We start from the raw sequence: 252,027 nt of genomic DNA, 5'->3' as shown, positions 1-252,027 counted from the left end.
AGATGGACCAGAAGAGAGGGAGAGAGATGCTGCAACTGGAAAGGGAAAAAAAGAATTTTTAAAAATATATGCAATATTGAGACCATACTAAACTAAAATACTGGTGTTCATCTAAAATTCATATGTAAATGGATTTCCTGTATTTTGTCTGGCAACTTTTCTGCAGAGGGGAACAGAAAGAAAATGTTAAGGAGCAAAAATTGAACCAGGAGAATCAGCTCTGATGGCACATGCCTGCAATCCTGGGCAGGAGGATCACAAATTCAAGCCCAATTTAGTGACTTAGCAGGACCTCATCTTCACACACACACACACACACACACACACACACACACTGGCTCCAGGAGAACTGGTCAGAGGAGCTGGCAACAGGCCCACACCTGAAATTCTAACCTGGGCATGCTTGCCCAGCACCTCACACTCTGCAATTCTATTGACTCTCTGCTGTCTCTGCCCCATCTTTACTGTCCCTCAGTCTCCTGTCTTTGTCCCTAAGGCTCCAGTCCTTTCTGTTTCCCTTGTTCTGCCTCTAGCAGTCTTCCTGCCCCCTCTGCTTCTCCCAGTTCCTCAGTTTCTGCCTCCCACATCAGAAGTGGTTGAGTGCTTGTTCTCATTCTTCCCCAGATGCTAAGGGGGGCAGGGTCCTTCGGGAGAAAGTCTGGGGGCAATGGGATGGGAGAAAGGGAAATAGAACCAAGACAAAATCCTCAATCAGGGCCGAAGCTTTGAAGCTTCTGGCAGAGCGGGACATCAGCAGGACGTTTATCCGTGGTAGACCTTGGGGACTCTCCTCCCATTTAGAGAAAGTCAGTTTCTCACAAGAGTTCTTTCCACCAACTCCCCCACTCCAGCGTCCCTTGTCTCTCCCCGTCTCCCCATTTCTTTCTCCCTGTCTGTGTACCCACTGTGACTCAGCGGCAGTGAACATCACTAGGGACAGTGTAAGCAGAAAGGGACTTACTGAGGGACACAGAGTCTCTCTGAAAAAATAGTCTCTAGCTCGAGCCAAAGGACACTCCCGATCCAGGGCCCAGAGAGGACCGCCCAGAAGACCTGACCACCTCGCCGAAGGTGATCAGGAAGCGGCCACATGCTGCACCTCAAAGCCTCCTCTCCAGGGTCTGCACAGGTATGAGGGCGGTTTTCTGTCCGCACTCAATCTGGTTAGAGATTCAAGCTTCCCGCAAAGGCATTTGATTGGTGGAACCAATCAAGCTCGGTCGGTCGCCCCCTCCCCCAGCCACATGGCATTCTGGGAAGTGTAGTTTTAGGTTTCCAGCCTTTGCCAGTTTGGGAAGGTGTACTCCAGTAAGAGAACAGAGTGAGGGGACTCCACTTTTGCACGCACCCTGAGCACTACCTGTTCCTAAGTATATGCTTCCCATTTTCAGTCTTTCTGTGAGGCGCTCTCTTTTGCCCTGAACTGTTTTTCCCGCTTTCTTGGCCACCAGCTGCACAAGCAGCGCCAGTCCTTACAGTCCCCTAGTTTCGCCCTCGTCGCATCCCCAATCCCCGCTGCACTGTTGAAGCGAGGCTCCCTCTTCACCCTCACCCCAGTCTGCACTGAACTAAGGTGCAGGGCCAGACAGGTGAAGAGGTGGGACGAGGAAGACATGGGTGTCCCCTGGTTCCGCGGAGACCCTGGGGATCGGACGCTGGCCTCGGTTTCCCAGGTGCTCTCCGCCAGTGGGGGAATCTAGCGCTTGGTAGGCAACATGAGCGGGAGTCCGGTGAATGCCGGGCCAGAACTGGAGTGGCCACAGGGTGTACTGTGCTTCAGTTTAGGACTGAACACAGCCATCCTGAAGCCAGGTAAAGGACTGCTAAACCTGGAAACCGTGGCCACCTCGGTCCCCTCCCCTTTTCACTATTTTGTTTTGTTTTTGTTTGGTTGGTTGGTTTGGGGTTGATTCGGATTTGAGACAGAGTCTCCCTATGTAGTTCGGGCTGGCCTTGAACTCACTATGTAGCCCACGCTGGATTTGAACTTGCAGCAATTCTCATGCCTCAGTTTCTCAAGTGCTGAGATTAGAGTGATGAGCCACCTCTTCATGGTTCTTTACCCACTAATTTTGGGACCACAGGGAAATGGAGTTGTGTCATTCTCAGGAAACAGAAGCATTCAAAAAACATTTATTAAGTAGAATATTAGAGCAATTTCCCTGTCCTGGGACACTATTCTCCACTGGAGGAAACCACTAAGCAACAAAGTAAATAAGTCAACTATATAGTGCATGAGTACATACTATAAAGAAAATAAGGCAGAGAAGTGGAACATAAAGCTGGAAGAAAACACTGAAATTTCTAGTAAGGCAGACAAAAAAGGCTTCGCCGAAAATGTGACCTGTATGTAAAGGCCTGAAGGAAGGAAAGGTGGAAGGAACCTGTAGGTATCTTGGGAAAGAGCATTCTAGATCTGTGAACAGCAAGTGCAAAAGTCCTGAGGTGGGATATACCTAGAATAGGGATATGGGAAGAGCAGCCTGAGCAGAGTGCAAAAGGAAAGAGAGGAAGAAATGAAATTAGAGAAGAGCAAAAGGGGAGAGATTATTTCAAGCCTTGAGAGTTAATACTGAATTTTGAATTTTACATTGAAATTCAAGATATGGAAGAGCTCTGAACTGAAGGATGTAGGATGACTCAGGTTTGAAAAGGATCCCTTTAGGCATTGTATGGGACAGGGAGTAGGACAGTGAAGTCAACAGGGCACTGAGGAAGAAGGTGACTAGAGTATTCCAGGTAGAAGAGGACACCAGGTGGGCCAGAAACGAGAATGTGGAGGAGCAGAGGGAGGGTCCCATTCTGGTAGTGTCTGAAGGTAGCACTGGCAAACTAGCTATGAGGAATGAGAGAAAAGGAAGGGAGACACCTGGAGTCCACTGGAACTCTTAGGACTGGATTTTGGGTCTGATTAGATTAGAAGTTAAGAATCAAGCCAGCCGGGAATTTAGCTCAATAGCATAAGCACCTGCCTGGCAAGCGCAAGGTCATGAGTTCAATCCCTGGCATGCGTGCGCGTGTGCCACACACACACACACACACACACACACACACAAAGTCTCCTTAAAAAAAAAATCAAGGCAGGGCTAAAATTAAGGATCAGTAGCAATTAGTATTAGGGGAGTTTGGCATAAGTCTCCAAACTGGGTTAAAAGTCAGGCAAAAATGACAGTGAACCTTGGTTGTTTGGGTTATGGCCATGGTTAAAACTAAGTATGCATCTGGTGGTACACCCCTATAATCCCAGCACTCAGGGGGCTGAAGCAAGAGGACTGCCATGAGTTCATGACCAAACTGGGCTGCATAGTTAGTTCAAGGCCACCCTGAACTACAAAGTGAGGCCCTGTGTCAAAAAACAAAACAAAAACAGTTCTATATGGGGTCAAGATAAAGATTAGATTTACAGTTGATATCTTGAGCATAGCTAGAATCAAAATGAAGCCTGAATTTATGGCCAGTGTTAGGGGTAGGTTTGGATCTAGGACTAGACTGGGATTACAGTGTATCAAGTTAGGATGAATCTCTGGTCAGGGCCAAGGTTAAGGATTGTCATGAAATGTAACTGCGATACAATCTTCAGATTTACAGTTAAGGGTAACATCAAAGCCAAAGTGATCAGACAGAGAAGCAGGACAAGAACAAACAGGCATGATGGTGCATGCCTATAATCCCAGCACGCAGGAGGCAGAGACAGGAGGATTACCATGAGTTTGAGGCCAACCTGGGCTATATGGTGAGTTCAAGGTCAGTCTGAACTACATAGTAAGACCCAAAACACAAAAGCAACAACAAAAAAAGGAATTAGGGGGCCAGGGGTTTAACTCAGCAGCACAAGGGCCTGTCTGGCAAGTGTGAGGATATGAGTTTGATTCCCAGTACCAAAAAAAATTTTTAAAAAGGAATTAGGCCAAGAACATTCTACACGCATAGTGTTGGGGACAGTGCTGCTTTTAAGAATAAAGTCAGAGAGGTTTATGGTAGAATGGTGTTAGTGTTACAGCTGAGGACACAGAGAGATTGGGCCAAAGGTAAGGTAGAATGACCTTTAAGTATTGACCCTACTGTTGGTAGGGTGAGGTTGGTTACGGTTGTGGTTTTACTTTTTCTTTTACTTTTTTTGAGATGGGATCTCATTATGTAGTTCAGGCTGGCCTTGAACTCACAGTGATCCTCCTGCCTCAGCTCCCAGAGTGCCGGCATTACAGCTGTATGCCACTATGCCTAGCCAAGGATGTCATTTAGTTAAGGCTGGTATAGACTGCAGATAGACATGGGTGGTAGATTCCGCATTTCAGTGCTGGTGTCTTAGCCTCCTGAATGGGAACATACCTAGGTGTTGCAGTAGGTACCATTCGCAGCTGGAAGAAATAAGCCATCCCCATGGCAACAGGAGGTTCGTTCTTGCACACACACCAGGGTACCATCAGCAACACACTTTTCCTGGAAGGGAAGGTACAGGTGGAGCTCCTTTTCTCTTCTTCCTGTCAGCCCCAGAGTGACACACTGTCACCTCTGCTCATCTTCTATTTGCAAACTCTAATCCCTAGCCTTTCCCGGAAATGTAGAAAGTGGCTCTGGAGGATAACAGTTCTGCAGGCAATGGGCAGAAACAGGTTTGGCAGTCTCTAGCCCTAGGATGAGGGGAGGGGACTAAAATGTGGCCAAGGCTCAAGGTCCTGAGATGGCAGAGAGAGACTGAGAAATCAGAGGGACTCAGAGACAGAGAGAAATCTGTGACCATTCTGTGCTATAAAGTGAGTTCAAGAACAGTCTGAACTGCACAGCAAGACCTTGTCTCAAAATGACAAAAAAAAAAAAAAAAAAATAGGTAAGAGGGAGGACAGAGGCCCAGAGAGAGGGACAGAGACACGGTGGGGTGTGGCCAGATCGCAGAAAGATTATGAAATGATACCAAGGGATGGACACATGGATACTCAGAGGGATGGAGGGGAGAGAATGAGAACCAGAAATAAACAGAAACACAGAGGGATACTTGAAAAGCAACCAGAGCCCCCAACCCTTGCTCTTTTTTTTGTCTTTTTGAGACAGGGTTTCGCTATGCAGTTCAGGCTGGCCTTGAACTCCCTGTATAGCGTAGGCTAGTTTTGAACTCTCAATGATCCTCCTGCCTCAGCCTCCCGAGTGCTGAGATTACAGGCTTGAGCTACCATGCCTGGCTAACCCCTGCTCTTATTTGGCAGGCTTTACCTCTCCTTCCCAGCAGTGACAAGTGATACCTGTATGTAGTTCTTCATTGGTGTTTTGTTTTGTTTTGTGCTGGGACTTGAACCCAGGACCTTCACAAGGAGTTACTCCCCCAGCCCTTCTTACTTTTTGAGATGGAGTCTCTCTACACTCTCCAAACTGGCCTTGAACTTGCTATTCTCCCACTTCAGCTTCCCAAGTAACTGCTGGCTACAGTCATGTACCACCACACCCAGTTTGTAGTGCAGTGTTTTATTTCAACAGATGCAGTGTCACTTTTTTGTTACCTCTTTAAATTTTTTAATGTTCCCTGTTCTAAAGACTAGAAGAGAGGGCCTATCAAATTTCAGCAACCTACTGTGCTTTCGAAAGACAAAAGGGAGGGGCTGGGGATTTAGCTCAGCGGTGTAAGTGTCTGCCTTGCAAGCAGGCAGTCTTGAGTTCGCCCCGGTACTGATAAAAAGGAAAAAGACAAAAAAAAAAAAAAAAAAAAAAAAAGAAAGAAAGAAAGAAAGACAAAAGGCTGGGGGAAGCCAGGCATAGTTAAACACATCTGTATTCCCAGGATCCTGGGAGAATATGGCAGGATTCCAAGTTTGTGTCCAGCCTGGGCAAATAAGCAACTTAGTGACCTCCTGTCTCAAAATAAAAGGTCTGGGGAAGTCCTGGGTACAATCTCCCAGTTGGGGGTGGGAGAGCACAAAACTGAACCCTTTCCTCTCCTGCTGTAGATCCCAGGAGCTGGGTAGGATTTTGAATGCGGTGGCAGACCAGCGGCCTTTAGTAATGGGGATGCCTCACTTTGCTGTAGAGCTTTCCACTCCACTAAGAGATGGCTATCTGAAGATGGTTTTGAAAGACTTATCGCTCACTGACGAAGGCGGTCCGGGGAACAGCGCGGTGACATTCCCTACTACAGTTGCCTCAAAGGCCCACAGATTCTTGAGGCTCCGAGACATGATGTACCTCCGCAACTCCTCCCCTCTTGCAAATTACGACTGCAGGACCAACAGCCCTCCACAATCTAGTAGCTGCTCATGACCTACGGAATTGAAAGGAAGGTCTGGGAACTAGACCTCGGTGGGAGTCAGAGGCGGCCAGACTGGCGCAGAATGGAGCCTAGGCTTTCAGCTTCGCGTTTAGACTGACTGCCAGAGACCAGAAATTGACAGAGAGGCGTGGCTTAAAGTCCTTATGCTTGTGATTGGAGGGCCGGAGAGGGGCGTGGTCGTAAAGCTGCAGCTGTGATTTAGCTACCTTACAGGCAGAGGGAAGATCACTAAAGCAGTTTAGCTCTAAACTGAAGGGCCGGGCTGGGAACCCGCACAAGGGACCCCAAGTTCGACCCAGGGCCAAAGAGAATATGTAGCGGGATAATCTTGTAACTAGTCCTTGGTACTGAAGATTCCTAACGTGTCCAGGTGGCTCCTCCAACCGCTCAGGATGACAAAGAACATCTTAAAGCTGATGAACTCTCAAACAGTACACACAACCAAATGACACCAAATCCAGCCCCCCCCCCCAAACGCTGGGCTTCAGTCTGTTCTTTTTTTTTTTTTTTTTTTTTTTTTTGTCTTTTTCATTTTTATCGGTACCGGGGATCGAACTCACGACCGCCTGCTTGCAAGGCAGGTGCTTATGCCGCTGAGCTAAACCCCCAGCCCCTCAGTCTGTTCTAATGTGCACCATCTCCTTGAAATCTCACAACACTCAACAAGGTAGCAACTGTGATTACCTCCCTTTTATAAGTAAAGAAAGGAGACTAAAAAAAAAAAAAAAAGCTAACAAACACCCCGCAAAATTACACAGCTTTCCCAAACCAATGCACTGATTAAGACTAAAGGGACCAGAGACTAGGGATTTAGCTCAGTTGTATAAGCGCCTGCCCTGCAAGTGTGCGGCTCTGAGTTCGATCCCTGGTACCGATAAAAACGAAAAAGACAAAACACACACACACACACACAGACTAAAGGGACCGTGGATGCCAGGCATGGTGGCACATGCCTGTAATCCTAGTAGTCGAGAGGCTGAGACAGGAAGGTCATTGCAAGTTTGAGACCAGCCTGGGCTACAAAGTGAGCTCAGGGCCAGCCTGAATTGCAGAGAGATCCTGTCTCAAAAAGAAAAAAATAAACAAACAAATAGTACATAAATTCAGGGGTTACAGATATAGCTCAGCATTGCAGCACCTACCTGGCAAGTGTGAGGTCCCGAGTTCAAGTCCCAGTACAAAAAAAAATCACTCAAATACTCCTGAATCCCAGGAACATACACAGAATGAGTACACGCACACACCACAGGAAGACACACACAAACTAGCTGAGGGATCCACCTTCCTTCCTGCATCTATCAGCTGTGGGTCCCCAATTGAACACCCCCTAAGCCTCGGGTCTCACCTGAGCCAACACTGACAGCGCTGCTCTGCCCATTCCTGGTAGAGCTGGAGTGAAATAACTGGCCAAGTCTAACCACTATGCCTCAAGCTCCCTGGGAAGATTGAGGGCAGGCTCAGGGATCTTTGACTCCTTCAATTAAGTAAACTTGGCTCCATTCCTGGCCTCTTGTCTAAGAAAAAAGATTCCAGGTTTGTCGCCAGCTCCCTGTGTGATTGTGGGAAAGATAACTATTCTCTCTGGTTCTCAGTTTTTCCATCTGTATAATGGGGTTCATCATTACAGACTTCGATTATCTGCCTATCATGTGGGTTCTGATTATTACTAGATATGATTTGGCTTACTTGTCTTAAAAGGCATAAACCAAACCAGGCAATCTGAAAACTACAGGCTTTTGTTTTGGTTTGGTTTTCTTTCTTTTTTTTTTTTTTTTTGTCTTTTTCCTTTTTATTGGTACCGGGGATCAAACTCACGACTGCCTGCTTGCAAGGCAGGTGCTTATGCCACTGAGCTAAACCTCCAGCCTCCCACCTCCAGCCCCTCCCCCCTTTTTAAGATTTCTCTATGGGTTGGGGCTGGGGATTTAGCTCAGCAGTATAAACACCAGCCTTGCAAGTAGATGGTCCTGAGTTCGATCCCCAGTACCAATTAAAAAAAAAAAAAGACACTAAGATTTCTCTATGGGTTTCCCAAATAGAAAACCACTGAGAGACAGAGACACAGATATATCTCTCTCCACAAGGGTAAAAGGAACTTGGGTCCTGTGAACAGCTTAGGACCTCCCTCGCCCACCCATGCTGACTTCCGATGTGAAATGTGCCATGGTCTGCAAAGTCCCACTCACAAACAAGCTCACCAGTCTGACCTAGAGGACACCTGGGCTCAGCCTTACTTCTTTCCTTCCCTGTAGTCCTGTCTTCACCAAGTTTCCTTTTACATTTGCTTTTCCCTTCTTTCTAATTCCTGACATCCTTTAACCATACCACTGTTTCCTACCTAAAACAGCCACATATTCTACTGCATCCCACCCCAGACACCTTAGCAAATACCCTGTTCCAGAGACTTCCTAGCACTTACTGCCAGGGATTCACCCATTACTATGTCTCCTGAGCCAAAGCCTCGGGCTGATCTAGGCTGCAGGCATCCAAGAAAACAAGACAGAGCCCAGCCCTCAGGGTGCTCATACTTTGAACCTTGCAACTATTCATTATATGAAGACCTCTTGTTTTCCTTTCCCAGCACTAAAATGTTTGCTACAGGAAAGCAAAGAACATTTACTTCCTTCCAAGACTAGGCACTTTTTAAATTGTTAAAATGTATCTTAAACCTTGCATCCCTTAGGGCTGGGGGTTTAGCTCAGCAGCACATGTGCCTTTCTGGCAAGTGGAAGGTCGTAAGTTCAGTTCCCGTACATGGTGGTAAACACCTATAATCCACATGCTTGGGAGATGGAGGAAGGAGAATCATTGAGAGTTCCAGGCCAGGCTGGGCTACACAGCTACAGAATGAGTTCACACCAGCTCGAACTACATAGTGAGACCTTGTCTCAAAACAAATAAATTAAAGATCTGGGAATATAGCTCATATAGCTGGGGATATAGGCCTTCACACTGGGCTATGGGCTAGTTCTCCTGCCTCCCAAATTTTAATAATTTCTGGATTTTTTTTTTCTGGATTTTAAGACAGATTCTCACTGAATCACTAAATTATCCAGGCTGGGTTGAAATCACAATTCTCCTGCTCTAGCCTCCCATGTAGCTGGGATACACCACTGTGTACACCACTGTGCTCCTACACCACTGTGCATGGCTGGGAGCACAGACTTTTTAACAGTACAGTTCAGGAGCCCATGAAGCCACCCACAAAATTTTGCTAGCTGGAGCAAGGCCCTGGTTTCAGTCCCAACACCAAGAAAACACAAATGAAACTAGGTATGTGCTGTGGTTTTAATGTGTGGGTCCTATCAAAATTGATGTTGCAATTTAACTTCCAGGTCAGGGGTATTGAGAGGCCGGGCATTTAGGGGCGAAGTTGCCCAGGAAGAGGACCCTCATGGGTGGAATCAGAGCTCTCCAAAAGGCCTTGACGAGTGGGTCCATTCAGTCTGCTTTGCTGCTTTCTGTTATGTAACGATGTGGTGTTCCTGGCACCACAATGGAGGCAGACACTGACCAGACACTTAGAACTGCCTTTATCTTAGACACCACCACCACCTGCTGTATCCCAGAATTGTGAAAAATAAGTTCCTGTTATCTGTAAATTATACAGACTCTGATACTTCCTTAAAGTGGCAGAAACAGAATAAGATAGTATATACATGAATGCTTCTGAGAAGCAGGTCTATAGGTTTCCAAGACAATTCTTTTTAAATTTTTATTTTTACTATTATTTGTCTTTTTGAGACAGAGTCTCGCTATGCAGTTCAGGCTGGCCTTTAGCTCACTTTGTAGCCCAGGCTGGTCTCGAACTCACAGCGATCCTCCTGCCTCAGCCTCGGGAATGCTGGGATTATAGGTGTGCACCACGACACCCAGATTGCAAGAAAATTCTGAAGGGAAATTCCCCCTCTGCAAAAGATCTTCCACTGGGCCAGGGACTCAGCTCAACGGCATAGTGCCTGCTTTGCAAGCATGAGGTCCAAAGTTCAACCTCTGGTATCACAAAACAAAACAAAACAAAAAAACCCTTCTACTTCCTAGCATGTGTATGTGATGACCCAACAGGAGCCCAGCATGCAGTATTAGAGCCAGGAGATGAAAGTGACCTGGTTGATTGTTGCAGAGGCTAAGTGATGGCTGTGTGAAGGCTCACTGAGCTAATTTCCTGTACTTCTGTCTGTGTATAAGTCTGTGCTGGCTGCCATAACAAAATAATATAGACCAGATTGCTTAAGTAACAAAAATTTTCTTGTAGTCCTGGAAGTTAGGCATCCAAAGTCAAGGTTCTAATTACTGGTTTCCAGCATAGGCACCCACGTGTGGCCTTTCCTGTGCGTTCCCAGCCACAGGCGAGAAGCCACTAGTGTCTTTCTTTTATAAGTACATCACCTCACTGGGGTAGGGGGTCACCCTGATTACTCCCCAGGTACCTCATCGGCCTCAAAAAATAACACCTTCTAGTTTTAGTTCTTCTGCCTGTGAATTTGGAGAGGGGCACAAGTCCATTTATAACAACCTTTGAGTTTTTCATAGAAAAAAAAAGAATTCTCAAATTTGAGTGTGGCTAAGAAGCCTCTCAGTGCTTGTTAAAAATGTTTTTAAAATGTCTCGAGGTTCACTCTGGGAGCTATTTGATCCACTGTGCCGGAAGCCAAAAGGCTATATCATTGTTTTATTTCAGTTTTGTTTGGTGAGGTAGAGACAGGGGCTTGTTAAGTTCTCCAGGCTGCCCTGAAAATTTCAACTGTCCTGCCTCTGCCTCTGACGAGATTACACGGTGTACCACCAGGCCAGGTGCAAGGCTGCCTTTGTAACAAGCTCCTTCTGATGGTCATTGGACCACATCTCACAGCCCCTGAGCCTTGAGTAGCCATGCCAGGATTGAGGGACAAATGAGGAAGGATCCAGGAAGAAGAATTCGGAGAAAGCCAGATGTCCAGAGTATTTCACGTATACCCTGGACTCTTATGTGAAGGACTATCCAGCCCGCCATCACCTCACCTATAAATCACCTCACCTACCTAAGGATGTAGCTTTCTGTTTAATCCCAGCCCCAGAATGTATCTCTAAAAGATACAGATGTAGCAACAAGCAAAAAAAATTCACTATAGCACAAGGATCACACTTAAAAAATTTTTTTTTCTGGGGATCGAACTCACAACTGTGCACTTGCAAGGCAGGCGCTTATGCTGCTGAGCTAAATCCCCAGCTCACACTTAAAAATTTTTATTACTCTGACTCATACAACATGCGTGTGCATCAAAAAATGGGGCTGATGCTGTAGCTCAATGGTAGAGCACTTGCCTAGCATGTCCAGAACCCCAGACTCCATAGCCAACACTGAAAAGATCACATTGTATCTCATAAATAAGTCAATTATGTATCAATCAAAAAATAGCCACACTTGGGGCTGGGGATTTAGCTCAGCAGCATAAGCATCTGCCTTGCAAGCAGGCGGTCGTGAGTTCGATCCCCGGTACCGATAAAAATGAAAAAGACCAAAAAAAAAAAAAAAAATAGTCACACTTGTAACTGTAGCACTTGGAAGGCAGAGGCAGGAGGATCACCATGAGTTCAAGGGCAGCCTGGGTTACACAGTGAACTGAAGACGAGATTAGACTAGATAGCAAGACCTTATCTCAAAAAAGAACCAAAACATTTTTAAAAGGAAACATAAAGAACAAAAAAAAAATGGGGAGTCCTGAGGCAGAAGAATCACACATTTGAACCCCATCTAGCTAACTAAACTTGGTTTACCAAGATGTTTCTTAAAATATAAAAGGGCTGGGGATGTAGCTCAGTTAGAAGGCCCTGGGCTTCAATCCTCAATACTGCAAATTAATTAATTAATTAATTATGAGTGTTTTAAGTTCAAAAGTCGATTATAAAATAATAAAACTCTTTAGACTAATTCTTCATACTACTTGACAGGCCTGATGAGTTCTCTGTGGAAGTTTAGGGTTGTGGCTGCGAGAGTGTGTGCTTCTATATGTCAGGTCCTGGGTTCGATTCCTACCACAAAGAAACAGAAGAAAAAATAATATAATGAGTTTGAACCCATGACGGGAAATCAGATCCCACTTCGCCCATACACAAGTAACCATGGAAACTTTGTATGGGGGTATGAACTGCCAGACAGCAAACCCAAGCAGGATCAATGGATTGTCAAGGTCTGTATTCTAGGTTTATTGTTGTTGTTATTTGTTTATTTTTTTTGAGACTATGGCTTTGCGTAGTGACCCTCCTGCTTCAGCTTCCTGAGTGCTGAGATTACAGTGGGCACCACCACACTGGTGGTGGTATTGTACTGTAGTTTTGTAAGATGTTAGCACCTAGGGAAACCAGGTGCGGGGCACACAGCATCTCTATTGTGGCTTCAACTGCCTGTAACTTTAGAATTCTTTCCAAATAACAAATTTAATTCAAAGAAACAATGGCCAGGTATGGTAGCAAATACCTGTAATTTCAGCTATTCAGGAGGCTGAAGCAGGAGGATCACAAGTTCAAGACCAGACTGGGCAACTTAGCCCTGTCTCAAAGTAAAAAACCTAACGGCTAGGGTTGTGGCTTAGGGGAGTTCAATTGCCTAACACTTGTGAGACCTGGGTTCAGTTTCCAGTACGGCAAAAAAAGGAAGTTCATGATACAATGCAAAGACAACAAACACCTGTAAATCTGACAAGTGGAAAAGGAGTCTACGATGGGTATGGTGGTGCCTCCCTGTAACCTACCACCTGGGAGGCTGAGGAGGAGAACCGCCTGATTTTGAGGTCACCCTGGGCTACATAGTTAGTTCAAGGCCAGCCTGCATAGCAAGACCCTGTTGAAGAGAGAGAGACTAGGAGAATATTAACAAGCCCTCAAGTGTGGGTGGGAATCCATGACTGAGTTTCAGTATTGTAGCCTCTGAGGTCAAGGCTTAGGGCTCAGCCAAGGCAGAGGGCGGGAAGAAAGACCCACTCTATTCTCAAGTGCAGCCTGAGTGTTCCCGCCGAGTGAGGGAGAGCCAGATCTAATGCTGCCCGCTGCCCGCCTCCCTGCTCCAACTCAGCAGCCTCAACCCTGAGCCCCAAGAATAGAGGTGCACAGAGTTGCCCAGAGCAGCTGTGGCACTGGGGGTAAGGGCATGGAAAGAAGTGCTCGCTAGGCCACAGAGCCTGGCCCATACAGATACAGCTGCTGCAGGCGTCTGTCGTGCCGTTAGGCCCAAAGGGCAGCTCCACAGTTGGATAGAAAGGTCAACAATCATCTGGCCAAGATAATCTGGTCACAAGGAAAAATGACACAGCCAAGAAGCAGAAAACACAAGTGCTGTCAGACTGTGGATGTGGGGACCATTGAATACTGGTTTTAACACCTTGAAACACAAACACCAAAACTTGCAAACAGCTGCTGGGAATAGGAGACTAAGAGAAAGGGTTATGAGGGAGGTTGGTTGGTTCTTGCTGTGCTGGGGATAAAACCAGGGCCTCTTGCCTGCTAAGGGAGCACTCTCCCAGGGAGCTGCACCACTGGCCTGACATTTTTAAACAAAACTAGAACTTTTAGAAATGAAAAAAAAAAGAATCAGGGAAATTTAAAACTCAGCAGGAGTATTTAGCCACAGAGTTCACCCAACAAAATAGAACTAGCAAACACCATGAGGTGACAGAAGAAATTATCCAGGAAAAACAGGACAAATTGGAAGGCACAGAAAGAGACGTTAAGAGGCATAGGTGCGCTGGGGATTTAGCTCAGCAGCATAAGCGCCTGCCTTGTGAGCAGGCAGTTGTGAGTTCGATCCCTGGTACCGATAAAAATGAAAAAGACAAAAAAAAAAAGCAAGCAGGCAGTCGAGAGTTCGATCCCCGGTACCAATCCCTGGTACCGATAAAAAGAAAAAAAGACAAAAAAAAAAAAGAGGCATAGGTGAGGGCTGGGGATTTAGTTCAGCAGTGTAAGCGCCTGCCTTGCAAGCAGGCGGTCGTGAGTTCGATCCCTGGTACCGATAAAAAAAAAAAAAAAAAAAAAGACAAAACAAAAAAGAGGCATAGGTGACACGAAGATCACCCAACACACACAGATAGCAACCCTAGAAAACAAAGAAATGGGACACGGATGGTACTGCAGATGAACATCTGAAGTGACCAGGACTAAGCCAGGTGTGGCAGCACATGCCCATAATCCTAGCACTCTAGGAGGCTGAGGCAGGAGGGTCATAATTTCAAACCCAGGCTGAGCAACTCAGAAATTTAGCAAGAGTCAGACATGCTGGTGCACACCTGTGATCCCAGCATTTGGGAAGCTGAGGCAGGAGGATTGCCACATTTTTTTTTCAAGTATAGATTTTTCCCCCAAATCCATTTTATTTCAAAGAGAAAAAAAAAGGAGAAAAAAAAAAGAAAGCAAAATTTCAAAACACATCAATCAGTAGAGATTGCCATAAATTTGAGCCCAGGATAGACTATATAGGGAATTCAAAACCAGCCTGGACTACACAATGAGACCCTGCCCTGGAGAAAGGAAAGAAAGGAAGAAAAAGGAAAGGAGGGAGGGAAGGAGGGGAAGAGGGAGAAGAGAAGAAAAACAGAAAAGGAAGAAATGTAGCAAGGTCTTGTCTCAAAATAAAAGAGCTGGGGTTGTAACTGAATCCAAAAGCTCTAAATTCAATCCCCAGAACCCCAGAAACAAACAAATTTCGAGTATTGATGAAAGACACCAACTTGCAATTTGAGGGGGTAACCCCGAACAGGACAGGAAGAAAGGAACACAGCCTTCAATAACTCCAGGTGAAAGAGGGAAGGAAGAGACTCCCATCAGCGGCAGGCTTGACCGCAGGATGGGAACTAAAGGTAGTTTCAGAGGCTGGCGGCACATTTGTGCGTTCGCTGTTACTCCGCTCCTCTGCTCAGGCTTCACCCCGAGCGCGCGCGCTCTGGCAGCTGGGTGGGAGTCTCCTAGGCCCTGTGAAAGGGCCTGCAAGGAGGAGGCTACAATCACAAATCCCCAGCCACATCTGTGCAGGTCCAGAACCGTGTATTTGTAGAGCCATAATGAACCCAAACCAGCACTTTCCGCAAGCATCCCAGGTGACCTGACCCAGGGGCCAGAGAAGTCACTTTGAGACAGGTCAGCCAAAGGCCAGCCTGTGGTCCCATGCTTCTGTATGACTTGAGCCAGATGAAATCATCCCTCAGACTTCAGTTTCCTCAGAAAACAATGGTCATTCTCCTTCTCCATTACTTCTCCTCCTCACTCTATCCATCTAAGCTACACTGGCCTCCTGGATGCTCCTTGAATAGGCCAGCCATTGACAACCACAGGGCCTTTGCACCAGCCTCAGCCTGGGACACTGTTCCCCATGCAGTGAATGTTTAGTGGGGGTATGTAATTAAAAGTAACAGTGAGGGGGCTGGGGATTTAGCTCAGTGACACAAGCACCTGCCTCGCAAGCAGGCGGTCGTGAGTTCAATCCCTGGTACTGATAAAAAGTTAAAAAGCAAAAAAAAAAAAAAAAAAAAATGACCTCTTGTGTTGTCACCTGTCATCCTCAGAAAAGCCCCCATAACAGGAGATCTGTAACCATCTCCTTTTTTCTGGAATGAGGAAAAAGGCCAAAGAAGGTATGTCACTTGCTCAAAGCCACACAGTTGAAAGTGGCAAAGCCAAGAGTGGTCCCAGGTCCTGTTACTGCAGTGGCCATGCTGCCCTGTTACTTCACATATTACCTCATTCTTCTTTTCTCACCTCTCCCTGCAGCCTCTGTCTCTGTCACTCACACTTTCTTGAGTGTGAACATGTTCCTCCTCTCTAGGCTTTAGCAGTGACATCAATAAGCAAAATCACTTCTCTGAACCTCAATGTTGTGCTCTATAAAATGGGCACAATAACAGGCTTGTTTAACAAGATTGTCACAGTGAGATCACATAGAAAACATACAAAAAGTGGGGGCTGGGGATTTAGCTCAGCGGCGAAAGCACCTGCCTTGCAAGCAGGCAATCGTGAGTTTGATCCCTAGTACAGATAAAAATGAAAAAGACAAACAAAAAAAAAAAGAATACATACAAAAAGTGGCTGGGGATTTAGTTCAGCAGCCTTGCAAGTGTGCGGTCGTGAGTTCGATCCCTGATACCGATAAAAAAAGGAAAAGGAAAAAGATTAAAAAAAAAAATAACTAAGAGACCACGAAGGCTACATTTTAGTTGGCTCTGGGGGTCCCTTTCGCAGGTCCACATCTCCCATGTTAACCTGGGCCTTTGCTCCTTCCTCTCTTTCTTGAGTCCCCACATCTGCCTGTGTCTCCTCTTAGGACTTTTAACCCTTAGCCTTCTGCAAACCCCCTCCTCCAGGGCTGTTTTCTCCACTGGGAGTCTGGCTGCTAGGGAAACTCACAGCAAATCAGGGAGCCCGAATTGGGGTTGGGGACTGGGCGGGGCGGGGGCAGCTGTAAACACTGGGCTGATGAATTTCAGATCAGTATCACTGGCGATTCTACCTTCAACACAGCAATATCCAGCCATGCAAAGGAGCTTTGGGGGGGAGGCGTGTCCTTCAATTGACTCATTTAAAAAGAAAACAACAACAACAAACGAGAAAGGAGAGCCCAAATAATAGTGTTCTAGAAGAAAACGACTAGGAAAAAAATAAAGGAGGCGGGGGTGGGAGGGTGGGGGTGGGTGGGGGATGGGAGGATCCCCAGGAGAGCAAGCAACAGTCTGGGATTCTCCAAGCGATAGGTGTAATTATTAGGGAGAGTCACAGTGCTTCAGACCTGCCCCCTTCAGTCCTACATGACTCAGACTGCAGTGAGGCCACGAGGTAGCAGTGGCACATGCTTGTAATCCCAGCACTGGGGAGGCTGAAGCAGGAGGATTGCTGTGAATTCAAGGCCAACCTGAAGTACCTGACTGTCTCAAAAGATAAAGCATAAAGATGCTGTCTCAAAAAATAAAGCATTTGGCAGAGAGACCTCGGTACCCATCATGGTCACCCTCTCTCAGCACCTGTCCTTCCACACTGCAGACAGCAGTCTCTTCTTTGAGGACGTCTGGCAGTAGTCAACAGTAATTTGACTTCTCGCTATGAAAAGCTGTGTGGCTCACACCTGCTCTACTCTGCCCAGATCCTGTCTCAGGTTGCACCTATACCTGCAAGCACCCCCACTTCTGCTGCCTTTTCTTGGCCACTTGTAATTGGTTCAGAGAAGCTACACAGGGGCAGGAGGATACCTGGGCAGAGAGGGTGAGCAGCCCTGGGCTTTCTTCCAGCTCATCACCTGCTGGCCATATGACTTGGGACACTCAGAGCTTCTCTTTGCTCATCTGTACAATGGGACTTTTCACAGACTCAGTGTCACAGATTCTGGGACAAGTTCAAAGAGACAACCCAGGCAGAGCTCTGGGCATGCTGCTGGCCTAAACAAGATGCTCAGTTAGTGTCTCCCAGGATCACTGTCTTGTGTCTTAATGACCACAGTTAACAAATGAGCACATTCCATAAGCCAGGTTCTTACGTGAGGGATGTGACAATTATAGTCTGCTCTGGGGCAGAGAGATGACACCATCCTCTCTTGATATATGAGGAAACAGAGGCTGGGAGAGGGTAAGTAACCAGCTCACAGCCACTCAGAAAGCAAGTTTGAATGGTATTTTTCTTTTCCAGTACTGTGGACTGAACTTAGGGCCTTGAAACTGAGCTACCTCCTCAGCCCTTTTTAAGTGTTTTTTAAAAAACGACACCAAATCCCACTAAATCTGTAAACTGCTCAGGCTGGGCTCAGACTTTTAGTCCTCCTGTCTCAGCCTCCCAGAGTGCTGGGATTATGGATGTGTGTTATCATGCCCAGCTACACGGGGCTGCTTACTGAGCACTGGACTATGACACTGTCCCGCCCCCAAATTTGTGCTCAACTCTGCCAAGGACCTCTGCTACTTCTAACATCAGTTCCTGGCATCCCTGGGATCAGACACTGGTGTCAGTCCTTATTCTGTCATTTCCCAGCTGTGTAGCCTGACTGACGATAAGCCTTACCCTCCCTGAGTGTCATATCCTCCCCTGTAAAATGGAAACAGTAGTAGTCACCTCCTTGACCCTGTCACCTCCTTGACCCTGTCTCTAAAGCACTGACCACTACAGTATGTACTCAATAAATGTTCTTGGAATGACAGGCTTCTCCTTGGCTGGGAGGTAACTCGGTGGCAGAGGGTGTGCTTAGCATGGGCATCACCCTGGCACACACACATGCATCCACTCACATACTCGTAGTTTAATGTAACGAAGAAAAGGATTTAATCAGAATGGGGTTTTCTTTTATTTTTTGAGATAGGGCCTCACCAAAGAGCCTGAACTGACTGCACATTTGCAGTGTAGCTCAGGCTGGCCTCAGACACAAAATCTTACTGCTTCGGCCTCCTGAGAGCTGGGATTACAGGAGTGTGGCACCAGAAGAGGTTTAAGGACTTCCTTGGAGACCTGCAGACCTGGTTCTGCCACTTGTGTACTCTGAGGCCTGTGCGTGGATCTAAATTGAACAGACAGGGAAACTGAGGCTCAGGCAATGGAGAGGCCTTTCCACAAGACACAAAGAAACTTGGAGACTGAACAACAGGGTCGTGACCTCCTTTCAGTCTCTGTGGGAGAGTTGAGTGAGATGGGGTCGAAGGCTTGGAGTGGGCCCTTTAAATCCTAAGCTCCACCTTTGCTTAGAAGGATCTCTGGGGAGTATAAAAGGGGTACAGCTCACCTCTGCTCTAGGAAACTCTCCCTACTCCTGCCCACTGGCTTGCAGCCCCTCTCTGGCCACCTACTGCAGCCTGCCAGGGCACCATGGATCTGCCTCTCTTTGACTTGTGGAAGGACTACTTCAACCTCAGCAAGGTGGTGTTGGCCCTGATCAAGAGCAGGAGCCAAAGGCTGGAGATCGAGCAGACTGTGGAGACCAAGGAGACCAAGGAGACCCAGGGGCCCAGCCCAGGGCCCCAGCTGGGGCAACGAGGTCTGGAGCCAGGGACCACCCTGTGCAACTTCTGCAAGCACAATGGGGAGTCCCGTCATGTCTACGCCTCACACCAGCTGAAGACGCCGGAGGGTGTGGTGCTGTGTCCCATCCTGAGGCACTACGTGTGTCCCTTATGTGGGGCCACTGGTGGCCAGGCTCACACACTCAAGTACTGCCCACTCAATGGCAACCAGCAATCCCTCTACCGCCGCAGTGGACGCAACTCAGCTGGCCGAAAGGCCAAGCACTGAGGACTGTGAGGTGCCTACCATCTGCACCCCTAGCTCTCCGGGTTCAGTCCTGTCTTAAGTCCCTAAACCCTCCCCTCTGCTACTCCAGCCCTTTGGGACTCATGGTCCCCAGCGCTCCAACCCTGCTGGATCGTAAAACGCTGAGGCTGCTGGCAGCCGAGCTGGTCAGTGCCGGGCTCCCCCAGTCTGGTGCAGCAGGAGCCCTTCCCTGGGGACTGGCCACCCCAGTGGCTTTCCTTTGGGCCCCCAATTCATGGAGCTTCAGTTCTCTTGGGGGCTGCTGGTGACCCTGGTCCTGTTCTTCGAGTTCTCAGCCTGAGCCTCAACTCTCCAGGCATCTTGGGCTGCTCCACCGTGCCCGGACACCCAGTGTACTCTGCAGGCCACTCTGAGAACCCAGACAGGAACACATACCTGGTACCTGAGAACTTGAAGACCGACTACTGGTTTGAGACTGTCCACCTCCGCCTTCTTGAGCACCTTCAGACCCACGGTTTCTGCATGGACCACACTGTCACATCTGCAGCACCCCTCCATCAGGAGCTGGGGGAGAGGATGGAAAGCCCCCACCAAGTGCATCTGAGAGTAGAGCTTCACCAGTTTCCTTGGGTGAGCTGACACCTTGTATCTCCCCTTAGTCGTTCTTTGCCCTGTTTACCTCATTTGATTTACCTCATTCATTACCGCCTGTTCCCAGTCCTAGATCACCAGTGGGGTCCTTCTCCCCCAGTGAGAGATGCATCTCTGCCACCTCCCGGCCAAAGGATGGCAGTTGGCAGTATTCTTCATCCTCTACCAGTTAAGTTAACAAAGCTCCCATAGGAAAGAGGTTTAAGTACCCAAGTGGGCATGGCAATTGCCTAGATTTAATTTGATTTGTTTTATTTTTTTCTTGGCCAAGAAAAGAAGAGCCCCAGTCACATTTTACATTGGTTGGTTTGGGGCTTCAGAGCTTAGGGCCTGCATGTTGAGCTCTGGTGAATAAAGATCGCTCTGGGTTATCTTTGAAATCGCTGCCTTTGTTTCTGTCCTCCAACCTGGCTCTGCCCTTGGAGGCTGTGGGGAGGAATCCAGGGAGCTGCGTGAGCCGGGAATTCCTGAAAGTGGGAAGGGGGATCCATGGCTGTCTCCACACCTGGACCATATGTCCTCCAGCGTAGGTCACTCATGGCCTGGTCTGATGTTCCTCCCCAGCTCCTCTCAAGAACCCAGATTCCCCTTTCCCTGTCCTATCCAGACTTCCCGTCCTGCCCTGTGGCATTGTGGGGTTCCAGGACTGCCTTTGGGCTCCCAGAACCCATAGGAGAATCATTGATGGCTGCTGTCCCTCCCAGGGAAACACAAATACACAAAATGTTGAAATAGCTGGGTTTCTTTTATTCCATTTTCAACAAATATTTATCTGTTTGACATTTATTCATTTTTTCAGGGTCAGCTATGTTATTTTTTATTTATAAACAGAGTCCCGTTAAATGGCCCACACTAGACTCAGACTTATAATTCTTCTGACTCAGCCTCCCCGAGTGCTGGGATTGCAGGTGTCAACCACCACACCCAGCTTCGTTCCACAGCTATTTATTGAGCACCCACTCGGTGCCACTGGTAGGGAAATCGCTTTTTTCAGAGCGGTCAGATAGCAGTGACCTCTGAGTCCAAATGGGACCTAGAGATCAGAGACTCTTTTCTGAGACCATGTTAGTTAGGCAGAGGGGACCACAAGTTGAAAGGTCCTATAGCGTCACTGATGATCTGGTGTGTTCACAGAATATGCAGGAAGCTGGCTGAGTAAGAGACAAGATTAGAGAGTTGGGTGTGGGCAGACAGTCCAGGATGTTGCAGACCTGGGGAAAACCTGACTTTGATTGTGTGTCCTTAGCCCCTGAGATGTATACCTGGACTCTTGCTCAGACAGGGACTAGCTGGAGAACCAAAGGACCCCAGTGAAGGGTCTTTGTTCATGAGGTCTTCTTCTGAAATACAGCTCAGCCCACAACAAAGACTCTCAAACAAAACCGCAGGACAAGAAAAAGAGCCAGGCATGGTGGCACCTTCCTGTAATGCCAACACCTGGGAAGCGGCTGAGGCAGGAGGAACCCCTAGTTCGAGGCTTGCCTAGACTGCATAGTGAGTTCAAGGCCTGAACTACATAGAAATACTGTACCTCAAAAAAGCAAAAACAGTAAAATTAAGTTTTGGGAAACATGAGGTTCTGAGTTTGCTTTCCGGTACCAAAAAAACAAAAAACAATTTAAAATCCCTTGCAACGCAAAGCCACGGGGGCAGGTACTGGATGCCCATCACAGGTCAGCCCTACACAAGAGTGCCTACTTGAGTCATACAGCCCACAAAAGGGCGCCTCTTTCTAATTCACACTAGGAGTGCGTCAAGCAAGAGGCAAAGGGCCTCCCAAACTGGTGATGGAGCTTAACAAAGATACCAAGACAGCATATGGTGACAAAGGCCTATGATCCCAGTACTGGGGAGGCTAGGACAAGAGGATCACTGAGAGTTTGAGGCCAGGCAGGCTCCACAGTGAGTTGTAGGGCAGCCTAAACTACATAGTGAGACTCTGTCTTAAAAAACCATCCCTCCCCAAGAAACTAATCTCTGTCAAACTTTGTTTTTTCTTTTTCTTTTTTTTTTGGTCTTTTTCCTTTTTATCGGTACCAGGGATCGAACTCATGACTGCCTGCTCGTAAGGCAGGCGCTTATGCCACTGAGCTAAATTCCCAGCCCCTCTCTGTCAAACTTTGGGCAGCAGTTATAGAAAATACAGGAGGTAGCCTCAAGATAAAGATTTAGTACTTAGTACTCAGTACTCAGGAGAATACAGGGCTGGGAGGGGTGCCTTAGTCCTGGAAAGATGAGGGGGTGCTGAAGTCATCTGGGAGAATGGGGGACACAAAATGTATGATGATGACATCCAAGGTGCAGGTTCCCAGAAGCTGCTGGATGCCTAAGTTAAGGCTCAGAAGTGAAGCCTAGAGACCAGCAAATCACATCATTGAATTTTACTATTTGTTCTTAATAAACTGATTTATTCAGTGGATAACCAGGTGGCAGAGTGACTGAGGAGAGACTAATACCTTGACCTCTCATCCCTCTATCATAGCACCTGCAGAGCTTCAAGGACCTGCCCAACAGCCCCCCAGCTGAGACCCCTGGGGAGCTGGAAGAGCCTGGGTGCCTCCCCCAGGAGCCCCATGACTTGTTCCCTAGCCCTGCCCTAAGGAACTGCCACAAACTGAGTAGTTCTGGGAGACTAAGGCAGGAGGATTCCAAGTTGGAGCCCAGCCTGGGAAATTTAGCAATTTAGTAAGACCCTGCTTGAAAAAAAGAAAGAAGAGGGTTGAGGCTCTGGGTTCAATCCCAGACATAATTCATTTCCTGTTTTCTGTTAGTCTTGGGCCTTTCTCTGCTTGTGGGTACACCATACTTTCTCTGGCTCCTCAGCCACTGGTCACTTCTCTGTGCAACTCTTCTCTTCCTACGAACACCAGTCACGTGGCATCACTGGCAGACCCAACTTCAGCATGCCCTCATCTCCCCATTAGGAGTCCAGTGAACCCTTCTCCTAATAAAGTGCTTCTAAAATGCTGAAGGATTAGGGATTGGGATTTCAACATCTTGGTGTGTGGTGTTGAGTGTTTGTTTGGGGAGATACAAACAATAACAGCCACGCTGAGCATGGTGGGACACATCTGTAAACCCGGCAACAGTGAGATCTCCTTCAAAAACAAGCCTTTCAGCACTTCAAGAGGCTAAGGCAGCAGGATCACAAGGTCCAACCCCATCTGGGCAACTTTGTGACTTAAGAGAGAAACTGTCTCAAAATAAAAAATAGGAAAATAAAAAAAAAAAAAGGTTTGGGTATGTAGCTCAGGGCAAAAATTTTGAGTTCAATTCTTTTTTTTTTTTTTTCCATCTTTTTCCTTTTTATCGGTACCAGGGATCGAACTCATGACTGCCTGCTTGCAAGGCAGGCGCTTATGCTGCTGAGCTAAGTCCCCAGCCCCCTGAGTTCAATTCTTGGTGCCACCAAAAAAAAAAAAAATAGTCTCTCCAAATCAACTCCTAACCATGTCACTGTCCTTGTCCTTGTCTGATCTCTCACTTCCCCATCCTCAATCCCCTTCTACCCCCTACCCCAGACTTTTTGTTCCCTCCCACTGTGTGTGTGTGTGTGTGTGTGTGTGTGTATATATAACAGGGATTAAACCTGGCGTGCTCTATCACTGAGCTACATTCCATCTTCCGCCCTTTTTATGATTTTTATTTTGAGACAGCTTCTCTTTTAAGTCACTAATTGCCTAGCTGGCTCTGAATGCGAGCTCTCTCAGACTGCTGGGATTACAGGCATGTGCCACCACGGACAGCCTCATTTCCCTTAACTGTGCCCCTCACTTGGCCTCTGGGTCAACACATAGCCCTGGTCCTTTTCACTACACTGTTCTTCCTGGGTCCCTGTGATTTCGTGTCCTCCCCTTTCCACAGGAATGTCCCAGCCTCTGACTCCAGGACTCTTCCCCATGTATACCTGCTGCCTCAGTAACCAGTCCTTGTCCTACAGAATTAAGTGTCACTATTCACAATTCCAACATTTCTGTCTCAAGACTAGATACCTGTCCCCAAGTCAACTAGGATACCCAACTCCTTACTCAACATCCTTGTCTAATGTGTAACTAAAGTTTGGGTAAACTTTTATTTTTTTTTTGCCTTTATGAAAATTCAGACAAGAGATAAACAGTACAAGTTAATAACTTGTGGTGATGGACAGGAGATGGTAGACTTGAAAAATGAGATCTCTACCAAATTTTTCAGGTAACATAAGGTGTGAGAAGTCAACACTATTGCTGGAGTTTCTGGTTTGGAGGAGGTTAGATGAAGAGGGTATTAATTGAGATAGGGAATACGGTGACATTGAATAGTGAACTTTAGCACCCTAGGTTTGTTGTTGTTGTTGTTTGTTTGTTTGTTTGAGACAGCATCTCCCTATGCAGTTCAGGTTGTCCTAGAACTTACTCTGTAGCAGAGGCAGGACTTCACTCACAGTGATCTTTCTGCCTCAGCTTCCTGGGATTGCACATGTGAACCACCATGTCTGGCCACTTTGTAAAGATGGTAACTGAAATGCAAGGGTAAATGAGATAGCTGTGCATGGTGGTGCACACCTGTAATCCCAGGACTCAGGAGGCTGAGGCAGGAGGATTGTCATGAGTTAGAGGACAGCCTTGGCTACATAGTGAGTTTAAGGTCAGCCTGCGCTGCATAAGGAGATCCTGCCTCAAAACAAACAAACAATAAGATAGTTCAATAATGAGTAGTCAAAGAAAAAAAGACTACAAACTTTAAGACTCCCTGCACCTCTGAAAGACTGGAAAATAGAAAAAGAACTCATTTATAAAGAGCACCCAGTGACAGAGTTCAGAGAAAAATGAGTCTCAGAAATTGAAAGCCTGCTTCAAGATATGATGGAGAATTAGCAGACTGCAAACTCCATGTCTGTCCCAACTGCAGTTCTACAGTTGACCACAGAACCAAGAGGGAAGCTGACTGACCTTAGAAGCTTACATAAAAGACTGTGACGACTCTAATGTCCTGTGGCACATTTCCTTTGTCCTGATAGCAGCTGCAGCTGCAGCAAGCAGGTCTGCCAAAGTTTTCTTTTGGTGGTGGTACTGGGGATTGAACCCAGAGTGTTTGCCCTGAGCCAGTCCCAGCCCTTTTTATTTTTTTTTATTTTGAGACAGGGTTTAAGTTGCTAAATTTTCCAGGCTGGGCTCAAACTTGCAATCCTCTGTGCTCAATCTCCCAGACTGGTAAGATTACAAGCATACATCATGGTACCTGGCAAGTTTAAGCAAACTTGAACTCCTGATCCTCCAATGACTGTATTTATCTTCACTTCTGGCAGCCCCATTCTCCCCTTTACTCAAGACACTCATTTCCTCCTTTACCGTTCTGCTTCATACCCAATCCCACCTCCATGGAGGGCCACCTCCTGGGCCAGAACCATCACCACCTCTTGCAGTAGCCACCTCCTCACGGGGCACCCAACTCCCTTCCCACCCCTCTACCAGTTGGAGAGGAGTCCTCTATTTTTTTTTTTTTTTTTTTTTTTGTCTTTTTCCTTTTTACCGGTACCGGGCATCGAACTCACGACTGCCTGCTTCCAAGGCAGGTGCTTATGCCGCTGAGCTAAATCCCCAGCCCCAGAGGAGTCTTTTAAAGATGCCAGCTCACACCTTCCTCTACGTGGGGCCAGCAGAACCTGGCTCCCTTTTGCTCTAGCACCACTGGGTTCCTCAATGTGTTTGGAAACAACAGGCACAATCTCATCTTGGACTGTATTTGCTCCCTCAGCTCCTTTATGTCTTAATTCAAATGTCACTTTCTGAGAGAGGCCTCTTCTAGCCACCTTATTTTAAAATTATAGGGGGGTAGGTATGTAGCTCCGTAGTAGTGCCAAGCAGGCATGAGGCCCTAGATTCAATCCCAAGTACCATAGATCAGCCACTCCAATCAATCGTCAATAAAGATATAATTTTATTAAAGTAAAACTATAAAAAATAAAATAAAACTGTAAGGGCTGTGGGTATAGCTCATTGATACAGCAGTACCTAACGTGGGAAGCCCCCAGTTACATTCCCAACACCCCAAAAAACAAAGCAGATATACAGGCCCTCACAAATCCCTCCAGCCTCAACCTTTCCTGCTTTAATTTCTTCATAATACTGATACCTTCTCTCCTACATATTTTAGTTTGCTTATCTTGTTTTTCCCAACTAAAAGCTCAATAACGTAGGAAGTTTTGTTTTTTTCTATTTATGACCCCGTGTGGACACTCATAAATATCTGTTGAATAGATGAATGAGGCTTCATTTGCTGAGTGACTTTGAGGACTCCTGCAGGATGCTGAACAAATTTTTCAGCAGCTTTAAAGCCATCAACCCGCCATCCAGTTGACTTAGCCTGTTGTTGCAGACAGCTGAGTTCGTTAAAAATATTATAGGCCGTGAGATAGGACAAGGTCCTCAATGGAGCCAGTGCAAACACCTGGCAGCTTCGGGAGAGACTGACTGTGGGCCAGGCCTCAAGACAACACAAATGCACCCATATCCTGAGGATTGATACCCTAAACAGTTCTCATCCCCCTAGGAAAGAGTCACAGCTCCAAAGAACGCCTGCTTTCTAGGTAACTTGCTTCCCCATTTGTCCCTAATATAATCAATTTTACCCGATCTATTGATCTTATTGGCTAACCATAGTTATGTCCCACTTTGAACCCATGGTTTTACTCTATAAAAGTCCCTAGAAAAGACAGAGTCCTTGGCAACCCACTCAGGACCCTTTTTCTCAGCTTTCTTTCTCTCAATAAATATATTCTACTCTTAATCTTTGTTGTTCCTAAAATTCATTCTTCGATTTTAGCGAACATGAGCTCCTACCAGACATAGTAGTAGGTCGGCAGTTTAATTCCCCTACATCAGTGTGTTCTACATTACATGTTTATGCTTAAAGTGGGCCCAGGTCAGGATCGCTCCGCCTATCCATCAAGGAATTCCTCAGATCTCCCCGCGGGAGCCACCACGACGACCTAAAGGCGTAGACCCAGAACTGCGCCGCAAGATTGCTGGGTTGCCTCGGTTACCGCATCTGCCTGAAGCGGAATATCCCTAGGGTGCCCCGCCTCAACCTGTAGGAGGTATTAGTTCCCTAGCGCCGCAGCACTGGCGCGGGAACGGAAGGCGGCAGAGGTTTCCTAACGCACCTCCGCCTCACCCACCCAGTTGTCATGGAAACGAAGCGGTTTTTTTTTTTTTTTTTTTTTTTTTTCCCCTCACACACTCCTGCTGCCTTTTCCAAAAAACAAAAACTCTGGCATACTTAGGAGGGCAAAATGGGCTGGAAGACTGCCCGAAGGCAGAGACACCGCTAGCTTTCTTACCTTTCCTACTCTACGTATTGCTATGGCGCGAGCCAGAACCTCGTCTGGATACCCCAGCCACCGGGGAGCCAGGATGGATACGCATGCGTGCGACAAACGTTTACGCGTGCGTGGTTGTAGCACTAGGAAGCCAGGGGTCCAGTGCAGCGCTAAATTTGCGGCTGCGCAGCTGCAGCCTACCGCGAAGCCTGGCGGAGGGCAATTCTGCGCTTGCGCCGCGTTGAAGGGTGGGAATGAAATCCGGGCTGTAATGGCTTCCAGACCAACTGGCCGTAGGCGCGCCTGCGCCTTGGCAAGGAGCGGCCGGGGGCGGGGCCCAGAGAGAAGAGGGAGGGCGGAGGGAAGAGGCCGCAGAAGCCCGAGCCCTGACCCACCGGCTGGCTGGGGCTGCGGCGGCGCCGGTGAGTGACCTGCGGCCCGACTCGGTTCCCACCCTCCGTAACCCTCACGCTTTCTGGAATGCCAGATAGCCTCCGTTGTCCTCGTCTGATCTCGGATCCCCGTTATCTCCAGCACCCTCCTTAATATTTGGCAATCCTAGCGCCCCATAATCCCGCAGACCCCCATCCCTGATGTTTTATAGTCCCAGCTGTATCCCTGCACCTGAAGTCCCCGTCTCATGGCTGTTCCTTGACGTCCTCGGGTCCCTGCTTTATACAGGTCTTGCGCCCTATTGCCCTGGGAACCCCCAGAGCGTCCCTTCGCTTCAGATGCCCCTTCTTGCTTTGCTGCATCGCCTCCTTCAGCATCTCCTTACCCCCCATGCTTCGACCCCTAGGACGCCCCATTCTCTTTCCCTCTCATCTTCTGTGCCCCCATTCTCCTCTACTTCAGCAGACACCTCCTCTCCCTCCACTTTCCCTCCACACCCTCCCCCAATCCCCATCAACTCCTCAGCAAGGTCTTTTGCGCCCAGAGGACCCCGCGCTGAGCGCTCGGCCCGCGCCCGCGGTTGGTAGGCACTTCTGCCTCCCCGCTGCCCCAGGGTCGTAAGAGACTATGTCGCGGCGGCTGGGGAACAGCGGGCCCCCGCCAGCGCTGTACGCCCTTTGCCTGCAGCGCCGGCGCCCCCCATGCGGCAGGCGGCCGGACGGCGGCGTCGGGGGGCGCCATGGCCTCGGCGGCGGCGGGCGAAGCGGAGGAGACCACCCGGCTGCGCAAGCCGCGCTTCTCGTTCGAGGAGAACCAGATCCTGATCCGGGAGGTGCGCGCCCACTACCCACAGCTCTACGGCGCGCAGAGCCGTCGGGTGAGCGTAGCCGAGCGGCGGCGCGTATGGGATGGCATAGCCGCCAAGATCAATGGCATCACCAGCTGGAAACGCACGGGCCAGGAGGTGCAGAAGCGCTGGAACGACTTCAAGCGCCGCACCAAGGAAAAGCTGGCCCGCGTGCCGCACTCCACGCAGGGTGCTGGCCCCGCCGCCGAGGACGCATTCTCCGCGGAGGAGGAGACCATTTTCGCCATCCTGGGGCCCAGTGTGGCGGGGCCAGGGCCTGGTGCTGGGGTGGAGGAGTCACCTGCAGCCGCCTCCTCTCAGCCTCCCACCCCAAGCGCCAGTGCCCAGCGCTGTGTGTTGTCTGAGGACCGCAGGGAGGACCGACGGGCAGGTGAGTTACTTCACCATCACCTTAGCAAATGCAAGCACAAAGTCCACTGTGTCTGGAGCTGGTCCAAATCCTTTAAGTGGCCAATCAAAGCCTCACTAAAATCTTGAGAGGTGGGTTACCATTTTACAGTAGGGAGAACTAAGCTTAGGAAACGAACCTACCTCAGGTTCCCTAGCTAGTGACTGTCCGAGTCAAAAGTGGAATCAGACCTAGGAGTCCTGGCTCAGAGCCACGCTTGGGATCCCTGTGCAGGCGGATCTGATTAAGTGCAGAGTAGGGTAGTAGGGCTGGAGCCAAAATGCCTGGATGCCAATCACAATTTTGCCACTCAGCTGTGGCATCCCAGGAAGTTACTGTGCATCGTTTTCTGCATCTGTAAAGAGAAGATAAAAATATTCTACACCTCCAAGGCTCGCTGTGAAGACTTAAGTGAGTTCATATGGGCCAATCGCTTGTCACAGCATTTCCAGAACTCTCATGGTTAACTCTTGATACCAATGTCAAGGTTAGGAGGTGGAAGTTACTAATAATTTCACCATTTTATAAACCAGAGATTTGCAGAGGTCTGATAACTGTCTCAAGGTCACATCTCCGGTAGAGGCGCTGTGGAGAGCGGGCTCCTGAGACTGACTTTTTGCTTAGCCTTGACTCTGAATTATCATGTTTTCTACTGCTGTTCCCCAGGTACCTGCCCTGTGGTGGGTGGTGTCGAGATCACATTGGTGACAGTGGGGAGACAGTGATGACTCAGAGTGGCAGGCCTGGAGCGGGGGAGCCCAGAGGCTGTGAGACCCCAGAGCTGGAGGAGAGCTTTCTGGAGGAGGGCCGACAGTGCTGAGGCACAAAGAATAAGAGTGAAAAAGAGCTGAGATTGGAGACAGCATGTGCAGCACGGCGGGAAGACAGCTTGGCAAGTTTGGGGAAAAGTGAAAGATTGAAGAAAGATTGAGATGGGGTCAGAGATTAGCAAAGGCCTTTGCTGAGCCTTGAGGTTAAAGTGAAGAATTTGGATATTCTGAATGGCATGGGAAGCCATTTAAGTCTCCAAAAAGGGAGGGGTTTAGAGATGACCAGACCACAGGCAGTTCAAGATTTGAGGGGCTCATTTGCCCAGTCAAGGTCACACAGCAGTAGAGATGCAAACACAGATGTGTGTCTTAATTTGCAGTCCATATCCTTAACCACTGGGCTAAGTTGCCCAGAAATAACAGTTAACACTGACAGCTAGTGGGGCTTGTCAGAATTAGATTAAGCAGGGTTCTTAAATTAAGATCAGGACTTGGGACTTCAGGAGACACAATCATTGGGGATCCTCATTCTAAATTTTGGTCCAACTTCATTGGTTTTTGGTTTTGTTTTTTGTTTTTGTTTACAGTACTGGGGATTGAACCCTGGATTTTCACACTGAGCTACATCTCCAGTCCTTGTTTTTTTTTTGGTCTTTTTCGTTTTTATTGGTACCAGGGATCGAACTCACGACTGCCTGCTTGCAAGGCAGGCACTTATGCCGCTGAGCTAAATCCCCAGCCCCCACCAGTCCTTTTTTATTGTTTTTATTTTGAGATGGGCTAAGTCATTAAGTTGTGCAGGCTGGGCTCCAGCTTACAGTCCTATTGCCTCAGTCTATCAGAGTGCTGGGATCATAGACATGGCCTACTGTGCCTGGCTAACCCTTGGTGTTCCTACCTGAGAAATGGCCCCATTGCACCAGAGTGAAAATGACAAACATTTTCTTAGAAATTATGCAACTCCTTGATTCATTTGCTCCATAAATACAGGCTACAAACCATTTTCAAAAAAAGAGAAAAAAAAAATTTCTAAGGCAAGAGGCCATAGAAGGTACTGGGAATACTATGGAGAAAAAGACAAATCCCTTTTCTTAATGAAGCAGACACTATAATTGGGGAAGACAGACTACAAACAGCAGGACCCCCCCCCCCCAACAAATGATATAGCAGAAGATGGTAAGAATTTGGAAAAGAAGTAAAGTATATTAAGAGGACAGTGTATAATGGAAGGGAGCCATATAGACATATAGTCAGGAAGAACTTCTCTAAGGACATGAAATCAAGCAGAGACCTGAATACAGAGATTGAGCCTAGTGATTGTTCGGGAGATGAGCACTCCAGCTAGTGGAAAAAGTACATGCAAAGGCCCTGGGGCAGGAACACAGAGGACATTCCTAACACACTGTAAAACTTAGAGATACTGCTCTGATTGAAGGACAAGAACAGGGCTTAGCATTGCCTACAGCAGCCTGATCCATGTTTGTTGACCCTGGAAAGAGAGCTAAGGCCCATTTATCCTTGATATAATATTTTCAAGTGAGAAGGAGACTGTAGTGACAAGTGAATACCTATGGTACCCCTGGGGAAGATGTTCTGTTATTGGCCACTCAGTCTTTTGTTTACATATATATTCACTTATATACAGGGAAACCGAGGCCCCAAAGTTACCAGTAAATATGACGTTGGCTTTCTTAGTGGCCCTCCCATGACTGGGTGGACTCCGTAAGGAAAGCGTGCAGTTAACTGTCCAGCAAAAGCCCTGCGGTCATCTGGCACTTAGCATTCAAGGGAAGAGGGGGAGACCAGGAGGATCTGATTGGGCAAGGATAGGGGGCCAGGCTTCTCTGGGGAAGGGACATCTGAGCTGGCCAAGGGGCGGTGCAAGGTGAGAGGAGCAGCGTGTGTGTGGCCTTAAGGCAGACAGGAAGGGAAGAAGGCAGCAGTGGGGACAAGAGCCGAGGCCCTGTGACTGTGGGAAGGGGCCATGGAGCTGCAGAGCAGCCCTGAGTGGCCCAGTCAGTGCCAAGTCTGCAAGCCACAGTTCTTTTAAGTACACCTGGCATGGTGTAATGCCTGCACTGGAGAGGCTGAGGCAGGAGGATCACTGTGCGAAAAAAAGAAAAAAAGTATAAGCACTGACCTATAGTCCCAGCACTCTTAAAAGTCCAAGTAAGACAGGAGGATTGCAAGCTGCAGCCCATTTGGGTAATTTAGCCAGTTAGTGAGACTCTGGCTTAAACATTTTTTCAGGGGCTGGATATGTAGCTCAGTGATACAGCACTCTTGGGTTGGATTCCCAGTACTGGGAAGAAAAAGAAAAAAAGATGGATGTGATTCTAAGCTCAGAGTAAACAAGAAAGCTCTGCCTGATGGAACTGACATCAGAAGGAATGGACAGAAAAATTGATCATTTCTATGCCAGAGAGAGATGAGAGCTGTAAGTGAAATCAGGTAGGAATAGGGAAGAGAAAAGGAAGTGGGTGGCAGCTCCTTTAGGCAGCTGTCAAGGGCTTCCCAATGAGGCAAGAAGAGGCATCATGTCAGTTCAGCCTGAAGGCTTGAAGGAGGTAAGGGAGGAAGCTAGACAGGTGTCAGGCCCTTTCCAGGCCAGGGATCAGCATGTGTAAAGGCCCTGAAGTCAGAGCATGCCAAGTATACTGACCAGCAAAGAGGCCAGTGTGTGACTGGAGCCAGGGAGGGAGAGGGGGCGGGAGGAAGGGAGTTGAGGTCAGGGAGGCAATGGAAGCAGATAGTGTAGTTAGTGCTTTGGGGGCTTCAGGACTGCTTTTACCTTGAAAGGGACAGGCGGTTTAAACAGAAAAAAAGACAGCAAATGGTTTGTATTTCACTTGATTTTTTTTTTTTCTTTTGTATTAAGGATCAAATTCATGACCTCGCACATGCCAGCAAAGCGCTTCTACTGCTGAGCTGAATCCCCAGCCTCTTGGCTTGAATTTTAAAAACCACTTTATGGAGATAAAATTTCTATACCATACAATTCAGGACTGGAGCTCTAGCTGTGTAGCAGAGCGCTTGCCTAGCATGAGTGAGGCCCTGGGTTACATCCCCACTGCTATAAAAAAAAAAAAAAAAATTTAAATCTAAAGACCATTTTTAAAATTTTTTTTAAATTTATTTTTTTGGTATGGGGGATCAAACTTACTACCTTGAGCTTATGCCGCTGAGCTAAATCTCCGGCCCCAAATCTAGAAATTCTTTTGAAAAATAAGATGTACAAGCTGAGTATGGTGGTGCACACCTGTGATCCCAGCACTTGGGAAGCTGAGGCAGGAGGATTGCCAAGTGTTCAAGGCCAAGGCCCTTGTCCCAAAGGGAAAAAAAAAAACACACAAAAGGTGTACAATTCAGTGGTTTTTAGTGTACTGAGAGTAGTGCAACCTTTTCCTTTCAAAAAGAGCCCCTTCACCGAGAGAGCCACCAGTTCACTTTTTGTATAGAGCCCCCTGTTCTGGACATTTCATAGGAGTGGAGTCATGCAGTCTGTGGTCCTTTGTGTCGGGCTTCTGTCTTAGACCCTGCCTGTATCTCAGGTGGCCCCTCTGGCCTTCTAGCATAGGACAAGACTGTTTCTGGTGGGGTGAGGACAGGGAACACAGTAGAGAGACCAAACGCAGTCACTCAGGTGGGGAATGTGGGATTGAGAGAAGAGGTCAAGGGTTGGGTTTTATTTGAAGGCCAGTCCCATGGTGACTGCATGTGGATGGTGTCTGGAGAAAAAGACAAGCCAGGTATTTCAGCAGCTAGAAGAGGGGGTGCTGCCACTGGCTGAGGAAACAAAGCTAGGGGAACAGCAGCAGCTGGGCTCAGAGCCAGTGAGTCAGAGGCCTCGCTAAACATCCAGTAGCCAAGCCCAGGTCGCAGCTGGAGACACTGGAGAGCCGAGTGGGGAGCTCAGGCCAGAGTTTCAGGCTGCCCAGCAACGCAGGGGCCCTGGTTGCAAACAGTTCCAGGCCATGTGTAGAAATGAGATCCCAGGTGTGGAGGCCAGGGAAACCCAGCAGCTGGGGGTTCAAGTGGGAAATCCTGCCGTCCTGGTTGGAGAGAGCCACCAATAGTATCCCCAGGATTCTTTTTTTTTTTTTTTTGGTCTTTTTCCTTTTCATCAGTACTGGGGATCGAACTCACAACTGCCTGCCTGCTTGTAAGGCAGGCGCTTATGCTGCTGAGCTAAATCCCCAGCCTCATCCCCAGGATTCTTACCACCTTACTTCGCTCCCAGCCCCTCATCTCCCCAGGGTCCAGCAGGGTAGCCTGAAAGGACTGGGGGTGAATATCTAAGGAGTTCAGAGCTGCTTGAGTGTGGTGGGGGCTGCCTGCTGCTCAGAGGATTTCTGGGACTCTTTCTATAACAGCTGGCACAGGGCCAGCCAGGTTACCTGTATTGAGTGTCTCCTTAGGGTACACTGACTGTCACTGGATTCTGCCCCACTGCATGAGCTGGCTTAAGTTTGAGAGGGAACATTTGGGAAGCCAAGCCTGGTGGCGCATGCCTGTAATCCTACCACTTGGGAAGCTGAGAAGGGAGGATCGCTGAAAATGAGAGGCCAGCCAGGGCTCGGTAATGAGTTTAGGTCCGTCCTAAACTATATAGTAAGACCCTGTCTCAAAAAAAAAAAGGAGAAAAGAAAAACGAAAAATAATAGTGGAAAAAAAAAAAAAGATCATGTTGAAGGGCCAGGGATTTAGCTCAGCAGCATAAGCAGCTGCCTGGCAAGCTCTAGGTTGTGAGTTTGATCCCCGGGACCCCCGGGACCCCAGGGACACCCCCCCCCCCGCCCCGCCAAAAAAAAAGACCACGTTGGAGCCAGGAAAGGGATGGTTGAAGAGGAAAGGAGAAATCAAGATAGCATTACCAGTTGTGCGTGGAGTGGGTGATCAAAATATGAATGTTTACATTTTTAAAATTTTGTTACAATAAAAGACTCAGTACAGTTAATCACCCCCATGGTCACCCCTCCTCTCTTCAAAGACACCCCATTGTTTTTGCCACTTTCTGAAGCCGTTCTGCCAGTCCTTTTTTCTGGACGCTTTATGAAATGTGATCAAAAATACAGGGAGTGGGAAAAAAGTAGATGCAGGTACCACAAGCAGATTCCTAACATGGGCCCTCCTCCGTCTAACATGAAATTGTGTGGCTTCTAGATTTTCCCTGAAGTCACAATGACCTTCTGAAAGGTAAATACATTGAATCAATTTAGGACATTGGGGCAGCCGTGAAGGTACAACTAAAGACGCAGAGGAGGACTTCGGGAAATGCTTCAGAAAGTGACAAGTGATGGGCCATGTGGGTTTGAAGACAGAGCAGGTGTTTTGAGGGGGATTCATGGCAATGCACCTTTCACTGTAATACACTTTAAAAATGTAAACACTCACCTTATTTTTCCATCACCCCAAGTACCTTCATCGTGTATGTTTCTTTCTCTCTGGCAGATACACCGGCCCACAGCAAGGGGGGCTCCAGCAGCCCGGAGCCTTGGGCCCGGCCCTCCTGCAATCCCCAGGAAGGGGGCTGCCCACCATCCAAGGAGCGTGAGTCCCCGCCCCCTCCAGCCGTGCAGACTGTCCAACTGCCCCGCCTGGCCTTGTCTCCACCGCCCTCAGCCCCTGCACCTCCACCCCAGCCGCTGACACCGGTGGCACCCGCGTCCCCCAGCCCCCCACCTGCTCCTCGGCCTCCTCCCACGCCTTCGGCCCCAGACCCCTCCCTGGACTTCCTGCGAGCCCAGCAGGAGACTGCCAACGCCATCCGGGAGCTGGCCGGCACCCTTCGGCAGGGATTGGCCAAACTGAGCGAGGCCCTCAGCGCCCTGCTACCCCTGCTGCCTGGAACCCCAGTCGACCCGCTGCCCCCGCCTCTGCCCCCACCTCTGCCCCCACCTCCCAGGCCAGTGCCGCCTCCACCTGTACCCAAGATGGAGGTCTCCCCAGAACCGGTCTCCGTGGTGGCTGCTGTCGTGGATGGGGCTGTGGTGGCCTCCAGGGGGGTGATCATCGCTCCTCGGAGTGAGGAGGGGCCGCCCCGGCCACCCCCAGCCCCAGTCCCTCTACACGACTCACCCCCACACAAGAGGAGGAAAGGTTTTCCCACGCGGAAGAGGCGGGGCCGATGGAAATCTCCGTGAAATCTTTCTTCTGCCTGCGCCCCCACTCCCCGCTTGGCGCAGTCTGAGGGCAGGCGATGCTCCTCGGCTCCCCAGCTGATCCCTGGCCCCCTGCTCCAGGGAGTGAGCGCCCACTCCCTGTGCTAGTTAGTGCCTGATTCTCTGGGGTGGCTCTTGATGGGCTCCCCAGCCCCTTTCTCTGGTACAGCGCTGTCTGCCTGGCTGCCTCCCTTAACCCTGACTTTTAAGCCATCAATTTTAGCTTATTATATCGCCCTTTGTGGGGTGGGGCAGGGATCTCTGGGGTCTGCACATCCCCCACCCCTAACAATTCCTGTTCTTGACTTGAAGAGAATTGACCCGCGGGGACTTCCCCATCTCCCTCACCCAGACTCCGGAGGGGTTGGGAGTTGCTAGACAAATCAGAGTGTGGATGACAAAGGGGATACAGCTGTCTGTACCCTAAGAAGGGCAGAGTTTTGCCTGCGGGGGGGGGGATGGGTTGGGCCCTCTGCCTTCCATAGCCATCTCTGACCCCCTGAGCTCAGCTGGCTCCTTTCTCCTCAGTGGTGACAAGATACCAATAAACTTATTTTTCATACAATCACTCGGGGCTCTGAGACAGGCCTTGGAGCCCATCACCTCTAGCTGCACCACCCCCCTGAAGTTGGGGGAACTGGTGGTTGATTTTTCTAAGCTGCCGCTTCCCCCAGCTGCTGTTTGTCAGTGAAGTCTTAACTCCTCCTAGTCCTTCAGGTCCAGCCTAAATGTCACCTCATCCAGGAGAATGTCATAGATTCCATCTCCCAGGCTGAGATGGGCCAGCCTCTTCCCATCTTGTGTCAGTGCAGTGTGGTTCTTTTCCTCCCAGTCTCAGGAAGGCAGGAACTGGTTCCCCTGTGCTCCCCTCCTGTGCACAGCAGTTAAGTTTAAGCTTGGCTTACCTGCCTCCATCACCTGGCCAAGGGTCATCAGGGCAAGGCCTGAACTTCTGCTAATCATTGCTGTGTCCCCAGCACTGCCAGCACCAACAGATTCAGGATGTAGAATAATACTCAGCTTAATAACATACTTTCAGTCTGGGGATATAGCTCAGTGGCACAGGGCCTGCCTGAGAAGCACAAGGTCTTGAGTTTGGTTTCTGGTACCAAAAAACCCCCAACAAATACCTTCATTTATGGTACTTGTTTTGGTGATGCACATCTCTAGCAATATATATATATATTAATACCAGAAATTGAACTTGGGACCTTGCATTTTCTAGGCAGGCAGTGTGCCACTAAGCTCTATCCCCAGCTTCCCTTCATTATCCTTTATTATTTTCAATCTTGAGCTTTGAGTTTCACTAAAGTGCCCCTGCTGGAGTCCACCTGCCTCAGCCTTCCCAGATGCTGGAATTAGAAGCATGCACCACACTGACCAGTTTTTCTTGTTTTGTTTTTTTGAGACAATGTTCCTATGTGTCTCAGGCTGGCCTTGAACTCAATCCTCCTGTTCCAGCCTCCCCAGTGCTGGGATTATATGGGCCACCATACCTGGTCAGCATACCCCTTCTGTACTAGGAACAAGCCCAGGGTTTGATGCATATTGACATGGTGTCCACCACTGAGGTACACCCCCAACCGCATGGCATTTGTCTATGGCAGGCACCAGGCAGTTTGTTTCTATGCATATTTGTGTTCAGCCTAAAGGGACCCAAGGGAAAAAGACTAGGGGTCTCCATTGCCTTCCCTGAGTAGTTCAGGTAGGTGCCAGAGGCCCCAGCTATCACAGGTTGAATCAGTCTGTCCATGTGAATCTGATCAGAATTCTTTTTTTTTTTTTTTTTTTTTGCTCTTTTTCGTATCATGAATCAAACTGGGGGACCTTGTACTTGGCAGGCAGGTGCTTGTGCCACTGAGCTATATCCCTGGCCTGGCCAGAATTCTTAATTCCCACTAGTATTTACTAAATAATGGCACAAAGGCAATTTTTATAGGGCACAGGAATGGTCTTTTTGGCTCCAAAGTTTTAACTTTGTGGTTTTTTTGAGACAGGGTCTTGTAGTATAGTTCTGGCTAGTGTTGAAATCATCATGTAGCCCAAGCTAGAGTAGAACTCACAACAGCACTCACTACCTCAGCCTCCCAAGTGCTGGAGTTACAGGAGTGTGCCACCACCAAGGGTTTTTTTGTTTGTTTGTTCGTTTTTTAATTGGTACCTGGTATTGAACTCATGATCGCCTGCTTGCAAGGCAGGTGCTTATGCTGCTGAGCAAAATCCCCAGCCTCACCACCAGGTTTAAACTGATGCTTAAAAAAAAAAAAATGCTATGAAACTGCCTGCCTCATGACAGCTAAGCTGATCCTGGCACCATGCCCTTAAACCTCCAGAACAGAAATTGGGTGCCAAAATTGAATTTTTTTCATAAAGAATTCTCCAAAGAAAAGGCTGAAATTTCAGGTTCCATCAGTTTTCATGCAGAAAGCCCAGAGGCACTGCTTATAGCTAAAAACTTTTTTTTGTCTTTTTCATTTTTATCGGTACCAGGGATCAAACTCACAACTGCCTGATTACAAGGCAGGCACTTATGCCACTGAGCTAAATCCCCAGCCCCTAAAAACCTTATTAAGTTGCACCCAACATTTAAAAGTTGCTGTGCATGATGATATGCACCTGTAATCATAGCACTCTGGAAGGCTGAGGCAGGAGTATCATAAATTTGGACCCTGCTTGGGCAATTCAGTGTTATATGGAGACAATGCCTTAAAAAGGGATGAGGAGGGACCAGGGATATAGCTCAGCGGTACAGCGGCACAGCTCAACAAGCATGAGGTTGTGTTTGTATCAAAACAAAAAAATTGGGGACTGGGGATTTAGCTCAGTGGCATAAGCACCTGCCTTGCAAGCAGGCAGTCGTGAGTTCGATCCCTGGTACCGATAAAAAGGAAAAAGACAAACAGAAAAATTGGATGAGACTACAGCTCAGTACAAAGGCCTTGAGCTCCATCCCCAGTAATTTAAACGCAGTTAGTATAGAAAATCAATGATTATAATACTTACTAAAGTAATGCAAACGTAATTTTTTAAATGGAGAAAGGTTCCCCCATGAGGTATATACCTGTAAAACCAGCACTTTGGGAAATCGAGGCAGGAGATTAAAGTTTGAAGCCAGCCTAGGCAATTTAGCAAGACGCTGTCTCAAAATTTTAAAAGGGTCTAGGGATGTATCTAAGGTCCTGGGCTCCACCCACAGTATCCCAAAGAATGATGCAAAAGTTTACTAAGGTGGTAGTAGAATTGTGAAACACATTTTATAGCTGAAATCTCAGCTGCTTGTGGTTGCACTGAGGGAGGGACTGGAAGGCAGGCAGCTTGTTTCTCACTGAAAACCACTGATGAATGAAAATCACGTCATTCAAATACTTAAAAGCGCGTAACTCAGACCCAGATCCAGACGGTAGGGCTTCTGTGGCTTAGAACTACAGAACTCGCATTGCCTGTCCCTCGTACTGTTTCGGACTCCCGGAAGTGAAAACCTGGGGGGTCCCTAAATCCTGGCTGGGCCCACCACGTAGCAGACGCTCAAGGTTGGGAAGGTGGTGGTGTGACGCTTGCTCTCTCCTATACCCCCCCTTTTGCTCGCCATCTATTTACCCTCTCCTGTTAATCTCAATTGGGGAGCAAAAGGGTAAGCGTACCCAAACCTCTTGCGCCCAAAGTGGGGAAAGAAAGCGCCCCAGAAACTTGGGGATGGGGGGGCAGCAACAGCTAGAATCAGGAAGGCCTTCTCAGCCTTCCGGCTAGCGGAAGTGCGTCACTTGCTCCGACCGCAAAGCAGTTTGGGAATTATAGTAAAATGGATGGCGGAGGAACGGATTGTGTAACCCTTTGCAGACCGAAGCGCGCTGGGAGAAGTGAAAAGAGTAAGAGAGCACTCCTATCCTTTGCTAGAGGAAGAAACCGAGATCGAGGCTTGGCTTGGGAGCCCTGTGTCCTCTGTTCTCTCCGTCTGTGGTTGATTCCAGAAACTGACATCTGGGACTTCAAGGAAGAACAAAGTGCTGAGTAGATATCCCCCCCCAACGGTTACCTGCAACAAAACCATCCAATCAGGGATTCTTCGTACCGCCCCAGGATCAGCATGCCTAACCTGTTATTGGCCCTCCTTTGATAGGCGAGGGAACTGAGGCTCAGAAAAGACAAGCCTTGTGCCAAAGTCGCACTGTAAATTGAGAAGAAAACAGATGCTCGGCAGCCTGTCCACTTCGTTGCAATTTTTGAGTCCGCGATAACTAATTGTTCATATAAACCCCTCACCCCGAGCGCTTGGGCCTGAGCTCCTCTGGGCACTCCACAAGCATTTAAGGAGGTGGCGCGGGACAAGGCGACAAACTCCCAGCCACCCCACGGCCTGCTGTCCCCTTTAAAAACCGGCCCCGGCGGGACTACATTTCCCAGAAGGCTTTGCCCGCGCGTTATGTAACTTTCCCTGCGAAGCGGCCTCTGGGGCAGAAAGAGGAGGTGGAGGCAGCGACGGCCGTTGCAGCAGCGGCCTCGGCGGCGGGAGCAGCGGGAGCCCGAGGCGGCGAATCCCGCGGCACATCGGGCCCGAGCTGTGCGCCTCTGCTCTTGGGCCGGATCGGGCAGGGGCGTCGACGTGCCCCTGCCGGCCTCCTCGAAGGAGGCGGGAGTGAGAAAAAAGGCTCCGGGTCCAGGGGGCGGGGAAGGGGGGCCGGGCCTGGGCCCGGCGGGGAGACCGAACCAGAGGCCAGACTGTGGCTTGCCCCGTCAGGGGCCGCAGGTCGAACGCGGGCGCGGGCCGAACGTCGGCGGTGGGGGCGAGGCGGGGGCCCGGCGGCGCGCGCGCGGGGCCATGGCGTCGGTGCAGGCGTCCCGCCGCCAATGGTGCTACCTGTGCGACCTGCCCAAGATGCCGTGGGCCATGGTGTGGGACTTCAGCGAGGCCGTGTGCCGCGGCTGCGTGAATTTCGAGGGCGCGGACCGCATCGAGCTACTCATCGACGCCGCCCGCCAGCTCAAGCGCAGCCACGTGCTCCCCGAGGGACGCTCTCCCGGGCCCCCCGCCCTCAAGCACCCGACCACCAAGGATCTGGCGGCGGCGGCCTCACAGGGACCCCCGTTACCACCCCCGCAGGCCCAGACCCAGCCGTCGGGAACCAGCGGCAGCGGTGGCGGCGGCGTCTCCGGCCCGGACCGCTATGACAGGGCCACATCTTCCGGCCGCCTCCCCCTTCCGTCACCCGCCCTGGAGTACACCCTGGGGTCCCGCCTGGCCAATGGGCTGGGCCGCGAGGAGGTTGTGGCTGAAGGGGCTCGAAGGGCATTGCTTGGCTCCATGCCCAGCCTGATGCCCCCTGGGCTGCTGGCAGCTGCAGTGTCTGGCCTTGGCGGCCGAGGCCTGACCCTGGCACCTGGCTTGAGTCCTGTCCGTCCACTTTTTGGCTCTGATTTTGAGAAGGAGAAGCAGCAGAGGAATGCCGACTGTCTGGCCGAACTGAACGAGGCCATGCGGGGCCGGGCAGAGGAGTGGCATGGGCGTCCCAAGGCTGTACGAGAGCAGCTGTTGGCGCTGTCCGCCTGTGCACCCTTCAATGTGCGCTTCAAGAAGGACCACGGGCTGGTGGGGCGAGTGTTTGCCTTCGATGCCGCAGCCCGCCCTCCAGGCTATGAGTTCGAGCTGAAGCTTTTCACCGAATACCCTTGTGGTTCTGGCAATGTCTATGCTGGGGTCCTGGCTGTGGCTCGACAGATGTTTCACGATGCTTTGCGGGAGCCAGGCAAGGCCCTGGCCTCCTCCGGGTTCAAGTACCTCGAGTATGAACGCCGCCACGGTTCAGGGGAATGGCGCCAGTTGGGTGAGCTGCTCACCGATGGGGTCCGCAGCTTCCGAGAGCCTGCCCCTGCTGAGGCCCTGCCCCAGCAGTACCCAGAGTCAGCCCCTGCTGCTCTCTGTGGCCCACCCCCTCGGGCCCCTTCCAGGAACCTGGCACCCACACCACGTCGCCGCAAGGCATCCCCGGAGCCCGAGGCTGAGGCGGCTGGGAAGATGACCACTGAAGAGCAGCAGCAGCGACACTGGGTAGCCCCTGGCGCCCCGTACTCCACTGAGACTCCTGGTGTGCCCTCCCCCATTGCTGCCCTGAAGAATGTGGCCGAGGCCCTGGGTCACTCACCCAAGGACCCTGCTGGGGGTGGAGGCTCTGTGCGGGCTGGGGGTGCCAGCCCCGCAGCGTCCTCTACCGCCCAGCCACCCACGCAGCATCGCCTAGTGGCCCGCAACGGGGAGGCAGAAGTCAGCCCCACAGCTGGAGCTGAAGCTGTCAGCGGGGGTGGTAGTGGCACGGGGGCGACCCCTGGGGCCCCGCTGTGCTGCACCCTGTGCCGGGAGCGGCTGGAAGACACTCACTTCGTCCAGTGCCCCTCGGTGCCCGGACACAAGTTCTGCTTTCCCTGCTCACGGGAGTTCATCAAAGCGCAGGGCCCTGCTGGGGAGGTATACTGCCCCAGTGGTGACAAGTGCCCGCTGGTGGGCTCCACTGTCCCTTGGGCCTTTATGCAGGGCGAGATTGCCACCATCCTCGCTGGAGACATCAAGGTCAAGAAAGAACGGGACCCCTAAGCCACCACTGCTACCAGGCTACTGCCCCTACCCCCTTGCAACCCACCGCAGCTGTGGATAAATTATTCCCTCCCCTACCCATGCCAGTGCCGCCCCTAACTGTGTACATACCCCTTCCGCCTGCCCAGATGGGTCCCCCGGGGTAGATGCATTGTGGGTGGGGGGTGATAGCTTGTGGCTCCTGTCAGAGGTGGTGTTTGGGGTCCCTTGGCCCCTTCAATTTCCCTCTCCCCTCCTTGGCTTGGCTTTGCTGCTGCTTGTAGTTGGGAGAGGGATGCCCCATTCTTCTTGGGGACGGGCGTCCTGAAAATTCGCTCTTTATAAATGAAGCGAAAGCATTTTATCGTCCCTGTCTCCCACCCTTTTTGTCCTTCAATAAACCGAAAGATGGGTTTTTTTCCTTCTTGGTCCCTTAGTTGTGTGAGATGCTGCGCCCCCTTTTGGAACTGGACTTATCCTACAAGAGAGTGGAACTGTTGTGTTTGGCCTCCAGGTGGCGCCCTTCAGCCAGGCGGGCTGATAACATCTTGCCAATTGCTGTCCTCTGGTCAAACGTATTGGCCATGGGCCCGTTTTCCAGACAGAACTGAGGCTTTGGAAGTGGATGGGGTCTTGCATGAGAGCTACAGACAGGTCCTGGAATAGGCTGCCTGATTGTAGTTAACCCGTGCCCAGTATCACCTGCCCAGAACCGTGGAGGGATTCGGTACCTAGGAGGGGTTGGAAAAGAGGCTTCCTAGAGGGAACAGGCAGTTAGAGAATCAAGGCTAGACCACTAGAGTGACTGACTGCCCAAGAAAGGAAATTCCCCCACGGGGTAAACGATTTCTGCAGAGAGGTGACTGTTTCTTGCTTCAGGTGGTGCGGGGGGGGGGGTGTGCAGCCACCTTGAAACACTAGCTGGGCAAAAAGTACTGCCCAACCCCCAACCCCCACTCCCCGCGGCTGCCTCTGAGGTTCGAGGCCGTGGCCCGCACCTGTCCGGGTGACTGATCATTAACCAGGACTTCCTGCTCGCTGGCGTCACGGGGCGGGGCCTCAGCAAGCTGTGGCAAAGCAGGGGTTAAAGGGAGGGGGTGGCCCCGGGAGCCCAGCCCCCACCTCCATGCGACCTCCCCGCGACCCTGAGGTGGAGGTTCCGGGAAGGGAGAATGCTGAGCCAGAGAGGCCAGTGGATAGAGGGAAAGAACAGTGGAGAATGACCGCGTGTGTCATGGCTTAGGGCTCAGATAACCCCAGGCGAAAAATCGCTCCCAGTGTTCAGGTGTTTCTTCATCTAAACCTGGAGACCATCTTGAGCCATCCTTTTGGGTACCCAGGTGCAGACCCACATGTTCTGACCCCCAAATATGGCTCCTGGGACTTCAGCCTGCATTCACATCTGGAAGACCCTCAGGTTTTGCACTGAGGGTCCCATCCCCCCAGCTCAGCACTCAGGTGCTGTGCCACCCTGGCACTGCCAGCCGGAACTCTGGGCAGGGCTGGGAAAACCACCCCTGGTTAAATACAACGGGCGATAAGCCTGGATAGGAGAGATGCTGGAAGGAGCTCCGGCCTGGGCTCCCCTCCCAGGCAAGTCCCTGGCCTCCGTGATCGTGATCCAGCTCTGCTGACCAGAACACTGAATGTCTCCTCCCCCGCCCGCCCCCCATCCTCCGGGCTGCTGGCCTCCGGACACCTGGTCCCTTTACGCCAGCAGGGCTAAAAAGCTATGGAGGACACCTGGTCCTTTAAGAGCAGCTGGTAGGTGGGTGGGGGGCAGGGGAGTCACCCCCAGCCTGGCTGGTGTGTATTCTAGATAGAGACTGGGTTAACCATTAACAGCAGAAGGCCTGACCTGTGTGGGTGTGGGGGGCTGGATCGGTCCCCCTTCCCCTAGTGCTGGGGTGGGGCCAGGGTGGAGAGGTCCTGGATTAATTTGGGAATCATGAGTAGGTAACAAGATTGAGTCAGGGGAGAGAGACACAGAGACCCAAAGATGGAGTGGCAGCTGCAGAGATGAGGCCTATGTAGGAGACGGGGCTGAAGAGCCTGGAGAGAGCTTGGAGATGAGGAAGATGAGGCAGAAACGGAGGACAGATGCTCAGGAAAGGGAACCGAATGCAGAAATGCCCAAACATGGGTGAATGCCAACTGTAGGGACCTAGAGGAAGGGAAGCTGAAGGGCACAGGGGAGCTGGGGCTGTAGCTTAGTACTTGGTCCTTTGCCTGGTGCATGTGGGACCCCAGGTTCCATTCCCAGCACCATTTACAAAGAAGAGAAAAAATGGGAGAAATTAAAGTTAACATAGGTTGGAACAGTTAAGACACCCTCAGATTCCAAGTTTCTTCTCTGAGAGGGGAGAGCGTGGAAGCTCCAGCTCAAGGCTGGCTCTGTTCTGATTGTTTGGTCCCAGGTGATCAGAAGAGGGTCTGGTTCCTTTTTCCTCATCTTCTGGGGTCTCAGCTTAGCTGACACCTCCTCTAAAGCTGTGTCAGGCGCCAATTCTGGGCTTTCATAGACCCCTGCACTCTCCCACACCAGCCCTGCCCATGCTGGATCACCACGGGGGTCTGTAACTGGACTATGAACCCCTAAGGGTGGGGCAAGAGTTGTCTTGATCTCTGGGTCCCCAGCGTGATATAAAGGATGCACAGATTCCTGGGCTCCTGTCCCTCAGTGTTGACTCAGCATCCTCTGCACGACAAGCTCCAGGGCAGGTGCTGTGTGTTTAACAAGACGCAACACATCCCCTACTCTGTGGAGGTGGCTTCCAGTAGAGACCAGCCCACCAGCCATGGAGCAATCAGAGAAGATAAACCAAGGGAAGGAAATAGAGAGTGACGGGGTGCTGTTTTAGAGGATACAGCCAAGGACTTCCTGGGGAGATGATGCTGAGGAGAGAGGGAATGAGCCAAGGGAAATCTGTGTAGGTAGCACATGCAAAGGCCCTGAGGTGGATACCTGCTGGTTTATCTGGGGAGCAGCCAGGTGGTGCCACAGGCATGGCAAATTTATTAGTGGTCAGGAAGTTAAGTTAGAGGAATTGTGGAGGATTATATGCTGTAGTCTGTGGCACAGACTTCAGGCGGAAGGCTCCTCCAGTGGTGGAGGAAGGGATGGAGGAAACAAGACAGAAATGACAAAGAATCAGTGGGACCAACATTTGTCCCAGTGTCCAGTGCTTCACAGAGGGCCTGGCACATATGCCCGGCAGCAAACTGTGTGTGGTGTGCAGGCATAAGAGACCCAAAGCAACAGAGAAAAAACTCAGAGCCAGCTAGCTGGGTACACAGGCTCGTAGATCCCCAGAGGCCAGCTGAGGACCCAGGGACACCCAGGGACAACAGATGCAGACAGACAGCAACCTGGCTGAGCAGTCCCATTCCTTCCAGAACCCTCCCCACCCGGAAAGCTTCCCAGGAGCTAGAAACTCCCCCCCTACCCCGGGCCCCCTGCCCGCCTTGCCATGGTGTTGCCTACTCACACCTTGGGCAGAGGAAGCTGGCAGGCCCCACAGGAACCTCACGGTGCAGGGGGAGTGGGGGTAGCGGGCAGCGGGGACGAATGGAGAGGAGTGGTGAGCGGGCAGGCAGCGGGTAGTGGCTACACAAAGGCCCCAGTGTCTGCCACTCCTGCCCCCGGTCCAGATATAAATAATATGTACATAGGCCTATATATATATATATATATACCAGCAGGCCAGGCACAGGACACTGGGGCCGCGTGCTCCCCCAGGGGCCTGGCATGGCAGATCTGCCCCTGTGGGGGTTGGGGCTCAGGGATCCACAGAGACCAGGCTGGGCTGAGAGACTCACACTGAGGGAAGAAGGAAGCAGGACTTACGAGATGAGAGAGGCAGCCTGAAGTTAGACAGAAGCACACAGAGTGGTGAATTCCTTTGGAGACACAACAGAGAGATGGCTGGGGACACACAGAGAGAGAGGCAGAGGGGTAGGCCATCGATAGAATGCAAACAAATCCCAGAGAAAGGCAGTGCCATGGAGATACCTCAGTGAGAGCGGACGAAGGGATGGAGACAGTGAGAAGCGAGAAACCCAAAAAGAGAGACACAGAACGCTAGACAGATGCCAGGCTGGGCCACTGCTGGGGGCAGGGAAGCCGGTGCCCGTGTGGGTGGCGGTGACCAGGCCAGGACATCGGCTGTGGGGCTGTGGTCCGGCCCTGCCCACGCCACTGAGAGGCTGGGACCAGGGCTGAGGGAGGTGCCCTTGGTTTCCGGATCCTGCTGTTTACCTGGGGCTGGCCTCACAAACAGGCGCCCAAGCTGGCCCGTGGCAGGGAGGGTGGGACGGGCTGGGTCCCAGGCCTGGCACCAGTGGGCCTGACCCACCCACCTGTGGCCTGGGTGGTGAGTAATACACCTGGGTAGATGGTGACACATAGGGGAGCAGGGGCAGTGACACACAGTGACAGATATGGGCAGTCGCATGTTTTAACGAGTCGAGGGACCGAGGGTGACAGAGATATACTCTAGCACACAGTGACAGTCACCCCGAAGATGATGGCAGAACTGAAAGGGAGACATGATCACAAGGACCCAGGGAGGGACACTGGCACAGACACACAGGTCACACCGAAGCCCAAAGACACAGTGACACCAAGACACAGGCCTGAGGCCTGGGGACACGCACACGTGTACCCCGGCTGGGGGTGCCCCATAGCAGGTTGTGGCAAGAAGTGCGTTGACTTCCAGAAAGGGCTGGGGCTCCAGGACCCTGTGGTGCTGCTGTTCTCTCCTGGCCTTCTAGAGCGGTGCAGGTGCAGGGCTGAAGGAGATGGCCCCTGGGCCCGTCAGCCCTGGCTTAGTCCTAGCATTCTTCCCACTAGCTGTGTGCCCTAGGGCAAGTCACCTCACCTCTCTGTGCCTCAGTTCCAACCATAAAGTGTGGGGGCTTAGAAGGGATTGGATGAATCCCTCAATCAAGTCACACAAAACTGAGGTCAAATGTAAGCCCTAGTAGCTTTTAGTTGTCCTTACGTGTTACTATGACAGTCTCGAGCTTTCTGAGAAGAGAGCCCTCTGCCCACAGCTGGCTCTACCCTCACCTCTGTTTTGCCACCCACGGGCCCCTCCCTTGGACTGTGTCACCTCAGGCTCGCAGCCCAGGAAACCTTGTGTCCCAATGGCTACTACCCTTCCATTCCTGATGCCTGGCGTCCTCCTGTCTGTCCATGCGTCCCACGTCTGACCGTGGTACTTTTCCACACTGGACACCGGCCGGCTGTCCCTGGGGTGGGGGTCACACCTGCCTACGCTGGGCGAACCAGTGGCCACCAGACACCCTGAGGGATGGCCCCACCCTCCCCTAAGGACCCTACAACAACACCCCACCCCTCCGGCCACCTGAGGTCCCCACTGGGGCAGCCTCAGCCGGAGCCTGGGGACAGGAAGCCCCAGGCCTGGCCGCCCTGAAAGCCTCTTTCAGCCAGAGCCTCTCCCGCCACCACGGACTCCTCCCGCAGAATAATATTTGGGCTGTTGGCCGTGGGGCGGGGGCCAGATCCGGAGGCCGCCGGGGAGAAGCCAGAAACCGCAGGGCTTCCTGCCTCTGGCTGCCGGCTCGGGAGAGACCCCGGCCCGAGGGAGGGGCGGGGGCCGGGGAGACTGAGGACCTTTCTCTGGGCCCAGTTGTTTTTTCCAGAAACCAGGAGGAATTCCCCGGCCTGCCCAGGACAGCGAGGCTGGTGGGACGGCAGACAGGGAGCCAGCGCGGCAGGGGCGGGGGTGACATGCAGCAGCCGGCAGGGCAAGGCGGGCACAGCAACAGAAATAGAGGGCCTGGCCGGAGAAGTGGCAGGTAGACAGGGAAACTCAGGAAGTTGGGAGAGGGAGGGAGGCCAGGGAAGAAGAGACCAGAGATCCAGAAAATGAGCTCAGGAGATGGACTCGAAGAAAGGAAGCCAGAGTCCCAGAAAGGAGTGAGAGTGTTAGAGAAAGAGGAGACAGAGACACAGCAGAGACTGGGAGCCATCCCACGTGCAAGCTCACATGCACAGGTGCACACACAGATGCAGTATTCACTCTGGGAGGCTGAGGCAGGGGGATTGCAAATTGCAAGATTGAGGCCAGCCTGGACAACACAGTGACATTGTCTTAAAAGCAAAAAAAAAAAAAAAAAAAAAAAGGCCGGGGTGCTGAGAATGTAGCTCATTGCTAAGGTTCTAGGTTCAATCTCTAGTATAGGAAAAAAAAAAAAAAAAAAAAAAGACAATCTTTGATTTTTTTTTTTTTTTTTTTTTTTTTTGATACTGGGAATTGAACTCATGACCATGCACTTGCAAGGCAGGCGCTTATGCTGTGAGCTAAATCTCTGGCCCCCAATCTTTGATTTTTTAAATGATTCAGCCATTGGCAGGCTACCAAAGAATGTTTGAGTGGCCAGGGTGGCCAGAAAGCCCAGGACCAAGAAAGGCAAATCCAAAGACGCTATTGACGAACCCTGCCCACCCATCTCAGCCCTACTGGGTGACCTCGGCCAATTCCTTCCCATTCTGGGCCTCAGTTTCCACTCTACACAGAGAGCTTTGACATGCATAGTTGTGTTTCTGGGACAGGCATACCCTGAAGAGATGGAGAGAAAGACGCCTGGATCCCCAGCAAGACCCACAACCGCCAGAGGACTCTCATGGCCACAAAGGCAACAGACATGCAGCCCCTCCATGCAAGCATACACACCGACCCAACAGGGGCAGACACACAGCAGTGACAAGGGTCACACAAAATTGGCTATATAACAAGAGAGAGAAGCTGACTCCTAGAGATTTCATGGAACATGATGAGGTACAACACAGATCTCTCTCTCTCTCTTCTCTCTCACTGGGCCAGTGCTAAGTAAAAGGAAAAAGACAAAAAAAAAAAAAATCACAAACACAAGACAATGACAGTATATACACAAAGTCTGAGATACCACAGGAAGCTCCTGCAGAGTACTACAGACACACCAGCCCACCCAATTGACCAGTACAGACAAAGGACCATGTGGTAGACCACAGGCACCCCGGTGGGCATAGCGATTGTCCCCAACACACAGACACACACACACACATGCACGCACGCACACACACGTGCACGCCCATTAATAAACCCTAACACACACACGATCTCCAGTTTAACACCTTATCTATCATTTTTCCTTTTCCCCCATTTAACCAAAAACTGGGCAACCCCTAGGGACCCAAAGCCTCCAAGCTGGAAGTGTGTGTCTGGGAAGTGGGGGTGGGGATGAGATGGCCTTGGTCACCGCTGAGCCACCTCCCCCTGCTGCCTGGCCCCAAGGCTGCTGCGGGGGCTGTTATCTGTGAACAAACTGTCCTTGGGGTCAGGGACAGCAAAGAGCCAAAGGTCAGGTCGATGCCTACCCCAGCCCTTCCCCCAGGGGCAGCCAGTTCTTGGGGGCGGGAAGAAGAAGGGACAGGGGATCAGAAAGTCAGACATTCATCCAAGCCCCACAGGGCCCACCAAGGAAGAGAGACTTTCAGTCAGAGGCCGAAGTGGTGCCTTTAATGGTCAAACATAGCCAGTATCCCACTTCCCAGGCAAGAAATGGACTTCAGTAGAAACTCCCCACACCCTGACCAGCCCTTCTGGCTTCTCTTGGACACCTCTGGGGAGCTGGGCATTGGAGAAAATGGAGGAATCGTCTCACCTCCATCCCTCTCCCAGTCAACACCAAAGATACAGTGATAACAGCCAACACTGGGCCATGGTGGCTGTCAATGGTGGTCAATGACACATTGATGTCATATGGCTGATACAGTGGCCCTCCAAGGACCCAATAGGCCAAAAGAGATGCCATGCAGGATGATGGCCAACTCGGCACCTACAGAGCCAAGTCCACCAAAATGTAAGTGGTGCCAGCACCCAGTGGGTCATGGAAGATGTCACTGAGACGATATCACCATCACACCCAAAGGGCCAACCAAGATGTCATCCCAGATGGTGGCCATCAAAGTGCCCAAGGGTTCAATCAATAACATCAGCCTTGGAGGCACTAACATTGTCCGACTTGGTTGTCAGAGTACCAGTGGATCATCACAGTAAGTAATAGACCAAACAAGACATTACCCCAGGGACAAGCAGAGTGGCACCAGAAGAACCAGGCCCCAAAGGCCTGATGGCATGAGTCACAGCCGTCCCCTCCCACCACGTTCCTACCCTCCCCTGCTAGGATGCATTAAGCAGAGAGCGGGAATAGAGGCCCTGGTAGTAGACACCGGACTCCCCATTCTCAGCCCCATACCCCCCAAACCCCACGTCCAGTTTGGGTGGTGCCGGTGTCTGTTCTGACATAAGGTTGTTGATGGAAAAAGGGTGGTTGAAGTTGTAGGGTGCGTCCAGCTTCAGCTCTCCTGGGAGCTCCAGGCCGGTGAAATAGGGCGTGGAGGAAGTGGGGGAGCCGCAGTCCAGAGCCCCCACATCCTCCCCCGCACCCTGGGCCTCAGGCTCTGGGGGCGGGGGCTGCGGCTGCGGTGGGGAGGTAACAGTGGCAGCAGCGGTGGTGGTGGAGGCAGTGGACCCTGGGCTGGCCCTGGTAGCTGAGGTCCCACTGGTCCCTTTCTTCACCTTCTCCTCCAGCTTGAAGCGCTTCTGACGGCGCAGGTAGCAGCCATTCTCGAACATGTTGCCGGAGCTGGGGTGCAGGGCCCAGTAGGAGCCCTTGCCCGGCTTGTCCGGGGATCGAGCCACCTTGACAAAACAGTCGTTGAAGGACAGCGAGTGGCGGATGGAGTTCTGCCAGCGCTGCTGGTTCTCCCGGTAGTAAGGGAAGAGGTCCATGATCCACTGGTAGATCTCACTCAAGGTGAGCATCTTGCCGGGTGCCTGCTGGATGGCCATGGTGATGAGGGAGATGTAGGAATAGGGCGGCTTGGCGTGGGCCAGAGGTCGCCGGTAGCCCTTGGGCATCTCCTTCCCGTGTACCAGCCCAGACCCTGGGCCCCCATACCCAGAGCTGCTACCTCCGCCACTGCTGGCACCCAGGCCTGGGAAGGTGGGCCCCAGGGCTGCTGAGGGGGCAGGTGGTGCCAGAGGTCCTGAGGGCAGTGGGGAGGCAGGGACCCCCCCGGTGGGGTAGGGAGAGCTTAGAGGGTTTAAGGTCATGTAGGAGTTGAGAGGCGCCATGGTGGGCACTGGGGTTACGGGAGAGTAGACCTGCCAGGAGAGAAAGACGGGGGAAAGGTCAGTGCATTTCCACCAACCAGTAAGAAATCACAGGACCCACCGTGCAACTGTCCACCTGTTGGTCTTGCCGCAACAGTCAGGCAGACGATGCACACCTGTAACCCCAGCACTCTGGGAGGCTGAAGTGGAAGGATCGCAAGTTCAAGTCTAGCCTGGGCAATTTATTGTCTTAGCAAGAGTACAAGTCCCTTCTATCATTATCTCTTTCCAGAGACAGCTGTGCCTTGAAGCCTCCTCTTTCTCCTCGGATAACCACCCTGCACCTCCCCATTCTCCAACCATCATGCTCCCACACACACAAGAGGTCACACTTGAAGTGGTTCTCAGAGTGTGTTCCAGGACCCCCACCACCCAGTCCCTGAGGTCAAAACCATTTTCCAAATGACATCAAGACATTATTTCTGGGTGTGGTGGTGATGACTGTAATCACAGTGCTCCGGAGGCTGAGGCAGGAGGATCCCTGCGAGTTCAAGACCAGCCTGTGATACAAAGTGAGCTTAAGGACAACCTGAACTACATAGGGAGACCCTGTCTCAAAAAGAGAGAGAGAGAAAAAGACAATTATTGGCCTTTCTCTCTCCCTGTTTCATGAGCATTTAGTGGAGTTTCCATGACACTGATATTGACACAGAGAAGGCAGAAGCAGCTGATACTACAGCCAACTTCTATTGAGACAAATTTATTTGCAAAACTGTGACCCTGTTCTTCTTATTCAACCTTTGAAACATAGTTAGTTGTTGTTTTTTTTTTTTTTGGTCTTTTTCTTTTTTATCAGTACCGGGGATCGACGACTGCCTGCTTGCAAGGCAGGCACTTATGCCGCTGAGCTAAATCCCCAGCCCCTGTTGTTTTTGAGACAAGGTCTTCTCTGCAGTGCAGGTTGGCCTTGAACTCACTAGGTAGCCCAGGCCGGTCTCAGACTGATGGCAATCCTCCTGCCTCAGCCTACCAAGTGCTGAGGTTACAGGTGTGTGCTGCCACACCCAGCTCTGAAACATAATTATTTTAATAAAAACACATATATCTGTAATACAATTCATAGCCCTTTAAAAAAATAGTACTGAGGATTAAACCCAAGATCATTGCATTAAACAACATCCACATTCCAAGTCCTTTTTTATTTTTACTTTGAGATAGGGCATTGCTAAGTCACTAAATTGCCTGGGCTGGGTTTGAATTTGAGATCCTCCTGCCTCAGCCTCCCAGAGTCTTGGCATTACAGGCAAGCATCACCCTGCCCACCCATTAGGGCCATTTTAAGGTAGATTAATACACAATATTTTTAAAATGTTTCAGTTTCAATTTTGAATATGGTACGTACCGATAGACATAACCCACATTAAAAGAAACTGTTTGGGATCTTCAGTAGTTTTTGAGTGAAAGAGGTCCTGAGACTGAAAAATTAAGAAATCCATTTTTTGATTTGAAAAAAAAAAAAAACTGAGAAATTCACCAAAATTGGCAGTCAACTACAAAACTAATAAATTATAGTTCAATTTTAATAAGTAGTTAAAATAAATCTCTGATAATCTAGCCAACTATGTATCACTTTCTATCACTTTTTTATATTATAAATCTAGTAGGTTCTTTGTTTTTCTTTCTTTTTCTTTTTTAAATGAAAACTTGCCACACGGCCCAGGTTGACTTTTGAACTTAAGTGATTTTCCTGTCCCAACCACCTGCATAAAAGGAACTACAAATGTGTGTCGCTGCACCCAGCCTAAAAATTATTGGTTTAATTTATTTTACTCTTTTTAACTTTGGGGGAAGGGTAGGGCCATGATTTCTTTGTGTGGCTCAGTGGCCTTGAAATCATGGCAATCCTCCTGCCTCAGCCTCCCGAGTGCCAAGATTACATGTGTGTGCCACCATGCCTGACAAAAAAATTATTATTTTTATAGGTCAAAAATTTTATCTGGCTACCAATGTGGTGAATGCCTATAATCCCAGCATTCAAGAGGATCTTAAGTTTGAATCCAGGCTACAGATCAAAACCCTGTCACAAAAACACAACAAAATGTGATTAAAAAATCACATTTCAACCTAAAATATAAGTCATCAAATCTAAGATTCACTGTAAGTTACACACTTTTATATATCAATATAAAAGGAAAAATACCCACTTAGATAAAATCTCTGGATATAAAATGCGTTTCATTTTCAGAAATGTTTAAATAGGGAAAAATATGCTCAATGAAACATGGTAGGCATCATTTTGCCTCTGAAAATCACCCTCTATATATTCTTTTGTCATTCAACACATTTATAGGCCACCTGCTCTGTAGCACACTGCTCCCAGCAGTTCCCAAGAAGGATTAATGGATTAAATCTCCTTTCATCCTAAAGCCATGGTTGTGCTAGTGGTTGATAAGGGCTGGGGAGGTATTGATATGATGCCCATTTTACAGCTGAGTAAACTGAGGTCTACAAGGTTGTCAAGGAAAAGGAAAAGGCATCATAACTGGGATTCTGAATTCAGCCTGGCCCCCTTCAGACCTGTATCCTGAACCAAGGCAGACAGAAATGTCCTCATGGGTGGTGGTGACCGCCCATCACCCCAGCACTCTGGAAGACTTGGGCAGGAGGATCACAAGTTGGAGTCTAGTCTGGACAATCTAGTTACTTAGTAAGACCCAATATCAAAATTCAGAAAAATAAAAAAGGCTTGGGGGATGTAGCTGAGTGAGAAGGACCCCTGGCTTTCATAATCCCAGGTGCCACAAAACAAGCCTCCAGAGGGGACAGTGTACCAGGAAGACAAGCCGGCCCAGATAAGCAAGGAAAACATCAAAGCATTGCGGCTCCCCTACTATCTTCCCTCCATCTGCCCCATCTGCCCCGCCCCCTCCCCAGCTGAGTCAATCTCCTGGCCCTGGGGGTGCCCTGCCCTCGGAGGGAGCCACCTCGGCTGTGGGCTGGTGGACACCATCTGGTTGCCTGCCGCCGTAAGATCTGCAGGTCCCAAAGTCCAGAGAGAAGAGGGACTCAAGCAAGCCGCTGGGGGGGAGTCAGAGACAGGTGGCCACCAAGCCCAGGTGGTGTCTCTCCCCAGCAGCGCTCTCAGGCCAGCCTTCTGGAAGCTCCTGGTCTGGCCATTCATCCTCTGCATACGTCTGTCTACCTCTCCCTGTCTCCACACCAGTCTCCCTTCTGTCTCCTCTCCTGCCCTGCCACTTCCTTCACCCTCCATCCACCCTCCAACTCTCTCCTCCTGCCTGTGCACCCCAGTTCTTCCCCATCTCACCCAGTCCCTGCCTCTCGGCCATCCACCTGCCCCCCCTGGAGTGCTCTCCTGTCTATCCCACACCCTCTGGGTCTGGCAGGAGTTCTGGGGACCTCTGCTTCTCCCTCCCCCAGCACTGCTGTCTCCTCAGAAGCCCCCCCACTCACTGCACCCCCTGCTCTCACCCTAGTTGGGTGCTTCTGCCCCTCCCTAGAATAGGGAAAGAGGGGAGGTGACAGACTGCGGCGGGGAGGGTGTGTGTGTGTGTGAGTGTGTGTGTGTGTGTGTGTGTGTGTGTTTCTCTTGAGAGTACTAAATCCCCCAGCACCCTACCCCACTTCTCTAACCCGGAAGGGCTCTCTGGGACCCCAGGGCCCTCTTTTTCTAGTCCCACCCACCCGGAAGTTCTCTCTGAGGTCTGACCTCAAAACCTCCAGCTGCTCTAATCCACCCAGGCTTTCCCACACCCCGTGGCTGGGATGAACCCCTAGTGTCCGGCTCTGAACCGGATCTCCCCCCATAGGGCGGGGCTGAGACTGGGGGGAAGCTGTCAGGGATCTGCACCCCCACCCAGGAGGTTGGATTTTTCTCCCCTTTCATTTCCTTATTGTCTCCAAAGAAGGAAGAAGGGCGTGTCGGGGAGCAGAGAGAGGCCAGGAGAAATCAGAAGTCTGGTTTTCAGTCCCAGACTCTGCAGGTCTTCAGATTTCCCACTTTAAAATGAGGGAGCAGAGTTGGGCGTGGTGGCACATGCCTGTAATCCCAGTACTTGGTAGGCTGAGGCAGGAGGATCATTGCAAGTTTGAGACCCGCCTGAGCTGCAAAGTGAGACCTTGTGTCAAAAAAGTGTGTTTGGGTGGAACAGAACTAGCAATTGGGAGGCTGAGGCAGGAGGATCACAGCGAGATTCATGGCCAGCCTGGGCTACATAGTAAGTTCAAACAGTCCAAACTGTATAGTGATACCCTGTCTCCAAAAATTAAAAAAAATTTTTTGAAATAAATAAAATGGGGAAATAATTGGACCAGTGGTGTGTAAGGAATTGGGACCTGTGAGAACACCCCAAGGTGATAATTTTCCAGCAGCAAGGTACCAGCATCACCCCAGCAGGAGGGTGCTATGTTGAGAAATGGCTTAGGGACCCTATCTATTGGTTCTTGGTCTGGGTTGAGGGCCAGTGTTTCTTTCCCTGTTGTTCTGACTGATGGAAAGAGGTTGGCTATCTGATAGGAAGGCCGGGGAAAGCCTCACGGTAGCCCCCCCAAATCATTCCCAGCCCTCTATAGATTGGCTTTTCCAAACCCCCCTCCCATTTCTCGTTTCTGGCACAGTTTCCATACAAACTCTGACCCATTAAGATGGTCCCCCAAACACTGACTTCTGCCTACACTCACTCAATTTACTTCCTAAGGTGTCCCCTGGAACAGAGGCTTGTAGTTGTATTGGTCTCCTTAAATCCTATGCTCAGCTGTCCTCTCTCTCTAGTACCTGGGAGCCCCCACTCTACCTTTCCAGCAGTACAACTGAACCTCCAGCCACCCCACCTCCACCCCTCCAACATCTCAATCCCTTCCCCAGTTGGCCCTACCATGGTCCAACGTGCACCTCACACCTCCCCAGACCCAGGACAGGCCCCTCCTGGGCACCTTGCCAAGTCCCAAAAGCCTGGGGATCCAGGAATCTCACCCGACAGCCTCCAGCCCTAAGTAACCACCAGATCTTGACTCCTTGGAAAGCCCAGCCATTTCCAGCCCTACACCCCCACGTCAAGCATAGTCTCCTTCCAGGTTAGGAATCCAAGGGTTTAGACCCTGCCATGCCCACCTCCCCAGTCTCACAACACTGATTCCTGTGCAAGTGAGTGAAGCAGGAGTCCTTGCAGCAAGAGAAACTGGAGTTAGATTTGGGGAAGGACTATCTGCTGGGATGAGGATGTGAGGATGTGCCCCTGCCACCTACTCCAAGAAGCCTTCTTGGAGGTAAGACTGGATGGAGACTTTAGCAATGGCTGGGTGGTGCAGGACTGGGGGGAGACTGGAGGCGCCTAATCTGAAATCCTCCAGCCTCTGACTTGAGGAGTCTTGCTGAGGGTCATGGGTAGGGATGGGGCTGGGGACCAAGAATGACTACTGCAAAATCTGATGGCCATACCTCTTACTTTCAGGTCCCCAATGCTGATGCCATCTGGATGCCTGTCTATTCAGGCCACCTGTTATTTCAGATCTCCTAAAAGAAGCTTCATCTTTTAGAGAACCTCTGTCTCTTACCCCTGAGCTCTGCTGGTCCCTTATTTCTGATCCAATCTTAGATGGACAGCTGATCCTTATTCCTGAACCCCAATCCTAGTTTCCATCCCTCTAACCCCATCTTTAAATTAACTCTGTATTCTGACCTTGACGCCCACCTCAGACTTCTACAATGGTGACCTCCTCCTCCATCTCTTAGTTTCTAGCTTTCTCCATCCTTTTGAACCCCACTTCCTGAAATCCTCCAGCTCTGCTCCCTACCGTGGAGCTCTCTGATTTCCTACCTTTGGCTTGTTCATTTTAATTCCTTAGGATTTCGGAGCCCCAACATCCAGCCTTCATGCTTAAGGTGCGACTTGACCCTTGCTTGAATTTCCCACCCATGCTAGCCACCGGCCCCACTAGCTTGCCTAAAGTGCGCTCTGAAACCTTGTCTCCTGTCCCTCACTGCCACACCTGGTCTCCGTGTCCCGGGCTCCTAGGCTCCCCAGTTAGATGTCCTGGCCACCATTTGAGGGCACACTACTGTCCCTGACCCCCATTAAAGCCCACATCCCGATACCTGCCCCCCACTATCCCCTCCGCCATCCCGGAGGACACACCTCGCCCGTCTCCGGGTAGTAGCTCCACTCGGCCAGGTCATGGGCCTCCATCTTCACCGAGCCCAGCATCCCCCGGGCCTGCGCCCCCACCCGCACCGGCTCCAGCTCCGGCCCCGGTCCCGGGGGAACACGGAGGGCCCGAATCTCTTGGCGGGCACGGCCCGAGTTGCGACCGGCGCTCGCCCGTCCGACCGCCCGGGGTCCCGCTGTCCCGGGCGCCAAGGGAGGCGGCCACGCTTTATAGCCGGGACACCCCCGCCTTCGCCTGCCCCGGGCTCCCCTCCCACGTCCCCGAGGGCGGTGCGTCCGGAGTGGGGCGCCCCCTGCGGGATCGCCAGGAGACAGACCTCAGGCGCCGGGAGCCTCAGCCCTAGCACCCGGGAGCTGGCGATGGATGCAGGAGGAAGCTACAGGTGGGAGACACGGCTGATACTAAAGATTCTAATGGCAGAACTCGAGGGTCTTTTTACTCCAGGGGCTTCATCATGTCTACCCCAGAGGGCGAAACGCCAGAGTGCAGTTGGTCCGCTGTGGAGGAGAGGGGACTCGGGGCGCCACAAACTTCAGAGTTACCGAAATGCCAATAAAAGGACCGGTCAAAGATGCTCAAAACCAACCACATTCCTATTGGACAGACGGGGAAACTGAAACTTCCGACGGCTGCAAATGCTTCCGACTGTGTACAGGATGAGGACCAGAAGTGGAAAAGATCGGGGCCTCCGCTCAGATCCCAGGAGCGTGTCAGACCACCTCCAAAATCCAGGAGCTTTGCCCTCGGGTCTCCTCGCTAGCACTAGCTGACCGTCCAGGGACTCCAGACCTTTGTGAACTACACTTCCCAGTAGGCTCTATTTTAACTTCCGTTCTGTTCTTCCGTCATAGACTACATTTCCCAAAAAGTATAGCGCCCGACGGACTGAAAATGGAGGCCACTGGGGCGGAGACAGGCGGGGAGCGGAAGGCGGCCCGCGAGGCTAGAGCTAGGGGCGGGGGCGGGCCAAGGACTGGACTCCATTTCCCAGCGGCTCTGTGTGTGCAGAGTGTGCGCAGAGTTACGGCGTTGGGCGGAAGATGGCGGCGGCGGCGACGTCTGCGAAGAGGCGCTGCTGAGGGGGCGCGAGGGGCACGAAGGCTGGAGCCGCGGTAGGAGGGAGGCGGCGTGAGGGCCCGAGGACGAGGGACCGAGAGCCCCTGAAGAGGCCGTGGTGCGGGCCGGGAGGGCTACTGGAGGAGAGGGAAAACGCAGTGTTCAGGGCCCCGGTTTCTTCCCCTGCTCTGCACCCTTCGTTGGTGCCCCACTGCCCTCGAGGCAAAAGTTCCAGCGTGGCCCCCATTGGCGCGTTCACCCCGGGGACTTCGCCGGCTTCCACTCCGTGGCTTTACTTATTCGTGGCACAGGCACAACCGGTCTTTCGGTTCCTCAAACTCGCCATGCTCCTTCCCGCTTTGCCAAACTATCTCCTCTTCCCGCAACATCCTGTTACCTCTCTGGCTTGCCAACCCATTCATTCTTTGGGTCTCCACGCCGACGTCACTTCCTCTGTGAAACCTTCCTTTCCCGCCCTCCATCTCGAAATTTACCTGTTAAATCCACTCACCGGTCCCTGTTCTTTTCCTTGTTACGTGTGGTCTGATTTGTGATTAGGCTTTTTTGTGATTAGGCTGTTTGATTATGACTGTGACCATGGGCTCCGTGAGACCAAGTGCTAAATGGGTCATAGCTAGGGCTGCCCATCACACCGGAAATGCCCACTTAATGGTTGTTGAATGAATGAAAATTACTACTAGAGCCACTGTTTGGGTTAACAGGAGAAAAGTCATACTCCCAGGTGGGAGTGGGGCAATCTACTCTGTAAGGTGTCCACAGAGAGGGAAAGGAAACCCTGAAATTGTAATAGCAAAAAAAGATCACAAACATGCAGATGTTCTTTAGCGGGACGATTGGCTGAAAAAACTGATACATCCTCATAATAAAATGTGTGGCATGGGTTGGAGATTTAGCGCAGTGGTGTAAGCACCTGCCTGGCAAGTGTGAGGTCATGAGTTCAATCCCCGGTACCACCACCACAAAAAAAAAAAAAAAAGTGTTGCAACTATAAAAGGAAATGAAGAAAATCCCCATATATTGATAGAATGGGCTCCAACTTACATTAAGTGAAAACAAGTGGAAAGTAGTGTTTATAATACAGCATATAGTCAGCCTTTTCTATGCTAGGCTCTACACCTGTGGATTCAACCAACCTTGAATTGAAAATAGGAAAAATGTGTTTTTAAAAATTATTTCTTAAGCAATACAGTATAACATTTATGTACATGGTATTTGCATTGCATTAGCTATTATATAGTAGTTGAAAATGCATAGCAAGGGCTGGAGATTTAGCTCAGCGGCATAAGCGCCTGCCTTGCAAGCAGGCAGTCATGAGTTCGATCCCTGGTACCGATAAAAAGCAAAAAGACAAAAAAAAAAAAAAAAAAAAAAAAAAGAAATCAAAGGTGGGTGTAATCCCAGGCTGAGGGAGGAAGATCATTGTGAGTTGGAGACCAGCCTAGGCTACAAAGTGAGCTCAAGGCCAGCCTGCATAGTGAGACCCTGCCTCAAAAAAGTAAAAAAAAAAAAAAAAATCAAAGCCAGGCGTCTGCTGTAATCCTAACGCTCTGAAGCTGAGAAGGCAAAGAGGATCCCAGGTTTAAGCCCACCTGGGCAATTTAGCAAATTGAAAATAAACAAGGGCTGGGGAATAGGACTGTGCAAAGATCCTGGGTTCAATCCTCAGTGCTACAAAAATAATAAAAGAGAAAGTAGTACTTGTTGATTGGTTGCAGGAGGCAGGATAAGTACCAAAAATGAAGAGTACCAAAGAAATTGTTTTGGCCACAAAGGATAACAGGTCATGAGGCAATCTGCATTAGGCTATAGATTGTGTGTTGAGTGCCAGGACAGACTTTTTCCATCAGAATTTATTGAGTACTAATTTTAATGAGTTTTCAAAGCAGTTGAGTACCAAGATGTGACTGTGTGTATATATATTTTCAATAAGAAAGCAACTAAAAGGTAGAACAAGAAGCAGAACAGGAAGGGAAATAGTAAAAGATTTGATGGATCTTGATGTAGTATCATCATGAATAGAGTGGAGGGACATGCCTGTCATCCCAGCAGTCAGGAGGCTGAGGCAGGAGTATTGCCACAAGCTCAAGGGCAGCCTGGACTACATAATGAGACCCTGTCTTAAAAAAAAAGTAGAGATGGTGGAAAGGTTAACTGTCATGACTAAGGACAGCAGTACTGTAGTTGCCAGGTGGCTATACTCTTTGATTTTTAGGCACAAATTTGCACTGGAGAAAGTTCTTTTCAGACACCCAGTATTACATAGTAAGAGAGACTGATTCTGCATTCACACTGTGGTCTCTACCCCTTTGAGTTGTGTGCTGACAACCAGGTGACTACCCCCTGGCCTTCAGTTTCCTCATCTGTAAAAAATGGAAATGAAAAGCAGTATCTTTCAATCCCCGGCATGCATAAATAGATGAATACTTAAAGTTGTTGCAGTGAGGTCTAATGAGCTAACAGCTGTATTAGATATGCTTTTTCTTTCTTTTTTTGAGTACTGGAAATCAAACTCAGAACCTTGTGCTTCCCAGGCAGGCGTTTATGCTGCTGGGCTATATCCCTGGTCTTGCAACCGTATTAGAGTTGTGCTCAGCACAATAGTAAACAATTAGTAAATATTAGCTGCTGTTTTCCTGTTTGCTATCTAGGCAAAGCGCAGTAGCACTGAGCCCTGTGATTGGGGAGCTTCACTGGTGGGAGTGTCAAGCCATTCCGAAGGTCCTTATTTAGCACCTACTAGGTGCTGAGGACATAGAAAGTAAACAAACACACACACAAATCTCTGTTCTCATGCAGCTTCTGGATATGAATCGTTGCAAAATGCCATAGAGCAAACTAAAGCAACTCGGGTAGAGAGGAAGAAGTTGAAATAAGGTGGTCAAGGAGGGTGGGATTGGTGCTGCTGTCTGGGAGCTGGAAGATTCCAGGCAGAAGGGAAAGATACACAGAGGCTTTGAGGCAAGGATGTGCTGGGGCTGTGGACTGGGCAGCAGGGAGGCCGGGGAGGCTGGAATAGAAAGAGCCACGTGGGAGGTGGAGGTCAAGGTCAGCAAGGCCAGGTCCTGTGAGACCTCTTAGGCCTCGATGAAGGCTTTGGCTGAGTTGCAGCAAGTTTGGAGGTGACAGGCAGGCAGCTGCTGCATACTTACCCCTTCAGTATGCACTCGCTGGGAGCAGCCACTGTGTACACAGCATGTCTCTTTTAAACATGCCTTTTTCACTTGCAAATGATTGTTAATCATTCTCATTGGCAGTCGATGTAATATCCACATATTTTCCAGGTACAGAACAATAATAGTTGTATTCACCCAAGGTGTACTGTGTGTACTAACTCATTTAATCCTCACAAGAATCTGTCACTGGCCAAGTTTTACCAAAGAGGGAACTGAGACCCTGAGAGGCTGTTTCTCATCTCAGTTGGCTGCATGTGTAGGTACACAAAGCAGCAGAGATGGATGGAATTGTTGCTGTTCTGTGTTGCTGCAAGCTGCTGAGGCCTCTTTGTGATGACAGTACACTGAGAGTCCCAGATTGCTTTTACTGTGTTACCTTCCACTTCTGCTTTTTGGTTTGCCCTTTCAGTTCTCTTTTTTTTATATAAAGGGAGTATACAGTACACATTGTCTCACGCTTTATGGGTTTCCATGTTGGGTATGTATTCTCTATCACTGTAAAGATTTTCCTTATTCTCTCTCTCTCTCTCTTTTTGAGACAGGGTCTCTCTTTGTAATTCAGTCTGGCCTTAACTCACTTTGTAGCCTGGGCTGGCCTGCAACTCACAGTGGCCCTCTTGCTTCAGCCTCCCCAGTGCTGGAATTGCAGGCCTGTGAGACCACTCTCGGCACACTCTCTGCTACTAGGGATTGAACACAGAACCTTTCCCATGCTAGGCAAGTGCTCTACCCTGAGCTACATCTCTGTTCCTCTTTATTTAATTTTGAAATGGGGACTTGGTAAATTGTGCAGACTGACCTTGAACCTGTCCTCCTTCCTCAGCTTTCTGAGTGGCTGGGATTACAGATGTGTGCCATTGTGCTTGGTTAGCTGCTAGCCTTTTAATATGTAGATATATTAAAGTTCATGGTTTTTTTTTAAGCTGGCCTATTTGAAAACACTTGGTTTGCTTCTGTTATTTTGCTATGGTGATTAATGCTGTGATCGATATCTTTCTGTGTTAATCATTGTATAATTTTTCCAGGATGGCCTTGTGATAGATGCCTGGATGTCTCTTTCTTCCCTTTTCAAAACAGCCCCAAGGTGGTGCAGAGTGGCTGCAGTGTATTGGATTTAGCAGGCCTTTTCTGCTATAGGGAGTCCTGCTCTGCGTAGGGCATGAGGACTGGCATTTCTTGGAACTGCTTTGGACAGTTTGCTGTGATCCCCAGACCAGAGGACAGCTCAGATGGAAAGACAGGAGGCCCAGGGCAGCGAGACAGATTCAAGGATGAATCAAGGTCCCAGAGTTTGACTTAGCCCATTCTTTTCTAGGGAGCACCTGAGGGCAACCATGGCAAGCGGCAGTGGCGACAATGTCACTCGCCGGAGTGTGGCATCGCAGTTTTTCACACAAGAGGAAGGGCCAGGCATCGATGGCATGACCACCTCAGAGAGGGTGAGTGTGGTGAGGAGGGCTGGCTGTAGTCCCTGGTTGGAACGGGACACTGTACCCCAGACAGAGCTGGGTGTGACCCGGGCTGTCGAGGCCAGCTCTATAATGTTCCTCTCCCCTTTCCAGGTAGTGGATCTCCTGAACCAGGCGGCACTGATCACCAACGACTCAAAGATCACAGTGCTCAAACAGGTGGGCCAGGTGGGCAGGCTTAGGTTGGGAGGCTTGCACAGAAGACACTGGTGTCCACACAAGTGGGCAGTGTGTGGCCTCAGCAAAGCCCCGAGTCATGACAGTGTGCTGCCCATCATTCCTCTTCAGCACTGTGAGGCAGGGGTTTTGCCCCGATGTGGGCCACAGAGCTTGGACCCCAGGCTTATCTCGTTAGACTGATGTCACTGTGCTAGTGGCCAGCCAGACTAGTGCTAGAATTCTGGATTCCTCTGCTGTTTGTTGCATCTTCTGTCTACCAGGGTGCAGTGTAGTGGGGAAGCCATGTCTGTCACCAGATGGTGATGACCTGCTGTGAGAAGCCCAGGGGGCTTTGGGAGCCTGGTGTGGGGGGCATCTGACCTGGCCTAGGGATGGGGGTCAGTAGGTCTTCCAGTTCTGGAAGAGAGGACCCTTCGAGAAAGGCTCTGGGGGATAAGGAGGGAGGTAAACCACATCAGAGCTCGAGGTCATCTCAGCAGAAGGCATGAAAACCCTGCAAAGGCAAAGGAGAGCATGGTGCATACAGGAGGCAGCTGGAGGTCAGAGAAAGAACCCAGCCCTGCTGCTTGCTCACTGTGTGACCTTGGGGAGTCTGCAGTAGTAGGCACCAATGGCAGTGAGGGCTGTGACACTGAGCTGTGGGAGCAAGGGCCTGTGCCTGCAGGAGGATGTGTGGTGGGCTTATTCCAAAGAGCCTGCCAGGTGAGGGCCTCAGGAAATGACTCTCCCTGGCATATAGTGCTTGCTGAATGGTGCCAGTGTGTAGCCTCCTCATTGCCTGCCAGCACTGGTCTTGGTGGGTGCTCACACAGCCTTGTGAGTTGGTGTTTAGGATTCTCATTTTACAGCGTAGCTAGCCGAGGCTCAGAGAGGGAAAACTACTTGCTCAGGAGCCTAGAAGTGAGTGGCAGAGCCAGGAACCTAGACCCATGCTGTTTTCCCCTGCTGTCCTGTCTGTACGATTGGATCCTGGTTTTATGTCTGTTCCTCTTCCTCGACCCAATCTCCTTCCAGGTTCAGGAACTGATCATCAACAAAGACCCCACCCTACTGGACAACTTCCTGGATGTGAGTGACTGATAGAATGGAAATGGGGCTGGGCACAGGGCTGGGTTGCATCCTGCTGTGGCCTGACCCACCTTTCCTCTGACATGGGCAGGAGATCATCGCTTTCCAAGCAGACAAGTCAATTGAAGTACGAAAATTTGTCATTGGCTTCATCGAGGAGGCATGGTATGGGGCCCAAATTCAATTCCCAGTCCCACGCACCCACAAGAAGATGCAGTTACTTGCCCAGATTCACAGTTGTCTGGCTACTGCCCCTGTGCTTACAACAGGGCTCTTAAGTGGAGGTTAAAAGACCCAGCAAAATACAAACTTCAGGGGCACTGTTCTCAGCTTCCAGATGTGCTCGCAAGCAGAACACATGTGGTCCCTGATTGTCACCTGCATGCCATTTCTGAGTTATGAGCCCTGAATTCCCTTTACACCTGGACCCCAGGTCCCACTGCCTACCCTAAGGCCAGCTTGACTTTGTCCCTTTCCCTTCATCCCCCAGCAAGCGAGACATCGAGTTACTGCTGAAACTGATTGCAAACCTCAACATGCTCCTGAGGGATGAAAACGTGAATGTGGTGAAGAAGGCCATCCTCACCATGACCCAGCTCTACAAGGTGGCCCTGCAGGTGAGTGCTGTCCCATACTCCGGGATGTCCCAGCTGCAGGTTGTCGTTTTTTTTTACTGGTACCAGGGATCAAACTCACGACCATGCGCTTGCAAGGCAGGCGCTTATGCCGCTGAGCTAAATCCCCAGCTCATGCAGGTTGTCTTTACAGATGCATCTTCTGGAGGTCAAGCCAGTGAGGTCACACTGTTCATGGGCAAGATGTGCTTTCAGTCCTTGGGGGCAGACAAGGGGTGTAGTGTTCACTGGTTCAGGGGATCACCACTAACAAGTCCTTTCTTCCATGGTCTATTCATTTATTGGTTTAACAGACATTCCCCCAAGTACCTCCTTTGTGCACAGCCAGTCCTAGGTGATGCCAGGGACCCAGAAGTGACCACACACTTGGGGTTCTGCCTTCGTGGTGCCTGTAGCGCAGTGAGGGAGATGAGTCTCATTAGAGAGTAAGGAGATGCTGGTGTGGACTGCGGGATAAAGAATTGCTGTTAGTATAAGGTTCTGTGGCACTGTGAAGGGAATGAAGCCGTTTAGCACGAGTCCCTTGTGAATCAGTGTTACTCTGTTGCATTCCTCAAGCTTTGAGAATTTGCTAGGTTTTCACCCCTGTTAGCCCCATCAGACCTGTCTTGGGCCCCACTGTTCCAACCCAGCATGAGCCAGCTCTGACATGGGGAGATGGGAACTCAGGAACTGTTACCAGAATGAGTATAGGGTCTCTAGGTGGAAGTGGAGGACGTTGGGACTTGATGTGTAACCTCCACATTTCTCTCTTCCGCTCCTCCCTGGTCCCATGGCAGTGGATGGTGAAGTCACGGGTCATCAGTGATCTGCAGGAGGCCTGCTGGGACATGGTGTCTGCCATGGCTGGGGACATCATCCTGCTGTTGGATTCTGACAATGATGGCATCCGCACCCATGCCATCAAGTTTGTGGAGGGCCTCATTGTCACCCTGTCACCTCGCATGGCCGACTCAGAGGTTCCCCGGCGTCAGGAACATGACATCAGTCTGGACCGCATTCCTCGAGACCACCCCTATATCCAGTACAGTGAGTGCTGCCCGGAAGCCTGCCTGTGCTAAGCCACAGGCACTTTCTCTGCTCCATGCCTCCTCCGCTCCTGCCCTGCTGGGTTGTTAGTTCCTGGAGTGCAGTGCTTAAGAGCCTGAAGGTGCTTCTGTATTATGCATTTGAGTAGGCTGCTTCTTCCTAGACTTGATTTCTCTTTTTTGTACAGTGAAGAGGACAGTGATCCCTTCCCGTGGACTGTGGTGAGGCATTATGGCACTGTGAGAGAATAGGTTCCAGCTAGTAAGGTTTTATGTTTGTGTTAGAGGGGTTTTTGCTGTACCGGGGCCTTCCCATGGAGGTTTTTTATTTTATATTTTGAAGATAGGGTCTTGCTGAGTTGCCCAGGCTGGGTTCAAACTTGAGATCCTCCTGCCTGAGCCTACCAGGGTGCTGAGATGATAGGTATGTGTGATCATGCCAGACGGCCAGTTAGTTTTATGCTTTTCTGAATTTCAAATTATAAAAGTAGTACATATACACTGCATGTGTGTCCAGCAGCATGGAAAGGTATACAGGGATAATCCCTCTCCTCCAGTGCTGCTCTCCAGAGGTGAATACTGTTAAGGGAATTCTATTTCCGTCCATACCGTTCCTGTGAACTGTGGATGTTTATATAAGCATGGTGTCTGGTTTGTTCCCTCTTTTGTTTATGAAATGATCCCATGCTTTCTATTTTTGGCTGGACATCTTTAGAGTGTAGTGGCTCGTGTTCAGATTTCAGCTCTGCCGCTGGCCTTAGGACCCATCTTTCTTTCCTCATTGCTAAGTTGTGTATTGCCTGAGTCACTTTCCTCGTTGCTGGGTCAAAATAATAACCACAACTTAAAGGAGGAGAGGTTTATTTTGGATTGTGTTCACATCTCCCAGGTTTAAATAACAAACAGCCTGACGAAAGGGCCTGGATGGAGCAGAGCTGCTCATGTCACATCTTGAACTCACTGTATTGAACTCACTATGTAGCCCATCTCACTATGTGGTCTTAAACCTGTGGCAGCCCTCCTGCTTCAGCCTCCAGAAGGCTAGGATTACATGCATGCATCACTACACCTGCCTTTAGGTTGTATTTAATTCACTCTTTAAAATAAAATGGAATTCAGTGTGTTTACCACCAGAGTTTTAAGTGTTAACTCTCAGGGTTAGGATTGAGGACGCTGCATAAGGAACTTTGAGCTCTTTGTGTGTGTGTCAACCAAGTTCATGTAGTCAGTTTTCTGTAATAGGGTATTTAAAGTTATTTTTATTTAGTCTTTTGCTTCAAGCCCATGCTTTGAATATCCTCATAACTTAGTTTCTATACTTACTGATATTCATGGAACTCATCAGATTTACTAATGTTTTTGCATTTTCTAGCCATTCTCGGACATCTGAGTACCAGAGTTCTCCCTTCCTTTAGGTCCCCGAACCTGCTCTCTGCCTCTGTCTCTCTGGCTCCCAGTCCCTCTCCCTCTCCAGAAGTCTGGGAAGAAGTCAGCACTCACCGGCTGTGTTCTTCCTCATCAGATGTGCTATGGGAAGAAGGCAAGGCAGCCTTGGAGCAGCTGCTTAAGTTCATGGTGCACCCCGCCATCTCCTCCATCAACCTCACCACGGCGCTGGGCTCCCTCGCCAACATCGCCCGCCAGAGACCCATGTTCATGTCGGAGGTGATCCAGGCCTATGAAACCCTGCACGGTAGGTTGAGCCCTCCGCCCCAGCCCAGCTGCAGGTTCTGTGTTAAGTAGGCGCTCTACTGTCAAGCTGCTGCCACAGCCTACTCTGCCCCCTTCCTGAGCATCAGCCAGCTGGGTGCTGAGTGTACTCTGAGTGTCAGTCATCGGTCTAGCCTGTTGTGTGCACACATGTGGAAACTGGTGTGTACCAGAAACCTGTCCTAGACTGCCTTCAACGCTGAAATGTATGTGAGAGAAGTGAGGTGGTATCTGTGAAATACTTGCTAATATCCCAGTTTCTCCTCCAGCTCCCACCAAAAAGAGAGACTAGATGTTCCACAATCATATTTGTTAATGAATACTTGGAAACTCATGATATTTTTTCTACTTCTGTGCATGGATAAACACTGGGGTTTGGGTTGAAGTGTGTGTGCAGGTTGTGAGTTGGTCTGTTGCATGGCTCTTTGCTTCCTTATGTTGGCTTGTTGCCTTGTTATCTGGCTATTTCCTTTGGGTAGCAAAGATGGCCTCCCAAAGCTCTAGACCTCTATTCCATCCACTTAGTAACCTCAGGAGGAAGAGTATCCCTTTCCCCATCATTCCGCAAGAAGCCCATGCTCATTGTTTCTGATTGGTCAGCAGAGGTTTGAGCCTACCTCTGAGCCAATCACAATGGCCAAGTGAATGCTGTGTTACTGGCTCCAGGTCTCATTCACACTTGGATGGAGAATGGAGACAGAGTGGTTCCCTCAAAGGGGAATGGGAGTGTTGTTGACTGAAGAACAGACAGCATACACCGGGCAGGCTAAATTACAAGCATCCTCTTTGGTTCCAGAGCAGGGAAGGCTAGCTCTTCAAGGTGACCCTCCGACACTGGGGTGTCATTCTGGTGGCGGGGAGACCAGCATGAGGGAATCGGTGGATGTGAAGGGGGCAGTTATATTGCTCCCTACAAGAAGCATTGGAATCCAGACCAGAGAAGGAGGGGTATCAGACTTAATGCTTGATAACACTGAGGCTGGCTTTTTCTGTCTAAGGGACTAACACTGATGGAGGTCTCCCAAGGGTCCTCTGTACCAGCTTGTTGGGGGAGAGCTGCGCACTAGAGCCGAGGCCATAGCAACTCTCTTAGGACGAGCCTGCAGGCCCTCTGCCTGAGTTGGGGGTTGAGGGTGAGTCCAGTAGGACCCTGAGAGCGTTCCCGCACAGACTCCTGCCTCTCTCCTCATAGCCAACCTGCCCCCAACGCTGGCCAAGTCTCAGGTGAGCAGCGTGCGCAAGAACCTCAAGTTGCACCTGCTGAGCGTGCTCAAGCACCCGGCCTCCTTGGAGTTCCAGGCGCAGATCTCCACACTGCTGGTGGACCTGGGCACGCCTCAGGCTGAGATCGCCCGCAACATGCCCAGTGGGAAGGATGCCCGCAAGCGGCCCCGGGACGACTCAGACTCCACGCTCAAGAAGATGAAGCTGGGTGAGCAGAGTGCTGAGGCCAGCCTGGCGGGAGGCGGTGCAGGGCCACACTGAAGGTGTGCTTCATTTGTGTGAGTGTTACAAATCATGCGGTACAACACGATGACACACAGTAAGCACTGGGGGTAATTATTAAGGCCTGTAACACTAACGGTGCAGAAGTGAAATGAAAGTCGTCTTGGGTTTATGCCTCTCCCCAGAAGTGACTGCTCCTGCCGTGACTGTTTCCTGTCAGAAGGGCTTTGTGTGTGCAGAGCTGTCCTTTGTTTTGTGGGTAGCACTGGGATTGAATCCAAGGCCTTCACACTGAGCTACATCCCTGACTTTAGTTTTTCTTTTTTGTTGTTGTGGGGTTTTTTTGTTTGTTTTGAGATAAGAGTAAGTTGCCCAGTTGGAACTCAAATTTGAGATCTTCTTGCCTCAGCCTCCCAAAAGGCTGGGATTACAGATGTGTGCTGCTGTACCTGAATTCTGTTTTTTATTAATGATGGCAACTATGGCAGCTTCCTTAACATCAAACATTTTTAAAAATACCACTTGTGTTTATTTACGAAGAACTCGTTTTCATAGTAAAAAACAGGAATTCATTGGGTGAAGTAGTACACACCTATAATCCCAGGACTGAGGAGGCTGAAGCAGGAGGGTCGTTGTGAGTTTGAGACCAGCTGGGCTGCATAGCAAGACCCTGTCTCCAAAAGAAGCGTGTGCAAAGCACAGATCTTCATTCCTTAAATGTGGGCCTGTTTTTAGGGGCAGTACTTAGAAGGGGAATTGCTGTGTCCAGGAGAGGTGCACGGGGCTGGGGATTTAGCTCAGCAGTGTAAGCGCCTGTCTTGTAAGCGTGTGGTCATTTGATCCCCGACACATTTTAAATTGTGACTTGCTGTCAGATTACCCTTCCAGAAAGTGGTGTGTTTATTTTTCCACATTATGCCCCTACTAACCTTTTTAATTTTTGTCAGTCATATAGGCAAAAACATACTGTCTTATTAGGTCTGGGTATTTGGTTTGTTTTCTGCATTTCCCCAATTCCTAGTAAAGTTCAGCACTATTTCACAGGCAGCAGGTTGCACACACAGAGCTCTGAAATTACTAGTTAGCTTTTTGTAACTGACATTGTCTCGAGCTGGAGCTGCAGCTCCTTGGTGGAGTGCTTTGTGGTGTACATGAGGCCCTGAGTTTCATCCCCAGCACTGCAGAGTAACAGTACCAGTACGAGTACTGGCTTCTTAGGGCTTAGTGGTATCAGCTATGGGGATTTGGCTTATTCATATCCCAAATGAGGAGAACTGAGGCCAAAAAGGGAGGTTGTTGCCTAAGGTCACATGATGCTTAGTGGCCGATGTGGGACTGCAGCCAGGCTCCTTGTCCCCTAGGCTACTCTTTGTGTGCCAAGGCCAGCAGAGCCAGGGCCCCCATAGCCTCCTGGCAGAGCGTCTGCTGCTCTCTTTAGAGCCTGTGTCTTGTTCTCCTCCCTGTCCCAGAGCCCAACCTAGGGGAAGATGATGAGGACAAGGACTTGGAGCCCGGCCCCTCAGGAACCTCCAAGGCTTCAGCCCAGATCTCAGGCCAGTCAGACACAGACATCACAGCTGAGTTCCTGCAGCCTCTGCTCACGCCTGACAACGTGGCCAACCTGGTGAGGACGCTGGGGACGTGCCGCCCATGGCGGGAGAGAGGGCCCCCCTCTTTCCCCTGTTGCCTGCACATTGGCCACATGTCCGTCCTGGGAGGGGTGATCCAGAAGGCCGTGCATGCTTCCCTTGCTGGGCTCCTCTCATCTTTGCTCCCTCAGGAGTCACTTTCCATCACCACCCAGTGGTCCCTCTTTGGGTGGTCTCAGTCCCCATCCAAACCCGTTCACATCCCTCACTTTCCTCTCCTGTAAAGGGGACGTCTGCTCACTGGCGAGGCTGGGGTTTGGCTTCTTCATATACCAAACAAGGAAAACTGAGGCCGAAGAAGGGAGGCTGTTGCCCAAGGTCACATGATGCTTCAGTGTCTGAAGTGGGACTGTGACCTGGCTTCTTGTCCCTCGGGCTGTTCTTGTTTGCCAAGGCCGGCAGAATGTGGCAAAAAATGTAGGGTGGGATTGATTGGTTCGCTCTGACTCTTGGGGCGCTGAGCCTCATTGAGGGCAGCCCTGGTCGGCCTCAGTCACTGCCGTTTCCCTTGCGCTGGCCTGGACATGGGACTGGTACTTCTGGAACTTGTGACTGAGAGAGACTCCTGCTCTGGGCATCCCACAGGTCCTCATCAGCATGGTGTACCTGCCCGAGACCATGCCCGCCTCCTTCCAAGCCATCTACACCCCTGTGGAGTCAGCAGGCACCGAAGCCCAGATCAAACACCTGGCTCGGCTGATGGCCACACAGATGACGGCAGCAGGACTGGGTCCAGGTGAGAGGCCTGGAGCTGGGCTCAGCGTTCTCATTGCCGAGTGCTCCCTCATGGGGGTGCAGAGGAAAGTCACGGCCCCCAGGCGTGCACAGGGCCAAGGCCCCACAGGTGGATGCGTGCTGTGTTTTCAGGCTCTGGGCTGGAAATGTGACAGACCTGGGTTTGAGGTCCAGATTGAACCGGGCTGCTGCTTCATCCACTTAATTGCCGAGTGACTTCCACTGGGTTACTGCACCTCTCTAAGCATCCATTTGTCCTGATTTCAAAAGTACTTTTGAAGTATGTGTATGAGGAAACCCACAGCTCTAGACTGTTTTTCCACCACTCCAGAAAGTTCCCTTGATCTGTCCAAGTGTTGCTCAGGGATAACCACTATTTGTTTTGTTTTGTAGCACATTTTATGCTTTTTGATTTCCCTAATTATTTCTGTAAAAATATAATATCGATTTATAGATGAAAATAAAGCTGAGTAAATACATAGTGTTGTACAATCTGGAAAGATAGTTTTATGTTTTTTCCCTCACACTATTCTAGGATCATGTAGAATACTAATTTTTTTTTGTCTTTTTCGTTTTTTTTTTTTTTTATCAGTACCAGGGATTGAACTCATGACTGCCTGCTTGCAAGGCAGGCGCTTATGCCGCTGAGCTAAATCCCCAGCCCCTTAGAATACTAATTTTATAACCATAATCTGAGTTCATATCCCTTTTCTTTTAGTATGTTATCTAAATTACACAGCAGCACCAAATTTTTCTATTCAGTATGTCTTATAAAGTACAGTCATGTGCTGCTCAATAATAATTTATAACCACTGTTCCAAGTTTGGCCTTCAGAGAGTAGTTTTGCCTTTTTTAAAAAAAAATTTTTAATTATTTTTATTTTAAAGAGATTAGGGGGCTGGGGATTTAGCTCAGTGGCATAAGCACCTGCCTTGCAAACAGGTGGTCGTGAGTTCGATCTCCGGTACCGATAAAAAGGAAAAAAAAAAAAAGAGAGAGATTAAAACCCAACAAAACAGAATTAATCCAGTCAAAACAAGGCAGTGAAAGTGGTACAGAACTTCAAACAGGATAATAGGAACTCAACAATGGCAACCATAATATATCTTATCTTCACAATTGTCCATCAAACATAGTAAAGCCAAATAGAATAAAACCAGTCAAAACAGAACACTGAATAAAATAAACCAGCAAAACAAAAGAGATTAATAATGGATTTCAAAAACAAGGCAGAAGGAAATCCCTCGTATTTGCTCTCTTCCATATAGTCATCCTCCTAGTAGGTGCTCAGACTGCCAGCCTTAGGCCTGCAAAGCCAGTCAAACGATACAAGCCTTCAGTTGTTTCTGAACCTCAGTTGTTATCAGCTCAGCCTCTCCTCTGACTCAGCCAGTTTCTAGGAGTGAAGAGTAGTTTTTGATTTTCAGCCGGTCACCAATCACCTCATGGGGAGGCGATCTGGTTTCTTCCTGGGTCCCACACAGTTTGCACAACTTACCTGAAAGTCAAGCTAGCTTCTTAGTGTGGCCCTCCCAGACCCTGCATGGCTTCTGCCTCTTTTTTATTTTCTTTTTGAGACAGTTCTTGCTGTGTAGTTCAGGCTTTGAATTCACTATGTAGCCCAGGCCAGCTTCAAACTTTTGGCAATCCTCCTGCCTCAGTCTCCCTAGTGCTGGCATTAAGTTTTGCCTTTCTTGAACTTCACCATGTAGGTGGCGTCACAGAGGTTGGCCTCTTTTGCTCACCATAAGTTTTTGAGCCTGATATTGCAAACTAGCAACTTATTTAACTGCTCAGTAGTCTTTCGTTATATGAACACAACTCTATGTTGTCTCCTGGTGCTGAGCCTGTGGCTGCTTCCTGGCCTTGCCTTTTGTGGAAGAAGCTGCAGTGAATGCTATAGTCTGTGGCGGAACACATGCCCTTCTCTGCGCCCAGCGTGTTCAAGAGCAGGGCTGTTAGGTCATTGGGCAGGTCGATCCATGCAGTAGAAACTGCTTATCAGGTTTCTGGAGTGGCTGCACTGTGTGATGCTCCCCACAGTAGTGAATGGCATTACTGGTTTGAATCTCAGCTGGTACACTGGAAACTGGAATAGAGTACCTGTTCCAGGATGATGCTGGGCACGTTGCAAGGGCATTTATGTGAGCCAGGCCGGACACTCAGCGGTTTCCCTGGTGGAAGCGGACAGGTCTCACATGCTGGGGTCCGGTCTGCTGCCTCCTGCTAGGTGTGGAACAGACCAAACAGTGTAAGGAGGAGCCCAAAGAAGAGAAGGTGGTGAAGCCAGAGAGCGTCCTCATCAAGAGACGCCTGTCTGCCCAGGGCCAGGCTATCTCAGTGGTGGGCTCTCTGAGCTCCATGTCGCCCCTGGAGGAGGAGGTGCCCCAGGCCAAGAGGAGGCCGGAGCCCATCATCCCTGTCACACAGCCCCGGTGAGTCCCTTTCTAGATGCTGCGCTGGGCTGAAAGCCCTGCCTTGGGGGTTTGGTTCTGAGCTCCTCATGTGCACACGTGCATGTGTGCCTCTGTGTGTGTGTGTGTGTGTGTGTGTGTGTGTCCCCACCCACACATGCACACAGATGGTCTTGATGAGGTTCCCCCTGACTCTGGACTCAGCAGTAACTGCCAGAGCTTTGTAGTTTTTTGTAAAGGTCGCAGAGCGCCTTAGGAGAAAGCTGCTACTATCCTCTTAGCTCCTGGTGACAGTCGGGTCACTCAGCTTTTAGGTCTTGGGGTTGACAGCGATTGTGTAAAGCATGTGGCCTGATCCTTACCCTGCTGGCTGGTCCCTTCGTTCTCGTCCTCTGTGTCCCGTACAACCCCAGCATCCAGCCAGACAGCTCCAGCCCCTCCAAGGCTTGCTCAGTGCCCAATAGACCTGCCGTTCCTCCAGGCTCCAGGCTCCTTTGTTATGTTACAGCCACAGCGAGTTCCGTGTGAGTTTTCCCTACTTAACTCTCTCTGCTTGAGGCTCAACCCTGGATCTGGGTGCACCTTGGGCCCTCCTTCGCTCTGCCCATCACAGGTGTCCTCACTGCCCTCTTCCTGACTCCTTACCATCAGGGACCTGGGAGTCAGGAGGCGTGGACAGATAACATCTCTGTGAGGCCTGCCTCGTCCCCCGAGTGGTGAGAGTCACCAGATAGGCCTGGGCTACAGCAAGGATGCTCTAGGTCACCGTGTCCCTGTCCCTACTCTCGCAGGCTGGGAGGTGCTGGTGGGCGCAAGAAGATCTTCCGTCTGAGTGAGGTGCTGAAGCCCCTGACTGACGCCGAGGTGGAGGCCATGAAGCTGGGCGCTGTGAAGCGGATCCTGCGGGCCGAGAAAGCCGTGGCCTGCAGCGGGGCAGCCCAGGTGCACCCGGTCTCCATTCCAGCTGACTCTTTGGAGTCAGCTTTTCCTTAGCCAGTCACACGGCATTTCCAGCAGTGCAGACACAGCACGGCCTCTTGGCCCTTATCTGCATCCTGTCCCTTACCCAAGGGTGACGTGATACACAAGTTAGGAGGACCTTTCGAGATGTTTTTCTGGGCTTTTTGTTTCTATTAGGTTTACTGGTGTAATTTAGAGCTATATATTAATCACATTCATCAAAGGGAATTTGTACCAGTACATGACATATTTTGGTACTGCTTTTTTTCCTCCATTTCCCTGCCCTCCCTTCAGTCCCTTTTCCCCTTCTTATTTACAAAGCTTTGTTTCTATTCTGTCTTTGTTTTTTCCATCCTTTTCTCCTCCTTTTTCTGTGTTCCTCAGTACTCAGGTATCCTGGAAACTCACTTTTATTCCGTGAACAGTGGATGTTTTGTTTCTTCCCCTTCTCCTCTGCCCTGCCACAGACAGGCCCTGCTGGGTGTAAGGTTCTTCAGCTTCCTTCCTCATGTCTGCACCAGGGGTCCCAAGCCTGGCCAGTGTACCCAGGTTACCCCCAACACCCCCCCCTCCCCACTGACACACCTGCTTGCTGTCCTGCCAGGTGCGCATCAAGATCCTGGCCACCCTGGTGACACAGTTTCACTCCGGCCTCAAGGCTGAGGTCCTGTCCTTCATCCTGGAAGATGTTCGGGCCCGCCTGGACCTGGCCTTCGCCTGGCTCTACCAGGAGTACAATGCCTACCTGGCAGCCGGCTCCTCTGGGTTCCTGGACAAGTACGAGGACTGCCTCATCCGCCTGCTGTCTGGCCTGCAGGAGAAGCCGGACCAGAAGGATGGGTGAGGAGGTGGCCCATGCCCTCCTGCCCCCTCCCTTGCTTCCCCTTCACTCTTCCCTGTCACTGTGTTGCCTGTCCCTCTGCCTCTCTGCAGCTTGCTGAGTGTCCTCTGTTTCCCCTCTGTGGTAGCTGTTCCTGCCCCATGGGCTTATGTTGTAGCTTTCTCCCTTTGCCTGGTCTCTGGCACCCGTTTGCCTTCCACAGCAGCCCTAGTGACAGAGTAAATTGTGTCTGGTTACCTTTCCACTAAGGACCTTGCCTGCAGGATAGAACACAGCCTCTTTCTGTCACCTCTGCCAGCACATCACTGGCCTTGGTCTCCTGCCTGCATCTCCAGTGTGCTAGTGTTGAGAACCTTGAGCACCTCTAGTCCCTCTACCTGTAGCTACGCCCCTCCACCCCCCCATTTAGGCTCTTTGCATGGTTCCCTACTGCTGCTACTGCTGCTGCTCCCCCCCCTCCCCCAGAGTTGATGCCCGGCTCACCTCACTGCCTCCTCCTACCCTCACTCCTTCCCCTGACTGTAGGAAATGAGGGGAGTTAGGAATCCCCAGCTGGAAGAAGAAGAAACTGGATTTCAGAGAGGGCAGATCTCTGCCCAAACCAGCCAGCTGGCAGCTTGTCACATCCAAAGCTCTGTGGCCAGGGGCTGAAAAGTTGTCCCTGGGGTAGGGCTCTGGCAGCCAGGCTCCCCCAGCTATGTTCTGTGCCTCCCTCCGGCAGCATCTTCACCAAGGTTGTGCTGGAGGCACCACTTATCACTGAGAGTGCTCTGGAGGTGATTCGCAAGTACTGTGAAGATGAGGTGAGGAGGCAGGCACAGTCCTGCTGGGTCCGCAGGGGCACAGCCTGTGAGGGTGCTGATGAAAGGGGGTGAGAGGCAGACCCTGTGGTGCCCTGTGGCAGCTGAGCCCACTTCCCTGCCCTGCCGCAGAGCCGCACCTACCTGGGCATGTCCACCCTCCGAGACCTCATCTTCAAGCGCCCATCCCGCCAGTTCCAGTACCTGCACGTGCTCCTGGACCTCAGCTCCCACGAGAAGGACAAGGTGATCCCCACACCATGTGCTGGGCCACACTCAGCAGTGTGCCAAGGCCTCTCTCTATCTGCAGGGAACACCCAGGCTTTCCTACCATCCCCTGAAAGTTTTCAGCATCTGAGCTGCTAGGAATGGCAGGATGTTGTGCCTGCCTCTTCCCACAGGGTGTGCCCTTGTCCTTGGGACAGGGGAGGAGGGATTGAACTGGGGCCTTCACACTCAGCTGCATCCCCATCCCATTTTATTTTGAGGCAGGGTCTCATCAAGTTACTAAATTGATCAGGCTGGGCTTTCATTTTGCAGTCTTTCTGCCTCAGCCTCCCAGGAGAGCTGAGGTTAGGCATGTACGACCACTCCCAGTCCCTTTTTTTTTTTAAACTTTGAGACAGTCTTGTTAAGCAGTAAGTTGCCCAGGTTGAGTTCAAACTTGTGACCTTCCTGCTTCAGACTCCGGGGGCTGAGATTGCACTCCTGGCACCCATTCATCCTCTATTCCTCCCGTTTTTGGTGAACTTGAGCTCCTGTTTAGGCCTGAAGCCTGGAACCAGCCCATCAAGGAGCCAGCGTGACCACAACCAGTGAGCACCTAACACGTATAGTGCCTGGAGCTGTGGCCCAGCCCATCTGCTTGGGGGTGGGCAGGGGAGTGGCTCAAGGCAGGCTTCCTGGAGAGGCTACCTGTGTCTGCTGTAGTTGATAGGGACCTTTGACCACTGTCCTCACCGCCTGTGCGGTGCTCCTCTGGTCCCACGCTTGGTGCTGTTCAGACAAAGCAGGGCCCAAGACCAGGCCCTGTGCTGTGGGCTCCCAGCAGATGGTGTCTGAGCACCGCAGGGATTAGCAGTGACAGGCGTTCCAGGCAGAGGGGAGCCCAGCGTGCCAAGTTCCAGAGCCAGGGAGACTTGGCAGGGAGAGGTGCTTTTGAGGAACGGAGGAGTGTGGCCTGCTGTAAGGACGCAGGAGTGAGCGACGAGGCCGGGCCTGCCCTCATTGGGCCGCCCGCCCTCAGGTGCGCTCCCAGGCCCTGCTCTTCATCAAGCGAATGTATGAGAAGGAGCAGCTGCGCGAGTACGTGGAGAAATTTGCCCTCAACTACCTGCAGCTCTTGGTGCACCCCAACCCGCCATCTGTGCTCTTCGGGGCCGACAAGGACACAGGTGTGGCACGGGTTCACTGGATGCATACTGAGCCCTGCCGCCTACGGGGGAGGACCACAGTGGGGGCATCTCAGGTCTGTCTCTCAGCAAAGCCCCAGGTTCTCCTGAATGAGATGGAGCCCTGGGTCCCTGTGAACAGGCCCTTCAGTGGGAAGGGTTGCTCTGGGCTAGGGAGGCCCAGCCTGGTTGAGAAGCTTCTGGGGTGAGAGACCCAGCCAGGACTGGGTTGTAGAAGCAGAGCTGGTGATCCAGGCTGAGGAGATGATGGTACAGCGACTCCAAAGTGAGGAGCGGCAGGGACTGTAAGAAGTGGCAAGGACTGGGGCTGGGGATTTAGCTCAGCGGCATAAGCGCCTGCCTTGTAAGCAGGCAGTCATGAGTTCGATTCCCGGTACCGATAAAAAGGAAAAAGACAAAAAAAAAAAGAAGAAGAAGCAGTGGCAGGGACAGTGGCCAGGACTGGGCTGGCGCTGCTCCTTACTGTACCTGGCAAATAAGGCAAGGCGAAAAGCCAGACATTTATCCTGAATCCTTGGGGCAGTTGTGGGAAGACTTGGAGAGGGTGGGGGTCAAGGTCAGAACTGCCCCTGAGAGTGACCCTTGTGATGGGTGCTCAGAAGAGACTGTAGGTGGAGTCCGGCCCCCATACCCCTTCTTCCCCCTGACCTGTTCCCTGAGATAGGCCAGGCACCGGAGACGGGGTAGGGGAGGGCCAGTCTGATGCCTTCCCTGCCCTGTCAGAGGTGGCCGCACCCTGGACTGAGGAGACGGTGAAGCAGTGTCTGTATCTCTACCTGGCCCTACTGCCTCAGAACCACAAGCTGATCCATGAGCTGGCGGCCGTGTACACTGAGGCCATTGCTGACATCAAGCGGACAGTGCTGAGGGTCATCGAGCAGCCGGTGAGGCCACCAGGGCCCTGGGCAGGCTGAATCCCCAGCTTCAGTCCCTCCCTCAGGACAGTCACCCCAGCCCACAGTGCTAGCTTCCAGGTGCTCCTTGTGTCATCCCCAGGTCATGAAGAGAAACAGGGTGGCCCAGCAGATGAGAGCCTGGAGCAGACAGGCCTTGGTTCTCGCTGTGACCCTGGGCCCCACAGTAAAGTCGGGGGAAGATGATCCACCCCCATGCAGTGGAGGGAGTCTGAACTCAGTCTCCACACCATGGCTGCCAAGAGCTGGCCTTCCCCTGTGTCGCTAGAGGGAATCTTTGGTTGTCACTAAAGAAACTGAGCTCCTCTTGTGCTTTGCTCTAGAGCTGCTGGGTTGCTCACTGGAAAGCCACATAGCAAAGCAGCAGCTACAGTTTGCAGTGTCGGCCTCCACTGTAGCTGGGTTAGAAACCACTTGATTACATCTCATCTCTGCCCCTGACTTTTACAGAATTTTTATCCGAGTTTTCCAACAAAAATAAAGGGAGAGAGGCGGTCCTGTTCATCCCCCCATACCTGTCTCCTAGATTTGAAGACCTGACCCCCCCAGGTCTTCATACCTATAAAATGGGATATGACATGGAGTGGACTTAAGATGAGCCCCTGCACTGGCTCCTGGGTTTCCATCTCAGCCATGAATTTGGTCGGGGGCAGGGGGCTGTGGCCCCACTCCCTGCATTTGGCTCCAGAGGCAGCAGCAAGATGAGCCGTGGTCTGGGCCCTCAGCCAGGCTGAGGCAACAGTAGTCGTGGGGGCAAGGAAGGCCTTTCCCAAGGAGTCAGGCCCTAGCCCAGTGTTCAGAGGTCTCAGATTTGAGACAGGAGGCTGGCCTGTGGAGGGGACAGCACAGAAAGTCCAAGGTGCTGAGGCACCCCATCCTAGCACCCCGCCAGCCACCCTGTCCTCCCCCAGCTCACCCTCATCTCCTGATCTCCTAGATCCGAGGAATGGGCATGAACTCGCCAGAACTGCTCCTGCTGGTGGAAAACTGCCCCAAGGGGGCAGAGACACTGGTCACCCGATGTCTGCACAGCCTCACAGATAAAGGTGCCCCAGACACCCTTGTGTGTCCCCCTACCTGCCCCTACTGGGTCCCTAGATGGCTGTACCTCTTGCAAGTCTCTCCATTCCTGGGCCTCAGTTCCCTTACCTAGAGCAGTGTGGCACCTACTACATGGGAGCGACCAGGGGCTGCAGATCCTGCTGACCTTCACACTGCCCCCAATCCCGATTCCTGCTCCTCTGCCCGCAGTCCCACCTTCCCCCGAGCTGGTGAAGCGGGTCCGGGACCTCTACCATAAGCGGCTGCCTGACGTCCGCTTCCTCATCCCTGTGCTCAACGGGCTGGAGAAGGTACGGGTGGCTGCTGTGCCATGGGGCACAGTGGGGTTGAGGGACAAGCAGCAGGGAGAGCAGGAGGGGTGGGAACCAGCTGCCCATGCCAGGCTGTCAGATGTCCACCTCTGCCATGTGGTGACCTCTTCTGGCCGCACAGGCCACGTGCTGTCTCTGCCTTAATTTCCTTACTGGCTGGGAAGCTCGCAGTGATGTGTGGATACGTGTGGTTGTCCCAAGGCCAGCATGGAACTGCAGCTGAACTCAGTGTGTGGGATGTGGCCCCTCAAGTGCCCTGTGCCTCAGGGGTCCCGCCCAGGAGCTACAGAACTTGGGGAGAACCTTGTCTGCTGGGAGGGGGGATGAGCACGGCACCCTCCACTGGGATGCTTGTTGGGCAGGGCCCCAGGCTGAGTGGTACACATGTCTGGGAGCCTTGGGAACCCCTCGGGTGAGCAGATGAGGGCTTGGTGGGAGGGGGTGAGGGCGTCTGACGTGCTGCCCACCCCACCCTCTCCCTGTAGAAAGAGGTAATCCAGGCCCTGCCTAAACTCATCAAGCTCAACCCCATTGTGGTGAAGGAGGTCTTCAACCGCCTGCTAGGCACCCAGCATGGTAGGTGATGCGCCCCCTCCCTGCCTGGAGCCAGCTGGGCCCTGGCCTGAAGTTTCCCTCCCCGAGGGAGGCTTCGTGGGACTGCCCAAGGTGTGGGGGGGTCACCCTCCTCCCCACCGTGTCTGCTGAACTTAGCTCCTGTGTGTCTGAGTGCCCAGCCTCTAGGCCCTCCTTATATCCTGCCTGAATCCCTCAAGCTGTCAGCAAAGCAATTTTGTCTGACCTGATCAAAAAGAAACAAAGTTTCAAAAGTGGAACAAAGTAATGCAGCATGGGGTCCACCCCCTCAGTCCTTTCCTGTCTTGGAAACGCCTGTGAGCCTCTGTACCGTGCTGCAGTCAGTGCTGGGGACCTGGTAATGGGCCAGTCCTGGCCCTACCTTTGGGGATGCAGAGCCCAGTGGGGAGTGAGGATCATCTGTGCCGTACAGCATGGCTTTGATGAGGGGGGGGACCCCAGCAGGAGGAAAGCTTGGTCTTCCCTTGCCCTGTCTGCTGTCCTCTAGTCCTCTGGAAACTCCCCCCAAAACTGGGGAATGTGGACCCCTCTCTTCACTGAGACCCCTGTACTGTCCCCTCTCCCCTCACCGCCTCTTGCTATAGGTGAAGGGAACTCGGCCTTGTCCCCCTTGAACCCTGGAGAGCTCCTGATTGCATTACACAACATTGACTCCGTGAAGTGTGACATGAAATCCATCATCAAAGGTCAGACATCCTTCCCTGTCTGTGGCCTAGCCCTGTGCACCATGGTGGTCTTGGCCACCCACATCCCCAGCCGGGATCTGCCACTTGGAAGACCTGGCGTTTGTGGCCCCCTGCAGCTCTCTGAAGCCTCCACACAGCCCCTTCCTCCCTCCCAGGGCTTCACAGCCTTTTTGCCCCACTGAGGGCACCTGGGGATGGGGTGCTTGGTCCTGCATCCCCTGCTGCCCTCACCACCAGGAAGACAAAGTGGGGCCCAGGTGAGCCTTGATCAGAGGCACATGCTGCAGTCAGGGCGCCAGGCACTGCTGGCCTGGTAGGCGCAGGCCCAAGTGGAGGCAGGGGTTGGACCCCCACAGCGAGGGGCTGGGGACCCTGGCCAGCTCCCCACGCCCTGCACCCCCTTAGCCCCGCTCTCCCATAGTGCCTGCGGGCCTGCTCTCGCAGATCCCTGCACATTGCTTGGTAAGTCATTGATTCCACTTCACAGACAGAAAATGTACTGTCAGAGAGGTTAAGAAACTGGTTCAGGGACACACAGAAGCCCAGTGATGTGGTGGAAAGCACCTTAAACCAAAGTAGACCTGAGTTAAAGATCTGTCTCCTCCGTGCACGCTGGGTCTCTGGGCCACTTCTTCCAGGAACCCCAGCTGCAGCTCTCCGGAGCGCCACTCTCCCTCCCTAAGAGGCTCTGGATCAGGACCCGAGCTTTGCCACCTGTCACCCTGTCTGCTCTGAAGACAACTGTTCTTTGATTCCTCTTCTCTTGGGTGGGGACTTCTTCTCTGTGCCACCATGTTTCTTGTTCTAGCTTCCAATGCCTTGTTTCCTAGCCCCCCTTAGAAGGTTCCCAACAACTTCTCAGGTCAGGCGAGGAGCTAATGACAAGGTAACACCGAGGAGGTGCCGAGGCCTGTGGTGGAGAAGCAGCGGGAGAAAAGCTCTCGCAGGTTATAGTCTGAGACTGGTCTTTTGGCCCCAGGCTGCTTCTTGTGTTTCTGGGTGCTGGGGATAGGACCCATGGCCTTACTGCCATTGGGCCATGTTCCCTTTCTCTCCTGCCCCCTTGACACACCACAGAAAGTGCTGCCATTCCCAGGGGCGGCCTGATCACATGCTTTATGCTCACGTGGTATGGGCACAATCCAAAGGCTTTGCAGGCACAGCCACCCCTGCTAAGGCCGTTCCTGGATCCAGAATAGAATCCTCCATCCCCAGGCCTGTGTTGCTCATAGGGGGACTGTGGCTGGGAAGAAGGAACTCGAGGCCACTGAGGTGGCCAATAGCCAAGGCCTGGTGGTGGCAGCAGGGCATGCAACCCTGACCACCTCACCTTGCTCTGGCGTACTTGGGCCCATCACCGCCCCCCCCCCCTGCTCAGCTGCATTCCCCTGGCCCCACCCACAGCCACTGCACCTTTCCCCTGCCCTGGCCTTAACTCCCGCTGCGCTAGTGCGCACAGTGGGAAGCAGGCTGAGAAGTCTCATCCTGTCCTGTGTGTCGCAGCCCCCGGCCCCTGCTGTTTGCTCCCACATATCCCAGTGAAGAGCAGAGAGGGAGAGAGGAGAGAGAAAGAGCGAGCGAGCGTACCTGGACAGACTAGGAAGGCTTCCTGGGGGAGCAGGAGCCAGCAGGGGTGAGGAGGCAGGGAGAAGACCGCAGAGCTGGTGCTGGTGCTGTGTCCTGAACCTGCCAGGCTGACCCTGGGCTTGAGGGAGGGGCAGGTTGTGACCACTGGGGAACCCGGTCCCAGCCGCCCACCCACGTGGAGTGGGGATTTGCTCTGTTCTCTTGTGGTCCTCTAGAAAGGGGGACGACCAGGTCGAGCTTTTGCCTAATCTCTCACAGAGCAGATGAGGGCCCAGTGGGAGCCTGGGTGGAGTGGAAAGAGCCAGTTCTGGGGGCCTTTAGTGGCAGGCAGGCAGGAAGGACACAGGGCTCTCTGGCAGGGGGAGGAAAGGGGGTGCTTCCTCAGTTTATTGTGGGTCCTCACCTACACTCTCCTCTGCCCCTTCAGCCTCCTCCCCCTCTGTTTTCCTGTTGTGTCTCCCCCTTCCCTCCCTCTCTGGGCCCCGTTCCCTGTAAGACCACCACACCCCATTCTCCCCAGCCTCTCTTCTGGCTCAATAAAGATTTCCATTGACAGACTCACATGGCAACTGGTGTTTGGGGAAGAGGGGCTTCACAGGCAGGTTCCAGGGTGTCCTCATTAGCATAGTGGATCAGGGCTCTGCCACCACCTCTGGGGGAGCAGACCCAAGGCTGGATGGGGGGGTACATGTGTAGTCCAGCCCTCTGGGTTCTTCTGGTGCTGGGCTGGGGCAGTGTCCATCATCCCAGTGCCAGCCTTCATGCCTGTGAGCAGCCCCTTAGTGGGGGCCCCTCCTGCCCCTGGGAGGGGACCGTGGAAGTCAGTAAGCCGCTTCCCCTCGATAGCAGAGCTGGAGGTGCCCACCACCCAGTGGAGCTGGAGCAGGGTTCCTGCCTTCTAGGGGTGTCCTCAGGCAGGGCCAGGGCACCCTTACCTCACAGCAGTGAGGCAGAGGACAGGACGACGAGCCGCTCTCCGCCTCGCAGCTACCAACCTGTGCTTTGCGGAGCGGAACGTGTACACATCAGAGGTGCTTGCTGTGGTGATGCAGCAGCTGATGGAGCAGAGCCCCCTGCCCATGCTGCTTATGAGGACCGTCATCCAGTCCCTGACCATGTACCCCCGCCTGGGGGGCTTCGTCATGAACATCCTATCCCGCCTCATCATGAAGCAGGTAACTGCCCTGGCCCGCAGAGGGCAGCTGGCCACACTGGGAGAGACCCCGAGCTTGACCCTCCTCTGCTGGGAAGTGCAGTATGGCCACAGTGCAGAGAGGGCGGGTGGCTGTGGGCTTCAGGGGGTAAGCCCCACAGCAACACAGTGGCCCCTGGCCAGGACACACCCAGGCGGAAGATGGTCCAGTTCAGGCTGACCACCTCAGGCCCTCCATGACAGACGGGTGCCACTCGTAGCCCAGCAGCAGCTGCTCTGTATCCTCTGCATAGAGGCTCCAGGCCCAGTAGGGCAGACCTCAGCTCAACTCTCAATTTTGCCTGTGACCTCCTGTGACCCTGGGCAAGTCCTTGCACCACCTTTGCCTCTAGCGGGAACAACGTTGCCCTCTTGAGGCCACTGTGAGGATGACATGCTGGGCGCTTAGGGGTGAGGCAGGCAGAGCTGTGGCAACGGGGTGGGGTGGGGGAACGCTGGCGTTTCAGCCCCTTTGCCAATTGCCCTGATGTCCCAGCTGCCTGAACTGGGAAGTACAGGTCTGGGGAGGGAGGGCAGCCGGAGGGAGGTTGGGGATGCGGGAGCCCAGAGGATTCCTGGGCGATCTCCCTGGGCTGGGCTAGGGTTGGGGGGCTGCCTGTGACCCCACCCAACGCTGCCCCCTGCCCGGCCAGGTGTGGAAGTATCCCAAGGTGTGGGAGGGCTTCATCAAGTGCTGCCAACGCACCAAGCCCCAGAGTTTCCAGGTCATCCTGCAGCTGCCGCCGCAGCAGCTGGGCGCCGTCTTTGACAAGTGCCCAGAGCTCCGGGAGCCCTTGCTGGCCCACGTGCGCTCCTTCACCCCGCACCAGGTACCTCAGGCTGTGGGACCACGGCCCTCAAGGACAGGATGGCGGTGGGGTCAGGGGAGCCCTGTGCTGCCTCAGAAGCCCCCAGGCTCCCGGGGTCCAGGTTGGGGATCTGGGGTGTCTCGGAGCTCTCCACAGCGCCCCCTCCTGTTCTTCATCTAGCAAGCACACATTCCCAACTCCATCATGACCATCTTGGAGGCCAGTGGCAAGCAAGAGCCCGAGGCCAAGGATACACCCGCCGGCCCCTTGGAGGAGGTGAGGCCCTGCAGCCCACCCGCCTGGCTTGCCCCCTTCCCTTCATGAGGCAGCAGCTTCCTAGGCCACCTCTGAGGAAGGAGGGGAGGGACAGCTGCCCCTTCCTGCGCACCCCTCTTCTGAGAGCACCCCAGAGCTCCTATGTGCTCCTCTTTGCCTCAGGACGACCTGGAACCCCTAGCTCTGGCCCCAGCCCCAGCCTCCCGGCCCCCTCAGGACCTCATAGGCTTGCGGCTGGCCCAGGAGAAAGCCTTAAAGCGGCAGCTGGAGGAGGAACAGAAGCTGAAGCCCGGGAGCGTGGGTGCCCCTGCCTCGGCCTCCGCCGCCCCCCGGCCCGGCCCTCCCCCGCCGGAGGAGACCATGGATTTCCGGGAGGAAGGGCCCGAGTGCGAGACCCCGGGCATCTTCATCAGCATGGACGAGGACTCGAGCCTGACCGAGGCCGCACTCCTGGACTCTAGCCTCGAGGGGCCCCTGCCCAAGGTAGGGGTGGCAGCAGGCGCCGCACAGGAATCCAAGCCCAGAGATGGGGCAAGGAGAGGGCTGGCAGGGGACCCGCCCTTGACCCGCTGCCCTTTGCCTTTTCCTGCCACCAGGAGGCAGCAGCGAGCGGGCTGACCGCGAAGGAGGAGCGGAGCCCGCAGGCCCTGGCTCCTGCTGGGGAAGACGCCGCGGTGAAGACGCCCAGCCCAGCCCCAGAGGAAACCGGGGACCCCGAGACCAAGGGGAACAGCTGACGGGGCCTGGGAGAGGAGGGCGGGGAGGGGGGCACTGGCCGTTGGGGCTTTGCCTTAAAAGTAAATAAAGGAGATGGCGCTCAGAGGTGGGGCCGTCATGTAATCTGCTGCCCTCGGGCTAGGGCTGGGGACACGCGGGGCGCGCCTGCGTGGACACTGCTTTCGCAGGTGACCCAGCCCCATAACGGCCCTCCTCGTTCAGTGCTTACGAAGCAGTGACAAGCAGCTGCCTGGGGTGTGCTGGTGGGTGACTGCTCTGGCCCACCTGTCTCCAGCCCTTCCTCCTGCAAGTCTGTGCCCTGCTTTTGAGCCATGGGGGACCCCTCAGAGCCCCCTTCTGGGCAGTACTCCAACAGGAGGAGTTTCCAGGCCTCCAGTCAGCGGGGCAGTCAGGAGGCCTCACAGTCTCAGGACGCAATCCCGGAGGCGCTGCCACAGATGCTGCTGGGACAACAGCGGGGCAGTCAAGGGGTCCCCGCTGGCCTGCCCCAGGCTGATATCCGCAGGTCCCTGGGGGCCGAACTTCCCGAAGACGAGGTCTGGCAGATGTCGCAGACCTTCCAAGCTGCAGAGGCCGCCATGGGCCTCATGGAGCACCCCGAACTTCCCTTGGGGTTCCAGACCCATGCCTACCTGCCAGATGGCAGGACCCTGGCGGGTGAACACACCACCAACCTGATGCTACAGCAGCTGCAGCAGGGCCAGGCTGGCCTCTTGCAGCAACTGGAGTCAACCTACCGCCCCAGGGGGTCAAGCTTCTGGAGTCATTTCGACAGCTACCAGAGAGAAGACCAGCACTTTAAGCCCGAAACTCAGCACAGCCCCTACCCAAGGGACGACCCTGGGACCCCCTGGCTGTCTCTCTCAGAGCAGGGCTTCCTGTGCTACAGTCCTGAGGTGCCTGAGCCCCAGCCTCGGGACTTGGCGGTGCAGAACGCCAAGGCCTACCTGCTGCAGACCAGCGTCAGCTCAGACCTCAGCCTGTGAGAGGGGCCAGGGCAGGGAGTGGGGAGCAGGCAGGGAAGGGACCTAGCCAGGGCCCTGCCTCCTGGGGTCTCAGGACTAGAGGGCCACCTTATGGGAAAGCGCTGGCTGCCTTGGGCTTTCCACTCAGCCACTGGGGAAGACATGCTAGCATCTCTCTCACACCTCTGTCCCTGTCCCACAGAGGAGACAACCCAGGGAGTTGGGTCACTTGTCCAAGGTTACACAGCTAGGATGCGGCAGAACCAGACTGCAGATCAAGGGACTTGGGTCCTGATCCACCTACCTTTAAGGGGGGCAGTTTTTGAGCCGGTTTCCTCTGAACCTCCTGCCTGAGGAAGAAGCCCCTTAGCTGTGGTCACAAAATACCTCTCAGCCTCCATGAGAGACCCATGAAGTCCAGATGCTAAAGAATGGACAGGAAACACAAAACATGGTAAAGGAGGTCATCTATAATCCCACACTGTGGGAGGCTGAGGCAGGAAGATGATAGGTTTGAGCCCAGCTGAGGCAACTTAGTGCGACCCTGTCTCAAATGTTTTTGTTGTTGCTGTTTGGTTTTTGTACTGGGAATTGAACTTAGGATCTTGCACTTTCCCGGCAGCATTTATGCTGCTGAGCTATATCACTAGCCCTTTAATGTTTTTTGTTTTTGTTTTTGTTTGGTGGGGGGATCCTGTCTCGAAAAAACTTTTAGAAAAAGGCTGTGGATGAAACTCAGTATGAAGGCCCTGGGTTCAATCCCTGGTACCATCAGAAAAACAAAGCTGGTTAAGGAGGTCAGGCAGTGTGCGGTGCTGAGTCCAGCCACAGCGGGCAAGGGGTCCAGGGAGGGGCTCGCAAATGCAGAGACTCTAGGCTTGCATTTCTCAGAACAGTAAGGAGCCAGGGGAGGGGTGGGAGAGGAGGAGGAAGTGAGGTTGATGATGGGCCTTGCCCAAGCATGAAGCTGATCCCACCAGTCCCGAGCTCAGATCCTGCTCCGCCTCCCCTCAGGAGGAGGTGCACAAGGAGTAAGCACCTCGCCCACACTCAAATTCATTGCTAGTCACTCCTGCTCCCACCCTAAGGCCTTAAATCCCTCCAAATTAACCTGTTGACATCCCACCATCCTCTCACTTCAGTGGCTTCAAGTTTCCTTCCTAGAAAGCCCTGGCCAGACTCACCTCTTCTCAACCTTCTCAGCCTCAGTGAGAGCCCTGTACCACACTCAGGACTGCCAATGGCCAGGCACAGTTGCACACACCTATAACCCAGATATTCAGGAGGCTGAAGCAGCAGGATCCCAAGTTCACGGCCAGCCTGGGCAGCTTAGCAAAAAATAAAAAGGGCTGGGAGTGGGGTATACGGCTCAGTGATAAGTGTTTCCCTTATGGATGGGAGGTCCAGGGCTCCATCCCTAGAACCCCAAGAAAACCAAAACCAACAAAATCAGCCTCGGCAGGGCTGGAGATGCAGCCCACTGGTAGAGCTCTTGCCTTGCATGCAGAAAGTCGAGTTCGATCCCGGCACCATCTAAAATCAGTCTCTACATGGCAGCAGACATACTCTACCAATGGACCAATGTGGTTCCTAATGCTGACAATGCCACCAGTGCATGACCCTCAGACCCAGCCTTCTCTAAGCCTCAGTTTCTCCATCTGTAGAGTGCAGATCCTGGTTTTGAGGGTTCAACATGGCTCCCAAGTGCCTGGCTGTGGTGACAGGGAGTCACTGTGGTGCCATCATCACCATGGCTTCCTCTCCTGCCACTACCCCCTCTACTCTGGGCTCATGGAACCTTCTATGTGTGCCTCCAGGGGTCAGCAGCAGCCCCTCCTGAATGTCACACATCCTGTCACACTGTCTGCAAATTAGGGCAGTTTTTCTTCCTTCTAATCCTAGCTTTTCTTTCTCATGTCTTATTGCATTGACTATAACCTCCTGATGTCATAAAGTCACAGTGGTTAAAGCAGGTGTTATCAGGGTCTTAAGTAACGGAGAGGTATAGGAATGTAGCTCAATAGTTCAGGTGCTTTCCTGGTAAGCAACAGGGATGTAAGTTCCATCCCTGGTACCAAAAAAAAAAATGAAGTTTAAAAAAATAAGTAACAGAGAGCATGGCCCTGGGATTTAGCTCAGCAGCATAAGCACCTGCTTGGCAAGCATGAGGTCATGAGTTTGATCCCTGGTACAAAAAAAAAAAAAAGCGAAAGAGAGCAGTCCTATGATTTTTAGGACTCCAGGAAGGTCAGAACTGTCTTGCAGGAGTAAAGACAAAGAGCTCCTCCACGAGGTGGCCCATATTTATTTGGTTTTCAAACAAAGGGAGGGGATCCTGAGGCAAGCCTAGGGACAGAGCAGGACCTTGGGAGTCCGTTCAAAGACTTCTCTAAGTGTAAATTGTGCCAGTGAAGAGGACTCTGCTTTCTGAGGTCAGCGGCTCTATTGCTCTGGAACGGGTGTCAGCAGCCCGTGTCCTTGGCTGCCTCAGCTGTGCTCATCCTGAGCTCTGTGTGTCTGTGCTTTTCCAGCACAGCCAGAGGTCCCTGTGCTCCGAGGCTTAACCCTCACTCCTGGGTCTCCAACAACAGGTGTTCCGGTTACTCACATTGCTGAGATGCAATCCCAGCACCAATAAATAGGAGGAAAACAGGGTTCCTTTGGCCCGCATTTCTAGTCCATAGGTGGCTGCCTCAAGGTGGGTAGGGATAGTGGATCAGGAAACCTGGGGAAGGAAAGACACCCTTCCTGGGCACAGCCCCAGTGCTCAGCCTCTCCCGACCAATCACTTTCGAAAGCCCACCATGTAGCCGGGTTTGCTGGTGCATTCCTGTAATCCCAGCACACAGGAGGCTGAGGCAACGGGATCCAGACCCTGTCTCTGAAAACAAAACAAACACATAAAAGTCTCATGTCTGAGTATATGAGGTTCTGGGGTGATGTCTAGATATAAACCATAACAGCAGACATTCATGGTCCCAATCTCATAGTGGGAAATACTGTTTTCCTGTGGGGGTTTTTTGTTTTTGGTACTGGGAAATTGAATTGAGGACCTTGCACTTACCAGGCCCCCTAATGTACTCTTGTGGCATCAGTGTGCCCTGTGCAGCCCAGAGTTGGGCATATGATTCCACTTTGCTTAGGATTTCAGCCTCATATTCCTAAGCAAGATCAGTATCCAATTTTCCTCTCTGTGTCCTTGAATTTTGGCAGCAAGAGTACCTTAGACACATTAAATGTCCCAGGGGTTCTCTCCCTGCTGCTGCTCCCTCTCCCCGAAATATACTTCCCCTAAAACCTCCAAGGACATGGGTGTCTCCACCCTAAAACCTGCACGCTGCTCTGTGCCCCTTTCATCCTAGGGATCTCAGCTTAAATACCACCTTGCTGAGCCCTTTCTGGCATCCCTTCCCAGCTCCTCTCTCCCCAGCCCCAGTCCTTGCTTTCTTTGTCTCAGTAGAAATCACATCCATCTCCATTATCAGAATGTCGGTTCCTCCAGGGTAGGGACCCTGTCTCCATTCCCTGTGTGTTCCCAGCACTAGGCTCGGGCCAGAAAGCTGAGCCGGCACTGTTCCCTTCCTTCTCCCATGGGAGGCAGGTACGAGCACCTGGTGAATCTCCTGACCAAGATCCTCAACCAGCGGCCCGAGGACCCCTTGTCTATCCTGGAGTCTCTGAACCGCACCACGCAGTGGGAGTGGTTCCACCGCAAGCTGGACACGCTGCGGGATGAGCCCGAGATGCAGCCCACCTATGAGATGGCCGAGAAGCAGAAGGCGCTGTTCATCCGGGGCAGTGGAGATCGGGAGCAGGACATGGAGGAGGAGGTGGTGAGTGGGCCGAAGGGAGAGGGGGTTGGCCATGGCAGCAGTGGTGGTGTTAAGGCACAGGTGTGCTGAGCCCGGGGATTGAAGTGACTTCCAGATTAGTCTGTGTGTGACCCACAGAGAGGGTGGGGCCGGGCCAGAGATGGCTTCAGCACCACCTGGTCCGGGAGACCTGGACTTTATTCTGTGGCCACCGGGGCTCTCAGAAGGGGTGGGAATAGTGGAAAAGCTGATCAGCTTCACTTCTCTGGGAAGCTGGCAACCAATGGTGGGTGGTGTGTGCACACCTGTAATCCCAGCATTCTAGGTGGCTGAGGCAGGACTATGCCAAGTTTGAGACCAGCTTGGGTTAAACAGTGAAGCCATCTATCTCAAAATAAAAGTCCCCCCCATCCCGTGCCACCCCCGGGTGTGGTGGCACACATCGGTGATCCCACTACTTCACAGAGGCTGATGCAGGAGAATCACTGCAAGTATGAGGCCAGCCTGAGCTACATAGGAAGAGTCTTGTCTCAAAAGCAAAACCAAACAAAACAAAAAACCCGCACAGTGTATTTGGGCTCACACTGTTCGCCCTTTGGGGGTTGTCAAGAGCTCTGTGCGCATCAGTCCTAGGGGAGCCCCGGGTGATGCTGGGGCGACAGTGACATGGGTTTCTACTATTGCAGAGGAGGAAGAAGAGGGCATAGCTAACCTCATGAGGATTCTTGCAGCCTCTGTCCTTCTTTTTTTTTTGTAACTGGGATTGAACTCATGACCTAGAGTTTGCCAGCCAGGCACTTAGCTGAGCTAAATCCCTGGCCCCGCCTCTATTGTTCTTGCTGTCACTTCAGGGGAGTGGGCTCAGGTCAGAAAGTGACAGGGCCCCTCCTGGGTTCAGCAAGGTGGGAAATGGAGATGTGTATCATGTCTCTCAGAGAAGGACCTCAAACACTTGTGCAAGGAAAAGATGAAATAAATTGTTTTTTTAAACACTGTGCTCAAAATTGAGGGGTTTACTTTGTAATGCATTATATAGCTTAGGTAAAGGGAAAATCTCCCTTGCTTTTTTTTTTTTTTTTTTGTCTTTTTCCTTTTTATTGGTACCGGGGATCGAACTCACAACTGCCTGCTTGCAAAGCAGGCGCTTATGCTGCTGAGCTAAATCCCCAGCCCCATCTCCCTTGCTTTTTGACAAATCTTGTACAGCAAGTGGTGCAATCATTATTCAGTTTTACACTGAAAATACTAGGGGTGAAAAGGGTCCCCCCAAATTCAGTACTGAGGTCTCAATCTTCATCAAATTACTTAGAATGTCACTTTAGGAATGGGATCACTGCAGATATCATTTACTGCCCCTCCTTTTATTTTTCTCTTCCAATATGGAAGACATAACCCAAAGGGCTAAGCTCATATCCACCTGTTTTATTTTATTTCACTTTTGAGACAAGCTTTCTAGTTTCCCAAGATGGCCTCAGATCCTCCTGCTTTAACCTCCTGAGTGGCTGAGATTTCAAGTGGGTGACACCACACTCAGCTACTAGCTAAATTTATTTTTTGATTTTTTTTTTCTTTTTCGGTGTCAGGAATCAAACTCAAAGCTTCACACTTGCAAGACGTGTGCTGTGCCACTGAGCTACATCCCCAGCCCAAGTTTACATGAGATCAAAAAGGAGCAGGGTGTCCATATAAAAAGGGGAAGAGCCGGTGTTAGGGCACACACCCCTAAGGCCGACTACTTGAGAGGTCCAGGCAGAAGGATCACAAGTCTGAGGCCCTCCTGGGCAATTTAGTGAAACCTTGTCTCAAGATTAAAAGGTAGAAAGGGCTGGGGGTGCAGCTCAGCGCTCCCTGGGTTCAATCCCCAGTCCTGGGTTGGACAGGAAAATCATGGCAGAGGCCACACATGTACAGAGCCCCAGGGGATGCTCCTAAAGCCAAGGGATGCCAAAAGCGGCCACCAGCAACCACCAGAATGTGGGAAGGGCTTAAAACAGATTTTCTCGTACAACAGTCAGAATCAAATTTTGATCTCCAACTTTTAACCCCCAGAACTGAGACAACTGATTTCTGTTCGTTCGTTGATGGTAGTTTTGTGTGCCTATGCATGTGGAGTCAAGGTCTTGCTAGGTAGTTCAGGCTGTGGGCCTCGGACTCACTATGCAGCTCAGGCTGACCTGGACCTTGTGGTAATCCTCCTGCCTCAGCCTCCCGAGGCTGAGTGCTGGGATTACAAACCTCGACTTCTCGACTCCCCGGAAAAGGCAGGCTAGCGAGTGGGCGCTCAGCCCTCTGCCCTGCACCCCCACCTGCCCCCCACCCCACCCCCCTAGGCGGACACCGCGGTGCCCAACATCATGGAGGCGGCCTTCCACCTGGAGCAGGCCGGCGTGGGGCTGAGCGCCGAGGAGAGTTTCCGCATCTACCTGGCGCTGAAGCAGCTGGTGGAGCAGCAGCCGGTGCACACGTGCCGCTTCTGGGGCAAGATCCTGGGGCTGCGCCGTAGCTACCTGGTGGCCGAGGTGGAATTCCGCGAGGGCGAGGAGGAGGGCGAGGAGGAGGAGGGCGAGGAGCTGCTGGAGGGCGCCGAGGCGCTGGAGCCGCCGGGCGGCGAGGAGGAGGGCGAGGAGGACGAGGAGAAGGTAGCGGACGCGGTGCCCAAGCCGCAGTGGAAGCCGCCGCCGGCGGTGCCCAAGGAGGAGAGCCGCACAGGCGCCAACAAGTACCTATACTTCGTGTGTGCCGAGCCCGGCCGCCAGTGGGCGCGCCTGCCGCACGTGACGCCCGCGCAGATCGTGTGCGCGCGCAAGATCCGCAAGTTCTTCACCGGCCACTTGGACGCACCGGTGGTCAGCTACCCGCCCTTCCCAGGCAACGAGGCCAACTACCTGCGCGCCCAGATCGCGCGCATCTCGGCCGCCACGCACATCAGCCCGCTCGGCTTCTACCAATTCGGCGAGGAGGAGGGCGACGAGGAGGACGAGGGCGGCGCGGGCAGGGACTCCTTCGAGGAGAACCCCGACTTCGAGGGCATCCCCGTGCTCGAGCTGGTTGACTCCCTAGCCAACTGGGTGCATCACGCGCAGCACATCCTGCCGCAGGTGAGTGAGCACGCCCCCCCCCCGCCCCGGGGGAACCCCGCCATGCAATCAGGCTGGCATCCCTGCTAGGCGCTGTGCTTCCCCTCTCCTGACGAGCTCTCTCTCTCTCTCTCTCTCTCTCTCTCTCTCTCTCTCTCTCTCTCACACACACACACACACACACACACACACACACACACAAACACACACGCACGCACACACGCATCTGCCAGGCCCTTCATCCATTCTACGGGTAGTGTTTGGGATCTGGGTTTGGTAGCACATGCCTGTAATTGCAGCACTCAGGGAGGCTGAGGCAGGAGGATTACCGTGACTTTGAGACCAGTCTGGGCTACAAAGTGAGCTCAAAGCCAGCCTAAACTGCATAATGAGACCCTGTCTCAAAAAGACCCCCCCCCCAAAAAAAAAACCTTTTCCTTTTTTTTTTTCTTTTTAGATAAGGTCTCACTCAGTACATTCATTATCCAGGCTGGCTTTGAACTGTGTAGCCCAGGCGGTCCTTGAATTCACAGTGATCCTCTTGCCTCAGCCTCCCCGAGTGCTGGAATTACAGGTGCACCCCACCATGTTTGGGTCCAAGTCTGTATTTATGCATTTTCTCATTCAAGAAATCATCTGAGTTGGGGCTGGGGATTTAGCTCAGCGGCATAAGTGCCTGCCTTGCAAGCAGGCAATTGTGAGTTCGATCCCTGGTACCCATAAGAACGAAAAAGACAAAAAAGAAATCATCTGAGCTGGATGTGGATCAGAGAGATCTTCTGTGTCAGGATTTTCAAAATAAAGAATGTATGACAGTGAGCAGGTCCTGGACTCAATTTTCTGTACTGAAAGAAAATAAAAAGAAGTGCCCATTGGGCTCTAGGAACTTCTGATTATCCAAATAATTAAAACATTGTTGACACTATAATGTTTTATTGCATTCACTTAACTCCTTTAGCGATCGGAACGACTACTATTCCCGTGTCCTAGCAGATGGAATAGGAGTCTGTCCTGTGCCGTGCACTTGTTCATGTATTCATTCAGAAGGTATTCAGGGCTGGCCCAGGTGTGATGGTACACACCTGTCACCCAGTACTCGAGGCTGAGGTAGGAGGTCTGCCATGAGTTCAAGGTCAGTCTGAATTACAGCGGCAGAGCCTGTTTCAAAAAAAAAAAAAATATTCAAGGCTAGGCTGTGGCTCAATGGTAGAGCGCTTGTCTCCTGCATTCAAAGTCCTGGATTCTGCCCCAATGTGCATGCACACATGGAGCAAAAACCCAAGCAAAAAGTATGAGAAGCATTCCTTGGCCCTTGAGAGGCTCCCGAACCCAGCAACGATGCAACTCAAGAGGTAGCCATGATGCCCACTGCACAGATGGGCAGACAGAGGCTGAGGCTGCCGATTGTGGGGCACAGGCAGAGGGTGCGGGCCCCTTTCTCAGGGCTTTGTCCCCAGCACCTGGAACAGAGCCTGTCTATGAGAGGCGCTCAGGACAAAGCAGGTGCGAGCTAGTAAGTGGAGGAACTGGGCTCTCTCTCAGTGGGAGGCTGGAATCCCTGCCTCACCAGCCTTCCAAGTTCAGGTTCAGGCCTAGGCCAGCTGCGTGCCAGGCTGCCACCTGACCCCTTCTCCCCAGGGCCGCTGCACTTGGGTGAACCCTTTGCAGAAGACGGATGAGGAGGAGGAGCTGGGGGAGGAGGAGGAGAAGGGCGACGAGGGGCCTGAGGAGGTGGAGCAGGAGGTTGGGCCACCGCTGCTGACGCCACTTTCAGAAGATGCAGGTTAGGGTCCCCCTTGTCCTCCTCTTAGTTCTCGTCTGCAAAACCCCGGCCTGGGAGGGGGCAGCACAGAGGGAGGCCAGGCAGGACTTCCAGGGGCATCTTGGTGCCCACTTTTCAGAGCTCCACTGGCTCTGGACGCCGCCCTCTGCTGCAAAATGAGGTGACAGCCCCTGGACAGCCCCAGGTGGTGTGGATTTCTGCGTTTGGTCTTTGAGTGCCAGGCGAGTTGGGGGAAGCTGGGGGATTTTGTTTGCTCTTTTTTTTTTTAAAATTTTTTATCGATACCAGGGATCGAACTCATGACCGCCTGCTTGCAAGGCAGGTGCTTATGCCACTGAGCTAAATCCCCAGCCCCAGCTGGGGGATTTTGAATGAGGCCACTGGAGGGAAGAGGAAAGAGAGGCTAGATTTGAACCCAGCCTATGAAGGACACCAGGTGTGTATCACTGTTTGCAGATGCTTCTGCTGAGGCTCAGACAGGTGAAGTGACCTCCTGGGCCACTCCCAAGCAAGAGGTCAGGAGCCAGCGGTTCCAACAGTGTACCCATGCTATTGTCACAGCAGCTGCCTCAAGGCACTGTGGGTTTCTTCTCTCCCTTCCTTCTCCCCTGTCATCCCAGAGCTCTCTGCATGGTGTTGGGCCCCCTGACCCTGTGCATCTCTACCTCCCACTGCAGAAATCATGAACATGGCGCCCTGGACCACCCGCCTGTCCTGCAGCCTCTGCCCGCAGTACTCTGTCGCCGTGGTGCGCTCCAACCTGTGGCCTGGGGCCTACGCCTTCGCCAGTGGCAAGTATGGTTTCTCCCAGCCCTCCCTGCAAGAGCCCTCTCACCCTCTTTCCAGGCCTGGCAGCCCATCAGCAAGGGCAGGTTGGGAGGAGCCCCCCAGGGCTGAGCCCCGGACTTCCTCCCACAGGGGCCATTGTGGGTAAAATAAGAAATCCAAGCTGGGTCAATGGTAGTCTCAGGTACTCTGGAGGCTGAAGCAGGAGGATTGCTTGAGCCCAGGAGTTCAGTCTGTAAACAACAAAAAGTCCCAGATGAAAGAACAGAGGATCTGAGAGGCACAGGGAATGGTGCAGAGCTAGACAGCACTTGTGGGATGCCAACCTGGATCATTGGGCTGAGGCCTTTTCTGGACAAGCAGGATCTGACTCCTGAGCTCCTGTACTATTCCTCCTCCTGTCCAGGGAGTGGAAATCTCCACCTGGATGGCCCATCAGTTGCTCCCAAAAGATTGGCAGCCAGCTGGATGCTCCCACCTCAGCCATACCCTCCACTTCAGTCCCTCTGCTCTATGCCAGGCTTGTGGTAGCCCTCTGGGCAGCCCCGAGGGAGTGGGGTCTCCAGGGGCCACAGGCGGGTGCACTATCACCTATGTCCACCAGAGGACAGCAGCTCCGGTCAGGTCATAGATTGTCTTTACCCTAATGGCCAAATCCCGCTGCAATGTGTTATATATCGTGGTGGGATTTCATGTCATCTTGATACGTCCACCACTTCTTGGCAATTTTCTTCTTCTCCAGAAGCTGTGAAGTGGCAGGCTTGCTTTTGCCAAACCCCTCCTTCTGGCCCTACCTTACCATATGCCTCTGAATCAAAGGGTCCAAACTTGGGATTCAACTTGCGCACTCATGCGCCTCCCCATCCAGCCTTCTCTCCTCCCTCACCCCCGCAGCCACCCACCCTTCCCCTCTGGAAGACCCTGTACTGTCACTACTGCCAGCTGTGTTCTTGACCCAGACCCTGTGCTGGAAAGACAGACATGGGTAGCTCCTGTCCCAGAGCAGGCAGAGCAGGGGCAGACATGTCCCCAGCCCCTCCTGCCTGGTACTGGGCCCAGCGTTGCTGTGATGCTAGGAGCCCGCAGTGCCTGTCATGTTTTAGAGGATCCGGGAGGGCTAGAGGGGAAAGCAGCCTGTGAGCTGAAATTTCCAAGGAAAGAGGTAGCAGGCAAGGGCCGGTCTGAGGCACATCGCCACCACAGCTTCTCAACCGTGAATGATGCGGCTCAGGGGGGCCTGGGATGGAGGCTAAAGCCAGGCCCATCCCCTCCTCTAGGACTTGAACCCAGCACCTTTCTTTCCACTGAGCAGTATTTTCCCTTTTTTCTTTTCTTGCTTCCTTTCTGAAATAGATTCTCACTAAATGGCTTAGGTTGACCTGAGCAACTATTTTGAAGATAACACTATGCAATATCCAATATCGCAACCATTGTTTTCTTGTTTTGTATTGTTTTGGTACCGGGGATTGAACTCACAACCTCGCATTTACCAGGCAAGCGCTTGAACTGCTGTGCTAAATCTCCAGCCCTCTATCATCTTATTTTGAAATCCTCTATTACTGTTGTTGTTGAGGCTTTTTTTTCTGTTTTTGTTATCATTTGGCTTTTGTTGTTTTTTTCTTTGTTTGTTTGATGGATTTTTTATTTTTCTGTGCCTTTTTGCTCTTTAAAATTAAAAATTAAGGGCTGGGGATTTAGCCCAGCAGCATAAGCCCCTGCCTGGCAAGTGCAAGGTTGTAAGTTCGATCCCCAGTACTAAAAATTACACTGCCCAGGTTGGATTCAAATTTGAGACCCTCAGCCTTGCACGGTGTTGCTTGCCCCGCCATGCTTGGGGAGATTTCACTCTGTGTGCGCGCGTGAGCGTGCCTGCTTTGAGACAGGGTCTTTCTCGGGCTGCCCTAGAACCTGAAGCAATCCTCTTGCCTCAGCCTCCAGAGTGCTGGAATTACAGGCCTGCACCCCCTAGGCCTGGTGATATTTAGTATTTTTAACCAGCTCCGAGTGAGGCTGATTGCTGGTGCAACAGCCACATGAGCCAGAGGAGGCAGGGACCTGGGAGCTGCCAGGGTGGCTGTGTGTTGAGAGGCACTGAGTTGCCAGAGGAACACGATGCTATCTAGAACAGAAAGCCTGAAAATAAGGTCGAAGCAAAACTGCTCCCCCAGGACCAGAGCTCTGGATCCAACTGTTTGTAACTCCCTGTTTCCCTGTCTGTGTCACTCGGTCTCTGAGTCCCCTCCCCTTTCTTCTCCTCCTCCTCCCTCCTCTTCTTCCTCCCTCTTCTTCTTGCTCCTCTTCCTCCTCCTCCTCCTCCCTTCTTCTTCTTCTATGTTTTTTTTGACAGGGTCGCACTATGCAATATGCAATTCAGTTCAGGCTGAAGTTGACCTCATTTTGTAGCCCAGGCTTATCTCAAATTTGCAATGATTCTCCTGCCTCAGCCTCCCTAGTGCTGGGATTACAGGAATGTGCCACCTTGCCTGACAAATCCCCTCCCCTTTCTTTGCTTGCTCCGCTATCTGCTTCTAGTTCAAATGAGTGGTGAGGAGCCAGCCTGTGGCCTCGTTTATTCCCAACCTCCAGGCAGGACCTCAGCACCAGGCCAGGAACTTTAGTCTGCTTTGCTCCCATCTGTGCTCCAGCACAGGAGCAACATAAATAACTACAGAAGACTGTTTTATATCTTTTTTATTTTGGGAACGTGTACCAGGAATCAAACTTAGGACCTTATGCTTGCCAGGCAGGCGCTACACTGCTGAGCTACATCCCTGGCCCCCAGAAGATAATTTTATTTTTATTTATTAATTTTTTTGAACTGAAGATTGAATTCATGACCTTGCGCTTGCCGGGCAGGTACTTATGTTAGTAGATAATTTTAGCTGGGCATGGTGACACATGTCTTTAATTCCAGCACTCAGGAGGCTGAGGCAAGAGGAATGTCATAAATTTGAGGCCAATCAGGGCCACAAAGTGAGTTCAAGGCCACCCTGAACTGCATAGTGAGATCTTGTTTCAAAAAGACAAAAAAAAAAAGTGAAATCATTAATGAGATATTTTATATTCTTTGTTTCATACTGAGTCTTCAAGGCTGAGAATGAAGCTCAGTGGTAGGGCACTTCCCAGCATGCAGAAGACACTCAGTTAAACCAAGGGTGGTGGCACTACCTGTTATCCCAATACTCAGGAGGCTGAGGCAAGAGGATCAACATGAGTTTGAGGTCAGCCTGAGGTACATAGTGAGTTCAGGGGCAGCCTGAATTGCCTAGTGAAACCCTAACCCAAAAAGACAGAAAAAAAAAAAAAAAAGACTAATTTGAGTATTTGTTCTTTGAGGTCCTCAGTTCAACTTGTGGTACATCTCCCCACCAAAAAAGAACTCACAAGGGAAATTAGAAAATTAAAACTGAAAACTCAGTCCTCTTGTTCCCCTCACTATGTCTCAAGCTTCTGCACAGGTAGTGTCTCGCCTGACCCCGTGAGATTTTGCAAGACTTTCCGTACAGGCTGCGCCCACGCTCTGGGCAGCCCTTGTAGACTCTTGTGGTATCTTGTTGCCCTTCCAGAAAGTTTGAGAATCTCTACATCGGTTGGGGTCACAAGTACAGCCCGGACAATTTCAACCCAGCCCTGCCAGCCCCGGTTCAGCAGGAGTACGCCAGCGGTCCGGAGATCACTGAGATGAGTGACCCCACAGTGGAGGAGGAGCAGGCCCTGCGGGCTGCCCAGGAGCAAGCCCTGGCGGCCACCGAGGAGGAAGAGGAGGACGAGGAGGAAGAGGAGGACGAGGACCTGGATGACTAAGGCCCTGTGGGTCCTTTCCCCAAGCAAGCAGACAACAGTTTTCCCTTCCACGTAGATAGTTCCAGATTGTATTTTCACTGTGGTTTGCTTCCTGCTCCTGGCATGCAGGGGTAGAAGACAAATAAATTTGCAGTGCAGAAAGTGATTCATTTGTTTGCCACATTTGTTGACTTGGATGCCACATCAGGGCTGTTGAGCCATATTGGGGGCCGGGGCTGGGGTCTGCTGATGAAGTCTTCCCTCTTTTTCTCTTATTCAGCTGGCTATCATACAGTTATTGAAGTGACCCCTAATAGACCAGTCCTGTGCTGAGAACCCAGAAGTGTCCAACTGGGCCCTGGGCTGCCTTCTCAGAGCCTGCACTCTCTAAGTTGCCCAGACTGGGCTTAGACTTGCAATCTTCCTGCTTTAGTCTCCCAAGTTGCTTGTCTCCAAAAGATAGCAGTCCAGATGGAAGAGCTCAGAGAACTGACAGACTGCTCAACTTTTTTTTTTTTTTTTGTCTTTTTCCTTTTTATCAGTACTGGGGATCGAACCCACGACTGCCTGCTTCCAACGCAGGCGCTTATGCCGCTGAGCTAAATCCCCAGTGCCCAGACTGCTGAGCTAACTCTTTAAGAGGTCAAGAAAAGACCATGGAAGGGCATTGCACGTATGCAAAGACCTAAGGGCAAGGTACAGCAATGAGGAGGCAGGAAGATCCCCATGAGTTTGAGGCCAGCCTGGGCTACATAGCAAGACCCAGTCTCAAAACAGACAAAAAACAAAACAAAACAAAAAAACAGTAATGATGTGATGAAAGGAGGAAGTTTCTCATTTTTGGTGACACATACTGTGAGACGTTAGTGGACAGAGATGAGGATGGAAAAAGATGGGCTGAGACCAGACTACTCAGAGCTTAATTTACCCCAAGAGCACCTTTGGTGACAGGTGGTCTGGATCAGGGGAATGCCCCCATTTTATTTGTAGTTTGGAAAGACTCCTCCACGCAGTTGTATTGGCCCAAGCCTGTCATCCCAGCTACCCAGCAAACTGAAGCAAGAGGATCAAAAGTTTGAGTCCCACCAGGGCGACTGAGGGAGACACTCTCAGCTACTGGCTGTGGTGGCACACACCTGCCATACCAGCACTCAGAAGGCTGAGGTAGGATTGCTGAGAATTTGAGGCCAATCCAAACTACATAGTGAGACTTTGTCTCTAAGACAGCAACACCAACAATCTAGGGAAGCCAGGCATGGTGGCACACATTAGTAATCTCAGCAACTTGGGAGGCTAAAGCAGGAAGATTGCAAGTCTAAGCCCAGTCTGGACAACTTAGTGACTTACCAGGAGCCTGTTTATATAAGGGGTGTGTGTGTGTATGTGTGTGTGTGTGTGTGTGTGTGTGTGTGTGTGTGTGTGTGTGTGACTGGTGATGGGTAGGAAAGATAAGGCAGGAGTCTGGGAGGTCAGAGACAAGGCTGATGCAGGGGGGACACAACAGCAGAAAAATTAAAATCAGGGCTGTAGAGAAAGGAAGAAAATGAAATAGGAATTCTGAGATAGGGTGCAGAGACTTTTGGGGACTGAAAGTGGGAGGAGTGACAAGAAATGGTATAAATTCAAGGAAATCCAAAATCTATGACCAGGTGGTTGGCAGGGCCAGGCCTAAGGTGGGGATAGGAGAGAGAAGCAGGATTTGGACTAAGATGGCAAGCTTCTGGTAGGACTTTTGAGTGGGATGCCTCTGGGGAACTCTGGTAAGAAATCTGAGAAGCCTTTGAGTCCCTCAGTCTAAGGAGACCTTCGTTCAGGCCAAGGTGGCTTCAGCAGAAGACAGAGGAGTCTTGGGTTACTCATGGATCACTGGGGCACAGCAGGGGGCATTGCAAGGATCAATCAAGGTAGGTTTTGGAGGAAGAGTGAGGCTATTGAAGACACCAGCTTTTAGTAAATATATCGGAGGTTGGTGAAAAATATAGAAGAGGTTTGAGTTTTTGTTTTTGTTTTGTCTTTTTCGTTTTTTTATCGGCACCAGGGATCGAATTCACGATTGCCTGCTTGCAAGGCAGGCGCTTATGCCGCTGAGCTAAATCCCCAGCCCCGAGGTTTGAGGTTATTAATCAGTAATGGGTCACATGAAATCTTTGGGGCTTTGTGGCCACATTGGGTCAGCAAGGATTTGGGAATGGGAACAAATGGTCAGGGGCCTTAAACTGTCAGTTTAAGGGGCTTTAAACTGTCAGGAAAACACTGGAGGTCAGGTGGGTGTATTGTGAATTTAAGAAGACTTAAGGATCACCTGGGATCATCTGTGATATTAAGGGGAGGCTGTATTACTGGCTGAGTCCTTTTGAGGGTCCCTTCGTTGCTATGCAAACGGTTCCCAGAGCGCTGTTGTTAGGGACTAGCGCTTTCCACATAGCCCCGCCCCTTTCCCGCGGGCCACGCCCCCGCAGCCAACTGCTTTTTAGTTGCAGTCCTGGAGGCCGCGCCCATCTTTGGGCCCCGCCCACAGTCAAGAACCGTTACCCCAGCGACTGTGGGGCTCGTCCCGCCTCTGGGCCCCTGTGCCAATCGAAAAGACGTTGCCGCGGCGACGCTCCCACCTCTTCCTGCGCGGGCCACCGGCTTCCGGCAGGGGGCCGGGCGGCGGGCGGCGGTCTAGCAGCGGCGGGGCCCGGGGGGCGCCCAAGATGGCGGCGGGTGGCGCGGAGGGTGGCTCGGGCCCCGGCGCCGCCATGGGGGACTGCGCGGAAATCAAGTCGCAGTTCCGTACCCGCGAGGGCTTCTACAAGCTGCTTCCCGGCGACGGCGCCGCTCGCAGGTCGTGTCCGGCCTCCGCCCAGACCCCGGCGCCGCCCCAGCCCCCGCAGCCCCCGCCCGGCCCTGCCTCTGCCGGCGCTGCGGGCCCCGCATCGTCCCCGCCGCCCGCAGGCCCCGGGCCTGGGCCCGCGCTGCCTGCCGTGCGCCTCAGCCTCGTGCGCCTCGGGGAGCCCGAAGGCTCCGGAGCCGGGGAGCCGCCTGCCACGCCCGCGGGGCTGGGCGCTGGAGGAGACCGCGTCTGCTTCAACTTGGGCCGCGAGCTTTATTTCTACCCAGGCTGCTGCCGCCGCGGGAGCCAACGGGTGAGTGGCCCGCGTCGTGGGGCCTGCGTGCTGAGAGGACTGGGTCTCTGGGAGATGATAGGCGAGCCCCCAAATTGACAAGGGGCCCTAGATGCGATGGGCATCCCAGAGGGATAAGATTCTTAGAGGTAATACAGGATTCTGAATAGTGATAAGGCAATCACCTTCCGCGTGGGATTTTGGTGTGTGATGAGTATTCTGTATGTGATGAAGCTTGTGATAGGACAACCGAGATGATGCAGGGTCCCCTGGATTCTGGGATAGCAGGCATTCTGCAGGTGATGGAGAATCGTGAGGTGATGCAGGCTCGGAGGAGATGGAGAACCCAGAAGAAGCTTGGAGTCTGCAGGTGTTGGGGGTGGGGGTCTTGAGACTTCGGGAGCCCAGGAATGAAGGCGATTTTGGCTGTGATGGGGTTCTTAGAGGTAATAGGTGAGTGAGATCCTAGGGAGAATTGGGGTCTAGAGGTTATAAAGGTCTTGGAGGACTCAAGCTGATGGGAGACTGAAATAATAAGCACGGACCTCCCTGAAGTGATGTAGGTTCTAGAGGCGCCTCCCGTGGTGAGAATTGGCAGAGTCCAGAGGTGAAGAACATGAGCAATCATGAGGGTCAATGGGTCCCTAAACCGTGACAGAGGTCCTGAGGTTTAAGGTTTCCAAACTGAAGTTGATTCTGGGATATTTGGCTTCAGAGTCCTTGAAACGGGTATTCCTGAGCATTTGAGATCTTGGAAAATATTGTACTAGGTCCCGAGACAGTTGCTGAGGTTATGGGGTCAGACGGGAGAAATACTGAAACTTGGGGACTCCTGGAACCCTGGAGCCTGACGGTGTGACCCTAAATTTGTGGTGGGAGGGTGCTGCTGTGGAAAGGCACTGTGGTCCGAGGGAATGTCCTTCCAGTAGGTTTTGCATCTCACTCTTGTCTGTGATTTGTGACCCCTTCCTGTTTGTGGTTGCACCCTCCTTCCCTGCGCATCTACCCACTTCCCCTCAGGCATTTAACCCTGCTTCCTCTTAGCGGTTTTTCTCAACCTCAGCGCCCTCTTCCTTTCGCTCAGTGGTGTGAACTCTTACCTCCTTTCCCTCCCACCACTCAAGTCCATTGACCTCAACAAGCCTATTGACAAGCGGATCTACAAGGGCACCCAGCCCACCTGCCATGACTTCAACCAGTTCACTGCTGCCACCGAGACCATCTCCCTGCTGGTGGGGTTCTCAGCTGGCCAGGTGCAGTACCTGGACCTCATCAAGAAGGACACCAGCAAGCTATTCAACGAGGAGGTGACTGTGGGCCCACAAGTGCTGTTTATCATGGGACTACAACTGCCTGGGAGCTGGGTGGGCCTAGAGGGCAGGGGAAGGAGAGGTGGGGCATGGAGGTGACAGACAGCAGCTAATAATGATGGCTTCTCCTGTCATGGCTGCAGGTTGGGGGACGGACACTAGTAACTGGTTGGGCTTTTCTGGGTATCTTTGCTTTTCAAATTCTGTGCTCTGTGGGTTTTGGATCCAAATCCCTGCTATATTATAGATTCGCTCTTTGACTTTGGGAAGGTGGCTGCTCTCTAGGGCTCACTTTTCTTCCTCTGCAAATAGGATGCTTATCCCTACCGCTCAGGACCAATGTAAACTCATACATGGCAGTTGGTCAGTCTGGGCCAGTTTGGCTCAAGAGGAAACGCCAGCACAGGGCCTTATCCGTTGGCCGGGACTGCTCTTGCCTTGGGTCTCCTTCTCTGCTCCAGAGGGGTGTTCCATAAATATTCTCTAAATGAGCGAATGGCTGAAGGGAGCCAATAGAACAGAGAATGAATTAAAAATGCATTAGCTCATCCATTCACAGAGTAGCTATGGAGCATCTATCCTGTGCCAGGCGTGGGTCCAGGCGCGTCTTGGGGAGCAGAAGGACGGGAGGGCCTGTCCTTGCAGAGCTTTCAGTCAAGCAGGAGGAACATGGCCGTTAGCTGCTGTAAGGGTCCTGCAAGGCTGGTAGTGAGGCTGTTGGGAAAGAAGCAGCAGGGAAGTCTGGCAAGTTTGAGTAGATTGGTTAGGAAGGCCTTGCCAGGAAGTGATTTTGAAATGAAGAAGACCTCAGAGTCTAGAAAAGTCCTTGAGGGATGTTCTGAGTGGAGGGAACACTGAGGACAAAGATCTTGAAGCAGGACAATGTGAAGGTCAGGTGACTGGGGAAGTGGTTGAAGGAGAGAGGATGGAACATAGCATTTGGGGACTTAACAGGTGCCAGCTCCCTGGCAGTCCCCAAAGAGACTTCACCTCTTCCTCCTAGATGGAGTCAGGAGCAACTTCTGGCCTGGCTTATCTGAGCCTTTGAGCAGACATTGATTCGGGGAGGGTGATTTTCTCAGCTGTCTTGGAGCAGAGACAGCTCAGGCTCTTGGAGAGAGTCCTCTCATCATGCCGGCGGGTGCCTATGGCTTTGTTCTCTCCAGAATCCTGGTAGAGAAGGCTGCAGAGTGTCTTGGCAGGTGCTGGCCTGTGTTTAACAGCTCCTCACTGATGACTGGCGAGAAGAGACAGGCCCCAAGTGCTGGAGGCCTAGGGGCTAGGGACACCCTGTGGGGTTGGTGGCAGCTGGGGTCAGGGCGGCTGGAGTGGACTGGTGTGGAGATCAGGTTCTACTCTGTAGTTAAGACCACAGGATTCCTTGGAGGATTGGACATGAGCTGTGAGAAGAGGATAGTGAAGATGCTTGGAAGGTTTTGGACTTAAGCAGCTGGCAGGATGGGGCTGGCAGTCATTGTGCAGGAATGCCTTTAAGGTACCTGCTGTGTGGATGGCACAGGTACCAGAGCCAACCTTGTGTGAAGCAGTTTCTTGCCTTAACCTTCACATGGTGAGGATGAGTAAAGGGTTAGGCAGATGGAGGACAGTCGTGTGGCAAGCAGGACTGTTCCCTTGCCACGGTGGGCCATTAGGTCAGGGCTGTGTGGCCTACTTTGCAGACAGTCCTTATTCCCCTAGCCTTCGGTGACCAGGTGTCAGCCTCCTTTGGTGTGGGAGCTGCTGTCTGCCAGGGCCTGGGCCTGGCATGGCACCACCTGTGTGACTGGCCAGGGCCAAAGGCCTTGGTGGCCCCAGGTCAAGGTGTAGTCTGCCAGGAGCTAAGAGTGTTCTCCTACCCCACCCTGTCTCCCCATGCAGCGGCTGATTGACAAGACCAAGGTGACATATCTCAAGTGGCTGCCTGAGTCCGAGAGCCTGTTCTTGGCCTCCCACGCCAGCGGCCACCTGTACCTGTACAACGTCAGCCACCCTTGCGCCTCGGCCCCGCCCCAGTACAGCCTGCTGAAGCAAGGCGAGGGCTTCGCTGTCTATGCTGCTAAGAGCAAAGCACCCCGAAACCCACTGGCCAAGTGGGCAGTGGGCGAAGGGCCCCTCAATGAGTTTGCCTTCTCACCGGACGGTCGCCACCTGGCCTGTGTCAGCCAGGATGGCTGCCTGCGCGTCTTCCACTTCGACTCTATGCTCCTGCGTGGGCTCATGAAGAGCTACTTTGGGGGCCTGCTGTGCGTGTGCTGGAGCCCCGACGGCCGCTACGTGGTGACGGGAGGCGAAGATGACCTGGTCACTGTGTGGTCCTTCACTGAGGGCCGCGTGGTGGCTCGAGGCCACGGCCACAAGTCCTGGGTCAATGCTGTGGCTTTTGACCCCTATACCACTCGGGCAGAGGAGGCCACAGCGGGTAGTGGTGATGGGGATGGGAGCGGTGAGGAGGAGGAGCCTGAGGCTGCTGCTGCAGGCATGGGCGCGGGTGGGGGTGCCCAGCTCTCCCCACTGCCCAAGGTCGGCTCCATCACCTACCGCTTCGGTTCGGCAGGCCAGGACACGCAGTTCTGCCTGTGGGACCTCACCGAAGACGTGCTATCCCCACACCCGCCCCTCACGCGCACACGCACTCTTCCCGGCACCCCTGGTACCACACCGCCAGCTACCGGCAGCTCCAGGGGTGCTGAGCCTGGCCCGGGACCCCTGCCCCGATCCCTCTCCCGCTCTAACAGCCTGCCACACCCAGCAGGCGGTGGCAAGGCCGGCGGCTCAGGTGCTACCGCAGAGCCGGGCACGCCATTCAGCATTGGCCGCTTTGCCACACTTACGCTGCAGGAGCGGCGGGACCGGGGGGCCGAGAAGGAGCATAAGCGCTACCACAGCCTGGGCAACATCAGCCGGGGTGGTGGTGGGGGCAGCAGCAGCGACAAGCCCAGTGGACCCGCCCCCCGCAGCCGTCTGGACCCTGCCAAGGTGCTGGGCACAGCACTGTGCCCGCGCATCCATGAGGTGCCACTGCTGGAGCCCCTGGTGTGCAAGAAGATCGCCCAGGAGCGGCTGACGGTGCTGCTGTTCCTGGAGGACTGCATCATCACCGCCTGCCAGGAGGGCCTCATCTGCACCTGGGCCCGGCCCGGCAAGGCAGTGAGTCCTGGCCGCTGGCCCTGTGGGAGGAGGGGACGTAAGCATGGAGATCTGGGTGCTCCAGAGCAAGGCCCTACAGGCTTAGAGCAGCAGGACAGGGCTCCGAGTCAGCTGGAGCCTGGGAACTTGTGCCCAGGATCCTAAAGGGTAGCAACAAGGCCCTTAGGGATGGATCCTAATTCTCTCAAGGCAGTGCCCATTTCTATGGAGAATCTGGATTTCAGGTGGTGGAATTTTTTAGAGACAAGATAAAGCCAGTGGCCTAACTCCATCATGAAAGGGGAGGGTGGCTGGGAAGGAAACCCAAGCTCAAAGCCTGCATTTTTGCTGCTTTTGTGCCCATGGGCCAGGCACTGCCCCTCTCTGAGCTGCTCACCACCATTGGGACAGAGCCTCCTCACAGGTTGGGGTGAGCGCACACCAGCTCCCAGGTGGCTGTGGGGTTTAGATCACTGTAGGGAAAGATAGGAACCTCATGAGCTTGGCGTGCATCTCTGCACCTTTGGTCTTATTGCCCAGGACCACAGACCTGAGGGCCACAGCTGGGTATCTTGGCTCTTCCATTTTGGGAGCTTAGACTCCCCAGTTCCTAGAACCCAAGTATGGTCTCATCTTGGAGGCCAGGGTGGTGGGGTTTGGGGAGTCTGACTGATTCCTGAAAGAGTCCCCTCTGTCTCCCTAGTTCACAGACGAGGAGCCCGAGGCCCAGGCAGGGGAAGGAAGTTGGCCCAGGTCACCCAGCAGTTCAGTGGTAGAGGTAGGACTGTCCCTGAGTTCTTGCCTTTCCAGCATCTCAGGACCACTGTCCCAAGTCAGATGGGGACCCCAGTTTTCTCCCTCCCCTCCTCCCTTGTCTCTGCTTGGGATCTTAATTATTGTGTGACCCTGCTGACTGCTGGACAGGGGAGCTAGCCACCAGCCAAGCATGGCCTCCTGGGACTAGCGCAGTGGCGTCAGGGCTGGGGTTGACTGAGGGGCAATCCTAGGACAGGAGTGGCCTTGACTCCAGCTGCTCCTTCCCTGGGCACTGGCAGGTGGCATCTAACCCCTCCTGTCTCCCTCTTGTCCTCCCCAGGGCATCTCTTCCCAGCCAGGCAACTCCCCAAGTGGCACAGTGGTGTGAAGCCGTGGATATTGGGGTCCTCCACCCCATGCTCCCAGCCTCCTAGCCATAACCCTCCCTGCTGACCTCACAGATCAACGTATTAACAAGACTAACCACAGAGAAAGGACTGTTCCGGTCCCCCACCCTGCACAAATACTGGGGGTCCCTCAAAGTGGCCCGACCCTGGGGGGATATAGCGGTCCAAGTGGCCTCAGCCCTGCCCCACCCATTGCCAAGTACTGTGATCCTCTGAAACATCAGTGTTAACCCACATCCCTATCCCCAGCATGTGACTGGTGGCTCCTGGGGAGAAGCTCCCTGCCACCAGAGCCCCAGCTCTGCAGTGCGCCCCTGCGGTTAGGCAGAGCAGGAATGGTCTCCCTCCAAGCCCCTACTCCATCCCACCCTTGCTGTTGTCTGTGCTTTTGAAAAGTGTTAAGTTATGGAAGTCCCAAGGGCCCTCCTTGTCCCCCAGGACCTCTTATTTATACTAAAGTTCCCTGTTTGCACAGCGGCTCTGTTCCCTGCGTGAGGCAGGCCGGCGGAAGTGTGTGAGTGCTTTTGGCCACTGTCCTAGGGCCTGGCTTTTACCAAAAGAAACAGTGGCCAGCCCACCTCTCCCAGCCTGCTCCTGGGTGGGGAGGGCAGGGGTATGAGGTGCAGCAGGGCCCTTGGGGGTGGGAGGAGACAGCCAGAAGCCCCTTTTCAGTGTGCTCAAGGGTGTTTTAAAAGTTAAAGCATCACAACTGCCCAGCTCCACTCTTCCGAGCCTGCCTCTGGGGTTCCCCCAGGCAGCTCCCAGAGGTACTGTCGAGGGGACTACAGGAGTAGTTTGAACTACCTAGGGAACAAGTCTCTGGTGCCTCAGCCTGGCCCTGCTGCGACCCAGGTGCCCACTTGCAGGTTCCCCTGGCCTCTGGAGAGCAAAGCTTCCGATGCCTGCTGGTGGCTCCTACTCCACCCCCCCCCCCAAATGTTTCTGTTTCTAATCCCAGCCTGGGCAGGAATGTGCTGCCCGGCCAGGGGCCAAGGAGCTATTTTGGGGTCTCCTCTGCCTGGGGAGGGCCTGGCTCTACCATTTGCCTCCTCCAGCCTTTGCCCATCAGGTCACCCCTGGCCCTGGCTCCTGAGAGTGTCCCCCCCACCCAGTCTCTACCACCCTTCCCCACCTCCTGCCAAACAAAAAGTCAGTATAAAGCAGAGGGCCCAGGGGCTAAATTTAACTATCCCGGAGTTGGAATCCATCTGAGTCACTGGAGAAACTGCCCTAGCCCTTGTCCCCCTTCCCCAGCCTCAGGCCCTTACTCTGCCTCCCCCAGCTATGGTGCTTGAGGGAGATGAGCAGGGAGGGGGGTAGTTACTGGGTCACTCAGCCTCGATTGCCGGTCTGGGCAATGGGAGGGCTCCTCTGCACCCTTAACTTGCGCCCCGCCTCTTGACTGGAAAGCAGAAGCTGCTGTGAGAACTGAGATTCTTCAGTCCTTGTCTAGCACTGCAAGGCTCGGGGGTGCTCAGGAAGGGGTTGTTATTGGGGGGGCTGGCTCCTGAGGGGTTAAAACCTGGAGGCGGGAGGGGGCTGGACTAGAGGGTGGGGTGAGAAGAGGAGGAGGCCTCAGCCACAGAGAAGTGGCCAGAGAGGCCCAGGGGACAGCCAGGGACAGGCAGACATGTGGTCAGGGCTCCAGGTCCTGGACGAGGTCTGCCAGACCCCGTGACAGGAGGACCCCGAGCCTCGGCCCCGGGAGGGGCCATGGTGCTGCCCTCCCAACATGTCAGCCAAGGTGCGGCTGAGACGGCTCCAGCAGCTGGTGCTAAACCCCAGGTTCCTGGGGCTGGAGCCCCTGCTCGACCTTCTCCTGGGCGTCCACCAGGAGCTGGGTGCCTCCGACCTGGCTGGGGACAAGTATGTGGCCGACTTCTTACAGTGGGGTGAGTGCTGGCTTGCATGGGCTTCTGGACTTGGGGAGCAGGAGGGATATAGGGACATCTTCCTGTGAGGTGACCCGGAGCTTGGACTAGGTCCTTGGGCAACACACCCCTATGCCCGTAGCACCCCGGTGGGGCCAACTAAGGTCAGCAGAAGCCAGAATTCACCGCAGCAGGGGAGCACTGGTGGGCTAAGCTGGGCACAGCCATCTACCCTATACCCCCTGCCTGAGCCTAGGCTAGGGACCTGCTGGTGTCCCCATCTCCTAGAACTGTCCCCCAAATGAGCCCGATGGCCCTCTACCCTGGTTTTCAAGAGCACAAGGGCAAGTGAGGCGGGACAGCTGTCATGGGTGTGGCTGACAGGTGCTGGGGCCAGCCTCTCCAGCTGCCGGGACAGGTGCCCAGGCCCTGGGAGGAGAAGTGACTCACACAGGCCCTGGGGGAGAACCAGATCTGCAAACGGGCACCACCCAGCCCCCCTTGGTGCTCCAGCTGCGAGCAACTTGGGGTGCCCCTTTCTCTGCCATCCTCCCTCCCATGGCTTGGTCCCTGCCAGCCTGCTTCAGTCGTGGTCCCTTCCCCTCCGTAGGGGTCCCAGTTCAGTGCCATTAACCCTTCCATTGTCCTATGAAGCCCCTCCTGGAAAAATCTGGGCGCTGGGGACATGTCCAAGGAGAAAAGCAAAGTGCTTCTTCCTGGTCTCCCCGCCCCCACACCAGGCCTAGGTCTCAGGCTCGCACTAGTTTCACTCCGAATACTTGTCCCTCAGTGTCCTGCTTTCGCTCCTTGGCCTCCCGTATGGTGTCACTGTCTCCTTTCCCTGCCTTCCCCAGCCCCTTCTTGGCCATGTCCTTCTCTGTCCGACCCAGGTGCCATTCCTTCCCTATTTCATAAATGGGAAGGTAGAGGCCAAGGTACAAGGCCACTTGGCCTGTGGAAGACCCCTCTGCCTCTTGTCTTCTCTGGTTTTAGTCACTCTCCTAGCCTCCCCTTTTGCAGGGAATGAAGCAGAGCTGACAGGGTAAACTGAGGCCTAGATGGGGGCAGGGCTCTGGCTCTTCTCGAAGGAGCAGTCCTTTTGTGGCCTGAGCTGCATCCTTCGGCCCCTCCCCTGCCAGGCCTGAGGCGGGGGAGGGGGCCTGGGTTCCCGCTGCCTTAAAAGGGCTCAATGTCTTGGCTCTCTCCTCCCTCCCCCGTCCTAGGCCCTGGCTGCTGCTTCCTGGCTGGCCCCAGCTCTCAGAATCCCCTCTTTCTATAACCCACTCCCTCTCCCTTCTTCCCTGTCTGAGCTCTTACCTACCCCTTCCTGTCTCCCAAGCTTGGCTTCTTCAACCCCAAGGCCAGGCCTCCCTTTCCCCACTGCGCCTGAGTCTCCAGCCTCCACCTGCCAGTTCCCCTCTGGGTCTGTGTGCTGCAGGCCCAGCTGCAGGCTCATAGCCTCTGCAGCTGATGGCATCTAAGGGAAGCCCGCTGCCTCCTGGGAGAGCAGGGAGCCACCTCTAGCAGTGCTCAGGCTGTCAGTGCTAGTTGAGCCTCCGGATCCTTTCCTGTCCCCAAATTCAGTGTTTCCCATCGTGCTCCAAGAACCGCCAGCATCTCAGACTGGAGGCACTGGGTACGGGGTAGTTCTGGGCTGGAACCCAAGGCTCAGGAGTTGATAACCTCAGGGTTGGGGATGGGACACCCTAACCATCACTGGGAGTGGGGGTGGGGACCTGAGGTGCAAGGAAGTCCAAGAACTGGCCCTATTCTGGTCCTCCTCTGTTCCCAAGAGCCTCCTATTTTGCAAATGTTTGTTACTTTATTTATTTGCACCAGGAATTGAACTCACAACCTCGCACTTGCCAGGCATGTGCTGTGCCGCTGAGCTATATCCCCGGCGAGTTTGTCCCCGGAGTGTTTGTTACTCTTGCACCCACTGGAGCCCTCTTACTCAACGCCCAGTCCCCAGAACGGGTTCCCAGGCTCCTTAAGAGGGCAGTTTTGGGTCACCGAAACCTCACTCGGTGTTTTTGTGGGAGAGCTGTGGGAGCAGACAGTCCTAAAGGGAAGTTGAGAAACAGGGGGAGACTGAGGGTCAGGCCCTCCTCTCCAGTGTCTCAGTGACCCTCGGTTCTTCCTCTACCCCTACCATACCCAGCGGAGCCCATCGTGGCCAGGCTTAAGGAGATCCGACTGCAGAGGGATGACTTTGAGATTCTGAAGGTGATTGGACGCGGGGCGTTCAGCGAGGTGAGTCCTGACTGGCTGCTGGAGTTGGAGCGCCCTTTGAGGTGGGCGGAGCATAGGAGCTGGGGCGGGAGCTTAGAAATTGATGAATGAGACTTAGAACCCATGTCTGGGCTGCGGTGGAGGTGGGGTCTGAGGGCAATCGGCGCGGTGTGTCCGAGGCGGGGCCAGGGCTGGGTAAAGTTAGAGGTGGAGTCAGGTCTGGGTGGCTTTCTCTTTGTTTGGCCACAATCTATACTGTCAGTTTGCTTTGCCTCTAGGTAGCGGTGGTGAAGATGAAGCAGACGGGCCAGGTATATGCCATGAAAATCATGAATAAGTGGGACATGCTGAAGAGAGGCGAGGTGAGGGCCGGGCTGAGCGCGGTGGAGCGGGGGAGTCTGTGCCTCTCACCTTCTTCAGCGCCTCTGCTGCCTGGCGCAGGTGTCGTGCTTCCGAGAAGAAAGGGATGTGTTGGTGAACGGCGACCGCCGTTGGATCACTCAGCTGCACTTCGCCTTCCAGGACGAGAACTACCTGGTGAGTTCCTGGCCTGATGACTAGGAAGGATGGGGCGCTCCCAGCCATAGGAACAAGGCTGGGGAAAGTTGTAAGGTCGGGCTAGCTGCCCCCAAATGCCTGCACGGGAGTCTGGGTATTGGCAGGATGTGTCTCAGATCGGGGAGAAGCCTTTTTTAAAAAATGTAGACTCGGAGGTGATGTCTTTTACTGCTCTTTTCCTGACCAATTTCCGGGTCTCACACTAAGATCCCTCTGTTGGACGAAGCCCTTAACTGGAGTGGGGCAGCTCTCTAATGTGTATGGGCCACTGCTTAGGCAGAGTGTGTCAGAGCTGTCCTCGGTGTTGGGAGGTCAGGAGCTCTTGGGGTTTTTTTTCCCCTGGATGTCTCAGAGGGAGTGAGTCTCTGTCCAGTGACATCCTGGAGAGGAGTTTTTAGGGTGAATCTCTGATTTGGCCTCGAAGTTCTCTGGACTCTTGGGAATGGGTCTGCAGTGTTTTTGCCCAGGGATGGGGCATCTCTCTCTGGGAGTCTTTGCCTCTGGCGATCAGCAATGGGCACCTGGCTTTGGGGGGGAGCACTGACCCCACCCCCAATGACACACCCCCTCTCAGTACCTGGTGATGGAATACTACGTGGGCGGGGACCTGCTAACGCTGCTGAGCAAGTTTGGGGAGCGGATTCCGGCTGAGATGGCGCGCTTCTACCTGGCCGAGATTGTCATGGCCATAGACTCAGTGCACCGGCTGGGCTATGTGCACAGGTGGGTGTGGCAAGGGCTGAGGGACCGGGCCTGGGGGGGACCCAGAGAGGACTAGGGGTGCTTGCCTTAGAAGCTGGAGCCCAGAGGGATGGGGCCTAGGGAGAGGTCCCTTTGGCTGGGGCCCCCTGGAGGCAGGAACTAGGACTGGGGTCCAGGATGACAGAATCCCTCAGGAGCTGAACTGTTCAGAAGGTCGAGGCCTGGCCGGATGGTGCTTAGGAGGCTCATCCCCCCCCCCCTTCACTCCGAGCAGGGACATCAAACCAGACAACATCCTGCTGGACCGCTGCGGCCACATCCGCCTGGCGGACTTTGGCTCCTGCCTTAAACTACGGGCTGATGGGACGGTGAGTGAGCGCACCAGCTGCAGGGCAGCTTGGTCCACCAGGGACAAGTGGGTGCAGAGTGTGTGTGTGTGGGGGGGGCAAGAACGAGTCCTGGGTTGGGGTTAGACTGTAGGGGGAGAGGCTAATTATTGGAGGCGTGGCTAGAAGGGGTGGGCTGGAGCCCAGTTGTGGTTTTGTCCATGCAGGTGCAGTCTCTGGTTGCTGTGGGGACCCCGGACTACTTGTCCCCCGAGATCCTGCAGGCTGTGAGCAGTGGATCCGGGACAGGCAGCTATGGGCCGGAGTGTGACTGGTGGGCACTGGGCGTGTTTGCCTATGAAATGTTCTATGGGCAGACGCCCTTCTACGCAGACTCCACGGCTGAGACCTATGGCAAGATTGTGCACTACAAGGTGAGTGCAGGCCCCAGGAGCCCTCTGTCTCTCCAGGGCACCCGGGCCGACTTTCTGTCCCTCTTCCTCCCGAGCAGGAGCACCTGTCTCTGCCACTGGCAGACACGGGGGTCCCTGAGGAAGCTCGGAACCTCATCCAGGGGCTGCTGTGTCCCCCGGAGGTACGGCTGGGCCGGGATGGAGCAGAGGATTTCCAGAAGCATCCTTTCTTCTTTGGCCTTGACTGGGAAGGCCTTCGTGATAGTGTGCCCCCTTTCACCCCGGACTTCGAGGGTGCCACTGACACGTGCAACTTCGACGTGGTGGAGGACGGGCTCACTGCCATGGTGAGCGGGGGCGGGGTAGGTACCTATGGCCCCTGCTGGGCTGAGGGAACCTGCCCGTCCCCTGCTGCTCCCTGACGACAGCCTGCCACACTCATTCACTCCCAGAGCACGAGTGCAGAGCTCCAACTGTCCTGAGTCACAGTCCAGTTGCCAGACAGGGAGGTGCCAGGGTGATCTGGTTTGAGAGGGGTTGGTTCTAGAGAGGGGTTTTGGACCCAGCGTGGAAGATGCTGGGGCTCTCTGCAGGAGGATCTGAACTTTCCCACCATCCTGAGCAAGCTCTCCTGGAATGCCTTTGTGCTGGGCAGTTCAAGGAACACAGCGCTGACCAGGTCAGGCCTGGTCCCTGCAAAATCTGATCCACCTGAGGTCTAAGGAAGGAGTAATTAAAGTGGGGCATAATAGTGGTCCTCTGTAGTCTCAGCACTCTGGGAGGCTGAGGCAGAAACATCGCAGGCTGAGCCCAACCTAAGCAACTTAAACTGTCTCAAAATAAAAAGTGAAAAAAAAAAAGCACTGAGAATGTCAGTGTGAAGAGTTTGGGTTCAAGAGTAATTTTAGTCTGGCAAAGACCCTGAGGGGATGCAACAGACTACACCAAAAAATTATGAAGAGCAGAAACCATTTTTTAAAATTTATCCAGTTTTCTGAGACAGAGTCTCCCTATATAGTACAGGCTGGCCTTGAACTCGTGTCGATCCTCCTAGCTCAGCCTCCTATAGGCATGCACCACCATGCCTGGTTGGAGGGGCCATTTTAGATGATCTTTGAGTTGGGGTGAGTTGTAGGGGGTATTTAAGCCAGGACCAGAAAAGGTGGAGGGGCCAGCCCTGACAGCTGCTGGTTCTGTCTGTGTGTCTCACTTAGGAGACGCTGTCGGACATGCAGGAAGGCGTACCGCTGGGGGTGCACCTGCCTTTCGTCGGCTTTTCCTACTCCTGCTTGGCCCTCAGGTAAGCAGGCCTGAGCGGAGGTTCTGGGGCAGGTAGCCAGGACGTCTGCAAGGTCCATCTTGGGGTCAAGGGCTCTTAGGAACCAGTAGACTTAGCTTATAAATTCAATTTTGGATTCAATTGTAAAACCTCCAAATCTAGCTTTGGCCTTTGAGAATTTTGCAGCTGTTGACTTTTACATTTCAAGTACACAGCGTCATGGAACCTCTGAATCTTAGGAAATAAGTTTAGAGTTTTTAGAATCAACTTTAACACAAACTCAACGAATCAATAAAACGTTTTAAAAACATCAGTTATACAACACGATTAGAAAGCACGGAAAAAGAGAAGGAACAGGTGCAACAGAGTCCCTGGCTTATGTGTTGCAAACAAGCGAGTGCTCCACATCCGTGAGGCCGAAGCTGACTGGTCACGGCTTGGCGCAGGCGCAAGATCGCCTTGCTGTGAGGAGCCTCCTCCCTGGCAGGGCCCAGCAGAGCTCACGCCGCGTGGGACCAGCAGTCCGGTCCTGAGCATGTCCAGGATACACAGGTCCTGGGGACATGCTCCATGGTGGGACTGCTGGTTGGAAGGGACACTACTTTTATTGCAATTTCATATTCCTAGGGAGAGTCTGGCCCCTCTCAGCTATGGGGTATTAAGTGTGTCCTCCTCCGGTGCCACTGCACCCGCGTCAGTTTTAGGACCTCACACCCACGTGTGTGTGTAGGTTTTTTTTGTTTTTTTGCTTTTTTTTGAGACAATGTTCCCTTATGTAGCCCAGGCTGGCCTTGAACTCTCAGCAATCCTTCTGCCTCAGCCTGCTAAGTGCTAGTATTACAGATTCAGATTTAAAACTCTATCATGGCACATGCCTGTAATCCCAGCATTCTGGGAGGCTAAGGCAGGAGGATCATAATTTTTGAGCCTAGTCTGGGCAACTTAGTGACTTAGACCCTGTCTCAAAATAAAAACTAAAAAGTCTGGAGATGTAGCTCAGTGGGAAGGCCCTGGGTTCAATTCCAGTAGCACATTCACAGGTACACAGAAAAAAACCCACATCTCTGTCAGTTTCCAGAGCTGGGCAGGACCTCCCTCATGAGGTGCCCCTCTCAGTGCTAAAGTCCTAAAAAGAGAGCCATCAACAGGGGATGTTAAGGAAACAGTCCAGAAGATCCTAGAAGATGGGCCTCTGCACCTCAAGTTTGTACAGACAGGGCAGCTCCTAAGGGTTTTCTAGCCAGAAGAGGGTTTGTCACCCAACCTAGCAACTGGTTCCCTTCTTTTCTCCCTTAATCATGGGGGCTTAATTAGGGGCTGCTGACCCTTACCTACAAGCTCTCCCTTTCTTCTCCCTCTCCCCAGAGACAATGAGGTCCCAGACCCTACACCCATGGAACTGGAGGCCCAGCAGTTGTCTGAGCCACACGTGCAAGTGCCCAGCATGGAGCCTACAGTGTCTGCACCAGAGGCAACTGTGAGTAGGTGGGGGAGGGAGCTGACCAGGGAGGAACAGGAGAGAGAAGGCCAGGGCTTCCTGGGTGGCTGTGCTGGGCAGTGCTAAGCCCTCCGAGAGAACAGGGGACAGAAGCAGCCAGCAAAGCAGGGTGATGAGACTCCTTCAGGCAAGACCTGTGTGGACAGGAGGGGACCAGACTAAAGCTTGGAACCCCTGCCCCTTCATCACAGGAGCTGTGTGTGTGCGCGCGGGGAGGGGGAGGAGGTGGACGAGCCCTAGGGCTCCAAGGGCCCAGGCAAACCCAAACTGGATCCCCACACAGGTAGAAGTGGCAGATCCACCTGCTGCTCCTGCAGCAGAGGAGACGTCGGAAGGGGAGGAGGTGACCCTTCGGGAGCTCCAGGAAGCCCTGGAGGAGGAGGTGCGCACCCGGCAGAGCCTGAGTCGGGAGCTGGAGGCCATCCGCAACACCAACCAGAGCTTTGCCAGGTTGGATCGGGCGAGGAGTCCTCTGGCAGCCCCTCTTGGCTGGAACCCGCCAGGCTCATTCCCTGGGTCTCCCCACAGTCAGCTACTTGAGGCTGAAGCCCGCAACCGAGATCTGGAGGCACACGTTAGGCAGCTGCAGGAGCGGATGGAACTGCTGCAGGCCCCAGGAGCCGCAGGCGAGTCCCCCATCGTCCCGCTACCCAGGGCGCTGGGAGGTGGTCCAGGAGCAGATGTGCGACACTGCGGGAGGGCAGGGGCCCAGGCTGGGGCACGCCGCACCACCGCCCTCCTCCTCCTCCTCCTCCGCCCCTCCACGCGCCATCTGCCTTTCTCTTCTCCTTCCAGCTGTCAGGGGGGTCCCCAGTCCCCGGGCCACGGATGCACCTTCCCATGTAAGACCCTTTTCTTTCCCCTACCTCAAGCCTGCTATCCCCTCCGCGTCTCCTCCGCTAGATTTAGGGCTCACCCTAATTCTTTGGGGTTCTAGAAGGTAGATGTCCTTCAGCCCCACATCTTTCAGGTCTCCCTCGGTTCAGGGCTTGCAACAGATCCCTTTCGGGATCCTCAGCAATCCCCCCCCCCCCGCGCGCCCGCTTCAGTTCCCCTTGCTGACCCCCCTCGCCCCCCGCCCTGGGCGGCTGGGCCCATTTGGGCTCCGATCGGGTCACCTGTCCCTTCTCTCTCCAGCTAGATTGTCCCCCGGCCGTGGCTCTGGGCCAATGCCCGCTGGTGGGGCCAGGCCCCATGCACCGCCGCCACCTGCTGCTCCTTGCCAGGGTACGTCCCACGCCCGCCGGCCACCACGCCTCCGCCTCGCTCCGCGCACTCGGGCCACAATCGCTTAGCTGCGCCTCTGCCGGGCTCAGCCCACTGTGGGGAGGGAGGGTGCTTGGGCAGCCAACCACTGCGGGCCACTAGGAAGCAGCCAATGAGGGTCCGACGGTACTTTGGGCTTGAGGGCCGACCATCCGCTGTGAGGGGCGGACGCAGGCTGGGGGGATAGTGGGCCCATCTACGGGAGTAGGCGGATGACACCTGGGAGCCCACTGGCCGCGTGCCAACCCCGCCTTCCCACCCGCAGGTCCCTAGGCCTGGCCTATCCGAGGCGCGTTGCCTGCTCTTGTTCGCCGCTGCTCTGGCTCATGCCACCACCCTGTGCTGCTTTGGGTTCGTGGCCTGTGCCGGCCATCTCGCCCCAGCCTGGCGTCGCCCGGGAGCAGCCTTCGCCCCCTGAACCCTAGAACCCCAGACTGTCCTCGACTCAGGCCCAGTCGCAGGGTTGAGTGACCCGGGGACAGTAGAAGCCGCTCCCACCGTGTCCCCGTCCACCCACTCAGCGCGTGAGCCCAGCTCCAGTCCCGTGATCCGGGCCCGCCCCCTGGCGCCCGGGGAAGGAGGAGCGGATTTGTGGCTGGTGAACCGGGTTCGTGGGGGGCTGGCGCTCAGGAATGCTGGTGGTGGGGACACTGCTGGCCACTTCTTTCCCAGCCGGGCTGAGGCCCCGACGTGGACGGGTGGACTGGGTTCTGAGAAGACAGCAGACCGGGGCGCGGCCACCCGATTGTCACCCTACACCACCCCACCTACGATCGGCTCGCAAACCACCAATCTTCCTTGTGCATGAGCTCCAGGGAAAGCTATTCCTGCGGCCTCCGCCTGCTTTCGGGAATTCTGTGCTTTTGCCAGCCCTGCTTTTTCGGGGACTCCCACGACTCTTTTTCTCACCTACGCTGCTCTCGGAGTCACAGCCGGCTTCCCCGGCCTCAGTGGCTTGAGTATTTATTGATCTTGTCCTCCGACCCGCTGACAGGCTCCCGGACCCCATCACCCTAATCCACGTTTTGGATGCACTGAGACTCGACATTCCTCGGTATTTATTGTCTGTCCCCACCTAGAACCCCCACCCCCGACCCTCGCGAATAAAAAGCCCTCTCTGCCCAAAGCCCTAGCCTCCGCGGTGTAGTTCTGTAAGCGTGGTGGGGAGGAGGCTTCCAGTGCGCCAATCAGGAGGCAAGTGCGGGTAACCAATGGGCTGCTGGGCAGCTAGCGGGACGCAAAGCGGGCGAATCACGGTAGGAAGAGGCAAAGATAGGAGGCGGGGCTTCTCCGCCTGGCCAATAGAGGGAGAGCGAGCCCACTGGAAGGTACCGCCCCTCGCCCAGCTGTGGCTCAGCTGTGCCACTCCAGCGTCCAGACGAAGGGGGCTGGGCTGACGCCGCACGGCCATCCTCTTCGCACTGCGCCTGCGCAGGCCACGCGCATCCGCTCCTGGGACTTACGATCAAGAAAAGTTGCTGCAAACTTTCTAGCTCGTTTCCCCCACCCCTCCTCCCTGCCAGACCCGCCTCCTGTGTAGCCGGGAATTCCGAGGGGCGGAGCGCGCGCCGAGATGGGGAGTGGGGGGGGCCCTCAAAGGACCCTGGAGACGGAGGCGTGAAGAAGCTCAGTCTCGGGGCGGAGATGGCTTCATGCCCGTAGGCCTCCTGGACGGCCCGTTACTTTCTCCATGGTCCCGATGGGGAAACTGAGGCCCTGAGCCAGAGGCACATGCGGGGGGAAGCAGAAAGCGCGACCAGAGACGAAGGGAAAACAAAGGGAGAGTCCCAGACGGGGAGGGAGACGGACACACACACACAGGGACAGAGACCCAAGTGGAGCGCTGGGTCTGGCTCGCGGGGCGGCGAGCGTGAGGGAGAAAACTGGGAAGCGAAGTAGGGTGGGGGAGGGGGCTGGGGAAAGCCTAAGGGAGGAGGAGAAGGAGGGAGGAACTTCCCAAAGTTACAAAACATGGCTACCTTGCCTGCCGAGCCGAGCGCTGGGCCGGCAGCTGGGGGGGAGGCGGTGGTGGCGGCAACCGAAGAGGAGGAGGAGGAAGCGCGCCAGCTCCTGCAGACTCTGCAGGCGGCCGAGGGTGAGGCGGCAGCGGCGGCCGGGACCAGGGCGGGCGAAGCGGCTGCGGGAGCGGAGGACTCGGGGTCTCCGGGCGTCCCCGGGTCGCCCTCCGAGGCCGTTGCCGAGCCGCCCTCTGGCCTCCGCTTCTCGCCGGAGCAGGTGGCGTGCGTGTGCGAGGCGCTGCTGCAGGCGGGCCACGCCGGTCGCTTGAGCCGCTTCCTGGGCGCGCTGCCCCCGGCCGAGCGCCTACGTGGCAGCGACCCGGTGCTGCGCGCGCGGGCCCTGGTAGCCTTCCAGAGGGGCGAGTACGCCGAGCTCTACCGGCTTCTCGAGAGCCGGCCCTTCCCTGCCGCCCACCACGCCTTCCTGCAGGACCTCTACCTGCGCGCGCGCTACCACGAGGCCGAGCGGGCCCGCGGCCGCGCGCTGGGCGCAGTGGACAAATACCGGCTGCGCAAGAAGTTCCCGCTGCCCAAGACCATCTGGGACGGCGAGGAGACTGTCTACTGCTTCAAGGAGCGCTCGCGAGCCGCGCTCAAGGCCTGCTACCGCGGCAACCGCTACCCGACGCCGGACGAGAAGCGCCGCCTGGCCACGCTCACCGGCCTTTCGCTCACGCAGGTCAGCAACTGGTTCAAGAACCGGCGACAGCGCGACCGGACTGGGGCTGGCGGCGGCGCGCCCTGCAAGAGGTGAGGGGACGCTGACAGTGCATGTCCTGCCTTCCTGGGGACCGGACACCGCCTTTCACACCTCCGAGCCCGCGGCGTATGGGCACCGCGCGTGGTGGTCGCGCTCCCGCCTGGGCCCTGCCCCAGGGTCACCTGGCCCGCAGGCAGGCGCAGGCTCGGGGAACTCTTAATGCTGCGTTTGGGACCACGGTGGGGGAGAGAGTGAGAAAGTGGGGGCTGGAAGAATGGGGAAGGACCTTTCCCACTCCAGGGGAGGGGGTGTCTCCCGAACCGTTACTCTTCCCCACCCCCACACCCCTGGGGCCGGGACAGCGTGCGCGGTGGCCTGCCTTTGTTGTGAAACGTGAACCTTCCCCGGCTCTGGTTTCTGTGTAATCCAAGCCCTTCCCCTCCCACCCAGTGCACCAGCCTTCTCTGATGCCTCTGGAGAGGGACTCCGGGAATTGAGCGGGTACCGCTGCTTTTCCAGGCCACGTGCCTGCGGGCCCAAGGGACTCAGGACAGCCCGGGTGCTCCACCGGAGGCCAGAGGCCGAGGTGGTGGGAGAGGAGGACCTCGCCTGCACTGTATGCTAAGAGTGTCGGTCAACACAGGACTTGTAGGGTGCCAAGGGGCCCATGTGTGATTTCAGGAGGCTCAATGACCCTTGAAATAGACCTCAGAGGCTTGGGGGGCAGGTGGATGGTCGTGGTGGGCCTCTGGTGGGCCTCTGGTCCTGGGGGAATGCACAGCCTAGGACCGGGGATGGAGTTCAGTGGCTCCGCTTGGCACGAGGCCCAAGTTTGATTCCTGTTACAAAAAAAAAAAAAAAAAAGAGTGCAGCCTAACAGCCCTTTTTCCACCAGCGAATCTGATGGGAACCCCACTACTGAAGATGAGTCCAGCCGAAGTCCAGAGGACCTGGAGAGGGGTGCCGCCCCAGTGGCCGCTGAGGCCCCCGCCCAGAGCTCCATATTCCTGGCCGGGCCCACCCCTCCAGCTCCATGCCCTGCCTCCTCCTCCATCCTGGTGAACGGGAGCTTCCTGGCTGCCAGCAGCTCCCCTGTGCTCCTCAATGGCAGCCCTGTCATCATCAACAGCCTGGCTCTGGGCGAGGCCTCCAGCTTAGGCCCCTTACTCCTCACAGGCGGAGGGACAGCCCCTCCACCGCAGCCCAGTTCCCAGGGCACTGGCGAAGCCAAGACCTCCCTGGTCTTGGACCCTCAGACCGGTGAGGTTCGGCTGGAAGAAGCTCAGTCTGAGGCCCCTGAGACTAAAGGGACCCAGGTGGCTGCCTCAGTGCCTACTGGAGAGGAGGTCTCAGGGCCCCTGCCCCAGGTGGTGCCTGGCCCCCCACCTGCAGCCACCTTCTCTCTGCCTCCAGGACCAGTGCCCACAGTGGCTGCCCCCCAGGTGGTGCCACTGTCCCCACCCCCTGGGTACCCCACAGGCCTGGGTGCCACCTCCCCACTGTTGAACCTGCCCCAAGTGGTTCCCACCTCCCAGGTGGTGACCCTGCCCCAGGCTGTGGGGCCACTGCAGCTGTTGGCAGCTGGGCCAGGCAGCCCTGTGAAGGTGGCAGCTGCTTCGGGCCCTGCCAACGTGCACCTGATAAACTCTGGAGTGGGTGTAACCGCCCTGCAGCTGCCTTCAGCCACTGCCCCAGGTACTCCCCTCTTGCCTCCCTGGGCCTGGGAGGAGCTGGGGAAACGGAACAGCTCACCCTTGGCATATCCCCATGTCCTCTGTGCCAGGCTTAGCACCGTCTGGCTTTACCCCAGGGGGCTCTGCTGGCTGCTTCCAGCCCTAACCTTCTCCTCTCCCCGCAGGAAACTTCCTCCTGGCCAACCCTGTATCTGGCAGCCCCATCGTCACAGGTGTGGCAGTGCAGCAGGGCAAGATCATTCTCACTGCCACCTTCCCCACCAGCATGCTGGTCTCCCAGGTCCTGCCGCCAGCCCCCGGCCTGCCCCTGCCCCTGAAGCCAGAGACAACCATCTCGGTGCCTGAAGGAGCCCTCCCGGTGGCCCTCAGCCCATCACTCCCAGAGACCCAAGCCTTGGGCACACTGTCCACTCAGGTGCCCCCACCCCCCAGCACAGCCACCTCTGCAGCTAGTCTGCCCTTCTCCCCAGACTCCTCTAGCCTCCTGCCCAGTTTCCCAGCACCGGCAGAGGGTCTGATGCTGTCACCTGCAGCCGTGCCCATCTGGTCTGCAGGGCTAGAACTGAGCACGGGAGCAGAGGGGCTGCTGGATGCAGAAAAGGGGCTGGAGACGCAGGCCCCCCACACTGCGCTGAGGCTGCCGGGCCCGGACCCTGAGGGGCTGCTCCTGGGGGCTACTGCAGCGGCTGAGGTGGACGAGGGGCTGGAAGCAGAGGCCAAGGTTCTGACCCAGCTGCAGTCAGTGCCTGTAGAGGAGCCCTTGGAGCTGTGACAGCTGGCCTCATGCAGCCTCTCCTGACAGTGGTGCTCAAGATGCAGGGCAGGATGGGGGAGAAGGGATCCGTTCAGAGAGACAGTTCCGTGACCTGAAGGTCCCCACTACACTACATGCCTGCAGCCCAGGGAACCCCTCTAAGGCCTGGAGGTGCCTGGAAGACTTGACCATGGGGCGCTGTCCTGCTCTGGATGGGAGGACTCCTGGACAGCCCTCTTCCTGCCCTGCCATCTACAAGGGGGTCTCTGCCCCCCACCATCTGGTACTGGCCGTGAGCTGAAGACCTGCCAGATAGTTGGATTTCCGATCTGCTTGCGTGCTCCCTCATGCCTGACACTATTAACAGCTCAGCTGGCACCAGTGTGCTTGGAACTGCTTGGGATCTGAGGTGGAGCCCAGAGAGTCCTGTCTTGGGCCCAGTTTTGAGCCCAGAGACTGAGACCTTCCTGGCTTAGCCTTTCTAGGAGGCCAGGTCTTCCCTTGCTCCCCTGGACTTAAACCCTCATGATCACCTCCAGCCCCAGACCAAAGATTCCCTCCCTCCTGGGGCAACCCTGACCCATGTCTAGTTTGTATCCTAAATCTCTATTTTTCTAGGATATGTTATACCTCCATTTCAATTAAAGGTAACAGCAGAGCCGCTGGGAGTGCGTGCGGCTCACTTTGCAGAGGATCTGCCTGAAGAAAAGCTGAAGCTCTAGAAGTCCCGTTTGCTGTGGCACCTTCTGGCCACTGCTTTCTGAGGGGACAGGGACCTGGGCACTGGGGCCCTGTGGGCAATGAGTTTTATTTCAGAGTGCAGGCCTAGGCTGGTTTGTGGGGCAAGGGTGCCCCCAATGAGGGTGCAGGGGTACAGTGAGAGCCTGCCCTTGTCTTGCCTGTGGTAACAAAGGTTCCACTTGCTTTATTTTGTTTAAAACAATAAATAGTCTAATTAGAACCGCGAAGGGGGAGTGAGGTGTGAACAAAGACCAGCAAGCTGGGGGGAAACCAGGGGCGGTGGGGAGCCCTCACCGTGAACTTCCCCTCCTGCAGTTCATCTGGGTTTCCTCCACCCACCCTGGGGCTCCTCTGCTTACTGCAGGGTGGGAAGGGCAGCGGCCTTACGCGTGCCAGGCAAAGCACAAATAAACACAACTCATCCTCAGTCCCTGGGGACTGGCTGGGGCCAACAACAATGGGCTGAGGCTGGGGACAGCCTCCCAGCTGCACTGGCTCCTGGTCTGGGGGCTGATGTGTGGCCCTCAGTCACGGGGAGGAGCCAGAGACTGGGCCTGGTCCTGGGAAGCCATCAGTTTCTCGGCCAGCAGCTGGTAGAAGGGCTTGGGGGTCTCCCACTCTTCATCCTCACTGTCAGAGCTGTCCTGCTTCACGATGCGGTTGTGTTGGCGGCTGAATCTGCGAGCCTTGATGCTGAGGGGTAAGAAGTCCAGACAGGACCCTTCCTCGCTTACCTGCCCACTCCAATCCTCTGCCCTCAGCAGCAACCAGGTCCTGACCCTAGTGGGCTAACCTGGGGCCCGAGAGTCCTGTCTTTTAAGACTCCTGGACTCAGCCATGCAGCCTTCGCCAGAGCCCACACCCCTGGGGTGAGGCTGGCGATTGTACCGTGTGTGTTTCAGGCACCAGTTTAGACACAGGCAGGCAGTGGCCTCTTGGAGTTGGACCATGAGTGTCAGGACCAGAGAGGGGCAGGAAGCTAAGCATCAGGAAAGGAAGACGGGGCTCTGAGAAGTTAAATCTATGTGGCTGAGAAGGCAAAAGAAATGGGGGGGAGGGTTGGCAGCACCCTGGCAAGCCTGAAGAGCAATACCTACTACCAAAAGACAAAAAACAGGGCAAAAGGTGCAAGTCCCCATGAAGCTGTTCTTCTTTCTTAGCTTTAAAGTGGCACCTCTCCACCTATGACACTCCCAAGTCAAAAGTTTGACAACAAGCTGGGTATGGTGGCACATGCCTGTAATCCCAGCACTCAGGAGGCTGAAGCAGGAGGATCACCACAAGTTCAAGGCTAGCCTGGGCTACATAGCAAAACCCTGTCTCAAAAAAAAAAAAAAAAAAAAGACACACCCTAAGTCGACACACCCTAAGTCGAGTAAACTTATAGCCTATTTCCAACACAGTGAGGCATAAGGATGTGAATATGGGGAGACAGGTAAGGGTCGGTGTGGCCCCTCAGCCCTCACTGTGCTGGCTGGGCAGGGGTTCTCACCAGTATGGCTTTCGCTCTTTCTGGGTCATCATCCGCCACAGTTGGGCCAGCTCCTTGGTGGCAGCAGTGGACGCAGTTCCAGGACAGGCTCTGGGACAAGGAGGAGGTGGGAAAGGAGGTCAGGGATGGCCTGTGGGGTACGCTGGTTTGGGAGGGGGCCAGTGATAGGACAAATCAAGTGTTCCTGTCCTTTTGCCCGATGGTTGGCAAGACCTCCAGGAGCAAGGGTCTCAGAAAGTACACTTTTTCTTTTGTCTTTTTGAGACAGGGTCTCACTATGCAATTCAGGTTGGTCTTGAGCTCACTTTGTAGCCCAGGCGGTCTTAAACTCACAACAATCCTCCTGCATCAGCCTCCCGAGTACTGGGATTATGGGCATGCACCACCACACCTGGCTAGAAAGTATGCTTTAAATGGTCGCTCTCATGGTGGCAGGGGAGTGCAGGGGCCCTGTAGCCACTGCTCACCCAACTGACCAGCACCTGGTCTTCCTGAGAAGGGACCAGCTGTGCTGTGCTGTGGTCTTCCCAACCCTTGGCTTTGGTCCTGCAGTGACTGGGTCAGAGTTGGGCTCCTAACCCATCAGAATTGATTTAGGAGCCTTTATTTGAAACTTTTAGAAATGCGAGCTGTCCTTCCCTAAAGGCTGCTGGAGTAGTAGAGGGAAACCTGGCCAGGCACTCCTGGGACCACTCTGCCGCCAACACAATGGGGAATAAAGCCAGCCCAGGAGAGAAGGACAGAGACCCCAGTGGCACTGTCCCAGCTTGCATCTGAAGGCAAGTACGCCTGCCTGACTCTGCTCTGGGCTATCTAGACCTATTCATTCCCTTTCCTTTCACAGCCAGGGTTCGGATTGGGCTGCCCGCCCATGGAGGAAGCCGCTGCTGGGGTAACAGGCCAGTGAGAGTGGTAGCTGCAGAAGGGTCTGTGGCTCCAGGAAGGGGCAAATGGCCTCACAGCAGTGGGGCCAGATGGTCTGAGGGTCCTGATGGTAAAGGTGAGGGCCCTGTGAGGGACCCCTGAAACTCCCTACCCACCGGATATAAGGCTTCCGGTTCATCCTGCAGAACATGATGAAGCCATTGACGCACTTCTTCTTCACCGGGGCCGGGCAGGGGGCTTTCTTGCTCTCCTTGGGCTTCACAGGGGCCTTGCTGGCCCGGTGGCCCTTCTTGCTCTTCCTGCCAGCGGCAGACAGGGTGGAGGCGCGCTGGGTGGGGCTCCACGTGTAGTCATCGTCCTCCTCATTGGAGGACTGGGAGCCCTGTGCATCCTGAGAGAGGCCGAGAGGTGAGCCAGGGCAGGAGGGGCTCATGAGGCCCCCGCAGGTGGCCAGCACTCTCACCTCCTGCTGGTCCACCAGGGAAGCTGTGTCAGCGTCAGAGCCAGGGCTGGACAGTGCCTTGCTGTTGTCACTCATGGAAAGGTAGCAATGGTCCAAGGAGACTGAGGACTGGCGCATGCTGTAGAAGTCAGGGGGGACCTGGGCGGCCCCAGCGGGGGCATCCTATGCCAAATGAAAGAAAGATGGGGGCATCTTCCCATGCACTGATTCTCCAGGGGATAACCTGACTGTTAGAAACCCTCACTCTTCTTATAGCTCTTGGGACATTGAAGCAAGTGTCTAAGTTCCCACAGGGAGCAGGGGGCTGGATGGGCCCGGTTGTGGCCTCCTGTCCCAGTGCAGGACCAGGACCTCCCTCAGTTCCCTCAGTTCCCTGTCGCTTGGCATCTGTGGTACTCTGGACAAGTCTTAACTGCCCTGAGCGTCTGTTTCACGTGTGAAACAGTGGTCACAATACAGGTCTTGTGGGCTGAGAAACATGTCCAGTAGCACCGGTGCTGACTGAGGGCATTGCTGATAGGGTGTTTTTGTTTCCACTGCCAATTCAGCTGCACGTGGAGGTGACACTGGAGGGAGCAGGGGCTGGAGCTGGAGCTGCCTCTCAGACCCTGGCTCCTGCAGTGTGAGGGGATGCATGGTCAGCCAGGCCGGGCAGGGGCAACCCTGGCTTTGGTCTTCATTTTGACTGAGGATTCATGGGGTCTCTTTCCTCATTTTAGGGTCTGCATCCATAAAATGAGGCCACGAGCACCCTGGTTTATGGAGCAGTAATACTGTCACGTGGGCCGTGGTGGCTGTGGTGAGTGTTCAAGGGGGACAGGGAATAGAGGGTGGTGACCAAGAGAGGACAAGGAGGAACATGGGCAGGAGTGGACAGAGAATGGCAGCTGAGGCCCAAAGCATGAGAGGGGTGTGGGTAGGTAGGGCCTACCTTCTCCTGGGGAGCTGCCAGCAAGGACTCAGGATCTAAGAGCACCTCTTCAAACAGACCTGCGGGGACCAGAGGGCTGCTGGAAAGGACAGCTTCAGGCTTCAGCCTACCTCACCCTGCCCTCCCTGCCAGTTGGACTCTTCCTCCCGGGCTTTCTGCTTTGGGGTCTCCCACTCCAAGTCCCCTCACAGGCCAGCTCCCTTGAAGCCCCTCCACCCCCTCTGATTCAGGCTCCTGAAATCTTGCCCTGGCCCCAGCCTGCGAGGTTCCTGGCATGGCCTGTGCAGGTCTGAGCACGTGGTCTCCATGACTTGTAAATGGATTAAGTGTGTGTCCTGGGCCGGGAGGCTCACCTTGGGTCAGAAACATGGTGTCATCCTCCAAGATCTGTTCTGGCAGCAGCCTGCTTGGGGAGCTGAAGAGGGAAGGGCTGAGTCCAAGGATCTCTTCCGGGTGGCCTGTCACACTCCAGGTAGGGACCTGGGGAGGTGGCAAGGCCAGCAGGCTCTCTGAAAAGGAAACATAGGATTCAGGAGTACGGTCAAAGATTGTCCTCTCCCCTGGGGAAGCAACTGGCAGACACAAGAAAAGTGACTGTCTCTGTCTCATGTGGAGTTCCAGAACTTCATTTCCTGGTAGAGGAATGAAGAGGTAGGATGCTTGGTGCTACGTCAGGGATAGCAAGAAAGAAAGAAAGAAAAGAAAAGAAAGAAAGAAAGAAAGAAATTATTATCACAATGTGTGCCAGATCCAACAGACAGACTGTAGCTACCTGCAGCTCTGTGGTGAGAAAGATTCTGAGGTAGTATCTGGGCTCAAGGAATAAAGGTGACAGCTGTTTAGCAAGTGTGTGACTGGCAGTGAGTGACAGCAGGTATGGTGTATTTTCTATGCCTGTGCTCAGCAGATCCCCACTTCTCCCTGCCATGGGAATCCTCAGAAAAAAGTTAAAGAAACCCAAAGCCTATGAGGAGGAGAGGCGGAGTTCCAGGCACCTTGGGAGCTGCCCTCTAAGGGACAGACAGGAAGCCAAGGGTCAGCATCTGGAGCGTCCTTGTCCACCTCCTGACTGGAATCATAGAAGACCATCTGCTGCCTGTAAGAAGCAGAATCAAGAGGCAGACAGAGAGGCCTGGCCCCCGGGGTGGCTAGGTGATCCCTTGGGGTATCTCGTGTAGCCAATGTGTATGGGCTTTGGGGAGTTTCCTCGGCTAAGGCTCCTGACCTCAAGGAGCTTCACATCTTGTGAAGGGAGAGGAATGCATAAGCAGTGGCTGGCGACGTGTTGGGGTGCCTGTGATGGAGGCTCCTGGGAGGACTAGGGGGCAGGCGCGGAGGGGTTGCAGTGAGCTCAACCTACAGGACAAATAGCTTCTCATGTGGACCAGGGGACAGGGCTGTGCAGGAAGAGGGACCAGGGCGAAAAGCTCACAGGGTCAAGGTACAGCTCTTGTGGGGACTCAGGAATGTTTCATGCTGCTAAGTGTAAGATCCGTGGGGTGAGGGTAGGAAAGAGGCTGACATAGTGAGGTGGGCCACGGACTCTCTCTTTCCATTAAGATCTGGACTCTATCCTGCGGGCACAAGGAAAGGTCGGCTCACAACTGACATGTCAAGGACTGTGGTCAGAAGTCACTCAGACAAGTGAGAAAAGGCTGGCAGGGGGATGCCAGAGGCAGAGGCCAGTGTGGAGGCTGCAGTCATGGTGCAGGAGATGGGTGGTCAGGCTTCCCTGTGTGTGCGCTGGCAAAGGACAGAAACTGGCCTCGTTCCTCAGGACCTGTAACCATGCCGGGCCACACACTTCAACCTTACCCACTGTGCCCTCAGGGTTCCCCTACCTGGGGTAGAACGCTGTCCCGTTGAGGAAATAGATCATTTCACCTGTGCTCTCATCCTTGAAGGCAAGGTCAGGCTCCTCATCCTGGGGACCATCTGCATAATAGTGGCCTGGGGGTAAATCGGGGTGACCACTCCTGTGTGTTGGGCCAGAGTCCAGGACTCTGGAAGCCACAGGGGACAGAGAGGTGCCAGGTTCTGCCATCCAGCTTTCTCCCATCCTAGCCAACTTCTCAGGCTGCAGGGGCTCTGTGTGAGGCTGGGGTACCCAGATCACACACACATTTCTTAAAGCCCACATCCTTATCAAGAGCTGTAATGATGATAAAATCTTTAAGTGGAATAAAGACAATGATAGCAAACAAATACCCAGCACTTACTTTGAGCAGCCCTGTTTCAAATACTTCCCATCCCATTCAATAGCACCTTGCTGTGTTACCAACTGTGTGGGAAAACTGAGGCATAGAGAGACCTGTGTAACTTGTCAAAGGTCACACAGATGGCAGAGACATCTGTGAAGCCCCTCCTGAGCCCCAGGGTGGGTTGGGTACCTCTGCTGGGGCCCCCAGCCTCCAGAGCAACCCCAAACTCTCTACAACTAACATCTCCAAACATGGGTGAGTCCTTCACTGCACTATGAACTTGGTCAGTTGATGTGTCATAAGCATCCTACACATGGGCTGGCCTAGGGGAGGTGCAAAACAGAATAGGAGCTAATGAACAAACAGAGAAGCCAGCTGCCCAAGTTGCTGAAGCCACCATGAAGCAGGACCTTGAAGTCATGCTCCCCTGCCCAGCTCTCCGCTAGACCCATCATTGCTCCTTTGGCAGCAGATCCAGTGACAAGAGGATCACAAGAGAAGGGCTGGCTGCTTCAAGTAAGCCTGATGAGGAGGTCCTGGCCCTTATTTCCTGTTCTAAACCTGAAGCTAACACAAAGGTGATTTTTTTTTTCTGTACTGAGAACCAAACTGTGTTGGAGACAACTCCAGTGACTCCTCTTGAATGCAAAACAATTACTCCACTTCTGATTATTTAGAGGCTGATTTCCTTATACTGATGTGTACAGAGCTGGCTATGGTATTTCCTTCTCTCTTCAGTTGGCTTTAAGCATTACAAATAAGGCTAGCCAGGTGCTGGTATGTAATTTCTAAGGCCAACGCACAGTCCTGTCTCCTCGCATAGTGTTCTCCATGTACAGGATATGAGCACAGCAATGTTAGAGCCAATAGCTCCGGGAATGTCAACTGGGTTTGAGCCTCAAAGTACAGAGGCTATGACTCTCCAGGGCACAAGAGTTTGCATTCAGAAATCAAAGGACAACATCCCAAAACAATTCAGTTGCTAAATTAATTAGATTATGCAAATTGAGCCTTCTGCATATCCTTATCTCTGCATTTTGCAGAGATGCCTTTCTCCTACCTGGCCAGCCAGCTCACGTTACTCACGGAATTCCTAATTCCTGCCATCCTCACTGTCACTCATCCCACAGCTACCCTCCTTCTTTACAAGATAATAAATTCTAGGAGAGGCCTAGGATCAGGCCTTTGTCCCTTTGTCCTCACAGGGATTGGATTTAGGACTCCTTGGCTGCCCTTAACTAGGAATATGTCTTGGTGTCTTTACTCTCTCCGTGGGTTGCACTGGAGGTGGTAGATTAAAATCAACTTGCTGGGACTCCAATAACATCTCAGTAGGATTACAAATATAACTTTTTGGATTGTGAGGAAAATTTTAAAAAAATTATAATCTCAGATGACTAAACTCAATATTTGGGATTATAATACTCAGGACCTCATGCTTGCCAGGCAGGCTCTCTGCCACTCTGCCTAAATCCCTGGTCCACATGAGGGTGACCTTGGTCTTGTCCTTCCCTTTTACCCATGGCAGAGCCTAACAAGAAATAGGGGGATGGGATCATACTCTGTGAAGTAAAAAGTAGTGTCTGCCCTGTGCCCTGCTGTACCCCCAGCTACTAGGACTGGGTTACAGCAGGTGCCTGGAAAACAGCGCCAAGAGAAAGACTAAATTCATTGTGAAGAAAGAGACCAACTTGTGATGTCATCAAAGTCGATGTCATTGGCCATATCCAACAGCGTCAGCTGGGCTCCTGCTTCTTCATCTCCGTTTTCTTCTTGCACTGAGGGCAGCACAGCCTCACAGGCATCAGGGCATCTGGGAGGGGTGGTGGTCCATCCCATGTTTTCTTCTTCCTGTTCTGAGGGTGTCACCAGCTTCTGAGATGTGGTGTCCAGATCCAGAGAGCGGCGAGACCTTTGGGACCAGGTCTGGAGTTCTGACAGAGCAGAGAGACAGGTGTCAGGTGTGTCTCCGGTGGGGTCTCCTGTGCTCTGTACAGACATTGTTTCTAAGCTTTGTCTGAGTCAGGTGTGTGGTGAGGAAGGCTGAGGCAGGAGGATCATTACAAGTTCAAAGCCAGCCTGAATACATAGCAAGACCCTGTCTCAAAAAAAAAAAAAAAAAAAAAGCTTTCTCTGGCCTGGTCACTTCCCACCCTTCTGGGCATGCCCAGATCCTCAAGGAGAGGTCATTTACTCCAACCTCTGTCCACACACCAGTGACACCTGATGTGCTGGGTGTGAGGCACAGACAGGAATTCTTTTTTTTGTCTTTTTTTGAGACAGGGTCTCGCTATGCAGTTCAGGCTGACCTTGAGCTCACTTTGTAGCCCAGGCTGGTCTCGAACTTGCAAGATCCTCCCACCTCAGCCTCCCAAGTGCTGGGATTACAGGCGTGAGCCACCACACCTGGCTAGACAGGAATTTTTCAAAAATCACTCCAGCGGGGGTTGAAAGTCAATAATCAGGTCCCATTTCTCGGATGGGAAGCTAAGGCTACATAGGGGAAGTACCTGGCAATGCTGGAGTAGGATGGAGAACTCCCCAGCTGGGTCTTTCTACCACCATATGCTCCTGCTGTGCTGGCCCAGGAATGAGGCCTGGGCACATGACAGCAACCACTCCTGGGGCCTTCCCAGTGCATGTTGGGAGCACTGCTTTGGCAGAGCACGTGCAGTCTTCTTTACACTCTGAGACCAGCCTGGAGTGGGTATGGCATTTCCCAGTGAAGAGCCAGCAGCTCAAAGGGGAACGGCCCAGCCCAGGCCCCAGCACTCCTACGAGCGGGAGCTAGGGATGGACCCCAGGGTGACGGCATCCCTAGGGAAGGAGCCCTGCTCCCATTTCAGTCCTGTTTCTGCTCGGCCTCTCCTGAAAGCCTGTACCTGGTGCTGCTCGGGTCAGCTTCTTCTTCCGGGGTTTCTGACGGGCCCCCCAAACGTGGGAGTTCTGAGAGCATGGAGAGCTGGAGGGGGTGAAGTGTCTCCGACTGGCCTGGTCTGAGGCTGGATTCCAGCCCGGTGCTGGTGGGATGGAATAGACAGATCAGAGCCCCCAACCTCAGCCGCCCTCATTTATCCCATTTCCTGCCTGTCAGAGCACCATAGCCGCCAGCTGGGGTGACTTCCAGGCTGACTGCTCCTCAGGGCGACTGTACAAATGTGGAATCTGATGTGATGGAGAGAAATCGGACCTGCCAATGGTCTGCCAATGGTCGCACAGCCAAGAGGCAGAATACACTGTGAAAGCCCAGGGGTCCCCAGAGTGACCATGGGCCTTGGCAGAGAGGATGAGTGGGTCCTTTCCCTGCCGGACACTTGGCCCTCTTCTCTGTTCCAGACCTGGTCCCCTTTCCAACCTCCTCAACCCAGTGCGGGTGCCACCCCCAGCCCTGGGGCCTGCTAAGACTCTCCTGCAAATGTACCCACTTCCGTTCACATTCTCAGCTGTGGTGCCAGCTTAGGCCTCACTGTCATTTGTCTAGAGACACTCCTAGAAGGATTTTCTCATCTCAACTCCAGTTTCTCCTTTAATAACCAATCCTCTACACTAGATGTCAGGGACCTTGTTCTACAACTTGTTCCATCCCCTGCACCACTTAAAAATACATACAGGGAAAATAAATAAAAAATATATACAGGACTGGAGATATAGTTCAGTGGCATGAGCATTTGCCTAGCAAGCACAAGGTCTTGAGTTCAATTCTCAGTACAAAAGCAAAACAAAACAATATATACACAGTAAGTATAGAGGGCCTTGCGTAATTCTCATGTTCTTCATCCTTCTCACAGTTGTGTGTCATAAGGCCTTCGGCACTCCATCCTTGCCACCCTAGTCCTGCCAAACCCCTCCAGCCTCATCTCTTGCCATTCAGCTTGCGTATTTTATGCTCCAGTGACAGTGCTCGGTTCCCCCCAGGTCCCCTCTGCTTGTATTCAGGGCTGGGCATCCCCGACACACGCATCTGGCTGCTCTTGCTTCTATTATTCCTTTGATCTGCCTAGGGGCCTCCCTTTTCCAGGTGTCCTTGACGCACCTCCCCCAAAGCTCCCACAGCATCCTGCATGTACTTCTGAAGTTTCCCATCTGACAGGCTGTGCATTCCAGGGACAGAGAGGACAGCTGGCCTCATCTAAGCCACTGGGAGTTAGCCCTTAACAGACAGCAGGAGATGCTGGCTGAAATGCTTACCCCCAAGTCCGCCTTCCTCATCACTGAGGTAGGATTTGAGTAGGGCCTTGACCACATCGATGGCCCTCTGCAGGTACTGGATGTAGTGCAGGACGTGCAGCAGGATCTCCTTCTGCTCCAAAAGAAAGATGGGTGAGCACAGGGCCAGGGTGCAGGACTGGGCTTGCCCACTCCCTGCTGTAGGGAGAGCTGCTCCTGTTGCTTGGTTCTGAAGTACTGGGAATTGAATCCAGAGTGTTGAGCTACATCCACAGCCCTCTTTATTTATTTATTTTTGAGACAGGATTTCACCAGGTTGCCCAGGCTGGCCTTACACTTATGATGCTCCTGCTTCATTCTCCTGAGCAGCTGGGATTACAGGTGTGCCCACTACACCCAGTGCTAGTCTTCTCTTAAGCCCCACTGTGCCCCAGTGAGGTACAGGGTACAGCTGAGGAAACAGGCTTAGTGCACTTCAGGGATGTGGAGGGTGAATCCAGGTTAGCCTGCCTCCTGGTCTGGTTTTTGGGGACACACTGCTCAGCTTCTAGCCACTGGCCCTTTGCTCATGCTGTATTTCCTGTTCCCTCCTCCTCTCCCCACAAGTTCCCTCCCACTCACTGCCTCTTCCTCTTCTTAGTCTCAGCCCTCACCATGCGGCCTCCCTGCCCTGCCCTTTCCCACCTAGACAAGGCCAGCAGCCCCTCCTCAGCGCTCTTGTCACACCTTGTCCTATCTTCAAGGCACTTGCCTCATTGCTTTGTAATAGTCTCTTTTTTTAATTTTTGCTACTGGGAATTGGCTCATGATTTGCATTTGCCAGGTGGGCACTGTGCTACTGAGCTAGATCCCCAGCCCTAAAAATCTCTTGATGTGTTGTTCTCTCCACTGACTACACACTAGGTGATGGTGAGCCTGTGGCTGAGTTCTGTGTGCTAAACACACAGCATGGAGAGGTTGCTCCACCAGGGACTGCTGAAGGAGTGATGTCCCCACAGCACCCAGTGGGAGCCTCCTGTCCAGGGGATGGCATCTCCAACACCAACCACAGAGGACCTTCTGACACTGGAAACGCCAAGCTACCAAAAAATACTGCTCATTGCAGGCCGGGCACGTTGCTGTGACCTAGACATGCTTCGCCTGCCTTCATAGACTCCACAGTGGTCTCACAAATCACTCAAAACTATCATTAGCCATAAGCATTATGAATAAAAGTGTACAACAAGGAACTCCAGAATTAGGCCTCTCCGAAGAAGCGGCATTTAAACTGAGGCCCACGAGTGAAAGGGATTAGCTAGGCGAAAAGTGAGGTAAAGCAAGCCAGGACACAGGGTCTTACGAGGGGACTTATGTAAAACTTCTGTAAAATACAGTGCAGACAAATGGTCACTGATATGACTGAGCATGAGCTTAGAAGGGAGCTGTAATCTTACTACATGATCTAGGAGAGACATGTGACAGGCAAAAGAACGCATGTTCTGAAGGACCTGGATCCTCTCTGCCACTGATGACTGTGCATCAGGAACAGGTCATCTCCATGACTTTACCAGGCCTTGGTTTTCTCATCTGTACAATGGGAATGAGGATATTCATTTATGTTTAGAGGATTACTGCTAGGACTAAGCAAATGATAGTGTGGAACTACCTAGTAGAGTTCATCTCGTATACTACTTATCTAATGAGTGCTTAGTTGAAGGCAGGCATTGCAGTGCACATCTTTAATCACAGCATTGCGAAGCTGAGGCAAAAGGGTTGCAAGTTCAAACTCAGGCTGGGCAAGTCAGTAAGACCCTCGTTTTGTTGTTGTTGTTTGTTTTTTGATACTGGGAATTCAACTCATGACCTTGCGCTTGTCAGGCAGGTGCTTATGCCACTGAGCTAAATCTCCAGCCCCAAGATGTTTTAAAATAAAAAATAAAAATAGGCTGAGTGGGGATTTAGCTCAGTGTCATAAGCGCCTGCCTGGCAAGGTCATGCGTTCGTTCCCTGGCACCAGAAAAAAAAAAGTCCTGAGGAGTGTGAAGGCCCAGGGTTCAATGCTCTACACTGGGAAAAAAGTGTAGTCAGTCTTTGAATGAAATTGCTTTTATCAGGTTCTCAAGGGATTACATAAGGAAAACTATAACTAGAGTACATCTTACTGTAGAGAGAACGGCTGTCATCAGGAAATCAAATAGTGACAAATGATGGTAAGGCTATGGGGGAAAAGGAACTCTTTTGCATTATTGGTGAGGAAGTAAACTAGAAAAACCACTATGAAGATCAGTATGGAGATTCCTCACAAAACTAAAACTAGAAATTCCGTTCGACCCAGCTATTCCTCTTTTAGGAATCTTCCCAAAAGACTTAAAGTCGTCGTATTACACTGATACCTGCATAGCCATGTTTATAGCAGCACAACTCATAATAGTTAAATCTTGGAAATGGCTAACAGAGGCATGGATAAGGAACACGTGGCATTTATACATGGTGGAGTACTATTCTGCCATAAAGGATAAACCTAAGGCATTTGTAAGTTAAAGGATGCACCTCAAGACCATAATGTTAAGTGAAAGAAATCAGATACACAAGTTTAAATATTGCATGGTTTCCTTTGTATGTGAAGCCCAAAATTTAATAAAGAACAAAATAAGTAGAGGACAGGAAGCAGAGAGGTCTTTTTCAAATGGGAAGGGGAATGAGAGCCAGAGGAGAGGGAAGGAAAGGCAAAGGGGATTGAAAAAAAAGAATCAAAGAAAAACAGGGAAATGGAGATTTCTCAGAAGGGAAGGGGAAAAAAAGAGTCAGGAGTTGGAAAGAACAGGGAGGGATGGGAGGGGAGGGTACCAAAAAGAACTAAGGTGTGTTAAGCACATATGCAAACTCCATACGCTAAATGTGATCATTATGTACTGCAAACATGTAGTAATAAAGAAATTAAATTAAAAAAAGAAAAAATAGTTGGATGTGGTGGTGCATGCCTGTAATTCCAGCACTTGGGAGGCTGAGACAGGAGGATTTCTGGGAGTTCAAGGCCAGCCTGAACTACATGAGACCCTGTCTCAAAAAAGAAAGAAAGAAAGAAGAAAGAAAGAAAGAAAGAAAGAAAGAAAAAAAAAAGAAAAAACAGAACTAGAACATGAATTTTTTCAAGGGCAGACTCTGTCTTTTTGAGCTTGGTATTTCCTATACCGGGCTTGACATGGCTGGCATGCACTAAGGTGAGTTCTTCGTAACTGTGAAGCAGCATGTAAATGCTACCTATTATGACCAGACTAAAGGTTTTATGCAGAAGGCAACTGGCATCATCCCTGATTTCAGGACAGAGGCTCAGTCCTTGACACTCTGGGAAGATCAGTTAGCAGCTACACCTAAGGCTCAAATCTCAAAGACCTTCTGAAGGTAAAACAGACCTTACAGCCATCTGAACACAGGGAATTCATTCAGTCATTCAACAGACATCTATTGCGTACTGAGTAACAGAGTCACCAAAGGGCTCAGGTCTTTGGTATGAGACACCAATAGCTCCCTCGTTTTCTCACTTCTTTCCATTGCCTGGTGCTGTGTCTCTGGGCAGCATGACCCCTCTGCACTGCAGTTTCCTTAAACCAAAAATCACCCTACTTGTACATCTCTCACAAGCCTAGCGGGAGATTAAACAAGAAATTGTGTGTAAGATGGTTAGTATTCATGTTCTGACACAGGAGCCCTCCATAAATTAGGAGCAATGCTTATTGCTATCGGTTTTAGGCTGGGCCCTGTGGGTGCTGAGAATGGAGATATGGCAGATTTCTCCATCTAAAGTAAATGAGCCTGCCTTGCAAGCAGGCAGTCGTGAGTTCGATCCTGGTACCAATAAAAAAAAAAGTTGAGAAAAGAAAGAAAAGGGGCTGGGGATTTAGCTCAGCAGCATAAGCACCTGCTTGCAAGTAGGTGGTTGTGAGTTCGATACCCGGTACTGATTTAAAAAAAGTTAAAAAAAAATAAATGAGAAGCCAGGCACTGTGCCACAGTGCCTGTAATCCTAGCTACTTGGGAGGCTGAGGCAGGAGGATTGCTGTGAGTTCAAGGTCAGACTGAACTACATAGCAAAACTGTCTCAAAATGATAATACCAAAAAACCCCTCAAAAACCAAAAAACACCATCAAAACAAACAAAACAAACAAAAAATGTCCTTCTGGTCACACTGGACCCACCCAGATACTTCAGAGGAATGACTTCATCTCAAGATCCTTAACTCACCAACATGTGCAGAGTCCCCTTTGCTATATAAGGCAACATATTTATAGGTGCTGGGAACTAATATGTAGACATCTTTGGAATTGAGATGTGGACTATTTGAGGAGTTTTCCCTCTGTCCTCAAATATTTGCATATTTAGTGTACATACAACCTGTGATTGGCACTTGGGAAGCTAAAAATGGTAAGGGCATAGTCCCCTGCCTTTGAGAAATGGCAGTCAAGGCTAGGGTCAGGCAACATTTTATAACAGACCTGATGCCACATCACATACCACAGTTCTTAGGAAGTGCCCCAGGTTTCACTTTTCTTTTTTATATTTTATTTTTCCTGCTTTTGTACTTAAGACTGAATCCAGGGCCTACTGAGCTATATCTCCAACCCTTTAAAATTCTTTTTAAATTTTTTCCAGCCCTTTTTAATTTTTAATTTTATTTTTACTTTTCTGAAACAGGGTCTTGCTGGGTAGTTTTTTTGTTTTGTTTTGTTTTGATACTGGGGATCAAACACTACCCTGCGCTTGCCAGGCAGGCGTTTATGCCATTGAGCTAAATCCCTGGCCCTTGCTATGTAGTTCTGACCAGCTTTGAACTCACTATGTAATCAAGACTGGGCTCAAACTCGAAGTGATCCTCCTGTCTCAGTTCCCTGAGTGCTGGAATTATAGCTGTGTGCCACCATGCAAAGCACAAGAGTCTTTATAAGAGGGAGGAGGGTCAAAGGTAGAGAGGGCGGTGTGACAACAGAAGAGGAGACAAGAGAAATATCAAGATGCTGGGTTGCTTGCTTTGAATGGGTCATCAGGAGCCAAGGAATGTAGTGGAGACAACTAAACCTGCTGCTACCTTGACTGCAGCCTCTAGCGAGCCTGATTTGGGACATCTAACCTCCAGAACTATACAAGAATACATCTGTGTATTTAAGCCATGGAGTTTGTAGTGATTTGTTACAGCATGCCTAGGAAATTCACCCAAGCACCTGCTGTAGTGAGGTGTTTAGGAGGAAGACTCTACATGACATGGTGGTTGATGGAATGTGGTGGCCAGGGAAAAGGCCATCTTAGGGTCAGGCACAGCTCCCCAGACACCCACTCCTCTGCGCTTCTCTAAATCAGGTCACACATTCCAGCGGGGACCAGATATCCGTGTGTTTGAATTCTCATCTTCTGGATAGATTTGAAATTCCCAGAGATAGATTGGGTCTCAGATTTCTTTGCCTCCTTTGTGACAATCAGAACAGATTCTGCCCTCCAACAATCTGCCCACAAAGGGCCCATGAAAGAATGAGGAAAAGAATTGAATGAGAAGAAATACAGCAAGAAATCATCCACTAAGCCTTCAAGACCTGAGCCTCGCAGTAAGTTGCTCCCACTGGGAGCAAGTGGTTAGCTTGGCACTGCACGTGCTTACTGAGAACCCTACCAGGACACCGGAGAAACCTCATCTATCCCTTCCTCGGAGATGAAACCCCTCAGTCCCAAAGTAGGGACTTCAGGAGGGAGCCAACACTTGTTCAGGGCATGCTATGTGCTAGGCCTGCCAGAGTTATCACGTCATTTTGGCCTCACAGTATCTCTGAGGAGGAGGAATTATTTTTCCTTATTTTATTGTCAAGAATCCCGAGGCTTGGAGAGAGATTGGAGTAGCCTGAGGAAACTGGCCAGAGATCCACAGCTATGAAGCCAGAGGGCACAAACCTGGGGCTGTTTGACTTCTGTTCTTCCCTCCCAGTTCCCCTGGCCTCTTTTGTGTAAAAGAATCCCCAGGCTTCTAGTCATGGGCCTCAGCTTCCCACAGGTTTCCACTTAGAGCAGGGCCATGCCTTTCCCAGGCTGTTCGGAAAGGTTCTGGCCAGCTTCCTGCTCAGTGCTGCCTGAAGACCCGGCTCACTGCGCTGCTGCCTCTCCTCCCATCCCCGCACCTTGGTGAGCTTCTTGGAACCAGTCTTCAGGGTCACAGGTATCAGCAGAGCCAGCTCCTGTAGTTGGGTGGTGTGGTTTTTCTTCTGATTCCTGTTTTGGGATAAGAGCTGGGTATAGTTACAATAACCAGAACTTAGTCTGGGATCTGACCCCTAAATCTGTTTTAGTGTTCCCCATCTCAAGGTCGCCCCCCACCCCCACTCCATGATATGTAATACAGAGTCCTAGGCTTCGTCTGGACTCCTCATTTTCCCTTAACTCCTGGACCTGTTGGTCACCAAATCTGGCCCATTCCTCTTCCCATCATTTCTTCCCACCCCCACACCTCCCTTTAGTGCATATGGATGCCCACACACCTTCCACCTGGCCTCCTCCATCCATCCTCTCTAGAAGAGGCAGCATAAGCTTCCTGAAACAGGAGTCTGACCGAGTCACGCTTGCTTCACACCCCTCAAGGTCGGTCCATTGCTAAGTATCACCTTTTTTTGTTTTTTAAGGTTGGGTCTCACTGCATAGTCCAGACTGGCCCTGGACTCACTATGTAATCCGGACTGGTTTCCTGCTGCACCACCACACCCAGCAAATATCAAGCTAAAATTATTAACATGGCTTCTAACATCCTTTCTCTTCCTAGCCTGGCCTAGATAACCACTCTGGCTTCATCCCTTTTTTGGTTCACTGGAATCAGCTGACCCTCATCTCACAGGAAGGGGTAGGGGCTACTCTAGATTACCAGGTCCTGGGTTCCCACACATATGTCTCTGATCCCTGCACCAGGCTGTCATCTGGTGGCGGGGGAGGGGGGCACTTCTATATCCCTAGCACACAGAACAAGGTCTGGTACATTTGAGGAACTCACTGTGTTTTTGCTAAGTGAAAGAGTGAATAAGGGTACAGAAGAAGTTGCCTCCTGAGCAGTTGCAGAAGTTCCAGGACCTAACCCCTGAACTCGAAATCTGTAATACTCCCAGGTATGCACACCTCCACCCTCTGCCCCGACAGATGGCAACATGAAGATGCTGAGCCCTGCCATAAAGAGCACAGCACTGGCACTGCTTATTTGAACACCTCTGTCATCACCTATGCCCGTGCCACCTTCCCTCAGGACCCACTTCAGTCACTTTCTCCTTGCCTCTCAATGTCCACTTGCAGTCACTTGCAGTATGGTCAAACCAAAACTACTCTCTTGATGGTGGATATGTGTGTAGCTGCACTAATGATCCTGACTGCCAGGCCCTGCGCAGGTCACTCTGGTAGCACTGCCCTTGAAGGGCTATGGGGGTAGTGTAGGAGGCACATTTATTATCCTAACCAAACTTCAGATTCCTGAGAGACTCTGTTACAGGGTCAAGTGTTAGCTCAGCAGCACAAGTGCCTGCCTGGCAAGCGTGAGGTTGTGAGTTTGATCCCTGGTACCCCCCCCCAAATCTGTTACAGTTTGTATCTAGATGTCCCTCAAGGCCAGCTTGAACTACAGAGTGAGGCCCTGTCTCAAAAACACAAGCAAAAAAATAATTGCTAGGCATGGTAACACAGTCCTATAATGCCAGAACTTGGGAGGCTGAGGCAGAAGGATTGCTGCAAAATTTGAGGCCAGCCTAGACTACATAGTGAGTTCAAAGGCCAGCCTGAACAACCTGGGAGAGACCTTGTCTCAAAACCAAGCAACCAAACCAGATATGGGTGCACACCTATAATTCCAGCACTCAGGAGGCTGAGGCAGGAGAGTTCCTGAGAGTTCCAGGCCAGCCTGGGCTACACAGTGAGTTCAAGTACACCCTGAACTACATATCAAGACCCTGTGTCAAAACCAACTCCTCCCAAAATCAATCAGTCAATCAATCAATCAATCAATCAATCAATAAGTCAATCTAAATGACTCTCAAGAGCCTCATAGATTCATATGTGGAGCTTTTGGAAGAGGACTGAATTTTGGAGGATGTGGCTGATTGTTAAAAGGTGGGGTCTGGTTGGAAGACGCAGGTTCCTGCTGGTGTGACTTGGAAGGGTTTACCCCCAGTCCTGCTCTTGACTTTGCTCTGCTTCCTGAGTGCCATGGCATAAGCAGCTTTCCTTGTCCCAGCCCCTTCCACTGTGCCTTCCTGCCTTGGAGCCAGCCAAGTATGGACAGAAATCTCCACAAACTATGAGTCAAAATAAACCTCTCTTCCTTTAAATTGTGGGTGCTGGGTATTGTGCCTCAGTGACTAAGGCAGATCCCTAACCCTAACCCATTTATTCAGCAATTACTGCCAGGAAGTATAGCAGGCAACAAGGATAAAGTATGAAGAACAGGGGCTGGGATTTAGCTCAGTGGCACAAGTGCCTGCCTGGCAAGTGCGAAGTCATAAATTCAATTCCCCATATCAAAACAAAGACAAAAACAAAAAAAACAATTTAGGAAGAACAAATACAGCCCCTTACTGGGCTGACAGTACAGTTGGGGATAATCTTTGATAAACTGTCACACTCTGGTTCTATGACTAGAACCAGAACAAGTAATATAATTTGGGGGTATTACAAACGAAAATGTGGGCTCTTTTACTCAGAATTAAGAATTTCAGCAGGGGGGCTGGGGATTTAGCTCAGCAGCATAAGCGCCTGCCGTGCAAGCGGGCAGTCCTGAGTTTGATCCCCAGTACCGATAAAAAGGAAAAAGACCAAAAAAAAAAAAAAAAAAAGAATTTCAGCAGGACATGTTTGGTATATGACTGCAATACCAGCACTCAGGAGGACTGCTATGAGTTCGAGACCAGCCTGGGCTACAAAATGAGTTCAAGGCCAGCCTGAACTGTATAGCAGGACCTTGCCTCAAAAATATAAATAAATAAATAAATAAATAAATAAAAAGGGTCCATGAGTTCAATTCCCAGTACCGACAAAATAAATAAATGAATAAATACAGTAAATAAGGGCTTAGAATGTATCGCAATGATAAAAACCCTGGATTAAATCCCTAGTACTAGAGAGACAGACAGAGAAAGAGAGAGACGGAGATAGAGACAGAGACAGAGAAACAGAGAGAAGGGTATGATGTGGTGGCACATTGCTGTAATCTTAGCACTGAGGAGGCTGAAGCAAGAGGATCCCCAAGAGTTCAAGTTCAGCCTGGGCTACATAGTGAGTTCAAGCCCAGACTATATAGTCAGACTGTCTCAAAACCACTGCCTCCCAAATAAAGATCAACTGGACTTGATCCCAAGTACTGGGGGGGAAAAAAAAGCAAGACAGATGAGAACAAAACATTAGCTCAGTCATCAGGCCCTTCTAGGCACAGAGCCCAGTGTGACAGCACATGTTACACACCCACCAAGTTGGCCCTGAGGAGGATAAAGGAGAGGCATTTCTTGGTGTAATGGCAGTGTGTAACGATGGGCTTTTAGTATCTGTGCTGCAAAAGTGAGCATGACATCGAGCTTTGACCTGATAAATGAGGGGCTCAAAGAGAGGGCTTTGATCTAATTGGTGAGGGCTTTCCCAAGGAAGTAAACTTGGCCAGACCTGTTCTGAAGGTAAAGAGGGAAAGAAAACATTCCAGAGAGAGGGAACACGTGCAAAGACCCCAAAGCATGAAGAAGCGCAGAGAATTTTTAAAAAAGCTGGAGTTCCTGGAGCACACAGGGCAAGACGTCCTGGGGGCAGACCAGGCGGGAGGAGGCTGGGAATCAGAGGCCCACAGCACAGAGGAATTTTGCTTTTATCCTAAGACCAAAAAGGAGCCCTTCAGGGATCTACGGAGGGGATGTCATCCTTAGTTCATCGTCTCAAAATCTTGATGAACACAGGAGTCTACACGTATTAGTAACTGAACAAAGGAATGAGAGTAAAATAATCACCAAATGGTCTCTAGATTACCTCTAGAGTGTGGAATTACAAGCATATGCCACCATGCCTGGCTTTTTGCCTTGATTGTTGCATGGCTGATTTCTTCTTTATTATTCAAGCATTTAATTTAAATCTAACCTCCTTTGAGAGGCATTTCATAACCACTCAATCTAAATAAGCACATTCTTTATTACATTCCTGTTATTTATCAGCATCTGATGTTACTTTTACTTATTATAAATTCAAGAGAACAGGAATTTTGTGTTTCTGCTGTATTTCATGCTGCTTTATCTATTAGTTACAGTAAGCTCAGTGCCTAAGGTCTGTGACACTTTAGGGTTTTGTGAAAATGTTTTTCTTTTAAAGTAGAACAAAAATTGATACAAAAATCTGTTATATTTGTTTTGCTATCAATCCTGTTGTACTGTGGGGGGATTAATATTTTTGTGTGTGTGGTACTTGGGATCAAACTCTCAACCTCATGTTTGCTGGGCAAGAGCTTATGCCACTGAGCTAAATCCCTAGCCCAATTTTTTTTTTTTTAGTACCTAGACTCGAACTTACAGCCTCGCACTTGCCAGGCAGGTGCTGTGCCAGTAAGCTATAGCCCCAGCCCAGTTTGTTGTTTTTTGAGACGGGTTCTTGCTAAGTAGTTCAGACCAGCCTTGAATGCACTATGAAACCCAGGCTAGCCTGCAACTTGCAGTGATCTTTCTCTGTCAGTCTCTGGAGTGCTGGGATGTGCCACTACTCCTGACTACAGTAATGTTTTTTCTTAACAGAGGGACTGAAGGAGAAAAGATTATTTAGGTCCCACAAGTCATAATGTACCCTTGTTGTATTGTTAGCTCCTAGAAGGCCTGGCAGATACTCAATAAAAGATTGTTAAAGTAATGATGCTGCTTCTGTCTTATGACAGCTTCTCAGCCTTTTGAGCCTCTAATTCCTGATTTTCCTCTTATCTGAGGTAATCAGCGTAAACACAACCTAGTTTACTGTAGTTTATAGGAACTAGAAGTCTAACAAAAGTCATTTCATACTTCTCATTATTAGAAACAGGAAAAAACCAAACCAACCAAGTGCACTGGGGAATGTCTATAAACCCAGCTACTTAGGCTGAGGCAGGAGGGCTGCAAGTTGGAGGTCAGCCTGGGCAACTTAACCAGACTCTGTCTTAAAATATATTTAAAAGCTGGGGATGGTGTGCTTGTTTAATGCATGTATAATGCCCTAGGCTCAATCTTCCAAAAAAGAACTGAATCCCACCACCAAATTTGCTTTCACAGGCACAAGAATTTAAGAAAAGTTAGCCTGACATGGTAAATGCATACTTGTAATCCTAGAACTTTGGGAGGCTGAGACAGGAGGACTGAAATTTCAACCCTGTCATGGCAATTTAGCAAATGTAAGTCCTTGTAGAGTGCAGGGTTTACAGGTGTGCGGCACCACGTCTGGCCAACATCCAGTTTTTGAACCAGATAAACTAGGATTCAAATTCTAGCTTTGCCACTTGTAGTGTGACTTTGGGAAAGCCTTTCCATCTCTGAGTCCATTTTTTTTTTTCTTATTCATTTCTGGAATGATTTGGAGGTTAAGAAAAGTTAAATAATGGGGTGTAGTATTACATAGGATGAGATAACTATGGTTGATAATGGTACTTGAGCAACATCCAATCTCTCCTTTTTTCTTTTCTTTCTTTTTGGTCGCAGGGATCAAACTCACTGCCTCACGCTTGCCAAGCAGGCACTTATGCTGCTGAGCTAATCTGTCCTTTATTGTAATATTATTTTGGTTCTTCTTCAGGCAACTACTTCCCCTCCACTCTGGTGCCTCTGTTTAAACCCCACCTTGCCCTTCCCACAGGGGGCAGAAAACTAAGGTCCGCTCCGCCCCCTCAGAGGAGTCACAGTGATTGGCTCAGGGGCGTGGCCAATCAGAGTCACTCAATGTTGGCGTTGTCATGCTGACTGGATATAGAATGAAAGTACAAGAAAGCCAACATACACAACAGCAAAACCATGGCAGATTCCTGGCACTATTACTTAATTCCCCGAACCGACCAAGTGTGATACTCCTAAATTTTTTGTTTAATGATCCCACAAAAACACCATTAGTGCTTAAGCTAGTTTTCTCTGAATTGTAACTAAGAACCTTTATTAATACTATAAGGATCTCACTTCTAGAAGGAGGAAAAAGAGATCAAATTGTTGGTGAGGTCTGGCATTCCAGGAGGAATTGGCAGCAAAGTTAGGCAGTCTTCATTTTCTTCGTGGTACTCCTTCTGAGCACCTAAGTAGAAAGCCTGAACAAAGGAGATGCTTAATTTTGGAGTTAATAAATCAGTGAAGATGATTGGATAGGGGAGAGCATAGGAATAAAATAAACTCTATTTTTCCTTTATGTAGATTTTGGATAAAGGGAGAAATGATCCAACCGTCAACCTGTGGAAATTCCCTCTATAAGACTGCATGCATGGAGTGCTGAGTGTCATCCCAGTACACACAAACATACAAAAACCCTAACATTTGGTAAGTGCTGGATGGATATATGAATGCGTGCATGACTTAAGAAGGGCATTTAAGAAATTCAGAATGGGAGCTTGTGATAGCTCAATGATAGAGGGCTTTCCGACAAGCATGTACAAGACCCTGGGTTTAATCTCCAGCACTGAAAAAAAAAATCTGAGAATGTTAAAGCCTATAAGGACTTTAGAAGTGATCTTTGTCAGTTATCTCAGAGCTCTCTCAGCCGGGGAATGGCAGGAATATTCTCTCACTTCCTTATGATGTTGTATGGATTAATAGATATTATACAATCAAAGGGCTTATCAAAGAGTCTGGAAAACAGTTAATACTCAGGAAACATTATATTATTATTTATCCAGAGTGGTTAGAACTTTAAGGGCTATGAAGGAAGTCATTACCTGTCACCAGGACCTAGGGAACTGGCTGTGGGCTGTTCAAGGGAACACAAGTGTCCACTGGAACCCAACATCTGCAAAAAGGAAAAAGAACTATTAGCAACCTTTGGAATTCCAGAAGGACTGAGGGACATGATGGGCACCCTTCACACCTCCCCTACTGTTTCTTTGAGCACCCAGAGTTCCCCAAATAGAACCCCCATTCATTACCATGACAGCCTCAGAAACCTAAATTAAAACTATAAGACTAAACTGAATCTCAAATTGTAAGTTTGGACTCTTAAATCATGATCCAGACCTAAAACTAAGACCAGTGAATTCTCAAACATTGACTTCAGAATTTAGACCTCAACTGTGAGATGTCATATTCTGAAATACACAATAGGAGCCTGAAAACTGTGACTTGGGTCGCTAGACTGTGATATTAACACTAAAAAAGTATGACTTTCAAGTCCCAAAGTGACAACCTCGAACCCAATACAAACTCAAAACTCCAGTATCTTAAACCCCCAAAATGTCAATTTCTAATCAACAGAACCTTAATTTTTTTTGTCTTTTTCATTTTTATCGGTACTGGGGATCAAACTCACGACCCCCTGGCTTGCAAGGCAGGTGCTTATGCCGCTGAGCTAAATCCCCAGCCCCTAGAACCTTAATTCTAATATGAAAATTGGAGCCCGAAAACCTTAACCCTGAAAACCTAAAGTAAAAAATCCAGACCCTGCAAAACCTCAGTCCCTAAAATTTACCTCAGATGCTAAAATAAAGACCTCTAGACCCCAACACCCTCAAATTGTGACCTCAACCCTAAAAGTGAGTTCTCCCAAATGAATCTGAAACTCCAGACCCTAAAATTGAAATCCCTATCAATGTAGGGATTCCTGACTTTAAAATTTTCTTTTTAGCTCCTAATCTCATATTTCCACACTCTGCTGAGATTTGAAGCCTGAGGTCTACATAGAGGTTACAATCCTCCCAAAGCAGACGCCAACAGCCCTCCTCCCCTACGATACTCCAGAACTCAAAACTAAGACTTCCAGCTACCCAAGTTAGGGTGGAGGGCTTTCAGCAGGAAAGCGTCCAGTCACACAGCCATGATCTTCACATTCATTTGGCTCAGACAGAAATCCAGTCTCACAAGAGCGGAGGTTCCCGTCGCTACCCTGGCCCTGCGGCGCCCTGCCCTAAGCGCGGGCCATGTCTGTCCCCAGCCCCGCACCCCCTCTCACCCCAAAGCGCCACTCTGGGAACCCGGGCCCCCATTCGAACCATCTACAGCAAAGTGCTCCCCGTCCCTCCCTACCCCCCACGCGCCCCATTCCCTTTGGCCTCCAGCACCCGCCTCAGGACGTGCTGCAAAAATGGCGTGAGGCCCTCCTGATTTCTGCCAACCCCAAAAATGGGAGTCAGAAGCGACAGTGTCCCTCGCTGGTCTCAGAAAGGCACGCGCGAGCCGGGGCCGTCAGGTTCCCAAGCTCCTAGTGAGATGGCAGTTCCGAGAGTGCGAGGATGTGGCGCAAGGCTCCCACACGAGGACTGAGGAGTAGAACCACAATGCTCTCCCGAGGCCACGCCCCTCCCAGTTCCCGCCAAGGTGAGACTGGAAAGCGTTGGAATGGCAGAAGCCAGAGGCTCTGCGCACGCGCACCCGCAGCACGGCCCTGTGCTGCAGGGCTGGAGCTGTGCTTCGCGCCTCCTAAAGAGCCCATTGGTACTGTGCGCCCAAGTGTCAACCAATCAGCTGTCACTCAGCTACCTGCCTTTTTTATGGGCTACCCCCACCTCTTGTCAAGCTTCCAGACTATTCTCAAGGTCCAGGGCCTTCGAGCCTAAGGAGGAGGCGGGGTTTTCCTCCATTTTCCGGGAAAAATCTAACTAGTACCTGTTCGACTTTCCTGTTCCTTATTTCCACCTTTTCCCTTCAATCCATATCTACTTATGACCTACTATGTGCCAAGAGCCATGCTGCATGCCAGGAACTTTGCCACCTACTATGTGCCAAGAGCCATGCTGCATGCCAGGAACTTTGCCAAGCTTCTTTGAATTGAGCCATAGTAGTAGTTCCAGTAATGAGGTGCAAGGTCCTTGAGCCATAAACAAGCTGTACATTTTAGCAAGTTTGTTAGAAAGCTCACTCAGCAGGCTGAGGCAGGATGATTTTGGTGAATTTGAGGCCAGCCTGGGCTATATAGCAAGACTCTCTCATTAAAAAAACAAACAAAAAAAAACTCACCTCATTCTCATGGCTCATGTAGAAGATAGGCTGGAAAATGTATCTCTTATTTAGTTCCCCAGTACTAAGGAACCCAGGAACCTATTACCACTGAGCTACACCTCTAGCCACTTTCACTTTTTATTTTGAGGCAAGGTCTCGCTAAATTGCCCACGCTGGCCTCAAAATTGTGACTTCCTTGCCTTGGCTGGTATTAGTCTGGCTGGAAATTGGAGTCCAGGAAATTAAGGACACATCATGGCGGGGAGAAAAATATACAAGGGGTGATTCGACGATAGTAAATGTTTAAATTAAAATTTTGAGAAAAACTTACTACAGTAAAAGAAACACAGCCAAGAAGGATGTGATTAATGTGTTCGAAGCAAGGGAAAACATTTTGAAAGACAATAATGGCAATGTATCTTTTACTGTAATGCATTTTTTAAAAAAATTTAAACATTTAACTATTTTTCAATTACACCGCATATGTTAAGGGAAAGTGATTTATGTATTTCTGATTACTTTTCTGTGTTTCTGTGGATAAAAGACTTAAACTCTTCCTTAACTTTATAAATTTGAGACTATAATTCTTACTAGGATCTGCAGAATATCTGGCATAGGATTAGCAAGCAAAAGTTACTCAACTCATATTTACACTGTTTTCAGGTGTTTGAACAGATACGCAAAGATTCCTGCCGTCACGCAGCTTCTGTTCTATGATATGGACTAGCTCGTGGTGCCCTGATGCATAAATTTTTTTCCTTTTCTCATTTGTAAATGAAGAAGTGGTAGTAGATAAGGGGAGGGGTGCGTGGGAAAGTGTCTGGGAAAGCATAAAAACACTGCTAGTTACTGTGCTAAATCAGCATAAGTCAATAAACTTCCTCTTCCTTAACTCCCACCTTTCACTAATAGTCCTTAGCAGTTCTCTCAAATCTCTTTACAAGGGCTCTGAGCCAAAATGGGAGGAAGCTGGACTTCATTTCCCAGTGGGCCTCGCGGGGAAACTTCTTGCGCCTGCGCCGCCAAATACTCCCTTTGCCTCCTGGGAGTTAGAGGCGCTGTTTTCCTCATCCCACCTACTAGCTTCCTACCCCACCTCCAAACTGCCGTGCTGCCATCCGGGAGATGTAGTCCTTAATTTCCTGGACTCCAATTCCCAGCGGGCTTTGGGGCTAGAACCCGGAAGGGGAGGCTGTAGGAGAGTGAGTGGGGGCAACTCGCGTAGCCGAGGGAACTGCGGCGCACGGAGATGGTGAGAGCCTCAGGCGGGGTCCGGGGGCGCTGGAGAGTGTGGGCGGGGGTTCGAGACGCGGGGAGTTGGGGGAGGAACAAGCTGAGGCTAAAGAAAGGGCTGGGCGCGAGGAGATCGCCTGGAGGAGGGGATTGGGAGGAATGGGAGCCCGAGGGAGAAGAATGGGGGGGGGGGTTGGTTGGGGAGGGGTCTTGGAGGTGGGCAGGCAATTGAGCCTGGGGATAGAGATCTCAGAACTAGAGAGGAAGGCTCCAAGTTGGCGAAGGGGCTGGGTACCCAGGCTGAGACCCTGAAGGGAGCAGTTTTGAGGAGGGTGGCCCCGAAGAGTTGGAAAGGCTTGGTGGTCAGGGTTAATTGTGCGAGAGAGTCTGGGAGGGTCCAAGGCTGAGGCCAACCATGGATGCTAGAGGTTGGGTTCCCTGGATTGGATTCTGGGCAGGAAGGCAAGATGAGGCGGTGGGCGTCAGGAATCAATGAGAGTGTAGGCTAGGCTTCAGAATTGAGGGTGCGGTGGAGAGCATGAGATTAGGGAGTTGGATATAAAGAGGCTTTCCTCATCCAGCCAGAGACTATCGGTAAGCTGGACAGTTAGGGAACTCTTTAAATACTATGGCCAGAAGGGATTATAGACAACCCCCCCCCCCCGCACTTGGCTCTCTTACTTTGTCTGGTATTTAGAAGAGTGTAGTGGTTTATCTGTGTGGACAGTGTGGTACTCAGATCTCTTACTTTGCCCCTCCTTTGTGACCTAGGTCAGCCTCTTCTCTGTAAGCCTCAGTGCCCTTATCTGTACTGAGAGAACAACAAGCACACCACTGACAGGGCTAAAGAGAAGCTTTTTACTGTTGGTGGGAGACTTAAGTCTTAAGTTTCAGTGCTGTTGGTGGGAAGTTCCCTGAGCCAGGAATGCGCCTGGGTTACAGATGTTAGTGGATTCCCTCCTGTTCAGTGCAGCCCCAGAGGCGTTTTCTCAAAACTTGGCACGGATGTGGGTACACCCCAGCTCAGAAGCATGCTGGGGCTCCCCATAGTGTGATCCAGCTAACCCTTAACTGTTTTACAAATGCCTGGCTGTATTTTTCGCTGTTTGTTCATGTCAGCTCATTTGATTTTGACCACACTTCTAAGACGTGAGTGCTTCATCTTACAGTAGGCACAGAGAAGTTAAGCAGTGTCCCCCAGGTCAACAAGCATTACATGGTAGACTCAGGATTCCAGGTTAGGCAGCCTAGCTCCGGATCTGTATTTTCTCTACTATAATTTGGTCCTTCTCCTTATACTGCAGTAAAATGTGATGGGTGGGGACAGAGATCAGAGAAGCCTGCAGTTTAGAATTTTTAGTTCTACCATCTATTTGCAGTGACCTTGGGCAAGTCTTTTGGCCCCTCCTCACCTCCCCCTTTTTTGAGACGTTCTCACTATGTAGTTCGGGCTGGCCTTGAACTCACAGCAATCCTTCTGCCTCAGCCTCTTGGAGTGTTGGGAATACCTGCCCTCCTCACCTAATTAAAGGAGGTTAGTAACCCTAGGATAGTTATAGTTCAGGGAGAGAATGCCTGCCTGGAAAATTCTTAGAATAAATACTGACTATACATGTGTTGTTTTTTGAATGTGAGTGGAAAACAGACCAGACACAGTAGGCAATAGGGAAGGCTGTCTCTTTTTATCTTTCAAGTTCCCCATTTCCTGGTATTTCTAAGTTCCTACTGTTTCTTGTCTCCCAAGTCCAAGAGCGACTCCTGGGGAGAGTGCTTTGAAACTCTGTCCCCATTTGCATTCGTGTCCCCAGCCAAATATAAATAATTCATTTGCCAATGCCTAGTCTGGTCCAATTCCAGGTTTTTCCATGAGTGATAAATACTTCTAACAACTTGAGCATTGTTTTGTTTTGTTTTCTCTAACCTTTTGATAACTGGGTCCTCGTTGGACAGTTTGATAACTAACTCACCTTGATCAATTTGCTGTGAACCTTCTGAAATTTATAAATTCAATGGCTCTGGTAGTAAAGCTTATGGTTTTTAATTTATTTTTGTTTGTCTGAGACAAGGTCCTGCTATATAGTTCAGGCTGACCTTAAACTCATTATGGAGCCCAGGCTACTTCAAATTCATGGCAGTCCTCCTGTCTCAGCCTCCAGAATGCTGGGATTACAGGTGTTTGCCACCACACCCAGCTGAAATTTATGGTTAAAAGCACTTGTGTCAAATAGGCCCAGGTTCGCATCTCTGCCTCTGCTGGCCTATGTCCTTGACCAAGCTGAATACCCAGGTCAGGCCTCAATCTTCTCATGTAAAATGGGACCACATACAACCCATGAGGTTGGGTCTCATAAAAAGATAAATGTATATAAAATGCTTCATGTGTATTAAGCTCTTACTAAAAATGAGGTCCATCTGTGATGTTTGTCCTCCCTCAAACTGGCTTAATCACAAGCTCTGGAGCTAGAGTATGGATTTGAATCCTGGCTCTACCTCTCATGGCTCTTATAACTTTAACTCTTTTGGACCTCAGCGTCCTCTTCTGGAATGTAGGGTTCATTTGTTTATAGTGCGAAAGTGTTAGAGGAGCAACTACTATATCAAGACCAGGATTGGATGCAGCTGGTCCCGGGCCTCTGAGAGTTTGCTGTTGTCATAGCGTCAGGGCATTTTTGCAGCGATGGTGGCCTTGTGCTCATTTTCAGGATATGGATTTCTCTGTTCCTGATTCATTTTCAGCATCTTATCCCCACTTTGCCTGCTTGTCTCTGCTTTCTTAGATTTTTAAAAGTTATTATTATTTGTTTCTTTTTCCTAGGGCTGACTGTCAAACTTAGGGCTTTATGCTTCTTGGCCAGGTGCTTGCTCAGTGACCTACATCCCCAGCCCTTATTTATTTATTTATTGTGATAGAAGGTACTGAACCCAGGACCTTCATGATGAGCTATATCCCTGACCTGTTTTTCCTTAATTTTATTTTGAGACAGGGCCTTGCTAAGTCACTAACTTGTTCAGGGTGATCTAGAATTTGCAGTCCTCCTATCTCAGACTCCTAGAGTGCTAGGATTACAGATGTGGGTCACCACACCAGTCCTCATGGATTTTTTTTTTTTTTTTTGGTACTGGGTATTGAACTCAGGACCTTGTGCTTGCCAGGCAGGCCTTTGTGCCGCTGAGCTAAATCCCCAGCCTTGCCTTATGGATTTTTAATATTCTATCACCAGCCTTCATTGAATTGTCTGAAAGCCTACTGATTTGGGAGAAAGTTGCCTCATTTATTTCGGTCTGTTTTTGTCTGAAGCTTACTCATACAAAATGATCTTTTAACCGTTTTTGATGATTTTTTTTTTTTTTTTTTTTTTGTACCAGGGATAGAATTCACATCCTTGCACTTGCCAGGTAGATGTTTATGCCCCTGAACTAAATGCATGGCCCTTTATAATGGTATGTTTCTAAAGAACTGAACAGTTGGGGCTGGGGATTGAGCTCAGCGGCATAAAGCGCCTGCCTTGCAAGCAGGCAGTCGTGAGTTCGATCCGTGGTACCGATAAAAAGGAAAAAGACAAAAAACAAACAAAGAACTAAACAGTAGCAAAATCTGGGCATGGTGACACATGCCTGTGGTACCAGGATTATGGGAGGCTGAGGCAGGAGGCTCATAGATTCTAGGCCAGCCTGGATGACCAAGGGAGACCTTGTCTTGAAATAACAAACAGGAGAATGGGATATAGCTGAGCAGTACAGTGCCTGCGTAGCAAGTATGAGGTCCTCTGTTTGAGTCCCAGTACCAAAAAATATAAAAAAGCATTGGCAATGTAATTTAGTACAAAGGCCCTGAGTTCAATCCCCAATACCAAAAAGAAGAGAAAAGAAAAAAAATCGCCCTGGTGTAGATTTCATTTCAGGAGGTGAAATAAAGAAGAAGCTTTTTTTTTTTTTTTTTTGTACCAGGGATCCAACTCACAACCTCGAGCTTGCCAGGTAGGCACTTATGCCACTGAGCTAAGTCCCCAGCTCCGAAGAAACTTTTGACTGTGTCAGTGATTTTCAGACCCTTTCATAGCCCTGCGTTTTCTTCCTTAAACTCTCCTTGTAACTAGGTTGGTAGTAAATGATCAACCAATCCATGGGTGGGTGCTATCACGTCCATTTTATTTTATTTGTGGTGCTATCAGTGGAACCCAGGACTTTGCACATGCTAGGCAAGTACTGTGCTATGGAGCTACAGCCCTCATCTCTGTTTTACAGTGCAGGAAACTGAGGCACAGAGGGTGAAGCAGCTTGCCTGTGGTGACACCCCACTGAAACAGGAAAGCTGAAATCCAGCTGACCTTGTCTTTAGGATCTCTAGATCCTGAGGGCTTGGGTGGTACTCATCCTCAGGGAGCTATTCGTCAAGGAAGTAAAGTGAGGGAGGCCAGCAGACCTTGCAGACGGAAGCCTGCGGAGAGATATGCAGGGGCCTGGACTGCAGACAAAGGGGCAGTAGGACTGGGGGATAGAATGAACAAGAACAGCTGGGCTTGATGGTATACACCTGTAATGCAAGCACGCTGGAGGCTGAGGCAAGAGGATTTCCAAGAGTTCTAGGCCAGCCTGGGCTACATAATGAGACCCTGTCTCAAAAACTAAAAAGAAAGAAAGAAACAGCAAACAAATGAGCTGGAACACAGCACTGATATCCTGCCACCAGTTCTTTTGTTGTTGCTGTTCCTGTCACCAATTCTTGTGTGTTTAGGCAAGTACATTCTGTAAGCACTTGCTCTCTGCCCTGCCCTGTGCTGTGTTTTGTTTCTGTTTTGTCTGTCCACCACCACCATTGGACTTCTTAGGTTTATGCTTAGCTTCTATTTTGTTTTTATTCGAGGCAGGATCTCACTATGTAGTCCAGGATGGCCTTGAACTCACTGTGAAGTCCAGGCTGGCCTTGAACGTAAGGCTATCTTCCTGCTTCAGCCTCCCAAATACTGGCATTACAGGCATGTGCTGTCACGCCTGGTTGTTTCTTCATGTTGGTGAAGCAATTGCTCCAGCTACTTCATAAGAAAGGGTTCACGGGACCTGCATTGTTTTGAGTACTTGCACGTCTTCACAGAGCGCTTGAAGTAGAGACGTGATAGAGTTGAAGCAATCCAGCTTGTTTGGAAAGATCCCTCAGGCTAACATGGAAAGAATGAAACCCAAGAGCTAAGTCAGCCTGGGGAACCAGGAACAGACCCTGGAACAGCTTATGGGGAGAAGTCTCAGCTTCCTGAAATCCACAGGCTGGTTAGGAGAGGGATCTTGCCCATTGAGCACACTGCCATTAGCAGGTGGTACAAGAGAAAGCCTCTGGAGGAAGCATCACCTGTTGCTTGGGAAAGTACCAGGACAGGTACTTCCTGGAGGAGGTGGCATCCTTCTCTTAGGGGTGGAATTTCCACTGAGGTGCTGGCTGGAGCAGAAGCTAGGCAGGATGGCTGGTAGGAGTTCCTTTATTCATTTGTTTTCCTTTCTTCATTCAAACAATGTATATTGTACACAGGAGATGCGTTGGGGTATTGCTTAGCCATGAGTGGCCCAAAGAGCTTGTTCAAGTGCGTTTTCTGCTCCAGCAACCCTGGGTAGGGACCAAAGTCTGCTCAGCCACCAAACTTCCAGGCGATGCCATGTGGCCACTGCCCCAGGCGCTTGGCGCTCACTGTTCCGGAAGCTGGAGAAGTCAGGGGCAAAAATGCTGGCACTGAGCCACCTTCATTTTCCTAAGGACAGAAAATTTGCACTCTAAACAAAAATTTTTTAAATCTTTGGTATATATATATATATATATATGCGCTAAGGAGAAAACTAAATCAGGGAAAAGGAATGAGCATGTGTGTGTCTTTTGGGAGTGGGGGCTGTGGTTTTAAATCAGAGGACTCAGGGTCAGTAAGCTGAGGAATAACATTTTAGACAGGGATAAAAGGGCCAAACAAGGGCTATTTCTCAGGTATTCTGTGCCTCAGTTTCCTGGCTTTGATATAGTTACTTTCTCATCACTGAGACACAATACCTAACCCTCCCAATTTAAAGGGGAAAAGGTTATTTTTGGTCATAGTTGGATAGGTTTCAGTCCATAATGGGCTGGCTCTAAGGCAGGACTGTGTGGCAGAGGAAAATTGCTCAAGGCTAGACAGGCAGGAAACACAAAGAATGCTCAAGGATGTAGGGAAAGAGTGAGACCCTTCCAGGCCATGGCCCTAGCAAGTACCCTCCTCGGACCAGGCGTCACCTCCCAAATCACGCTTAGATGTAAGCTGTGGGGATCCCACTCCCATGATCCAGTCAGCTCCCAAGTGTCCCATCTGTGTGCGCATGGGGCTGTGGGGGGACACAGAGATATAAATCATAACAGCATGCCATGAAAAATAGTAAGAAGATGTGAGGATGAAATAGGTTAATCTTTGTAAAGTACTAAGAGTGGGGCCTGGCACTCAACAAGTGCTCTGGTATTAACTGCTGTTGTGATTAATATATTCCTATTGGTTATAATTGTTTACTTGGATGTCTTCCCCCTTTCCCATGAGCTCTTTCTGGTGCGCTCAGTGTCACCCATGCATCCCCAGTGCCAAGACAGCAGCAGCACACAGCCAGACCTTGTTGAATGTCGGAGACAGGTTTTTGCAAATGTTCTGGGTACCCTGGACGATGTAAACATGAGGATTCTCTAATCGTTGGGGGGCATTCCATCAGGGCATAGCTTGTGTGATTTGGGTCCTTACTAATTTTATTTTCTCAAGAAATCTATTCTGAGAGATATTACAATTATAATTCTCCTTTGTCATTTTACAGGATTAGGGCTGTCATGTGCTGTGATGATTGTTTTCTGATTTATGTGTTTTGAAACTATTAGGATCATGCAAGCCGAGAACCTTTATATAGTGGATCAGTTTGTCTTATCACCATCTTTGCCAGGTTTTTTCAATTTATTTATTTATTTAGGTACGTAGAGATAGGGTCTCACTATGTAGATCAGGCTGGTCTTGAACTTACTATATATTCCAGTATGGCCTTGAGTGTGCCACAGTGTTTCTGCCTCAGCCTCCTGAATGCTGGAATTACGGCCATGCTCCACTACACTCAGCTTTATTATTATTATTATTATTATTATTATTATTAATGGTGCTGTCACTTGTCTCGCAGCCCCCATTTGCTTGGTGAGTCTTTATCCATCATTTTGGTTTTTCTCTTTTGGGTGATGTTTTGGAATTGACCTTGGTTTCACTTCTGTACAATCCAGAGATGGATTTGTCCTTGATGACCCGGAGCTGGTGGCAGGGCTGGGATGAGATGAAAGGATGGGGAGGTCATTCCTCTGCACGGGCAGTAGTAGTAGAAGGGAGCTCAGGGAGGGCCTCCTATATAATACTACACTTGAACAAACACCTGAGAAAAGTGAGAAACTGAGCCAAGTGGAGATCCAAGGGGATGCATTGCAGTCTACAGGAAGAGCAAATGCAGACCAGGGAAGGGAGGAATTCAGTGACTTTCAGAAACAGATAGCAAAGAACCTAGGGTGGAGCCTACGTCAGCCTGAGGGGTGAGCTTCCTGGAGGAGGGGATGCTGAACCGAAACCCCAGGGAATATAAAGGGAAGCAGCACAAAGCAGGTCAGGTAGTGACCAGATCAGATTTCCTGGCTTCATACCTTGCTCCAACTTGCTACGATTCTTCATGACCTCGGGCTGGTTTCAGTTTCTTCATCCATACTATGGAGAAAATACTGAGCATTAGACAAGGCCTGCGTTTTCTCACTACTCCGTATGCCAGGTCAGGTGCCCACCAGGCTCCACGGGGGTATTGAGTGTGGGGATGAAGGAGTGGGTAGGGACAAGGCTGGGTGGGCAGGGCACCTGGCCTTCTTCCAGAGGGCACTGGGTAGCCATGGAAGGTTCCAAGCAGGGACAGGGGAATGTTTATGGATTGTTCCTTCCAGGATAGCAGGAAGCAGGCAAGGCTGGGCAGGTAGTTGAAGCCAGGAGACACCTGGACAGGGGCCTGCATTGATTCCCACCTGGCATAGAAAGGATCTTGACCACAAATACTGCTTGCCATATTAACTTTAAATGAAAAAAATTAGAACTTAAAAGTCCTTGTGGAGTTATTGCCTTTCTTCCTGTACTGAGTCAGGTTGAGGCATTTGGCCTGAAAGAGGGAAAGGATAGGTCTCTGTGGCCACAAGGCCTGAGCCTTGAATGCCAGCAGATTCAGTGATACTGGGACTCCCACAGGGCTCTGCCGATTTATGCGTGCGTGTGTGTGTGTGTGTGTGTGTGTGTGTGTGTGTGTATGTGTGTGTGTGTCCCCACAGCTAAATCCCTGGCCCTGTCCATTTGTTTTGAAAGGTGAGGTGATTCAGGCGCCGTTTCTCCCAGGGGAAACCTTGGGCTCCCAACCAGAGCTAGGTACTGTAAGCCCTCTACCAGCGCTGCTTTCGGACCGGGAGTTCTCTATTCCGGGACCCCCGGTTCTTTAAATCTGGTCTGTCAATCAGGGTTCCCTTTTGAGGGACCGTCCAGTAATAAACCTTCCTTTGAGCGCCGTGGTCTCTGTCCTGCCTGGATTTCTCCGTTTAGCTGGATGTTGGGAATTGTTCCACGCTCCCTTATGTCTGGCGGTTTCTATTTTACCACCCTCTCCCATCACCTCTCGCCTACTCCTCCCCGTTTCGAAATTGGGCCCCTTCGCCAAGGTCTTCCTTATATGGACACGGCCTCAATCGGAGGCTGCTCATTGGTTGAGAGCATCACGCGCGCGTCTGTCAACAAAGGGGCGGGGCGGAGGAAAGGTAGTCCTCACGCCAGCCCGTGCACGTGGGGGCGGGCGCTAGTTCTATTCTGGCGCATGCGTGTGTCCGGTTGAGGGTGAGGGCGCTTTGGGGGCGTGTCTAGGTTCCGCGGGTCACCTGAGGGGTTTGGAAGATTTCTTTGATTCGGTGGTTACTAAATTTGGGGACTTGTTTTTGCGTTCAAGTCGTATTTCGGGTCCTGGGAAAGTTGCGGAGATGTAGGGAGTACTTTGGGGTTCCCTTGAGCTTAAAGGACGCCTTGGGGTTTGAGTTCTTTTGTAATGTGTGTGAGGTTTGGTTGTGTTTTGGGAGTCTCCTTTGTGGTTTTGTGGTTTGGTAGGTTTAGGATTTGGGGGCTCCTAGTGAGATTTAGAAGCAAGGAGCCAAAAATGGTGACGCACGCTTGTGATCTCAGCACACTGGGTGGCTCGAGCCGGAAGGTAGAAAGTTCAGGCCCCCTGGGTATCCTGGCGATTTAGGGTGGTCCTGTCTCAATAACAACAAAAAATTTAAAAGGGGGTGTGTGTGGCTGAGTGCAAAGACCCCTAGTGCTGGGCAAGGTAGCAGGGAACCCAAGAGGAAGAGTTCTGAGCCAGAACGTGAGGGCTCCTCTGTCTTTTCTACGTGCCTGACCGGAGAGATGAGTCTTTCTGTGCCTCATCTGGAAGCAGAAACTACTAACACCTCTTCCTCGGGACAGCAGTTGTTCAGAGTGCCCAGTACACGCTACAATAAGCACTCTGCTGCAGTTGTAACATTTGTGAGGTTTCTTTTGGGGTCTTTCTTGGCTTTGAGAAGTGCTTAGTTGGTTTGGAATTCATCTTCAGTGTGAGGGAACTTTTGTGTATTATTCGGTTGGGAGACTGGAATTAAGGGTAATGTGGGAGTGTTTGGGGTGAGTATAGGAGTTAGGAGACAGGCATTTGTGAGCTTGGCAGATTGCAATTTGGGTTGGTGGGAAGTCCTTTGAAATTACATCCTTTTGCACTGGTGTTTTTAGGTTTGGGTGTTTGAAGGATTTGAAATGGTCTGAATGTTTGGGGGTGAGTGTTAAGATTCTGCAGATAAAGGAACTGTTTGGGAATTATGGGGGAAATGAGTTAAGATTGGGGCTCTTTTTGTTACTAATGTCTGTATTTAGAGACTGTCTCAAATTTGAATGGTGTTAGATGATCTAGAATTGCCCACATTTAGAGGGACAGTCTATATATACTGCAAGAGTTGGCAAACTTTTTCCATAAAGGACCACATAATGACTATTTCAGGCTTTCCAGGCCGTGTACAGTCTGGTACAGCGCTGCTTTTGTAGCATGAAAGCAGCTGTAAACATGTGTTTCGTAAAACTTTCATTGATGTGGACAATGAGTTGGGTTTGGCCCTTGATCCATTGTTCGCTGACCCGTCTGGTCTGTAGGCTTGTGGAAGGCTTGAGATTTGCAGTTTCCTTTTTGAGCTCTCTGGAAGGAGGTGAGCTAGGGAAAAATTGAGACTGAGGCCTCTGCTGCTTACTGGTAAGTAGAAGGTGTAATGGAAAGTAGTTACATGCGATGCATTACCAGAATTGCCTCCAGATTAGGCCCTGTACATAAAAAATAGCCACTTTCAAGATAGCCCTAACTGAAGAGTCCAGAAACTTAAGTTTGAGAAGCTGGCTTTGCTCCAGATTCACTTTGGTCTTAGCTGTGTAACTTTACCCATTCGGAGCTTCAGTTTACTGCAATTCAGTGAAATTCCAGAGAGCCTTTGCAAGGATGTGGGTTGTCAAGGTGAGAATGCACAGCTCTAAGAAATTCTCAGGCCCTGCTTCCTCGCCACCCTCAAAAAAAAACCCAGTTTCTTAAGGGTCTGTCTCATCTGACTTCAGGTTTTCTTTTCCTACCTAGCCCATCTTTTTCCTTCCTCTGTGGGCTCAAGTAGCCACTTGCTATAGGCAGAGCTGGGAATTCTTGTGTTGTTTTTTTTTTTCCCCAGGAGCTGCCTACTGAGTGACAAAGAGAAGAGGGAGGAACCTGTTTTCTGCCAGTGAATACTGTCACTTAAGTTTAAAAGTCAGGCAGCAGGAGTCTGAACTGCTGGCTAGGGCACTAGGGCAGTGGCATGGAATCTTTGGGATCAGAGCAAGCAGCCAGTTAGGGTTGCACTCCGTTCAGAGATCCCAGCTGCATCCCTGTCTGCTCACCTGAGCAGTGTGGAAGGAAGAGAGTTTGGTTTTGTTTTTGTCTGTTGGTTTGTGGTGCTGGACAGAAGCAAGGGCCCTTCTCATGCCAGGCAGGTGCTGTACCACCAAGCTCCACACACCCTCAGGATGGCTGGTGGCCATCTCATTTGGTTTGTCCTTTCCAGACAGATTGAGATAGCAGAGGAATCCTGGGAAGAAAGCCTATTTTTTTTTTTTTTTTTTTTTTTTTTTTTTGCCAACTTTCTTTTCCCTGTCTCCAGGTGACATGTGGAGCCCCCCACCATCCTGGTCCTGAGGTCCGGTGACTCCTTGCCTGTTTGCTCTCACGCCCAGAATGGACCGTGGCAGTCTCCTGCCCTTTCAGCTCTGGTGCCCCCGGCCCTTTGGCACCTACTCTCAGAACCAGACACGCCCGCCTTCTGCGGTGCTCAAGCCAGCAGCCTGCCCTGAGCCCAGCAGCGGGCCAGAGCCAGACCATGGGCCCGCGCATTCGGAGAACACCCCACCTGCCTTGGCTGATGCCCCCACCTCACAGGCCACTCCACTCCTCTCGGCTTCTGCTGCAGGCGACGAGGGTCGAGTCCTGCTAGATACATGGTATGTCATCAAGCCTGGGAATACCAAGGAGAAGGTGGCCTTCTTTGTGGCACACCAGTGCGGCGGAGGCAGCCGGGCCAGCTCCATGAAGGTCAAAGGGCACTGGGGCAGTGACAGCTCCAAGGCCAAGAGGAGGAGGCGCTGTCTTGAGCCCACCAGGGCTCCTCCAGATCCAGGGGGCCAGGAGGGAACTCCTGCTGCTGAGGGGGGTCCCACCTCAGCCGGGGAGGATGTAGACCTCCTCTCTGTGGCCGAGATGGTGGCCCTGGTGGAACAGAGGACTGCCCTGGCCCTACAGAGCTATCCGCGCCCCACTACCCCAGCACCTGTGGTCTTTGTGTCAGCTGAGCAGGGTGGACCTGCTAAGGGACTGGGGCCTGAGAGGCGTTCTGGTGCCGGTGACTGCAGCCGTGTGGCCGAGGCAGTGGCCCACTTTGAGGCCCAGCGGGACAGTCCTCCAACCAAGGGCCTCCGTAAGGAGGAGCGGCCTGGTCCCGGCCCCGGTGAGGTGCGCATTGCCTTCCGCATCTCCAATGGCCGGGAGCCCCGAGCGCCAGATGGTGGCTTACCAAATGGGAGTGGGGGCCGGCCCGGTTGTGCCTACCCTGGGAGTCCTGGGCCTGGGGCCAGAGCCAAGGACAAGATCACCTGTGACTTGTACCAGCTCATCAGTCCCTCCCGGGATGCTCTTCCTAGCAATGTGGAGTTCCTGCTAGCCAGGGCGGATGAAGCCAGCGAGGGCGAGAGCCAGGCCCCTGCCAGGCCTGAGGACACTCCCCCAGCGCCCCCGCCTCCCCCTGCCCGGGACTGTGGAGCCTCAGGCTTCCACGTGGATGTGGTGGTGACTGGCGTGGTGGACGAGTGCGTCTTCTTTGGCAAGGACGGCACCAAGAATGTGAAGGAGGAGACGGTGTGCCTGACAGTCAGCCCCGAGGAGCCCCCTCCACCTGGCCAGCTCTTCTTCTTCCAGTCCCGGGGCCCAGATGGGCCCCCCGAACCCCCTCCAGCTGACACACCCACCACAGTGCCAGGCCCAGATGATGCTGAGGGCACCTCGGACACCTCCCTGTGCCGTCTCTACCGACATGTGTCGCACGACTTCCTGGAAATCCGCTTCAAGATCCAGCGGCTGCTGGAGCCCAGACAGTATATGCTGCTGCTGCCAGAGCACGTGCTGGTCAAGATCTTCAGCTTTCTGCCCACACGGGCCCTGGCGGCCCTCAAGTGCACCTGCCACCACTTCAAGGGCATCATCGAGGCTTTCGGTGTGCGTGCTACGGACTCGCGCTGGAGCCGGGACCCGCTCTACCGCGATGACCCTTGCAAGCAGTGCCGCAAGAGATACGAGAAGGGCGACGTGTCCCTGTGCCGCTGGCACCCCAAGCCCTACCACCACGACCTGCCTTACGGACGTTCCTACTGGATGTGCTGCCGCCGAGCCGATCGAGAGACACCTGGCTGCCGCCTGGGCCTGCATGATAACAACTGGGTGCTGCCCTGCAATGGGCTGGGTGGGGGCAGAGCAGGCCGGGAGGAGGGGAGGTGAAGCCGGGGAGGGGAGGGGGAGCCCTCCGTGCCCGCCCCCCCTCCCTGGGAGCCAGGGTCTGGACTGGGCCACCAGCCCACAGCCCCCCAATCTGGGCAGCGTTGATCCCCCACCAGAACTGAGATTAGCTTTGTGGGGGACCCAGGAGGACACTCTGTCCCTTGTTGGTTTTCTACTTTTTTTGACCTAGGGCCAGGGACCCTCAAGTAGGGTGTTTTTTATCAGCATCTCAATTTCTTCATTCAGCCCCAGCACCCTCCCTGCCACTCTGTACATCCCAGGAACCCACCAGCAGGGAGGAGATGGCAGCTAATTTTGGTACCACCTAAGGCTTCCCCCCAGACTGGCTCCCCTTCTTTGCCTCCTCCATCCCCCCAGCTCTTTGCCTGGAGCTGTTTGCTCACCCAGGTTGGTACCTCCAAACCTCCTGCCCCAGGGCTCACCTCTTTTGGAATTAGGGGCCATCTGATCACACATCAAATTTGGCACTTTTTCTGGGCAGCCTACCATTTCTAGATGTTTTCCCCACTGGAGAAATAAAAATTACTGCTTTCTCTTAACCACAACCTACCAGTCTCTCCCCTTCCTCTACAGAGAAGGGAAGAAGTCCCGTAAGTACAACTCCCACCCGCACCCATTATTTAAGCTTTGCCAACGCTCCTCACCCAGTAAAGCTGTGAAGCCCTTTGCCTTGCTCTCAGAGCGCGGAGGGCAGGGACTGTGGGTTTGAATTTCTATGTGGTTTTTTCTTCCACTCTGGGTACTTGTTGAGGCGTTGGGGTCTCTTCACCCCAAAGCCACGACAAGTTTCTTTAGAACCTTTTGGTCAGTTGGGACCTTGATGTTCAGGCAGTTTGGTCTGGGGTATTTTTGCTTGTTCTGTTTGGGGTTTGTTTTTGTTTTTCCATAATTGTGGTTCTGGAAGATTCTAGCATGTGGCATCTGGCCAATTTTTGAATTGGTCCTTTCTATAAAATCAATATTTATAAGGCTTGGCCCAGACTGGTCTGTGTGTTGTTAAAGGAGGGAGATTGGGGAGAAGAGAGCTACGCCCTTGCACAATAGGATGGGAAATGTACTAAAGGAATCTGTAGCCAAATTCCTCAGCCTGAGATTATTTTTGACTCCTCATCTGTGGTTTCGATTTGAAAATGTCAATATAGTAGTGATTTGAACAAGATTGTTCTTATTTCTTTAAAAATCCAGTGTTAAGTACGGTGGGCCTCCACGCATGCCTGTCTCAGCTCACCTGCCATTCTTTGTTGCCTTCATCCTTGCAGTCTGAGATGGCTGTGGGAATTCCCACCACCCCCTTTCTGCAGGCAGGGGAGCCCCCTTCCTTCCTATACTACTGCACAGTGTGCTTTTTTTTTTTTTTTTTTTTTTTGGGCCGATCGAGTTTATTTGTTACTTAAGCATTTTATTTCTGACTGGACTCAGACTTAGAAGTAGAAGCTCTCAGAGAGGAAAGCCTACGTCTCTTGGCAATTTGTTCCTGGCGTTTTTCTTTAGTTTCCTTCATTCTCTTGGCAAGAAGCTTAGCATATTCTGCAGCCTCCTCTTTGTTTTTCTTAGTACGCTGCTTCTTCAGAGCGATATGGCGGTGCTTGTGTTGGAGGACACGCGGAGTAACGATACGCTGAATCTTAGGGGCTTTAGTCCTGGGTTCCTTACCTTCTTTGTTTAAGGGCTTCCTGACAACATATTGGCGAACATCATCATCGTTAGAGAGGTTGAAAAGTTTGCGGATTCTGCTTGCTCTTTTGGGTCCCAGGCGCCAAGGCACAGTAGTATCAGTCAATCCAGGAATATCTTTCTCTCCTTTTTTTACAATAACCAAGGTGAGAATTCTCAGATTGGTATCCACAGTGCAACCTCGGACAGATTTACGCTTTCTCTCTCCGGTTTTCCTTGGTCTATAACAGGAATGCCCCTTGCTCAGTAGCAAGCGAACTCGGCCATGAGTCAAGACGCCCTGCTTCATAGGGAAACCTTGCTTGTCGTTCTCACCACTGATCCGGACCACATAACCCTTCCACTCTTCACCTAGAGAGTCAGCAGCAACTTCTGTGGCCATACACTTCTCATAGAAGTATGAAGTTTACGTTCATCATCCAGCTCAACGAGTTTCTAGCAGCCAGTGGCGGGGAAGATGTTCAGCTTCATTTTGAAGCAACTCGCAGTGTGCTTTCATTTGCACCTTCTGGTCAGTGCATAGCCATACACAGGGCTGCAAGGGAGGCTGGGAAATGGATCTTTGGCTGGGTGCAGTTGCCCAGCCAAACTCTGCTAGTAAAGATCCCTATAACTAAAGTCTTAAAATATTTTCTCAATTGTTTTTAGTAAGGTTAAAAAGAGGGGGAGTAAGATATCTTTTAAATATAAAAGAAAAGTAGATATTGAGAAGACCCATGCAATCTCTGATATTCTCATTCAAGACTCAGTTTCCAGAGAGTAGGTTATCAGCGTATTCAAGGCTTAGATTTGAGGATTTAAGGAGACCTAGATGAATCTTGGCTTGGCTTTGTGAGACCTTAGTTTTGCATGAAGAGTAGGTTAGATCACTTATGCCTTCCTGCTGAAAACAGTTGACTTCAGAAATTTCCTAAAAAGCATCACGTAGCCCCTAAAATATGGTAAGGACCCACTAGCCAAAATTTTAAGGGCCCTGGAGCTACCAGAGCATCTGCTAAAGTGGACGACCTCGAGTCTCTTCCTTGGCAGCCTGATGGGGACAAATAGGTAGAAGTCAAAGCCACAGTCCTAACCAGAGTGGGGAACCTCAGGAGTGGAGAGGCATGAAGATCTCAGAAAACTTGTGAATTCAAGGAAGAAGACTGCAGAGGGGAGCACCAGGCCAGAGGAAAAATCAGCTCTGAGAATTAGTCAGAGAATGTTTTTTTTTTTTTTTTTGTCTTTTTTCATTTTTATTGGTACCAGGGATTGAACTCACGACTGCCTGCTTGCAAGGCAGGTGCTTATGCCGCTGAGCTAAATCCCCAGCCCCGAGAATTAGTCTTTATAGCTAGGCTCACAGCCCCTGTGTCATCCAGGGTACTTTTTGCTGGCAGGAACAGCGGTAGGAGCTGCCATCTAGAACCCCCACAAATAAGCCAGGCATGGTGGTGCACACCTGTCATCTCAGCACTCAGAGAGCTGAGGCAGAAGGATCGGAGTGTGAGGCCATCTTAGGCTACATAGTAAGTTCAAGTCTAGCCTGAACTATATAGCGAGACCCTATCTCAAGACGAAGAATAGAATCCTGTGTGTTAATTTTTCAGACAGTAAGTAGCAAGCATGCATGAAAGTAAAGTATGAGCAAGAACCAGCAGAAATACTCCCCAAGATAGAACCATAAGGCTTCAGATGGTGGGACTCGGTCACAAATTGTGACATTATCTTAAACTCTGTGTTGTTCATTTTACAGTAGTAGAGACTGAACCCAGCCCTTTGCACAGAGCTGCATCTCAGGCTCCACTTGTTTGTGTTTTTTTGTTTGTTTTTGTCTTTTTCATTTTATCGGTACCAGGGATCGAATAACTGCCTGCTTGCAAGGCAGGTACTTATGCTGCTGAGCTAAATCACCAGCCCCTTCCACTTAGTATTTTGAGACAAAGTTTCACAAAACTGTGCAGGCCTGTTCAAATAAGGGTGCTTCCTGCCTCAACCTCCCAGAGCATTGGGATTATAGGTGTGCACCAACACACCCCACTAAAATTGTGTTTAAATATTTAAGAATTTAGGCATAGTGGTACTTTTCTGTAGCTCCAGCACTCGAGTCTAGGACAGGAGGATCATAAGTTTGAAGCCAGCCTGGGCTGCATAACAAATTCAGGCTGGCCTTGAACTCACGGTATAGTGCAGGCTGACCTCAAACAGAGCACACAGCTATGTGCCACCTCACCTGGCTGCATCTGCATTGTAACTGCAGCCTGTCACTGGACATCAGGTATGGAGTTTACTGTTCAAAAAGTTTTGGAGCTTGGAGCACTTGAGGTTTTTAGATTAAGGATACTCAGCCTGTGCTAATAATTCCTCAGAAGACCAATGTGTGAAACATAGTGTTCAGCAGCCATGCTTCCAAATACAGCTAGGGTCTCTGTGGAGTAAAGGGGTCAGTGGAGGAGTCCATGTGTCACGAAGTGGAGCTGCAGGGCCTGCTGGCTTTGGTACCTGAGGAACCATCACCTCGTCAGACAGCAGCAGCTCATCTGTAAAATGGATCTAACAAGCCTCACTGGGAATTCAAAGAAAGCCATGTAGTCCTAGCCCTCTGGGAGGCTAAGGAAAAATTGTACATTCAAGCCCAGCCTCACCAACGTAGAGCTGTAGGAAGAGCTGGTATCAAGAGTTCTAAAAAAAGAAAGGCTTGATTGGGTGGTAGGGGGAAGGTCCTGGGTTTAGGACAGGTGCAGGGCAGGGCAGGGCGGGGAAAGTCAGCAAAGGCTGCCTGCCACTTTGTCGACCAGCTTCATGTAGGGCCGGTGACTTGAAGAGAGGTGGGACGTGGGGGCTAGGAGCACAGCTGGGGTTGAGGCACTAGGTTTTCCAGACAGCTGACTCAGTCTGTCTCAGCCTCCTCCTCATTTGTACAGTGAGAATACACTGTACCCACAAACTTGCTGTAAAAACTCAAAGTCCCTGACAGGTGTCAGCCACTGTGGAAAAACTTGAACCAAGGACTCTCGTCTTCATTCTTTCTCAGTGGATAACCTGACTTTCAGTCAAGTTTATTGAGTCATTTTCAGTCTGCAGATGGCTTTCACCTTCACTTAAATTTTGTGCTGGGCATGGTGGCACACACTTGTAATCCCAGCACTCGGAGGCTGAGAGAGAAGGAGCACTTCGAGTTCCAGGCCAGCCTGCACTACAGTTTTAAGGGCAGCCTGAACTGCATAGTGAAACCCTGTCTCAAAAAAAGTTGCTTTTTTTTTTTTTTTTTCCCAGACAAGGTCTTGCTATACAGTTCAGGCCGACTTTCTTTTTTTTTTTTTGGTACCAGGGGTCGAACTCGCGACCTCACGCTTGCCAGGCAGGTGCTTATGCCCCTGAGCTAAATCCCCAGCCCAAGGCTGACCTTAAACTCACTATGTAGCCCACACTGGCCTGGAATGTGCAACAATCTTCCTGCCTTAGCCTCTTGAGTGCAGGGATTACAGGTGTGCACCCCTATACTCTTCTTACCCTCTACAGTTTTAATCCTCTACCTTAGCTACGTAGAACCCAGGACCTCGAATGCACTTGCCAGCCAATCCTGCTACAGCGCTGCACCCAAACTTGGCTCCCTCATCAAGGGTTTTATTTTCACTAGATTTGCTAAATAGCTGAGTATGTACCATACTGTACCCTTAAGGCCAGCATGTCCCATTAGTTTGGAGGCTGAGGCAGAAAGAGTTGAAAGCCATTCTGAGCTACGTGGTGGAACTCTGAGTCAAAAAAAAAAAAAGGACACCAAGTCCCAAACTGTGGTTAAAACATGCCCTTTGGTATTTATTACAGATTCACAGCCCTCCCTGAAGTGCTGGTTCATTAAATATGGAGTGAGACTTTCAAGTCTCCCATTTCTTTTTTTTTTTTTTTTTTTTTGGTACTGGGAATCAAACTCACCAGGCAGGCACTGTGCTGCTGAGCTACATCCCCAGCTCCATTTCTTATAAGCTCCCAGCTAAGCCAGAAGAGGAGGCCAGGTTGGCAGAAATTCCTCCCTGACCTTGCAGGTACAGCCACCATCTCATTGCTGTACCCACAGGAAAGGATGGTTTAGGGTTACTGCTTTGCAGTGAATCTAGCTCTGACCCATTCCTGCCAGAAAGCTTCTCAAACTTTCCAAATGAGGGTTTCTCAAACTATCTTTTGTGGTAGCCTAGTTCTGCGAGGTTCTTACAAAGGTTCCTTGATGAAATACTATGGGAACTGCTGCATTTTGTCTGACTCTGGAAAATTTCCAAATGCTGTAAGGAGACTTGTTGAATGATGTTTTACCCTGCTACTGGGATCTCTAATCCCCTCAAAACACTGTTTTGTAGCCCTCTGGCTGAGGCATAATCTGGACTGCTGAAAGCACCCATTTCTGAACCCAGGTTGTGCAGTAGCTAGGCTGTAGTTCTGAAGCATGAACAGATGCACGAACTTTTAAGTGGCAGAAGATTCTTTTAGTTGAGTGATGCTGGTCCAGATGCCATCGCAGTTTGCTGATTAAAAGCACAGCATTTGGTCCCTGCAAACCTTCGGACCTCAGGAAAGGGCCAAGCTCTTACTCTATAGCTGTCACCTCCACAATGTTCCAAGTCCCTGAAGCATGGCAGCTTGACCAAAGTTGAAAGTGGGTCATTCCTAGTAGTCTGAGGTGTAGAAAAGGAGAAGCCAGCACTCCTGTGCTTGGCCCAGTCTGACTCCCCTGGCGCCAGGCACCCTGGGTGCATCCCTCTGGGCACAGCTCCCACAGAGCAACGTGCCCCAGGCTACAGCCCCAGGTATTCTGCCAGGAACACGGCCAAGATTCGGCTGAGGTTGTGCACGGTAGGTGGGTGGAGGTTGGCCTCCGTGTCGCCAGGCGTGTGCCATACAGAGGGGAAGGGCGTGGCGATGAGGTGCAGCACTGGGACCCCTGCGGATGAGAGGAGATCCCTCAGGCCTGTGCCCCCACTGCAGACACTGGCCAGAGGTAAGCTGGATAACCTTACCCGCCCAAAAAAACATTCTGTTCCAGCACTTTCTGAACCCTGACATGAAGTGTGTGAGGGTACAGGTTGTTTCCATAACAAATTAGAGAAACTCAGAATTAATGGGCCGCAAAGAGATCGGAGGAGGAGGAGGAGGAGGATGTCCTTGGTCCTCCATGCCAGGTACACATGAAGCCTGTCTTCTCTGTAACATCCCTTATACCCTACTTGTGTACTGCTGTATTTTGGTACTAGGACACACAAACGCACCATTCTGTCCTTTCGGTGAACCCCTTAAGGTAGGTAGTTTCTATCATTCCCTTTATTTTACTTTTAGAGATGGAGTCTCCCTGTGTTACCCAAGCTGGCCCAAACTGCCCTCATATTCACTGAGTGAATCAGTAAAGAAGGCAGAGTTGAGTGTTGGAGTGTAGCCCAATGGTAGAGCGCCTCCCTAGCACATGCAAGGTCCTAGGTTTTCTGTCCCCAGCACTGAAACAAATAAACAAGTAATAAGACATTCTGAAGGTATTCTTGTTGGAAAACTTACAAGTTTTTTTTTTTGTTTATTTGTTTTTGTTTTTGTCTTTTTCGTTTTTATCAGTACCAGGAATCGAACTCATGACTGCCTGCTTGCAAGGCAGGGCTTATGCCGCTGAGCTAAATCCCCAGCCCCTAAACTACAAGTTTTTCAAAGCAATTTTTTTTTTTTTTTTTTGGTACCAGGGATCGAACTCAGGACCGTGCGCTTACAAGGCAGGTGCTTATACCGCTGAGCTAAATTCCCAGCTCTCAAAGCAGCTTTTAGCACCTGCTATGTGCCAAGACTGTATAAGCAGGCATTTTTATGGAGCTCACCATAATCCTCTCATGAATATACACATGCATATGTGCCGGTGTATGCATACCCACGTTTTCCTGGAGGAATGGGGGTTCAGGGAGACTGATTTGCTTTAAGTCAATCAGTGGCAAGTGCAGATCCTAGAATTCAAGACCTGTCCATTCTACAACCTTAGTGCTAGAGCACTTTCCTAGCATGTGTGAGACCCTATACTTTTTTTTTTCTCCTAAAAAAGGTCTCGCGGTGCAGATTAGGCTAGCCTTAAACTCGATAATGTAGCCCATTCTGGCCTTGACCTTGAGGCAATCCTCCTGCCTCAACCTTCCAAGTGCTGGGATTATAAGCCTGCACCAGAACATCCAGCTTTTTTTTTTTTTTACAAGGTCTTATAGTTCAGGCTGGCTTTGAACTGACATGTAATGCAGGGTGGCCTCAAAGTTTCAGCAATCCTCCTGCCTCAGCCTCTTCTTACCTCAGTCTCCTGAGTGCTGGGATTATAGGTATGCTCCACCATGCCCAGCTAAAACCCACATTCTTAACCCCTACACCAGATGTTTCTGACTGTGCATGAAAGTTAGGAACTTTGTAAAAATCATGCAGACAGCCTACCCCCTACAGAGGTGTATAACCCCTATACCCTTTTATATGTAAGAGAGCATGACTTAGCTCTCAGCAGGTACAGGACCCCTGTTTATGGATGGGGGGAGGGTAAGGGTCCCAGAGATGGTTCAGTAGGCCTGAATTTGACTGCACATTTTTTGAAGTTTCTTTGTGATTCTACAGAGCTACCAGGGCCTTGAAAGAAAATCAAGAATGAATGTCATGCTGGGGATGGTGCCACATGCCTGTAATCCCAGGGGAGGCTGAGCCAGGAGGATAACCATGAGTTTGAAGCCATTCTGGGCTACACAATGAGTTCAAGCCAGCCTGAACTACCTGTCTCAAAAACAAAACAATGAATACATGCTGTAATCGTTGTAGCATGAATTGTAGTAGTTAACATTTCTTGAATGCCTTCCATATGCTGGACACTATTCCGAACAAGTTCTTTGCACACATTAGCACATTTGGTGCCTTCAGGACTGTGCGACACCAGTTTACAGATGAAAACATTTAGAAGAGGAGAATAAATTGTCACCAGTCCCCAGTACTGGGAAGGAGCCAGAGCCAACCCAAGCTGTCCCCATTCGTCCCTGCATAGGGCAGTACCTCTGCGGAGGAAGGGGATGTGGTCATCTTCCACGGAGCCCGGTGGCTCCCCAGGCTGGAAGTACATCACTTCTAAGGGGTGATCCTGCAGCAGGTTCAAGCGGTGTAGACGCTTCTCTGTAGGGGTGAGAGAGCAAGACAGTTCTCAGCAGTCAAAGGTCCCCTGTTCATGGATTAGGTCCCAGAGATAAAGCCCTGGTCATTCTAACATGAATGAATGTGTTTCTCATTCCTGTGGTTTACTACGTTCCTGGTCTTACTTAATCTCTCTGGTCTAGAGGTAGATTATTATTAGGATCATGCTCATTTTGCAGATAGGAAACTGAGAATGACTGATGGAAGCTTCTTAACCCAAGGGGTAAAAGGCAGATGCAGCACTTGAAACCATAGCTGTCTTACACCAGAGCAGCTGATTTATAATCACTATACTTGACCTCCACAGGATGAGTATGTGATTCTGCCCTGACTCTTTAGAGATGAGCCCATTGAGGACATGTGCCTGGCCCTCCCTCCTACATCCCAGACTGGTGCTGGCCTCAACTTCACATTTACCGATGCTCCGCAGCCGATGGAACCAGCGGACTGTGTGGGGGAAGTGACTGTAGAAAGTCGGGCTGGGGGCTCCCAGGAGATCAAGCAGCATGAAGAGCTCCTAGAGAGAAGCCAGGACTGGAGGGGGCTGAGTGGAACCCCACCAACCCCACTGCACTTTTTCTCCCTCTCGCCAGAACCCAGCAGGACCCTGGTCTTACAATGGCCTGGATCCTGGTGGGGCCAGGACTGTGGGGCATAGACGCCATGAGCTGGGCTAGGTGCCGGGAGCCATAAAGGGAGTCTTTGGGTCCCCACTCCTTCAGTGCCTCTTCACCATCCAAGAAGAGCAGTTGTAGGGTCACTGGGGCTGCCTGTGGGAGCAGGTGGCCAGGGCCAGCTCAGTGCCAACCCTCAGCATCAACCCACCCATGTGCCCTGCCCACATGCAAAGCTGGACAGGACAAACTCAGTGCCCTCACTGGGTACAATGTGGGGCCACGAACACACATGAAGCCAGGCGGCCTGAGTTCAGTTCCACAGCCAGCTGCATCCTAGCATTGTAGACATGGGTTAAGTTACCAACTTCCTGAAGTATCAGCTTGATCATCTATAAATGGGGTTAATGACAGTTCTGTTCACAAAGAGGACTCAGATCTAGGACTGAGAACAGTGGCTGATGATATGAAGAACTAAATATGGATCGCTGGGCATGGTGGCTCATACCTGTAATCCCAGCATTTGGGAGGCTGAGGCAGGGGAATCGTTTCGAGTTTGAGACCAGCCTAGGCTACAAAGTGAGCTCAAGGCCAGCCTGAACTGCATAGCGAGACCCTGTCTCCAAAAAACAAACAAAAAAAGAGAACTAAATATGGGTTAGATTTGATAATTTTTCCTCTAGCTCACTTTGGCAAAAAACAAAAAAGAGAGACTGAGAGAGACCCACAAATAAATGATACAAATAGTGAAATGCAGTCGGGATAAAGACTTCAAGAACTACAGGGATCTGAGAGAGCACAGGAAGGGGCTTAGTGGGACATGGTAGAAAGGGCTCTGGGTCTTTTGGGCCAGGATGGTTGGGGCTGCAGTAGGAAGAACAGACGGAAGAGTAGCCCCAGCCAAGGGAGCAATGTGGGAGCAGGTCAGAGAAGTTTCAAAAATCAGGGGGAGGTTTAGGAAGGGCTGAGGAGTTTGGACTTTGTTTGAGGGGCACTGGGGATCCATGAAAGGTGTTAGAGGAGGGGAGAAGCATGATGTGATCTATACTCCCATTCACGTGTTCATTCCACAAATTTGCATTGATATCCCATTTTATGCCAGAATATGGCAATATTCTGACCAATGGGATACAAGAAACAGAAGAATCTTGAGTCCCTGCCTTCATGGAACTTAACTCTAGCTGAGGAGACAGGCAAACAAATCAACAGAAAGCATCAAGGATGAGCTGGGAACCAAGGGATTTATTTTAGGATGACTACAAAGGGATCTTGGAAGGGAAAATTTTGGAGTAGACACCTGAATAAAAGGTGAGAGCCAGTCAGGAAGGAGGAAAAATACATTTATTGATGGACTGACTGATCGACTGAGACAGGGTCTCACTATGTAGCCCGGGCCGGCTTCCAACTCTGTAGAAGGTATAGGTTGGGATTGTAGAAAGGATTGCAGGAAGCAATCCTCCGGGCTCAGTCTTCTGAGTGTTAGGATTATAGGCACCATGCTGGTTACAAAAAAAAAAAATAAAATAAAATTCTGCTACCACTAGGCAGGGTGGCACACATCTATAATCCCAGCACTCAAAAGGCTGAGAAGGCTGAGGCAGGAGGATCGTAAGTTTGAGGCCAGCCTGGACTACACAGTGAACCCCACCGCAAAAAAAAATTCCACGTAGAGCCAAGAGCAAGTGCAAATGTTCCGAGATGGGCTAGAGAGATCGGAGGGTGAGTGTAACTGCAGAAAGTGAGCAAGGGGTAAAGGGCAAGAGATGAAACTAGAGCGGTAACAGGGTGCAACTCAGAAGACAATGTAGACTCTGGCTTATTCTTGGAACCAGGGAGCCAGAGGAGGATTTAGGCAGAGCACCAGGATCTGACATTCAGAAGACAAGGATGACAAAGGCAAGAAAGAGAAGGTGGGTGCATGGACATGGCCCATCCCTCCCCCGATTCTGTTCCTCACCTGCTGTTTGGCCCTGCTCAGCAGCAGATCAAGGGCCTGAGCCAGCTCTAGTAGCAGTGCACAGGGTACAGCTGAATCCGTGGCTCCCACAAATGGGGCTGATCCGTGGGGAAAGAGCTTCGAGTCATAATGGCAGGCGAGAGTAAGGTGACGGGCAGCCCCTGGGTCCAGCGTAGCCACCACATTCCCAAAGTCCAGTGGTCCCAGAGGTGTTGAGGCTGTGAAGGGATCCAGCTCCACATGCCAGCCAGCTGTCAGGGCCCGCATCGTGGATTCCAGGAACTAGTGGCAAGAGAAGGTGGGAGGGTAGACAGGGACTGGGGAGGAGGTAGGGAGAAGGGCCATGTGACCTGAGCCACAGACAGCTGTCAAAAGTCCCACTGAGGGTTAAGCTATTCCTTTGACTCACTTCTGCCTAGTACCTAGTGGTTGCCAGATATTAGGGAGACCCACCTCCTGATGCCAACAATGCTAATCATGGCTTATTCTTCAGCAGCTCTTGTTATGTGCCACGCCCTGTTCTAGGAGCCTATTGAGCAGAGAATGCAAGTGAATGACCCCATTTTGCAGAGGCAGAAACGGAGTCCCTGAGAGGTTAAGAAACATCCTAGTGCAATGGTGCACATCTGTAATTTTAGCACTGGGGAGAGGCTGAGGCAGGAGGATTGCAAGGTCAAGCTCAGCCCCAGCAATTTAGTGACTTAGAAAGATTGAAAAAAAAATTTTTAAAGGGGTAATGATGGTGGCTTAGCTCAGGGTGAAGAAAGAAATTAGTCTGAGGTGAGGTGAGACTAAACACAGTATCTGGAAGGCAGTATAGTGCTGTGGTGCCACTTGTTAGCTGTGGAACCTATGGCAAAACGTATAACATCTCTGGGCCTTAGTTTCACTATCTGTGGCATCTCACACTGGCTCTCATCACCTGGGGCTGCCTATTGCTTGTCCCTAGCACACACTCAGGTTTGGGTAGAAGTGCAGCTGCTGGTTATGTGAGATTCTAGAGTCAGATTAACTCCTGTGAAAACCCCAGTTCTGCCCTTTACCTCCTTTGGGATCTTGGACAGCAGGTCTACTTCCCGGTTTCCTAGCGGGCTGGGAGTGGGGGCGTTGGTCAGAACCTAGAGATAAGATGAGACACCTTTACCTTTCTGACTTGAAGATTGCCGGGGCTACCTGGGGTTCGCACAATCAACAGAGGACGCAGGTAAGTAACCCAGAGCCGCTGCGGATCCAGCTGATCCACCACCTTCCGCAGCTTGGCTTCTGGGAGGTTTCCAACCAGCGGAGCCTTGGGGGTTGGTAAAACGGGAAGAGAAAATAAGAACAATCCCTCATTCCGACCCTACCCCGGACGCCGGTGCCGCCATGTGCCCGGGATCCTTTGGGAATGAGCAGCCTCCGGCATGTAGGATAAATCCTAGACTCGGGAAAGGTTCCTCCAAGCCCGTCTGATCAAATATACCGCAAACCTGATGGACAGACAAATCAAAGCTCGGTAGGAGGAATGGGTTCTTCCAAATAATTTACTTGAAGTGTGGAACCCAGACCTCCCAAGCTCACTACAGCGCAGCAGACCCTTCCTCTTAAGGGGGAGCTGCTATTACAAGAGGAGCGAAGCCTTCTTGGGTACGGAGTATGCGCTCTAATGACAGCGAAAGAAGGCACCTGCGGCTAGGGCCAGTGGATACAGCCACGTCAACCTGGGACTCTAGAAGGGAAAGTGGGAAATGACGGTCCCTAGGGTGCCCGGAGCCCCACTGGGCCTCACCCGGAACTCACGACCCCTTGACAGCTCCTCCGTCCCGCGGTGCCAGCCGCTCCAGATAATGTAGAGCGCGAAGCCCACGGCCACGGCCAGCAGCAGGGGCAACGGCTGCACCCGCGGTAGCAGGCGGCGCTTGGGCAGTGAGGGTGACTCTAGGAGCCCGCGTTCGCCGAGCCGCTGCCGGGGCCGCCCGCGGCCCCCGGATCGCATGGCAGCTGTCCTGAAACGTGTACCCGGCCGCAGAAGGAGTTTAGGCCCCGCCAAGTTCCACCCAAGGAATCACAAAACCAATGAGCAACAAGAGCGGCTGCACGTCCCACCCAGTGAGCCCTGAAACCAATGGCATCCTGAGGACACGCCTGCCTACCGCCAGTGGGTGTTGGCGTTGGTTTCCCTTTGGGTTGCACAACCCGAAAGAGCGCGAGAAAGGGGTAGGGACCGCCTCCAAGGGGAGTGGGCCAATGGGCAGCATTTGATCATAGAGACGCACGCACCTCCCCTGCCCAGGTCCAGGTCCCTTACAGATGTAGAATTGTTCTTCCCAGATTTGAAAGATCAATGGTCACCTCAGGGAGCCATGCCTGAAGGAAAAAGGGTAGTGCGCATCCCTAAAGCTAAGAGCGGATTGGCTTCGCCGAGGCCGCACCCCCAAAGATAGGACCGGCTTGTCGCCTCCCTCCTTCAATTTACACTTTTTTACAACAAAACCACTCGAGTCGTGCCCCCTTTATTTTTTCTCTCCATTGTTGTGAGCATCTGTCTTGTGTTGTCCTAAGTGGCTTCGAACCACAAAATCAGAGTTTTACCCAACTCCGTGCAGCTGGTGTGGTAGCTATGGCAACAGGCCACACCCATTATGCTGTTTGGGTTTGCGCAGGCGCTAACGGAAGTGAGACAACGGAAACGGAAGTCCCTCCCCTCTTCTTCCTTCTGAGACCGAAGCAACGCAAAGGGAAGAAGAGTAACCCGAGGTCGCGGCTGCCACCATGTGAGACTGGGCTGGTTTTCAACCGCAGGAGGGAGTTGAGGGTGTAAATTTGGCTGCTTAACTGTGGGAGAGGATGAGCAGGGCTGAGGACGGAGGCAGAGATTAGGAATAAAGTGGCGTACTTTTGAGGGGTTCGAGTACGGATGTGGGGCCTTTACCGGGTCGTGAGTTCTGGAGAGAGGACATCTTAAACACATAACGGGGGGCTGGGGATTTAGCTTAGCGGCATAAGTGCCTTGCCTTGTAAGTGTGTGGTCATGAGTTCGATCCCCGGTACCGAAAAAAAGAAAAAGACCAAAAAAAAAAAAAAAAAAAACCCACCACATAACGGGCTGGGAGTTTTCGCAGATGTTCTTGTTGAAGCCGATTTTAAGGGGGAGCTATTTTAAGGAATAAATTGCCGGCGGCAGGAAAGTGAAGTCTATTATTAATAACGACTTGAAGTAAGGGATTTATCTGGAGAATTTAAGCTGCTGGCGGGTGACTTTTCTTTTGCGACTGTGACACAGTGAGCCACTAAAGTGAGTTTGCTGTTTGTTTGGTAGATATTACGTTGAGTGTTCACGTGTCGGGCACTGCATTGATCACATGGGATACATCAGGGAATGAAAGGTCCTCATCCCCGAGAAAAACATTTTCTATTATGGGTTATGAGGGGAGCAAAGTACTCAGGCCATAGAATAATAAAGGAATATATAGCGTGTCATGTGTCCAGGGCTGTTAATAAACATAGTTTAGTAGGACAGCAACACTGGGAAGACCACAGTGTAGTGTCACAGAAGGACCTATTGAGAAGGAAAAGCTTGAGCAAGGAAGAAAGTGAGAAAGTGAAGCTTCCAGATAACTGGTAGTTCCAGGCATGGGTAAAAGCAAACAGAGGCCTTAAGATGAAAGTTTGCCTCTTGTCTTGAGAAGACCACCTAGGAAGCCACTGGCTAGAACAATGTGACAGAGCCTGCAGCAGTGTGAGAGAGGAGGCAGGTGTAAAGCATTGTGAAAGCTTTGGTTTTCCTTTTACACTGAGATGGGAGCTATGGAAAGGCTTCAAAGGGTGACATGATGTGGTTTAGGTTTTAGCACAGTCCTTCACACTGCTCTGTGACAGACAGATTGTCAGAAGTGTGAGTGGAAGCAAAGAGACCGGTAAAACTCCGAGAGAGGGATGATGATGATTCCAGAAATGGGAAAGAAATTATCGGAGTCTGGGTATTCATTGGTAGCCCAGTTCACGTACTCCATTCTTTCTATAATTCTGGTCAAAAACTGAATTAGACAAGAACCAAATCAAATTCAGTGGTAGGTTCAATGTTGGGGAAATTCAATTCCAAAAGGTAGATAGCAAGATTTGCCTATAGCTTTGACATAGGGTCTGAGAAGACAAGAATGTCAAGAGTATTTACCTAGAAAACTAGGGAGATGAAGTTGCTGTCAGTGGAGATGGGGAGTACTGTGGGTAGAGTGGGTTTCAGTGTGGGTGTTGGCAGCAAGATTGGGGGGACAACACAAAGCCAGGACCAGCCATGCTCTCAGCCTCACCCAGAAGTCTGTCTTTGCCTGTTCAGGAGCCTCCTTAACAAGCCCAAGAGTGAGATGACCCCAGAGGAGCTGCAAAAGCGGGAGGAGGAGGAATTTAACACAGGTCCGCTCTCGGTGCTGACCCAGTCAGTCAAGAACAACACCCAGGTGCTCATCAACTGCCGCAACAACAAAAAACTCCTAGGCCGGGTGAAGGCCTTTGACAGGTGAGCATGCAGGGTTTGGGAGGGTTCGTGCCCAGGTCTGGAGAAGCAGCCCCAGTTGCCCAGCCTGGCCTCCAATTTGTAACCCTCTTGCCTCAGCCTCCTGATCAGCTGGGATTATGGTTGTGTTTTGGCTGTAACTTGCAGCCTTTTAGTAGCATTCAGGAAGTGCTTTCCTCACCCTGGTGTGAAGCTGACTTTGAGAATGTTCTTGCCACTGGCTGTTGTGTGACCGTGACCTGGGTTTCACTCACAGCCTCTTCCCACCTGAGGCAGATGAGGGCAAGAACAACAGGAAATGCTGAGCACAGGAAGTCAGCAGACCTGGACTCAGACATAGGCTCTGACCCTGGTAAAATGCATGACCTCGGATAAGTCCCTTTCCACTGTTGGTTTCCTGCTCTCAAGCCTGGAAATAATGCTGTTCACTCTTTTGGGGAGGAGGAGTTGACTTTTCTCTTCCCCTCACTTCTTTTGCCTCTATCAGCCTCCGTGTTTGACACACACTTGCTGGCGTATGTGCATTCAGGGGGTTCTGTGTGGCGTCAGCTGTGCTTGTGTGTTTTGTCAGAACTTTACAGAGGAGTGGCTGACATCACAATATCATCAGTTTTTAAAATAGAAACTTCTATGGGCTTTTCTGCAATTCATTTTTCATACATTGTCAACATCTGAGAGCAACTTAGCAAATCAGCTAAGGCATTCTTCATCACACACACTCCCTATTTATTTACCCAGTTATGTTATTTTCCCGAGGTGTAGTGTTGGCAGCTGAGGCAGAATTCCGAATGTAAATACAAGGCACCCAGTGAAACATCTCTCTCCTTTCCTGCCCCCAGCACCCCTCAGGAACTCCCAGTGTGGCTGATTTCATAGCTCTTCTCATGGGAGTCTTACTTCGCCATTGCACCACACATAGACAAAGGTGCAAGGCTCTTTTCTGCTTTAAGTCAGTGCTAGTGAGACTTCAGTTTTAGACTGCGGTTTTTTCATTGAATAAAACTTGAAAATTTCCCCCATTGGCAATGCTACTTTTTTAACTTGCTGTTTTCTGAACTGTTAGTATACTCCCATAACTTCCAAAACTAATAATCCAATAAATAGTTTTAGGGGCTGAGGATTTAGCTTAGCAGCATAAGCGCCTACCTTGCAAGCCTGTGGTGGTGAGTTCGATCCCCAGTGCTGATAAATACATACATACATACATAAATACATAGTTTTCTGGGCCCATCTCCAGTTTACCTAAACCACCTTTTGGCCACTGCTTTTTTCAAAATCTTCAGAGGCCAGACAGTGGTACAGGTCTGTAATCTCAGTACTCAAGAGGCTGAGGCAGAAGAATTGTCTCAAAAAGACCAAAAAAAAAAAAAAAAAAAAAAACCCAACAACAAAAGAAAGAAAACGTACACATAGGCTGCACTATGTAAGTGAACAAGCAGTGTATGTGCTCCTCCAACACCCTCCACCATGTTTTGCTTCGCCTTGCTTTCAGCTTGGTGCTGGAAATGGAACCTGGGTCCATATGCATGCTAGGCATGTGCTCCACCACTGAGCTACATCCCTGACCCCTAGCTCATTATTTTTGCTGCAGAATATAACTTTCTGTGCATGCTGGCCCCCAGCCGGCCTTCTCATTTCACTGTGTCTCCTGGAGTTTCCTCCATAGCAAAACAGAGAGCATGCCCTCAACCTTTTTTTTTCCTTTTCTTTTCTTTTTTGGTCTATGAGACAGGTTCCTGCTAACGCAGTTTGGGCTTGCCTTGAACTAACTTTGTAGCCCAGTCTGGAATTTGCAGTGATCCTCCTGCCTCAGCCCCAGCACTTTTTTTTTTTGAGATAGGTCTCACTATGTAGTTCATGCTGGCCATATGAACTTGCAGTCTTCTTGTGTCAGCGTCTTTTTCTTTTGTCTAATTTTACCTCAACTTCTTGAGAGAGTGCTAGGATGAGAGGCGTACCCGGTGCCCTCTGTCTTACTGCTCAGTGACATTCCCATCAGTTGTGTATACTTTGGCTTGGTTAAACCAGCAACCTCTTAAGACTAAATGGCTCTTTGTAGCAGTGACCACCATCTGACAGTATGTTACAGGTCTCTGTCCCTTTCTCCTTTCTTATTCTTTACCCTGGCTAGAATGCCCAAGCCCTGAGGACAAGGTGTCATCTTAGTCCCTGCTCTGGTGCCTGTGTTTTAAGCTGTGTTTGTTGTCTGTATTCAGCAAGCATCTGTTGAACAAGCTGACCATGCTGCCAGCCCACCTGCTCACCCTGGGCTGTGAGGGCAGGGGCTATGTGCAGGTGTTTGGTGCCACCCCATCCTCAGTACCCCAGGAGCCTCTGGGTCCCGAGCCAGATGGTGCTTGGTGCATCTCTGTTGCTGTCTTCAGCAGAGTTAGTGGCACAGTGGGAACCATTTTTGCTTTATGCCAGACTCCCTTCTGAGTGGTTAACAGATGCGTATTTATTCATTCCATCTTCACAGCAGCCCTGTGAGAAGGTGCTGATTGTCTAGAGGAAGAAAACAGAACAGAGGGCAGAGCTCTTGGTCCAGACCTCAGTCTAAGTGGGCAGGTACAGGGCATGGTGGCACGTGCCTTTCACCCCAACTCTTGGGAGGCTGAGGCAAGAGGATCCCTGTAAGTTTGAGGCCAGCTTACACTGCATAATGAGTTGAAGAAGTAGATACTGAGACTCCATTTCAAAAAACCAAAAGAATGATGGGCATGGTAGCGAATGCATGTAATCCTAGCAATCAGGAGGCTGAGGCCGGAGAAAAACCACAAGTTTGAGGATAGGCTGAGCTACACAATAGAGACCTGGATGAATTACAGAGCAAAACCATGTTTGGGGGGGGGGGGGAACAAAAGGAAAAACAAATGTCCAGATGTGGCATTGGCAGCCTGCCCCTCCTGGCCCCAGGGTCTGGGCCCTTCTCAGTGCAGTGCTGCTGAGGGGGTCTGAGCCCCCACCCTCCCTGCTCTTGCCTCCCCAGGCACTGCAACATGGTGCTGGAGAACGTGAAGGAGATGTGGACTGAGGTCCCCAAAAGCGGCAAGGGCAAGAAGAAGTCCAAGCCAGTCAACAAGGACCGCTATATCTCCAAGATGTTCCTGCGTGGGGACTCTGTTATCGTGGTGCTGCGGAACCCGCTCATCGCTGGCAAGTAGGGGCCTCGTCCCTGCTGTCAGGACCAGCTTCCCTGCCTGTGAAGCCCCGCCCTCTATGACTGTAGTGATAATAAAGTGCTCTGTGGTTTTTTATTTTTCAGTCTTAGTAGTGTCTGTCTATCCCCAGAGCCCTTGAGTACCAAGGACGGGCAGAGAAGGAGCTGGGTGTGGGGCTGAGCGGGCAGAGAGGGAGCCAGGCATGGGACTGAGTGCTGAGGCTGTGGCATCTGAGCAGGTCAAAAGTGCTGTCTCTGCCCCTTCCAGGCCTTGCTGTCGCATTTGTATGGGGCACAGGTCAGAGAGACATGTCCTTGCTTGAAATCAGTTCAGTCTTTTTTCTTCTTTTTTCATTTATTCTGTCAGCAAATGTTTCCCAAGTGTCTCCTCTGTGCCGAGCCCTGTGTTGTAAAGCTAGGGACAGAGCAGTGTCTAAGAGAGACCCCCAGTCTGCCCTGTGAGCCAGGCAGCAGCCAGTATGTGAGTACTGGCAATGGCCCTGGCCGAGCTTTGAGAGTGCCAGGCTCTGCACTGTTCAGGTGTCGAGCTGACAGTTCTAGGGTAGGCACCTTTGTTTTTTCCAGAGCCGGAGACTGAAAATCCTGACCTCAAGGCCTTCACACTGAGCTGCGTCCCCAGCTCAGTGTTCCTTTTTTTTTTTTTTCGTTTTTAACGGTATCAGGGATCGAACTCACGACCGCACACTTACAAGGCAGGCGCTTATGCTGCTGAGCTAAATCCCCAGCCCCCAGTGTTCCTTTTTTATTGTGAGACAGCCATGCTAATTTGCCCAGGTTGGGCTGGAATGTGGCGTTCTGTGGTCTCAGCCTCTCAAGTGCTAGAATTGCAGGGGTGTGTGCTGTGCCCAGCAGTTTGTACCTTTTTTTCCGGAAGAGGAAACTGAGGCTCAGATGGGTGTATCACTTTCCAGGGGCACTGATTGAGGAGGCAGTAATGCTTGATGCAAACCTACTGTGCTGGATCACGGCTCTACTTTGTAGCCCAGGCTGGCCTGAACTCAGCCATCCTCCTGAGTGCTGGGATTACAGTTGTATGCCACCAAGCCCAGCAATGTACTGGGAATTTAACCCGCTGCCTTAGCACTGAGTTATGTCCCAGACTTTTTTTTTTTTAGTTCAGTTGCTCAGACTGAATTTGAACTTGGAATCCTCTTGTCTCAGCCTCCCAGAATGCTGGGATTACAGGCATGTCCCACCACAACCGGCTGTCTGTTTGCAGGTTTTTGTTTTTGAGACAGAGTCTCACTGTATAGTTGAGGCTGGCCTTGAACTTACTATCCAGGCTGGCCTTGAATTTAGGGCATCTTGCTGCCTCAGTCAGCCTCGCAGGTGCTGGGATTACAGGTGTATGCCACCACCCCTTGTTGCACTCACTATGGGAAGCACAGCCAAAATCCTGGAGGTGGAGCTGGGGACCCTGCACTGGAGTCATCTGTTTCACAGATGAGACAGCTAAGGCCTCGGGAGGACAAGTAAAATAACTTGCCGGGGGCCACCCAGTTAGAGAATGGTGAAGCTGCGTTTAACTCCTGTGCTTTGGCTTGGTTTCCAGCCCTTGAAGCGGGAGGTGATTTGGGGCAGGGTGGGCCGGGGTGAGGAACTTGCGACCGCAGGACCACAGTCTCTGATAGTGCCGGTCAGCAAGGCCAGAGTAGCACGTGGCCACGCGCTGACCCACACCACGCCTCTGTTGACTCGGGCACCCCTAGGATCGAGGTGCCATCACTGTACCCACCCTCCATTGGTGGAATTGAGGTTCACAGAGGTGTGGGCGGTTCAGGGTCCAGGTTTTCTTGTTCACGAAACCCAGCAGCCATGCAGCCTCCCTCAGTCATGTCCCTTCAGAGCCCTGCCACAGAAATTTACAGAGCAACAGTTTCTCCTGCTTTATTTGCCTGGACCTTACCCTTAGGCCCCCACCCCATCAAAACACAAGGGGATATGGTCCAGCGTACAGTGGGGACATGCACTTGAAAAGGCTCCAAGTTCAGCTGTGGAGCACATCTGTCCAGGAGCTGGAGACCCCAGGGTGCCCAGTGTGTCTGTGTGTGAGGGTGCTCAGGTCTTGTGTGTGGATGGAGCTCCAGCCCGGATGAGGCCTCGGGCTGCTCCCCAGCTTCTCCCTCTCAGGAAGGTGGGACCTGCCACCTTCCCCAGCCTTCGCTGGTCCTCCATACTCTGGACAGGAGCTTTCAGTTGTGGGGCTGCCCTTGTGTATCTCTGCATCCTAGGCTTCTCGTGTTCTGTGTTGGGGCTCCAGGACCTCATGTCCACCCTCCCTAGAGTACTCTACAGGTGATGCCAGCCTCACACACAAAGAGCACTCTTCCCTCCAACCCTGAACCCAGTCTCAGCTTTCCGCTCTGCCCCAAACGGGCACCCTGGCCCTGTCTCTGCTGTGCTCCTCATACGGGTCTGGCTTAGAGCCTGGCAAACAGCTCCAGAACCCAACTGCTCCTCACTCTCCTCAGCTACCATCCTACACAGCCACCACCGTTCTGCAGTCCCCTCCTCATGGACCCCTCACGGACCTGGCTTCTACCCCTGCCCTGAGAAACCTTACAACAGAGGCAAAGGGACCTGTGGAAAACACTAGCCCATGAACCGCTTCTGCTGAGCTCTTCAGTGCCTCTGGGGCAAACTCTTGACCCCTGCGCCCCTGCCTGCTTCTCCCCAGCCATGGGCTTGGATTTCCTCCACTCCAGGGCAGAGACTGCACAGATGCCTTCCTGCCCCAGGGCCTTCTCACATGCCCAACCTTCTGCCTAGAACTTTATCCTCCCATTCTCTGCACAGTTGTCTCCTTGACCCCTGTCAGGCATGGCTTCAATGTTGTCTCCTCAGAGAAGGCCCCCTGAGTCCCTGGGACTGTCTGTATTCCCTTCATAACCGCTGCACAGTCCATGTGTCACTCGATGTTCTTGTGTTCACAGTTGTCATCGCCCCGGAGGGCAAAGACTCCATCTTCTGTTTCCTTCTCTCCCATCTCCCCGGTGTCTCCCACACCAAGTCTGGTACCACAGGCCGGCAGCTCCATAAATACTGCATATTCCTGTTACCTAGCAGTAACTTTCCAAGACCTCATCTCCAGGCCCTGGAAGCGATTTCGAGGACAAGGCGTGGCGGATGGGGACCTCAGCGGGGCCAGAGCCCCGGGAGAGGCGCTCTGGTTGTGGGCGGGGGGCCTCACGGAGGCTATGACGTAGGCTACAGTGGTGCCAGCCCCGGCGGATCTCCGTCTGCACCTGCGACGACGGGTTGCTCAGAGGCGGCGCTGTTCTCAAGCGGCCACCAGAGGGCGAGGGCGGGCTCTCCTACCTCCTTGTTGGTGAAGCAGTAGAGGACACTGACCAGGAACCCCTGGCGGAGGAGGGGCGGAGTCAGATTGCCCAGCAGGGATAGTATTCTAACGACTCCTTAATGAGCTCCGATTCTTGCCCAGCCCCAGGTCGCTTTATAGATGTCGCCACCTAGTCCTGGAGTATCGCAGTCACCTGGTCACTGGCGCAGAACTCTTGCCTTGCGCTGGCCAGATTGCTGCATAGTAGGGGACGTGACAGTAGGCGGCCTGAGTGACAATCCCTCCCCTACTTGCACTCTCTGGGTAAGCTGCTTAGCCTCTCTGTGCCTTAGTTTCTTCATCTGGAAAATGGGCCATCTGTTTTACCATCCAGTAGTATTGGTAGCTATGAGAATTAAGGCACTGTTAATATGCAAGAGATTGGGAGTTCCTGGCATATAGCCTTAACTATTTATTTCTTTCTTTATTTTGGAGACAGGGTCTTCCTATGTATTTCAGGCTGGCCTCAAACTCAAAGTGATCCTCCTGCCTCCTGAGTGCTGAGATTAGATATGTGCCACCACACTCGGCCTTAACCTTTTTCTTAATCTTCTTCTTATTTATTTGTTTTATTTTTTTGAGACAGGGTCCTGTTATGCACTTCAGGCTGGCCTTGAGCTCACTTTATAACCCAGGCTGGTCTGGAATCTGCAGCGATCCTCCTGCCTCAGCCTCCTGAATGCTGAGATTATAGGTCTGCACACCACACCCGGCTCTGTAACTCATTTTTTTTCCTGTACTTCATTCTTATATACCATTCCTTATAAATAGTTTGCATTTCTAAGTGTTCTACCTCTAAATTCAAATAAAGACAGTGACAGTAGGACAGTGACAGAGTCAGGCTCTGCATGCTCAAGGACCCGCATTTAGTTCCCAATATCAAAATAGGTAGTTATTTCTATTTTATGATTAATAAATTAATAGATACATATCAAAACTCAGATCACATCCCTCCTCTTCTAGTGAGGAAAACTAAATTAAATACTAGACATGGTGGCTTATACCTATAATCCTAAATCCAGCCTGAGGAATTTAACAAGATAGTGAGACCCTTTCTCAAGTTTAAAACCTACTAAATATCCCAGGAGATTTTTTATATATATATGGCTTTTATTGATTTTGGTTTTTTGAAGACAGGGCCTCACTATGTAGCCCATTCTGACCTCAGACTTTAGGGTATCCCCTTCCTCACTTGCCTAAATACTGGGATTACAGGTGTATGCCTGGCCAAGATTTTTGAATTTTAGTTTATTTTTTAGTTGCACTTGGGATTAAACCAAAGGCCTTTCAGAGTTTTGTACTAGTTTGAGGTGTTTTTTTTTTTTTTTTTTTTTTTTGAGACAGGGTTTCACTATGCAGTTTAAACTCACTGTGAAACCCAGGCTGGCCTCAAACTCACTGGGGAGGCACCCTGGGCTCCATTCATAATGCTGCTGCTGTCCTGGGGGTCTCATCTAGAGTTTCTCTTCCTGGAGCACCCCAATATCTGCTAACTGGTCCTCACCTTTTCAGCTCTCTTCCCCATTGTACCCTCAGGTAGGCCTTCCCTGATGCCCTGTCCAAAATACCACTGCAGCTTTCCTTGGATTTGTGATTGAATCCAAGGCCTTCACACTGAGCTACATCCCCAGCCCTTTTAAAACATTTATTTGGATACATTAAGTTGACCAGGCTGGGCTCAAAATTACCTTTTCCTGCCTTGGCCTCCCAGAATGGCCTGTATCACTACACCCGGTTGCATCTCTTTTCCTGCCCCTTCACTGCACATCTAATCACAACCTTGTGCACACAGTGTGTTTAGGGTCTGTCTCTGAGAGAGTGGGGGCCATTTGGTTCTTCTCAGTATCTCCCCTATAAGCCTGGAAGACAGCCTAGTGGCTATAAGTGCTCAATAATTTTTTGCTGAATTTGATGAACAGTCTTGTAGGGTGAGACTGGTATTGTCCCCACTTTAGAGATGACAAGACTGAGGCCAACACGGTGAGGCAAAGTAAGGACTAAGCCAAGGCAATTAAGTGCAGCATTGGCTTGAATTTGAAAATCTGGTTTCTGTGCCTGAGGCATCTCACTTCCCTCATCCTGGTCTCTATCCAGAGATGGATGCCACACAGCCAGAAGTGATAAAATCTGAATTTGACCACTACTTCCATCCAGCCCTTGCTCCTCAGTACTGCTGAGATCCAGATGCCTCTCCAACCCTGGGCAGCTCCAGCTTAGTATTTTGCTGTCCTGCGCATTAATGAATGAAAGCACAACCCCCCTGCCCCAACCCTCTCGGGGAGGACCACAGCCCTGCCCAAGCACCTGGAAGGAGCTAAGGAAGATCTCGAAGCCCAGCTTGGCGAAGCGCAGGGTGCCCTCTGCCTGTTCCTCGATCACCGGAGCGAACACCACCTCGTGCACGCCCAGCAGAGGCACCAGTGTGAGCGTGGAGCGAGCCAGCCTGGGGACAAAGGGTGGTACTGGTCCCTGGGTTCGGAAGACCCCGCGTCTTTCCCCGGGTTCCCCTCATCCTGGGATCCCCTCCCCCACCTCAGTCGATAGTCGGGACAGCGCATCTGCCGTGTCCTCAGCTTGGACAGGAGGATGCCGAGAATGCGCATGAAGATGAGGAAATTAATCTGTGAGGAAAGAGAAGCTGAGCCAGACACGACTCATTCTGGGGGGCAGGAGATAGCTCCATGCTTCCCAGAGTGGGAAATCCTTGAGGACGTCCTGGAGGAAGCGGAACCGGCCATACCAAGATGGTCATGAGGATGGGAGTGCGTATGATCCACCAAAAAGCCTTGACATCATTCCGCTCCCAGCACCTGGGGGAGGCAGTGTAGGAGTCGGAAAACTAGATTTCCGGTTTTGCTAGGTGTGCAGCCCAGGCCCCGCCCACGTCGTTTAAGGCCCACTCACATTTCCTCTAGAAGCCCCGCCCACTGCTAGCAAGGCCCCGCCCCTTCCCAAACATCCGGCTGCGAACTCCCCATTCCTCAGCCCCGCCCACGTTCGCCCCTACCCCAGGGGCCCCGTTTTAACAACAATCTCCGCCCACATCCCTCAAAGCTCCGCCCACCTTCCAGGCCCCGCCCCAGGCCCTGCAACTCACTGCGTGTTCTCGTACAGGTACCTGACGATCACCCAGGGAATGACGAAAAGCGCAGGGGCCCCTGTGCAGACCCCGCCCCCCGCCCCCCACCCCGCCGCAGCCGTCAGCGCACGCAGGGGCCCTGCTAGGCCCATGACCCGCGGGGTTCTCTGCCGGGGTGGGGGGCAGAAGCCTAGAGAGGAAGGAGACCCCCTGAGGTAGACCAGTTGGGCAGTGGGGAGCTGAGGCGCGCTGGGCTGGGCAGGGTCGGGGTCGGGGTCGGGGTCGGGGTCGGAGCTCACCCCAGCCAAGGAGCAGGTAGCCGTGCAAGTGGCCCTCCTCCGAGCCCCCCACAAGCACCAGCAGTCGGTGCAGGTACACGCCCTCCACCAGCAGCCACGTGTAGTTGGCACCCACACAGTACTGGGTCACGATCTGGGCTGTGCGGCAGGTGGCCAGGGCCTGGGGAGGTCAGACAGGCGCAGGAGGAAGTCGGGGAGGCCGGGATGTGCCATTCTCATTGCTTGCCATCAAATATTCTCCCAGTCAGTATCCCCAGTGGATGGTCTTTGTGGTTGGTTTCTCTCACGCTATTCTTTTTCCCTGTATGGACTTTCCCACACTGATCACCTTAACAATTCTCGCCCTCCTTTTTATCACCAGGGTCCTTCCTCCAGAATCCCAAAATATGGCCCCTACCTCGCTGTCTCCTAAGAACTAAACTTTCCTGCTAGTTTATGGACTCTCCCACCGTACCAACAAGTGCTATGGCCTAACTTGCTTCCAGCCTCTCTTCGTCCCCCTGTTCCAGTAATAAATTGGTACCCTCCCCCGGCTGATTTTCACCACCTCTCACTGGTGGAAAAGCCCAATCATAATCAAGATCAAGAGAGACATAATGGAAAATTCCAATAAAGGAGGCGAAGTGATGGAGAGAACTGGACGGTGGAGGAAGTTGAGTTGGGAAGAAGGTCCCTCTCCAAATGTGTTTGCAAGTAGTAAGTGGGCCACGTCCACCTGACCAAGAGGTGGATTCCCATTCGGAGGAACCGAAGGAGGCTCACCTTATTCCACAAGGTCCGGGTCTGATCCCCGGGGTAGGGCCTAGGGGGAGGCAGCAGGCGGTCTCGGGTGAGGATGGCAGCCGCGCGCAGGATGAAGGATGTGAACAGGTTGATGTGGATGTAATTACGAGTGCAGCGGAGCCGCCTGTGGAATTTGAAAGCTGATATGGGGACCCCTGCAGAACTGTCTGTGGCTACATGAGGTTTCTTTAACCACCCACCAGCCCTTCTCCTAGATCCATCGGGGGTGCTGGGAGCGTAGCCACTGTCCCCATCTTACTGGGAAGCCTGAGGCTCACATCTCTACCACCGCCATGCAGGGCTGGGCGTCCCACCTGAAGAAACTCAAAATGAGAAGGGCTAGCAGCAGAGTGGCCAGGGACAGGGAGTAGCCAATGGTGTACACGACCTGCAGCCGCTCCAAGATCCGTCTCTGGTCCTGGTGGGGACAAGGACAGCATGGGAATGAGGCTCCTCCTTCGGGCCCAGGGAGGGGCTTCCCAGTGCCCAATTCTACTCTTGCAAAAGTTGATCTTTTCCTCTGGGTTTCTGCTCGGTAGCCCATTTTTTTCTTGAGCCACCATCTACCCTTGTTGGAGCAGGCTGACCCTCTCTCGCTCCAAGGCTGGGATGTTACCAGCCAGTGTGAGCATTCTGTCTAACACACACTCCATCCACACATGGATTCACCTCGACAGACCACAGGACCCAAGCCAGGACATGTCAGTCCTGAGATGTGATGTTGGGGTCATTGAGAAGAAAGCTCGGTCCTCCCACTGTTGCTGGCTGGTAGGATGTGGGTCTGGTGTTAATGGGGGTCACCTTTTTTACCACATAGAAAAGATGAGGCCAGCACAGAGGAAAAACAGGCATGATACAGTGAGACAGAGAGATTCCCCACCTTGTCATGTGAGTACCTAGATCTCTCTGTACCTGAAGCTGTTTCCTTACACTGGACTTCAACTATAAGCCAGTGTTTCTCTTTTCCTCCGGTAAGCAAGTCCCAGTTGGGTTTCTATTACTTGGAATCTCGACCCCTGAGCAGTACAAGGGGTTTCCAATCCTTCCACCTTCCCTAGACATCCTAACCCGATCCCCTGCCCTCTTGTTACCTGAAGTGCCTCATTCTTCTCTGGGTCCTCACACTGAGTATGGTCTCTCCAAGGTCCCCACTGCCCATCACTGCCACACTGGCGGAGGACGAAGCCTGCAGCCACTAATGGGAGGAGAGGGAGGGAGTCAGAGGCAGAGAGAGGAGGACACAGACTGTACGATGTCACAAGCCCGTGTGTGTCTTACATGATCCATGTTCATACAAGCTCGTGAAAGTGGTACAATTATTAGCTCCATTTTATATATGGGGAAAAGGAGGCAAGAATTAAACAAACTGCCTGAGGCGACATAGCCAGTGAACCCAGGAAGACCAAGTGGAAGAAAACAAAAAATAGAAAAAAAGAAAGAAAAGAAGACAACCCCCCCCGCCCCCCGTTCTAAGAGGCACACGGAGACACTGGGCCTGGCAGAAGAGGGAGGGGACCGAGAAGGGCAAGGGACAGAAGCAGGAGGTTGTGCTGCGAGCTGCAGGGCAGTGGTGCCGGACATAGTGAGCCCTGAGAGCGCCTCACCATGCTGGTGCCAGGGCAGGTACCAGGGGCACGATGCACGGGCAGTGGTGTTGGGGGCAGCGTAGTCCCAGCACACGTACATATCGAAGGAGCCGTTGCAAGCGAGGCCTGGGAGTGGATATGGGGGCCAGAAGCTGGGTGGACCTACTGTGCTTGGACCTCCCGTGGCAGCAGGACCAGGCTTCTCCTCAATCCTTTCAGCCCGGCTCTAGCCACGCCCACTACCTCTCAATACCACGCCCACCCTCCAAAATCCACCCCCGGCTCCCACCAAGGATCCAAAAGCTAGATTCTTCCCCACGCCTGAGGACCTTCCCAACTCAAGCTCCTTTCCATTTCCAGCTTCTTCCTTGAACTCGCCTACATTTTTTTTTTTTTTTTTTTTTTTTTTGGTTTTGTTTTGTTTTTGAGACAGGGTCTCCAAGTAGTTCTGGCCTTTGAACTCACTACGTAGCCCAGGCTGGCCTCGAACTCCCGGCGATCCTCCAGCCTCAGCCTCCCAAGTTCTGAGATTACAGGGGTGCCCCACCACATGGGTTCGAGGCGTCTCGCACTGATCAGGGTCCCACTCCAGCTCTCACTGCCCTCAGGCCAGGCCCATCTACACGCCCCGACACTGTCCGCTTGGATCCCAGAGTTTTCTCTTTCAGAGCGCCCCCACCCCGCCCTCAGCCCTAGGCCCGCCCCTATCCCACCATAGGCCTCAGCTCCTCCTGCACCCCTCCAGCCCCTGGAGTCAACCTGAGGGCGGCTCCGCGGCGCCCAGGGCCTCCTGGCACTCCCGCTGGTACCGTTCCCAGCGCTGGTACAGCTCCCCCGCCGTCTGTGGCCCAGAGTCTGTCTAGTAAGAGAGAGAAGGGAGGATCTCACCTCCCCCCCCCCCCCAGACGTACAAAGGACTCCAGCTCCCAGGCGACTCAGCTTGACTCAGCTCCAGAGGGTCACAAACACCTTAGACAGAAGCTTAGAAGGGCTGTCTCATTTTGGTAGGCAGTATTGGGTAGCCTAGAAAACTCTGAGGGGGGTCTAGAAACCGCAAAGGGATTTGCTACAGGAGACTGCAACCCTTCCAGAAGGTTGGAGAGGGCTGGGGGACTGGATCTCTTCGGGAGGATTTGTGGGGGTCGGGGAGGACTGGAAACCATAATCTGAACTGAGTCTGAGCGAGCAAGGCAAAACTCTCTGAGAGGCCCTTCCCAAAACGTGAATTTTGGGGTCTCTGCGTCCTCACCTGAACCCTCCGGAGCGACAGCAGCAGCAGCAACACCCGCAGGGGCCCAGAGTTCAGCATCATGAAAGCGGAGAAGGGTCTGGAGGGTCCCAGGGCAAAGTCAGCTCCTCTGTCCTCTGCCCTCCGCCTTGGGGCCCCAGCCTCAGCCTCCACCGGCCTTAGGGATTCCTACAGGTGCACTGAAGGCCCGGCCAGCTCCTGATTTGGGGACGGGGCGGGGCTTGTGGTGGGCGGGGTCTCTTTGGTGGGTGCAGCCCCCGGCCGCCCCCAACTGTTGCTAGGGCAGCGGCGGTGGAGGGGAGGGTGTTTGCAAAGGGGGCTGTTGCCCTAGAGCTGCGCTGGGCAGAAGCCTCAGTGTCACCCAGAGTCTAGACGTAGAGACCCCGGAGACCTGAGGATCACCAAGGAGAGGAGCACGTAGAAACTGCCAGCCTAGCCGGAAGGGGAGCTTGAAAGGCCATCTGAGCTTCCATTTGTCCAGCCCAAGGGGTTTTCCAATGGCAGACATCACAAAACTTTCCCCATGTGGTCAGATAAAGGCCACAGTCACTGTGATGACCCTGCCCAGCATCCAGACACTTAAGGACCAGAGAGCCATCAAACCCTGGGCTTAGATCTGCAGGGGTTCACATGCCTCAAAATCCTTTGTTCCAACCCCCAATACTCCCTGGGGCCACTGTGTAGGGAGAGGGGGAGGCCAGAGGGGACCTGAGACACAGGAGACAGGAACAGAGACTCCCAGACACAGCCACAAGGAGACACACAGCAAGACACCAGAAGCCAAAGGACAGAAAAAGACGGACAAAAATGAGAGCTAGGAGACAAAAAGGAGGTAGAAAAATGCAGAGACAGGCGATGGGAAGAGACCTGAAAGTGTAGAAATAAAGCCATCTGGAGGTTCAGCAGAGATGGAGACAGAAAGACAGAGACACTAAGAGACAGGGAGATGGGGGACAGAGAGGCGGGAGCCAAAGTCTAGGGTGAGAAGGAGCCAGAGCTAGAGAGGGACTCACAGGCCCCGGAGCAGAAACAGGGGAGGGGATAGGGTGGCCTCACCTGTCCCCTGTCCTGGGCCTGGACACTGGCTCCCAATGCCCCTGCCACCGCTGCCTCTGGCACCTTGCTGCTCCTGCTCAGGAAGAGGTTCCAGGCACTGGCAGCCTGGGAGCCTGGGGCAGTGGTGGGGGCGGAGCCAGGGCAGAACCCATGCTGGAGGGGGGAGCTAGAGGCAGAACAGGGGGCCTTGCCTGCCCCTGCTGAGAGTAGCACTGTCACTGTCACAAGGGAGAGGAGTCGACATCTGAGGACTCCCCCCGCGGTGTGCACAATCTCTCACCTCCACCTGGCCCTCAGGCCACCGACCACCCCATCCCACCCAGCCTCTTACACACAGGGCCACGCCATGTGCAAGGATCACACACAACCCCACAGGCCGGCCCCACGCAACACAGGACAGAAGCACACACACTGTTCCTTGGAGTCACGTTCATTCACTAGAGTACAACGCCATCCACACTCAGGGAACAGGTCTCTTACCCACCAGGTGGCACCATCCACAGGGTGACACAGCCACCTGTGCAGTGCTCTGGGCTCCTCATACTCACTGGAAATGGTCAGTGTCCTGCAGCACCCAGAATGCTGTCCATGACACACTCGCTTACACATTCACTAGTAGCTCATCACTAACACCCCCTACCCCCTCCCCGTGCTCCCTGAGGGCCCCAGAAGGACAGGAGCAAGATGTCCCCATCCCCATAGGTTCCCAGCTTTGCCCAGAGCAGGGTTCAAGAGATGATGTCAAAGTAGAAAACGCACAGGTTGTGTGGCTACTCACAGGGTCACACAGTTCCCGGAAGTCACACGCAGAATTGGGGGACTATGCAGCCACACAATCTCCAGAGCCCACAGTTGTACCCCAAAACATGCTTTCTAAGTGTCGCCAAGGCACATGCTTCCATAAGTTCCCACATGGTCACACCTAGTGATAGAATCACACAGACACACAACTCTCCACGACAGACAGTCCAGTCACACTTTAAAAGTCACACACACGGGGGCTGGGGATTTAGCTCAGCAGCATAAGCACTTGCCTTCCAAGCAGGCGGTCATGAGTTCGATACCTGGTACCAATTAAAAAAAAAAAAAAAAAAAAAGATGTTCTCAAAAGTCACACACACACACACACACACACACACACACACACACACCCCGATATGCGTCACGTGATCCCACAGGTACACACTGACCCTCAGCCTCACCGTTCTGGGAATCCCCGTGGCCCACAGGTTTCCAGCCTCTGCTTCCAGGCTCTTCCTTTGCCCTCTGTGGGACAGTGTCTCTCCACAGAGGGGGCTCAGAGCCCAGTCCTGGCTCTCAGGGCCTCCTGCTCATCAATCACACTGTGGAGCAGTCTGACCACACACTCCCCTGGGGCTAGGAAATGCGTGGGACAGAGGAGCCTCTGCTCAGTTGCAGAGGAGAAACAGGCCCTGAGGCCTCCGAGGGGCAGGCAGCAAGGGATGGCATGAGGGCTGTCCTGCAAGCTGGGGGGAAACAAGTCTGGGGTGGGGGGTTCCTCACCAGGGCCTGGCCGCTGGGGCCTCCCTGCCCTCTGGCCCACATTCCTGGCGCCCTCTGGGTCCTGGGAAAGCTCCATCTGAAGTGGACAAGGAAAATGGTCTGACACAGGCCGGCACCTCAAGGAGAGGCTGCGGCAGGGGAGGAGTCTGACTGCCTTAGCCCCATGGGGGCAGGAGGGTCACCCCACTGAAGGGGCAGGAGCAGGGAAGAGGAGCTGAGGTGGTGTGAGAGACAGGAAGAGAAAGGAAGGCCCAGAGAGAGCTGAAGAGGAGAGACAGACAGGAAGAGAGGGAAGGGCAGGAGGAGAGAGACAGAGAAAAAGGGAAGGGAGGGGAGTGGAGGGAAAGGAAGAGAAAGTAATGTCTGTAATCCCAGCCCCTGGGAGGCTGAGGCAGGAGAATCACCTCCTGGGCTACATGTGAATTCAAGACAGCCTGAGCTGCACAAAGAGTCTCAAAACATTAAAAAAAAAAAAAAAAAAGAAGAATGAGAGAGACGGGGAAAGGCTGAAGAGCAGGAGAGAGACAGAAGCAGAGAGGTGGGCAGCAGCACTGGGGCCTGTAAGCCAGGCCGGGAGACAGATGCCTCCTGGCCTCCTGGCCCACTCCAGGGCACACAGGACAGGGAGGGAGGGCAAAAGTCCGGGCACCTAACTGGCCCCTCCAACCCTCTGGGGAGGGGACCAAAGATGCCACGCTAGGGCTTGGGAAACTTCAGGCAGACCAGCAGCCTCTGCAGGCAGCCTTATGTCACAGCCCTGCCCCCAGGGAACCCTGGTTCTCATAGCCTGCTCCCCTGCCTCCCCAGCCCCTCCCCAGCCTCTTCTCGCCCTGCCTGCCCCCCTAGTCCCTCTCTGTGGCTCTAATCCTGCCTCCTCTTTTGTGCCGAACCCATTGTCTGGCCTCTGGTGGCAGCCTCTCATTTCTGCCAGCCTGCTTTGCCTTTCCTGCTGGCCTTCTCTTCCTGTCCCTCCCCTCCTTTCTGCTACCCTCTCCCTTCCTCTGGCCTGGTCACCTCTTGCCAGCCTTTAGAAACTTTCTTCTTTTTCTCCCCTCCCTTCCCATCTTCTCTTTGGTGTCTGTCTGTCTGTCTGTCTGTCTGTCTAAATCTCTTTCCTCATTGTTCCCAGGCCTTAGGCTCCTGGCTCTGGTCACTGGGCCTCTGCCACTGGCGCGGAACAGGCAGTGTCCTGCCCGCCTGGGATGGAGCCTTCGAGCAGCTCCTGCCCCCTGGGGCCGTCTGCCTCAGCAGAGCCTGTGGGGAGCTGCAGGGGCCCGGTGCTTGGGCAGATGGTGCAGGAGAAATGAGGCAGAGAGATATGGGGAAAGGGGGCGCCCCGTGGGGACTGAGACCAGAACAGGGAGACTGCACTGGCCCCCTGAGATTCAGGACTTCCGGGGCAGAAGCCTGAGGGCCAGTGACCCAGAGAGAGACTTGTGCTCCAAGAGAGAAGGACACAAAGAGGTGACAAGAGAGAGACAGAAGTGGGCAGAGGAAGACACAGTCTCCAACAGAAAGGGAGACAGAGACCCAAAGAGACAAGAGCCAGATGACAAAGTAAAGGGACTTGGGACACAATGACACAGAGACAGAGGAGACAGCTAGCTATCTACAGACCAAAACCTGCAGAGACAAAGCACAAAAAATACGAATCCAGAGAGGCTTGGAGAGACCAAAACAGATAGAGACCCAGAGAAAGTGACCCAAAGAAACAAGATCTAAGAAACAGGTTGGCTGTGGAGGTGTGCACCCAGGATTCCAGCACTAAGGGAGGCTGAGGCAAGAGGATTTCAAGTCTGAGCCCAGCATGGGCAATTTACAGTGAGACTCTCAGAAAATAAGAAATAAAAACGCACTGCGGATGTAGCTCAATGTGAAAGCCTCAGCTCCTCTTGTTTTTTTCTGAGACTTTGGGGGGAGGGTGGTGCACGTCTCCATAGCAACCGCCTCGGATGCTGAGGGCAAATATTGTCCTGACCACAGCAGCCAGTAATGTTGACATAATCTGGAGCTGGGTAAGGTAGGGGGTTCAGGGGCCCAGAGGCCAGGATGGGGAGCCCGGAAAGCAGAGGGGCTCCCGCTGGGGCTCTCCAGACAGCTCCACCTCCTGCACCTCCGGATCCTGAGCGCACGATCTCTGTGGCAGGACTGCGCTGTCAGTCCTGTGGGGCTCTCTGCTGTCCTCTGGTGGCGGCGGACAAGCTTAGCCCACCCCTTTCCGAGCCTGGAGGACCACAGGCTGACCTTCATGTTTTCCTGCCGGCTTTGGGGTCTGGTTCTATTTCTGACGCGTACTCCCATCCCTCAGGGCAGCGCGTCGGCCAGCGGACGTGCTGAAGCCCAAACCTCATCTTGTCCCTCCTATGCTCTGAACCTGCCGTGGCTCCCCAGTGCCCTCAGGGGAATCACCAGCTCCTCTCCACTGCCTTCCAGGCTTTCCCAGAGCTTTCCTGCCTCTTCTCCATGCCTTCTCAACTTAGCAGACTCTTGGCTCTCCAAACCTTTCTCCTCACTTTACCTAAATGGTCTCTCTCCATTGATTTTTTGAGACAAGGTTTTAACATGTAGTTCAGTCCAGCATGGAACTCATGGTGACCCCCCTGCCTCAGCCTCTCTGAGTGCTGGAGTTACCTATGTGTGGTACCATGCTCAAGTTCTGTATGTTTGATCATCTTCCAAGACCATCACCAGGTCAGTTTTATCCATTCTCTCAGCAAAAACTTTTCTTCATTGGACTCTGAGTGCCAGGGAGCTGGGATGGGGCTCTCCTGGTCAGTGTTGTCTTCTCATGTGTTAGGTACCAGGCTCTGCCCTTGTAATGCTGAAGACTCGTGACAGGCAGCTGTCACCCTGGCTTATGAAGCTTTTACCCCAAAAGAAGACCTAAAGATGGAGACCAACAGACAAAAACAAGAAGGAGAGACAGAAAGACAGTTAGAAAAAAAGTCAGAAAGACAAAAAAGTAGAGACTGAGACAGCCATAAGTCAGTAGAACTAATAGAATAATAATGGGTGGCACTTGGGAGGCTGAGGCAGGAGGATTGCTGTGAGTTTGAGGCCAGCCTGAGCTACAAAGTGAGTTCAAGTATCCTGAAATGCACAGTGAGACCCTATCTCAAAAAAAAAAAAAATGACACACGTGCTAATAACTACTATATACTGGAATTTTACAGCTGCTCACTCTGTAATAGACCTGTAGCAGGTGTATTGTCTCCATTTTCCAGAGGAGGCTGGGGTTCAGAGAGAAGTAACTGGCCCAAGTTGACACAGCTCATAAGTGATGAAAGGAGGGCCCAGCATATGAAGCTTCAAATCCTATTTCCAGACACAGACACAAAGAGAAACAGAAATGAGTGAGAGCCAGGTGTGATGACATGCATCTGTAATCCCAGCACTTGGGAGGCTGAGGCGGGAGATTTTCTGTGAGTTCAAAGACTACACAGCAAGACTCCATCTTAACAAAGAGGGAATGAGGTAAGAAAAAGAAGACTAGAGGCAGAGAGAAAAGACAAAAAATGTGAGCCCTGTCTACCCCACCCCTCCTCCAGTACAGCCCCTCTAAATTCTGCCTGCTGTTCCCTCCATCACCACAGGGAGCCCCAGGATGGGCCCTCCCCAGGGCTCCCTCAGCCCTCTGGGTGTGCATCTTTGCTCTGAGCTCTGCGTCATGACCTTGAAACCATCTGCAAAACATGGTCTGGGTCATCTCTAGGTGTTGACCCTCAGTAGAGAGGTGGAAGGGCAGTTCACTGTTTTCAAAGTCCATTGTCAGATTTTTTTTTTTTTGTCTTTTTTGAGACGGGGTCTCGCTATGAAGTTCAGACTGGCTTTGATCTCACTTTGTAGCCCAGGCTGGTCTCGAACTCACAATGATCCTCCCACCTCAGCCTCCCGAGTGATGGGATTACAGGCACGAGCCACCATGCCCAGCTCATTGTCAGATTTTTTCACCCTCCTCCCTTCCCCCAATTTCCCAGCCAGCTCCGACTGACACCGCCAGCTGGTCCGGGCTGTACAACTGGGACTGTGCCAAAACCCGGACTAAATAACTCAGCTGTGGGAGTCTAGGGCTCTGGCGGGGTGGTGGTGGTGGTGGTGGTGGTGTGCGGACCTCAGGGCCTCGAATACCCAGAAGACATTGGATGGAGAGGTTAGGGAGGGGCTGATAGAGTTAGGGGAGCGGTTTGAATTCCGAGGGTGGAGCTAATCCTGCAAAAATCCGGTTCTGAATTCCGGGAGATTATAATCCCTCCTCGGTCAGAGGGCGGAGGTAATAGCTGGTGGGTGGGGAGAGGATGTAAACACCCATGAGATCCTGAGGGTGGGGCTAGGCGCTCTAAGGGGAGGGGCTAGATTTAATAAACAACCACCAAAAACTCGGCTAGCTTGAGTTTCCGGGCGGCGCTAGTGGATACCTGGAAGGATTTGAGAATAATGTCGGGCTTTGATTTTGCGAAGAGGCTTCTGGGAGTCCAATAAAAGATTAAGGAGAAGATCTGGGAGATGAGGCAGTGTCTTCCTCCACCCCATCCTCCCAGACCTGGGGGCTCCACTTCAGACCCAGATGCAGGAAAGGCTCCGCCCCCTCGAATCCATCTGCATCCCTATTGGCGAAGGAGCCTGCGCGACAGGCTCTCATTGGTTCCAAAGAGGCGAGGAGGGGAGTCTAGAGAGGATACATTCCGGTTGTGGGCGGGGCCAGACAGTACCTAGAAGGACCCCGATGCAGCCAATCCGGGCCTGAAGATTCTGTTGGGGGGTACTGGCAGAAGGTGTCCTGACTCCCTTTTCTGGACTTCCTAGGGGATGACCCCGGTGCCAGGCCTGGCGCCGGCCGCCTAATGCAGGGCTGGCTGAGCCGGGGATGCTGGAACGAAGGGCGTTGCTATGGCAACGGGAGGCAGGGCCTGGGGGGGGGACCGGGCCCGGGCTGGGGCAGGGGGGGCCGGCAGTGGCTTTGGCGGGGCGATGGCGGAGCGCGGCCCGGCTTTCTGCGGCCTCTACGACACGTCCTCGCTGCTGCAATACTGCAACGGTGAGACCCCTTCCTTAGCTCCGTCCCTGCCCCGCCCAGAGTGGGACCCCCTTCCTACCCCATCCTTCCAACTCCATCCCTCGCCTTTGCGGAAGATTCCCTTCTCTCCCCCTGAGCAGCGTCCTGACTCTGGAGCAAAGTCTCCATCCCTGATGATGCCAGGGTCTTGGTTCCCCACCCACTTGAATTTTCCGGTGCTTGCCAGGTGGTTAGATGGAGGAAGGGGGGCAGAGCTCCAGGACCCTGGGGCTGCAAAAAGCAATGGCTTTGGGGTTGGTTGGTCTTGCAACTGCCCTCCTCTGCTGCCTTCCAGTCTTGAGAGCCTCTTCTGTCTCCCTAGCAGAAGGACAGACAGATGGCGGCTGAGGGTGAGATTTGGTGAGTTGAGGGCAGGGTGTGAAGTGGATAGGTCTGACACCAGAGGACTTTTGCTCCACTATAGTCCCCTAAACCCTCCTCCCCACCCCTCCCACCTACTAGACCCTTCCCCTCTCCCTTGACAAGTGTCCATGATACCAGGAGGGGTGCTGTGTCAGGCCTGCATGAGGGGAGCTCAGGGCCCAGGGACCCTGGAAAGAGAGTGGGAGGTGGGGCCTTGGGTCTGAGCTGAGGAGCTGACAGGCTGAGGGGAGTGATCAGAAGCCAGCAGAGGGCTTGGGGGACAGCCTGAGGCCTCAGGAAAACACTGGCTTCTTCGTGGAGGCTAAGTGTCAAGGTGAAAGCCCCTCTCACTGGGTGAGGGCACTCAAAGACCACCTTCCAGTTTGGAGGCCACTTCCCTGAGCACACAATCTTCAGCCAGGAACTCCGGGAATTGGGAAGAGAGCCAGAAGGTTCATTTTGTGGTCCTCTGCCCCTCCAGGAGGCAGGATGACAGGGGCCTAAGCCTGGACCAAGAACGGTTCTGTTACTGAGCCGCTATGTGTCCTGAGCAAGGAGCTTCCACTTTCTGGGCTCCAATGCCTTCCTCCTCCTCTTCTTCTAAAACGGGCAGAAATTCTACAGCTAGTGGGGTTGCTGGGAGCAGTGGGTAGCCTAATAGAGTAGCTAATTCTGTTCTGGATTTATTGAGCACATACCATAGCAGGGAAGAGGGCTCAGTTGTTTTTGAGAGCAGGGCCCAGCACACACAAGCTTGCAATAACAGGTGCCGGGGTTTTTTGTAGTACAAATGGCAGATAGAAAGGGGCTCAGACTGACAAGGAAGTTAGGTCCCCCGGCCCCCCCCCCCTTGGCTGAACGACCCTTGGCCTTTCTCTGCACACCCCCTCCAGCCTCTTTCCTTGACTGATGCGTTGCAAAACGTGATGTCAACAGAATCAGGAGATCCCGCGGTCAAAACTCCCTTTGGGATCCAAATCAGACAGCTCTCTCCTGACTTCAGCAGGCCCCCACTCTCCTCTGCAGGTCCGGAGATGGACCCACGAAGTGCTGGGGGAAGGGCAGGGCCGGCTAAGGCCGGCAGTCGATTGGGTGGCGGAGGGAAGGGGAGGGACCCATGGCTGCACTGCGGAGCCCAGCAGGCAGGCGGGGCGGCCTAGGGATTCGGGATGGCAGGTGCAACCTCCACGCCCTATCCCTGTTTATGCTACCATCTTTACTTCTAGCAGGCTGGGAGCCAGGGCCATCTCGGCTGTGGCCAGCAATGAGTCTGGGTATGAGTGGTCTGGGAGGGAAGAGGGAAGGTGCCCCCTTTCGGGAAATTGGACGTGTGTGTGTGTGTGTGTGTGTGTGTGTGTGTGTGTGATGGAGAAGTCATTTTCGCAGCACCCATGAGTTGAAGAGGGCCAGAGGCAAATTTGGGATGTGGAGTGAAGATGCAAAATAAATAGAGGGAAGGAGGAGAGGAACTGTGACTGGGAGGAGAGATAGGGGGTTAACTCCGCAAGAGGCTACCTTCCTTGGGTCTTCTGGGACCACTATATGATGCCTGCAATGCCTATGCACGCCTCCAGGGAGCGCAGAAGCTCTTGCCGCTGGCTGGAGGGGTGAGGAGGACAGTCCCTCTGTGAGCAGCGGAGGGGAAGAGGAGGAAAGTCTGAGGAACTGAGGTAGTCAGTACCCATAACTATAGCGATGTCAGAATGTTGGAGATCTGTTCTAGAACGTTGATGTTACTAGGAGTACTAGGAGTAGGTTGATGTCGTCCTTAAAATGTTACTCATAGATATTTAGTATCTTTGTCATAGATTTTTTTTCTTTTTTCAGTGCTGAGGATACAACCTAGGGCCTTTGGACTAAGCTACATCGCCAGACCTTTTTGAATTTTTTATTTTGAGATAGGGTCTTACTAACTTGCCCAGGCTGAGCTCCAACTTTCGGTCGTCCTGCCTCAGCTTCCCAAGAGTGCTGGGATCACAGGGGTTCACCACCTCACCCAGCACTCATTGAATCTTGACGCCAGAGCGAGAGGCTTCTAGGATTCTCAGAATCTTCGTTGACAGCAAGGGACTTCCCCAAGGTCACACGGCCAGGGCGCTGTGGCAGAGAGGAGGTGGGGAAAGAGGAGAGAGAGGTGGGGATTTCCTCCTCTCTGCAGAATCTTCCATGCCCCAGGTTGCTGAAGAAGCAGGGAGCGTGGCCTTCTGTCTTCCCCGCTGCTCAGATCCGGGAAATCCGAAGGGGGCCTCGGGCGCTGGAACCCCTTTGAGCCCCGCAGCCCGCGCTCTGCTGCCTTCCAGATGACAATCTGTCCGGCACGAGCGGCATGGAGGTGGACGACCGCGTGTCGGCGCTGGAGCAGCGGCTGCAGCTGCAGGAGGACGAGCTGGCGGTCCTAAAGGCGGCGCTGGCGGACGCGCTGCGTCGCCTGCGGGCGTGTGAGGAACAGGGTGCGGCGCTGCGCGCCAGGGGGACCCCCAAGGGCCGTGCGCCCCCGCGCCTCGGGACCACAGCTTCGGGTATGGTGGCTGGGCCGCAGGGGACGGGGGCGCGGGCTCAGAGCCCTGCCCTCTCACTCACCCTCTGCTCTCCTCCAACGCCGTTCGCTCCAGTGTGCCAGCTCCTGAAAGGCCTTCCCACCAGGACGCCCCTCAATGGCTCGGGACCCCCGCGGCGCGTGGGCGGCTATGCCACGTCCCCGTCTTCCCCCAAGAAGGAGGCGACCTCTGGGCGCAGGTGAGGCACCGAAACCAGACTCCCAGGCTCTTGCAAACCCTCGGAGCCCGAGGTTTGTTTTCTGTAGAGGGAGGGATTTCTGCGCGCGAGCTCCAGTCCGCCGGCCTCGCCGACTCTGCTCCCGACTGTGCTCGCCTGTCGCAGCAGCCGCCGCTACTTGTCGCCGGAGCGCCTCGCCTCGGTGCGTCGCGAGGATCCCCGCAGCCGCACCACATCCTCCAGCAGCAATTGTAGCGCCAAAAAGGAAGGGTAAGTATTGGGTCGGGGTCGTGCCATGAGGAGGGGGGCAAGGTTAGAACGCCACATCGGGTAGAAGATGGGGAATTGAGAGACACAGCCCCGGCCACGAGGGCATCATCAGCCAAAGTGGGGAGGGCTGGTTCAAAGGCAGGTGCAGCACTAGGGTTGAGTGGCAAAGATGGAAGGCCTGAAGGGGCGAGGCCAAGATCGAGGGGCGTGGCCAGAGTCCTCCGGATGGAACTCCGATATGGGGGTGCAAGGTTATGGTCCACTCTGGGTGAGCCAGAGGGGAGGTCAAGATGGAACGGGGCGCGTGGGCATGGGATCTCATTTGAATTTTAGGGTGGGATCGGGGCTGAGCCTTAGAGTTTCTCCAGGGAATGAAAGAATCCGAGGTGGGGTTGTGGTTGGAGTGTGAAAGTGTTGCCAGAATTTTACCCTGGGAGGAATCGAAACCTGGAGTGGGGTCAGAGGGGCTGAGACCAGGTAGGGAGCTGTCAGATCTCAGGAGCCCTGAAGGAATCAGAGGATACTGCCAGGCGGAGGTGGACGGGACCTGGACGGTGGGCGGGGCCGTGGGCGGGGATGCTCTACTCAAGAGGCGGAGCCAATTAGGCTTTGCAGGGACCCAGCACTGGAACTGACCACGTGAAAGTGGCCGTGGTCGGAATGCCTGGTGGGGCCAGCGGAGAGTGGCGGGTGTGTGTGAGGAAGACATCAAATCCCTAGAGACTTAGTGACTTTAGGTGGTGGGTGGGACCAGCATGCTGAGCGTGGTCCACTCTGGAGGCGGGACCAAACCGAGGGGATGGGCGGAGTCAAAGACTAAGGTGGAGTCACGACGCGATGGGCGAGGTCCGCCTGTGCTCAGGCAGGACCTTATGTCACGCCCCGCTCATTTCCATGCCTCTGAAATCGTAGTGAATATGTTGTGTCAGGTACTCTTCCAGGCACTTTTTGCGGGAATTAGCCAAATGCATCCTCGCAGCCAGCTGGGGAGGTGTGATTAACTCCAGGTTTAAAATGCGGAGACCGAGGAGGCAGAGGTTGGGCAACTTGGCCAGACTGCCAGAGAGAGGCAGAACTGGGATTGGAACTCAGCCAGGCCGCCCCCCGCCCCCCGCTTTCACGTTCTCAACCATTTGCCCATCGCTCAAAAGGAGCCTGGTATCAGGACTCCACTGGCCAGATTGTAGGACTCGGTGGCAAGAGCCTGCTCCAGGGGTGGCCGTGGAGGGCGGGGCAGGGCGCGGTGGCGCGGGCGCCTCCCAGGGCCGGAAGCGGCGGAGCCGGTCCCGGCTCCACCCCCGTCCCCGAAGCTCCACCAGCCGCCGCCATGAGTAGCTTTGGACCTGGGTGAGACCCTCTCGCAGACCCCCTTACCCTGCTTTGGGGGCCTGGGTCCCAGGCCACTCCTATCCCCAGGTCCTACCACCTCACCCCTTTCCGCAGGGAGGGAAATGGAGACACGCCCCTTCCCTGAAACTTTTTCTGCTTATAGTTTGGGACGCTGGGGTCGGGAAGGGGGCCGCTGGCGAGCACCGTGCTGATTAGGAGGCAGGATTCTAGACGACTGCTCTCTTCCAGGATTGTGTCCCAGCCACTTCCTGCTGTGTGATCTTTGGCGATCACTGCCTCTCTGGGCCTGTGTCTTAGGCTCTGCAAGATCAACCGAGCAAAGCACACGGCCTGCAGAGAGGCAGAGCTTCGCCCCGCACTCGGCCCCCACAACTCGTCTGAGACCTTCGGGGGCAGTGGGGAGAGGGGAGGATGCGGTAGTGCTTTTCTCCTTTGTAACCGTCTGATTTGCCTGCTGAAGCCATTTCTTCTTTTTTTTTTTTTTTTTTTTTTTTTTTTGCATCCTTTCCTGTTAGCAAAACCAAAGAAGTTATCTTCAGCATGGGTGAGTCAGGAGAGGGAGGGGCTTGGCTGGACACTTGCTTCTTGGGGAGTGGCAGGCCAGACCTGGCTGCTGGCCCTTTGCATCCATGGCCTGGGTTCCTCCACCTGTTTGCAAAAAAAAGTAGCCTGGCATGGTGGTGCCCACCTATGATCCTAGCACTTGGGAGGCTGAGGCAGGAGGATCACTGTGAGTCTGAGGCCAGCTTGGGCTACATTGTGAGTTCAGGGTCAGCCTGCACTACAAAGCACAACCTTGTCTCGAAAATCAAAACACAAAAAATGAATCCTAAGATGAGTGGGAATAGGACTTGGGCTGGCCTTAGCACCTGAGCTCTGTGGATGTCTTGGCAGAGGAAGGATCTGTGAAAATGTTCTTGCGGGGCCGTCCGGTGCCTATGCTGATCCCAGACGAGCTGGCACCCACCTATAGCCTGGACTCTCGCTCTGAGCTGCCTTCCCGCCATCTCAAGCTAGACTGGGTGTATCTTTTGCTTTCATGCCTGGATTTTCCTCCTGTCTGCCTGGGAGGAGACAAAAGTCCTGTGAGAGAGCTGGGGAGGGAGGTACTTCGCACTGGAAGTGGCTTTCCCAGTCTCTGTGGATGAGGGTGAGGAAGACCATGGCTGAAAACGACCTTTTATGGTTCATGAGTGCAGCAGAGGTTTGCTGAGTGCCTTCCAAATGTCCGATTCTCTTTTGACACTAAAGCTGAAGGGGACAGAGGAGAACGCAGCAGCTACAGTGAAATGACAGATTGTTTCAGTCAGGGATAAGTGCTGGGGGCACCATAACTGGGGCCATGTGTTAGGAGCCAGCTGGGTTTTTTTCTGAGGAGGGGACATCTGGGCTGAGAACTGATTGTTTAGAAGTCAGCTAAGAAAGAACCTAAAGGACAATGTCCCAATCTAGGGGCACAGCGGGTATTAGACTCTTGGTGACAGTGAGCTTGGCATCTTTGATAAAGGGAAGAACTCTGACCACTAGGCCTTGAGGTTTTGCTTTTTTGGTTTTTGGTGGGGTTTTTTTGAGACAGAGTTTTGCTATGCAGTTCAGGCTGGCCTTGACCTCACTGTGTAGCTCAGGCTGGCCTCAAACTTGCAGTGATCCTCCTGCCTCAGCCTCCCAAATGCTAGGATTACAAGTGTGTGCCATCATGTCTGGCACCTGTGTCTCCTCTTACAAGGACACTTGTCATTGAATTCAGGGCTCACACTGCTGATCCGGCTTGGTCCATTCTTCTTACCTCTGCAAAGACCCATTTTCAGTATGAGGGTGCAGTCCCAGGTTCTAGGGGCTCAGGCAGGGACCCCTGTGGGGGAGCCCACCACAGGGCTAAGAGCCTCGATGCCTTGGGGCTGGAACTCAGTCAGGCACAGTGTGGAACAGGTTCCTTAACTTCCCCGGACGCCTCCAGCTATGGATACCGCGGCCGAGACTGCAGGGCCAACCTCTGCCTGCTGCCCACGGGGGAGATTGTATACTTCGTGGCCTCGGTGGCCGTGCTCTACAGCGTGGAGGAGCAGAGACAGCGCCATTACCTGGGCCACAATGATGACATCAAATGGTAAGGAAGGCCCAGCAGGGTGGGGGGCCTCTTTCCACTAGGCTTCCAGGGCAGGCGAGGGATGGGGCCAGAGCTTTGCTCCCTCGCCAAAGCCACCAGCTATCTTCAGGCAGCACTGAGTGGGAGAATGTGGTGGGTAATCAGCAGATGTTTGTGGCTTCCCTCAATGCCTGGAGTCTTTGCTTTGGAAAAGTTTGAATGGGCAATGTGGACAGAGCCCAGTGGTGGGCTGGGGCCGGGTGGTGGCCCCCTGAAATCGGTGTGCTTCCCTGGTCACTCTGTCCTGGGCCTGAGCCCTAAGGGCATTTGAGATAGAGACCAGGGCCTCAGTCTCCCTTCCTTCATCCTCTTACTGCTACCAAAGTGTCAGTACAGCAATATCACCAACCAAATGATGGAGCAGTTTGTGGAATACAGAGCCAGGTGTTACAGTAGCGTGAGCTACATAGTGAGTTCAAAGGCAGCCTGAATTACAAAGACCTTGTCTCACAAACACCAAAAAATAAATGAACAATAATAAAGGAAAGACTTGAGCCATCATGAGCCTTTCCTTCCCACTGAGCCCTGTCCACCTGTCCCCTCTCTCCCCAGCCTGGCTGTCCACCCGGATATGGTCACCATTGCCACAGGACAGGTGGCAGGCACCACTAAAGAGGGGAAGGTAATGGAATAGAGCAGGAGAGTGGGAAGGAGGGCGGGACCAGAGCTGGGCCCCCAGGTGACAGACCTCTCTTTCCTGCAGCCACTGCCACCCCATGTGCGCATCTGGGACTCAGTTTCTCTCTCCACCTTACACGTGCTGGGCCTTGGCATGTTTGACCGAGCTGTGTGCTGTGTGGGCTTCTCCAAATCTGTAAGTCCTCAGCCCGCCTTGACTCGCCTCATACCTCCAAAAGCCTATACAAACTGGGTATGATACCAGACACTTGTAATTTCACCACTTGGGAGGCTGAAGCAGGAGGATTACTTTGAGTTTGAGGACAGTTTGAACTACATAGCTAGCCCCAGTCTCAGGAAACCAAAAACCAAACCAAGACAAACAAAAGCTAGGAGAGTGCTTATGTACAACTTCCCAGCTGGCCCTGGGGAACCCCAGCCAAATTCCAGGCCCTGGGCCTCCCAGATCTGTGAACCCTCACAGGCCAAACGTTCTGGTTATTTATTATGGAGGGCAGAGCAGCCTGGTTCATCCCAAACTCCCAGCACATTATTGATCTGTACTCTCCTTAAGTCTAGAAGGGTCCTTGTCTCTTAAGAAATTCCTTCATTCATACATTTACGCATTCATTTCTTTAGTGGGATAGTACTGAGGATTAAACCCTGGGATTATTGAGCTGCCACCCCATCTTTGGTTTGTTTGTTTTGAGACAAGATTTTACTCAGGTTGGCCTTGAACTCAGTAATCTCCTGCCTCAGCCTCCCAGGAGCTGAGACTGCAGGCATACTCCCCACACCTGGCTTTCCTAGGTTTTGAACCCCTGTGTTTGGCTTTCTGTGTAACCTAGAGACTGAGAGTAAACCTTTAGGAATTCGCAGAACTCTGCAATGCTGCTGTGCTGCAGTTGGTGATGATGGGCTTGTTTTTCTCCACTCATACTTCACATTTTTATCATAATTCCCCAATGTCCTGGTGTGCAGTGTGTTAGGGAGTCAAGACAGCCTGTCTCCCCCACAAGTAGCCGAAGAAGCCCAGAATCGCAGCCTCACAGCTTTCCTGAGGCCTAAGGTGACAGTGGAGAGTTCCAGAAAAAATAGCTGTATTGTTTGTGCTGTGCGTGTATGTGTGTGTGAGTGTGAGTATGTGTGTGTGTGCGCGTGTGTGCGTGTGTGTGTGTGTGGGGGGGGGTATGGGGGCAATCAGTTCTGCCAAGCCAAAATTAACCTGTGTTTAACAAAAAGTCTATAAAAATAAGCCTGGCCCAAGTTTTATTAATGGTTGGATTTCACACGTGTGTAATCATTCCACATGGAAATGCAAATTAGTGGAGTCAGCAAGAATTCCTGGTTTTATGTGTTGGCTGCAAAGAAGTCATCGCTAAGCGTTATTAGATGAGTTTCTCTTTCTTATTTTATTTACTTATATACTTATTTTTGAGACAGGGCCTCACTGTGTGGCTCAACTGGCCTCACATTTATGTTATCCTCTTGCTTCAGCCTCCTGAGTGCTAGGATTACGGGCCTGCGCCACCACACCTGGCTAGATGGGTTTCTTGAAAATAGGTCATTTCAGAAAGCAAACTATAGCCAGCCATGGTGGGGCCCACCTGTCGTCCCAGCATTCGGGAGGCTGAGGCACAGGGATCACCTTAAGTTTGAGGCCAGCCTGGGCTACATGAGTTCAAGGCCAGTCTGATCTACAGAGCAAGACATTGTCTCAAACAGCAATGGAAAAACAGTCTCGTAGCGCCTGGGCAGGGGGTATATTTTGATGTATTTTGTATGACCTGGACCAGAATCTTGGGAGGTGGTAAAATAAGAGTGGGATGTGGGTGAACGGACCCAGGCTCACCCCACCCCTCTTCTCCTCCCCTCTCCTCCACAGAATGGGGGCAACCTGCTGTGTGCCGTGGACGAGTCCAATGACCACATGCTGTCCGTGTGGGACTGGGCCAAGGAGGCCAAGGTGGTGGATAGCAAGGTGGGGTGAGCATCCCTGGCCCTTCTCCTGTGGTGCCCTGGGGACTTGGCCCATCTCAGGGGTCGCTGTCAGATAGACGCCTGTTTGAGTCCTGCCTTTGTTCTCTGCTGGCTGTGTGGCTTTGAGCAAGGGGCTTGCCCTCCCCAGCTTCAGTTGTGTCATCTATGGAATGGGGACATTGCCCTCAGAGAGAGGTTGGGGTAAAGGTGAGGCGGCTGCTGACTCCACAGCCCTGTGATAGCTAAGACAGATCTTGGCCTGTTTCATAATGGTAGGGATGAGAAGGAATGCTTGCCTGAGGCAGGGGTAGAAAAGTTCCGGATCACACAGACTACTGTTTAGGGAGGAGAAATGCTTGCAAAGTGAGGCTATGGAGTTAGACTGGGTTGCGTTGGATTGCCCGCTCCTGCCTCCTACTGTACTTTAGAAAAGGTACAGGCCAATGGGATGTGCAGTGCACAGCCCACACAACCATATGAGGCAGCCTTCATGGAGTGGATCTGGTAGATTGGTGGCTTTGAGGTCCTAACTCAAAATCTCGCCAACCCCTTGAAGTGCTGCAATGAGGCCGTGCTGGTGGCCACCTTCCACCCCACCGACCCCAGCCTGCTCATCACCTGTGGCAAATCCCACATCTACTTCTGGAGCCTGGAGGGGGGCAGCCTGAGCAAGCGGCAGGGCCTCTTCGAGGTGAGTGCCAGGCTGTGGGGACAGGCTGGGCCCAAGACAGGCAGGCAGGGTCGTCCAGGTAGACACCAAGACAGTTCAGGGGGTCTCAGAGATTCAGAAGAACAGGGGTGCTGAGCTGGTGGCCGCCGGGAGCTTAGTTTCCTTATCCATTCCCTGGGCACAGAAGTGGTGGAAACGATTCCATGGAAGGAGGGCATAGCCATGGCTGGTTGCCATGGGCAACCGCAGTGTCAGAAGCTGACTGGCTGAGACAGACACTGAGCAGGAAGCAAAGAGGTGTAGGGACCTCTGCCTTCCTCTGTCCCCAAGGGAGACCCCAGGAGCACTGGAAGGAGATGTGCAGGAGCTGCTGAGGTATAGAGAGCAGAGGCAGGCAGGGGACCCAGGGTAGGACAAGAGTGACCATGTGGTAGGGAATCTTGGGGACCTGTGCACTCTAGGAAGGAGGTACAGGGAAGATGGGGTGCCCCTCATGAGACCTCATACCCAGAATCATAGAAGGGATCTCTGGACCCCGGTCCTGGCTGTAGGTGGCCTCTGGGAGGCTGTACTGCCTAGCCACACTCTGACACTCCCTCTCCTCCTCCACTTTAGAAGCACGAGAAACCAAAGTATGTCCTGTGTGTAACCTTTCTGGAAGGGGGTGATGTGGTCACTGGAGACTCTGGTGGGAACCTGTATGTCTGGGGCAAAGGTTAGTGTCACCCATCTCTTTAGACCCCAACGCCACATTCCCAAACTCCCTTGGCTGTGCTTCCCTTTCCTTAACTCTGTGTGTGGAATGAGTGACACAGTATAACAGCTCTCTTGGGGGCTGGCTCAGACACCCCCTCTTCTCCATGAAGTCTTTAGGGCCCTCCATGCTCCTATAAATCCCATGTTAGAGATGAAGTTGTATTATAAATGAATGGGCTGCTGGTTGTGGTGGAACATGCTTGTGATCGTAGCACCAAGGAGGCAGAGGCAGGAGAATCTCTGTGAGTTTGAGGCCAGCCTAAACTGCCTAGGAAGATCCTGTCTAAAAAAAGAATGAATGGATTAACTTGATTATAGACGGATGCACGTATGGATAGGTGGGGGAGGATGGGAGGTGAGTAGGAAGGTGAGTGTGTAGGTGAAGGGGGAGGGGTAGATGGATGGGTAGAAGCATAGATGAATGGGGGCTGGGGATATAGCTCAGTGGCACAGCTCCTGCCTGGCAAGCACAAGGTCCTGAGTTCGATTCCTGGTGCCTACCCCCTGAAAAAGGATAGGTGGATGGATGGGTGGATGGATGGATGGATGGGTAGATTGTTTGTCCCATTCTGTTGATCAGTCAATGAATGAAAAATAAATAAATGAATAAAAGAGTGAGCAAATAAATGTGTTGTCCTGTGTGATTAGGTGAATGGGCAGTTTGGTGAATGAAGGATGGCTACTACCAATGAATGACTTTGTGAAAGAATAAATAGGTCTTGTTCCAGTCAGTGGAGCTAAAGCGATACATGAATGAATGAATGAGTGAATGGTTGTTTCAGTCACTTCATGAATGTGTTATGAAGAACAGGAAATGTGTTAGGAAGCGGACTGATGGTTGAATGACTGAATGAGGTGAGTGTGGCGGCCAGTGGATGGATGGATAGATAAATAAGTCATTCTTCCAACCAGAGATGACTTCATTAATAATTTAAGGGGGGACCCAGGGTTGTAGGTCAGTGGTAGAACACGTACTAGCATGTGCATGGCCCATGGTTCAATTCCTAGCATCAAAGAAACATTTTTCCCCCTGGGCATGGTGACACATGCCTGTAATCTCAGCACGCTGAGTGGCTGAGGCAGGAGGATTTCAAATTCAAGGCCAACCTGAGAAACTTAGAGAGACCCTGTCTCAAAATAAAATAAAAAGGGCTGGGGGTTAGCTCAGTGGTAGAGCACTTGCCTAGCGTGTTTGATCCACAGCACCCTCCTCCGGAACAAGACAGTGAGACAGATTTCATTACATGACAAACTCTAGACTCAGAAGAGTGGTGAGCAGGCTGAGGGCTGAGCTGGTGCAGCCGGGGCACTCTGACCTTTAGGCAAGGCCTTTCCCCTTCTGGGCCTCAGAATACCTGACTCCAAGCCCCCCGGGAGGTGGGGATGAGCTCCAAGTGCCAGTTCTGCTCCCCTGGCAGCACGTGGCACCCACTAGTATTGCAGGAGCAGGGCTGTGTGGTGGGAAGGAGTTTGGTTCAGGAGTTGGGAATGCCTGGGTTCAGGTCCCAGTGGCGTCATGTGCTCTCTGTGTGGCCCTGGGCAAGTTACATCCCCTGACTATGAAATGGGTGTAATTTCACCACCTGCCTATGGGTGTTTCAAGCTTTCCTTGACATCAGGCAACAGAGAAAGTACTGTGACTATCAGGGCAGTGTGTCCTTCGCTGTCACCTGTAATCGGTGGACAGGAGCTGTCCTCATTCCCAGGTATATCACTGGGCGCGTGCATCAGGGCTTTGGGATCCTGGGTGGTTGAGTGTGGGAAAGATGGCGGACAAAATGACAGAAAGACACATCTGTGTAGAATGCTCAGTTCCTGTCTTAGTCACTACTGTGTCCCCAATCTGAGACTGGGCCCAGAATAAATGGTAGTTACATAATCATTTAACAACCTTAGTAGTGGGGTGCTTGTCTAGTGTGGATGAGACCCTGAGTTCTAAACCCATACTACCACAAAAACAAAAAACAAACCCATTGATTGAATGGGTAAATGGATGAATGAATGGTGGGTAGATCAACATTTGAGTGGGTAGATGGATGGGAAAATGGAAAATGAGTGAATATTTGATTTGGGTAGAAGGAAAGATTGAAGAGGAAGAGAAGGTGAATATTCAAATGGGTATGGGTGGGAAGTAGATGGATGGATGGACGGATGGATGAATGGACGGACAGGTAGAAGAGTGGCCACATCTGTGGCTAGATGGGTGGATGAGTGGATGGAAGTGGACTGCTGGATGAACAGGTGAGAGGATGGGGCGTGGCGGGAGGCATGGGTAGTTGGGTGGCTGGCTGACCCCTGGGCAAATGTTACTTTCCGGGGATTTGATGGAAAGGTGATAAAGCACTTAGTCTGTGGGTGGTGGCTGAGTGACAGGGCAGGCCAAAGAATGGAAAGATGGAGAAAAAGATGAACATGGCTTGAGAGTTTGAGGTGCTTCCGGGGCTCATTTCTGGGCTCGATTCCGCATTCTGCCCCCTGCTGTGGCCCCCCACAGGTGGAAACCGAATCAAGAAGGCAGTCCTGGGCGCCCACGATGGTGGCCTGTTTGCACTGTGCGCCCTGCGGGACGGGACGTTGGTGTCCGGAGGGGGCCGCGATCGGCGGGTGGTCCTCTGGGGTTCTGACTACTGCAAGCTGCATGAGGTGGAGGTGAGGAGGGGAAGTGAAGGGTCCCCCACCCCAACAAGGCAACGGGCACGAGACCCTCCTCCCAGTCCCCCCCACCCGAATAACCTGTTTCCCTCATCTGTCTGCTCCCAGGTCCCTGAGGACTTCGGCCCCGTGCGCACTGTGGCCGAGGGCCGGGGAGACACGCTGTACGTGGGGACCACTCGCAACTCCATCCTGCAGGGCTCCCTGCACGTGGGCTTCTCGCTGCTGGTCCAAGTGAGTGTCTTGGGGCCTCCACCCTGGCCCACTCCTGTGTTCTCTTCCCATCTGACCCTCACTCTTCACATCCACCTGTCTCCTTACCAGCACCTTCCTTTGCCCTGGTCCCCCATAGCCATCCCCTCCCCTGACCTGGGAACCCTATCCCTATACCCAAGTACCCATGATCCAGCACCCTGTGGTTTGATTGCTTCCTGCCCCCAACTAGGCCCCTCTTACTCTCCCAGCTGGACTGGGGGTGGTACCCTCTCATCTAATTGCCAAGCGGCCTGGCAGCTTGTCATGCTGTCACCTGGGGCACTCATGTCCAAGGCTTGATGGATCAGGAAAGACCCTCCAGGGGTCTGCTTGGTTTCTTCTCCAAACTCAGAGGTCCCCCTGCATGACACGTCCCTGCCCCCACCCAGCCAAAATACACCGGGGGAGAGGCAGGTCAGTACCATGGCCAGCGAGAGTTCCAGAGCTGACTGCTTCCGTTTAGATCATACCCCTGGAGGAGCCCAGTGGTTGTAACCCCAATACTCAGGAGGCTGAGGCAGGAAGAGTGCTTCAAATTAGAGGCCAGTCTGCGCTACGTAATGAAACCCTGTCTCAAAAAATATGTAAATAAGGGCCAGGGATTTAGCTTAGCAGCATAAGCGCCTGCCTGGCAAGTGCTAGGTCATGAGTTCAATCCCTGGTACCAAAAAAAAAACAAGTAAATAAATACGCAAATAAATAAGGCAAAGGAAAATGAGGGCTAGAGGGATTTCTAGTGTTATGAGGCCAGAAGGGCCCTTAGAGACCTATAATAATAATAATCTTATTAATATAGCATAGCTATATTTTAATTCTTTTTTTTTTTTTTTTTTTTTTTTTTTTTTTTGAGATAGGATCTCACTGTGTAGCCCAGGCTGGCTTTGAACTCGAAGTGATCCTCCTGACTCAGCCTCCCAAGTGCTGAGATTACAGGCAGGCACCACCACGCCTGGCTATAATTCTATGAAAATGGATCTTGATATTACCATTATGATTTTTGTTTATTATTGATTAATAACATGCCAACGTTTTCTGTGATTAGTAATGGCCACTTCCATTTCGTGAGCATTTGCCTGAGGTGGAGAGCCTTATGTATAACACTTTCTTCCCATCCTTATTTGATTGAGTTTTGCAATGCTAAGGGGCCACACAGTGACTGGGTCCATCACAGCAGGTAAAACTGAGGCGCCAAGGAGCAGTCACTGGCTGCCCACATCGAGTAAGAGAAAGCTAAGAAAGGCTGGAGATAGAGCTCAGTGATACAGTGCCCGCCTGGCAAGTGCAAGGTCAGGAGTCCAATTCCCAGTACCAAAAAAAAAAAAAGAAAGAAAGAAAAAGCTAAGGGTCAGCACCAGCAGCCTGAATACACTCCAGGAGATCGAAGATTCCTGGCCTCCATGTGAGCCCAGGGCCATTGCAGGATGCCCTTCCCTGAGCCCAAGCCCCCAGGGGGTGTGTGGCCAGGATGGGCACCGCCTGGGTGACTCATGAGATATAACTCTGAGTCACCCTGCTCTCCTGCCTCCCATTGTGCAAAGAGAAAAGCAGAGGCCAAGGGAAAGGGCAGGATTCGTCTTGAGCCACCCAGAGGGACAGGATTCAGCTGATTGGGGGGACAGGTCTTCCCTGGTCACCCTGGGCAGGGCAGGTTGTGGGGTCTGTGGGTGTCTCACATCAGGCCGGATGGAGATGTGACAGGATCTCAGTCTCCATCCCACCACCTTCCTTTCCCATCAGGGCCATGTGGAAGAACTGTGGGGACTGGCCACACATCCCAGCCAGGCACAGTTCGTGACATGCGGGCAAGATAAACTGGTGCATCTCTGGTGCTCAGAGTCCCACCAGCCCCTGTGGAGCCGGATCATTGAGGTAAGGGCACAGGGACTGGATACTATTCCAGCAGAATCCCCTTTCTCCATACCTAGGGCTCAGTGCATCAGGTGGAAGCCACACAAGGTATCTTTAGCAAAAGGGTATTTAATACAGGGATTTGGGTGCTTACTAACTTCCTTGCTAGTGGCAGAGAAGCACATTCTTGATGGAATGAAGCCCCAAATAACACCACAGAACCAAGTGACCACTGTAGCCTCTACCACTGTGTAGTTAGTGTACACTGGCCTTGAATGTCTTGTGATCCTCCTGCCTCAGCCTCCTGAGTGCTGGGATTACAGGTGTGTGCTACCATATCCAGCTGTCGAAGTAGTAAAAATGATTAAGTCCCAACTTGCAATCAGGTTCAGGAAGATGAAACCATTTGCTGAATAGCTATGTAATTATAGGAACAGCTTTTATCAAGTGCTTCCTGGGGTCCATCGTATTTACCACTGTGGGCACATCATGCCTTGCTTCTTACTGTCCCAGGGAGTATGTACTGATTTGCCATGGTTGCCAGATGAAGGAGCTGAATTTGGAGAGGGCCAGATATTTGATGCCACTCACATGTCTAGGAAGTGTGGTAGACACAGTTGGAACACCGGTCTGACTCCATGGCACCTGGTTTATTTATTGCAGTACTGGGGAAGTTGATATGCTTTTACAGAAGACAGACTGGCCTTCCATATCGGAGGTCCTTAATAGATAAATATTGATTGTCCACCTGTCTCACTTGTAGGAAATCACCTAAGGGAGGCATCTTTGGATGAACAAAGAGCTGTAGGAATTTAGGGAAGGAGTAAGGAAGGGTGGAGACAAGACAAACACCGACTTGGCCAGGAAGGGAGATGGGTGGAGCATCTGGGTTCAGGTTCCCAGAAGGCAGTGGAGGCCTGCTGGGCCCAGCCTGGCCCCGAGGCAGAGAATGGCTCCCTGGACACAGGCCCGCAGCTCTCAGCTCTGCCTCTTCTCCTTCCTCAGGACCCCGCCTGCTCCGCTGGCTTCCACCCCAGTGGCTCTGTCCTGGCTGTGGGCACAGTGACTGGCAGGTAAGGCTGAGTGAGACTGGGCTGCTGGCTTGACCCCACCCCCACCACCCCTCGCTGCAAGCCCAAAGAGATGTTAATTAGGGCTCCACAGTTTCCCAGGCCTCTTCGCTCTACATTCCTTTGCAGTCACCTCTCCTCCTCTCCTGCTGGGGCCTCTGCTCCTTCCCTCAGGCCTCGCAGATTGCTCCCCACTTTGAGTGTCAGCTCGCCCCTTTACATCATGCCTTCCCTTTAAAGATGGCTGCTGCTGGACACCGAGACCAATGACCTGGTGGCTATCCACACTGATGGCAACGAGCAGATCTCAGTGGTCAGCTTCTCCCCAGGTAAGGCGGGGGCCTGGGACAACAGAGAAGCAAGGGACAGTTACTGGCAAGGAGCAGGAGACAGCCCCAGCCGCAAGGCCTGGGAGAGACTGCAGCGAGGGTGGAAACCTGGGGCTGCTGAGGATGGGCTGAGTCGGGGACAGGAGGGGGCGGAGCCTGGGTGCCTCCTCATGGCCCCTCCCCCTCCCCCAGACGGGGCGTACCTGGCCGTGGGCTCCCACGACAACTTGGTGTACGTGTACACGGTGGACCAGGGCGGCCGCAAGGTCAGCCGCCTGGGCAAGTGCTCGGTGAGTGGGCAGTGGCCCCCCGCCCGCGCCGCCACCCCACCCAGAGGGTGCATAATTAACCAGTTTTCTACCTCAAGGGAGCACGACTTCAACACTCAACTGACTGCCCTGGCCACCTCAAGGAGTCTTAGTCCGCCCCACCCCCTCCTGTGTCACGCCCCTTTGTGTAGCCCCGCCCACACCAAGCCCCACCCCCTCCCTCGCATCTGAGCCCCACGCCTTGTAGCCCCCGCCCCTTATGTTTGCAGCGCACCTTCTGTGTAGCCCCGCCCCTTTGTCTAGCTCCGCCCACGCGTTCTAAATTGCCCTTGTGTTCTAAGCACATTTTGTCAGCTCCGATAGTCTGGCCCCGCCCCCACACCAAAATACCGTGTATTCTTCCTGTAGCCCTCTGTGCTCACCCTATCTCTGTGTTTTTCCTTCTTCCTGATGTAATTCTCACCTTTCTCTCAGGTTCTGTCCTCTCCTGCTCTAACTGCCTCTTGTGTCCCCCACAGGGCCATTCCAGTTTTATCACCCATCTGGATTGGGCCCAGGACAGCAGCTGCTTTGTCACAAACTCCGGAGACTATGAGATTCTGTACTGTGAGTCCACAGCCTCATTTGCATGTGTGATTGGCACAGACCTGAGCTCTCCCAGGTGGGGTAGGGGCAGCAGCTTGGGCCCTCTCCCCGCTCCTGTCTTATGGGCAGCCTTTTAATAGTTCCTCCTCTTCCGAGTTGGTTGGGATTTAGGTTTTTAAACACACTGTGCCCTGCTCAGGTTTTAGGTGTCTGGACCCAGAATCCAGGTTTCTGTGGGTGCAGAAGTGTTGAGGTCTCTGTCCTAGACCTTGGGGCCTACCCCTTTGGGGGGTGGGGTTTAGTCATGGTACTTCAGGCCCTAAATGTTTCTGCTGGTTCTGTCCCAGGGGACCCAGTCACCTGTAAGCAGATCACCAATGCGGACACAGTGCGGAACATGGAATGGGCCACAGCGACTTGTGTTCTGGGCTTTGGGGTGTTCGGTAAGCTCTATCGTGAAGGACGTCCTGCTGAGGACAGGAATCAAAAATCATTCTGGACAACCAGGCTGGTGGTGCATCCCTGTAATCCTAGCATTCAGCAGGCTGAGGCAGGAGGATTGCCCTGACTTTGAGGCCAGGCTAACCTGCAAAATAAGACCCTGTCTCTCTCTCACTCTCACACACACATACAATCATGCTAGACTGGTATCATTCCGTCTTTTACTGGTTACCTCCAGGACAGGGAACTCATTCCTTTACTGTTTGTGGGCCATGTTTGTGTAAGAAAGGACAGAGTGAGATGACCAATAAAGTCCCTTGAAGTTATAATGAAATGAGAAGGCTGTAATATTAGAAAAGAGGCTCAAAGGCAGTCCACATGCCCTTTAGTTGGCCCTGGCTGTGATAGTGCTAGGGCACTGTGGTGACCATGACAGCCTCCATCCTGCTTTTTTTTTTTTTTTTTTTGGTACTGGGGATCAAACTCATGACCTCACGCTTGCCAGACAGGCGCTTATGCTGCTGAGCTAAATCCCCAGCCCCCCATCCTGCTTTTCGGGAGCTCACAGTCCAAGGAGGGAGACATACTTGTCACCAGTCAGTGATGATCCAGAGTGAGTAGGGCTAGAACTGGGAAACTGGGAGGAAACATTTAGCTTTAGCTGGGAGGAAGTCAGGGAGGGATTCCTGGAGGAAGTGGCCTCTACATGGGGACCGAGGGATAAAGAGCTTCGTAGAGTTGTTACAGAAAGCAGCCAGCAGGTAAAGGGAAAAGCATGTGCAGAAGTCTACAGGTGACAAAAAATTTGAGGAAGGCAGTGGGGCGTGGTGGTACCTGCCTATAATCCCAGCACTTGGTAGGCTGAGGCAGGAAGATCATCTTGAGTTCGAGGTCAGCCTGTGCTACATAGACCCTATCTCAAAACAAACAGAAAAAGACCTCTGTGAGTCCTATCCTGGATGGAACCTGGGTAGTTAGGAAGGAGGTGAGGAACTATGGCCTGGGGCCCTGCTCTCCTTGGGGTCCTGGGTAACAGTTGGCCTCTTGCCACCCCTCTTCTCTCCCACAGGAATATGGTCTGAGGGCGTGGACGGGACTGACATCAATGCAGTGGCGCGCTCCCACGATGGGAAGCTGCTGGCCTCAGCGGACGACTTTGGAAAGGTCCACCTGTTTAGCTACCCGTGCTGCCAGCCTCGAGTGAGTGCCCGGGGTGGGGGTGAGCTTAGCAGATGGGATTGGGGGCAAGATTCCAGCAGCTCTGCTCCAGGCGCTCCTCCCCTCGGGCCTCAGTTTCCTCATCTGTGCAGCTAGTGCAGTGGACTTAATCCCAAGAATCTTTCTTAACCCAAAGGCTGGGAAGATACCTTGGTGCTGAAGCTGTCCCTTTTTAAGGGTCTGAGCACCAGCTGTTCTGAAAATCTTTGAGTCTTATTTTATTTTTATTTATTTTTTGTACCAAGCATCAAACTCATGACCTTCAGCTTCCCAGGTAGGCACCTGTGCCGCTGAGCTAAATCCCCGGCTGATCTTTGAGTCTTTTTCCCTTACTCAGCTCGTGTGTAGTGAGTACCTACCTTGTGCCTGGCCAAAGGGGAGGATGCATCAGCAAAATTAACAAGCCAAGGCCACAGCCCTGACCAAGCTGACATTTTCAGTGGTGCTGGAGGCCTGAGGGTTTTGTTTGGGATCCCAGTATCCATGCTTCTCCCTGGTGCCAGGGTGCCAGTCATCACCGGTGATGTGAGTGATTAATGGGGCCTGGGCGAGCTGCCTGCTCACAGCCATTCTTCATGGGAAGCTGGTTCTATGCAGCAAAGCCTTGCAAGGGTTTTGTTTTGCTGAATTGGAGATCGAACCCCAGGAACTTTGCACTGAACTGCATCCCTGATGCTTTTTATTTTTCTTTTATGAGTCATTTTTTTGTTGTTGTTGTTTTGTTTTTTTGATTTTGGTCTTTTTCATTTTTATTGGTACCAGGGATCGAACTCATGACTGCCTGCTTGCAAGGCAGGCGCTTATGCCGCTGAGCTAAATCCCCAGTCCCTATGAGTTGTTTTTGAGACAAGGTCTCACCACGTAGTTCAGGCTGGCCTTGAACTCATAGTGTGGCCCACACTGGCCTTGAGCTCATTGGGATCATTCTGAGGGCTGGCATTATAGGCGTGCAACACCTGGCTGTTAAAACTTTTTTTTTTTTTTTTTTTTTTTTGTCTTTTGTCTTTTTGAGACAGAGTCTTGCTATGCAGTTCAGGTTAGCCCTGAACTCACTTTGCAACCCAGGCTGGTCTCAAACTCACAACGATCCTCCTGGCACAGCCTCTCAAGTACTGGAAATATAGGTGTGAGCCGTGTTGTAACATTTTAATAGGAAATTTTTGTGCATAAATGCAGAGCCAGGTGTGGTGGTGCACACCTATAAACCCAGCACTTGGGAGGCTGAGACAGGAAGAACTCTTGAGTTCAAATATAGCCTGGACTATGCAGTGAGACTCTGTCTCAAAAGCAAACACAAAAAAAGCAGCAGAGAGAATAGTGTAGTGATCTCTTCTATACCTGTTATTTGTGTTCCACTGTGACCAGAAGTACTTTTTTTTTTTTTTCCTGTCTTTTTGAGGCAGGGTCTCACCATGCAGTTCAGGCTGGCCTTGAGCTCACTTTGTAGCCCAGGCTGGTCTTGAACTCGCAATGATCCTTTGCCTCAGCCTCCCGAGTGCTGGGATTACAGGCATGAGCCACCACGCCCAGCTCCAGAAGTACATATTTGTTTCTCCTCTCACCCCTTCTTGTCCTTAGCTTTGTCCTTCCCCCGCTTTTTTTTTTTTTTTATTGGCACCTTTTAGATAGCCATAGTGATAACACGCTTCATAGGGAGTTTGCACCTGTACATGATATGTCTTACTTCTGCTTTTCCCATTCCCATCTCTTTCCTACGGCCCCTCTTTATCTCCTTATTTACAAAAACCTTGTTTCCATTTTGTCCTTTTATTCCCTTTTTTTCTCTTGTTCCTTCTCCCCATTCCCCCAACCTTATTCCTCTTCTCATTTGACCATTTTCTTCCCATTTTCCAGTATCTGTTATACATTTTGGTCTCATTTACACTTTCAGATTCTCACACCACAGAAACAATGCAGTGTTTAACCACGTTTCTGATTTATTTCACTGAAGAGTGTAGTCTCAAGGTGCATCCATTTAGCTAGAAATGTCTCGAGCTTATCCTTATTTATGGCAGTGTAGTAATCCATTGCATTAAAAACCCCCACATTTTCTTTATCCATTCAACACTTGATGGGTTTGGAGCTGTTTTCATGATTTAGCTATTACATACTGTGCTGCTATGAACATGGTACACATATGTCGCTGTGGTGTCGCTTTTAATTCTTTGGGGAAAATCCCCAGAAGGGGAATAGTTGGGTCAAATGGAACCACTGGTTTTAGTTTTTTTGTTTTTTGGAGACAGGGTTTCGCTATGCAGATCAGGCTGGCCTTGAGCTCACTTTGTAGCCCAGGCTGGTCTCGAACTCGCAACCATCTTCCTATGTCAGCCTCCCGAGTGCTGGGATTACAGGCATGAGCCACCATGCCCAGCTCATGGTTTTAGTGTTTTAAGGAATTGATTCCATTGTCTTCTCCCCTCCGCCTTCCTTCTTCCCCACTTCTTTTTTCAATACCTGAAGTTAAAACCCAGGAGCACTTGCCAGTCTGGCAAAGTTGCCACACTGGCTTTGGCTTTTTGATCTTCCTGCCTCAGCCTACTGAGTAGCTGGGTTGGCAGGCGCCAGCATCACAGGATAACCTCTTTTTCTCTTGGCCTCTTCACTCAACAACATGTCTGCAAGATTCATCCTTATTGCAGATAACAGTGGTTAATTCTCAGTTATTGATTGGTACGGCTCTATTAAATTATTTATCCATTAGTCTTCTCTTTTTTTTGATGGTACTGGAATGGAAGCAGCATTGATTTCTTAATCTGATCCTACACCCCACCCATATTCAGATGCCCTTCATTGTCTCCAAAGTGGCTTTCTGCAGTTAGTTTAAATCAGGTTCCAAATGCGGCATTTCCTTGAATCTTAACTCTCTGTGAGCAGTTTGTCCTATAGATGTCCTCAATTTTTTTTTTTTATTTATTTTGACAGCACATCACTTTGTAGTTCAGGCTGTCCTTGAACTCACTTTGTAGCCCAGGCTGACCTCCAACTGGCAGGGATCCTCCTGCTTCAGCCTCCTGAATGCTGGGCTTAGAGGTGCCCACCACCATGCCTGGTTAGCCCCATTGATTCTTAACGGCAGGGCTTAGTAAGCAGAGAAAGGAACAGAACGAGAAGACCTCGGGGTGGTGTTGCCTCTTCTGACCTCTTCTTTTTCACTTTTCCTCCCTAACAGGCCCTCAGTCACAAGTACAGTGGACACAGCAGCCATGTGACGAACGTAGCCTTCTTGTGGGATGACAGTGTGGCGCTGACCACAGGGGGCAAGGACACCAGCGTGCTGCAGTGGCGGGTGGTCTGAGCAGGGTTTCCAGGGATGCAGGCCGGGGCAGAGGTAGCAGGTGGAGATCTATTTTCGGGAGATGTCTATTGCCGAGTAGAGTAATATATACCCAGAGAATGTCTATAGCAGAGAGGGTTATGCGGGGGGGAGGGTGAAGTGACAGAAGTCTCTATTTATCAGGGTGGGAAAAGGGGCACAGTGCTTTGGGGTCACTGGTGTTTGGTTTGGTGGTGGTTTTTTCTTTTTCTTTTTTTCTTTTGGGACAAAGTCTCACTATGTAGTCCAGGCAGGCCTTGAACTCACTATGTAGCCGGGGCGGGCCTCAAACTCGCTGTGATCCTCCTGCCTCGGCCCCGAGTGTTGGGATTACAGGTGTGCACCACCACGCCCAACTTTTTTTTTTAATTTGTTCTTTTGTAGCATCTAGAAATAAAGACGTGCACTGAGCTACGTGTCAGGGTCTGTGTACTCAGTGTGTGCATAGTTCAGAGTGACTCCGTGTGCACACGTGTGTGCATGTGTTACACAGTGTGTGGTACGAAACTGTTGTTACTTAGGTCTGTATTGGATGCAGGTGAAAAAACTTTTCTATTTTTCAGCTGTGACTTTTACTTTTTTTTTTTTTTTTTTTGCCTTTTTCCTTTTTATCGGTACCAGGGATCGAACTCACAGCTGCCTGCTTGCAAGGCAGGCGCTTATGCCGCTGAGCTAAATCCCCAGCCTGACTTTTACATTATTTTTTATTTTGACTTTTATGAGTACATCTTTGCAGTACATAGTGGTTACGTTCACTGTAGGGCATTGGTACATGTGCAGTTCCCTTTTTTTCTCCCCCATCCCTTCACCTCTCTCATTTTTCTAGCAAGAGGTGTATTTATTTATAAACCTTATAAGGAACTTACCACATGTGTAGATTGAAAACCTGACTAACAGGCTGAAGAACATATGAAACATGGAAAACAATTACACTAAATTGTCTGCACTGGATTACAATACCTTTTCTTTTCCTTTTTTATTTATTTATATATATTTTTTTGAGATAGGGTCTTGCTATTTAGTTCAAGCTAACCTTGAACTCCCTACATAGCTCAGACTGGCCTTGAACTCAGCAATCCTCCTGCCTCAGCTTCCCAAGTGCTGGAATTACAGATGTGTGCCACCATGCCCAGCTACAGTAACTTTTGTTCCTTTTTTGTTTTTCCTATTATCTGTCTTTTATTTTATAATAAAATAGTGGGTTTTTCATATAAGAGAAACCATAATATATTTAAGTTTGTGTTTGAATTATTTCATTTAACATTACGGTCTCAAGGTGCCTCTGCTTTCCTATAAAAGATTCAAGTTTATTCTTCTTTATGGCAGAGTAGTACTCTATTGTGTATGAATACCACATTTTTATATCCATTCATCTGTTGCTGGGCGTATAGGCTGTTTCCGAGATTTAGCTACTATGAGTTGTACAGCTGTAAACATGAGAATTTATGCATCATTGAGATACGCTATCTGTAACTCGGGAAGATACCTAGCAGGAGAATAGCTGGGTTACATGAAACTTCTACTTTGGGTTTGAGAAATCACCACACAAATTTCTATAGTGTTTTTATCAGTCTACACTCCCACATAAGCTGGTGGAGAAGGTTTCCTTTCATCCCACAGACTTGCCAGGATGTTACTGGCTGATTTTTTTTATGGTACCGATTCTTTCTGGAGTGAGATAGAATCTCAATATTGTTTTAATTTACATTCCTTAAATGGCCAATAATGAACATTTTTTAATGCATTTAATGGCCATTTGTATTTTTTATCTGAGAAATGTGTGTTCATTTCAGATCCTTTTTTCAACTGGATCTTTAAATTTGGTGGTTAGGCGTATGGTTTTATTTTTGTTTTTTATTTTTTGGTTCTAGGGGTCAGTTTACAACCTTGTGCCTGCCAGGCAGGCACATACACTGAGCTAAATCCTTGACCTTTTATTTCTTACATTCTTGGTATTAGTCCTATGAGTAATAACTGGCAAAAAAATTTTCCCATTCTGTAGGTTGTCTCCGCACAGCTTTCCTTTGCTGTGCATACAGAAAGCATTTTCTAACTTGGGTCAAAAGAGAACATGATTGGCTCATGTTACTAAATAAGGAAGGACAAGTGTGCTTCTTGATTTCAAAGTCATCAAGTCAGCGTTTCTGTCTTGGACCAGCATTCTGTATGTAATAGAAAGAGGATACCTGGTACCTTCAGAGCTCCTAGCAACCAGCCTTGGGCCTGACCAATGATTATGTGTAAAACAGAAGCCTCCATCTGACACCCAGGGTTGGGGAGAAAGAGGGAATTTTTTTCAGACGAGTGAGTTGATAACACAATAGGTATCTAGGATTCTGGGTTGTAAGAAACAAACCTAGCTCTGTTCAGTGCTAATAAAGTAGTTGCCAAGTTATTGGACCAGAAAGTCTTACGAAGGGCCCTGCTTGATTCAGGAGGCTCAAATATGGTCACTGGGATTCTCCTTCTGCGAGCTCCTCAAAGTAGTACCTGTGTCATCTTGAGCAGATTTTTTTGTTTTATGTTTTCGGTGCTGGAGATTGAACCCAGGACCTTGAGAATGTCAAGCATATGCTCTGCCTCAGAGCAAAACTCGTCCCTCTATTTTATTAAGTGTGGGAGTGGGTGTGCCGGGGATCAAACCCAAGGCTGTAGCCCCAGCCCTTTTTAATTTTGGGGGGACATGACCGGAGCCGCGGGAGACAGGAGACCAAACTCGAGCAGGATCAGCTCTCAAACTTTATTACGTACAGCGAACCGGACCTGACAAGGTCCGCCACCCTCGGTGTTGATTCCTCTTCCGCCGTTGGGGGCAGGAACAACCTCTTATAAGGGGAAGCAGTATCCAATCACAGAGAAGCGCGCCTAACAAGCTGATAGGCTAGCGTCACGGGTAACTGGGCAGATATGACAATTTGGCGGGCTTGTTCAGGCCGGGAAGAACCCGGAAGCAGGAAATGGGCGCCATCTCAGGTGGCTTCCCACATCTCTCCCTTTTTTATTTATTAAAATAGGATGGTCTGTGGGTCCCTCCAAGGTGTCTATGACCTTGTTGCTGTTAGACACCTAGGAGTGGGCCTACCTTGTAGGCCGAGGCATGAGAGAATGTAGAGGTCTATACCCTGCTGTGCATCACCCTGTTTTGTGCATATCCTTGCGCCAGGACCATGCTCAAGGTGAGTGGTTCATTTTTTCGCAGGGCCAGGCTTTTGTGAACCGAACCTGGATGCATATAGACATTCATTCCTGCCTTCCCCCCAACCTTTGGGGCGGATGGCACTGCAGTACCCTTGGTCTCGCATCTCAATGCCAATAATTTGGCTCCAGGAGGGACCCCTGGCCTTATAGGCCATATATATCTGAGTGGAGCCTGTCTTAGGTTGACTGGGAGGGCTTTTCCCGTCTTACCCGTCATTGGCTTGCCCACTCAGCTCTTATAGCTGATGTTCTGCAATGTGAAGGAGATATGCGGCGGCCTGCTGGCCTGATGGGCCACCTGCTGCCATTTGCATGGCTGCCATAGCTGTGATCTTAACCTGCTGCTGAGTTTGTATGAGGCGATCTAACAAGCATTTAATAACCACAAGCTCTACTAGGATAGCCATGGCAATTAGCATAATCAAGGACTGTTTGATTGATGGTGTAAACCCTGGGTGAGGCGGGCGAGGCCGCCGAAAAAGGTGCCAATGTGGGCGGGTGGTGCCAAGGACCCCAAAGATATTGTGGTGGTTCTGTGGAATCTGAGCATATCACAGGGGTGATTAATAGGAACCCACAGAATAGAAAAAGCTCCAAACCAGACATTTTAGTTTGTAGATGGTCTCGGGCGCTGAGCGTCGGTCCCAGAAGGGTCGAGTTGACTTGTGTCCGCGGGCTTATCTTCCTGTGCTTTATCAGGAACTGGTGGGGAGTTTACTGCTCGCGTCAATCTTTCCGGGACCCACAGCGGTTCGCAGCCTGGTTCCTGTGGGAAGACACAAACCGCACCTCGGGTCCAACTAACCACTGGATCCGGGCCCATCCATTGTCCTGTAAGGACATCTTTCCATCTCACCAGCCCTTTGTCGGCCGGGGACGGGTTATTGTGCTCCATGGCAGGGGAATGATATGGTAAAGAGTGCCAATGATATTCTTCCTTTGGGCGTTAGGCCGTGGCCTATCCCTTCTTTTTGCTTTTGTAAGACACCCTTGAGTGTCCGATGTGCCCGTTCAATGATGCCTTGTCCTTGAGGGTTATATGGAATGCCATGCTTAAGGACAACATCCATTTGTTGACAGAATGTTACAAAAGTTTTGCTGGTGTAAGCAGGACCATTGTCTGTTTTTAATATATTGGGCTTTCCCCAAGCAGCCCAGGCTGCAAGACAATGATTAATAGCATGGGTGGCCCTTTCTCCCTTTCCAGCCAGCCGTCTCCAGGCCTGGAGGCCACAGCGGCTAATTTGTTCATAAACCTGGCGAGGGTATTGAGTTTGATCTTCCTCAAAGGTTCCTCGCCCTAATAGCATATCCCTGTTCCACTCTCTCTGGTTATTTTCCCTGTTGGCTGCCGCCTGCTCTACACAGAATTCCTCATTCCAGGACTTATTGTCCGGGGGAGAGGCAGGCGCGTGCCAGCTGGGTCCAATCTCCAGGAGTTAAAAGCAGACCTGCCAATGCCTCTAAAAGCGCCATGGTAAATGGCGCATTGGGCCCATAAGCTGAAACTGCGTCCTTGATAGTTTTAAGTTGTTTAATTTCTAAGGGCTTATAATATCCTCCTCCTCCCCTGCCTCCTACTTGTACCGGGAATGCATGGAGACCGGAACACTCAAAAGGAAGCCGCGACCATACCCTCCGGTGGAAGGACCCTCCGGTGGTGAACTTGCCAAAGGGCGGAAGGGCTTAAGCTCCTCCCGTAAGGCGGAGTAGCTCGGGCAGGGTGGTGTTTGGTTCCCCTTTTTATCTTCCCGAGCCCTAAGTTCCTCTTTTAACGGTGTAGGAGGGTCATGCTTAGCAAAGACGACCTCCTCTTCTGAGCCTTCCGAATCAGAATCAGAATTAGAGCCCTGAGGGTCCTCCGGAGACCCACAATCGGCAGTGGCTCCGGGCTCCTCTGAGCATTCCGATCGAGCTCTATCAAAAGCCTGTCGGGCTGTATTAGCGAAGCGAAAGCAAAACAGATGCAAAGGGAAAAGAAAAGAAAAAAAAACCCAGCGTCCACTCGTGTGGCGCTCAAAATCTGTTAGGTGCGTCCACCCAACCCAGGTGACCCAGTACTCACCTGTCACGGGAACCGCTGTATCTCACGTAGCTGATCAGGGTGAAGAGAAGAGGCGCTCGCGGCCTTCCGTTGTTATTGAGCCAGGTCCTCCGTCGTACCGCAGGCGACAGCAATCGCACCTCCCGGCCGAAGAGGCACGTCGCTGAGTCTTTTACCTTTTTCCCCGTACGGGCGGCCACCAGATGACCGGAGCCGCGGGAGACAGGAGACCAAACTCGAGCAGGATCAGCTCTCAAACTTTATTACGTACAGCGAACCGGACCTGACAAGGTCCGCCACCCTCGGTGTTGATTCCTCTTCCGCCGTTGGGGGCAGGAACAACCTCTTATAAGGGGAAGCAGTATCCAATCACAGAGAAGCGCGCCTAACAAGCTGATAGGCTAGCGTCACGGGTAACTGGGCAGATATGACAATTTGGCGGGCTTGTTCAGGCCGGGAAGAACCCGGAAGCAGGAAATGGGCGCCATCTCAGGTGGCTTCCCACAGGGACAGGCACTCCCTAAATCACTAAACTGCCCGGGCGGGATCCAAACTTGTGATCTGTCTGCTTCAGCCTCCCAGAGTGCTGGGATTACAGGTGTGGGCCACCATTTGGAGTTTCCCAGCTCCAGTTTTAGATTTTAGGTATTGATTGAGACTGAATCTCATTATACAGCCCACGCTGGCTTCAAACTCGACTCTTCTGCCTCAGTCTAGCTGTAGAGCTAGTCTATAGGCCTGGGGGCATCACACCCGGCCCAGTTTTGTATTTTCAATCAGAGGATGGGAAATAAACTCTGCACAGGGCCAGACAGTAACTTATTTTTGTCTTGTGAGCCACTTGTCTCTGTCACCACTAGCCATTGTGGTGGCAAAACACCATACACTATACATGAAGAGACTCATGCATGCGTAGAACTTCAAAACAATTTACAAGAATTGATTATATAATGTACGATGAAATGAATAGATACTTGGAAGAAAAAGAGACACTAAGATAACCACTGCTAATTCCGTAGTGTCATGATATAAAATCTAGCGATACTATTCTTTGTTCGGAGTGATTTTAATCTGTTTAATTTCAACATACATTAAGGTATGGACAGCTGTTTTCAAGAGGTCTAAAATGCCTTCATCCTATTCTGATCAGTTTAGTGCTATTTTGATTGGTTGAATTCACTGTGTGTGAAGATATGGACAACTATTTGGAAGAAAACAAGAGACAATATGATAGAAGTGAAGATCTCCGGTGATCTTGCTTTGAAATCTGTTTCTTAAATTGTTTTCTTATGTTCTGTTTTGTTATGTTTAATTTTACCCTCTTTAAAATTAAACCCACACACGGCATATGTGAATCACCTGGGCTCTCTCCACATGCAATTGGATATGCTGAAATTTGAATCTCAGGGGCTGGGGATTTAGCTCAGCGGCATAAGTGCCTGCCTTGCAAGTAGGCAGTTATGAGTTCGATCCCTGGTACCGATAAAAAGGAAAAAAGACAAAAAAAAAAAAAAAAAATTCAAAAAAAAATTTGAATCTCATAATTTTCATGTCATGAAACATTCATGTTTGGATTTCTTTTGAACGATTTTAAAATATTAAAAAATCCTTAGCATGTGAACCACAGATGGAACTCCTTCCTTTCTCCTCCCTAGTATTTGGATTGGAATCCAGGGTCTTCACAGTTAGCCACATCCCCAACTCTTTTTTTTATTTTTCTACTTTGAGACAAAGTCTTGCTGAGTTGTCCAGACCTGGCTGGAACTTTCCATTCTCCTGTTTCTGCCTCCCAGAGAGCTTGGATTGTGTTCACACCGGACCATTCTCTCTCTGTCTCTCTTTTTCTTTTTTGGGTGACACCGGGGATTGAGCTCACAACCTAATGCTTGCCAGGCAGGCGCTTATACCGCTGAGCTAAATCATACACACACACACACACACACACACACACACACACACACACACACATATATGATTAAACTTATTTTCCACTCTGTATGAAATGGAGTTAAGAGTAACTGCCCCTTAGGGCTAGGGATTTAGCTCAGCGGCATAAGCGCCTGTCTTGCGAGCAGGCAGTCGTGAGTTTGATCCCCGGTACCGGAACTGCCCCTTAAGGAAAGGCCTTAAAAGTAAATTAATTGACTTAAACACATGCACTGGCATATGACAAACGTTCTAAAATGTTAGCTATGATTATGTTACTTTATGTCCACAAGCTATCGGCCATTCAGTGAAGGGGAAGTATTTCTACCCTTACAGGTAAGGGTGTCCAGGGGACTCTGATTGGCTCAGCTTTGGTCACGTTACCACCTTTGAACCAATCCCTGTGAGTCAGGTAATGGGATGGTCTGATTGGCCTGATCTGATCATGTGCCCATTTTGCTGGGTGGGATTAGTATAATACACCTGGGATTGAGATGCACTACCTAATTCTCTGAGAGCAGCAGAGGAAGGTGGGATGGACACCGGAACAGGTGATAGAGCTTACTAGGACCTCAGTATATTTGTGCCACTGTGGTGACACCCTGGCATTCAGATTGAACAATAACTAGGAGTGTGAAGACCCCATTCCTTTTATCTATTGCTATGGAACAAATCCCAAAACTTAATGGAATAAGGCGGTCATTCATCATCCTGTGTTTGTCCATTCACCACCCACTGATGGACATTCTGGTTGTCCCCAGGGAAGAGCCGCTGAGGCAGTTAAGAGTCCGAAGACCATCTGCTGGCAGAATTCCTTTTTGCTAGAAGTCAGTCTTTGTTCTATTAGGGCTTTTAACTTTAGCAATGAGGCCAGACCGCATCGTGAGAGGCGATGTGCTGTGCAGAATCCAACTGGTTTAAGTGCTCACCTCCTCCAAAATAACCCTACCAGAAGCACCCAGAATGTGAAGCCAAAGATTCAGCAACTGTAGGCCAGGCAAGGGGCAAATAGCTCAGTGGGTTCCTTCCCCATCACTGAAGGGGGCCCTACAAGTGGTGTCCTGGGGACATTTAGTTGAGAGATGACCTTCTGAAACCATCTGGTTCCACCAAGCAGCCATCTGAGGAGATTATCTTTGGGGTGGGTACGCTAGATTTTTTCCCCCATTTTTTCTTTTGAAAACCGGAACCTGAAGAATGGTATTTTATCACAGCTTCCTTGGATTCCTCTAGAGACTTATCCTTGGAAGATATAGATAGGATGAGAATTTCAGTGAAGGCTGCTGGTCTGGAATAATGACTTGATAGCACATTTCCTTAGGTTGTGTTTTATTACTTTACAGAAGGTTTAAGTGAACCTAAAATTTTCTTGTGCATTTTTCATTTAAAAAATTTTTTTTAAAGATATGAAGCTTTGAGGCTGAGGATTTAGCTCAACAGAATAAGTGCTTCCTGGCAAGAGTGAGGTTATGAGTTCAATCCCCAGTACCAAAAAAATAAAAGCAAAGGAGTCTCACTGTGTCAACCGGTCACCAACTTCTGGAATTTCAAGCAATCTTCTTGCCTCAGCTTCCTGAATAGATGGAATGCATAATCATGCTTGTCTTAACTGGCCCACTTTTTTCAAAGAGGATCCTAAAAAAGACTAAAAGCTCTGGGCTAGGGATATAGCTCAGTGGCACAAGCACCTGCCTTCCAAGCCCAAGGTCCTAAATTTGATTCCTTGTATCAAAAAAATTTGAAAATTGTTTTTAATGGGTATGACTTAGTGCTAGCTAATTTGCCCGTCATGCTGGGTTTTAGCTTCAGTGGGGAATAGTAGTGGGGGTGTGGGAATGTGGGGAGGCAGGGTAGAAGGAAATAAAGAAAGAAACTGTCATTAGGTCATGATGGTACATGTCTGTAATTCCAGCACTCAAGCACTCATAAGGCTGAGGCAGGAATATCGCCATGAGTTCAAGGCCACCCTGGGCTACATAGCAAGAGCCTGTCTCAAAAAAAAAAAAAAAAAAGAAAGAAAGAAAAAAGGATCCAAAGTCGTGGATCCTTCAAAAGCATCTCATGTGTGCATGCCTTAGTTCTGTGATCTTTGCTGAGCTGAGAAGCTCTAGGAAGTGCTTTAAGGCATTGCGTTCTGGGCTGATGGGCTGACTTCTGCAGAGAACTGTTTCAGTCCATTTCACTATTTTTTTTTTTTTTTTGGTCTTTTTTCGTTTTTTTTTTTTTTTTTTTTTTTTTACCAGTACCAGGGATCAAACTCACGACTGCCTGCTTGCAAGGCAGGCGCTAATGCCGCTGAGCTAAATCCCCAGCCCCTCCACTTCACTATTTTAACAACTCGTAAGGCCCCGTGTGCAAAGGGGAGTGGTCGCCACTGAGTCCTTTTAAACAATATGATTTGGGGCTTGGGCCTGGCTGCCCTCCCTGAGAATCTTTGCTTGCAGAGAGCTCAGAATAGGGCTGAGGCCTCGGGCAGCTCCTTCCAGGACCACCACGTCAGCGGGACCAGCACAGGGCAGCCAACGCCTGGGAATTTCTGAACATTCATGAAAGAAGAATTTTGCAGAACACTGCAGCCTTGTGCCTCTCCTGTGAGGTGAGCCAAGCAGCAGGGAGACCTAGAACCTCGCGGTTTTGGAGTAACCACTTCTCCAGCCCACCTCTTCGTAAGGGAGAGAAAACATCCTGCAGGAGAACCCTGCCGTCCCTCCTTTGCCCCTGAGGCGACACAGTTGTCTAAGAGGAACCAGTCCAGACGATGACACCCATCCATCAGCAACGAAGGCAGCTGGAGTCCGACAGGAAATTCCACGGAGTTTTAAGCATGTCAGAAGGACCCATCTCCTCCATCTTTTGGCCAAGGGCCTCAAACAGTGTTACCCAAACGTCCATTCACTGAGCATCACCCACGAGTACAAAGATTTTAGTTGTTTCAAGATAGGGTCTCGCTATTCAGTTAGGCTGGCTTTGAACCCAGAGATCCGCCTGCCTTAGCCTCCCGAGGCCTGGGATTATAGGCGTGCGGCACCACATCCAGCAGCCTTCGCTAGGTTTAAGAGGCCAGTTTTCTGTCACTCGCGGGTCGCAGCCTGCTTTCCTGTCCCCACTAGGGATTCTTCCTCCAGTCCAAGTTCAGCGCAGCAGCGCAACGCTAGAAGTGGGTCTGTCCCTGGGGTGCTCGGTGCTGTCTCGCCCCCTAGTGGCCAGACGGGGCCCTCCACGGAAAAACAAGGCTTGAAAATTCTGCTGAAAAGCGCTGGTGATTCTCCCGCGAGGTCACTGTAGCTTTTCTCCTCTGCGCTGGGCCCTGGGATACTGCCCTGTGCAGACTCCATCCATGAGCGTCCCCGGCCTGCGCCTCCTGTTGGGCTCTGCCGCTTACAGTTAAGGCCCAGAACCCCAACGGGGAACGGAGAGAGTCGGAGTTGTCTGTCTCCTGGGCCCCTTTATTCCTCCATCTGCCAGTCCCTCTCAAAACTGTCCTTCCAGAAATGCTCCCCAGAGGACTCTTCAGATAGCCGCCTGTTTGCTGCCAGTACCCGGAGCGAATCGCAGGAGGAGCAGAAAGGAAGGGAGCCCTAAGCCCAGAGCAGAGAAATGGTGCTTTTATTTTTGGTTTGTTTAATATCTTTTTAATATTTTTTGGACTAGAAAATGAAGAGCCTTCACCCTGAGCTAATCTGCAGCCCCTTTTCCTTTCTTTATTCTTTTTTTAAATTTTGAGATAAAATCTTGCTAAATCATTAAGTTCCCCCAGCTGGGGTCAAACTTGATATCCTCCTGCCTCAGCCTCCCAGTGTACTGGGACTGAGATGTGAACCATCCAGTCTTCAGACTTGCTCCTTAGAGGACCTTGGGCTGATCACCAGGCTGCTAGGAGGGTGTATGCAGCTGGTCTGGAAGCTATTAGGATACACACGTGTTAGAGTATCATGACCGTCCTTTGGAGCTGTCCTTAACTGTGTCACATTGCAGAGTTCTTGGGTCTTCTAGCACCCACTTCCTGTTTCCCTCATGATCCTTGCCAGGAAGGGAGTAATGCAGTTCAGAGATGTTAAGGTGCCTGTCCGAGGCCACACAGAGAATAATCACAAGAGCTCCCTTTTCTGTTTGTCTGCTTTAACCATATGACTTCATTTAGGTGAAATTCTAGAACAGGCAGAATTAATTTCTGAGTGAAAAAACAACAAAACGATAGTGCTGAGTGTGGTGGCACACATCTGTAACCCCAGCCCTCTGGGGAGGCTGAGGCAGGAGGCTCACTGTGAGTTTGAGATGCCTGGACTACACAGTGAATTCAAGGCCTGCCTGATCTAAATAGCAGGACCTGTCTCAAAAAATAAAGAAGGAGGAAGAAAAGAAAGAAAGAAGAGAGTTGTGCCTAGAGGTGAAGTAGGGTGTGTTGCCTGAAAAAGGGTATAGATGGGGCTGGGGATTTAGCTCAGCGGCATAAAGCGCCTGCCTTGGGGCGCTTTCGTGATTCAATCCCTGGTACCAATAAAAAGGAAAAAGACAAAAAAAAAAAAAAAAAGAAAAAGAAAAAGAAAAAGGGTATAGAACAGTGCTCAGGAGGATGGGCCCCCCCTCCCCCGCTGGCCCTGATTCCTGTGTTTAGTTGCCTGCCTCATCCATTTGCCAGGACTCACTGTACTGAATGAAACCAGGGGACACTGTGAGGAGCCTTGGGCTGCAGAGTGACAGTTTTCATGTTTTGTTTTTATTTTGGTACCGAGGGTGGAGCCAGATGCTCTTCTTTTTTTTTTAATCGGTACCAGGGATTGAACTCATGACTACACACTTGCAAGGCAAGTACTTATGCCGCTGAGCTAAATCCCTAGTCCCCCCAGATGCTCTCTATGATTGAGCTACATTCCTAGCACTTAAAATATTTATTTAAAATTTTGAGACAAGATCTCACTAACTTGCCCAGGCTTGCCTTGAACTTGTGATCCTCCTGCTTCAGTCTCCCAAAAAGATGAGATTAAGTCACCATATTCAGATCATTCCCGGACTGGATGGCATGGATGCCTTATGACATTCTCTGGAGAAAGGACCATGAACAATTGCTTTGACTGTAGAGGAAACAGAGGCAGGGAGGTCTCTAGGCTAAGTTCAGGCCAGGGAGTTGGCTGCTACTGTAAACCCCAGGGCGGTTTCCAGGGCTGTTTCTGACACTGGAAGTAGGGATTTGTTCTCCCCCTCGGTTGAGTGGGAGGGGCGTCATGCAAAAGGTTGGTGACCAGAACTTGAAAGATTTAGGCCTGGGACCTCAAGGGAAAAACTGACAGCCTGGGGAGGGTTCGTGGTCGTACTCCCTCCCCAAGACTGATGAAATTGGCGATCTGTGGTCCGAAGGAGGGAGGGTGATCCAAGAGTTAATAGGTCAGTCCTGCTTGTCATCCAGTACTGGGGAAGCTGAGGCAGGAGAATCTGAGTTGGAGGCCAGCCTGGGCCACGTAGTGAGACCCCGACTCAAAAGAAAAAAAAAAAATTGTGGGTTAATGACGTGGTGTTAGGGCTTCGGCTCAGGATTTTGAGTTTCTGGCCTGGGATGCTTGAGAGGTGCGAGGATCTCTCAGGTTCAGGGCGCGGCAGGGGAGGGGTTAACGGGGGCGGGCCCGGCCGGGGCGGGGCTTGGCCGGCGCCTCGGGCCCGGGGCCACGGGGAGTCGCCGCCGTCCTGCTCCGCGGGGGCGCCCGGTTGAGTTCCGCAGCCGCCATCGAGTCGGGACCGCGTCGCACCGAAGGCGCCGCCGCCGCCGCGCAGGTAGGGCGCCCCCTCCCCCGCGACCCGCCTGCCTCAGTTTCCCGCGCCGTCCCGGCCCCGCCCCCGTACCCGCCCGCCCGGCCCTGGCGTCCGCATCTGGCGCGCGGTTGCCCCGAGTCCCTCCGTGTCCCAGCGCCGGGCGCGTCTCTCCCCGGGTCTCGGCTCTGCACCTCCGCCTCTGTGCTCCCGTCCCGCCGCTCTCTTCCCCTCCGCCCTCGCCGGGTCTTCAGCGGGTCCGCGGGCTCGCTCGGCGCCTGGCTCTGCAGTCCCCAGCGCTCCGGGATCGCAGCATCCCTCGCTTTCCCTTCCCGTCTGGGTCTCTATCTATTTCTCCGTCTCTGCGGCATCCTGTTGGGGCGCCTCCACCCCAGCGTCACCTCCTAGCAAACCTTATGGCACCCCAGGAACTTCCCTCTGGGCTGGGCGGCTGCTTGGGACTCGGGGACGGGCATGAGAGTGTGCCCCTATGTGGTACGTACTGGTGACCCTGGGGGCCCTTCTCAGTCACCCCAGGCTCCTGAGGTCGCACCCACTCCACCCCCCAAGTTCAGGAATTCCTGGTTGGGGGGCGGACTTCCTCCCCCACTTCCTTCCAGGGTTGGGCTGTGTCCCTCTTGACTCCTTCCTCTCTCTGCCTCCCTCCCCTCCCCCTTGAACCAGACAACTTCCCCCCACCCAGGCTGAGGGACAGCTGTAGAAGTGGGAAGTGTGGGTGCCCAGGTGTGTGCAAGACCTGGTGCACACCAGGGCTAGATACACATGGAGGCCTTGTTGGGGGGCGCAGATAGAATGGGGACACCTCTAAGGCCCTCCTCATCATCCCCACTCCCTTAGGAGCTCTCAAGAGCCCCCACCTCTGTCTGCTGTATGCCAGGAACCTGACCTCAGATTTGGGGTGAGGAGGGGAGACTTTCCTTTCTGGGAGGGTACCCAGGACGGGTAGGATAAGAAAGATGGTGGGAGGCTCCCCAAACTCTGGAAATCATACCATCAGGAACCCCTGAGGACTGGGATACAGGTCAGCAGTAGGGCACTTGCCCAGCATGCATGGAACCCTGGGTTCCACGCCCAGCTCCCTAGTTTGGGTGTGCAGTGAGAGGCTGGTTGGGGGGTCTTAAATGTGAAAGTCCATGAACAGAACGACCCCGGCCCAGCCGCCCTGAAGGCTCGAAGGTTCTCAGGCTCCTCCAATCCAATCCTTCAAGCAGATTAGTGTTGAAATCTTGGCAGTCTTCAGTGGTCACAATGAGGGCTCCACAGGGCTTGCAGAGTCATCTAGGCCAAGCCTCTCCGCCAGTGGACAGGTGGGGAAACTGAGGCCCGAGAGCGAAAGTCCCCAAGCTGCATCAGTGCTAGGCTGGGAATGCGGCCCCTGCTCAACTGACGCCCAACAATGAACACCTGGCTTCTTTTTTGTCCCTATCGGAGAGGTGGCTTCTCTGGTTGTCACTAAATCTGATTAATGTGCTGAACGAGGTCTTGATCTTGGTCTTTGAGGCGAGCAGAGAGGGATGCCAGGGTGAGTCTGGATGGCTGGAGTCCAGAGGGAGGGTTTTGGGAGCAGCAGAGAAGAGAAAATGTTCCTGGCACCCCACTGGTGAGGAGGGAGAGGGGCCAGGGCTGCTGCTGGGGAAGGGGAGGAGATTGGGGAGAAGTGGGGAGGGGAGCCGGTGTAACCACGTCCCCTCCTGACCCTCCGAAGCCCACTGCTCCCTCGGGACAGGGCCTGTAATTTGGTTTGTGTCTAGACAAATAATAACTCAGCTGGGGTGAGCGGAGACCGCTGAGCCAGGGGTGGGGCGGCAGCTTGGGCTCCTGTGTCCCCTCGGGGGGTGAGAATTTAGGGGACCAGATAGAGGTAGCAAAGGGACCCCCAGGTGCCCTCTTCGAGAGTCCGCGCTCCCAGGGCACCCTGCATCTTGGGATTCAGGCCGCTGGGCTGTCAAAATCCAGAGCAGAAAAGGGAGGCAGGAGGAAGCCAGCAGGGATGCTCACCTCTCAGAGGATGTTCCCATTTCTGTAAAAAATAGAAAGAGAAAAGGGGAAATATGTACTCATGTTTGCTGGGCACAGATAAAAAATCACTGAGGGTTTAATAATAGATTATGAAAGTCGTAGAATGGTTTTTTTTTTTTTTTTTTAAATCAGTGTTCTAACAATAGAACTTCAGAATCTTGGAATGTGAGACTCCAGGCTATTGGAAACCTGGAAGGGTGCGCGCTCAAAGCGGCGGGGTAATAATAACTGGACGGCAGCAGCGAAGGCTCGGGCTCCGAGCCTTCGGTGTTAGCACGGAGAACAGCCAGGATCCCAGGGCTCCAGAAACGCTGGAATCTAGAACATCTGCGGCGGCGGCGGCGGCGGCGAGGGGGCGGGCACATCTGAGGACTCCAGCATCCCTGCCGGGGAGCAGGCATAAAGATCCCCCTGATGGAAATGGGGGAAACTGAGGCCCAGCAGGGCCAGTCCACGGGGCCTGGCTGCCCCCTGGTTTCCGTCACCGGCTGCCAGGGCACCAGGTGGGGAGCGAGACACGGTGATCACATTTCGTCCCCTAATGAGCAGACCGGAGCTGGCCGGTCGGTCCCCTGGGGCCACTGGGGGAGGGGGAAGCTGGAGCCCACAGAGGAGACAGGGGGAGCCAGCCCGGTGGCCTGGGGACCAGGCTGGTGAGTGAGCCCGAGATGATGGGATGTGGGGGCTGCACTGTTTTCTTTTCCTTTCGTCCTCTCAACTCTAAGTCCTTGGGCCTGCCTGGGTTTAGGGGTGGCTGGCAGGAGCTTAGGGGCTGGGGTGGCGGCCCTCAAGGAGGTGATTTGGGGGGTGGTGTCAGTTACCACCCTGCACCCCACTTTCCTGCCTCTCTGGAAGGAGGTGGCAAGGACCCAAGTTGGAGGGGGGCTGTGAATCAGGGGAACTGCTGGCAGGCTGTGAGATTTGGGGGTTTGCCTCTCAAATGAAGCCTGAGGAGGAGAGGTAGATACCAAGAGAGCCCCCCCAGGAGAGGTGACTGAGGGCCACTCGTTTTTCTGTGAACATCCCCAACTTCCAGCAGATTCTCACATTTTTAAAGGAGCCTAGGGGCTCCCCAGGACAGACTGGTGAAAAATGCCAGGGGTGCAGAAAGTGGGGAGACCTTCAGAGAAGGGACCACTCTTCAGTTCAGAGCAATGGAAGGAAGGGCCAATCCCAGACTGTGACTTAGACAGCTGCCTGTCTCTAGGGCCTGGTTTCCCCTATGTGTACCAGGAAGGGGTCAGAAAGAGCCTCACAGCCCGGTTGTCACACAGAGGCAGGCCGTGGCCTTGTTTTGAGGCAGGGATTCTGCCTGTGAGGTTCTGTGCTGCCTTTGGGGGTTCATGTGGGAGGTATCAGTGGGGGACGGAGGAAGGAGGGGAGGGTCCTCTGTTGGAGCACCCCTCCCCCACAACAGCACCCCCAGACGCAGGTGCACAGCGGAGGGGGAGGGCTGGTGCCAGGCTGGTCGGCCTGGGAGGAAATTAGCAATGGGAAGTGCATTTCCGCTGGCGGCTAGAAACATTTGCACCCGCCTGCTTGGGGCTGGCAGGGCCCGTGTCAGTGGGGAGAAGGTGCAGCAGGGAACTTCGCACCCACGTGGGCTTTGCCTCCGCTTTCTAGGGCCCAGGGAGTAATACCTGCTCCAGGACTGTAAACTTCAGTCATGAATCCCCTTCTCCCAGGGATTTCCACCTGTGAAGAAGCAGTAGCAAAGGTGTGCCTCCCCACCCACCTGGCCGAGTAGTACACGCCTGTGATCCAGCTACTGCAGAGGCTGAGGCAGGACCATCCCAATTTGAGCCCAGCCTGGGCAACTAAGCAATTTTTCTTTTCTTTTTGTCTTTTTCGTTTTTTATCGGTACCAGGGATCGAACTCACGACTGCCTGCTTGCAAGGCAGGTGCTTATGCCGCTGAGCTAAATCCCCAGCCTCCATTTTTGTCTTTTTTTTTTTGAGACAGGGTCTAGCTATGCAGTTCTGGCTGGCCTTGAGCTCAGTTTGTAGCCCAGGCTGGTCTCGAACTTGCAAGGATCCTCCTGCCTCAGCCTCCCGAGTGTGCTGGGATTACAGGCATGAGCCACCAGGCCCGGCTATTTTTCAACAATTTGTCTTGAAATAAAAGTTAAAAGGGACAGGGGCTGGGTGTGGAGCTCAGAGCAAATGGCTCAATCCTTAAGATAGTACCAGGCACACAAAAGAACAAAAGAAAAAGACCCTCCTGAACACACTGTTTTGAGACAGGGTCTTAGCCTTATAATCCAGGCTGGCCTTGAACTTGCCCAGGCTGGCAATCCCCCTAGAGGGAAATAATTCCTTTAGTGTCACAGGAGGAGAGAGGGAGAGATGGCAGCTCAGAGAGACAAGGGCTGAGGGACAGAAGGAGAAAGAGGACAGGGGAGAGGGAAGAGAGGTGGAATGACACTGATCTCTCCAGGACCAAGCCTCATGCTCCCTCCATGAGACCAAGCCTCTGGCTGGGGTGGGGGCACAGCTGTTTGAAGACCCCGCAGGGAGCAGGACTGACTGAGCAGGGCCTCAGCCCTGACCTTTCCGAGTCAGTCAGGGAATCAGTCAGGAAGCGGACAGATCCTGCCCTTTCTGTTTCCCCCTGCGCGCCTCTTTCCCTGAGGCCCCCAGCTGAGCCTGGGGTGCAGACATGGAGGGAGGGGAAGAGGACTCAGTCAGGGGGCTGGGGGGTGGTGGTGAAGCAGGGCTCCTTCTCAAAGCTTCTGGGCACACTTAATGAGCACCTACTGTACGCTGGGCCAGTCCTGAGATGGGACAGGCATTTGACACACAAGGTTCACAACCTCCTGGAATGTTCATTCATTCAGACAGACAGACAGAAACAAGACAGGTGCTGGGGGTGTCGGGGTCCTGGTAGAGAAGAGCTCTTCGGGCCAGCTGAAGAGGTGAAGGAAGAGCCCAGTGTGTTGGCACATGCTTGTAATTCCAGCACTCAGGAGGCTGAGGCAGGAGGATCTCTGTGAGTTCGAGGCCAGCATGAACTACACAGTGAGACCCTGTTTCAAACAAAATGAAACACGAGTAAGCCAGGCACAAGGCAGAGTAAGCAGAGGATTTCAGGCTGGAGGAGTCACTGGCATGGACCCTGCTGGGGGTGGGGCCCGGAGGAGGGGTTGCTGGGTTGCCCAGGCCAACAGGCAAGGCCTCTCCCTCTCTCCTCCTGTACCCAGGGCCAGGAGTAGGGGTCTATCAATATCCCCCCCCCCCCGCTTTATTTCTTTCTTTTTGTTTTTTCCCCTCTTCTCTGTACTGGGGATTGAACCCAGGCACTTTACAGAGGGCTACCCCCTCGGCCCTTTTCACTCTGACACAGGAGTTTGCTAAGTTGTCCAGAGTGGCCTTGAACTTGGTATCTTCTTGCCTCAGCTTCCTGAGGAGCTGAGATTACAGATTTGTACCACTGGGCCTGGCTAGAAGTGTGGATTTTACTGCAGTCCTCTTGGCAGCTGTTAGAGGGCTTCAAGCAGGGAAGAAACAGGAGCTGATTTCTGGGTTCTGAAGATTTTTCTGCTGCTGCAGACTGGCAGGACAGGAGCGGGAGGGAGGCAGAGCATGAGTCCAGCATACTGAGTTGCCCGCACCGTGTCAGGCCCGGGGCTCCATCCCCAGCGCCGCAAAACACAGGAATCCAAGCTCGCCATGCTGGTGGCAGAGGTTTCGGAAGGACCCAGGGATTCCAGGTTCAACTTGATGGAGCCCAAGTTTCTGCTCCCTCTCCTGTCCCTCAGGTTCTGCAGCTATGGTTGGTTCTGGGTCCCTACCCAGGGTCTTTTTTGTTTTTGTTTTTTTTCTTTTTTGGTACTGAGGACTGACCCCAGGGCTTTTGCACTGAACTGTATTCCCAGTCCCTCCTCCTCCCCCATCTCTTTCTTATTTATTTATTTGTTGTCTTTGAGGCTGGGTCTCCCTATGCAGTTTAGGCTGGCCTTGAGCTCACTTTGTAGCCCAGGCTGGTCTTGAACTTGCGATGATCCTCTTGCCTCAGCCTCCCTCATGCTGGTGTACATCACTGCACCTGACCCCGGGGCCCTTTTCTGTCCAGTTATTCTGACAACTGAAGCATACTCTGAAAAAGGGGCCGAGAGCAGAGATTCCCTCTCCTGTCATCAGAAACTTGGATGTCAGGAGTTGGGACGGTCTCAGAATGGCTTTGTGCCTCGGTGTGTCAAATAGGAGGGAAAGCTACTTTCTATATGGAGTTCTTGAAACTTTTAATACAATACTCCAAAAGGATACTCCAAAAGGGGCTTAGAACAGGGTATGTAATAGGGCTCAATAAACTGTGGCTATTAGGAGCTGGGCATGTAGCTCAGTGGTACAGCGCTCACCAGACAAGTAGAAGATCCTGGGTTCAAAACCCAGCACTATAAAAAAAGAAAAAAAAATAAGAAACAAAAGCAAAGAAACCCCAAAACATGTAGCAATCATTGTCAAGAAGGAGGTATCTTGATGCTTTTGCCCCATAAATTTATATACTATGTCAATTGAAAATAAACAAAAAGGGGGGGGCAGGCATGGGGGCACACACCTATAATTGCAGTATTTGAGAGGCAGAGGCAGGAGGATCCCTTAAGTTTGATGTCTGTCTAGGATATATAGTGAGTTCAAGGCCAACCTGAACTACATAGTGAGACTCTGTCTCAAAAAACCAAACCGAACCAAAACAGAACAGAAGAGTCATGGGTTTGAGGGTAGCATGGACTACATGGTAAGCCCAGTACTGGCCTGGGCTACATAGCAAGACTGTTTCCAAACAAAAAGAATGTGGTGTTGTAGTTGGGGCCAGGAGGCCAATCCCACCCTGGGTTCTGTCACTTCCTTGCTGTGATCCTGAAGGGGTGACCCAGCCTCTGCGGGCTCCTCCCCCCGCCTATGAAGTGATGAGATCAGATTAGTCCCTGTGGCCCAGCACGTGGTGTGGAACTTGTGCCAGTTTTATACTCTCTGCCAGAAAGTTCTAAGGTCTTTACATAGCATGGATTTGGTTTTGTTTTGGTTTTTTAAGACAGGATCTCCTGGTGTAGTCCAGGCTGGCCATGAAATCATAGTGATCCTCCGGCGTCAGCCTTCTGAGTTCTGGGGTCACATGCGTGTGCCAGCCACACCCGGCTTATAGCACACATTTGGGAAGCAGGCAGCATCAAGGCACCGGCTGTCCACGTCCACAGGGAGGGCATGGGGAGCGGAGTGGGTGGCTTCTCACCTGTGTCCTCTGTCCCTGCAGGCCCAGAGAGGTCAGCTTCGTCTGAGGTTTCAAGCTGAGACCACGTCATCCCAACCACGGGGACCCCATCAGGGCTGAAGCAAAAGCCCTCCCCTCCTTCTTCTCCCCTCCCAGGCCTAACCTCGAACCTCCTGTGATCCAGCCCTTGGTCATCTCCTTCCTGTTTCCCAGCAGCCCTCCGCTTGGTCCCCTGCCCTTCCTCTGTCCACCCAACGGGGCAGCCCCTGAGGCCTACACACCTCAGTCTTACGCATTTCCTTATTTCCTGCCGGGGCCCTGGGACAATCCTGTGCTCTGGCCCACACTGCCAGTCTCGCCAGCACTCCCGTGCCCTGTCTCAATGCCTTCTTGTGGGGTTTCCTGTCTTCTAGAACGTTCGTCCCCCATGGCACGTACTTCAGCATAATTGCACTTACTTCCTGGGTGCTCTCTAAGCATCTCCCCTCATCACTGACACCTCCATCTCCTCCATTAGCTGTCCCTTGCCCCATTTTTCTGCTGCCCCATAGTTTTTTTTTTTTTTTTTGCACTAGGGATTGAACCGAGGGCCTTTCCACTGAACTCTGTCCGTTATCCCTTTGATTTTACCTTTTTAACTTTTGAAACAGAGTCTGGCACAGTTGGCCAGGCAGGCTTGAATTGGGGATCCTTCTGCCTCAGCCTCCTTAGTGCCAGGGCTCCGGGTGTGCACGCCCGCACCCGCTTCCTAGCTCTTCCTGAAGTCCTGCTGATCCCACAGACACCTCCGTCCCCACCCCCTCCTATTCTTCCTCCCGTGCTGTGCCTCGCTTTCCCTGCCCAGCCTGCCCAAGGGTTCCTCTTGATCTCTTCCTTGGGACTGTCATGTTCCCCTGAGCCTCCGAGGAGGGGGCTCAGGGGGCCCGATGGCCTCCTGCCCCCCCACCCACAGCCCGGCAGCCCCCCCGCAGGGGAAGAGCCCAGGAAGCCGCAGCGCCCAGGATGGGCAACCGCTCGTGGGAGGGCTGCCACGTGGACTCTCGCGTGGACCACCTCTTCCCGCCCTCCCTCTACATCTTCGTCATCGGCATGGGGCTGCCCACCAACTGCCTGGCCCTGTGGGCCGCCTACCGCCAGGTGCGGCAGCGCAACGAGCTGGGCGTGTACCTGATGAACCTGAGCGTGGCCGACCTGCTGTACATCTGCACGCTGCCGCTCTGGGTGGACTACTTCCTGCACCACGACAACTGGATCCACGGGCCGGGCTCCTGCAAGCTCTTCGGCTTCATCTTCTACACCAACATCTACATCAGCATCGCCTTCCTGTGCTGCATCTCCGTGGACCGCTACCTGGCCGTGGCCCACCCGCTGCGCTTTGCCCGCCTGCGCCGTGTCAAGACGGCCGTGGCCGTGAGCTCCGTGGTCTGGGCCACTGAGCTGGGCGCCAACTCGGCGCCCCTCTTCCACGATGAGCTCTTTCGAGACCGCTACAACCACACCTTCTGCTTCGAGAAGTTCCCCATGGAGGGCTGGGTGGCCTGGATGAACCTCTACCGCGTCTTCGTGGGCTTCTTGTTCCCCTGGGCCCTCATGCTGCTGTGCTACCGCGGCATCCTGCGGGCCGTGCGGGGCAGCGTGTCCACCGAGCGCCAGGAGAAGGCTAAGATCAAGCGGCTGGCGCTCAGCCTCATCGCCATCGTGCTGGTCTGCTTCGCGCCCTACCACGTCCTGCTGCTGTCCCGCAGCGCCGTCTACCTGGGCCACCCCTGGGACTGCGGCTTCGAGGAGCGCGTGTTCTCCGCCTACCACAGCTCACTGGCCTTCACCAGCCTCAACTGCGTGGCTGACCCCATCCTCTACTGCCTGGTCAATGAGGGCGCCCGCAGCGACGTGGCCAAGGCCCTGCACAACCTGCTCCGCTTCCTGGCCAGCGACAAGCCCCAGGAGATGGCCAACGTGTCCCTCACCCTGGAGACCCCGCTTACTTCCAAGAGAAGCAGCGTGGCCAAGGCCCCGGCAGGCAGCTGGGTGGCAGCTGCCCCTTCCCAAGGGGACCAGGTGCCGCTCAAGGTGCTGCTGCCCGCGTAGTGAGCCCCACATTCAGATCTCGGCCGTGGCCTCTCCCCCGGGTCTGCTGTGTGCAAACTGTATGTAAATAGGCTGAGTTGAATGCCGTAAGGACGTAACAGGAGAAGCAGAGGCTGGGATGTCACTTCACGCACCCCCTCCTCATGACCCCCTAACAATTCGGTTTAACTGTCTCCAGCCCTAAGCTGGGCAGGGCGAATGACAGAGCAGTGGCACTGTCCTCATGGACTCCCAGGCCCTGCTACTGTTCTGGGCCACAGAGGGCTTCCTGGAGGGCCGGACAAGGTTGTGAAGTCAAAGATTTGGTTTCTAGGAGGTAAAGACAGAAAGAAAGGGTTCTTGCCAACAGGGCGGTAAAGCTCTGACTCCAGCGCAGGTGGGAAATATCACGGAGCACGGTCATTATGTTTGCCTTTGGGATGTCCCTGGCTCCGTGGGAGAAAGGGTGACAGACAGACAGATTCTGAGATTCTGTATCAAGTGTCCTGCATGTAGGAACTGAGGAAGAGGAGGGAGAGTGTCAGAAACCAAGTGAAAAGCATTCAGAGCACACTGCATGGAGGAGGCGCAGGACAAGAGAAAGGACATTCATTCATTCATTCATTCATTTATTCATTCTTTTGAGATTTATGCCCAGCATGTGTTGAGAGGGGCTCAGGATGCAGCAATGAATATGAAAACCCTGGTCCTGCTCTGATGGTGTTCAGGAAAAGCAAGTGAAAAAGTAAGCATAAGCAGGCATGGTGATACATACTTCTAGTCTCAGCTATTTGACAGGCTGAGGCAGGAAGTTCCAGGCCAGCCTGAGTTATATAGCAAGATCCTGTCTCTAAAAACCATGATCACAATAAAAAAATAAATAAAACATGGAGTCACTAAGCGGAAGTGGAAAAACAGCAAGTTGAGAGGAGAAAGTGTGATCCAGATGATGGAGTCTGATCCAGATGAGGAGGATGGGTGAGTGCTTATAGCAAGATCTGAAGGGGCGAGGTGGCTACTGTGGGCAAAGAATTCCAGGGAGCAAGAACAGCAAGTGCAAAGGCCCTGGGGTCACTGCAGATTTTAAGGAACCAGAGGTATAGCAGTGTGGCTGGGGTGGAAGGTCAGGAGGGAAAGAGGAATGGGACAGGAATGGGTCAGCAGCCACAGGCAGATGGTGTGGGACTGCTTGTCTTGCTAAGGATTTGCCTTTTATTCTGAGTTAAATGGGAGCCACAGGGAGGCTCTGAGCTGTGTGCCGAAGTGATCTGACTTCCCTGTTAATGGGGTCCTGCTGGCTGCTGAGTGGGAGGAGGAGGCAGGAGGTAAAGGCAGATGCCAGGGGCCTGGTAAGATGGTGATTGTACAAATTTAGGCTGGACATGTTGGTGCTGGATGGGTGGAAATGCAGGACCAGACAGGCCACTGGTCAGTGGCGGGGTTTATTCTGCAGGAATCAGGCGGGGCACAGGAGCCCCTTGCCAGTTCTGGGAATGATCTTAGCTACACTAGGAAGGCGGCACCACAGAGCCTGAGCGAGGTGTCCAAGGGCTCAGGCCTGGTGAGTCAGTGCTGGGCCATCCTGGGCTGGCTCCCTCCTCCCTACTCCAGCATCTGTTCCCACGCCCTAGAGGGGCCAAGGCCTCAGGGGTCACCAGGGCTGGGGAGCAGGAGGAAGCACCCACTCTGCCAGGGCCCCACTCTCCCAGAGCAGGGGTGGATGCAGACTCCTGAGCTGCAGAACCCTCCCCCACATTGCCCTGCACCACTGCCCTAGAAGTTCCCCCAAGTGCTTCCTGGAAAGGCTTGTCCAAGAAAGGCAGAGGCAGGCAGAAAGGAGTGGGAAAACAATGCGCTTCCTGAGAAAATGACTTCTGGTGAGGGGGTGAGGTAGCATGGGGGGCAGGGCAAGGAGCCCCGAAGTGCGGGAGGGTGGGGCCTAGGGTCTGGGCAGCCAGCTCCCTCCTCCCACCACCTCAGAGCAGCTGAACACAGCCCCCTCCCACCAAATGCTCCTTCCAGCCCATTCAATAAACATTTATTGAGCACTTACTGTGTGCCTGGTGTGCTTCGGAAACAGCAATGAATTATTATACAGAAAAGAGTCATGTACACATTCGGAAGTTTCCTAAAGCTATTCTAGAGCCTGGTCCTCAGTGTTTGGGCCCCATGCTACCCACCCAGGAATCTGAAGAAGGCCCTGGGCTGGGGCTGAAGAAACTGCCTCGTGGTCCCAGCAATGAGGTCTGTAAAGTTTATATCTATAATCCCATGGAAAAGTTACCGGAATTCTAGTGAGTTAATTCCAATCTACCACTTCCAGGGCAACCCATGAGAATAAAGACACTAAGGCATATTTATAGTTGTGAGGTGTGTCCCACAGTTGAGACTGTTGTGAGGGTGTCCCAAGTCCAGCTGAGGTGATGGTTAATTGGAAAAGGCCTCCACCTAGGGCTAAGCCCTGATTTTATTAATTCTTGACAAGGGGAGTGGCTTGGGGGATGAGTGACTGTGAGAATGGCGGGCACTATGTGAGTGCTGTGAGCCGGGCCAGGCAGGAGGCCTGGGATCACCTTTGTAATGTGCAGGGAAGGGTATGCAGAAAGAGCAATCTGTGTAACACAGTGAGGTAGCATCTAATATATTCAGCTCTGATGTGTCATTTTTTTTTTTTTTTGGTCTTTTTTCTTTTTTTTTATCGGTACCAGGGATTGAACTCACGACCACACACTTGCAAGGCAGGCGCTTATGCCGTTAAGCTAAATCCCCAGCCCCATGTGTAATGTTTAATGCCCTGAGAAATCATAGCCTCTTATCTCAAGGCCTGATCCCAGCCCACAGCCTGCCGCCCAGCTCACAGGTGTTTTTTGGGAGCTACTGACCTGTTGTCTTGCTTGAGAGACTGATTTGCTAGACTGATTTGCATTGCTTAAAGCCAGCTGAGGAGATAAAATGCCCTAACCAGCTCTGTACATATCAGTGCAATGAATTAGGGCCAGGTTTAGCCAAAAAGGAAATAACTGCTCTTCTTTCAAGGAGAGTAGTCTAGGTGCTCCACAGGGCCCAGCTCTGGAAAGGCAAATCCCTTTCACCTTCTGGCCCCAGTCTGGGCTATGGGAAGAGGGCTGGTCCCCAGTTTGTGATGGACCTTAAGTAGGTTTGGAATTGTTCACATCTTCCATTCAAGAGGGACTCTGGGAAGCCTTTTTTTTTTTTTTTTTTTCTGAGACAGGGTCTCATTTTGCAGCTCAGGCAGGCCTTGAACTCATTCTGTAGCCCAGGCTGGCATCAAACATGCATCAATCCTCCTGCCTCAGCCTCCCAAGTGCTGAGATTACAGGCTTGGAGCTATCACATCTGGTTCAGGGAGCCTTGATTTTGTTTTGTTTGTTTTTGAGGCAGGATCTCGCTATGTGCTTCAGGCTGGCCTTGGGCTCCCTTTGTAGCCCAAGCTGCTCTCGAACTTGCAAGGATCTTCCTACCTCAGCCTCCCTAGTGCTGAGATTACAGGACTGCCACCGTGCCTACCAGGAAGCCTTGGTTTTTTGGACTTTTTTTTGGTACTGGGGATCGAACTCATGACTTCATGCTTACCAAGCAAGTGCTTGAGCCACTGAGCTAAATCCCAGCCCCTGGACTCTTGGCATTCTTAGCGAGTTAAGCGTATCTGACGTCACACACACCAGCATCATTATTTTCTTATTTATTTATTTATTTTTGGTACTGGGGACAGAACCCAGGGCCTTCACACTGTACAACCCTAGTTCTTTATTGAGACAGGGTCTCAATAAGTTGCCCAAGCTGGGCTTTCAGTACAGATTTTCCTGTCTCCATTTTCCAGAGTGCTGGGTTTACAGGTGTGTGGCACTGCACCTAGCTTCCCAGCACCATCTGTCTTTACAGATGAAGTAACAGAGGCTCCTTGGTGCTAGGGACCTGGCAATGACTCTCAGGGAGGAAAGCCCAGGCCCCCTAACCCTGTCCTGAACTTTGACCCCTACCCCCAATTTGCCGACCCTCGCCTCTCCTTCAGTCTCTCCATTACCCACTAGCTCTCCACCAACCAGGAATTTCTCCCAACCCCTTCTCGACCTTGTTTATATGATTTTGTTCCCTGCTGGGTAGGGAGGACAGTCTGGGACTTGTCCTTAAAACTCCTTCCTAAACCAGCTCCCTGGAGACCCTCACACCCCCCGCCCCCCGGGAGGAAGTGGGCTGCTTGAGAACGGGTTTTATTAGCCAACACTCGGGGCTCTCAACATCTGCAGCTGGGGAACTCTCCCACCCCTGCCTCTCTCTGGGCCACTGTCTCTGGTAGCTGGGAAAGGGCTGGGTTAGCCGACTGCTTGGAGGGTCGCGGCATATAAGTCTCAATAACCAGTAAGAGTTGTTTTGCTTTTTTGAGACAGGGTCTCCGTATATAGTTCAGGGTGGGCTGGCCTCAAATATAAGGCGATCCCCCCCACCCCGCTCAGCCTCCGCCGAGTGCTAGGATTATAGGCTGGGTTCTCCAATAAATGCTATCCTGAGACCCATGTTGTAAACAGCGATACTGATGTCCAGCGAGTTTAAACTGCTCGTCCAATAGCACACAGCTAGTAAATACGGAAGTGCAATCCCAGATCTGGATAACTACACAATCTATTTCCTTTTACTCCAAGCGAGAGCTCTAACCTGAGGGGAGAAAGGTGTATTTAGAACTAA

At 52.0% G+C, this 252,027-nt stretch overlaps 16 protein-coding genes, 5 long non-coding RNA genes and 1 pseudogene across 49 annotated transcripts; 12 read left to right on the top strand and 10 right to left on the bottom strand.

The window, feature by feature from the left end:
- Positions 1-19,060: 19,060 nt before the first annotated feature.
- On the top strand, positions 19,061-19,483 carry Nanos2 (nanos C2HC-type zinc finger 2). The gene has a single exon (XM_003464683.3). It carries the CDS (start codon positions 19,061-19,063, stop codon positions 19,481-19,483), a length of 423 nt encoding a protein of 140 aa, XP_003464731.1.
- An 8,221-nt stretch (positions 19,484-27,704) lies between these two features.
- Positions 27,705-36,558, top strand: Mypop (Myb related transcription factor, partner of profilin). 2 transcript variants are annotated; one of them, XM_063252921.1, is made up of 3 exons: positions 27,705-27,832; positions 28,491-29,041; positions 35,281-36,558. In XM_063252921.1, the coding sequence occupies exons 2-3, from the start codon at positions 28,543-28,545 to the stop codon at positions 35,970-35,972; spliced, it is 1,191 nt and encodes a 396-aa protein (XP_063108991.1). In that variant the 5' UTR covers positions 27,705-27,832; positions 28,491-28,542; the 3' UTR covers positions 35,973-36,558. The 2 variants fall into 2 exon arrangements, with proteins under 2 accessions (XP_063108991.1, XP_003464640.2); XM_003464592.5 differs by having other exon boundaries at positions 27,759-29,041.
- A 3,848-nt stretch (positions 36,559-40,406) lies between these two features.
- On the top strand, positions 40,407-42,973 carry Irf2bp1 (interferon regulatory factor 2 binding protein 1). The gene has a single exon (XM_003464682.5). It carries the CDS (start codon positions 40,807-40,809, stop codon positions 42,571-42,573), a length of 1,767 nt encoding a protein of 588 aa, XP_003464730.3. The 5' UTR covers positions 40,407-40,806; the 3' UTR covers positions 42,574-42,973.
- Positions 42,974-50,056: 7,083 nt separating this feature from the next.
- Foxa3 (forkhead box A3) lies at positions 50,057-58,113 on the bottom strand. Of its 2 annotated transcripts, XM_063252920.1 has the most exons (3): positions 57,830-58,113; positions 53,080-53,152; positions 50,057-51,728 (listed from the first exon to the last, which is right to left on the bottom strand). In XM_063252920.1, exon 3 carries the CDS (start codon positions 51,696-51,698, stop codon positions 50,742-50,744), a length of 957 nt encoding a protein of 318 aa, XP_063108990.1. In that variant the 5' UTR covers positions 51,699-51,728; positions 53,080-53,152; positions 57,830-58,113; the 3' UTR covers positions 50,057-50,741. The 2 variants fall into 2 exon arrangements, with proteins under 2 accessions (XP_063108990.1, XP_003464639.1); XM_003464591.4 differs by lacking the exon at positions 53,080-53,152.
- A 677-nt stretch (positions 58,114-58,790) lies between these two features.
- On the top strand, positions 58,791-86,710 carry Sympk (symplekin scaffold protein). 5 transcript variants are annotated; one of them, XM_003464590.5, is made up of 27 exons: positions 58,791-58,972; positions 63,426-63,549; positions 63,673-63,738; positions 64,774-64,827; positions 64,919-64,992; positions 65,318-65,444; positions 66,242-66,491; positions 68,013-68,183; positions 69,393-69,632; positions 71,116-71,270; positions 71,881-72,031; positions 74,261-74,465; positions 75,236-75,386; positions 76,009-76,244; positions 76,967-77,048; positions 77,178-77,291; positions 78,292-78,439; positions 79,181-79,341; positions 80,309-80,417; positions 80,623-80,723; positions 81,230-81,320; positions 81,923-82,024; positions 84,599-84,786; positions 85,457-85,633; positions 85,793-85,888; positions 86,051-86,371; positions 86,485-86,710. In XM_003464590.5, exons 2-27 carry the CDS (start codon positions 63,445-63,447, stop codon positions 86,623-86,625), a joined length of 3,816 nt encoding a protein of 1,271 aa, XP_003464638.2. In that variant the 5' UTR covers positions 58,791-58,972; positions 63,426-63,444; the 3' UTR covers positions 86,626-86,710. The 5 variants fall into 5 exon arrangements, 4 of the variants coding, with proteins under 4 accessions (XP_003464638.2, XP_063108988.1, XP_063108986.1 ...); XM_063252916.1 differs by having other exon boundaries at positions 58,895-59,034; XM_063252917.1 differs by lacking the exon at positions 58,791-58,972 and adding an exon at positions 62,653-62,827.
- An 87-nt stretch (positions 86,711-86,797) lies between these two features.
- On the top strand, positions 86,798-100,998 carry Rsph6a (radial spoke head 6 homolog A). The gene is made up of 6 exons (XM_003464681.5): positions 86,798-87,608; positions 91,193-91,424; positions 93,734-94,501; positions 96,119-96,263; positions 96,941-97,058; positions 100,616-100,998. Exons 1-6 carry the CDS (start codon positions 86,938-86,940, stop codon positions 100,851-100,853), a joined length of 2,172 nt encoding a protein of 723 aa, XP_003464729.1. The 5' UTR covers positions 86,798-86,937; the 3' UTR covers positions 100,854-100,998.
- LOC134476873 (uncharacterized) lies at positions 89,879-94,069 on the bottom strand. Its single transcript, XR_010048656.1, has 2 exons — positions 93,827-94,069; positions 89,879-90,472 (listed from the first exon to the last, which is right to left on the bottom strand). It is a non-coding gene; the product is annotated as an uncharacterized LOC134476873 (long non-coding RNA).
- A 2,466-nt stretch (positions 100,999-103,464) lies between the features above and the next one.
- On the top strand, positions 103,465-110,010 carry Dmwd (DM1 locus, WD repeat containing). 2 transcript variants are annotated; one of them, XM_003464589.5, is made up of 5 exons: positions 103,465-103,960; positions 105,064-105,246; positions 107,128-108,396; positions 109,079-109,153; positions 109,472-110,010. In XM_003464589.5, exons 1-5 carry the CDS (start codon positions 103,529-103,531, stop codon positions 109,517-109,519), a joined length of 2,007 nt encoding a protein of 668 aa, XP_003464637.1. In that variant the 5' UTR covers positions 103,465-103,528; the 3' UTR covers positions 109,520-110,010. The 2 variants fall into 2 exon arrangements, with proteins under 2 accessions (XP_003464637.1, XP_005001393.1); XM_005001336.4 differs by lacking the exon at positions 109,079-109,153 and having other exon boundaries at positions 103,467-103,960.
- Positions 110,011-111,084: 1,074 nt separating this feature from the next.
- On the top strand, positions 111,085-120,809 carry Dmpk (DM1 protein kinase). 11 transcript variants are annotated; one of them, XM_063252913.1, is made up of 17 exons: positions 111,252-111,430; positions 112,150-112,172; positions 112,994-113,038; positions 113,571-113,662; positions 113,920-114,003; positions 114,083-114,178; positions 114,774-114,922; positions 115,176-115,269; positions 115,455-115,661; positions 115,739-116,002; positions 116,855-116,940; positions 118,285-118,396; positions 118,701-118,867; positions 118,946-119,043; positions 119,213-119,259; positions 119,559-119,644; positions 119,949-120,809. In XM_063252913.1, exons 1-17 carry the CDS (start codon positions 111,252-111,254, stop codon positions 120,106-120,108), a joined length of 1,989 nt encoding a protein of 662 aa, XP_063108983.1. In that variant the 3' UTR covers positions 120,109-120,809. The 11 variants fall into 11 exon arrangements, with proteins under 11 accessions (XP_063108981.1, XP_005001389.1, XP_005001390.1 ...); XM_005001330.4 differs by having other exon boundaries at positions 119,555-119,644; XM_063252911.1 differs by lacking the exons at positions 112,150-112,172; positions 112,994-113,038 and having other exon boundaries at positions 111,085-111,430; positions 115,739-115,822.
- Positions 120,810-120,953: 144 nt separating this feature from the next.
- Positions 120,954-125,510, top strand: Six5 (SIX homeobox 5). 2 transcript variants are annotated; one of them, XM_063252908.1, is made up of 4 exons: positions 120,954-122,451; positions 123,297-124,096; positions 124,260-124,510; positions 124,650-124,790. In XM_063252908.1, exons 1-4 carry the CDS (start codon positions 121,655-121,657, stop codon positions 124,653-124,655), a joined length of 1,854 nt encoding a protein of 617 aa, XP_063108978.1. In that variant the 5' UTR covers positions 120,954-121,654; the 3' UTR covers positions 124,656-124,790. The 2 variants fall into 2 exon arrangements, with proteins under 2 accessions (XP_063108978.1, XP_003464635.1); XM_003464587.5 differs by having other exon boundaries at positions 124,260-125,510.
- A 152-nt stretch (positions 125,511-125,662) lies between these two features.
- Meiosin (meiosis initiator) lies at positions 125,663-150,267 on the bottom strand. Its single transcript, XM_063252915.1, has 14 exons — positions 149,956-150,267; positions 148,617-148,687; positions 141,868-141,958; positions 135,751-135,862; positions 134,445-134,582; positions 133,254-133,496; positions 131,203-131,311; positions 130,357-130,457; positions 129,715-129,870; positions 129,362-129,420; positions 128,431-128,592; positions 128,123-128,358; positions 127,083-127,172; positions 125,663-126,283 (listed from the first exon to the last, which is right to left on the bottom strand). Exons 2-14 carry the CDS (start codon positions 148,685-148,687, stop codon positions 126,115-126,117), a joined length of 1,737 nt encoding a protein of 578 aa, XP_063108985.1. The 5' UTR covers positions 149,956-150,267; the 3' UTR covers positions 125,663-126,114.
- A 1,640-nt stretch (positions 150,268-151,907) lies between these two features.
- Fbxo46 (F-box protein 46) lies at positions 151,908-166,179 on the top strand. Of its 5 annotated transcripts, none has more exons than XM_003464586.4 (2): positions 151,908-152,080; positions 163,304-166,179. In XM_003464586.4, exon 2 carries the CDS (start codon positions 163,378-163,380, stop codon positions 165,184-165,186), a length of 1,809 nt encoding a protein of 602 aa, XP_003464634.1. In that variant the 5' UTR covers positions 151,908-152,080; positions 163,304-163,377; the 3' UTR covers positions 165,187-166,179. The 5 variants fall into 5 exon arrangements, with proteins under 5 accessions (XP_003464634.1, XP_013002360.1, XP_013002361.1 ...); XM_013146906.3 differs by lacking the exon at positions 151,908-152,080 and adding an exon at positions 159,352-159,846; XM_013146907.3 differs by lacking the exon at positions 151,908-152,080 and adding an exon at positions 160,918-160,940.
- On the bottom strand, positions 159,220-160,718 carry LOC106026449 (uncharacterized). The gene is made up of 3 exons (XR_001200082.3): positions 160,091-160,718; positions 159,725-159,785; positions 159,220-159,356 (listed from the first exon to the last, which is right to left on the bottom strand). It is a non-coding gene; the product is annotated as an uncharacterized LOC106026449 (long non-coding RNA).
- A 406-nt stretch (positions 166,180-166,585) lies between the features above and the next one.
- On the bottom strand, positions 166,586-170,498 carry LOC134476872 (small ribosomal subunit protein eS6-like; annotated as a pseudogene).
- A 152-nt stretch (positions 170,499-170,650) lies between these two features.
- Positions 170,651-178,940, bottom strand: Qpctl (glutaminyl-peptide cyclotransferase like). 4 transcript variants are annotated; one of them, XM_005001326.4, is made up of 9 exons: positions 178,864-178,940; positions 178,373-178,589; positions 177,951-178,073; positions 177,648-177,722; positions 176,605-176,886; positions 174,651-174,803; positions 174,451-174,550; positions 173,899-174,015; positions 170,651-171,793 (listed from the first exon to the last, which is right to left on the bottom strand). In XM_005001326.4, exons 2-9 carry the CDS (start codon positions 178,577-178,579, stop codon positions 171,648-171,650), a joined length of 1,203 nt encoding a protein of 400 aa, XP_005001383.1. In that variant the 5' UTR covers positions 178,580-178,589; positions 178,864-178,940; the 3' UTR covers positions 170,651-171,647. The 4 variants fall into 4 exon arrangements, with proteins under 4 accessions (XP_005001383.1, XP_063108976.1, XP_013002359.1 ...); XM_063252906.1 differs by lacking the exons at positions 174,651-174,803; positions 178,864-178,940 and having other exon boundaries at positions 178,373-178,766; XM_013146905.3 differs by lacking the exons at positions 177,951-178,073; positions 178,864-178,940 and having other exon boundaries at positions 178,373-178,756.
- Positions 178,941-179,228: 288 nt separating this feature from the next.
- Snrpd2 (small nuclear ribonucleoprotein D2 polypeptide) lies at positions 179,229-184,360 on the top strand. The gene is made up of 3 exons (XM_003464584.4): positions 179,229-179,357; positions 180,920-181,099; positions 184,086-184,360. Coding segments are annotated over exons 1-3 (357 nt in total). The 5' UTR covers positions 179,229-179,355; the 3' UTR covers positions 184,261-184,360.
- A 1,788-nt stretch (positions 184,361-186,148) lies between these two features.
- Gipr (gastric inhibitory polypeptide receptor) lies at positions 186,149-196,296 on the bottom strand. Of its 2 annotated transcripts, XM_013146904.3 has the most exons (13): positions 194,614-196,296; positions 194,124-194,223; positions 193,383-193,490; positions 192,870-192,973; positions 192,093-192,196; positions 191,758-191,902; positions 190,996-191,155; positions 190,715-190,775; positions 190,358-190,427; positions 190,150-190,238; positions 189,922-190,060; positions 187,596-187,637; positions 186,149-187,522 (listed from the first exon to the last, which is right to left on the bottom strand). In XM_013146904.3, the coding sequence occupies exons 1-13, from the start codon at positions 194,674-194,676 to the stop codon at positions 187,337-187,339; spliced, it is 1,371 nt and encodes a 456-aa protein (XP_013002358.1). In that variant the 5' UTR covers positions 194,677-196,296; the 3' UTR covers positions 186,149-187,336. The 2 variants fall into 2 exon arrangements, with proteins under 2 accessions (XP_013002358.1, XP_063108975.1); XM_063252905.1 differs by lacking the exons at positions 186,149-187,522; positions 187,596-187,637 and adding an exon at positions 187,654-187,814.
- Positions 196,297-196,371: 75 nt separating this feature from the next.
- Positions 196,372-201,753, bottom strand: LOC134476870 (uncharacterized). The gene is made up of 5 exons (XR_010048654.1): positions 201,609-201,753; positions 199,050-200,076; positions 197,194-197,269; positions 196,872-197,046; positions 196,372-196,733 (listed from the first exon to the last, which is right to left on the bottom strand). It is a non-coding gene; the product is annotated as an uncharacterized LOC134476870 (long non-coding RNA).
- Positions 201,754-201,897: 144 nt separating this feature from the next.
- Positions 201,898-225,504, top strand: Eml2 (EMAP like 2). Its single transcript, XM_063252903.1, is given in 23 exon segments — positions 201,898-202,103; positions 202,106-202,228; positions 204,910-205,128; positions 205,222-205,345; positions 205,490-205,594; positions 207,460-207,488; positions 207,839-207,968; positions 208,902-209,051; positions 209,643-209,712; positions 209,794-209,904; positions 211,594-211,689; positions 212,245-212,379; positions 212,974-213,073; positions 215,609-215,763; positions 215,875-216,000; positions 217,759-217,890; positions 218,875-218,942; positions 219,180-219,268; positions 219,461-219,558; positions 220,056-220,143; positions 220,470-220,565; positions 221,633-221,763; positions 224,951-225,504. Coding segments are annotated over 23 exon segments (2,547 nt in total). The 5' UTR covers positions 201,898-202,057; the 3' UTR covers positions 225,077-225,504.
- LOC134476869 (uncharacterized) lies at positions 204,484-205,333 on the bottom strand. The gene is made up of 2 exons (XR_010048653.1): positions 205,190-205,333; positions 204,484-204,706 (listed from the first exon to the last, which is right to left on the bottom strand). It is a non-coding gene; the product is annotated as an uncharacterized LOC134476869 (long non-coding RNA).
- Positions 225,505-227,820: 2,316 nt separating the features above from the next.
- LOC134476868 (uncharacterized) lies at positions 227,821-230,838 on the bottom strand. The gene is made up of 2 exons (XR_010048652.1): positions 230,358-230,838; positions 227,821-229,058 (listed from the first exon to the last, which is right to left on the bottom strand). It is a non-coding gene; the product is annotated as an uncharacterized LOC134476868 (long non-coding RNA).
- Positions 230,839-237,888: 7,050 nt separating this feature from the next.
- On the top strand, positions 237,889-249,371 carry Gpr4 (G protein-coupled receptor 4). Of its 3 annotated transcripts, none has more exons than XM_063252900.1 (2): positions 237,889-238,028; positions 245,299-249,371. In XM_063252900.1, exon 2 carries the CDS (start codon positions 246,259-246,261, stop codon positions 247,342-247,344), a length of 1,086 nt encoding a protein of 361 aa, XP_063108970.1. In that variant the 5' UTR covers positions 237,889-238,028; positions 245,299-246,258; the 3' UTR covers positions 247,345-249,371. The 3 variants fall into 3 exon arrangements, with proteins under 3 accessions (XP_063108970.1, XP_063108971.1, XP_063108972.1); XM_063252901.1 differs by lacking the exon at positions 237,889-238,028 and adding an exon at positions 238,094-240,547; XM_063252902.1 differs by lacking the exon at positions 237,889-238,028 and adding an exon at positions 240,603-241,761.
- Positions 249,372-252,027: the final 2,656 nt, after the last annotated feature.

The sequence above is a fragment of the Cavia porcellus genome, unplaced genomic scaffold, assembly GCF_034190915.1.
Source record: "Cavia porcellus strain 051 isolate PalLab524CR breed Dunkin Hartley unplaced genomic scaffold, mCavPor4.1 scaffold_7, whole genome shotgun sequence".
In the NCBI taxonomy this organism is placed as follows: domain Eukaryota; kingdom Metazoa; phylum Chordata; class Mammalia; order Rodentia; family Caviidae; genus Cavia; species Cavia porcellus.
This window is presented reverse-complemented; position numbering and strand designations above follow the sequence as displayed.

Coding starts and splice junctions, on each gene's coding strand:
- Gpr4 (XM_063252900.1), top strand. CDS start 246,259: ATGGGCAACCGCTCGTGGGAGGGCTGCCACGTGGACTCTCGCGTGGAC.
- Dmpk (XM_063252913.1), top strand. CDS start 111,252: ATGGTGCTGCCCTCCCAACATGTCAGCCAAGGTGCGGCTGAGACGGCT. Junction 116,003..116,854: donor CCATGGTGAGCGGGGGCGGG/GTAGGTACCTAT, acceptor TGTCTCACTTAG/GAGACGCTGTCGGACATGCA. Junction 119,044..119,212: donor GCAGGCCCCAGGAGCCGCAG/GCGAGTCCCCCA, acceptor TTCTCCTTCCAG/CTGTCAGGGGGGTCCCCAGT.
- Mypop (XM_063252921.1), top strand. CDS start 28,543: ATGGCCTCGGCGGCGGCGGGCGAAGCGGAGGAGACCACCCGGCTGCGC. Junction 29,042..35,280: donor CAGGGAGGACCGACGGGCAG/GTGAGTTACTTC, acceptor TCTCTCTGGCAG/ATACACCGGCCCACAGCAAG.
- Nanos2 (XM_003464683.3), top strand. CDS start 19,061: ATGGATCTGCCTCTCTTTGACTTGTGGAAGGACTACTTCAACCTCAGC.
- Snrpd2 (XM_003464584.4), top strand. Junction 181,100..184,085: donor CGGGTGAAGGCCTTTGACAG/GTGAGCATGCAG, acceptor TTGCCTCCCCAG/GCACTGCAACATGGTGCTGG.
- Meiosin (XM_063252915.1), bottom strand. CDS start 148,687: ATGTTGGGTTCCAGTGGACACTTGTGTTCCCTTGAACAGCCCACAGCC. Junction 131,312..133,253: donor CGACTTTGATGACATCACAA/GTTGGTCTCTTT, acceptor ATTTACCCCCAG/GCCACTATTATGCAGATGGT. Junction 127,173..128,122: donor AACCGGAAGCCTTATATCCG/GTGGGTAGGGAG, acceptor TCCTTGTCCCAG/AGCCTGTCCTGGAACTGCGT.
- Sympk (XM_003464590.5), top strand. CDS start 63,445: ATGGCAAGCGGCAGTGGCGACAATGTCACTCGCCGGAGTGTGGCATCG. Junction 80,418..80,622: donor GCACAGCCTCACAGATAAAG/GTGCCCCAGACA, acceptor CTCTGCCCGCAG/TCCCACCTTCCCCCGAGCTG. Junction 80,724..81,229: donor TGCTCAACGGGCTGGAGAAG/GTACGGGTGGCT, acceptor CTCTCCCTGTAG/AAAGAGGTAATCCAGGCCCT.
- Dmwd (XM_003464589.5), top strand. CDS start 103,529: ATGGCGGCGGGTGGCGCGGAGGGTGGCTCGGGCCCCGGCGCCGCCATG. Junction 108,397..109,078: donor GGGCCCGGCCCGGCAAGGCA/GTGAGTCCTGGC, acceptor CTGTCTCCCTAG/TTCACAGACGAGGAGCCCGA. Junction 109,154..109,471: donor CCAGCAGTTCAGTGGTAGAG/GTAGGACTGTCC, acceptor TGTCCTCCCCAG/GGCATCTCTTCCCAGCCAGG.
- Six5 (XM_003464587.5), top strand. CDS start 121,655: ATGGCTACCTTGCCTGCCGAGCCGAGCGCTGGGCCGGCAGCTGGGGGG. Junction 122,452..123,296: donor GGCGGCGCGCCCTGCAAGAG/GTGAGGGGACGC, acceptor TTTTTCCACCAG/CGAATCTGATGGGAACCCCA. Junction 124,097..124,259: donor GCCTTCAGCCACTGCCCCAG/GTACTCCCCTCT, acceptor CTCTCCCCGCAG/GAAACTTCCTCCTGGCCAAC.
- Rsph6a (XM_003464681.5), top strand. CDS start 86,938: ATGGGGGACCCCTCAGAGCCCCCTTCTGGGCAGTACTCCAACAGGAGG. Junction 91,425..93,733: donor AGGACATGGAGGAGGAGGTG/GTGAGTGGGCCG, acceptor CCACCCCCCTAG/GCGGACACCGCGGTGCCCAA. Junction 94,502..96,118: donor CGCAGCACATCCTGCCGCAG/GTGAGTGAGCAC, acceptor CCTTCTCCCCAG/GGCCGCTGCACTTGGGTGAA.
- Qpctl (XM_005001326.4), bottom strand. CDS start 178,579: ATGCGATCCGGGGGCCGCGGGCGGCCCCGGCAGCGGCTCGGCGAACGC. Junction 178,074..178,372: donor CAAGGGGTCGTGAGTTCCGG/GTGAGGCCCAGT, acceptor TCTGTCCATCAG/GTTTGCGGTATATTTGATCA. Junction 174,804..176,604: donor TGAGCAGGGCCAAACAGCAG/GTGAGGAACAGA, acceptor CTGCTCCCACAG/GCAGCCCCAGTGACCCTACA.
- Gipr (XM_013146904.3), bottom strand. CDS start 194,676: ATGATGCTGAACTCTGGGCCCCTGCGGGTGTTGCTGCTGCTGCTGTCG. Junction 190,239..190,357: donor CCATCCTCATGACCATCTTG/GTATGGCCGGTT, acceptor CTTTCCTCACAG/ATTAATTTCCTCATCTTCAT. Junction 190,061..190,149: donor TGTCCCGACTATCGACTGAG/GTGGGGGAGGGG, acceptor CTTTGTCCCCAG/GCTGGCTCGCTCCACGCTCA.
- Foxa3 (XM_003464591.4), bottom strand. CDS start 57,898: ATGCTGGGCTCGGTGAAGATGGAGGCCCATGACCTGGCCGAGTGGAGC. Junction 51,729..57,829: donor ACTACCCGGAGACGGGCGAG/GTGTGTCCTCCG, acceptor CTCTCCTGGCAG/GTCTACTCTCCCGTAACCCC.
- Fbxo46 (XM_003464586.4), top strand. CDS start 163,378: ATGGACCGTGGCAGTCTCCTGCCCTTTCAGCTCTGGTGCCCCCGGCCC.
- Irf2bp1 (XM_003464682.5), top strand. CDS start 40,807: ATGGCGTCGGTGCAGGCGTCCCGCCGCCAATGGTGCTACCTGTGCGAC.